This window comes from Astatotilapia calliptera, chromosome 7 (genome assembly GCF_964374335.1).
Source record: "Astatotilapia calliptera chromosome 7, fAstCal68.1, whole genome shotgun sequence".
NCBI lineage: Eukaryota > Metazoa > Chordata > Actinopteri > Cichliformes > Cichlidae > Astatotilapia > Astatotilapia calliptera.
The window spans coordinates 65,905,331-66,193,688 of record NC_137428.1 but is presented as its reverse complement, the minus strand read 5'-3'; the positions used below and the strand labels follow the sequence as shown (position 1 = coordinate 66,193,688).

At 40.8% G+C, this 288,358-nt stretch overlaps 11 protein-coding genes and 2 long non-coding RNA genes across 26 annotated transcripts in view; 8 read left to right on the top strand and 5 right to left on the bottom strand.

The window, feature by feature from the left end:
- The first annotated feature begins 45,721 nt into the window (after nucleotides 1–45,721).
- LOC145430221 (uncharacterized) lies at nucleotides 45,722–52,372 on the top strand. Its single transcript, XR_013910690.1, has 2 exons — nucleotides 45,722–45,836; nucleotides 51,896–52,372. It is a non-coding gene; the product is annotated as an uncharacterized LOC145430221 (long non-coding RNA).
- Nucleotides 52,373–64,039: 11,667 nt separating this feature from the next.
- Nucleotides 64,040–66,191, top strand: LOC113024912 (uncharacterized). Its single transcript, XR_003272746.2, has 4 exons — nucleotides 64,040–64,127; nucleotides 64,259–64,356; nucleotides 64,659–64,763; nucleotides 65,839–66,191. It is a non-coding gene; the product is annotated as an uncharacterized LOC113024912 (long non-coding RNA).
- A 3,945-nt stretch (nucleotides 66,192–70,136) lies between these two features.
- On the top strand, nucleotides 70,137–77,183 carry LOC113027105 (thromboxane-A synthase-like). Its single transcript, XM_026176592.2, has 15 exons — nucleotides 70,137–70,246; nucleotides 70,378–70,413; nucleotides 70,491–70,636; nucleotides 70,910–71,003; nucleotides 71,163–71,215; nucleotides 71,377–71,473; nucleotides 71,592–71,708; nucleotides 72,361–72,449; nucleotides 72,533–72,681; nucleotides 72,894–73,024; nucleotides 73,116–73,466; nucleotides 73,551–73,639; nucleotides 74,468–74,605; nucleotides 75,447–75,609; nucleotides 76,083–77,183. Exons 3-15 carry the CDS (start codon nucleotides 70,542–70,544, stop codon nucleotides 76,185–76,187), a joined length of 1,671 nt encoding a protein of 556 aa, XP_026032377.2. The 5' UTR covers nucleotides 70,137–70,246; nucleotides 70,378–70,413; nucleotides 70,491–70,541; the 3' UTR covers nucleotides 76,188–77,183.
- A 163-nt stretch (nucleotides 77,184–77,346) lies between these two features.
- LOC113027103 (thromboxane-A synthase-like) lies at nucleotides 77,347–113,157 on the top strand. 6 transcript variants are annotated; one of them, XR_003272984.2, is made up of 15 exons: nucleotides 85,694–86,837; nucleotides 89,553–89,697; nucleotides 90,190–90,283; nucleotides 102,476–102,528; nucleotides 102,998–103,094; nucleotides 103,215–103,331; nucleotides 103,472–103,560; nucleotides 103,663–103,811; nucleotides 104,150–104,280; nucleotides 104,393–104,749; nucleotides 104,854–104,942; nucleotides 106,531–106,668; nucleotides 107,485–107,647; nucleotides 107,842–108,295; nucleotides 110,357–113,157. XR_003272984.2 is itself a non-coding variant. In XM_080304912.1 (14 exons), exons 2-14 carry the CDS (start codon nucleotides 77,794–77,796, stop codon nucleotides 107,953–107,955), a joined length of 1,686 nt encoding a protein of 561 aa, XP_080161038.1. In that variant the 5' UTR covers nucleotides 77,347–77,494; nucleotides 77,744–77,793; the 3' UTR covers nucleotides 107,956–108,846. The 6 variants fall into 6 exon arrangements, 5 of the variants coding, with proteins under 5 accessions (XP_080161038.1, XP_026032379.2, XP_080161039.1 ...); XM_080304912.1 differs by lacking the exons at nucleotides 85,694–86,837; nucleotides 89,553–89,697; nucleotides 110,357–113,157 and adding exons at nucleotides 77,347–77,494; nucleotides 77,744–77,888 and having other exon boundaries at nucleotides 107,842–108,846; XM_026176594.2 differs by lacking the exons at nucleotides 89,553–89,697; nucleotides 90,190–90,283; nucleotides 102,476–102,528; ... (9 more) ...; nucleotides 107,842–108,295; nucleotides 110,357–113,157 and adding exons at nucleotides 77,350–77,494; nucleotides 77,744–77,888; nucleotides 78,118–78,211; ... (8 more) ...; nucleotides 84,160–84,297; nucleotides 85,354–85,516 and having other exon boundaries at nucleotides 85,618–86,299.
- parp12a (poly (ADP-ribose) polymerase family, member 12a) lies at nucleotides 108,851–114,596 on the bottom strand. Its single transcript, XM_026176590.2, has 11 exons — nucleotides 114,102–114,596; nucleotides 112,972–113,107; nucleotides 112,607–112,871; nucleotides 112,343–112,513; nucleotides 112,030–112,219; nucleotides 111,708–111,882; nucleotides 111,320–111,549; nucleotides 111,114–111,201; nucleotides 110,861–110,991; nucleotides 110,346–110,494; nucleotides 108,851–110,157 (listed from the first exon to the last, which is right to left on the bottom strand). The coding sequence occupies exons 1-11, from the start codon at nucleotides 114,413–114,415 to the stop codon at nucleotides 109,901–109,903; spliced, it is 2,106 nt and encodes a 701-aa protein (XP_026032375.2). The 5' UTR covers nucleotides 114,416–114,596; the 3' UTR covers nucleotides 108,851–109,900.
- A 228-nt stretch (nucleotides 114,597–114,824) lies between these two features.
- Nucleotides 114,825–121,157, top strand: cfap263 (cilia and flagella associated protein 263). 3 transcript variants are annotated; one of them, XM_080304914.1, is made up of 9 exons: nucleotides 114,825–115,737; nucleotides 118,683–118,818; nucleotides 119,199–119,360; nucleotides 119,452–119,601; nucleotides 119,922–120,032; nucleotides 120,232–120,330; nucleotides 120,417–120,524; nucleotides 120,596–120,751; nucleotides 120,843–121,157. In XM_080304914.1, exons 1-9 carry the CDS (start codon nucleotides 115,592–115,594, stop codon nucleotides 120,948–120,950), a joined length of 1,176 nt encoding a protein of 391 aa, XP_080161040.1. In that variant the 5' UTR covers nucleotides 114,825–115,591; the 3' UTR covers nucleotides 120,951–121,157. The 3 variants fall into 3 exon arrangements, with proteins under 3 accessions (XP_080161040.1, XP_080161042.1, XP_026032374.1); XM_080304916.1 differs by lacking the exon at nucleotides 114,825–115,737 and adding an exon at nucleotides 117,682–117,776; XM_026176589.2 differs by lacking the exon at nucleotides 114,825–115,737 and adding an exon at nucleotides 117,854–118,345.
- Nucleotides 121,158–122,155: 998 nt separating this feature from the next.
- srgap1a (SLIT-ROBO Rho GTPase activating protein 1a) lies at nucleotides 122,156–198,728 on the bottom strand. Of its 6 annotated transcripts, none has more exons than XM_026176587.2 (22): nucleotides 198,110–198,728; nucleotides 172,746–172,941; nucleotides 165,034–165,196; nucleotides 158,447–158,509; nucleotides 155,499–155,678; nucleotides 154,746–154,874; nucleotides 152,308–152,529; nucleotides 151,748–151,849; nucleotides 147,856–148,053; nucleotides 147,285–147,369; nucleotides 146,289–146,316; nucleotides 145,336–145,441; nucleotides 143,490–143,550; nucleotides 142,817–142,894; nucleotides 142,531–142,665; nucleotides 139,177–139,282; nucleotides 138,815–139,039; nucleotides 137,874–137,953; nucleotides 131,566–131,746; nucleotides 129,632–129,769; nucleotides 125,488–125,872; nucleotides 122,156–124,760 (listed from the first exon to the last, which is right to left on the bottom strand). In XM_026176587.2, the coding sequence occupies exons 1-22, from the start codon at nucleotides 198,171–198,173 to the stop codon at nucleotides 124,353–124,355; spliced, it is 3,333 nt and encodes a 1,110-aa protein (XP_026032372.1). In that variant the 5' UTR covers nucleotides 198,174–198,728; the 3' UTR covers nucleotides 122,156–124,352. The 6 variants fall into 6 exon arrangements, with proteins under 6 accessions (XP_026032372.1, XP_026032373.1, XP_026032370.1 ...); XM_026176588.2 differs by having other exon boundaries at nucleotides 125,488–125,869; XM_026176585.2 differs by lacking the exon at nucleotides 145,336–145,441 and adding an exon at nucleotides 144,625–144,658.
- Nucleotides 198,729–199,364: 636 nt separating this feature from the next.
- Nucleotides 199,365–203,005, bottom strand: rxylt1 (ribitol xylosyltransferase 1). Its single transcript, XM_026176581.2, has 6 exons — nucleotides 202,778–203,005; nucleotides 202,479–202,661; nucleotides 202,212–202,314; nucleotides 201,780–202,094; nucleotides 201,508–201,678; nucleotides 199,365–200,398 (listed from the first exon to the last, which is right to left on the bottom strand). Exons 1-6 carry the CDS (start codon nucleotides 202,923–202,925, stop codon nucleotides 199,996–199,998), a joined length of 1,323 nt encoding a protein of 440 aa, XP_026032366.1. The 5' UTR covers nucleotides 202,926–203,005; the 3' UTR covers nucleotides 199,365–199,995.
- Nucleotides 203,006–203,027: 22 nt separating this feature from the next.
- Nucleotides 203,028–205,997, top strand: LOC113027098 (cytochrome b-c1 complex subunit Rieske, mitochondrial-like). The gene is made up of 2 exons (XM_026176582.2): nucleotides 203,028–203,433; nucleotides 205,279–205,997. Exons 1-2 carry the CDS (start codon nucleotides 203,322–203,324, stop codon nucleotides 205,887–205,889), a joined length of 723 nt encoding a protein of 240 aa, XP_026032367.1. The 5' UTR covers nucleotides 203,028–203,321; the 3' UTR covers nucleotides 205,890–205,997.
- An 849-nt stretch (nucleotides 205,998–206,846) lies between these two features.
- zgc:112052 (protein C19orf12 homolog) lies at nucleotides 206,847–209,202 on the bottom strand. The gene is made up of 3 exons (XM_026176583.2): nucleotides 209,060–209,202; nucleotides 207,733–207,893; nucleotides 206,847–207,575 (listed from the first exon to the last, which is right to left on the bottom strand). The coding sequence occupies exons 2-3, from the start codon at nucleotides 207,890–207,892 to the stop codon at nucleotides 207,310–207,312; spliced, it is 426 nt and encodes a 141-aa protein (XP_026032368.1). The 5' UTR covers nucleotide 207,893; nucleotides 209,060–209,202; the 3' UTR covers nucleotides 206,847–207,309.
- Nucleotides 209,203–210,561: 1,359 nt separating this feature from the next.
- Nucleotides 210,562–221,578, top strand: uri1 (URI1 prefoldin like chaperone). Of its 2 annotated transcripts, none has more exons than XM_026176578.2 (11): nucleotides 210,562–210,954; nucleotides 211,588–211,622; nucleotides 217,068–217,146; nucleotides 217,319–217,454; nucleotides 218,547–218,638; nucleotides 218,736–218,799; nucleotides 218,960–219,155; nucleotides 219,255–219,495; nucleotides 219,581–219,732; nucleotides 220,287–220,527; nucleotides 220,857–221,578. In XM_026176578.2, the coding sequence occupies exons 1-11, from the start codon at nucleotides 210,883–210,885 to the stop codon at nucleotides 221,043–221,045; spliced, it is 1,497 nt and encodes a 498-aa protein (XP_026032363.1). In that variant the 5' UTR covers nucleotides 210,562–210,882; the 3' UTR covers nucleotides 221,046–221,578. The 2 variants fall into 2 exon arrangements, with proteins under 2 accessions (XP_026032363.1, XP_026032365.1); XM_026176580.2 differs by having other exon boundaries at nucleotides 210,892–211,080.
- A 2,904-nt stretch (nucleotides 221,579–224,482) lies between these two features.
- Nucleotides 224,483–247,015, top strand: LOC113024976 (uncharacterized). The gene is made up of 4 exons (XM_026172274.2): nucleotides 224,483–224,675; nucleotides 233,494–235,321; nucleotides 240,277–241,218; nucleotides 246,571–247,015. Exons 2-4 carry the CDS (start codon nucleotides 233,692–233,694, stop codon nucleotides 246,804–246,806), a joined length of 2,808 nt encoding a protein of 935 aa, XP_026028059.2. The 5' UTR covers nucleotides 224,483–224,675; nucleotides 233,494–233,691; the 3' UTR covers nucleotides 246,807–247,015.
- Nucleotides 247,016–274,988: 27,973 nt separating this feature from the next.
- tshz3a (teashirt zinc finger homeobox 3a) overlaps nucleotides 274,989–288,358 on the bottom strand; it is a 16,287-nt gene continuing 2,917 nt past the window's right edge. Inside the window, exon 2 of the mRNA XM_026176576.2 lies at nucleotides 274,989–279,186. Within this exon, the coding sequence (XP_026032361.1) occupies nucleotides 275,870–279,186 (3,317 nt within the window). The 3' untranslated portion in view covers nucleotides 274,989–275,869. The remainder of the gene's footprint in view (nucleotides 279,187–288,358) is intronic.

Sequence of the window (288,358 nt, the reverse complement as noted above, 5' to 3'; positions counted from 1 at the left end):
GTATTTAGTCAGCCACCGATTGTGCAAGTTCCCCCACTTAAAATGATGACAGAGGTCAGTAATTTGCACCAGAGGTACACTTCAACTGTGAGAGACAGAATGTGAAAAAAAAATCCATGAATCCACATGGTAGGATTTGTAAAGAATTTATTCGTAAATCAGGGTGGAAAATAAGTATTTACTTTGTAACATAACCTTTGTTGGCAATAACAGAGGTCAAACGTTTACTATAGGTCTTTACCAGGTTTGCACACACAGTAGCTGGTATTTTGGCCCATTCCTCCATGCAGATCTTCTCGAGAGCAGTGATGTTTTGGGGCTGTCGCCGAGCAACACGGACTTTCAACTCCCGCCACAGATTTTCTATGGGGTTGAGGTCTGGAGACTGGCTAGGCCACTCCAGGACTTTCAAATGCTTCTTACGGAGCCACTCCTTTGTTGCCCGGGCGGTGTGTTTTGGATCATTGTCATGTTGGAAGACCCAGCCTCGTTTCATCTTCAAAGTTCTCACTGATGGAAGGAGGTTTTGGCTCAAAATCTCACGATACATGGCCCCATTCATTCTGTCCTTAACACGGATCAGTCGTCCTGTCCCCTTGGCAGAAAAACAGCCCCATAGCATGATGTTTCCACCCCCATGCTTCACAGTAGGTATGGTGTTCTTGGGATGCAACTCAGTATTCTCCTTCCTCCAAACACGACGAGTTGAGTTTATACCAAAAAGTTCTACTTTGGTTTCATCTGACCACATGACATTCTCCCAATCCTCTGCTGTATCATCCATGTGCTCTCTGGCAAACTTCAGACGGGCCTGGACATGCACTGGCTTCAGCAGCGGAACACGTCTGGCACTGCGGGATTTGATTCCCTGCCGTTGTAGTGTGTTACTGATGGTGACCTTTGTTACTTTGGTCCCAGCTCTCTGCAGGTCATTCACCAGGTCCCCCCGTGTGGTTCTGGGATCTTTGCTCACCGTTCTCATGATCATTTTGACCCCACGGGATGAGATCTTGCGTGGAGCCCCAGATGGAGGGAGATTATCAGTGGTCTTGTATGTCTTCCATTTTCTGATGATTGCTCCCACAGTTGATTTTTTCACACCAAGCTGCTTGCCTATTGTAGATTCACTCTTCCCAGTCTGGTGCAGGTCTACAATACTTTTCCTGGTGTCCTTCGAACGCTCTTTGGTCTTGGCCATGGCGGAGTTTGGAGTCTGACTGTTTGAGGCTGTGGACAGGTGTATTTTATACAGATGATGAGTTCAAACAGGTGCCATTCATACAGGTAACGAGTGGGGGACAGAAAAGCTTCTTACAGAAGATGTTACAGGTCTGTGAGAGCCAGAGATTTTCCTTGTTTGAGGTGACCAAATACTTTTTTTCCACCCTAATTTACGAATAAATTCTTGACAAATCCTACCATGTGAATTCATGGATTTTTTTTTCACATTCTGTCTCTCACAGTTGAAGTGTACCTCTGGTGCAAATTACTGACCTCTGTCATCATTTTAAGTGGGGGAACTTGCACAATCGGTGGCTGACTAAATACTTTTTTGCCCCACTGTATGTTTACCCACTAGTGTGTTTACTGAGTAGTGGATGCTCCTGGTTTTGCAGACAGAGAAATCTCAAAAAGTCCAGACTGCAGAGTTAGAGGACACAGGCATTTACATTTACAGGGTTTTTACATGCAAATTCCCTGAGTTGGAAAGAATTTAAGTGTCGTTAGGGTGTGTTTGCGCCAGGCACACACGAGAAACTGCCTGTCTTTCACGCAACTTCAAATAGATAATGAAAATAGTATGCATAATGTTAGTCTTGAGTGAGAAAGAAATGAAATAATATACACAGTAGGAAGCCAATTTTAGCTCTCCTGTTACACAGCAACTGCCTAGTGTACATGTGCTTTATATACAGCAGGCAACCGCTCTTTCATTATCCTCTAGTGCTCGGTCCCATTTCAGGTGTATATTATATGCTGAAATTGATTTACATAGGCGCCCCCGTATGAATATATAAATAAATATTGCCAATTCTTATTTTGCTCATTTGAGCTGCATGCACATTAATGTAGTTTTAAGTCAAACATGCCTTATTCTTGTTCTTGCCTCTACTGCGTCAGTGGAAAATGCACTTAGTTGTTAATGACCTCTGACCTTTGGTTTAGCACTGAAATAGCTGATCTGTGCTGATTCAGACCCTATCTGCTGTACTGCACTGCTCAGTCCCACAGATCCTTTTATTACTTCACCCATTTTCGAATAGCGTCCGCTTCTTGGTTCAATGACACGTGCGACATCACTTGATTTTAAATAAGCATTTCCATGGGAAAATGTCTTTTACTCAGTTTGTTTGTGATGTTTCAGGATTTGTGCGAGGACAATATGTTTAAATAAAATGAGTTCCAGATTGACACACTGCCCATGTTTCAAATAAAAAATATCTGTCATGCATGTGTGAAATAATGCATGCAAGAGAACAGCGTTCACAAGTAATTACAGTCGGTTGCAGAACATTCAGTCATACACAGCGATGCTGTCAGTGTGGTTTTTATTGCAGGAGTCTGTGACCGTATCTTAGTTATTTCAGTTAAAAACTGAATTATTTTGAGGAATTACTTCTTATTGACAATCAGACAGTCAGTTATGACGATATACTTTCGTGAAAAAGCAACTATAAAGCAAAATGACGTCTATCCAAGCTGTGAAATGAAAGACAGCTGTTCGACACTAAAAGCTGTGTTTTCTTTTGTACGAAAGCTGTTTTGTGGTTTTTGTTGGTACGTACAAGTGTGATGTTTTTCCTGCCTGTGAGGAGTGGTGGTTTACCAGGCAGCTCAGCAAAGTAAACAGAATTTAGATCCAGCTGACAATAATGTTGGCATTGACTACCTATTTGACTTAGCTACGGTATTTCTTTAACAACAAACGGCATAAATTACAACCCAAAGCTGTAAATAATTAGCCCATATGCTTCACATATGGGCTAGTCCCCCCCCCCCCCCCCCAACAGCCATGCAATTTGACATGCCTTATAAAATCTAGAGCACTGAATTGCTTCTTTCCCTTTTTTTCCATTTACTTTGTGTGCTCAGCAGCAATAAAAATTCTCTGTCCTTTTTGTGTTGCAATGTTTGTGTGTACCCGTTTAGTGCATCTTGTTCTTGCTGCTGCACAGCATGTAGTGCTTTTGAATGTTGTGCCTGGTTTATCATTGACATGATGTTTCTGAGGGCAGGTTGGACACGGCCTCCTCGACCACAGTTGAGGCAAAAGGTGAGAACACTGCTAGGCTTCAAAAAAAATAATAAAAGGTAACTACTATGCACATGACAAATTAGTCTCATAGTCAGAGGTAGCCAGTACTAAACATGGCTACAGAATGTTGCATATATAGTCTTCATTTCAAGTAGCAGAAAGAGATTGCTGAGGGTGCGGATACACACAATGACTAACGCGATTCAAATCATTACATAATCATCACACAGCGATCCTTCAAAATGTTGACACATCTAATATAACCAGCTTACTTTTCCACATTTTTCTTTCCTTTCACCCAGATTTCATCTTTCAGGGCTATGTGTAATTTCACATGTAACAACTTCTTTTGAATTCTTCAATCTGTAATTGAGTTTTAAATGTATTCCGTGTTTATGTTAGTCAGACTCATCTTTCTACAAGTGATTAAATATGCTCAGCCCCGAGTTTCCAGTACCAGACTCGACTGGCTAAAGACTTAAATTTGGAAAGTGCATTGTTAGTGGTTTGATGGGTTGTCAGTTTGACCAGCGAGACACTAAAGGACCATAAAAAGCATTTCTTTTGATTTAATATAAATTAGTTTAGAGAAACCAAAGCTTCATGCATAAATTACTGCCCTGCAGAAGTTTCTCTGCTAAGTCCGCATTGCACAACATGAGTAATGTTGCGGTCATGAGTGGAACACATATTCAACTCCTCACAGTGGAAATCAACAGGCAATCTCTGTTTGAGTGTCAACAGAGCCAAAGGACATCCAAAATATAATGAGGTGCTAAAATAACTGTCTGACATTTTGCTGGGAGATGAGAAGATGTATCTCTCTCACATGGTTGTTAAAAGTTAGCTTACTGTACTGGCTTTTTTAAGGTAACCAGCTGCTATCAATGCTATCACCAAACTGTCCCAGAATATGCTTGGTCCATAGCATTAAAGACAAGCCAGCAAAAGGTGCAGGCAGGCCTGCTCGTGAGCTTTTGCTCCAGCACACAATATATATTTACTCTGCCCAGTGTGTTTTAACCTCTAGAAATGGAATTGAACCTGTATGGCAGCAGGGGTTTCAGATATCAGAAGAAAAAACTTTAAAGGAGAAAGTCCACTCGTCAGTGCAATCAGTAAGGACTTAACTGCTTAATCTGAATAGAAGTAAGGGAAGCTGACTAGGTGTCTATTAGAACTAGCATGTTCGGCTGCTCTTCCTTTGCAACAAACATTTTTTTTCTCTGGTGTTGCCTGAAGAGATTCACCAGGTTTCAGTTTCTCTATTGTGGGATGAACATTAACCACTTAAGGATGTAGCACTTTCTTTAGCTGGCTTAAAACTGTGACTAGCATGAGCATTTTTGATTTAGCTACTGCTAAAAGTGATGTTATTATTCCCCCTTTGGCACAGCAGTTATTTGGGCCTGTATGCAGGCACACAGCCACATGCGAATCCACCTTGAGACAGTGAAAGGAAAAGAGAAAATGTGTCCAGAACATGTAAATTCCTGTGTGTTTGCGATGGCGCAGCTGCTGTGGAAGTTATATAACCTGCTATCAACATAAATGCAGATTAACATGATGTAGAACGCTGCACCTATGAGCAAACATCGTGTGAAACCAGTGCGTTTGAAAGCAGCTGCGACCCCAAGATTTAAAATGACAGGATTCAGGCAAAGTCCAGAGACAAGTAGAAAATTACGCCCACTCTTCCAACTTCACTCCTCAGCAATACAAAGTAAAGGTTGTGTCCTTGAAATGCAGTCTGTTAGTGGTTTCTCAAGTGCTGTAGGCCCATGCACCACTATTTCTTTCCTGTCTATCAAAAAGCTCCCCTTGTTTTCTCAGAAAGAATGTCTCTCCTCTTCCATTTACTTGAAATGAAGGCTTTCGCAGTCTCCCATGCCAGAGCCATCAAATAGTGTTAATGATTGTTATCTTGAAATAGCTTAAATACTCAGACAACACTATTTAGCACACAAAATAAACACAGGCATACATACAGAGGTAGGGGCATTTTTCAGCAGCGTGGAGAAAACATTTCTCCCCCCTGGGGCCGGTTCAGCGAGCCAGAGTGTGGCAAGCAGACTGGGTTTCACACTCCACTGCTGTGCAGGGTTGAACCTCTGGTGAACTCTCTCGCAAAAGGCAGAGCAATGACTGAATGGGTGATTGACTGACCCCACCTCTTGCTGCTCCAGACGGTCCCAAGCCAGGTTTGGTTGGTGGCTGCAACATTAATGCCTGCACTGCACTACAGGTTAGAGTGACACCTGCTGGAGTCTGCAGAAAAATGATTATCTAACTTTGGCACAAAGAAATAATGTTGTTGCTGTTGACTCTTTAAGCCAAATCCCATTTCTGGCAAAATAATATGCAATAAGCAATGTCTGAAAATCTTTTAAGATTCTTTATCCATAACACTTTATCACAGTGACAATGCACAGAAAGAAAACTGTCGCGTCTCCTTATTAGAAGTAGAAACTTACATGTAACAAGGTACGTATCATTTTTTACTGAGAAGGAGGCATTTGTTGTTCTGAAAATAGAAGGAGGTAAGGTTTTACAGCTCAGAGCAGTGCATGCCACACATCTTCCCACACTGAGCTTTTCTAACAAGGAAGCTGATAGCATGATGAATGTTGTCTGAAATACCACGCCCCATGGCAGTGACTAGCACTGTGGAACCTCTCCTCGCCTCTCCTATCTTCTCCTATAAAATGCACTAATGGTACCTAATCGTTTAAGCTCTGCAGTATGCTGTGTAACTAATGCAGAGTCCATTCAGGGTCCCAAGGTTGCGAGTGGAACTGATGACATATTCTCAGATGATCTCACAACAAGTGAGCTTTAAATTGTTTTGCTAATCCAAACGGCTCCTCTTGCTCATGGACTGAGTGACTCACAGGTCAGGAAGACAAACACGATGGTGGTCTCTTTTTACAGGCACAAGCTAAAATAGTTGTCACTGGAAAGTTACTGAAAAGCGACAATCGCATAGGTTTTTTTTTTGGCACGATCAACTAGGAGTGTTGACATTGCACGATCAGCTGGAAACTACACAGCAAAGAATCTTAGAAGATGATTATGATAAAGTTACAGAACATGACTTCACAGTAGCAATGTGCAAGAGGTCTTTTCCTGTTTTTCCAGAGGACAGAGAGGATGCTAAACCTGCTGGGAGCAAGCAGCTGGAAGTCTCAGCGGTCCAACTGCTGAGTCCTCTGTGGTGATAAAATGCTCAATGTCCTGGCCAGATTGTTCAGGAATGTTGGAGAGGAGCTCGGTGATCCATATGTTCTTTTCCACATGGTGTGGCTATCAAGGCTCTTCAGATCACATCCAAACCAATGTGTTTCATTAGAGCTGGCTGTACTCGATGCCTGTAGGGAATTAAGCCTATAACTCACTGTCGAGTATGCATTGAAATCAGCACCGAGTTTGTGCTGAGATACTCCCCAGCCAATCTGAACAGACTGACATGCTGACGTTCGCACTTGCAGGATTTTGTTGTCTGCGACTATACAAGAGTGTTTTATTGGGATTTTGTTTATTTTGGTGTTTTTTTTGTGAGGGTGTGTATGTAATATGTAGACATGAGGGTTCAGACAATATGGTTGTGCATCTTTTTAGAACACCCAAGTCTGTTTATATTCAACTAAATGCAAGCTGCCAGTATTCTAACTACAGAGAACTACAGGTATAGCTAACTATTTATGTAAGCTATATTTATGCATATGAAGTATCATACAGGTATACTTAAATATACAAATAATCTAAAAACATTTGTACATAATTGGAGGCCTCACGCTTCAGTTTATGAAACTTCAGAGTATGTGCGCAGTATGATAAGATATTAATAATATGTATGAAAATAGAAAATACAGACATTTATTACTGATAGCTTCAATTCAGCATATTGCTTGACTGCAAATATTTATAAAAACATTTTTTACTTAAGGTACCCCCGACCTTTAGTAAAATCATATCAATGAGACTCACCTGACAATAAAGTTTTGACAAAATATTAACTAGAACTCAATTTGTTTGTTGCTTATGGCTGTTTGTAGCTGTAAGCAGTGAACAATTATAAGCACATTTCGGAAAATTCCCAAAAGACAGAGAGTTTTGCCCATTTACACATGTGGAAGAGCAGCGGTAATTAATTAATTACTTATAATTCCCGAATTCCCAAACACACTTAATACAGAATCACTACAACTCGGGACCAAACAGCAGACCGCAGTCTGTGATTTTCCTGATTTTACACAGTTGAGCTACAACACAGAGTTAAAGTGCACAATAAAGAGTTAACACACACAATAAAAAAACACTGACAATAGCTTTTATTGTGTGGGTTAATGGTCCCTATATCGCATCGGCAAAATAGAAACAGTGTAGCAACAAGTAGTTTATAATTATGAAATTATGAATTATGAAATAATTACTTTGTTTCAAAGATGTCCATTTTCCTCAGACTCCTCCCCTCGTATATGTAAAGCACTAGTTCACCCGAATCACTAAAAATTGCTATTACAGCTATGTGGCTGGAGGTGTCTTTAACATAAGTCACTAATGCAGACCGTAAGTTGTAAACTACTAAGCAGTAGTGAAAAAAACAGCAGCAGTTGCTGCTTTTTGGACTAATGTTGCATCAAACTATCAGGAGGGTGATAATCCAGACATATTAATAATATAAGAAACATTTGATAAGATATATAGTTGAAACAATATAATGACAATGACCTTGTAAAGCGTTTGCAGGAAGTCCTCAGACAAGTCAAAGTCAAATCTTCAGTAATTGTGTGTTAGAAAAGAAGGAGCTGCTCACCTGTAAAGTTTCTAAATAACTGGATTTCTTGTTTGCTCACACAGAGTGAAGCATCTACGAGGCAGGACGCCGCTGTCAAAAGTGCTGAGATGGTGCAGCAGCCCATTGCTTCCGCCCTTCACATACTCACACACACAAAAACACACATTCGGATCACCATAATACTGAAGTGTAGACAGTTTTGCTGTAACCTCTTCGACCTTCCCCTCTGGACACGCGTTTGTTTTGAGTTGTAATTAGCCGATCCTGGGAAGTAGTTATTGTTTAATTAGGGGCTCGTGTATCAGAGCATCTAATCATAGCACAAGAAAACAAAGGAGATTATTGTGTCATGCAATCAGCATCAGAGCAGCTGTACTTCTTTCTTTTGACATTTTCAGTTTCATCCACAGTCACAGAAATGAAAACAAATGCTGGCACCACTGACTGTTGACCTCACTGATGCTGCAGTGCGACCTTGGAGCTCTGTGGACTTTTACACAGTGGACAATATACCAGTCCCGCCTCATAAAATACTGGAAGTGGATGTACAGGGGAATGTTTTACAATATGTACTAATATAAGAGGATATACTGTAAGTGAGATAGAGTGTAAAGTCTGGGAAACTGATGGTTGTAATCTCAGAAATGAATAAAATGTACACTCTGGGTATTCTTGACGTGTCTGGTGTTAGTAACGGGCACAATCTAACATACATGTATGGATAAAGACAACTTACATTGCATGTGCTTAACTTTTTCTTAGTTAAGTATAACATTTATAGTAGGTCATTTCTGCTGTAAATTTTGGAAAAAGTGTTATATGATCAGTTGGTAATCTAAAGTTTTCCCTGTTTTTAGCAATAAAAACTGTAGCACTCTGTTATACATGCTGGGACTTACGGTGTAATTTCCCAGCATTTACTGTGTAGCTTTTCTGTATTCAGGGTGTTATTTTCAGCATCTAAATGCTCACTGCTAGCCTACAGTAGAAAAGGGACAAACAATTGAAATGAAAGAAAGCTTAGCCTAAAGAACAAAACAAACAAGAACAAAAACGAATTAAATACGATTTCAGAAACTGAGATATAAGGTAAAAAATGGTTTAATATGTTGTTTTATGTTCTTGTTGTTCAGTTTTCTTTCATCAGAAGCTACTTAGTGTATTTTGTCCATTTTGTCAGCTTTCATTAAATCATCTAAAGGTTACAAAATAAAAAAACACAATCCCTCTATTAATTATATGCTTAGCAGTTTAACGTTTATGTTGTTGCTGAATAAATAAAATAACGCCCAATTAATTGATAATATTAAGTAAAGTCTACTACAGACTTGTAGTACCTTGAATAATTAATTTTGATTTTCTTCATTCAATACTATTATCATATTATTCTTTTGTTTTTGTTTGTTTCCCCCTGTTTGGCCAGATCATAAGTCCACCAAGATCAGAAGTGTAGTCCTTCAGCGTTGTACCTCCTGAATGAAAGAGCATGCCAAAAGTTCCATCCCCCAAATTAGGTGCAATCACTGTTCAAAAAGGTGGGGTGGGGTTAGGACTATGACACAGCCTGCACCACTAATAGTTAGTTGCAATTAAAAGCTGAGAAACAGAGATTAGGATACTTTATAATACAGCCAGTACCACTAATAGGATTGTAGAATTAGATTATAAGAAAGGGAATTTCATTCCTTAATGCCTTAATGCCTTTCTTTTAACATTTTATGAAAACTCGTTACTTAAAAACACTACCTGGTATAACGTTGTTCTTTTTTTTGGTAAAACTATTAATTGTTGGTTCAGTTTTCTGACATGCACCATAAATTTGTAACAATTACATGATAAATTCTTGTGAAATTACACAATAGGTCACAAGTTGTATTACGAATGCTACAATGAAATATCAGAGCTACTATAACCATGCTGTAGTGGTTTAACCTCCAGGCTATGAATAAACAACAGGTCCTGGTAAAGTGAGCTTTACCTTACAGAGAACATCCTGTTAGCAGTCACTCTTTCTTTCCACATCCCTGTCTTAATTTTTTTTTACAACAACAGTCATCCATTAAAGGATGACACATTCGGAGCCTCCTAGCAACAGGAAGAGGGTCTGTTCCCTTCAGAGAGCTCCTGTTAATCTCTAGCCTCGTCTCTACCTTTATGACCGAGCTGACGTCAAAGGCCAAGCCTCGGTTATTGTTTCCTAAGGATTGAAGTGTCTTAGATGTGAGGATTCACACTAATGTTGTGCTTCCTGTAAGTGACCGAAATAGCTGTCCTCTCTCTCCGACAGCAGTGATTGTTGAAGTCACCCACAGTTCTGTGTGTGCTGGGAGGGCCGGCTTCGTGACAAGAAACCTGGCCTCCTGGGGGGCCTGGCTGTAAATATCGCTGTTGTTGTTGAGCTGGATGATGTGCTCTGTGGGGAGGGGATGCACAGTGCTATGTTGATGTGTGTGTGTGCCTGTCTGAGCTTGTGTGTGAGAACATCAGAGATGGTACAGGTAGGGAGATCCACGTGACTCACAGTGAATGGAACAGCTATAGATCAATGGTCATATACATCTTCGTTGCTATAGGGATGTCAATAGGTAGTTAAAACGAGTTTTTTCTCATGCTGCACCGAGCTGATGATGCATTAGCTTCTCTAGCATGTGCGTAACACATAAGGCTAACTTTTTCTCGCCTTTTCCCAGTTGTCTTTTCTTTGTCCTCTTTTCCCTCTCCACTGTGCTTCATTATCCATCTTCTTTTAGAGGAAAAACATTCCCCCTTTTCTCCTGCCTCAGTGGTTCATTTCTGTCTTATGTTGTTTGTGGAGGCTCAATGGAGCGTCACTTACTGGCCCCTCGACAGATTCCAGACTACACACAGCAGCTGTGGCTATAGAATAGACTTTAGAGCTGGCTCTGCGTTGCTCCAAATTACTTGCTCTGCTTTCAGTGTTTAAATAATGGTCTTAGCACAGAGTTAATAGTAGTAGTGGGAGGAAAAGTGATGAACACACTGCTGATGCAAAGTATTCCAGCTAGTTTGAGCTAAGGATGGCCTAGGTCCCCGGGTTAATAGGGACCAGAGAGTGATATGTAGTCTTAATGGAAATGAAGGCTGCTTGAGGGAGGACATTACTGCGATTCTTCCATGTGTGATGTTTTGAAGGAATGAATGTGGTCATTATTTCTTCCCTTTGCTTTCTCTTGTTGCATCTTTGGGGGATGGGAATTGGATACAGTCGGCTAGTGCTCTTTTGTTAATGGCATTAGCTTACATGCAAAAGGACAATAAGCAGCACATTAATCAATGAGTGCACATGTTCCTTGCTTTCTTTCTAAAATTCCCCGTTTTGTCCTGCAGTGTTTGTTACTTATTGTAATTGTACATATTTGAGAAAGAGACAAAATGCAGACATTTCAGCCACCACATGGGCTCTTTCTTTTTTCTTTTTTGACAAGCTTCCAGGCCAATGTTGCGATAAGAGATCGTTTCATTATGGGAATATTCATGGGCGGAGAACGCAGGCTCAGTTATTGATGCAGCTCATTGGTTTTTTGTGAGGCACAATGGCTTCTCTTGATTGATCGTGTTAGACGGACAGTGATGTGACACAGAGGACACCAGACATGCAGAACTATGAGCCATATTCAAAGATAAACCTCCATTGTGTGCACATGCTCGCACACGCAGACTAGTGCACGTAAGCATATTGTACGGACATGTCTCTATAATGAAGACAGCTCAGCGATGGTAATGAACAACATCTAGTCCTCTATGGTGAAGAGATTGGCCCTTGCTCAGACAAAACAATTAATATTCATGCTTGGCTGGAAATTGAATAGTAGCTGAGATTCTTGCCTGAGCCCCAATGGGGTTTGATGATAAAAGAGTGGGAGCAGCAGAGGCGCGTCTCAGTGAGCTGATTTTGGAATACAACTTTTTGCACAGTGGAGTGGGCCAAGATGGGCTGGTCTGATCTTGTGTCCTAAAATCAGGGATAAAGCCATCTGCAGTTTATGAAGAGTGAGATCAATGCTCTGTGCAGTTCATTTTTGGGAAGGATTGCAGCCCAGAGCTAACCAGATTTGGTTAGCGTGGATTCTTTTGGCTTGAGACTCTGCAGTGCCATAGCTTATTAATCAGAGAAGTGTTCTGCTCTGTGTGATAAGCCCGTGTATTGTGTCCATGTGTGTGCAGTGGTGCAACTGTGTGACCACCAGCCAAGATGTGGGAACTGGGGCTGAGCTAATACGGACAATGCTCCGCACACATGCACACTCACACACACTGGTTCACTTGTGACGAGAAGCTACATTTTAAAGTCAGCGCCATGCTGCAGCGAGCTGCACGGGGGCTCATCTTTATAAGCCAACACCTTCTAAAATCCTTTTTCCAATCTTTCCTTATACCTTGTCTCCTTCTACCTTGCACATGTCATCTGGACATATGCATTTATTCATCCTTGTGTCTCAGCAGGCCAGCGTGGGGCTCTCAGGGAGACCTAAAACTGGCATCCTCTTATCCGTATGGGTGCCTCTGCACATTCTCCCCCCTTTTCTATTGCATGTACTCGTGTGTGTTTGCATGTGCATCGTCTATGTTCAGCATCTGGGGAGGTTACTTGGCCATGCATGAATCAATGGTCATGAATCGATGCTGGTATTTATTACGAGGCACTTAACAATAAAAAAGCAATAAACTATGACATAGATAATCCAGTGGGGTATCGCAGGTCTGCTCCTTCTGTATGATTTACAGACGTGCCTGCAGTCTTCCAAAGGTCTTTGATAACAACATTTCCTGGAAGTGAAAAGAGGATTTATAGAACTGTTTTTCTCATTCGTCAGGCAACACCATTTCTCAGGATTTTAAATGATATTGCCTTGAAGTGATAACACTAACCCTCATCCTACTGACTGGGATCCATGCAGACCCCAGTATATTTTTTGCTATATCCCATAGGTGATTTTTTTAAAAATCATTCCTGTATTTATGATTAAGTAAGTTTGTTTATTTATGCTTTGATTGGTGCTTTTTCAATTCCAACCATGCAGTTTTAATATATGGAACTATTTATTCAGTTAATATCTTGAAAAATTAAGATAACATACAGTATCTAGAGGGGTAGGGGTACTATGTCAGTCATTTTAAAGAAGAAAGACTTCATTGCAGCATTCATTATCTGGATGGGGAACTTGCCAGGCTGGAAGTTATCAGAATGTTGGAGGAATCACCGGATCTACCAAAAACACCTGCGGCATATCCTGGTCACGCCACACGTGAAGAGAAGAGCTGATGCTGCTAACTTACGAGCCCTAATCTGAACACCAATGAACCTCTTAGGAATGAGGAAACCTCCACCTGCTGGTTTAGCTGTCCTTTGCTTGGCTGCTAACTCTACTTAAAAACGGTGTTAACTTTTGTCCCGAAACACATGCCAGCATGCTGTTAGCATGACATGTGGCAGATCTCTGTGCTATAACTGCCTATAGTGTTTGTTTAGCTTTAATTGTGGTTGCTTCAGTTACAGCTGTAGTGAGAGCTTGGTTCGTATTGCCAGCAAAAAGTCAAACTCGTTTCTCGTGGTTGCTGAATTCCCCCAGAGTTGCTTTTTGGCAGAGATTCTAGGCACAGCCAAAGGGTGACGGTGTCGAGTTCAGTGGACTCGGGATCTCGTCTCTGCATTTTGCAAATGATGTAGCTCCGTTGGCTTCATTGAGCTATGACCTCTAGCTTGCACTTGTTTGCAACTGAGCGTGAAGTGGCTGGGATGAGAATTAGCACCTCCAAGTCCGAGGCTGAAAAGGGTGGAGTCCCCACTCTGGGTCAGGGATGAGTTGCTGCCCCAACAGGGTTTTGCTCATGAGAGAGGAGGGAGCGGAGCTGGTCTGTCGTGGTGAAGAGAGAGCTGAGCATGAAAGCAAAGCTGTTGATCTTCCTAACCTCACCTATAGCCACAAGTTCTGGGTAGAGACTGAAAGAATAGACAGCAATGAAATTGAGTTTCTTCTGAAGGATGTCTGGGCTCAGCCCTGGAGAGAGAGTGCAGAGCTTGGTTGTTCAGGAGGGGCTCAGAATACGCACTCCTCTTCATTAAAACGAGCCAGCTGGGGTGGTGGCTTGTGTGACCATTTTGGGGCAGACCCATAACATGCTGGGGAGATTTCATCTATTGGCTGCCTGATGTGTATTGTGTTTATTTTAATTATTTCATATTCAGAAACTAATACAGGTAATGTTTACTAGACATTATTCCAGAATAAAAGGATCGTAATAATGTGGATTCTACTTTGGATAAAGGCTGCGAGTTGTATTAAAGAAATGTTAAGATTTCAGTTTTACAAAATATGCAAATTATATGTAACTTTACAACAATAATGACAATAATCTTTTTTTTATTAAATGATATTAATGACATGATGAGTAATGCTCTGAAAATAAGTTTTACTATTATTATTATTGTTTTTACCATTATTTTTGTTTATTACAGTAATTTAGTCTTGAGTTCCCCAGGGACTCCAGTCTGTCCTTGTACGTTAAATATGTCAGTAGGACGGGGGTTAATGAATGGAGTGACTCTCTGGAGACTGTATTGTGCTCTGCTGGTTGGATATGTGGGTGTTTTTAAATGGTCACATATCACTTTTCACAGTCACAGCAGATATGCTGTATGTTCACCGGTAATATTATAAAATGCGCTGATTGCATGATTGCAAGTGGGTTGATAATACTGTTTGTGAATTCGCCCACAGCTTGCCTACCTGCCGCTCATCATGCAGGATTATTCATGAAGAGAACGGCAGAGAATTACTGTGAACTGAGTGTAATTATACTGTACCTCAAATTGGCCTTATGTGGGCTACTGAGATATAAAGCTCACATGACAGCAACTGTACTCCATTTTGATTAAATCTTTTGTCTGCACAGTGTTTGCTAGGCTATCGAAGCACACTGTCATTCTTAACATGGTCGTATTTACAATTATACGTGAAAACTTACACTACAGGAGTTTAATGATAATAGTGTAAAGTACAGTTTTCACTTCTTACTGTTATTACTACTCACTAAGTACTGAATGAATCAGGTTTTATTAGACAAATGATGGCTTTGAGGTTAAACACGCCAACAGTGTGTGTTGGACTGTTTACACACGGTTAGTGTTGCCTGTTAGCATTGCAATTTTGTTGACATTTCCCCAGTGTGATGTCCTGTATGATTTCTGGCTGTAATCATGCACCCTGGGAATAAGTGTGATGATAATCGTGTGTACTTAGTACTTTGGTTAACTTGCATTAGTGATGGAAATGTGATCCAGGGGAATACAAATCAGCCATATTGCCATTTACATTTTCAGACCTTCAAAAGTTATATTTTTTTCATGGGTTCCCTCTAATGTTATATGAAAATGTAAAGTGTAATCCTGCAAGGTGAAACTGAAAAATGCATGCAATTTTTTCGTAATAATTTAAACTAGGGAGTACAGCAAATATATTGCAGTGCTATTATATATTATCTGTCTTTACAGGTGCCTTGCAGTTCACAACATACAATGGAGAGCTCACAGCTGATTTTAACTAAGAGAAAGAGGCAGAGTAGACTGCATCACAGGGCTAACACAGAGAGACAAACAACATCCACACCTACAGCCAATTTAGAAGTCAGCGATTAATCTAACAAGCATGTCTTTGGACTGTGGGAGGAAACTAGAGTACCTGGAGGAAACCCACACAAGCACCGGGAGAACATGGAATGAGCTTCAAACACTGAGCTTTCCTGCTTCCAGGCAACGGTGCTAACTACTCTAATACTTTGCTGCCCCTTCAGAGCCAAACAACCTGTCATGAGAGCTTTTCACACAACCTGCGCTTCTTTTTCAAGGGGACATTCCTTCATAAAAAACATCAGATAGATAAGCTGAAAATGATTTTCACGCATCAAAGGACAAAAATTAAGAGAGGATTTATTTTAATTTTGAAAAGGTAACTATGTTAGTTCTAGTGATGGAAATTCCGGCTCTTTATAGGGATCCGGATCTTTCGGCTCGGCTTACTAAAAAGAGCCGGCTCTTTCGGGTCCCAACCGGCTCTTCAGGTTGTTTTGTTGCTTTAGTTAATTTATTATTAACAACAATGTAAAATTATGCACAAAAGGAATTACTAATGTAAAAAAAACGTGGTTTTATTTATATATGTTTATATGTAAATATATACGGTAGCCCCTAGAGACAAAACACGCACAAACTCCAAAACACATTTCTAGCATTAGCTGAACTTCCAAAACATAAGCATATGTGTATTGTTTGTGTATTTATACACAAGCACACATATATATTCAAATAGTTTAAAAAAAATGTTCATTTACCTGTTACTACCACACACCAAATCCGGTCGTTGGTACTTCCCGGCTTGTGTAGCCACTAGGTAACAAAAGCTCAACACTGCCACCTAGCATCCTGGAGCACTTCTGTTGTGTTTTGGAGTTTTTAAGTGTTTTGGAGTTTTTACGTGTTTTGGAGTTTTGGAGTTTTTACGTGTTTTGGAGTTTTTGCGTGTTTTGGAGTTTTTACGTGTTTTGGAGTTTTTACGTGTTTTGGAGTTTTTGCGTGTTTTGGAGTTTTTACGTGTTTTGGAGTTTTTACGTGTTTTGGAGTTTTTACGTGTTTTGGAGTTTGTATGTGCTTTGTCTCTAGGTGCAACCGTAAATATACTTTTATTTATTTACTCCACATAAAATGTAATAAATAAATCATATAATACAAAAACCAGCTATTTACATTTCAACTTTTAACTATTTAAATTTTCAGCTTTTTCCTTTTAAACAAATTTAAAGTGAAACAACACAAAATGTCACGGTGCTGGGTCAGTTTGACCCAGTATTTTGAGTTCTTATGTTTTGGTTTGATTTTGTATTCTGATTCTTGTCCTTTGTTGATTATTATGATAAATCTATGTTTCAGTTATTCTTGATGAGGGATTAGTTCTTTGGTTGAGTCTCGTATTTAGTATAAGTTTAGTTCTGTGTCTAGTCTGTGTCTTCGTGAATTGTTTCCTGTTTTATTTTGAAAGGTTGTGTCTCATGTCAGTGTGTCTTGCTTCGCTCCCCCTGTCTCGTTAGCCCTAATCTCTCCCAGCTGTGTCTCCCTCCTGTTTTCCATTCTCTTATTACGCCCCAGTGTATTTAAGCCCCGTGTTTCTTGGTGTCAGTGTTGTGTTGTACCCTCTGATCGGGCCTGTTTATTTTGGTTCTGTGTCAGTATTCATTGTTAAGTTCAGTTCATGTTTTGTTTCTTCGCCAGCAATAAAGCTGAGGTTTTGAGTTGTATTCAGTCTCTGAGTCCTACGTTTGGATCCTCATGCCCGCCTGCCCACACACAGAGCCTTGACACGAAACACAGCAAACCACAACACAATTAAATATAAATAAAAATATGAAAACAAAAAGAAGTTGCATATTCTCTGTCATATGGGCCTGCATGAATAAACTTTATGAATCCTTTATCATCTGCAACTGAAAATAGTTGTGGATGATTACTATACCTTTCTAATGTGACGTTGTTGTCCCTGGCTCTCTTTCTCTCTCTTTCCCACCGGCTCTGTTATAATTACCGTCCCTCCCCCCTCTTCCCAGCGCAAGCACAAGGCTCGCGTGCGGAGTGAAGTGGAAAAAAGTGCGAGAGCGAGAGGGTGAGAGAAAGAAAGGGGAAAAAAACCCACCTAGCCGGCTCGCGTCGTTCACTCCAAAGACTCGGCTCTAAGAGCCTTTTTGTTTATGACCGACACATCACTAGTTAGTTAGAATAGAATAGAATAGAATAGAATAGAATTCAACTTTATTGTCATTGCACATGCACAGGCAACGAAATGCAGTTTGCATCCATCCAGAAGTGCTTTAGTGATATAGATATATTACAATATATATTAGCAATAATATAGATATGTAAGTATATTACAGAAATGGGTCTATTATGGTATGTTATAATGTACACGGTATTAAGTATGTTGTGAATATTCTATAACTATAGTTGTGTATAGGCTGTAGTGAGTACAAGCTGGGTACAGGATATGAACAGGATATAAATATGAAAAACTATACAGAAATCTGAGATATACAGTTATACAGAAATGGGAACTATGCAAGTTGTAAACAGTTGTAGGGTTAAAAATTATCGTATGTACAGAATGATTATTACAGAGCTATACAGTAGTGCAGTTAAGATAAGTGAGGGTGTGGATAGTTTCTACAGAGGCTATATAAAGTGCTAGTGGTTGTGAGTGGTGGTTCAGTCCATGTTATTATTGTGTTTGAGGGTACAGTTGTCCATTGTGGGTGTGTGTATGTTCAGTCCATGAGTTTAACGTGGGTCAGATGTCAGGAGGCAGAGTTCAGGAGTCTGACAGCTGTGGGGAAGAAGCTGTTCCGGTACCTGGTGGTCTTAGTCCGGAGGCTCCTGTGGCGCCTCCCAGAGGGCAGGAGGGTGAAGAGTCCATGTGATGGGTGACTGGGGTCTTTGATGATTTTCCCAGCCCTTTTCAGACACCGCTTCCTGTAGATGTCTTTTATGGCAGGAAGTGGTGCTCCGGCGATGCGCTGGGCAGTTTTCACGACCCTCTGCAACGCCTTCCGGTCCGAGGCAGAGCAGTTCCCGTACCAGACTGTTATACAGTTGGTCAGGATGCTCTCGATGGTGCAGCGATAGAAGTTCACCAGGATATCTGAGGACAGGTGGTTCTTCCTCAGAGTCCTCAAGAAGAAGAGGCGCTGGTGAGCCTTCTTGACCAGCTTGGAGCAGTTGGTCGTCCAGGTGAGATCCTCGGAGATGTGGACTCCCAGGAACTTGAAGCTGCTCACACGCTCCACAGCCGTCCCCTTAATGTGGATGGGTGGATGTGGGTCAGCATTCTTCCTGTAGTCCACGATGAGCTCCTTGGACTTCTCGGTGTTAAACAGCAGGTTGTTTCTGTCGCACCACTCAGCCAGACGATCCACCTCCTCCCTGTAGGCGGCCTCAGTGTATGAATACTTTTTGCTTTATTCCTTCTGTAAATATACAAATGTAATGTCTGTCTGACAAACAGGTTTCCTTCAGAGTCCATAAAGTAAGATAAATTTCATTTATCCAGAGATAAGTTAACAATTCAAAAGAAAAATAGAATACTCTCAGAAAAATTATGGTTCTTAAATGGTTCTTCAGATGTCTTTTTAAAGACCTTTTTAGAAAAGGTTCTTCAAAGAACCATTTCTTGATGGTTCTTTGGGGCACCATTAAAGGTTCTTCAAAGAACCATTGCTTGAAAGGTTCTTTGTGGCACTAAAAAGGTTCTTCTATGGCATCAGTCTAAAGAACCACTTTCGGTTCCAGTTGGTACCTTTATTTTTCTGAGTGTACAAATGACCAAACAAATGTCCTGACAAGGTAAAAACAAAACAAGACGAAACCAAATATTAAGAAATAATTTTTTTTTTTTAAAGAAAAAGTAAAATGTTTAAAATTCAGCAAAATAAAAGGATCATTTACTAAATGTAGGAAGAGTCTAGCAAATATGAACACCGCTGAAGTGTCTCAGTATAATGTAGGGATACCGTGATGGGGCCACTGACACTTTTCCCCAAACTGATCAGACTATTTTGGTTTAACAGAAGACATCAGGTACTCTCTACTCTAACAGATCTAATTTGTTTGAATTATTTGAAAGACAGTTCATACAAGTGAAGTGATTGATTATGTCAGCGGGCGCTTGTCTCTCTCCAGTACAGCCTTATTTCAGCGTTTCAGTATTTTTGTGTGTTGGCCCCTCAAACACACTTTTCTGTATCGACTATGCGATTTAGCTCTTGCAGGTGTTATTATGGTGAGATGGCAGCTGCTTTTTATAGAGTTAAGAAGCATCCTTATCTTTGTTGGTAGTTTGTCTTTTTTTATACACACACTGCCTTTTTTCAGATACCTTTTTAGGTTTTCAGTAGGTTTGCTTGCTTGTGTCCTTTTCTTTTTCTTTAAAGCTTTGTTTAATTGGTGAGGAAGATGAACATCATCATCTGGTTATAGAATATACATTTTGAATTCAAACAGATCATCACAGTTTTTATATTTTATTTTTCATAACAAGTAATAACGCAAAAAATATGAAAGATTATGATCAAATATTGAGGCACACAGTAGAAAATGTTTTTCCCGCCATCCCTATCTCAGACCAGGGACACTGTGATAAAAGAAAAGATGCTACTCCCGGAGGCTTCTTCCCCATCCCTTCCTTTGTCCCTTCACCCCCACCCTACTTTGTCATGCTATGGAGGTGATGCTTTTACCACAGAGTTTTGTTTCTAACTCCTGTCTCTCTCTTTTACTCTCTCTCCCTCTCTTGCTTTGTGCTCCTACCGATATCTCCACCCTCCCTGTGAATAGAGAAAGAGAGATGCTGGTTCCCAAAGGCAGGCTGCTCATCCCTCAATAACTCCAGCTGGTTCCCTGTGGTGCTGAGCCCTGTCCTCCACCAGTCAATTACTCCCCTCCATAAAGATGTGCAGATGGGCTGGGACCCCTATGTGCATGCACACTTCAGACAAAAACACAAACATGGACCTGTGCGTGTACCCATGGTAATACACACTGCAATGCGTGTGAGTCAGTGCACATTCACACAAAATGTGTGTCTTGATCAAGTAACAAAGCTCCCTTCACAAGTTGCTCAGTACTCTTCCTCCTATCACAGAGAGTAAGACAAACCTTTTCCAATTTTCCTCATTTGCACCGTTGTTTTTTCTTCTCTCTCTCTGTCTCACCCACTCAGTCACTCACTCGCTCTCTTTCTTACAGCATCCCCCCCCACTCACTGCGCATCCACAGGCGGTTAATGAGAACACAGCACAGATTGGCTTACCTGCCTGCTTTCCTGCCCTCTGTTCAGCAGAAAAGTCTAACAGTGACTCAGTGACTACACCAAAAGCACCAATAATGGCTGTAAAGTAAAGACAGCCCCTCTTAAATGGAGATGCAGATAGTTAAAACACAGGCAGTGTCACAGCTAATCATAGTTCCCCCTGTTTATAATGGGACAGTATATGCATGACATTTTAAGAGCAGTGCAGGTAAGTTTAGTGCTGCAGGCACGAGGGCATTAATGAGACGATCCGCTGCCCTTACTACATCCTCTGCTGCAGCCAGGCTAGAAAATGTGCTTTGCATTTGGCTTGAATCAACTTGAACTAGTTTTGATGAACTTATTCACTTACTATTACATTTTAAAAATTTTATGCTAAGAGAAAAATCATCTTTGCACTTGCATTTAGCTGGTTTGTCTCTCAGTAAGGTCAACATCAACTCAAATTATAATTGAGAAGATATTCAAACTTGCAGCTTCACGTGGAGGTTTAGGGTGTTTGTAGTTCGAGTGTCAATATCTAAATCCAATATAAAAAAGCAGCCAAGATTAAATCATGTTTGCAAAGGTAGAAACCTTGCATAATAGCTGTACTAAATTTAAGCAAAACACTGTTGCATGCATTTCAATTTAAATATTGTATTTCTAGCTGATTCCAACAAAAGTATATTGCTTTTTTTTTATTGCCATGCTGCATTTTAAAACAGTGAGCTGTGTATTTCAAATCCAATATCTCCTGGCAGTTATTCCTGCTTCTTTATCCTGCGGTCTTTCAGTTTTTTCCTCTCTCATTTCTCCATCTGCTTAATGTTATTTCATTGAACTGTTGCTGCTGCTTCTGATGACGATAATAACGGTGATCATAATCATTACAGTGATAAACTGTGTTTTATTTGGCACATGATGTGTGCAGCAGTGAAAAAACAAAAACATTCATCTTACTGTTTGCATATAGAACATATCACTGCGTATCACATGTAGCCGAGATTATTCACGTGTTGACCCTGTCATTGAAAATTGTGCAGTCCGGGTTTACACAGACACCCTGCGCACAAAAAATCTCTCCATGAGACAGTCTTGACTACAACACCACCATCTGCTCCTGTTTTGACTGAACCTGACTTAAACTGTGATTGTGTGCATTAAATTGTACATGCAGTAAGTGCTGCTGCCCCCCCCCCCCCCCCTCCTCTATTTACAACTGGTAGTTTCATGTCACCGACAAAATCTCATTTGTTTTTGTTTTTTTTAACTCAGCTGTTTGTGCGGCCTCACATTTGTTGATTTTTTTCAAATTTATGTCAAGCATGGAATGTGAGCCGTTGGAATGAGAAAACAAAACATCTCTCTCTCTCCCAAACACACACACAAATACACACAAACACACACAAACACACACACTCGAGCTTTTCTCTTCTCTGCAACACGCTCATGCAAACGCGCACGCTCTCCGCTACGGCAACAAGGGAAACAAACATCATTTCTCACCCAGTCTGCAGCGCTTACATTCACATTAGACGCCAACCAATGTGTCACTCAAAGCCACAGAATACAATCTATTGAACACAATAGCAGCTTAGTGTCAGACGCAGAGCAACAGTGAAACTGTGTACGCACTAATATATCTGGGGTTTTTCAGCTTAATGAGCACTCCTGCTGAGAGTATCCCACACCAAATACTGTTTACATCAACACAACGTTCTACTGTTATTTTTATTTATTTTTATACATTATTCAGACCATTTTGTTTAGAGTTTCTCGCAGGTTCTGGGGTTATTTGTTGTACTGCGTACCACCAGAGGTGCAGAACAACGAGGAGAAAAAACAAAAAATATTTTTCAAGTTTCTAAAGTTATTTTTGCCATGAAGTGACTTGAGGGAGAACATTGCTATTTAAATTCAATACCCAACAATGTTGTGAAGATTTAATTTTGTAGCAGCAGCTCCACTTGGTCTGATACACTGGCCCTTGTCTTGGTGCCATTTAGCAGGTGAATATCCCAGTTTGTCACTGTCACATCTATTTATAATAAAGACAAGCTGATTATGAACTGAGTCTATATTTAGCTCGTGGAAGAAGAAGAAGCAGAGGAGGACAAAGTGAGTGTGTGAGAGACGGAGAAAGATTGCATGACAGTGTGTGTGTTTGATATATGCAGGGGCCCTGTCTGTCAATTCTGACACATGCAGTTATAATTATCACACTGTCATTAAAATGACTCAGTGTGAGTGCCTGGCAGGCTTCTTTATTGCCAAGTTTAATCTATGACCGGTTCACATCGCATTATTAATATGGTAATGGATCTCCTTGAAGAGATTAAAAGATGGAGTGGTTGGTGGTGACAGTAAAAGCTATTTTAGATTTTAGAATCGGCAAGGGCTTGGGAGGTGGGCAGATGGGCGGCTGTTGCAGATGAGGGCTGTTGCTTAATTTAAAGTGGTTTGGTTTTGGAGTGCTGTTGCTTAATGTAGACTGGTTTGTTTCATAGCCGCTGTGCTCTTTTTCAGCACTTTGAAATACTCGCGTGTAATATGTGAGCGTGCCTTGTTGGAAAATATAATTGAATCTCACATTTTTACTGTTCATTGTGCAGAAATGGGTGTCTTCAGTCTAACAGCTTTATTTGTTGTCTGTAAATGCCATCAGTACGCTGTTTCTCCCAGCACACAGCGAGGAAACCCATCCAGTAATTGGCCTTTCATCGGTCAAGACATCCAGTGCCGCCGCCGCTGCTGCTGTGCTCCGCAACTAAAGCCCGTCTTTCTCTTTTTTTCCCTCCCTCTCTCTCTCTGTGGAATTCATAAGAAAACTGCAGAGCAGACACCAGACAGACGAGGCATATTACATGACTGAATAATGTCCTGCCACATCTCGTGATGCCTCTCAAACAGACGTCTGTGCAGAAGCCCTGCACGCATGTCCAAGGACTTTCACGTCAGCAAAAAACTGTGCCCATGTAAATGAATAATACATGGCGTGGGTTTGAGGAGTCTTATGGGGTGGCTGTGGAAATGTGGAGGTTTACGTTCCCCTGAGCTAATAAATCCGTCAAGAATCACAATGTTATGTGTTTAAGTGAGGAGATTCTTATGTAGTATGTGTGGCGCATTAGTTGTAGTAATGCTGGTTGGAATTTCTCTTTCATGCGACACACATCAGGTTCTCCTCTTTTTCAATCCCTTCTTGCTGTGCTATCAAAATTTCCCAAGCCGTCGCCTTTTCCTGGCAGCATATCCGTGTTTCAGCAGGTAGGCTTAGACGGGGGAAGGTCTGAAATAATTTGTAGCATCTGCCTTACATTTTCATCCAACTTTTCCATCCAAGTTTTTTCTCTGGCTGTCTCTTCTTTTGTCTTTAGCAAAGCATTTCAGTCATGTCGAAACCACTTAGGTCCTTAAGTTATCCCCACCACCCCACCCTTCGTACACACACACACACACACACACATGCATATCACCCCCTAAGGTGAGAGAAATCTTGCTTCTAACGTATTAGTGCACTTCATTAGATTTGTTCATTAAAAAAGGCTCACGAGTAATGACTTTTTAGCACCATGTGACCGCCAAATAGATTACAGTATTGATAATTGCATTAGTACTATGATGAATATGTAAAAAGTAGAAAAGGAGGGTGGGTGTGTTTAATATTGAAGAATTAATAAGCTTTTCTTTTCGTTTCAGCTTCAATCCCTTAAAGATTTGTTCAGTGTCATGAGTTTTACTGATACTATCATCAGCTTGGATGTGGAAAATATGGATGAAAAGCTGTAAAATATAACAAAGAGGGAGGGCTCTACACTCTTATGCGTGTATTTATTTTGGTACTAAAATGCCACAAAATTCAGCACCCTGGTTTTATTCAGAGATCAGTATTTACTGGGTCAGACGATGTTAGCATGACCTCATTGTAGCTTTACTGGATGCATTTGAACCTGCTTCCTTATGAAAGCCACAAACTTCCTCCGTCATCCTGTGCAACTTTGTCCTTCTGACAATTTAACTTTAAAGTCAATAGTGTGACGTTTGAGGACATTTGTGTTGCATTAAAAGAACAAACGCTGAAAGAAGGTTAGGAATTTGGCCACAACCTGAAATTGAATAGAAATGAATGGGATGAAAGCCAGAACTAGGGCAGATGTACTCCTAATATATATATTTATTCATGCATTTTTTGTTTCCATTTTAACTTAAGGTGCAATCTGTGTTCATTGGGCTGTCTCTGCCCTCTGTGCAAATAAAAGACAAACTAACGGCCCAAATAAACCTTTTTTTCCCACCGATACCACGGCTGCTAATGAGTTTTCATGCAATCACAACCTAAATAAATAATATCTGTTGATTTTATATACAGCCTCAAGTCAGCCTGTGCCTGCAACCATATGGGAGGTGTTTTTATTTCTGTGACATACCCCTGCTCGGGAACATGCAAATGTAAAATGTAAATAAGCAACTTTGGTCTGTCCAGAACAAACTGAAGAAAAGGGAATGAATGGAGGAGTTGTGCTGGCTGTGGTGTTGGCAAAAAACACCAGCAGGAGTCCTCTTGCTGTGCGATGGCAAGGAAAAGCTGTGGCTGTGACAGACTGAGAAGGTGTTGTTGCTGCTCCTCTACAATTTCTAAGTCTATCACTCAGAGAAAAATGTAACCCGTCCATCTGGTCTTTATGGAAGACTTTATTCTGTGGCTTTGGTTTGAACGCTCAGCAAGTACAGTTCAGCATACAGTTCATTCACATTACATCATCTGATTTGAAATAGTGAGATGTTTGAAATAAGGTGGATTTTATTGCATAGTGTCGCTTCACGTTGCCTCTTTCCCCCTACCAACCCCTCTGTTCCCTGAATACCCAGCAGTGCATTAGCCAGAGAGCTACTATTACAGAGTTCCACTGCCAGAGAGCAGCCACGGGAAGCTGCATGTTACAGTAAGCCCCCACAGGTTTAATGGCGCAGACTGTTCTCACCATCTTGCCAGTTCATAGCCAGCCCTCCCCAGGAGCACCAAGGTCGCATTAAAACGGAGGACACAGCAGTCTCAGCACGTGCATGTGTGTGTGTCTGTGCCTGTTACTCCGAAGGCACAGAGTCATTAGGAGGGAAACTCGAAAACGGGGTGAGGTTTTCTCTGTTTCTACCTGTCTTCAGTTTTCTCTCACGCTAAATGTGAGTGAGGTCTCGCCATCTTCAAACGTGAGTGGAAGTGTCTAATCCCCCTCCGTAAAAGAAATTCCAATAGGACAAACTTCAGATCATTCTGCTATGCGTGGAGTCAAGAGTACCGTATTGATCTGCTCTGTCTGTGATGAATTCACAATTAGAGGCATGGCAGGCCACCGGGGAGTCTGTCCTCTGTCTGATTGAGCCTGCCCTCTTTACCTTTATGACTACAGTATGTGAAGGAAACATTAAGTAGGACAAAGAAGGTGCATGCTTTCAAAAACTGGAATGCAGGAACTACTTCTTGTGTGTAAGCAACAAAGGAGGAAAAGGGGTAAAGAAGAGGAAGAAATGAAGATAGATGAGACGGAAGGTCGTCATTCTCAACGACATTCTAGACAAGGACAGGGTGAACAACAAAGAGCTTGGGAGGGATTCCTTTGGGTTGATGTAGTGCTGTGAAAGGATTTGGATAGTGGGTGCATACCTCTTGGGAATAAAAAGAAAAAGGGAAACTGCCAATTTAAGAATGAAACAAATGGGAATTACAACTATAAAAGAAAAAAGAAAAGCATCATCATGGCTGATGATACTATGTAGCTATTTGTGACACCCGCTTGGACGTGCCTACCACTTATGGATTGTGGGAGATGTAGGTTGGTGGGGTTCATCCTGTAGGAGTGCTAGTGTCAGAGCTCAGCAGTGCAGAAGAAAAGAGGTAGGGTGGGGGGCATCCTGCCAACTGGGTCTGCAGCTTAATTAACTCTAAAGCAGGCGAGCTGCGGGCTGCCCCGTTGCCTTGCATATCAACGACCTGAGCGCTTTCTAAGCACCTTAGCAGAAAAGCCCTTCTTTGTGAACCAGAGGGCTCTATTCAGCTGAGGCCAGCGGAGCCAGAGGAGCTCCTCTCTTGTCTCTGCTCTGCGTGATGGGCATGTACCAGTTTCTTCACATAAACAATTGAAATGGAGAGTGGAAAAATAAGGCTACTGTTTTACGTGCAAAAACACAGGCCAGGATCACCTGTTTGTGGCAAAAAAAACAAAAAGCTAACAGAAAGAATGATGCTAAGCACATGCATTCATAATGCTGCAGCTGTGCTGTCCTGTCTTATTTACAGCCAGTCATCAGTTTTTTATCTCTGAGAGGGTCAAATCAGTGCCTTCTTGAACAAAGATTTCTCTACTCAAGTGCAGCAATCCTCCTCGATTCACTACTAACATCTACTCAACTAGCCACTGACCTCTAGTGGCATAAGGTGGAATTAATCAGTGCTCGAAAATTAATTAAGTTTGTTCTAATTAGAATGGAAATGAAGGTGATGGTCAAGGGGACTTGCGTTTGCCATTTAAGGTTAATCATTAAGGCACCGAGGATAAATAGAGCACAGCATTTTCTATTACGCTCATTCATAAGTGCAGCACATATTTTTGGCCTTTTCTCTGGCTGTAATTTGTAAATATGAGCCAGTGTGTGAGGGATGCTACACACCACCCTGCAGTAAGAGATTTTGTGATAAACACAAACACTCACATAAACACAAACACACGCACGCACACATACACAATCATTCGAATACAGACACCTCTCATAGAACAGCAGTGGCAGAGGTCAGACCTGATATATTCTGCTGAGAGCTCACCATGATCTGTGATGAGAGCAAGTGGGATTATTAAATTTGGACCTGCTGCCTCCTCCAGGCTGGTTGGCTGGCTGACCTTGAGTTGCTGGCTGGTGGCGATGACGGACTGCGCTTGTGGTGCTAGGCCTGTCTGCAGACTTATTGACTACACTGCACGTCTGCAGGGAAATCTGGCAGGCTGGCTACAAGCCTGTTTAACTGACTGACTGGGAGACTGGTTGATAAGCTGCTGGTTTGCTGGTGTCAGGATGTCCAAATAACTGCCAAGCCTTTAAGCCTGCAAGCTGACTGACTGTACGTAAGTTCACTGACTAGCTTGCTTGCTTGCTGGATGCATCGATGCCTGCAACTCTATATTTTATTGGCTGTCATTTCAAAGGTAGTTCTACTGTCACTCAGCCAACACACCTATGTGGGCCCACAGATTGCTCCACCTGTCAAGGGTGCACGCGGACAAAGTAGTTATTTGTGTAGCTAGTTCCAATTTTAGTATATCTCACTGAGAGTTCTCTGGGGTCAGAAGCGCTTACTCCAAAGCATTTGGTATATATTTTATGGAAACTGATTGCTCTTCTTTTGAATAGATTACAAGAAAAAAATTACATCTTTGAATTTCATGCAAAAATAATTAAGTAAATGAATTAATGCAGTAATTAGATATTATTTAACTGATGGAGTATTTAATCATTGTGTGCAGAAAGGTTGGTTAGTCTGTTGTATAAACGTCACGCACAAAATGCTTCTATAAGTGGCATTTGTTAAGACCAGCATTTGAGATCAAACCTCTTCATCTTCAGTTAAGTGCTTTTTGAAGTTGTTTGAATCCCTGATGAAAAGGTAGGGTCGAATAAAACGTAATTAAAGCATCGCATGCAGTTACAGGGTCACATTCAAAGCACATTTTTGGTGGAAACTTGCTGTTTACACAGACACGCACACAAAAATACTCATGCAGAAAAAGGACTCGAGTCGAGTTTATATAAGCGCAGCTATGATGTGAAACCACAACACACAAATACATAATGTGAACAACCAAATTACCAGCTGTTACTGATGATAGCTCCAACTCAGGCTCTGTGTTTTACAGGAATACAAAAGCCTCCGCTTAATGTATCTCTCAGGAAAAATTGTGGCACAACTTGTCCCGTATTTCTGTCTGATCTTGTGTTTTTATTGGTTGTTTTTCTTTTAATTGCCTGTTTCACAATCCTGCAGTTGTTGCTTATGAATAGGAATTTCCATCAACTCCATCATTGATCTCACAAAACAGGTCACAGCGTGTAATTATATAAATGAGATTCTTCCATCAATCTTCAAAAAATAATTCTATAAACACTGCACTGATTTGTGTCACAGAATAAGGTGAGAGGAACATATGTGAAATGAGAAACTGCTGACTGCTGGTAGAACATGGATTCATTTAATAACCACTTTCAGTAAACTAAAGACTTTTATTCCAAATCAGGTTATGTGACAATCTCATCCAGACATCCAACCAAGGAATAATATTTGCCTAAGCTGTATGTACACATAGTCTCCTGTTTCCTCTGAGAATACAGACCACAGGTATCAGAGTGTATCATGAGCAGCGCCCCACCGTGACAGCCTCCCAGTGGGTACACCGGTATTAAAGCGGCACACTCTCCGATGCTTCGCCTGATCAGTCCTGGGGTTGATAAGAAGGAGTTCTTATGAAAGGCAGATTTCTTTCTTAAGAACACATCAAAGCAACCAGGCCTGCTCACTTCCCTACTTCTACCCTCTGCCGAGGCTGAAGAATAAAAACAAGAAAGAAAGCAAGTTTGGGAGGAATAGGCGAAGCAAATTGGGTTTGCCATGGCTGGAATTGATGCCAAGACCGGATGAAACGAGTCAGAATTCAGGGATATATGCCAAAAGATATTACTACAGCTTTCAGCGGACGTAATCCACTACTTCTGTGTATTTCCTTTTTTTTCTCTCAGCAAGAGAAGCTCGTGGCTTCATTGTTGAACGTCTCTAAGTGTATAGATGTACAAGCATAAAACAGTCACTGAGGTTTAGTCTTTCAAAATGTTTATGTCTCAGAAAGATTTATAATCGGCACTGAGGTGAAATTTACATTAATTTCAATATGATTAGTCTGTGCTTGCAGACTCAACACCGCCAAGAAAAGGAAATCACTGAATGAGATAATCACTTCAGCCCTTAATAAAACCAATGTTTCTTGAGTACAGCAAAAAAAGGTGGAATATGTAGAGGCACACAATTTTAATGACCTTACATCACATTTAATAAAGGCGCAGCCCTCCTAGAAACTAATAGCTTGGTATAACTCTGCTGTTAAAAAGCCAGTAAATCACATTTAGGACATAAACACATGTTGCTGTGTCCATAGGACCTGAAAGAATAACCTGCAACTCTAACATGAACAGGATGCTCCTCAAACTGTCAGTTTTTTGCAGAAGTAGAGCTTTTGATTTATAATTCGTGTGGGTGTGAGTGTGTGCAGCCCACCAGCAGTTAGAGGACAGTGTCTGCAGGGGGCCTGTGGATAAGCATGGTTGTCTAAATCAGTGCTGACAGCCTCACTGCTCTTCTGTAAGTGTGAATGCAAACCGTGCACAGACAACTCAAGATCGGATTAGCCTGTGAAGGCTTCTGCAGTGTATCTCCTCTCCTCTCTGGAGAGGCCACTGAATCTTCACGGCACAGCTATGAAAATTAAGCTTTTTATAACCAGCGCTCTCAATTAACTGTTAGCCCAATTTGCCTTGAAGATTAATATCCAATTATCACTTCAACGATAAAAGAATTCAAATTACCTCCACATTTCAGTTTTTTATTTTTTTTAATTACTCTCTACTCAGGTTTCAGTGTGAAATTGATTCAAAGACTCACAAAAAGACACTCCATTTTTATACTTAACACGTGTAATACCTTACCTGCGTGCACAAACATTAGTGGAAATTCAGTTTATAATTGCTGGGCTTTGTTTGTTCATCTCTTCTTGAGGTTGCCTGGTTTACAAGTGGACGAAGACTGGCACGGAAAAAAGCACACAGTATACGTCGTGGGATGAGAAATAAGGGCAAACCTGGTGACCCTCCTGTGCATTTATTTTGGTAGTCTTCTGTTGGATATATTGGTTATGAATTAATTTATCCAGTTCAGCATTTTTCTGAAGATTCTTTTCTACTTTTCTTTTACGGCCTCATAAAAAAAAAGTTCAAGGTGTTCAAAGTCTAGGTTTTACCCTTGATAGTCTCTGGACATGTTTTGAGCTGATCCTGCAGTTCTTTCTCATGTTGCGCTTGGTTGTTTTCTTCTTCTTCTGGCAGATCCTTCCACATTAATTGATGTTTCTGTCTCTAGCATTTCTGTTTTATGATTACCGTCTCAGCCGGTTCTAAAATAGGTCCAGACAGGTGGACTGTTATGTCTTAGAGGTCAGTGGAGCTGTTTCTCTAGAGATAGCTTTTGCGTTGACTTTAAGGCGACTTTCCTTCTGTGCTCCACTGATGATTGTCATTAACACAAACTTTTACAAAAGAGAAAAAAGAAGAAAAGAAAGAACAAAGAAGAAGAAAGCACAGAAAGAAAACAAACAAATACTTAAACTGAACAAATAAAAATTATAAATAAAAGTATTCATAGGTAATAAGAACAGCTAATTGTACATTCTGTTATTTTGGACTTTGCATATAAATGTCTCAGCCACCCTGGAGACAGACAAACATTCACACCTACAGGCAGTTTGGAATCAACAGTTAACATAACCCCACTAACTGCATGTCTTTGGACTGTGGACTGAGTCCTAATCAGAGATGGGCAGTAACGCGTTACGCGTTACTGTAATCCGATTACTTTTTTCAGGTAACGAGTAAAGTAAGAGATTACTATTGCAAAAACGGTAATTAGATTACCGTTACTTTCCCGTAGGAACGCTGCGTTACTGCGTTACTAAAACTGTGATTTTTTTTGCAAGAATGTCTCATGACAGTGACGTAAGCGAGTGCGACGTTCGTGGCAACAGCTGTGTGCAGATCAACAATGGATCACATATCGAGTGCGGAGAGAGTATGAGCGTGCAGAGTTTAAAGCGTGGAAGTACTGACCTTACTTTGAGTTTGATTCCATAAAAAGTGACAAAAACATTAGTGTCCGCTGTGCGTGGGAAGAAAACTTCTTTTTACAGCGAAAAAAACCCCTAAACTTCCAACAAGCACCGAGTAGCTACGACGTAATGGGAAACTCACAGAGAAACTCGCGGATTCTTCCACTGACCGCGGCACACCTGCACCAGGGCAAAAAATAGAGCAACAGGACCCCTAGTCTTTGATGTTATTTATTTTCTGCTGTGTTTTACTTGCATCTATTTGAAAGACTGAGTGTAAACACGCACAAAAAAAAATATTTTATGTGCTGGAATGTGCACAAAATAAGTTTAAATATTAAACAAATTTCTTCCAGTCAGAGAATGTTGCAGATAATTAAATTTTTGCTTGATGCATAAAGTTAAAACATTAAAATTAATAAAACAAGTTTTAAAAAGATGCTTTTCCATTTGATTACATTTTGTATGATGGATTATGTAGAAAAAATAGAATTGGGCTGAAAGATCTATCGCTTTATCACCTATTCAGGTTGTAAATCGTGTTTTTAAAAAGTAACTAAGTAATTAATTACTTTTGAAAATAAGTAATCAGTAAAGTAACGGGATTACTTTTTTGGGGAAGTAATCGGTAATTAGTTACTGATTACTTTTTTCAAGTAACTTGACCAACACTGGTCCTAATATTTATATATGTGTATATTTCTGCTCACATTCTGTAACTTCTGTCGGTCCTGTGCTCAAAAGGTCATAAACTGTGGCAGGTGACTAACATTTTTATGTGCACCAGTTTGTTAACTTTAGTTAAAATTTATGCTAAAACTGTGGACGGTCTTATTTACATCACAACAAAAATAAACTTGCTGTAATTTACTGTGCAGTACTTTAATGCTAATACTGAAGTTGAAAAAACAAAAATAACAACTTACATAATTATAGACAAATTAAAATGTTGGAAATAATACAGCGTATTTGGGAGATTCTTCTGTAATTCTAAAAAGACCACAAACACAGGCTTTAATTAGATCTTTTTAGTTTCCTCTTCTTTAAACTCACTGACCTAAATCATATGTGAAATGTGCTCAGAAAAAGAAAATGATTGTTTTTATCTTTTCAAGGAAAGTAGTGATTGTTTTTGAGTCCAAACCAGTATCTTCCCACTAAAGTCTTTCCCACACCCACGGCTGTTCCAAGTCTCTGCATGGGAGAAGCTCTTTGGAGGGAGATGTTTGGATGTGCATTTAAAAATCTGTCTTTAGTAATTTTGCCTGCATGATTTCTTTTAGTTTGTTTAATAACAGCCCAAAAAAGAGAACTAACATGTCTAATGTTGAAAGCCATTGCTTTAATAGACTGGCTATTAACAGAATTTCTGGCCTGTCAGTTTATCCATTACGTGCATGTGTGTATTAATTTTCCTGCCTTAAAGAGTGTCACTCCTAAGATAATTTAATATTCTTGGATTTCACTTAAGCCTACAACCTCAGTGAAGGTCAAAGTGCTATTTCAGAAACTTGTCACTGTGACTGTGAATGCTTAAATTTTCTTGGTTGAAAAATGTCAGACTGACAAAAATTGAATATCAGCACAAAATGTCTGCGCTCAGCAGTTTTAGTAAAAAAAAAAAAAAAGCCTTCATTTCAGGAACCTCATGGGCCAAATCAGCTTGAGTCTGCAAAATCCTCAGATTGTGCTGTGTGTATGTTTCAGGTACTTTCTCAACCAGATAAATGCTGTTTTCACTGATCCTGATATTGTAGTGATACAATTAGCTTTTGAACATTTTTAATAATAAAAAAAACACATTTTATTTTTCCCAGTGGTAGCAGGATTCACCAAAAAATGTACAGTTCAGTCTGCGTAGAACATAAATTTCTGCCCAACTTTATTCTAATTTATTCAGTATTTGTCAGCCTCGTTCTCATGAACACCAGCAGCACTGTTAGGCTCTATCCTCTGGAAAGTATCAATGCCTGAACCAATTTCTGGATAATCCTGAATCATTATCATGGAATCAGTTTGCAGCACAAACTGTACATAAAAGATGGGCGTAACCGTCATGAGGTCTCCCACTGTTTTGTGAACTTGCAGACCGAAGCCTTCGTATTAGCATTTTGGCCAATGATATTTGGCTATTGGAGCAATAAATGATATTTATACGGAGCCCCGCAGGGGACATGGGAGAGAAAAAAATTAAGACGGACTTTTGCGAGATCTCGCAAAAGTTTTGCGAAATCTCGCAAAACTAACTCGGGATCTCACAAAACTTTTGCGAGATCTTGCAAAAGTTTAAGCCGCATTCTTCGGCCTTCGACCTCCCGTTAGCTTCGAGCTAACGGGAGGTCGAGACCTACTACAGCCAGGAGGAACACCGCTTTCCCGGCGCATCGTGCCTCGACCTCCTCGTCGGCTTCGAGCTGGCGGCCTCCGAAGAATGCGGCTAAAACTTTTGCGAGATCTCGCAAAAGTCCGTCTTAATTTTTTTTTCTCCCATGTCCCCTGCCCTGCGGGGCTCCGTATATCTAGATGGTCTAGAACCAAATTATGAACTAACAAAGCAAGTCAGCAAGGTGCATCCACAGACTGTCATTGCACTGCATATATACACACACACTTGCTAAATAATAGTGAGCCACATATTAAATTACTTAGACTCATTCACAAGGGTTTAAACATATATTAGTCTCAGAAGGAATTTTTGTCCTGAAGCCTTCAAGCAAACGAGTATCAAAGCCTTATTTTCTAACACAGAACCAAAACGACACCTAAAGTGCGTGTGTGTGTTTAAATCCTTACTGTGAGAGGATGGTGTGTGTTTTCTCCACAAGTTCACGCTCTGTGATTTTTGAACAGTCTTTGGGGCTTTGGTGTCCTCACCCTCAGATCCTGCAGCTGAACCTAATTCAGGGGAGCGTTGTATGAAGGGAAGGGAGCAGGGAACAGAGCGTGAAGGAGCAAAGCAGGGCAGTCCAGGCTGGAGGAGAGCAAAATGGAAGAACGGGAGAGCTTCAGAATAAAACAGAACAGAGCAGAACGGAAAAGAATGGCCGGTAAAACAGTGCAGTCTATACACGCTGAGGCGGAAAGAAGAGGAGATGAGATGAAAATCAAATCAGGAATAGATCGAATAGAGCAGCGACTGCGATATCAGAGTCGAGCAGTATCTCATGATGCTGCAGTCACTGCTGAGACATGCAGCACACGAAGTTCAGAGGTCACAAGGGCACCCTGGCTTTCATCACCCTGTGTATAGGCTCTGGGCTGTACAGTATCTCTGAAATGTCAGAGGGCGCTGAGGCAGGCTGGAGAAAAGAAAAAAATCAATGCTCTTTGGAAACACTGTTGCCTCCTCTGCTTTGTTTTCAGCGCACACAAACACAGATACTCAAAAACCACGACACAGGCCTGTTTTGACATTTTACCTGAAATAAATTGGTGTGAACTTTAAGTTGGTACAGTGTGAGACACCGACTTTAATTTGTTATATCACCTTTCTGGACAAAGTAACTATAATTAACCAGCTAATTTATAACTGAACACAGTTAGAAAAAAAACATCCTGATGTTTTAATGTGTGTGAAATTACTTACTTATATTGCAAAAGTTTTTTTAAAACCAGAGTTTACTTAATTTGTCTTTGCAAATTCTAGGTATTTTCTTCCTCCTTTTAGAAAATAATCAATTAACATTTGTTGGAAATTCTTACAATTTCAAGGTGTTGCAAGCTGCTATGAAGTCAAAGCATCTCCGAGTCTCTCTTTAACAGACCCTGGCAACGTTGATCTCTAGGTGCACGGGGTCTTAGGTACTGAAAACGTTGTGGTGTCTGTCCACTTGTTCCAGCTGGACACAGCAGTTGTGCTCGAGTAGACTCGCTTGCTGGAAAATGACCACCAGGCAAGCAAAAGAGGGGCCGCGTATGCCATTGTAATCTTCAAACCAGAACTATCAATTTAAGAGAATTTAGCTTTTAGAGGCTAAAGGATTCCTTGTCTGTATTCACTTAAGCTTCTTGAAAAATGCCATGCACAAAACATTTGCCATTAAATAGTCCCAGAATTTTATAGTTTTGTTTTTTTTTCTGTCTGAAACAGTCAGCCCCACTAAGCAACTAATGAAGAGTCACCAGAATTACTAAAAAATATTAACTTCCCCACAGGCACTCTGAGCAGAGGAACAATGATTTAGCTAAGTAAGTGAATTCATTATATTGTTGTTGTTTTTTTTTTTTTAAAAAAGCACCATAATCATTCTTTAATTGCACAAATGTCAGATTCAGCTTGTGTTACACAGACATGCACTACAACTTTATCTGGTATTGTGCAGCTTGAAGCCCCTCCTGTGGGATCCTTCTGTGTTACAGAACCTCCAAATGTGATGAGTGTTACACACTTGGACTAGAGGAAAGATTTGCTGTGGTTGTAGCATGTGTGTGCATGCCCATCAATCCATTAGTTTGCAGTTAGGAATATGGCAGTGCGACATATTTCAAATATCTGTCATTTCTGTTCTGATTGGGTGACCTCAGTAGCTGAGGTTGAGGTGTAGATGCTGTACCACTTTCTTTTTTTTGTCTGTGCACAAAAGGATGGCAAAAAAAAAAAATTTCATTTCATATTTCATATTTTTTGCTTTATTGTCTTTTATGATGGAAATCAAGTAGACAGGCTAGCTAGTTAGAAGAATGCCCTGTTGCACCATTTTGCAAAACCTAGTATAACATTCAGTGAAAATTATTGTTGTGCCGATAGACATCCATTTAGTTTGTATTCCTCCAGAGTCTTCCCTTCCTGTTGCATTTCTCTCTCAGGTGCCCAGGGATGGAAAGATGGAGGGATTGGGGATTTAGCGATGATCAAACTCACTGGACTGGGCAGGAATAACACAACAATCTATTGTTGAGATGATTTGACCATCTGGGGTGCTGTGGCTGTGGGATGAAATAATGATCCAGAGACTTGCTGGTGGAGGGTGGGGTGGAAGTGTGGACAGGATAGCACTTTTTCTGTTTCCCAGACACCTGATTCCTTCAGGTAAAGTGGACACAATTAAGAAGAGTGTCCAGAGACGGATTAGAGAGATTAGAGTGACTTCCTTAGTCCTTCCTTCTTCTTTGCACTTCCCCATTTTATATCCTATTTTCTGAGCCCTCATCCTGCTCTTTCTTTGACACCTTTGTCCTCACTCAGACCTTTTATTTTCATTCCTTTTGTCTGCCATGTCATTACCCTAATGAAAGATAGTCCTAATCCTCCATATACATTTCTGTCATCACTCGCCCAGACATATTAACCCATCCGCTATTTATTTTATTAAGCAATATCTATATGCATGTTCACATTCAAAGGCATGCTCATTCATGTCCATTTACACCTTCAGCATTTGTTTCTCTGCACCGTTTATGCGTTTAGTATGTGCTGCTTGATGTTTTACTGCTTGAATTTGAAATCAAAATTCCATCCTTGCAAAAGTCTCTGGAGGTGGATGTGCATCGCTGCTGCATGACTTTTTGAAAAAGTGGAGCAATTACATATTCCCAATGGGACTGGGAAGCGTGACAATCTGATTTCCTTGTGTCATCTGGGACCAGAATGTAAATGCACAAGGATCAACAGACCAGAGATACATGTAGATTCAGCTGTTGTTGTTGTTGATGGTTTGCTGTTCTTTGCTCAGTTTGCCCAATTAATGGACTTAAAATGGGTTGTAATTATTTAAGATTTGTGATTTCTTAACCAATATTTTTTTATTTGAATTTTCCAATCCCTTGTTGTGTTTTAGTTGCTGCGCTATTGCTTTGGAATTAGATTTTTGAAGAATGACTTGATTTTTTAAATTTCAAATGTGTTTTCTGTAATCATTTTAAACATAAAAAAATAACTCTTTGATTACTCTCGAATCAGCTTGATTGCCTTTATTTGATTCATTTTGGTGATGTGAATTAAACAATAAACTACAAAGTGTTACCCACATTGTAAACGCACCAATTTGCTTTCATTTAATTCTCTAAATTCTTTGAAATTGCAACACAAGTGAGCCATAAAGGAGCGATTTCTTTTACTGCTCTGCTGTGTTTCCCTTCCCTCGTTTCTAACACAGTTTCACTCCTTCTGTCTCCGTCTCTCTCTGCATGGGCTGTGACACCATGACAAAGTGCTATTTGACAACGCTCCCTTTCAGCCTAGCGAGAGTCTATTGCTTTCTGTGCTTTCCCAGCACTTATAGCCTTCCTTCTTCACGTGTTCTCTTTCTCTGTCCCACGATACAGAGATAAGAGGCAGCGGCGCCACACACCTTCGTAACTGAGCACTTTGACAGCTGATTCAGTGTGCAGATAGAGTACACTTCAGCTAATATTTACGTAATGAAAGTTCTAAACATGCTCTCAGCAGTCATGTGCTGCTGCATGAATGGAAAAGTTGTTCTCCTGACCAGTTCACTGCACAAATGTGCAGCGCATATTGATTGCAATGCTGCGATAACATTGCTACATTATTGTAATGGACCGGCCTTTTAGCCTTGAATAAAATAATTCTTTTTGCCTCTATTGTTTCCCGACAGGGTTATTTAGCAGTAAAATAAAAAGAGGCCAACCAGGGTGCTCGGGTGAGCTGAGCTGAAGTCTATAATTACCCCAGAGATGGAAGGGGGTGAAGAGAGAGAGGTGGTCATTTAGATGGGATGTTAATTGTAATTACCGTTCCTGTGGAATGTTGCCATAGCAACCTTAGCCACCGTTGGACTTGGCCTGACCGTGGAGACTCTATGTGTGTGTTCATGTGTGTGTGTGTGTGTGAGACCAAGGGGAGAGACGTCCACAAACAGTAGGGCCACTCAGAGTCCACGTTCAATATCCAGCTCTTTAATGCACACATCCCTCTCTAACTCCGCCATATCCTCTCTCCAATCACTCTTGGTTCTGTGCCCTATTCTGTGCCTTATATCTCTTACTCTCTACTTTCACTCATGTAGCTCCTGCACCTTCTCCCCCCATTCATTTCCTTGTTTTTTTGTTCCTCCAGTTGCCACTCACTCATGCACCACTATTTTGCTTTCTGCTCCGCTGCTTCCTCCTCTCATGTCGGCCGTTAATCAAGTAGTTCAGATAGAGTGTACTTACTTTCTGTTTCGCCATATTAACCAAAGTCTCCTCCATTTTCTACAGTGTAAGTAGCTGTGTGTGTGTGTGTGTGTGTGTGTGTGTGTGTGTGTGTGTGTGTGTGTGTGTGTGTGTGTGTGTGTGTGTGTGTGTGTGTGTGTGTGTGTGCGGTTGGGCGGTTGGGCGTGTAGGGAGAAGGCCTTTGCTTTAACAGCTGTACCTGTGATTCATGTCTGACAAAAATAGCTCGTAGAGGAAATAAGGCATGCAGAGTGCTCTCCTCAAGACCAGGGCCTGGATGTGTAAACGGTGTGTACACACAAAAACCATGCATATGCTTCCCCCCCCCCCACACACACAAACTGCCATTTAGAAGAATGTGAGGTGAGAAGTGTGTGTATAATGCATAGATTAAACCTTTTTAGTGGGGGTCATTACATAGTGCCCAATAAATGAAGAGGATATGACTTGATATATACTGAGGACAGCATGAAAAATAATGAATCACTGACTGAAACAACTATTTTTTACAGAGCTTTGTTCTCTCATTATGTTATTTGTTCAAACAGACACATTGAATTGCACAATCTGCCTGTATTTAGTTTTGCTGCAGACAAAATAGCAGAATGACGATGGGTTTAACGCTCAGTCCAGTGCAAAAATTACACCACTAGTGCAGATACGCTCTCTCACACACAAACACAAATGCAAAGTGATCCAAGTTTTAACATGGGAGATTGACTTTAGTGTCAGTAATCTGGTGTGGCTATAAAAAACATCTTAAAACTGCCAGACAGACATATTTGACTTTGACAAATGTTATCTTCCTGCCCAGCACGCTGTTTACTGCTTCATGCCTGCTCAGTGTGTTTGCAGTGCAAGGTGGTGTGGCCAGTGGTTAGTCAGAGGTTTTCAGTTACAAACAAATTGTGACTTCTGGCACTTCGCTGAGTGCAAATATTTTTTGCACTGACACCACGGCAGCATGTTTGTATTATTTAGCAATCAGACAGAACAAGTCAAAGTCAACATTGGCTTTTAAACCAGAAATTGTATCGACTGTCTCATCTTTTTAACCGTATCATGCCCCAAAATAGAATCTGTAACAAAAGAAGAGAGACTAAATACGAAGCTGAAACTATACGATTTTTCGCTACTCATTAGTGTAGTTGAGCAAATGGATAAATTAATATAACTCCATCGTCTTCTGGATAATGTGAACTGGGAGATGAAAGCCTTCCCGACAGACTTGGAATGAAGCAACTCTTGCAATCTAAACTTGTGCCGATAAATGCAAGTCAGCTAAGAAACATTTACCAGGGTTGCAATTACAGGGATGATAGAAACCTAATACAGCTTTCTGGCATTTTTTTTATTCTTCATTTTAACTGAATGGTCTCTTAATCAGACATATCAAACTGGTGATTGATTAAATACATGGGACTATAAATTAAAACAGCTTGCAGCTTAATAATACATGCTGCTGGATGAAGGTCAACAAGCAAAACTGAAAATAAAATTATACATCATGACGTGCTGTGTTCCTGCTTTGATTTGGTCACTGCTTTTCAAAGTTCAGAGACTTTTTTTGAGCAGATCAGTGTCCCCAGAAGAATGAGAGCTCATCAGCGCCTCACTTTTGGAGGTTGATGAAAGAAATCTCTCACATAGCAGTTGTGGCAGCTAATCCAGAATAAATACCGTGAATATTCTTGGAATTAATTCTGCAAGTAGCATTTTAAAAGACTGAGGAAACAGACTTTTTAGAGGGATGAGATTATGAAGAGAGCAAGCAAAAAACCAAAACAAAGTCTGACCTGAAAATATTGAAGGAGTAGCTTGGAGGGGACAAAATGAAAGAGGATGCAAAGAGTAACTAAAGAGAAAATATACAATGCAAACGTCTGTGTAGAGATCTGAATAGAACATGATGTCAACGCACGTCTGAGCAGATCAGCGGAAACAAAAGGGATAAAAGAGACGATTCCTTTTTTGTAAAAATAAAAAATAGCTCAAAAGAAACCCAGATTAACAAAGCGCTCAAGGGTGACTCCAATGAGCTTTCCCAAGGTTCTTCCTGTGGCTGCAGGTGGACTATATTGAAAATTATATGAATGATTAATGATGGCTCCCTTTTCAGGATATATCGTTTCCCCTCAGTTTGTGTGTGAAGGCTGAATAGTCAGCCTTGCTGCCTCGCCAGGACCTAAACCTCCAGCAGGCATCATTGCCACAATACCCTCACAGTTAAGGCCACAGTGGGATTACACTGCATGGAAATATATTTGTGAGGAAACTTTGAATTGTGAGTCACCTCGTTTTAAATAACAAATAATTTAAACAATGTGATTTGCCCTAAATGTTGTGTACTTATGTTTATAGGATATATGCAACACCCTAACTCTAATATTATATATAACTGTATTTATATTAGCAAAGAGTAAATATATAATAAAATAGGATAGGCTAAAAAGGAGCCTTTATTTTGAAAATAACACTTTGGACCAATGTCACCATGAGACATTTTATTGTGAGACATCTTCACAGATGACTATTTCAGTGTTAGAGATGTAATGGAAAAGCAATAAAAGCGTGTGACATGTAACCCCTTTCTCTGCCGCTTTGATCTGATTAACTGTGTTGTGACATCAGTTGGGGGAAAGAGTTGGAAAGAATAAACCTGAGGGGTTTGTAAATCCAGCCAAATTCACTGGAGGGCTTGGAAACTGCCAAGACAGAAAAGCGCAAAGACTCAAAAGGACAAATTAAATATGTAATATTAAACTCCAGATGACCTGAACCGAAATCACAGAATAACCCCGATCATCCATGTGCAGCGAAAGCAAGATTGTGGTGAACAGACAACTGGAATGTCAGCTGACTTTTTGTACTGGGAAGTCCAAAAACTGAAAGAAAATGACTTTGATACCAAATGATACTGGTTCCCTAAAATAAACCAGCTAACTTGGATGAACTGAAATAAGCGCTGTCAGCAGCTGCCACATGCTGAACTAAAGTCTTGACTACACTGCATTTCACACGCTGTGTGAAGAGAAAGGCAAATCAGTGATGACAATAGATCCGGCTCAAGAGGGTGTTTTAATTGTCAGCATCATGTCATCACAGGAATACCATGATTGTTTACACGCGTATTGCTGCAGTAACGTTAACTTCGCTAACGTTTCGACTGTCCACTCGTCTCTTCCAGGCCATGAAGGTCTGCTGCCAGCATTGTGCCATATAGATTTTCATTTGGGGCACTTTGTGCTGCAGTGGAGGAGGACACTGCTCCTGTCACATCCGATCAGCTCGTCTGTTCTTCTTCATCTAAGCTCTGTTTCTGTCTGCCTCACCCTCTGACCTGGCATCCGTACTCCACAGAGCTCTAGTCAAACCTCTACATCTCAGCTTCACTGTGAATCAAATACTACTTGATGTTGAGGAATGGTAGTATTTCAGATCACGGCATTGAAAATCATCCAGTTGAAGACATGACTGAGGCAAAGCAAACTTCAAGAAAAAAAAAAACTCATGGTATCCTATCTTGCCCACCAGTGTAAAGATTTCATATTTCATTTAATCCAACATGTATTGATTTCTGGGGAGTGCGGAGTGTGAAAGGAGAGAAGAGGAGACGTAGTAAGAGAAGGCTGAGATAGTATCTTTCAGTTTGAAATAGGCAAAACCAAACTTGTAAAAACACACAAGTCGGTTATTTTTTTTCTTTCCAATCTTTGGTTTAACCTCATTATCACCTTATTATCTGTTTAAAAACCCCATTTATATATAGACACCAACCACTCAGCCCCACATCCCCAGGCTGAGTAAGCAACATAGCATGTTTCTGTCATTTTCTTGGCCTCTGGTCCCTGGGCCATCTGAGAAAGGATCAATACCCATCGTTGTCTGCTGCTCCCTAATCACAGCTCCACTGGTGTGAGATGAAGCAGAGAAACAGGCTGTGTAGTTTCCTCCTTTCCCTGGTCTTGCAGTTTCCTCTTTGTCTTTCCTCTCTCTGTCTCTTGCTGCAACCAGACTGACACCTAGTGTGTGTGTGTGCATAACAGAGCTGAAAGGAGGCATTCACTGCGGTGCCAGAAAATGTTCATGTGTTTCAGTGTCCTTTGAAAAGCAGCCAATGGCCTATACTGGCAATAACTCGTCTTTGATGTTGTGTTTCATATTTCATATTCATATTTTCCTTCTCGTGTCAAGTTTTGATGTTTGTGCTGAGATGCTGCACTTGATGTCTGGCTCTCCCTCTCTCCATTTTCATTACATTGTGCTAACCATGCTTGCGTGAGAGCAGCGTGTTAATGAATAAATGAATTAATTAGATCTTGTTTGATCCACCATCATCATCAGGCGTCTCTCCCCCTTGGTAATGACCTCAATAATGGTGCTGACTTTAATGGGATTTTAATTGATTTAGCTGCTTTAGTTTCCTGGTGTGTATGTGCCCTGCGCTATTCAGACAAAGGTGAGCAGCGGAACCGATCCCTAAATGCCTGAAACCTTTCCTTTCATATCCCGTTTTTCCTACACAATTGTCAATGGTAAAACATTAAATCAAAGTAAATTAATCTTTTGTGCATTAGCATTCAGGTAAAATTGCACGGCGAATTTGTTCTGGTTTGACTGAATATATAAATCTTGGGCTGAAATGCTTTTTCTCATGATTTTATTTGAAAGCACTCACAGATTCTGATGCCCCCAGGTCCTCTGGCAAGCTGCTCGATAAGGGCCAAACACACCAAATCTGCCTCTCCATAGGTCTTATTAGAGCCTAGTGTAACAGGAAGGGGAGCATCACCTGACACGCATTGAGGCAGTTATCCAGTAGGTAATTTGGAAGCCAGGAGAAGAAACTTAAGGTCTATTATAAAGCCAGGACATGCACATTTATTATTTATTGTTCACTTGCGATTTCCTTCAACTACATTACTGTAGAGGAGAAATATATTATTTGAGACACACAACAGGAACATGGTCCACAAACACAGCATACAGCATTAGGATGCATTCTTGAAATTTGACAGTAATTATTTTCTTAAGGTTGTTAAAGTGCACTGGGTTATGAGAGATCAAGCTCAGTTTGACTATTTTAGGGATGAGAAGAGAAAAAGCGAAAGCACAGAGAGGTGAAAGACAAAACACAAATTATAGGAGAGAGGTGACAAAGCTCGCACATATTAGTGACATATAAATGCATTGGATTGTGTGGAGAATAAATGCTAAGTGCATCATGGGAAGTTCTCCAGCAACCCAAACCCATAGCTGCATAACTAGGGAATGGTTCACGGTTACCTGATCCAGCTCTAACTATGAGCTCTATCAAAAAAAAGGGGAGGGTGTTTAAGCCTAATTTTAAATTTAGTGTGTCAATCTCCTAAATCTGGATCTATGGGGTGATGGCCTGATATCTGAAGACTCTGCCTCCTATTCTACTTTTGTAAACTCTAGGAACCACAAGTAAGCCTTCAGTCTGACAGCGAAGTGCTTTGTTGGAATAATAGGATACTAAAAGGTCTTTAAGGTGTGACGTTGGGGGGATCATTCCGGACTTTGTACGTGAGAGGAAGACTTTCAAATTCAGTTCTGGATTTAACAGGCGTTGAATGAAAAGAAAAAAGAAGCCAGTAGAGAAGAAATATGAACTCTTTTCTAGTCCCTGCTACTATAATAGAGACTTACAGTAGTAAAAAACACATGAATGCTCTGCTCTGATCTGGAACTACAATAGTGCACCGGTTAGCACTATTACCTCAGAGCAAGAGGGTCCCAAGTTTGAACCAACCTTGCAACCTTTCTGTGTAGAGTCTGCATGCTGTCCATGTTCCTAAGTTAGCTGGTAATTCTGCTGTGAGCTGTTGCTGTTTCTTTGTGCTCTGTAAAAATGGACTCTGAGGTAGCATGGTTCTAACTTTAGCAAAAATGAGCAGAAGGCCCAGATATTTGTTTAATGTTCTCACTGACAGGATGTATCCTGGTCAACAATGTTTCCAAGATTCCACACATTGTTATTGGAGGTCAAGGTAAATAAGTATCTTACACACCATGTTTGGATTTATTTATTTATTTATTTATTAGATTTTTAGGGCCAAATGTAATCTAAATTTTGTTAGAAGTAGCCAATTACATGTTATCCAGGGATTTCTGTTTTTACCCTCTTAAGCCCCAAGGGAGTTTCTGAGCTTCCTGCTCAAAAATGTAATGCCCAAATTTAATTGATTATTTCTCTGCAATTACAAACTCTGTCCTAATAAAGGTCATCTTATCTTATCTTATCTTACATTTGGTTCCAGGATTTCAGTAACCAACATATAAACATCATCTGTGCAAAGATTTATGTTTCTAAAGTGAAACAGTGAAAAATTACAGCCCTGTCAATACATGAATATCCAGAGGTTGTACAAAAATGTCCAATTTTGGCACGCAGCTGGACACCATGCCAGTTGAATTTTTTAGGTATTAAAGAGCAGAAATTAATAAATTTTATTAACAGGCCTAAAATGCTTTTTTTTAAAATATATTTTTGAAGAATTAACCACACATTTACATGGTAATGGCCCTTTTCTGCAGTGCACATGAAGCTAATTGGTCTCTGGCCCTTTAAACTCCGAGGGGCTGTAACTTTGGTTTCTTTTGGTCAGTTTGCATGATTGACACCTCTTTTTAATCAGTTTAGCCAATAGAATCAAAGTAATGATGCCATGTCACGTCACTTCAACCAATCAGATGTTGCAATTCCAAAACCCATGTGGGCCCAAATTTGCTGCTTGTGGCTTCTGTCCAGTCACGTGTCTGTAGGTGGGTCTAAAATGGAGGTTGTTGACAGAAAACGGCTCTGAAGGCATGGCTAGGTAGGCATGGTAACTACTGATAATCACGTGGCTACCGGCTACCAGTGAAAATAACAGCAGAGGGTAAGCCAATCTCTGTCTTACACATTTGCGCTGCTGTGTGTTTTTGTGGTTTTCTTTTGCGGCTCATTCAGTGAATTTTGGTCTGATCGTGGTGAAACTTCATGTGTGGATTCAGTGATAGCTCTGGAAGCTAACCAGCCTATCTTTAGCCGGTTACATGAAGTCTGGAGAATTTCCAGTTCGGTTTTGTTTGTTTAGTGGTCTTCTGCGCATTTACGTAACTGCTTGTTAAATCATGGCTTGTTTTCGATGTGTTTGGTGGTTGTAGAAATGGTTTATGTGACATTTTAGCTGAGATTCAGAGGTTTCTGTGGATACCACACATGTCTGGACTTATATTTCTCACCCCGTCTTATATCCAATTATCAGGTTGCAGCAGAAAAATATCATTGAAATTGTGGAGGAGGTAAAGCTCCTCCGCATCCAAAATGCCGAAAAAGATAAAAAGATTGCATACCTGGAAAGTAAGGTCGCTGACCTGGAACAATACTCCAGGATAAACGACGTCATCATCACTGGGCTCCATATTAAACCCCGGTCATACGCTCAGGCGGTGACCGCTGACAGCAACGAGGAACCTGGAGAGCTTGACATTAGCTCCACGGAACAACAGGTGGCTGCTTTCCTGCGGTCCAAAGGGATTGCCCTGGACTGTAACTCTGTCGAAGCATGCCACCCTCTTCCCAGGAGGAACGGCAACATACCGACTATTATATTAAGGTTTGTAAATCGAAAGCACAAGATTACGCTGCTGAAACAAGGAAGAAAATTAAAAGGATCTAATGTCTTTATCAATGAACATCTAACCAAACACAACGCTGAAATAGCCAAAAAAGCGCGACACCTTAAGAAGCTGGGAAAAATCCAAGGCACTTGGACGACGAACTGCAAAATATTCATTAAACTAAACGGATCACCAGAGGAAGCCAAAGTTCTGACCATTAAAAATATGGCGGATCTCGAAAAATATCAGTGAGCAACACGATCTGGACGGCAAACAAGGTAACAGACAACCACACACTCACTTATGACACACACTGGAAGGAAGAACTCAGATACATCTGGAAGAATCAGCTGCATCAGTCAGACAGTTGCAGAATATGATCAATTGGAACTGAAAACATTTAACTATATGGATCACAATACACACGACTTGGAATATGAAATAGATCCAGACAACAACTTTTTCTCATCTAACAATAACAATTGCTGCTACTATACAAATAAAGACTACAATCAGAGGATTAAAACTGAGAATAAATTATCAATTATCCACTTTAACTGTAGAAGTCTCTATGCTAATTTTAGTCATATCAAAGAATATCTTAACCAGTTTTCACATCCATTTAGTGTCATTGCCTTATCAGAAACTTGGATCAATATGGAAAAAGGAACAGACTTTGAACTGGAGGGTTATGAATTCACATTTATAACTAGGCGAAACAAAGGAGGAGGAGGAGTGGCCTTGTATGTGGACAAATCCTTGAAATTTAATGTGGTGGAAAAGATTGATAATGTACTAGAATGTATTACAGTTGAAATTTGTAAAGAAAAAAGTAAAAATGTAATCATTAGCTGTATATACAGAGCTCCAGGTAGTATTGAGACATTTAAAGACTGGATAGAAGAAACATTTATTGAAATAGCTCGCAAAAAAGTTTTCATTTGTGGAGACTTCAATATTGATTTGCTAAACCCAAATAAACATAAAACCACTGAGGAATTTATAAACACAATGCACTGTATGAACCTATTCCCTAAAATTACTAGACCTACCAGGATTACATCACATTGTGCAACTCTCATAGACAACATTTTTGCAAATGACATTGAAAATAAGACTGTAAGTGGACTCCTGATTAACGACATAAGTGACCATCTTCCAATTTTTACAATCTATGATAGGAATTACAAGATCAATAAAATGGACAGTAAAAAAGAGTACAGACGAGTAAGAACAGAAGAAAGAATGAATGCATTTAAAAAAGATTTATTGAAGGAAAACTGGGGTGAAGTATATCAGGAACAGGACGTTAATAGTGCTTATAATAAATTCCTTAGAATATTTACATTACTGTACAATACCAACTGTCCAATAAAGCAATATAGTAGGAAACAGAAATATATGGACTGTCCATGGATAACAAAAGGTCTGCAAAATGCATGTATAAAGAAAAATGCTCTATACAGAGAGTTCTTAAGAACGAGAACTAAAGATGCTGAAATCAGATACAAAAGATATAAAAATAGGTTAACTAATATACTTAGATTTAGTAAAAAGGAATACTATAAGAAGCAATTAGATATAAATAGAAATAATAATAAAAGATTATGGGAAATCCTGAACAGTGTTATAAAATGTGGGACTGGACAAAAGAACTATCCCAAGTATTTCATTTGTAATGACCATGAAGAATACAATATGGATGTTGTGGCAAATAGTCTCAATGAATTCTTTGTAACTGCTGGACCAAATTTAGCAAGAACAATCACTCATCCTGGGAAAGCACAGGAAAAACCCGATACACTGATTGACAGAAATCCATATTCTATGTTTCTCACAGCCGTTGATGAAAATGAAGTTCTTGAAATTGTCAAAAAATGTAAAAATCACAAATCTTTGGATTGTAATGATATTGATATGATAGTGGTTAAAAGAGTCATTGAGGCTATTATAAAACCATTTACATACATCTGTAATTTATCATTTCAAACTGGTCGATTTCCAGACAGAATGAAAATAGCAAAAGTTATACCTCTATACAAATCTGGAAACAAACACCATTTCACAAACTACAGGCCTGTCTCTTTACTACCTCAATTCTCAAAAGTTCTTGAAAAACTGTTTAAAAACAGACTGGAAAAATTTATAGATAAACATAAACTACTCACTGAGAGTCAGTACGGATTCAGATCAAGCAGATCAACATCATCGGCACTATTAGATTCAATAGAATACATCACAAATTCCATAGACAAAAAGCAATATGTGGCTGGGTTATTCATAGACTTGACAAAGGCATTTGACACTATAGATCATGATATATTAATAAGAAAACTGGAACGTTATGGTGTCAGAGGGGTAGTTTTAGATTGGGTCCGGAGTTATTTAAGTGACAGAAAGCAGTTTGTGAAAATAAATGGTGGTTGCTCCTTATGTATGCACATTGCTTGTGGTGTACCCCAAGGGTCAGTTTTGGGTCCAAAATTCTTCAACTTGTACATTAACGACATCTGTAAAGTGTCCAAAGTATTAAAAATGGTTCTCTTTGCTGACGATACAAACATTTTTTGCTCTGGTGATGATCTGCAGAATTTATTGGAGGATATGACTAATGAAATAAGTAAAGTGAAGTTCTGGCTTGATAAAAACAAATTATCATTAAATTTGAATAAATCTAAACTTATGTTATTTGGAAATAGTAGTTTAAATACAAATGCAAAGATTCAAATAAATGGTGTTGATATTGAAAGAGTCAGTGAAAATAAATTTCTGGGGGTAATAATAGATGAAAAACTTAACTGGAGAGCTCACGTAAGATATATTCATTCCAAAGTATCACGAAGCATTGCAGTACTAAACAAGGCAAAACAGGTATTCGACAGAACATCACTTCATATTCTCTACTGTTCACTGGTTTCACCATACTTAAGCTATTGTGCAGAGGTCTGGGGCAATAACTATAAAACCACATTACATTCACTTTTTACTCTTCAAAAGAAAGCAATTCGAATCATCCACAATGCAGGTTATAGGGAACATACAAACTCACTATTTTTGCAGTCTGAAATATTGAAAATTGACGATATAGTGAAATTCCAAACAGCACAAATTCTATTCAAAGCAAAAAATAAAGAACTGCCAGGTAATATTCAGAGTATGTTTTTTTTGAAAGAAGGAAGTTATAATTTAAGGGGTTTTTGTAACTTCAAAACAATGAAGGTACGTACTACAAGAAAAGGCTTTTGTGTTTCTGTTCAAGGAGTGAAACTATGGAACAAACTGAATATGGAATTAAAGCAATGTCCAAACATAAAACTGTTCAAAAAGAGTTATAAAAATATGATCTTCTCGATCTATAAAGAAAAGGAAAATATTTAAATTAAGTGAATGTCTCTATTTAAAAACAAACAAACAAAAAATTCATGATGTGATATTATAGAATATAGTATATCAGAAATCTGTTCACTATTTTTATTACAAATTATATCAGTAAGGAAGCTGACTAAATATTCACTGATAATTTATGGGACAGGGGTGGGATTAAATAAGTGTATACTTCTTCCCACTCCCTTTCAACATGTAAATTAATCAGAATGGTTTTTTTTTTATGTAATTTGTATAGTATATATATTTTTTTCTCTCATTTCTTTTCTAAATGTACTTGTATATTGTTCACATGTTGAAATAAATTACCAATCAATTAAACGTGATCTCCTCCCAGGGCGTGGGGCTTAAGTGGTTAAGAAATGCCTGCAGTGGCTCTCTTCCACAGCTTATCCTGTCTTCCTTCTCTCTCTCCAACCTGTAGCAGCAGATGGCCCCGCCCCTCCCTGAGCCAGGTTCTTCCTGTTTCTTCCTGTTAAAAGGGAGTTTTTCCTTCCCACCGTCACCAACGTGCTTGCTCATAGGGGGTCATATGATTGTTGGGTTTATCTCTGTATGTATGTATGTCTATCAGAATACAGTTCAAACCAGCACAGTTCGGTTCCTTTAATGCCGATACTGTATAGTAAATTCACAGAGTACCTATCATCTCCAATTTTGTACCATCCAGCGAGTGGAAATAGATCACAAGGAAACATCTCACTAACTTTCTCTTGGGCAAAACGACGTTGGAGCAAAGAGGAAATGTTATTTAATCCTGCATTTACATATTTCACGTTGTGCATTTATTTGATAAGTTTCTCTGCAAAGGAGTTTTCACAAAATATTAAATATGATCATTTTTGTGACCCAACACTCAGTTTTTGCTATCTTGCACCCATCTCATTCAGCTGTTGAGGCACAGCATTTTAACAGCTAATGTACAGTGTCAGTGATTTAAATAGAGTTCGCCACAGCAGAGACGATGAAGACCAAAAAAAGAACAAAGAATAGCATGTCTTTTGGACACTTGCAGCATTTCCTGTCTTAATAGCCTGTATTGCTGGAATTGCTATTAGCCTGAATAGACACTGACATTTACCTGAAGAATAAAACTCAGTCCCTCATTATAATCTCACTGTTTCCTTTGTAATTGCCTATGACAGTTACGTGGTTGTTGTCCATGTGTCGTTAGTCCAGACGCCCCTTGTGATAAGCTTCTGAGTGCAGATAGGTTGCAGTCCTGAGGCGCCTGTCATAAATAAAATGCATTACCACTGCGGCTGCACCGTTATAACCTCCTCTCGGCTGTGCTCTCCTGTCTCATCACCCTGCTGACCACAGAGGTGAAGTGGTTACACAGTGTGAATGTGCGCATTTGCACATTCTTGTTTGTGTCTATTTGACATTTTAAAGCTAAAAATAAAATTACTGGTCCACCACGATGATTTTCAACTCAACCCTTTTGTCATTTAATTTAATGTTCAGATGATGTTGCTTGCTCTTCTACCATTAAAAATTAGATTTAAAAATGCTTAGCTATATAAGCAGTTTAATTGGAAATACTTTCTGCAGAGCTGTTTTGTCCTTCCCTGAATGATTTATGATTCTGTAACACTTTTGAGAGCATTTCCAAACACATGAAATAACCTGACATTGAATTAGTTGTTGTAAATAATAATAATCTTCAATAGTTCATTTACATGAACACACGAGTCATCTGACGTTTGGTTTTTGGCTAAACTGTTTTCTGTAGCAAATTTTAACGTTGTATAATCTGTGATAGACTAATGGATTGGAATTATTTAGTTCGTCTTGTATCAGGCCAAATGCTAGAATATTGTCCTTGGAGATATGAGTGATTGTACCTTCTGTGTGCTTTTAAGGACATATTTAGCTTATGAAAGCTGTTCTGTCCTTGCCTTCATGCTAATGCCCCAAACAAGGCCTTGACTTTCTACGTTGTTCTCAGGCAGCCAGCCGACCAGAAGACGGGATCAAACATGGGAGGAGGAGATCTCAGCGACTGGAGTCAGATGCTCTTTCATCTCTTCTCTGCCATGCCAGCACACACTCTAATGCTTCATTTTCCCCACGCACAGGGGAGGGAGTCTCCACAAAGAGAGCTTTCTGAGCGAACTCTCTCCGTGTCTATCTCTCGTTTTCAATTCCGCTTTAACTGGTTCATCCCTGATAGAAATATGGATCAAGATAGACTTAGTTATGCGCTCCAATTTTGTATGCATCTCTCCCCCCTGATGTGGAAAAGAGTAAATATGTGCTTATTGCTGCTTTTCCTCTCAAGAGAACCCGGAGCTTTTGCCAACTGTGATTGCACCGAATGGTTTTGTCTGAATGGACTATTGCACAAATGAGGCTATAGTCATTTCTTTGTTTCTTTCGGAGCAATATTCAGAACATTTGTTACATCCAACCTCTGTGAATTGTTGCCACTTTCAAGGTCACCTGAATGAGATTTGGTTTCTTTATGTGTAAAGGTCAGTCTCTCTTTACATAGTGTCGACTAGTGTTTGCTTCCCACTGCTCTCCATTTCACAGCCTTTCAGAACTGAAAAAGAGAGAAAAACATATTTGCTCCATCCTCTGGTTCTGAAGTCTTTTGAATTTCAGCTGATCTCTATATACTATAAAAAGGTAGATGTTCTGTGTTTGGTCTGTCTTATTAGAAATCTGTTGCCTATGGGCGACACAAAAAATATTAATAAAGACTGAGATTAAAATGCTAAAGTAGCTTCACAGAGAGTTTGAACACCCAGGCTAAATAAAGCAAACCTCCAGAGGTGAAAGATGTCACAGAAATCTGAGAATATCCAATTTACTGCTACTTATTAGGATAAATACCAATCATTTACATGATATAGATTTACACTGGAGTAACAAGGCAAAGAAATTTCATGATATCAAATTGCCTTGAGCAAATTTAGTCAGAGTTTGCTATTTCGAATCTGCAGACATACAGGATTTAATTATGCTGAATTAGCAGCCTCGAAGAAGATGTGTAAAATTTGAATGTTCAATCAAAATGGAAAGTATCTTCAGCTGGAGAAATTTGGCCTGGGAGATGAATGAATATATTTTATACCAGAGAGAGAGGGAGAGAGACAGCGGGAGAAATAAAAATACAAATTTCAAACGCTTACAGTCTCATCTAATCTGTTCTATTGAAATTATGTGAAATTATCATATCCTGGCAGGCTAGAAAAAAAGAGCACTTTGGAGGTTCTCAGTGATATCAGTTATATAAATTTGAACTCTTTAACTTGAGTAAGCCTCCAGTGAGTCTGGCTGATTCCAGTTCACCTCTCAGCATTAGTCTTTGATCTCTGACCTTGGATTTCAAAATATCGGAGCATATGTGAAAATCATGTAATAGGAGACAAAAAGGAAAACGGTGGGCTGAGTTAGCTACTCGAGGTAACCGAGTAATTATTTAGTGTACTGTGATTTGTGGAGTGATTGTGCATTCTGACTTTGGGTTAGAGGTGGGCGGATCGACCCAAATATCTTTAGGATTGATACCAAAGCACTGATATCGCATCAGTACGAGTGCAGCAGGATTGATACTTTGTTTCTATCCTCTGAGTTTAGTAAATAGTTCAATGAAAAATGTGTTAAATAAAGTATTGTTTTGGAAATAAAAATCAGCATCTGAACCTTTTAATCTTTTATTATTCTAATAATTCTTTTTCTTCTTCTTTTTTACTGTTGGACGTCATATGTCAGAGGTAATATTTAAAATCGGTACAGGTATTATAATAAAAAGAACATTTCTCAAAGTGTTGTAGATATCAGATTTTTTTTTTTTTTACCAAACTAAGAATTGCTAAAACTCTTTCTTCTATAGTTTCATTTTATTTGTGTTAATTTTCCAACTTTAAAAATTCATCAGTTTTTATTATTATTTAATTTTTTTTTTCACATTTAGTTTTCGTTTCATTTTAGTTAACTATAATCACCTTGGTTGGTATTATTAGACATAAACCTTCAGTTGAAGTAGTTGTATTGTACGTATAGGTCATATTTATTATACGCTTGGTCAAAATTATATTAGTGATACTGGCTGATGTGAAAGGCCATTAGTAACCTACACTTGTAGAAAATATGTTGCCTCTATGGATGTTTATCAAAAAAGCTGTTTATCAACAGCTCCATTTCATATCAGCGAGTAGCCTTTCCTCTTTGTTCCCCGGTGTTCACAGATGCCTGTCACGTCACCATGAAAAGACAAGAGAAAGGGAGAGCATGACACAGATGCATCCCCCCTGACTGACAGACAAGCAGGCTGAGAGGTGTAGCTGATCCCTGAGAAGCACTGCGGGCTTAATATCCCCTCTATATCCTCTCCTTGCGCCGTCTGGTGCCACGAGGCTCAGGTCTGACGTCAGTGTTATTTCTGTCCATCTCTTGGTCAGGGAGGGTTCATCATTTCAAATGCATTATTCACACCGGCAGCATAAACCTAGACAGATCTTATCTCAATAGGGCAAAGCAACCATCACCCCTGGTACACTGGCTGCATAAACAGAAAAGGCTCTGGCTTCACTGTTTTTCACAAATACTCACAGAAGGACTTCTCAAGAAAAAGGAGGGACTTCTGGGAAACCCATGGTCTTTTTAGTTCTGATGTCTTAAATGGTCCTACAAACAATGTCAGGTTATTCAGCAGTGACTGATGTTTTGAATGTCAACGGGCATTGTGCTCCACACCTTGTTAGATAAGCTTTCCTTTCCCCAAAGAATCCACAAAAATCTGAGCTACACATCCTCATGCTCAATGAATACAGGATAAAACACATTATTTTCACTCATGCAATCAAATGCAATTACAGTTCAGCGTAATATTGGAAACATGACTCTTAATCTCCTTTTTGTCAATGTGTTTGTTGTTGTTTTTCCTCAGTGCATTGGTGATCGTTAAGTCATTTTATTCTCTGTACTTTCTTTCCTTGTTTATAGTTTACATCCTGTTTTTTTTATCTGCAGCCATCCTGTTATTGAAAAGTACACAAAAACAATGGCAGCATATTGCTGTGTTGAAGCCCTTCATTTCAGTTGTAAATCCACTATAAGAGCATCATAAAAAAATTTTTCATTTCTATTCAGTAGGAAGAAAATATGAAAATTTGTTTAAGACTTTTCTCACGTCATCACAAATGGGCGAACATTATAAAGATATTGAAAAATTAAGTCTACACCCACATGAACTTTCACAGTTACCAAATGATGATAAGCCTTTCCCAGAAAAGAACGATTTTATAGATACTATTTAAATTATGCACAATATGGTTTTACCATAGTTTAACATCAGTTCTGTAGCACAGCAACGAGCTTTAAAAACACTACTTTACTATTTATGCATCAGCCAGTCAAAAAACAATGTTAGCAGTAGTTTCTGCAGTGCTTTCTATCATTACCATCAGCACCATATTACATTTTAATTATTACATGTTTTATTTAATTCTGATTTCTGGCTTTTACAGAGCGATTACACTGTCTTAAACAGAATGGAACTTACTCTCTTTTTCAGCTTAGTTAGTCATTATTCATATCATTCCTCCCCTTTAGCTTAGTGTATATACATGACTGTGGGGTTGAGAAGAAAGGCTCATTACCGATGTACACAGCAGCCATCAGCTGCATCTCTTAACACCATAATTGAAATGTTAATTTTTATGATATTATTACAGGATTATGGCCTGTGTTCAGAATGAAATCCAAGGTCTTGTAGAACAACGAACAAACGTAGACTCCCCCACTAAAGTCCACTGGCAGACTCAGTCCTAGTTGAGTACGTAGTGTGAGTCTGTGTGACCAGACTGTGTGTGTGTGTGTATACCTCAGCTAGTGTCAGTTCAGTGTCAGTGTCTCCTGTTTTCCATTAGGCGTCTGTAAAAACTCAGCTCTGATATGCTAATAAAAATATTTGGAACAATTCACTATGCATGCCTTCATGAAGACACTGTCTAGGTTAATGTGGGTGTACGTGTGTAGCAGTGACTTTTCATGAATAGCTTTACATAAATGAGATTCACGTAACCTCGTTTAGCCATTTTCCCCATTTTTGTTTTATTTTATTTTCCCCAGAGCAACTTTGCTCCTCTGTGCTTTTGTTTCCCTTCCCATCTGTATGGCATATGGCCTGATAGGCAGATGTGATGCTTTTTGTACTTTAAACCTGATAGGTAACTTGGCGTTTTTGTCATTCAGATCACTATCTTGATTGCTTTCTGTTGCTTTGATGACCTGAGGGTGGCTAGCTAGTGAACATGGTGACCAGCTTTGTCTGTTTTTTTTGCCAAACAAAAATACAATCAATCCCTGCACCACAAGCTCCAAACACACCAGTGCTCTGGCTTTTACACACACACACACACACACACACACACACACACACACACACACACACACACACACACACACACACACCTTTAGTGATTGCTTAGACTAATTAACAGTTTAGCTGTTGGTATAATTGTCAGGAGAGCAGAGAGGCACGCTGGGTTTGCTGGATCCTCATTTTTTTCTATAATTGGGACTGGCTGGTGAGGTCAAAGCATTTTTCTTTTATATTTTATCATCAGATAAACCGAGCCTCCGACAGCATTAAGCCTTAAGCAAAACATGGATCAAAGCAAAATATTATCTTCATTATCTTCACCTTATGTATTTTAATGCTTCATAATTTATTTTTATTAAGTCTGAAGGCATCCTTTGCTTTGAAAGTTTCTTTTCCCCCCTTGTAGGTTTTCAAAAATTACATACTGCGTTTAATTCCAATATTCTCCTGAATTATAAACGTAGTGTAGATTTATTGGCTTTTATTGTTTAAAGTATGTTGTTTCTCTTCACTTGGATGAGTGGGCCGTGCCATAATGGAGACTACTACAATCACTGGACTTTCTGCATATAAACACTGCCATAGCAAAACAAAGTGAAGGTAAAAAAAAAATCCACCAATTAGCTTTTGATGTTGTTATCCTGTTAACACAAACAATTTCAGGTACTGTGCAAACTTTTATCAAAGCACACAGTGGATACTTATGTTTCCACATAATTCCAAAATCATATTTCATAGTCGTTGTTGTAGAGACCCACCTTTTAGCACATCCCAGCACACCCACTCACTTCACCAGATGCACCTTGTTTAGTTCTCTCACCTTTGATTGGGTGTGGTGCTTGTCCTTGATTGCACTCACCTGTCACACATTATATGTCACACAGTATATAAGGACTGCATTCACTTTTGGCTCACTCTTTCCGCACTTCCACACGGGGCGGCAGCTGAGGTGAGGTTCTGTTTGGGTTTTTATTTTATGTAATGTTAAGGTAATGAGTAACTTGAATCTCTGTTTTCTTTCAGCATTGGCAGTCCATGTGTGTCTTTGTTTCCTTCCTTTTTTGCCTTATTTATTTGAGAATAAAAGGAGTACCCTGAAAATAATTCTGCATTAGATGGCTGCTTTTCTTATTCTAACCGGATGAGCCCATGAAGCTGATTGCTTCAGCCCTGAACCTTCCTCCCTTCAAAACATGGTCCTCCGAGCCGGAGAGGTATTAGCATCATGGATACACAGCAGCCATCTAGAAGATCCAGTCGTGATAGTAGACCTCCTGCCTACCTGCAACATTATGAAGTTCAGTACCCTGGAGCTAGAAGAGCTACATGTGAGACAGAGAGCCAAACTGAATGCCAGCACAGTGATAAAGACACACATGGGCTGCAGGATCCTGTCGGAGAGTCAGAAAGACCACCAGAGACATCCCTTGTTCCTTTACCCACCACCCAAGATGAGGTCATGAGGGAACTCCTAACGACCATGAGGGAGATTAAGCAATTTATGGTTCAATCATCTCCTTCCCATTCTCGTAGCTCCAGATCTTCAATTCGCACAGTCTCATCTGATGGAATCAAAGCTTCTGTATGCAGTTTACGAGCCAGTCCTCAAACACATCAACAACATGAGCAGCTCCCAGTGATTGATACAGTAACCTGTCAATCACCTTTCCAGCCCCCGCAGATTAGCCGTCAGTCTGGCTTAGTTACAGCTGCCAGCCCTCCTTTACCTAATTCAACAATACTAGATGCTGCTATCCCTTCAACTGGTTTGCCTAGACCAGTCCTTGCTACAGAAGATGAGACTCCCTTTGATTTCCTGGCCTTATCACGGCAGGATCCCGACCAGATCTCATGTGTTCAACCTGCTGTTCCTTTAGCTGAAGACCCTGTTCAACCTCTCATTCGCATATCTGACCACAAGCATTGCCCTCCTCTAGAGCAGCAACCAGCTACATCCAATACCTCATATGAACAGAAACCTTTGATATCTGGTACTGCTAGCTCGGGTCACTCCTCTAGCACGAGAACACATGTATATAAGCTTGAAGGTCCTTCATTTCCAGACCTTAGTAGAGAAGACGAAATGCAATACAGGATGTTACGGATGGCCCTTACAAACCTTCTTGATCCTCATGAGACAGAGCACTTCAAATATCATGTCCTTCTTGATCACCTCAAAGTAGACCAAGCTAAACGATTAGCTCTTGCCTTTTCCTACGCTCCTGACCCATACACTCAAGCCATCAAAGCCCTTGATGAGCGTTATGGGCAACCAAGACAGCTGGCATTGAAAGAGCTAAAGAATATACTGGAACTGCCTCCTATCAGAGCAGGTGATGGTCAGAGCCTTGATAATTTTGCTCTTCGAGTACAGGCTTTAGTTGGGTTGCTTAGCACTATGGGAGAACAAGGACGTGCAGAACTAGACTGTGGCTCCCATGTCGATCGCTTGTTAGTGAAGTTGCCTGCAGAGCATTTCAGTCGCTTCAAACGGCATGTTTACAGGGAACAGGGAGAAATGACGTATACCTTGCCTTTGTTCTCATCCTGGTTGCAAATGGAATGCAGGTGTCAACCAAAGAAGGCCAGTCCTGTTCCATCCTTCAACCAGACACGACCTGCCCGTAAGTACGCTTCTCCACTTACAACAATATTACATGAAGCAAATACATCTGATGATTCTGTACATGCAACACAGCCGATCATGACAACTAAGGCTACATGTGCATATTGCTGCTCACCAGAACATCACATTAGTAAGTGTCCTGGGTTTATTCAGAAGACAAAGGATGAGAAAACAAACTGGATAAAAGTAAACAAACTGTGTTGGCGTTGTGCTAGGAATCATCAGGCCGCAAAGTGTGACCTGAAGAAAGCATGTGCCACCTGTATGGGACTACATCTCCAGATCCTATGCGATGTAAATAAGAGATCTAAAACTGACACTCATCCTGTAGTGAGGACGCTATACTTTGATAGACCTAGTGATTGTCCTAGTGTCCTTTTAAAGGTCGTGAAAGTGCTCCTGCGAAATGGCAAAAGAACCCTTGAAACATATGCAGTACTTGACGATGGCTCCCAGCGTACCATTCTTCTGACATCAGCTGCACAGCATCTCAACCTAACTGGGGAAGCAGAGAGATTATCACTTAGAACGGTCCGTCAAGAAGTTGAAACTATTCATGGTTCTTCCGTAAGTTTCAAAATCTCACCCATCGCACACCCAGAGAAAACCTACACAATTACTAATGCCTTCACTGCAAATCACCTAGCACTTTCAGACCACACCTACCCTATATCATCTCTCCAACGGAGATACAAGCATCTTCAAGGTATCCCATTACCCATCATTAATAAAGCAGCGCCACTCCTGCTCATAGGCTCAGATCATACTCACCTCATCACGCCTACTGCTCCATTGAGACAGGGACCATATGGGTCTCCTGCAGGAGTTAAAACCCAATTAGGATGGACACTTCAAGGTCCGATCACAGATTTTCAGCCCCGGAGCAGTACAGAGCATGTGCAGTGTTTGTTTACATCTCTCAGTTCATCTGCAGATGTACTGCGTTATCATGTTGAGAAGCTATGGCAACTAGACACTTTAGCTGAATACAGTGAGAAATCTGTGATCCGATCAAAGCAAGATCAACTGGCACTGGAACTCCTTGAACAGGCCACAAAAAGGGTTGAGATCAATGGCGTTAATCGCTACGCCACTCCTCTTCTTCGGATGGCAAACTTTCCTCCTTTGAATGTCCCTCCAAATGTAGTCATGTCTAGACTCCGCAACACTGAGGCTCGGTTAGCTAAAGATCCTGGCAAAGCCACGTCTTACAAGGATCAGGTTTTGAAATTGGAGCAAGCAGGCTATATAGTCAAACTTAGCCCAGAGGAGATGCACAATAGCAAAGAAACCTGGTATATCCCTCATCATATGACAAGTCACAACAATAAAGATCGCATAGTCTTTGACTGCTCTTTCACATTTCAAGGTCAGTGTCTCAATAAGTACCTATTGCCAGGACCAATCCTAGGCCCAACACTTGGTGTTTTGTTGCGTTTTAGGCAACATTCAGTGGCAATAAGTGGCGACATCAAAGGCATGTTTCACCAAGTCCGTCTTCTGCCTCCTGATAAACCACTCCTCCGATTCCTGTGGCGTGACATGAACAAAGCAGCTCCCCCTTCAGTATATGAGTGGCAGGTACTCCCCTTTGGTACGACCTGCAGCCCTTGTTGTGCAATCTATGCACTGCAGAAACATGTGAAGGAATATCAATCTGACAAAGATGTGCAGTCTTCAGTAATGCAGTGTTTCTATGTTGATAACTGCTTGCAGAGTTTTCCATCAGCAGAGTTAGCTCGAACATTCCTAGACAAATTAAGAAACCATCTATCAGAAGGAGGCTTCGACCTTCGCCAGTGGGCCAGCAATAATCCTGTTGTGATTAGCCATCTACCATCTGAGGTAAGAACGGCAAGTAATGAACTTTGCCTGACTGAAGACAAGCCATCTGGCCCACATGAACGCACATTAGGATTATTGTGGAATTGTGAGACTGATTTGTTTGCCTATAAATACAGAACTCTAGCCTCACACCCCACCACAATGCGTCGTATCTATGCAGTACTTGCTCGTCTGTATGACCCATTAGGCTACTTAGTCCCATTCACAACACGCGCCAAAACCTTGGTGCAAGAGCTATGGAGAAAAGAGAGAGATTGGGACGACCCTTCCCTTCCACACGACCTCTTAGAGGCATGGAAGTCCTGGGAAGAAGAACTTTGTTATCTCCCACAAATTGCCATCCCACGTTGCTATACTTCTAAGGAAATGGATGTTTCTACCACAGTTCAAGACATTCATATCTTCTGTGACGCTTCAGAGCGAGCATATGGTGCTGTCGCATATTTGAGATCAGATGATCTTGAAGGCCATGTAGAACTGAGTTTCTTGTTAGCTCGCTCACGTGTTGCTCCTAAACGGCATTTAACAATACCCAGACTGGAGCTATGCGCAGCCCTACTAGGCGCACGCCTCTGTGAGCTCATGCAAACAGAACTCACCTTACCAGTCAGGACTACCACCCTTTGGTCTGACTCGACAACTGTACTTCACTGGCTTCAGTCAGATTCCTGCCGTTTCAAGGTATTCGTAGGAGCCAGAGTCTCAGAAATTCAAAACCTCACAAACAGTCAAGACTGGAGATACATCAATTCAGCCACAAATCCTGCTGATGATGTTACGAGAGGTAAATCCCTGAAAGAGTTCCTTAGCCCAAACAGGTGGACTGAGGGTCCCTCGTTTCTGCATGAACCTCCAAATAACTGGCCCACAGTTACAGATCTCCATCCTGATGATGATCAGACTGAGTTAAAGAAATCCTACTTTTTTGGTATTGTCAGTATACCCTCCCATACATACACACCCAGCTTCAGAACGTATCAAGAGCTATTGGATTTCACGGCTCATTCACTCTCCAACCAAAAGGGTAACATTCCTTCTGCAGCTGATTATCAAACAGCAGAACAAGAAATCCTTCGTCAGGCACAACTGGACAGTTTCGGTGAAGATTTAGCCCGTTTACAGTCAGACAAACCCCTCTCATCTGACAGCCGTCTATTGTGTTTGTCACCAGTGTTGTGCAGGAATTCTGGATTTATCCATGTAGGAGGCCGACTACGGCAAAGCCCAGACTTGGAATTGAATGTCATTCACCCAATAGTACTTGATCCTGCTCATCCAGTGACCAAACTGATCATACAAAATTATGATGACAAACTGCATCATGCTGGTTCAGAAAGACTTTTTGCTGAACTACGTCGGAAATTCTGGATTCTCAGAGGAAGGGAAGCCGTACGCAGGCATCAGTATAGCTGTGTCGCATGTCAGAAATGGAGAGCACAGCCCATCATTCCAAAAATGTCAGACTTGCCTGCTGCTCGTCTTAGGTTATTCAAACCACCTTTCTACTCCACAGGAATAGACTGCTTTGGACCATACAAGGTCAAGACAGGCCGCAGATCGGAGAAAAGGTGGGGAATAATATTCAAATGTCTCACCACTCGGTGTATACATCTTGACCTCCTAAACAGTATGGATACAGACTCCTTCCTCATGGCCCTCCAACGATTCATTTCTCGACGAGGAACACCCCTGGAAATTATATGTGATCAAGGAACTAACTTCAAAGGAGGAGATAAGGAACTACGGGCAGCTTTTAACAACCTTGCTCCGACTCTACAGCCGGTCCTGATGACTAAAAGAATCCATTTCAAATTCAATCCCCCGCATGCACCCCATTTCGGTGGAGCCTGGGAGAGGGAGATACGTTCTGTGAAGAATGCTCTGAAGAGAACCATTGGTGCACAGATGGTCACTGAAGAGGTCTTAAGAACAGTCCTAATTGAGATTGAAGGCATTCTTAACTCAAAACCCCTAGGCTATGTATCCTCAGACATTGCGGACATTGACCCCGTAACCCCAAACCTTCTCCTTATGGGCCGACATGATTCATCACTCCCCCTGGTATCCTATTCTGATTCTGACCTCCTAGGCCGACGACGATGGCGACATGCACAAATATTGGCAGATCACTTCTGGCAACACTTCATAAGAGACTATCTACCATCCCTCCAAAGAAGACCCAAATGGCAGAAGGAAAACCCAGATCTCACATTGAACTCTGTCGTCATGATTATGGATTCACACCTTCCACGAGCCCTTTGGCCTGTAGGAAGAGTGACGCGCTTGCTGAAAAGCCCAGATGACCACATCAGAACTGTGGAGGTCTTAGTACAGGATAAAACCTATATCCGCCATGTCTCCTGTCTGATCCCCCTGCCCTCGCTTCCTGACGAAGACTGATCCTGATCATATCAACATATTTCTCACTAGAAATATGGGGGCGGCTGTTGTAGAGACCCACCTTTTAGCACATCCCAGCACACCCACTCACTTCACCAGCTGCACCTTGTTTAGTTCTCTCACCTTTGATTGGGTGTGGTGCTTGTCCTTGATTGCACTCACCTGTCACACATTATATGTCACACAGTATATAAGGACTGCATTCACTTTTGGCTCACTCTTTCCGCACTTCCACACGGGGCGGCAGCTGAGGTGAGGTTCTGTTTGGGTTTTTATTTTATGTAATGTTAAGGTAATGAGTAACTTGAATCTCTGTTTTCTTTCAGCATTGGCAGTCCATGTGTGTCTTTGTTTCCTTCCTTTTTTGCCTTATTTATTTGAGAATAAAAGGAGTACCCTGAAAATAATTCTGCATTAGATGGCTGCTTTTCTTATTCTAACCGGATGAGCCCATGAAGCTGATTGCTTCAGCCCTGAACCTTCCTCCCTTCAAAACAGTCGTGATGTCGTCCATATCGTCTGACAATGTAGAAAAAAAGCTGTAATTTAATGAAACATTAATAAGAATACATTATATAAGGCAAATCTAAAATATTTGGTATGACCACATTTATTCTTTCACACAGCTTGAACTCTCTTAGTCAAGCTAGCTTGGAATTTCTTTAAGCAGGCTTCAAGAAGTTCTCCAGGCTTCTTGATGTTTTCTGCCTTTTGTAGGGTAGGGGTTAGGGTTAGGGGGTTAGGGTTAGGGTTAGGGATGTTTTCTTCTTTGGATGTTTTCTGCCTTTTGTTCCATGCTCTGTCTCATATGGCTTCACTAATGTGAAGCTCAGCCTATGGGGAGCCAGTTCATGACTGGTATTGTTCCATTGTGTGTTTTTCTATCCAGGTATGCTTTAACTGCACTGGCAGGGTATTTGGGATCATTGTCATGCTGAAGAATGAAGCCATTGCCAGTCCAGCAATTTCCAGATGGTATTGCACAGTGGATTAAGATCTGAAATGCAGTCCACTGTGTTTTGCAGAATGCTATAGACTGTTGGTACCTCTGTCCTGCAGTCCAGGTCTTTTGTAATTTGCCTTTTATTCCTGTTTCCCTTCCTTAGGAATGACTTCTCGCTGGCCACCCTTTGACTGAGAATATTTCTAATGAACCTGAGCAAATAGATGGATCAGCTGAAGAGTCACATGCGTCTTGCGTCAGGTCTTATTAAGGACATGGCTTTTTGATACTGTGTATCAGCTGTAGATGGTGTTTTTAGGCATGCCGCTTCTTCTTTTTTCTAAACTTGTCCCATTTCCTCAAATTTTTAAGGAAATGCTGCAAACCATGATAAGCAAGCTATGCTGTTAGTTTTTAGCCCATAGCTCTGTATGAATCACATTACCAAAGACACCATTTTCTGCCTGTCCAACTGTTTCATTTTTGTGTTTGTTTGTTTGTTTGCATGGATTTAATTCCTTTTAGTTTTATTTATTTTAAGATTTGCTTTTGGTGTTTATTAGATAGGACAGTACAGGAAAGTAAGGAGAGAACAATGTGCAGGAGATTCCAGACTCAAACCCAGATCCCTGCAGAAGTCTTTTATGGACGGATTGCTCCTCAGCCAGGTGAGCTATACTGCATAGAGGTACAGTTTAAACTAATTCCTTGTTGTGTATGTCAGCATGCTGTCAGTGTCAAATGACTTAACAAAAAAACAAACAAGCAAATCTGGGGGAAAGGAGCCAATGTCCAAAGAAACACTCAAACGAGTGAGGGGCGTCTCAGTGCTTTTGTAAGTGTCTGTTAGACTTTCACTTGCTCAGTTGTGACCCATGTCTGGATGTTTCAGTTGGATGTGTAGGCATTTTTTCTCTACCTAGAATGACACAAAGAGCTAATATAAGGACTTGTAATAATAAATAACAAAATAATAATTATTTCTCAAACTCTTGAATGATGGCATATTTTCGAATACCGCACATTGTAGTGAAACTGAAAATAAATGTGGCCTGTGTGATTGTTTTGACCACCGTGTACAGCTTGTTTCCATTATCCACATGGAAAACTGATTCCCACTTCCACATCCAGCAGAGAAATGTTGGAATTCGTTTACTATCCAGCACTATTCAATATTCATACTTCCTGCCATTGGACAGTCTGGCTAGTCTGATGTGTGTTTTTAGAGAGTTGTGTTTTTTTTCCTTGATGCTTCTGCTTCTTAGTGCACAGAGATTAAACCAAATACAGCTGCAGGCCCTAAAATAAAGAGCTACAAATGCATTACATTGGATTGCAGTGATAGACAACTTGAACATTTAAAATACCATAGTTATTTAATCTCTTGGTATTGTAAAAATGCAGATTGCTGGATCTGTGAGTTTTCTATTTACATGTATATTCTTATGTTTGGTATCACAGTCCATTCAAGCTCTTATCTGACCCATTTTTCACAGTCACAGGGTTATTTTCTTCTGATTGTGATGTCTGTCTTGTTTCCAGCTTGCACACAATGCAGACTGCAAAACCCAAAGCTCTCAGACTGTTTTTCACATATATGCATTTATACAAATAACAGTTCTTGATGACCCAACAAAAACATGCGGCTATGGTAGCTAGACCAAAGATGCTGCGAGTATTCTGTGCTCTGCTTTACGACACACTCACTGTATCCAGCCTATTTTTGTGTGTTTCGTCTCTCAGCAGGCCTCATTCAAATTGGATGTAATGTAATGTAAATAAGCCAGGATGCAGCTACCGTGTAAGCGGTTAAGACCAGGAAGCCTGGCAGGCACTGACTGGAAGGGGAGCCTGGACAAAGGAACATAAAGGCCCAAACACAAAGACAAATCAGGCATAAAAGGGAGAGCCACAACAGCTGACTTTATTTACACAGTAATTGGATGTTTTTGTCTCCATCAAATGCGACCTGCTAAAGAACGCATTAGGAAAAAAATAAAACTAAAGATGTCTTTGGATTGTCCCGTCCCTTTCCCTTTTTATTTTAAATGACTTCATTAATTAACCTCAGTTTGCAGACAAGAGGTTCATCTAAACATACAGAGCCAATTTGATGCCTCCTGCCTCGCACTGCTGGAACGTCTCTGGAAAGTTTGGGGGTTCCCCTTTGAATACGGATTCAGGGAATCTCAGTTAATTTTTAAGGCAACGTTATATTCCTGCTTTGAGCTGTTAGACATTATTTGACATGTCGTCTGGTGGTTAGCGTTTATTTTGAAGTAATTGCTTCTGAAAGCAGGGTGGAAGGGATTTCATTAGTTCCCTTGCCCCTGTCTCACAGCAAACACTTTACCTGGACTCATTAAGCATCAGACATGACACTTCACAGAGACTACTCTGCCAGCATTCAGGCTGTTACTATGCCAAGGTCTGCCCTCTTGGAATAACCTGCCAAAGCTGCATGCGTCGTTTCCTTTGTGCCTGATATGTTTTCTTCCCCTTTTGGTGGCGCACGTTTGTCTTTCAACTGAGGATTTAGATAAGGCAACGGTAACGCAGGGTTAACTATTGAATTTAATGATTTCAATGGCTGAAAAATGCTAAGCCATCACAGTTATTTGATAAAGATCTGAAGGGTTCGAACATTGTAAAACCTGTTTTCCTTCTCTGTTTTACCCTCAGGGATCCTGCACCTTAAAATAGATGCACTTGTGGGCTTGATTCAAGCAGTCTGCAATCAGTCAATATTTATGAATATGAACGACCATGTGATTATGGTAAAAAACACAAATAGCTGTGGGGCTACTCGCTTTATCCTAAATTAAAAATATGAACTCTCATGATGTTCCATATCAGCATGGACATAAAGATTTTATTAAATTAACTCAAGTGCTTGGGTGAACATATATTTTCTCATATTTTGAGCGACTCTGACATATTTGGACTTCAGTGATTATTTGGCTGTCTTGTATGGGAGAAACTTTGACATGCATAGTCTGAATTGCAAATGAAATACATTTCTGTTCGAGTTTGACCCATTTTTTAAAATCTTGTGCGTTTTATCAAACACAAAAACCCGCAACAGAAGAACTGAATGATATAACAGCAGGCTATGATTCACTATATGATGGAAACCCTCCTGCAGGTTGCCCTTCAGGCTGCACCCTGATGGAGTATGTAAAGATTTTAAGTGTTTAAAAGGGTCTGTGGGTAGAAAATTGCACATTGTCAAGGAACTCAGAGAAAGGGGAAGTAGTAAACACTGCTACATGCATGATGAGTGTTTAACAAGTAAGTCAGACCTTAATGAGAATAACAAAAGACCATATACTTGCCTGTACGTAAGACTATATGTCTATATGCACCATCATCTCTGCGGTATTTCTTTTATGCTGCATTCAGCCACATACCAAACTTTGACGCTGTGTGGCTTTAGGCAGTCTGAGTGGTAGTAGACTAGCAGGAGAGGGGGGAGAAGAGGGAGTCTTCATCATGTCTCATTTCAGCCTCCCAGTGCCCTCTGGCGGTGCTCAGAGCAGGCGGTACCCAACCAACTCCTCATTTCTTCCTGAGCTAGTCTCTCCATTAATAGCTTAGTGCCGCTCCAACTCCATTGTTATTCCTGCCTGGCTGCATCCTGCAGTAAGGATGATGCATGTTTATCAGACCAGAAATATTGTGCAAATCTGCCTCGTGAGAATGAACGCTGAAAAGAACGCGTCCTCTGACTCCAGATGTCATCCTCTTGTGTGCTATAACTTTGCCTTGAACAATCTCTTTGACCTTTTCTCTGCAGCTCTCTAAAAGCTTCGGTCATTTAGGCCAAAGATAAATAGTGTGCTTTTACTTGTTACACTCTTAGGCCAGACCAGATTTTTCTAGATCTTGTGGAGTTGGAGCCTTTGAAAGAAACTGTGGTATGGATTCATTTGATAGTTTAAAAGCTGACTTGCAAAATCCAGCACACAGATCTATCAGTCCTCTGCACATCCTGTAGTTTGTGACATGATGCTTTATGCTGAAATTGATTATTACTGCATGTCATGCACGCGTACACTCACACGCAAAAACACTTTGAACTTGTAGAGTCAGCTTTGTTTAAAACCTCAAAGGAATTGGATAAGTAATTGTCATTGAATCTGCATAATAAGGACACTATGTCATCTGAATTCAGATGGCCAGCTCGCCCTAATGATCTGTTACTTTTTCTGTTACTCATGAGCCAATCAACACATTAGTATCACATTTCTATTTTCACTGTCTGTCATTAAAAACACATTTTCCTCTCACCTCAATGTGAATGGAGCTGTTTCTCTTAAATAAATCAAATAATTGGAATTGCATTGTTTTATCAAGTTTTTTTTTTTTACAAAATTCGGCCCAATACAATGTGTAACTAAATTCTGATGTCTTGCCTGTTTTATGTTTTATATTCATAAATTAGAATTTATTATTATATGCCTCTCAAAAGCTGTTTATTTTTTCCTGCAGACAGGAATAGATGAGTCTTGTGTTTGAAATCTAGAGAAACAATAAAAAACTCTTGTTGAATGGATATTGAAAGATTTCAGTCACAACTTGAAGCTGTTAAGGAGGTTTATTTTGAGGAAAACTGTAATTTTGATTGATGGTTTTATTAAAGGGATTTTTTTCTGCTTAAGCTCTGATGTGAAGAAGACTGTATTGTCAGCTGTGACAGATGATGTGGATAGCGTTGTATAAGAGCGCTCTCTACAGGCAGTGTGAGAAATTGCAACATACAGCCTTTCTATTTCCTGATGCCGAGGCTTTGCTGAGTGTCACCAAATTGCGGAAATAACGAAATAGCTAAACGTGAAGTAAAGCATGGGTAACAGAAGTACTTATACAATATTTAAATGCAATATCATGTTATGACACCAGTTATCTTATATCTATTCAAATTAGCATAAAAAATTTAAAAAAGAAAAACAGAAAGATGCGTTGACTGTTCAGAGACAAGACATCCAATTGGTTCCAGTTCTTTCTACAATGCAACAAAATTGTAAATAGTGATGGCTCAATTTGACTTTTAGCATGTTGACATGTAAGTTTAGTTAAAAAAAAAAAAAACATCCAGGAACAATAAACACAACATCTCCCTTATAGTTATAAAAAAAATGCTATTATGGAGTGTTGTGAATGACTACATGGCTAAATGCAGTCTCCCATCATGCCTCTGTGTCACTGTGTTTCATATTTAGTTTAAGGACATCGTGTTTGCTGTGCTTGTTTTGGTTCTTTAGCTTTCATTGTTTGTTCCTGTTAATGCGGCAGCGTTGTTTTAACTTACAGCTATAGTTGTGCTGAAAACAATGTTACACCATGCCTGAAATTATGTGCAAGGTTACTGACCTGTGCTTTCCATTGGAAGCAGATTGGATTTGAAAGAATGCTTTAAAAAAAAAATACAAAAAAAAAGTTACAAAAAAAGTATTCAGTGACTTCTTGATGCATTCTCAATCATCCAGGAAAGTAAATCTCCAAAAATTGTGTTCATAATTAGGATTAAGGAACTGACCTCCCAGCCCATTGTTCCCTCAGTGGGCTGGTTTCAGTCATTATGCAAATGTACTGTTTATAAGATTTGGGGAAACCTGCAGTCAGCTGAGACTGAAGAAGTCACCTGGATGAGTGACGAAACGTTTCTCCCACAACACGCTACGTCCAGATGAACAGAAGCAACTTTTGGAGATTCAGTGACTTGTTACCGTGGGATTCTTCAGTTACTACAACATTACAAATGTTTTGACATGATATAAATTTATTCTGCAGTCTCTCTATAGGAGCAGTAGAACTTTGTGAAAAACAATATATCTTGTGATCACAAAAAAATCCAGTGTTGTAGAGACATCAATTTCTATTGGCTAGCGTAGCATAACATGAGTTACATCAGGGTTAAAAGCTGCATTACAAATTCAGACAAATGCAGTGAAAACAAAAACTGAACCCTGGACTTCTACAAATAGATCCAATAGTACCTTTGCCTCACTGCCACATTTCTACACAAGTGGGAGTGGTTTCTGTCTCATTTATGGATGTGGTGAGGCAATGCATGTAGTTAGTATTTTACCCGTGGTTTAACATTTGTGCACACAAAACAGTGGTGGATACATTAGGAACTCCTCTTAAGGTGAGTTCTCAAGGCTAAAACAAAGCTTCAAAAATTAACAAGTCTTGGGAGAAACCGTACGGCTAATCTGTTAGAGACAAAGCAGCCTGACAATATGTATGATCACTGTCATATGTTTGTTTCCCTTGCAGAAGGAGTTACTACACAGCTTTGGTGTTTAAAATACCGTAAGTGAAAGCCATGACAAAGATATTCGACAATAATTTTAGTATAATTAATTATTTTGTGTTGTTTTAATCTCCAGGAGCCTTTTTTGTCCTGTTCATGGTAGAAAAGTGAGAGAAGATTTTCCAACATGCAGGCTGCAGGTGACTTTCTAAACGTATTCAACACTGAGGCCAGCAAGATATCTGTGACACTCTTCCTCATTTTTCTTGGTCTCCTCTACTGGTGAGTAAATAAATGTTAGGTGGCTTATTTGTGATGTTCATTGTTCAGTAGAAATGAGGTCACTTATATTTTCGTGTCATAAGGCAAACAGTTTATGGCAAACAGTGCCATAAAGCACATACATTGACATTTTATAGAGCAGACAGTGCAAACGAATGCAACAATAACTCTAGACAGAATCCAGGTAAAGGTGAGCTCTGTTCTTTACTGCATTTGACACAAATTCTTTTCATTCAACCTACAAACAACACATTTCAACACTTTTGCCTGTAGGTATTCAGTCCGTCCCTTCTCAGTCCTCTCACGATGTGGCATCAAACATCCAAAGCCAGTGCCTTTCTTTGGCAACTTATTCATGTTTCAGCAGGTAAGATACAGTGTAACAAAGGAAGACCAGAGTTACCTTCAATGTCTGCTTGATTTTGCATCAAACAGGGATGGTGTCCTTGTTCCTACTTTGTGTCATTGTTAAAAGATTGTCAGCTGACTGTTACATCGACTGTATTTTTTTAATTCTTCTTTTCAGGGTTTTTTCAAACCTCTGAATGATCTTATCAAAACATATGGTAAAGTATGTGGGTAAGTAAAAGCACATCCTACAACAACAACTACTGAAATTGTGAATATTTTTCTTCTATAAACGATCTACAGTTTTTTGAGTTTATCGATTAATCTACAGAGTGAAACGAGATGACACTTTACACTTGGTTGGTCACTAAAGTATACGCTGCATATTTCAGGTATTATTTGGGCCGCAGACCAGTGGTAGTGGTAGCAGACCCTGATATGCTCAGACAAGTGCTGGTGAAGGACTTCAGCAGCTTCCCTAATAGAAGGGTGAGAACATTATATAGAGCATGTAGATGCATGATGCGAGTTTATTTCTGATTCTCACACAAATAACTGAGCAGTTATTACACATTTTGTGCCTGTGCTCTCTTATTTCTCTGGGCAGAGATTTGTGTTTGCCAAAAAGCCTATATCCGATTGCTTGCTCCAGTTAAAGAATGAACGCTGGAAACGAGTGCGGAGCGTCCTGACCCCATCTTTCAGTGCTGCCAAGATGAAAGAAGTGAGAAAATAAAGATTCCTCATATATCCAAGACAGATAAGATAAGATATGAACTAGAAGATCAACAAGATTCCTTTAATTAAGCTGAGGACTTTTATTAGAATGATTTGAATCTTGTGTGTATCCAAAACTCAGTGCCATTTTTTTCTCTCCTGTTTAAGTCAGTTTACAAATTTAATAATTTATGTGTTTGTTATTTATTTTTACATCGCCCCCATCTTTAGCTTACACAATGTTTGAAATGAGGAAGTAAAAACCTCAAAGTTTCTGGTAAAAGAGCTAAACATCCAGTTCTTGCTGGTGTTTCTTTGTAACTTTTATTAATACATAATTTGTATCATTTAAGTGTAAATTTAAATACATTTAATATTAACTTTGTACCTTCTTTATGTCTTCATTTCAACTGGTCAGCAAGTTAAATATTTTTCTTTGTGACCAGAAGGAACTCATAAACCTTTAAACACCCAGCGTTCACTTTTGCAGTTGGTTACTGCATGTCTGCATCTTTTGCAATATGTGTAGTTTAAGTGTCTGTGCTGTTGTGTTTATGGAGCTACCTTTCCCCCATTTTCTATGTTTATGGACCTATGATGATTCACTGGAGTATATAGAGCTGGTTTACATCTGTCCTTATCTCTCCACTTGAGTGTAGATGGTTCCGCTCATCAAAACAGCCACTGATGCCCTGATGAAGAATCTGAATGTCCACGCTGAGTCAGGAGAGGCCTTTGACATCCATAGGTAAAGCAAAAATTAAAATAATATTTTTTTGTGTTTTTTTTCTGTCATTGTTCATATTTTTCTGATAGCATGCCATCTTTCAGATACTTTGGCTACTTTACCATGGATGTTATTGCCAGTGTGGCATTTGCAACTCAGGTGGACTCGCAGAACAACCCAGATGACCCGTTTGTCCAACACGCTCAGATTGCCTTCACCAATAATTTCTTCAGGCCTATTTTGTTACTTTTCTGTGAGTCATTATTATAAAATTAATGAAACTGAGATATGTAAATGGGACAATAATAAAACAAGATGAGGGCAAAGAAAATAAAAAGTAATGTGGGGAATTCCTTAAAGTTATAGTTAAGCATGATAAATAATTCTATGTATTGAGTATGAAGCATTTTTGTTGATATACCTGTGTATGCAGTTCTCTGCTGATTTGTGTGTTTCTGTCTTTAGTTGCTTTTCCCTCCATCATGGCTCCTCTGTCGAGGTTCATACCCAGCAAAAGACAAGACAAGATGAATAATTTCTTCATTAACAGCATTCACAAAATCATCAAACAGAGAGAGGAGCAGCCTCCTGAGCAGGTGAATCTCAGATTTTCAACATTCCCAAATCTGTGCATTGCTTTGAAAGAGTCCTTTTCCTTTCATTTTTATTTATTTCTTTTACACGTAGAGGCGTAGAGACTTCCTTCAGCTGATATTAGATGCTCGAGCCACTGAAGAGTGTGTGTCATTGGAGCACTTTGACACATCAAACGATGCTCATGAGACTGATGTCAGGAACCAGCAGACCCAGTCTTCAGGCACAGTTCAAGAAAACGGGAGCCAGCAGGAGCAGTCTGTCAGGCGTCCACAGAAAAAGATGATGACTGAGGATGAGATTGTTGGTCAGGCAGTAATCTTCCTCCTGGCAGGCTATGAAACCAGTAGCAACACTCTGGCGTTCACCTGCTACCTCTTGGCCCTCCACCCTGAATGTCAACTCAGAGTACAGAAAGAGGTGGATGATTTCTACACTAGACATGTGAGTGTTTTACAGTTGGTTCTGATCTATTTTGATTCATGCAGTTGTGGACAGTCATTGATTGTCATGCTGTTTGCTTTGTAGGACTCACCTGATTACACAAATGTGCAGGAGCTGAAGTATTTGGACATGGTTATATGTGAAGCATTACGCCTCTACCCTCCTGGATTCAGGTAAAGAAGGATGTCAATTGGATATGAAGGTTGGCCACAGTGGGGCCTGGAGTAGTATGCTGTGACTTTGGAAGATTTTCAGTTTTGGCTTTTTTTTGAAACATTCATCAACTGTTTGTCTCAGCTAGATAGTGTAGTAGTAAAACTACACACTTTTGGAGCAGGAGTTGCAAGTTCAATTTCCACCCATTATTCATTAAGGGTCCTGGCTAGACTCCCCATGCTAAAACAAAAAACCCCAAAGCCCTCGAATGGCGCAGCTACGTTTGCAGCCTGTCCGAAGCTCCAATGCAAGCATTTCACTACATGTTGTACTCTTTATGATTGTGTGTGTGACAAATAAAAGTTGTTTGTTTGTAGCTTTTCATGGGGTATAGCCATAATCCTATCATCGGTAAAAACTCTATTGTCATTATTATTATTATTATTATTATTATTATTATTATCATCATCATTATTATAATTACTGACGCGGTTGCAAGATCCAACATTAGTGCATTTCAATAATACAGATGTTTTCTGACTTTGGGACGTTAAGGCTCAGGTTCTGTTCATATTTGGTTGCAGATGCATTAAAATATGTTCAGTAACTATCAGTACACTTAAACTCATCTTCCTTAAATGGACACAAGTACAGAGAAACAGAGAGGAGGACATGACCGCAACTATAAATGACAGCTAAAGTCAATAGAGTGGTGGGGAAACACTTCATGCTGACAGTTACAGCTCTTATGAATATGCTGAGTCCAATTATAACTGTGTGGAATAAAGAAAACAGTATTTGGATTCTGTAAAACAATCTTTTTTGTCATATTTTGTCCCACTAAGGTTTGCACGAGAAATAGAACATGACTGTGTGGTGAATGGTCAGCAACTTCCTAAAGGAGCAATACTGGATATCCCTGCAGGCTTCCTCCATTATGACCCAGAACACTGGCCCGAGCCTGAGAAGTTCATTCCTGAGAGGTGCTTCAGTTCTGTCTGAAACGAGTAAAAAGACTGACTTGTGTTTACTGAAATAATGACTGGGTGCCGAAAATTCACATTTAAAAATAGCACCAATTGAAGTTAACTTTGAAGTGAGTCACAGCCATTCAAATGTTGACTTATTAACACGAATAACAGCTGTATATTAACAACATACACATGGAATATTTTTCTGTACAGTGGTACAAATACAATTGTTAAGGTGTGGTAAACACTTTTGTGTAGTGACATTATAACACGTGCAACCCACAAATACAACCTCAATTCAAATGTTGGGACACAGTGTAAAATGTAAATTAAAACAATGCGTTTACAAATCTTATAAACATATATTTCATTCACAATAGGACAAGACTGAAAACATTTAAACTGAGACATTTTATTATTTCATGAAACAACATTTGCTCTTGTTGTTTTTGTTGGCAGCTTTGAAGTTGTGACACTGCGATATTTACCAGTTAGTAGTATACCCTCTTCTTAACAACAGTCTGAGGAGACCAGCTGCTGGACCTTTGGGAGAAGAATGTTGTCTCATTCTTGTCTGATACTGTATAAGACCCTCGATGCTCAACAGTCTTAGGACTTCTTTTTTGCACTTTGCACTTTCATGATGTGCTAAATGTTTTCAGTTGGTAAAAGGTGCAGACTGCAGACAGGCCAGTTCAGCATCTGGATTTGTTGTTTGTAAATCAATGCATTCTGTTTTCTTTACACACTGTAAAAGATTTTTGGAACTGGGACTGAAGCATGCATGGGATTTCCTTTATTTTCCAATGCTTTTCATTCTTCTTTAAAAAAAAAACTTGCTGTTGTTTTCCAGGTTTACACCAGAGGCCAAGGTCGCTCGACATCCATTCGTATACCTACCATTTGGAGCTGGCCCTCGTAACTGTGTGGGAATGAGACTCGCCCAGCTTGAAATCAAAATGGCTTTAATGCATCTGTTCCACAACTTCAGCATAAAAGCCTGTTCTGATACTAAGGTAGGATGCAATAAGAGAAAACCCATACATTTTCATTAAAGTAATTCCTACACTGGATAACTGTAAGACTGTTGAATTTATAACTACAAGCATGTAATTCTACAACCACTGTTTACTGTGAATTACACTGAAAAAACTGAAAACATCAATATATTTGTATATTATGCCGTAAGGTAACCACCGGTAAGAAAACCTATCTTTAAATTTAGGTTTTAGTGGAAGCATGACCAAAAACTACTCTCACATGTCCTTTAATTGTTTTTTGCTTTAATGTCATATACAATTTTGGACTGTCAGTATTATCAGCTGCAAATAATGACTATGCTGGAGTTTATTGGACATTTGAAACTGCCATAAGCTGCAAATAGCCATGTAATCCTATGACTACTGGTTAGATACACATTTGTCAGATGCTTCCATTTTTAAGATATTTTTACACAAATATATGGAAGATGTTCTCTTTTTATCTTCAGGTCCCTCTTGAGTTGAAGTCATCCAGCACTCTTGGACCCAAAAATGGTGTTTTTGTGAAAATCACAAGAAGAGAACAAGGAGCTCATCTGTCATCAGCTGATTAAATCATTTACACCATACTGAAACATAACAATCTCTTACTGTATGTCCATCAGTTCAGTGGCACTTGTTTCATTTATAGTCAGGACTTGGTAGATGTTTGAAAAAATGCAACACTGAAATATTTAGACTTAAATATAATAAGGGATTGACTGATAATTAATGCAAATGTTTCTCAGGCACATATAAATTGTAATTTTGTGATTACAACTGTTTGAGAATGAGAGAAATGAAACATGACAATATATCTGATATTATTCTTTATTAAAGCACGTACAAATAAAGTGGATGAAATCACTACTTTTTGCAAATCATAAAATACTAAATCTTTTTTGACAGCAAAGTTGATTTAATCTGGCACATTCTAAATTCTTTCAGGTGGATTGGTACACAGTGTCTACACACATTGGGCGCGAGCACTCTCTACAGACAATGAAAGGAATTGCAACATGCAGCATTTATATCATTCCCAATGCTGAGATTTTCAGTGCTGGTTGTAAACAGAATTGTGCAAATAATGAAAAGAACACATTTAGAAAAATTTGCAGTTTTTATATTCATGTGAAATTTTCTGTATTGAAATAAAAATCTGTCTATCAGTAAAAATAGGTGTAAAAACATCTATCTTGTACCATTTAGACAACCTTCATGACTCTTTAGAGACAAAACATCTGATCCAAATTTTCTCTACAGCATGACAAAATCAATACTGGTGATGTCTCAACCTGGTATTGCATGAAGAGGAAGAATCAACTGAGAAAATTTAACTTTGATGAAAAACTGTGGCAGGTTTTCCAAGGTGTTTTGAGGCTCTACTTGTGTAAAAAGGCTGTCAAACAGCCAGGAATGGCAAAGACAAGTTAAGCCTCCCGCTTTATAGCTGCAAAAAAGAAAATAATTTTATGAATATTTTGGCATCTTCAGTTTAGTCTTTTTGTGTCACTTTATGTCACTTTTGATAGACGTTTTTTCTTGTCATCAAATAAAGCTCCTGTGTTGCATATTGTTCTCGCATCTTCTTTCTTCAAGAAGTAATTTTCTTTGGCTAGCGTAACATTACATGAGTTACATCAGGGTTAAAAACTGCAATACAGGTTCAGACAGTTGACTAAAGAAAAGCAAAGCTGAACTATGGACCCCTAAAAGTTTGTGCAATAGCAGCTCTTTAACTCATTACCTTTACCCTGCTCTGTCTCATTTATGGAGGTGGTGAGGCAATCCAAATCTGTAGTTACTATTTTATCTGTGGTTTAACATTTGTGTGCACAAAACAGAAGTGGATACAATAGGAACAGACATCTCTCCTCTTCGGGTGAGTTCTCAAGGCTACAAAAAAAGCTTCAGTAAGTAGAAAGTCTTGGAAGAAACTACACAACTGATCGGGGACAAAGCGGCTTGACAACATGGAATAGATGTATGGTCTTTGGCAGGTGTTTATTTCCCCAAAAGCCTGAATTTCTGCACAATACCTTTAAATGCTTTGTTCTAGTGAAAGTCATGACTAAAGTATTGAATAAAAATATTAGTATAACTAATTCTTTTTTGCTGTTTTTCTCTCCAGGGGCCTTTTTCTCCTATTAATGATTGAAAACTGAGAGAAGATTTTCCAACATGCAGGGTGCAGGTGACTTTCTAAATGTATTCAACACTGAGACCAGCAAAATATCTGTGACACTCTTCCTCATTTTTCTTGGTCTCCTCTACTGGTGAGTATGTCAATGATACACTTTTTTCAAGGGAAATAAGGACACGTAGATAATCTGCTAGTGCCATAAAACACATACATTGACATTTTATAGAGCAGGCAGTGCAAACGAATGCAACAATAACTCTAGACAGAATCCAGGTAAAGGTGAGCTCTGTTCTTTACTGCATTTGACACAAATTCTTTTCATTCAACCTACAAACAACACATTTCAACACTTTTGCCTGTAGGTATTCAGTCCATCCCTTCTTAGTCCTCTCACGATGTGGCATCAAACATCCGAAGCCAGTGCCTTTCTTTGGGAACTTATTCATGTTTCAGCAGGTAAGATACAGTGTAACAAAGGAAGACCAGAGTTACCTTCAATGTCTGCTTGATTTTGCATCAAACTGGGATGGTGTCCTTGTTCTCATATTTGTGTCATTATTGTCAGCTGACTGTTACATCGACTGTGTTTTTCAAATATTCTTTTCAGGGTTTTTTCAAACCTCTGAATGATCTTGTCAAAACATATGGTAAAGTATGTGGGTAAGTAAAAATACATCCTACAACAGCAACTACTGAAATAAGATTGTGAATATTTTGCTTCTATAAATAATCTACAGTTTGAGATGATACTTTACCCATCATGTTTTGTCTGGACTCATACTTCAGGTATTATTTGGGCCGGACACCAGTGATAGTGGTAGCAGACCCTGATATGCTCAGACAATTGCTGGTGAAGGACTTCAGCAACTTCCCTAACAGGAATGTAAGGAAATTATACAAAGCAAAGATGCAACATGTGTGTTTATTCCTGATTGTCACACAAGAGTTACTGAGGGGTTATTACAGATTGTTTTGCCTGTGCTCTCTTATCTCTCTGCAGAAATTTGTGTTTGCCAAAAAGCCTGTATCTGATTGCCTTCTCCAGTTAAGGAATGAACAGTGGAAACGAGTACGGAGTGTCCTGACCCCATCTTTCAGTGCTGCCAAGATGAAAGAAGTGAGAAAATAAAGTTCTCATTAAGTGAGATAAGATAAGATGAAATAAGATACATGACATCACATCTCATCTTCTGGTGCTTATCCGGGTTTGGGTCGCCAGTGCAACATTCTGAGACGGGAAGGCCAAATTTCTCACCCCAGTCACCTCTTCCAGCTCATCTGGGGGGACGTAGACCGGTAGCTCGAGAGCTTCACTTTTATCCTAAGCTCTCTCTTCTCTCTTGCAAGCTACTCATGAACAACATCCCAAGATACTTAAATCCCTCCACCTGGGACAGTAACTTGTCCATGACCCAGAGTGGCCACTCCACTCTTTTCCAGCTGTGAACCATGGTCTTGGATTGGAGGTGCTAATTCTCATTCATGCTGCTTTGTACTCAGTCACGAACCGCTCCAGTGCAAACTGGAAGTCATCACCTAATGAAGCCAAAACGCTAAGATGAAATCCTGAGGCCACCAAAGTGGAAACCCCCCCACCACCTGGATACAACTAGATATTCTGTCCAGGAAACACCCAACACATCCAGGTTTTTGCTGCAGCCACTGCCTGAGCCGTGTTCCGCTTGGTCTATTGGCACCCAAGAGCTGTTCCTGGAGTCCTACAGGCTAGCCAAGCCTGACAGGCTTCCTTCTTCAGCTTGATACCTCCTTTTACCTCCGGTGTCCACCATTCGGTTTGTTTACCACCAAGGTACAAAACACCTTACAGTTGCAGCTCAGTGCAGCAGCCTCAGCTGTGGAGGTGCTGAACATGGTCTATTCAGACACCCTCACTACACGTTTGGGTGCACCAGGTTTGTCCAGCATCCTCCCTCCCCACCTGATCCAACTCACCACCAGGTGGTGATCAGTTGGCACTCGAGTGTCCAGAACATACAGCCACAGATCTGATGATACAATAATAAAATTGATTGAAATTTATGTTTGAACATGGTGGGAGGGGTGGACAGACGTGTGGCTATTTGCACAGGAACGCACACGGCTGGAGATCGCTATTCCCCCGCACTCATGGAGAAAAACATGCCTAGTGCTCCTCCGACTCGTGATACGGCAGGACTGTCGTAAAAGCATGTGACGTCATCACCGCAGCAAACAGTAAGAACAAAGTGGAACTTATCGGCAGAAATTAACATTGCACTTATAGCGATGCGATTGAAATATAAGGAGACTTTCGGACAGTAACTGAAGGTAAAATGCAGCTAAACAGTCCTGTTTTAAACCAGGCACTTCCACCTCCGCTCTGCTGCGTCTCAGCCAGCAGCGCTCTGGCAGCAACAGCACTAGAGCCAGAGCAGGGGAGAGTGGAGCTGGAACAAACCAAATGTTATGTCTCAACCAAGTACTGTATGCTTTTTATATTTTTAGCAGTGTGTCACACAAATAGCAAATATTGTCAAAAAAAGGAAGAAATCTTTGGGGGTGCTTTGATTGGGCTAAAATCGCCCCTGGCATAACAGAATAACCACCCCAGCCTGCTGCCTCTCAGCGAGAGCAACTCCAGGCTGTAGTGATGGGAATTCTGGCTCTTTTTAGAGAGCCGGCTCTTTCGGTTCGACTCACTAAAAAGAGCCGGCTCTTTCAGCTCCCAACCGGCTCTTCAGGTTGTTTTGTTGCTTTAATTAATTTATTATTAACAATAATATAAAATTATGCACAAAAGGAATTACTAATGTAAAAAAAAGTGGTTTTATTTATATATGTTTATATATAAAAATATACAGTGACCCCTAGACACAAAACACATACAAACTCCAAAACACATTTCTAGCGTTAACTGAACTTCAAAACAGAGCTACCTAGATCACTTAAATTACACAATTGAAAGCATATGTGTATTGTTTGTGTATTTATACACAAGCATTCATATATGTTCATTTACCTGTTACTACCACACACCAAATCCGGTCGTTGGTACTTGCTGGCTTGTGTAGCCACGAGGTAACAAAAGCTCAACACTGGGCCTAGCATCCTGGAGCACTTCTGTTGTGTTTTGTACGTGTTTTGGAGTTTTTACGTGCTTCAGGGTTTGTACGTGTTTTGAAGTTTGTACGTGCTTCAGGGTTTGTACGTGTTTTGAAGTTTGTACGTGCTTCAGGGTTTGTACGTGTTTTGAAGTTTGTACGTGCTTTGTTTGTAGGGGCCACCGTAAATATACTTTTATTTATTCACTCCACATAAAATGTAATAAATAAATCATATAATACAAAAACCAACTAGTCACAGTTCAACTTTTAACTATTTACATTTTCAGCTTTTTCCTTTTAAACAAATTTAAAATGAAACAACACAAAACACTGCAAACCACAACACAATTAAATATAAATTAAAATATGAAAACAAAAAGAAGATGCATATTCTCTGTCATATGGGCCTGCATGAATAAACTTTCTGAATCCTTTATCATCCACAACTGAAAAAAGTTGTGGATGATTACTATACCTTTCTAATGTGACGTTGTTGTCCCTGGCTCTCTTTCTCTCTCTCTCCCTCCCGCTCTGTTCCTGTGCTACTGCGAGTGTAACTACCGCCCCTCCCCCCTCTGCCCAGCGCAAAGCACAAGGCTCGCATGTGGAGTGAAGCGGGAAAAAAGTGCGAGAGAGGGTGGGAGAAAGAAAAAGAAAAAACCACGGCTCGCAATAAGGAGCTGGCTCGCGTCGTTCACGTCAAAGATCCGGCTCTAAGAGCCATTTCGTTCGCGACCAACACATCACTACCAGGCTGGAGCCCAGCCCCTCTCCGGGAGGCTGGTTCTAGGGTCCAAGTCATGCTTTGAGGTGAGCCCAACTATATATAGCCGGTATCATTCAATCTCAAGCACTAGCTCAGGCTCCTTCCACAACAGAGGGGTGACATTCCATGTCCCAATACCCTGCGCCCAGCCGTGCCCCATAGGCTAAGGCATGGAACCCCACGCACCCTCTACAGGCATGACTCCAGGGTGGTGTCCCAGTAACCCTATGAAGCGCAGGGTAAACTGTTCCCTTGTTTTTGCACTGACAATAGTTGTCTGAATCGCCCTTCGTCTGGTTCCTCACCCAGGACCAATTTGACATGGGAGACCCTACCAGATTGCAAAAGCCTCCCGACAACATAGGATCCCAACTGACAACTTAGATTCCTGGAACTATGTTGTATGTGTAATTTAAGTAGCTGTGGTAGTGGTGTTTATGGAATTACATGGACCTGTCCCCCATTTTTTATGTTTATGGACCCATTATGATTCACTGAAGTGTTTATAGGACTATTTTGCATCTGTCATTATCTCTCCATTTGAGTGTAGATGGTTCCGCTCATCAACACAGCCATTGATACCCTGATGAAGAATTTGCATGTCTACGCTGAGTCAGGAGAGGCCTTTGATATCCACAGGTAAATACATAAACAATGATGAAAGCCTGAAAGCAGTTTGTCTACTTTACTTCTACTGTATTTTTTCTTTCACTGTTCATATTTCTAAAATTTGATGCTATTTTGCAGATACTTTGGCTACTTTACCATGGATGTTATTGCCAGTGTGGCATTTGCAACTCAGGTGGACTCGCAGAATAACCCAGATGACCCACTTGTCCAACACGCTCAGATGGCCTTCACCAATGATTTCTTCAAGTCTGTCTTGTTACTTTTCTGTGAGTCATTATTATAACACAATTGAATTTCAGATATTTATGTAGGACATTAAAAGAGAAAGTTGATCACAAAGAATTGTAAGAAAGAATTTCAGAAAGGTTAAATAGATGTAGAATATGCCAAAGAAGTATTTAAGCATTTTTGTTGATATACCTGTGTATGCAGTTCTCTGCAGATTTGTGTGTTTCTGTCTTTAGTTGCTTTTCCCTCCATCATGGCTCCTCTGTCGAGGTTCATACCCAACAAAAGACGAGACAAGATGAGTCATTTCTTCATTAACAGCATTCACAAAATCATCAAACAGAGAGAGGAGCAGCCTCCTGAGCAGGTGAATCTCAGACTTTCCTAAATCTGTGTGTGGCTTTGAAACTGTCATTTTCCTATCTTTCTTATTTATTTCTTTTACACGTAGAGACGTAGAGACTTCCTTCAGCTGATGTTAGATGCTCGAACCACCGAAGAGTGTGTGTCATTGGAGCGCTTTGACACTTCAAATGACACCAATGAGATCAGTGACAACAACCAGCAGACCCAGTCTTCAGGCACAGTTCAGGAAAATGACCTTCCTCATTCACAGGAGCCGTCTGTCAGGCGTCCACAGAAAAAGATGATGACTGAGGATGAGATTGTTGGTCAGGCTTTCATCTTCCTCCTGGCAGGCTATGAAACCAGTAGCAGCACTCTGGCGTTCACCTGCTACCTCTTGGCCCTCCACCCTGAATGTCAACTCAGAGTACAGAAAGAGGTGGATGATTTCTACACTAGACATGTGAGTGTTTTACAGTTGGTTCTGATCTATTTTGATTCATGCAGTTGTGGACAGTCATTGATTGTCATGCTGTTTGCTTTGTAGGACTCACCTGATTACACAAATGTGCAGGAGCTGAAGTATTTGGACATGGTTATATGTGAAGCATTACGCCTCTACCCTCCTGGATTCAGGTAAAGAAGGATGTCAATTGGGGCTACAGTGGGGTAGCTTTGGTACCCTGTGATATAGGAAGATTTTCAGCATTGTCCCTTAATTAGCTTTTCATGGGGTATAGCCATAATGCTATCATCCGGAAAACCTTTCTTCTTCTTCTTCTTCTTCTTCTTCTTCTTCTTCTTCTTCTTCTTCTTCTTCTTCTTCTTCTTCTTCTTCTTCTTCTTCTTCTTCTTATTATTATTATTATTATTATTATTATTATTATTATTATCATCATCATCATCATTACTGTTGAAAGATCAAAGATTGGTTCAGCAATGCAGATGTTTTCTGATCTTTTGACATTTGGGTTAAGCTCTGTTCACATTTGGATCCAGATGCATAAAAAATGCTTTTGTAGCTATCATTACGCTTAAACTCTTCTTCTTTGAATGGAGCTATGTACAGAAATAGAGAGCAGGGGAGGCAAGAGAGGCAATGGCAACTATAACTGACAGCAAAAAGCAATAGAGCTTAAAAGTCCAAATAAATTAAGGAAATAACAGTTCTGATAATGATGTTAAATTTATTTTCACTGTTTTCCCCCTTTAGTTTCTCTGGGGGTGGCAGTGGTCAGGGAATTACATAACGTAATAAAGTAAATAAATAAAGTAAATAAAGTTACAGCTCTTCTGTCGATACTGTGTGTGACCATTCTGTAACTGTGTAATTTTGAAATTTTCCCACTAAGGTTTGCACGAGAAATAGATCATGACTGTGTGGTGAATGGTCAGCAACTTCCTAAAGGAGCAAAACTGGAGATCCCTGCAGGCTTCCTCCATTATGACCCAGAACACTGGCCCGAGCCTGAGAAGTTCATTCCTGAGAGGTGCTTCAGTTCTGTCTGAAACGAGTAAAGAGACTGACTTATGACTGCAGTCAAATGTTGACTTATTAACATGATTTCAGCTGTATATTAACAACATATTAAATATTTTTCTGTACAGTGGTACAAATACATTTTTTGGGTGTGGTAAACACTTTTGTGTAGTGAAATTATCACATCTGCAACCCACAAATACAATCTCAATTCAGAAAGTTGGGACACAGTGTAAAATATAAATAAAAACAATGCATTTATTTACAAATCTTATAAACCCATAATTTATTCAAAATAGAACATTTAAACTGAGATATAGCTTGATTTTGAATTTGTTGGGAGTTGGCACATTGCAGTGTCAGTAGTTAGTAGTATCAGTTAGTAGTATCTCCTCTTTTTAACAACAGTCTGGAAACTGAAGAGACCAGTTGCTGGACTTGGAGTTGCTGGACTTGGATTGAGAGTTTTGCTTTCATGCTCTGCTCTTTCTTTACCACAACGAACCAATGCAGCCTCCACATCTCTTCAGCAGTGGCCCCAATCTGTCTGTCAATTTCCCACTCCATTTTTCCCTCACTTCTGAGGGTCTTCATAAGACCCTCAGATACTTAAACCCCTGCACTTGGGGTAGCAACTCGTCCCTGAAAAGAGTAGGCACTCCACCCTTTTCAGCTAAGAACCATGGCCTCCACCTTGGAGTTGTGATTCTCGTTCTTGCCGCTTCATACTCGGCTGGAAACCGCTCCAGTGAGTGCTGGAGACAACCACCAGATGAAGCCAAGAGACCCACATCACCTGCAAATAGCAACGAGGAGATTCAAAGGTCACCAAAATGGGAACTTTCTGTCACATGGCTATGCCTAGAAATTCTTTCCATAAAAACTATGAACAGAACTGTATCATGTAATATTTTTCATGTAGTTAAATATCTCAGTTCAAGATAACAGTAGTTTTATGCCATTGTATAAAGTAGCAAGAGAAATTTGTCTCATTAAGAATGTGGTCTTTTAGTTTCCAATGCTTTTCATTCAACTTTAAAAACAACAACTTGCTGTTGATCCCCAGGTTTACACCAGAGGCCAAGGCCAGTCGACATCCATTCGTATACCTACCATTTGGGGCTGGCCCCCGTAACTGTGTGGGAATGAAGCTCGCCCAGCTTGAAATCAAACTGGCTTTAATGCATCTGTTCCACAACTTCAACATCACTACCTGCTCTAAGACTGAGGTACGTTTGACTTAGAGCTGCTCAGCAAATCTCATGAATGTTCATTAACAGCCAGTCCTGAAAAAAGATGTTTGTTTTATCGAGGGCACTCTTTTTTTCAGGTTCCTCTTGAGTTGAAGTCGTTAAGCACTCTTGGTCCTAAAAATGGTGTTTGTGTGAAAATTTCCAGAAGGAGCAAGTGAGATTGTCTGCTGACTTCTCTATCGAATGACTGGATCATTTTCACCAGACTGCAAAATAAGTTCAACTGTCTTAGTTCAAGTTAATCCAGTACTTGGGAGATGCTTGAAAAATCACAACATTGAAATATTTTAGATTTGAATGTACTAAATATAATAAGGGATTTACTGCAGATTCGTTCAAATGTTTTAGAAAATATTAACTATAATTTTGTGACTGGAACAGTTTGACAATTTACATATCAAATGGAAGGAATGCCACATGAGAAAATATTTCACAAGAAGATTTTCTGTATTGATGCACATATATAAATAGACACTTTATTGCAGTTTTTATGCGCTTGTTGTTTAAAACATTGAATGAATCATTTTTTACAGGAAAGTTGATCCGATTAATCACTCACTGTCTCTTTCAAACAGTGTGAGGAATTGTGACCGGCAGCCTTATGATTTCAGTCCTGATTTTGAGGTTTTCAGTGCTGTCTGTCAGCAAAATAGCACAAATAATCAAATGGCTCCATTCCATGATATTTGGCAAAAAGATGGAGCATATGTAAAGGAGGCACATGCTAATTTTGCCACATTAAATCCCGACTGTTATTCACCTGCTTCATCTACTTTTTGTGCAAACGTTGCAAATCAATGGTTTATCCTTAAATTTTAATGGTCAGTGTACTTGATCTGACACCAGTTGAGTTACAAACCACCAGAACACACAAGAAATGAAAATCCTCTGTGTCCCAGTCTAAAGGAGAATTACGCTATATTTGCTGTTACCTGAAATTAAACCCACATTCTGTATATGGTGATTTATCTGTACCAAATACCCAGAAACGACAGGAAAAGACTCTGTCCAGTACCATCCAGAAAAAAAATCATTGAATATTTTAAATATATTCTGTAAAAGTAACAATGTTATGTTTGGTATTATCATCTTGTGCTTCCGTACGAAATAATTGGGCATGTTTAATATAACAATGTCACAAATGTCTCTCTGGGAAACGCAAGAAGAGCCTTTCCACTCCGGTGCAGATGGGGGCAGTAGACGACGCAGCTTCCTGTGGAGTGACGAGCTGTTGTCAAAAAGAGGAAGACGTGACTATTATATTTACAAAACCTGGGCGAAGGACGAAGAAGGTGAGGTGAGTGTGTGTTTCCCATATGCTGAATGTTGCGGTGTTAATATTATAAAGACACAAGTAATAGAAACATGTTAGTGATATTAGTTAGATGGAAACCTTTATTTCATCAGCAAGCTAACCTAGCATCACATGAGTAAATGAGTTGTACGCCACAGGTAAGGACCGTTAGTAAATGAGAGAAAAAGGGTAGGTTAGGTTTCACTTGTTCAGTGGTTAGTGGTCCCTACAGATCCAGCTAAACTAGTGATGGGCACATGAAGCTTCATGAAGCACTGAAGCTTTTCATCCAATTGGTTCACCCCAGCGCAAAGCGTCTTGAAGCTTCATTTGCTCCAGTAGGACATGTACTGGACGTAAAAATATTAGTTGGCATGAATTTGAAGAGTGTGGCCTTTTGCACACAGCCTGTAAATGTCAACAACAAAAGGAGTGTGTAAAACATGTATCAATCAATCAATCAAACTTTATTTATAAGGCACTTTTCATACAAAGATGTAGCACAAAGTGCTTTACGTGGTTAAAAGCAGCCTACCCCGCCCTCCAACTCACTCCCCACACTTTCATTAACATAAACGATCATGGATACCCCCCCCCCCCCCCCCCACGCACGCGCGCACACACACACACACACACACACACACACACACACACACTTACTTAAAGAGTAAAATTGGGCTGGGCACACATGAGCCAGGTGAGGAAACACTATCACAGGGAGCCGTCTGCACCGGGAGCCGGTCACAGACCGCAGCCTCCAGGCTGGGCACACAGCAGGAGGGAGGCAAAGAAGCCCCCCAGCCAGGCTGAGAAGAGCCCCAGCAGCCACGGTCGATCACAGCCCCGGTGCAGAGAGCGCCCTCCGAGGAAACACTGGAGATATGACCTAATAAGAGTATATACAGAATAAAAAAATAAATAAGAATGGGATACAATATAAATATAAATAGAGTAAGAAGGTAAAAAATGAATAAGAATAAAATCAATAAATATTAGGTAAAACCTCAATTAATAATATAAATAGAATAACAGGATAGAATAAATAAGCATAAAATAGATAAACGTTAAGTAAAAGCTAAATTAAAAAGGTGGGTCTTGAGCCTGTTCTTAAAAACATGTACGTTCTCTGCGGCCCTGAGCTCCTCCGGCAGGTTGTTCCACAGACGAGGACCATACCACTGAAAAGCTGCCTCTCCGTGAGTATGTGTCCTGACTTTAGGGACAATCAAAAGGCCAGTACCAGAGGACCTCAGGGTCCGCGAGGGTTCATATGGTAAAAGCAAATCTGAGAGATAAGAAGGCCCAAGACCATTAAGACATTTAAAAACCAATAAAATAACTTTAAAAGTATATTGTAGTGATGGCAGTATACTGTGTATATTTATACTGGCAGTATGGAAAATGATCATTTGGAAATGCTTAAAATGGAAATGATCATTTACTGTGAGGTGAGGTTGGGGTGTGGACAGTGGTTGTGCTTTTGTAACGTTGAGGTATGGACAGCTACAGACTGAGGCCTCAGTCCTGCCTGTTCACATTTTATTCAGTAAAAACTACATTTTCACTGCTTTTATGACGTTTTTAGTGGGGAGAACATAGCTAGGATTTAATGGTTTAACAAATCTTTTAAATCCTTTGTCCTCCACAATGCTAAATGGCTGGGAGTCCTCAATCACCATGCTAACCAGGTCTTCATCTATTGGAGATTGTTCTCCTGAGGAAAGACAATAAAGACAAAGCACAAATATAAATATCACACACGTAACTTATTACAGCTGTATAATATTGTTATATCATTTAGTAACATTACTGCATGCTATATTATCATGGCATTTGATGGCTCACCTGGTCTTGCTCCACAATCGGTGTTCCCCTTATTCTCATGCAAAGCTCTGTAGTGCCTAAGCATGGATGAGGTGTTGTTGTTATATCCCAGCTCCCTGGCACATAGCAAACACTTCACCTTGTACAAAAGTCAAGACAGCTTAACATAAATTGTATTGCACCATCAGTATTATGAAAATATATCTTCTGTAGAAATTTACATACCTTGTTGGGAGGAATAAAATCAAAATGTTCCCACACAGGGGAGGACATCCTCCTCTTCTTAGCTGGCTCCATTCTCTCCTGACTTTCTCTCCTCACTCTCATAAACCTCCAAACGGTCTCCAAACTCTCACTAACCGCAACTCTCCATCAAACACCTACATTTTTGAATGAAGTCTGAGGGGTTTATATCGCTGTCATATCTCGCGGCAAAGTTCGAACCACTTCATGAACCAGTCACGTGGTACAGCCGGGCAGCGAGGCTTCGGAAGTCATCATTTTCAGCTCCTCCCATAAATGAAGCAAGCCTCGATACGCGCATCGCGGAAACGCCCCCTCAATTACTCGACACAAGCTTTGAAGCCTTGATACAGAACGTCACATCACTAATCTAAAGTATTTATATAAAATGACTTTTACCTTGCTATATAACACTTCTGGTTTCTCTGCTGTGGTGATTTCCGACGTTTCTGTCTGTTTTTATGTCTTATAACTTTACTTCAGTTGGTAAATACACTGTAGGCAAAAAGATTTATGAAGGGGGTATATAATTCTTTTGTTTTAAAGACCTGTTTTGCAAGTATTTTTATGGCTTCCTGTGTTTGTACGTGCATTATATTCAATCTAGTTCTTTTTGTTAACTTAAACCCTTTTTCTTGTTTTTCTGCGCAGGAACTTTCATCTCAGTCTGAGGATAGAAAACAAGATTTTCCAACATGCAGGCTGCAGGTGACTTTTTAAACATGTTCAACATTGAGGTCAGCAGAATATCTGTGACACTCAGCCTCTTCCTCATTTTCCTCGGTCTCCTTTACTGGTGAGTGAACAAATGTTCAGTATTTGTTTATTTATGATGGACAGTCGGACAGTTTTTGGATAATGACACATTTTATGTCAGTTTTCTCTGTACTCCACCACACTTAGCTGGAAATAAAACCTTAGTATGTTTATTTGTGACATATTGTTCTGCTGTGAAAATACAGCAATATATACTATATGTTACATATTATGTATATCCACAGTCACCCATTTTCATAGACTCAAAGGTAATTGGACAATTGACTGATAGGCAGGGGAGGCCTGTTCCCACATTATTTCATGGCAAACTAAGCACTTAAAAGGAGTTAATTATTGAACTTACATTTTGGTCGCTGTTCACATGAACTCTCAATATGAGATGTCAGTGAAGGAAAAAGAAAGTATCATTAGGATAAAAAAATAAAAATAAAACTATCTAAGAGTTAATGAGCTTGATGTTTAATCCTTTCATTCACAACACATCATCACATTTCTGCACTTTTGCCTGTAGGTATTCAGTCCGTCCCTTCTCAGTCCTCTCACGATATGGCATCAAACATCCAAAGCCAGTGCCTTTCTTTGGCAACTTATTCATGTTTCAGCAGGTAAGATACAGTGTAACAAAGGAAGACCAGAGTTACCTTCAACATCTGCTTCATTTTGTGTCAAACTGGGATGGTTTAAAGCAGCGGTCCCCAACCCCTGGGCCTCGGACCGGTACCGGTCCGTGAGTCGTTTGGTACCGGGCCGCGAGAGTTGAGGCTCAGGTGTGAAATGTGTGGTTTTCAGGGTTTTTATTGGTTTTCAGCGTTATTTTGTTATCGTTTTTATCGTTAACTCGGTTTCCCTGGGTCTTTTCATGTGTGTTATGAATAAATCTTCTTTTTTTCGGTACCGGTACTGGTTTTTAGGGGTGCAACGATACTCGTATCGATATTGAACCGTTCGATACAGTGCTTTTGGTTCGGTACGCATATGTATCGAACAATACAAAATTTGTAATTTATTTTATCAACTTTCCTTCTGACGATGATGTCTGTGTTGAGCGCTCAGTGAATCTGCGTTCGACTACTCCGCCTAGGCTGCACTGTCGAGCGCAGATCCACTGAGTGTTCAACACAGACAGCATCGTCAGAAGGAAGAGCGCAGGGCAAGCTAGCGAGACAGAAGTTAAGCTCTCCTTGCAACATGGCAAATTGAACCTCCCCCACCCTCATTCAGATTTGGCGTTTGGAATTATTTTGGTTTTCATGTGACGTATGACCCTGAAGGTAAGCGCGTCATGGACTAAAGTAAAACAGTATGTTGGATGTGCCACGCAATGCTCAATTACATGGGTGGGAACTAGTGTGTTAGCGCAGTTAGCTCGTTAACGTGTTGGCTGTCTAGCCCCACGCAGGGGTAGCTCGTTAACGGAGATTTGCCTTGTTGTGGCGTTAACGTCATTTCAACGAGATTAACGCTGACAGCACTGGTGGGAACACAACGAATATGACTGCACATTTACGCCGACATCATCCTAGTGCAAAGACAAGTGGAAGCAGACAAAAACAACAAGCATGCTACAAACTTTACCCGAGTCATTTAGACAGCCGTTAGCACAGGATTCTCCTTATGGGGACCTGATATGTTTAATATTGTGGCGAGCTCAGACAACGAGGAGACGGAGGTATCGTTTGGTCTTGCTTCCCGTGAGCTAGCCAGGGAGCACAGCCGTTTATTGACATCTGCAGAAGAACACTGCCGCTATGGAACGCCAGGACTGCCATAATGAATTAATTAAATACACCATTAAATAATTAATTAAATGTGGCAATAATTAATTAAAATTGGAATTAATTAATTAAATAAATAGTTATGACACATGTAATTAATTAATTATTGACACATTTAATTAATTATTTATGTATTTCACATTTTAATTAATTATTGACACATTTAATTAATCATTGACACATTTAATTAATTATTTAATGATATATTTATTTATTTCATTTTGGCAGTCCTGGCGCCTGGCTCTCATCTTGAAATAATTTTATCTGTCAGCCTCACCCATCAAACTCAGGGGGCGGGGTTAACGCTGCCCATGCAGCTTCTCTAACATTTGATTGGTTGCCGTGCAAAGTAAGTCAAAACAGGTCGATCCTAGATAATCGATTGCTTGTGTAGACTTGGGGCAGCCAGGTATCCCAGAATGCAGATCAAATCACAGGCAGCAATGGTGGTGGTGTAGTTTTAAAATACCCCGTTTTTCTGTCACCAGCTACACTTTTAACAGTGTTTTAGCCGCGAATGTCGCAACGTATGTCTGGTCAGGTTGTCAACATAGAACATTTTTGCAAAAGTGCTCAGATGTTTTCAGAGATTTCACTAGCTCTGCTAACAGTTAGCATGCAGAGTGCACCGAGGGGGTACGTTAACCGGTTTGTTTACATATTCCACTCTCCATGTCCACATGTTGCATTCGCAGATTCTCATTTTCACCGAACGATCGTCTCTTTCCGCCTGGTCTTGTGTCTCTGTGCTTCTGTAACATAAAGAATGAGCTGACATTTTTCTCACGAAACCAGCGATCAGCTTAACAGACCCTCAGTTTACCTGCATGCATCCTCCTCCTCATCTGTCAGCTGTTTAACACCTGCTGCTAATTCAAGAAACACGCCTACGTTACCTGGTGATAGTCACCGTTTAACTGGGCAGCTGGTGCTCGATATAAAGCAATGTCAGCGCATTTTTCTGCACAAGATAAGTAAATATAGTGTTTTCCCCGAGCGCAGAGCTGCTGGAGCTTGTTTCCTTACAGAGCACTTTATAGGCGAGCCAGCTTTATCAGCGGCTGATGTCCAATCACCGGCACACAGCTTTGAAACCTCACCTTAGTTTTAGCTCTCAGTGGTTAAACGCTGGACTTCATTCACTCAGGTTCTGTCTGTCGGGTCACGTTTACTTCGCTGTTTTATTTACAACTGAGCAAATCGGTTTGGCTGAGGTTAAAGTTACGTTTCATAACTGCATAGTTTCACAGACGTTTAATGGTTCACTGGCACATGTGTTAGACTGAACTATCATCTAAATATCATCTGTTTTTTAATAGTTATTCAACTGTATTCTAAGCACCAGCTGTCTGTTAGAATGTGATTTTTTTTTCTCTCTCTGTTGGCAGACGTATAAAAATGCGCAGGAAAATCTGACGTGCATGGCAAACTTCACCGACAATATTTAGGGAGGAATAAACACACATCAAACATAAATGAACCATTTGCCTGTCTCCATAATTGAGAGCATTTTCTCTTCTTATGTCAACACTCTCTCTCTCTCTCTCTCTCTCTTTTTTTTTTTTGCTTTTTCGGTCATGTTATGTTTACCTGTCAAAGGCTTGTTACAAACTATGAAACACATTGTGCAGACTTCTGGATGTTAGAAGAAAACTAATACCGCTCATGAATGAGACTAAAGGCAGGAAGGTGTCCTTTAAAACTAAACATGTTAATAGGACCTCCCTATTTATATCATAGTTTATGATATAGCACGTGTATTTCAGTAATAGCCTGCTGAGGCCACTATACGTGCTGGCCTCATATCAAATGTGAAGGCAGACTGAGTCTATGTTTGACGTTTTTTATATCTAATCTTCCTTTTCAAACATTTAAACAGGTCACGCTGATTACTGAACAAAAACCCAAAGATCAGATGTTAAACAGATTTATTTGCTCTCTCTCCTCCTTAAACATGTTTTTAATGTTAGTTATAATTCAGAATTGGCGACTGAAACACGTAGGACACATAAGAACATCAGGAAATAAAACACCGATAAATATAACCTCAGTAAAAGAAGTCAGCGGGGGTTATTACAGCTGTGTACCGGGGCCTGCGCTTTGTCGGTGGGATTGCTTGCGAGGCGAGCGGGTCTATCCCACGCTTTGCCGTGAGACTGGGCAGACATCTCCGAAATCATCGAAACACTTTTGCAAAGAGGCTGTATCTTGACAAACCGACCAGACACATGAAGATTAAACCACTATATTCTCGGCTAAAAAAATATTAAAACGGTATTTGGTGACACACAAACAGGGTTTTTCAAAGCTCAGTTCTGTTAGCTTCCACATGCCGGTTGTTGTGTGCTAGAAACAATGGCCACCAGGCCAAAGCAATGGTTTTGACTCGATCAGCGTTAACCCCGCCCCCTGAGTTTGATGGGTGAGGCTGACAGATAAAATTATTTCATGATGAGAGCCAGGCGCCAGGACTGCCAAAATGAAATAAATAAATATATCATTAAATAATTAATTAAATGTGTCAATAATTAATTAAAATGTGAAATACATAAATAATTAATTAAAATGTGAAATACATAAATAATTAATTAAATGTGTCAATAATTAATTAATTACATGTGTCATAACTATTTATTTAATTAATTAATTCCAATTTTAATTAATTATTGCCACATTTAATTAATTATTTAATGGTGTATTTAATTAATTCATTATGGCAGTCCTGGCGTTCCATATGCCGCTAGCTAACTGCTCAGCGCGGCAACCGCACAGCAACAACAACACACAGAGCGCCCTCTGACCCCGGAAGGACACACCGTCGCAGCGAGAGGGCGTCACCCGTCACTATGGCAACATAAACAAAACATAACTGTACAAACAGAACCCCGAACAGCCCTGACCCGCTACATAGCCTCCCACCTAAGGGGTCAGTCGTCCCCGACGACCCCATTGCCCCACACAAAGTCCTGCAAATGTCCAGGTGCCTTCTTTTGGCGCACCGGCCGGTCAACAGGAACAACAGGAGGATACATGGAAGGTTGCTGTTGAGATTTGTCAGGCTACGTTGCCTGAATGTAAAAACCAACTTTATGACACCATTGACACCGTACATCGGGTCGGCTCCAAACGCCCAAACAACACCAGTCCCAGACCTATTATCATCCAGTTCATCTCCCGCAGAACCAGAGATAGCCTGTGGAAAGCAGCTAAGACATCTCCATTCTTAAAGGAAAACCGGGGCTTGAAGTTTGCTGAGGACCTTTCCAGAGAAGAGAGGGAGCGCCGGAGCAAGTTGTGGCCCATTATCGAGAAGGCTCGCAGAGAAAATAAAAAGGCCTATTACGTCGGATGCCGGGGTTTTGTTAATGGGACAGAAGTTTTCCCGTCTTCAGAATGAGAGGTGAATATGGGGGAAGCTAAGGAATGGAAAAGACCCTACAATGTTGCACAGTTGCTTGGACTTGGTTGGCTGTTTTTCATTGATCCTTCTGGCGTTTTGGATCATTAAGTCTATGCCTCATTTATAGTGTGAGGACACTTTAAGTTTCAGCACCTGAGTTGTATCCTAAAAAATATTTCGTGTATTTCTGCCGAGTTATTTTCATCCTTGCAATGCTCGGTCCCTTAGTGAGGTTTATTTTTTGTTAAGCACACAATATTGGTTCTTTAAATTTCTAGCTGTTTATTTTTTGTTTTCTTAATTGTCATTTTCTATTGTTTCCCTAAATGCCAGGGGGTTGAGACAGATCTGTAAACGTAAAGCCTTATTTTTGTTTGCTAAGAAATATAAAAGTCATTTTTGTTTTTTCCAAGAAAGCCATTCTGTATCTGCTGATGTGAACTTCTGGAAGTCTCAGTGGGGTAACGATGTTTGGTATTCGCATGGCACAGAGAGGTCAGCTGGGGTCACAACTCTCAAAGGTAGCTTCGAAGGTATTGTTCTACATTCAGATTGTGACTCTTTGGGTCATTATATTTGTCTGATAGTAGAATACAATCACTCCATTTTCATAATTGTCAATTTATATGGTTATAATACCAAACCTGAAAATGATAATTTAATTGACTCTTTAGATACAAGGATTAGTTTTTGGCTCTCTAAATATCCCAGTTCAAACTTAATAATTGGAGGAGATTTTAATGTTTCACTAAATGACACTATAGACAGATGGCCACCAGCACAACATTTTAGGAATAATTTGAGATTGGAAACATTTATGGATAAATTTAATGTAACTGATATTTGGAGAGACAAATTTCCTGATGATATATCTTTTACCTGGAGTAACCGTTCTGGTTCAAGGAAATCACGTATTGATTTCTGGTTAATATCAAGTAGTCTATCAAAGGACAGTGTTACGGTCAATATCCTTACAACTCCACTTACGGATCATAGAGCAATATATATTAATCTGCAACTCTTTCCTACTATTGCAATTAATAGATCCTCCTATTGGAAATTAAATAGCTCGCTTCTCAGCCATACAATTGTAAAATCTGAAATTACACGACTGTTAAAGCACTTTATACACAAGGCTAATATTGTGAATTCCTATAGCACAAACTGGGAAATTTTTAAATTTGAGACAAGTAAAATGTTGAGACAGTATGGGGCAAAAATAGCTAAGTCAAGGGCAGCAGAAGAAGAAAATCTAATTGTTCAAATTTCCGCAATATATCAACTCCCACCAGACGAGGTCTCGGAGGAGGATAGATTACATCTTAGGTCCTTTCAATCTAAACTGGATGAGATTTACCACCAGAAAGCTGAAGGAGCTTTCGTTCGTTCAAGAAAAAGATGGCTAGAGGAGGGAGAGCAGAATTCTGCTTATTTTTTCCGCTTAGAAAAACAGAGATCTAAAACCAATACTATTCATAAATTGAATATAAATGGTACGGTCAGTGATGATGCAAAAATTATCTCTCAATTTTGTTGTAATTTCTACTCAAAGTTGTATGAATCCAATTATAACGCAAAGGTCGCTACCCAATTTATTGACTCTGTAAACAATGTTGAAATGATTAAAAGTGCTGATAGGCTTTTTTGTGACAGTCCAATTACTGAAAAAGAGATATTGACATCTATTGAATTTCTTAAAAACAACAAATCTCCGGGTACAGATGGGCTGGTGGCTGAATTCTATAAATCATTTTCTTGTCAGCTGGCACCCTTTTTGTTGCAGGTTTATAATGAAAGTATTGAAAGGGGCACTTAGCCCTTATCTTTTTTTACTTTGCACCCAAATTCTTGCCTCTCATATTTCGAATAGCCCTGTGAAGGGTATAAACATAGCAGACAGAGATTGTCATCAGTCAATTGGCAGATGATACCACAATTTTTCTTAAAAATGCCAGCCAAGTGCCAATTGCTTTACGTGTAATAGAGGATTTCTCAAAAGGGTCTGGATTGGTCCTAAACTTAAATAAATGTCAGTTATTACCTGTCAAAGAGTGTAATGTTCAGAGTATTTGTAATATAACAGTTAAAAATGAAGCAACATATTTAGGTCTGATTATCTGCAAAGATCCAAAAGACAGAATTTTACTAAATTTTCCCCCAATTATTAAAAAATCTCAAACCAAATTAAATCAATGGTTGCAGAGAGATTTAAGTTTAAGAGGAAGGGTATTGCTCTCAAAAGCAGAAGGTCTGTCTCGACTGACTTATGCAGCAATTTCTCTGCATGTGGACGGCAAAACTTGTAAGGATATTGACCGAATGCTCTTCAACTTCCTTTGGAAAAACCGGACACATTACATCAGAAAAAGTGTATTGATGAATGACTATGAACACGGTGGTCTCAATGTTTTGGATTTTACTACTCTAAACAATACATTTAAGATTAATTGGGCTAAACATTTTCTTAAAAATCCGGTATCCATTTGGAATTTTATTCCTCACTACATTTTCTCTAAGTTTGGTGGTCTAAGTTTTATCTTAGGTTGTGATTATAATATAGATAAGCTTCCAGAAAAGCTCTCGATGTTTCACAAACAAGTTCTATTAGCTTGGTCCCTTATATATAAACACAACTTTACACCCCATACGTATTCAATTTGGAATAATAGGAACATAGTGTATAAAAATAAATCATTATTTTTTTCTAGGTGGGTTGAGAAACTGATTGTTTTAGTGAATCAGCTGTTTAATCCTAATGGGCAGCTCATGTCCTACTCAGAATTCTTAAACACCTATAAATTTCCAGCCACACCCAAAGAATATGCCATATTATTTGATGCAATACCTACGGGTATTATAATGCTTTTTAAAGGTATTCAACCTTCCATATCATCTGTTTCTCTCCCCAACCCTTTAGATTCACACATAGGAAGAATCTGTCTAACAAACCACAGTAAAAGTAATAAGAATATCCGTGCTTTGTTCCAGACAGAATCTCTAACTATTCCACATGTGGTCTCTTATTGGAATTTCTTTGTCAGTGACATTAACTGGAAAAGAGTATGGTCAATTCCTAACAAGTATCTGGTAACGAATAAAGTGAAGGAAGTCTCATTTAAAATATTGCATAAATTTTATCCTGCTAATCATTACATGACGAAGTTCAAAAGGGACATAAATGTGAGCTGTGGATTTTGTGGAAGCCATCCTGAGACTGCAACACCTCTTCTGGATCTGTTCATACGCTAGAACATTTTGGAAAGACTTCAGTAGATTCATTGCTGGACATCTCTATAATGACTTTACTGTGAAATGGGAAAATGTTGTATTTTGTTTCTTTCGAAGGCAAAAAAAAGGAGATGTTTACTTTATAATAAACTTGTTAGTTATCTTAGCTAAATTTTATTTTCACAAATGCAAATACAGTAACAAAAAACCTAATTTTAAACATTACTATAATGATGTTTTATGTTACATAAAATTGATTAGTGGATCACTTAACAAAAAGGCTATGAAAACTATTACTATTTGTAGTACCGTATTTCCCGGACTACAAAGCGCACCTGAATATTAGCCGCACAAGCTAAAATCAGGGGAAAATCCTGGTTTGTACATACATTAGCCGCACCTGACTAAAAGCCGCAGGTGTTTCAATGTTGACTTATCATATGTAAGAGAATATGCACAAAGGGAATTGTCAGGAAAGAGATGGCTGTTTGGAGACACACCCCTTTTATTAATATTTTGAAAAACAAGTTATGGGTACATATTTGCACATGTAGTACATAACAGTAACCTACAGCACACCAGAAAAATAGATTCGGACTACCTTTTAGGCTCAGGTGCAGTGACACGGCTGTAACAAGAAGAAAAGTCAGTCATTCACCATCTTTCTCTTCTTCCTGCGCTCTAAAACCACCAAAGTCCTCTTCTCCAATGTCGGATACAAACAGGCTCAGGATGGCTTCGTCATCCACTCTCCGCTTCTCTCCTTCGTTATCACTTTCAAAACCAAAGAAATCCTCGTTGTCAGTGTCAGAGTCGAACACCCTCAGAAGGGCCGTGGCGGTGTCCTCCTCTCCATCATGCAGCAGTCCAGCCCTTCAAAATCCGTTGGTGATCGTGGATGTTTTCGCACTTTTCCACGCTGTCAGAATCCACCGGTGGAGTTGGGCATAACTTGCTTTTCGCAAGTTTATCGCTGCTCGTCATCCATGCCTCCCGCTGAATGCGTAGCGCTACTTTGAAGTTTGTTTTTCGCGCTACTTCGTACGGCACTACGTTGCCTGGCGGACGGACATGTGACTAACATACCACTCTTGAACCCCGATCCTTCCGCCAGGCAACGTAGTGCCGTACAACAGCGGAACAAACAAAACAAATCGTCTTACGATATCACAAAAATCATGGAAAATCCATAGAAAAGCCGCACCTGACTAAAAGCCGCAGGGTTCAAAGCTTATGCAAAAAGTAGCGGCTTATAGCCCGACAATTACGGTAATTACAAATTATTTGAATGTTTGTAATTCTTTGTATTACACCCCCTGGCATATGTTAATTTTGTTCTGATTGTATACATGTTCTGTATACTGTTTCTTAATAAAGTTTAATATTTTGAAAAAAAAAAAAAAAGAACACTGCCGCTAGCTAACTGCTCAGCGCGGCAACCGCACAGCAACAACAACAACACACAGAGCGCCCTCTGACCCCGGAAGGACACACCGTCGCAGCGAGAGGGCGTCACCCGTCACTATGGCAACATAAACAAAACATAACTGTACAAACAGAACCCCGAACAGCCCTGACCCGCTACAATATGCTGCTGAGAATATAGTCCAGAAGAAGCGTATAGTATAGCTTTTATTTTGGAAAGAGCCATTTCTCTGTAATAAACTCTCTTTTCCAAAGATTTTTTTTTTATTTTTATTTTTTTATTAGTAATATAAACATACAAACAAAATGCACCATATATTACAGATTCAGAGAATAAACATTTCTTACATATTAGCAACTTTCATATATAGTGAAAATAAAATATAAAGATGGGGTCACATAAATTAACAGATTATTAACTCACTAAATCAAAATCTTCTACAAAGGAAACAAAAAAAGCAGCCTTTTTCTTTTTAACTAAAGTCAAAGATTTAACCAACAGGTTTAGTCTTTTCCAAAGATGAGTGATTCCTCAATCAGATACAGGTGTTACCGCGCCAGATCCGCGGCCCCGAACCGTAGTAAGGAAACCTCTGGCAGTTACTTGAAGGTTCCGTAACTGACTCGTAGCCGGCAACAGCTTACTATACAGGTCAACTTCGCTAGCAAAAAGATCGAAGGAGGAGTAGGAAATTGCTTCACCGAACTTTATTTCTTCTCTAAGGCACGAACACCGCGTACAGTGGGCTGAAACAGTTTACTCACAGCGAGCATCGCCGACACAACTCTGGCTGTCGAGGGAGTTATTATATTCCTTTTATTTATTTTCTTTTCGTCTCTTCTGTAGCTAACCGTTACTTTTTTCCCTTCTCCGCTCTCTCTCTTCACACACACACTAGGCAGTCCCGCTACACACATCCCGAATACATTTCCCATCAGGCTTCATCCTTAAAGGGCCATGCCTGTAACACAGGGCTCGCAAAATCGCTAGCCCGCTAGCTAACTGCTCAGCGCGGCAACCGCACAGCAACAACAACAACAAGAACAGCACACAGGGCGCCCTCTGACCCCGGAAGGACACACCGTCGCAGCGAGAGGGCGTCACCCGTCACTATGGCAACATAAACAAAACATAACTGTACAAACAGAACCCCGAACAGTCCTGACCCGCTACAATATGCTGCTGAGAATATAGCCCAGAAGAAGCGTATAGTATAGCTTTTATTTTGGAAAGAGCCATTTCTCTGTAATAAACTCTCTTTTCCAAAGATGAGTGATTGTCACTACCTGATCGGTACCCCGCATGCGCAAATCTTCCTCTCTTTGCCAATATTGCGACATTCAATATATTTGAATGATGCGGTTAGCGCCCAGTTAGCTCCTAGCATTTCTCAACAGCTTTTGGTTAACTTATTGATATTATTGGCTAAATTTCATATACATAAATCTAAATTTTCTAACGCAAAACCATCCTTTCGGTGCTTTTTAAATGAAACCAAACAATATGTTAAAACCATACAACATTCTCAAAATCAAAAAGCTGTCAAAACCGTAAACCTATGTTCCCTGTTCAATATTATGTGATTCTATAACAGAAAAAAAAAAAAAAAAAAAAAAAAAAAAAAATTTCTCAACAGCTCTGCCTTCTTTTCGACTGCCCGGGACATTTAAACAATGGATAATCCGTATACAAAGATATTCATGCTTTTCTCCTCAGCAGAGAGCGTCCCCCGATTGAGCAACAGCGCCGTAATATAAGAAGAATGGCGCCTAATTACAGAGTTAATAATGCAGACTTTGTAATATCTCACGTGTAGATTCATCAGCCAGATGAAGTGTTTACTGACAATTGACAGTGATAGCGTACATCATCATCACTATTCCAACAATCCTCTCCTCACAGACAAGCATAAACACACTCGACTATCGCTAAATCAAATTTAACACACGTTTGTAATGACGCTAATTCAGTTTATAATAGGGTTTATTCGCTCCGTCAGCAGGTGGCGGTATCCTCGTACACTGGGGAGTAAACTGCCATTAAACGAACAGAAGAAGAAGAAAACATGTGCACATGCGCGGTACGGATCGGGTAGACCCGATTTGTACGGTCAGACTTTACACATGCGCAGTAAGGATCGGAGAGTCCTGATCCGTAACTTTCTTTTTATTTTTCGTTTTTGTCTTCATTGTACTGAAATGCTTCATTATTGCAAACATTTTAAGATATACTTGTTATTCTTAACATCTTAACAGATACTCTGACCCATAACTATCGTAAAACGCTACGACCGGAAGTAGAAACCTTTCGCGCATCCGTCGGGTAGTGACAGTAGTGACAGTGATTCCTCAATCAGATATTTATTTTTTTAATTACTTTTGTTTCAGCAACATTAAATTTAAAAACTGTACTTTTGAGCTAAAATATATATTTATAATTTTAATAAATGACAAATTAAAAAGGCATGAACATTTTTTTTGTATTGAAAAAATATCGAATCGTGACACCAAAGTATCGAACCGAACCGTGAATTTTGTGTATCGTTGCACCCCTACTGGTTTTATTTAGTTGTATTTATCTGCGACACCTTAAAGGCCGGTCCGTGAAAATATTGTCGGGCATAAACCGGTCCGTGGCACAAAAAAGGTTGGGGACTGCTGGTTTAAAGGTTGCAATCTACATCTATTGTCATTTTTAAAAATATTCTGATGCAGTGAAGTAAAAATACAGCTGAATAATATGCAACATTTGTTCAATTAAACTGGGATTAAGCTCCTGTTTAAACTTTTTATTTTCAGTTTTTATAGGGTTGTCAGTTGACCATTTTGTTTTATAAATTGATCACTTATAAGGTCATGGCTGTGATAAGCCGATGTGCTGTTAACCTTTTCTGTGATTTCAGTTATACAAACAGTAAATAATGTGGATATTTTAAGTCTGATGTTTTTGTTTTCCACTTTCTTTTCAGGGTTTTTTCAAACCTATGAGTTATGTAATAAAAACACATGGTAGAGTTTGTGGGTAAGTAAAAAAAAAAAATCAGCATCTACTGAAATTACTATTGTGGAAAAATAGCAAACTGAACATTTGCAAAGAGATCAGTACACCTGGATTATTATTTTATAACAGCATTGACACAGAAACTAATAATAGCTGGTGCTACTGCATTTGCTTTCTATGTAATTCTAGGAGTTTTCCTCCCACAGAAACAGAGACACCTGCTGATAAAGGATGCACAAAAATGGACTCATTACCTTGGATTTAGATTAATAGCTGTTTATCTTTTATTTCTGTGCACACACCATTTGCACAGGAAAGTTTATATTACATCGCAATAGTACACCAAGGTTGAAAAAGTAGATACAATGATTATCTGAACATTTTCATTTTTCTGCATTCTGAAATGACACGAATACTTTACTTAGCATCAAAGGTTTTTGTTTGTTTTGGCTGGTATCTCACTCATATTCTATACATCGGCATATTTCAGGTATTATTTGGGGCGCAGACCAGTCGTGATAATAGCAGATCCTGATATGCTCAGACAGTTGATGGTCAAGGACTTCAGTAGCTTCCCTAATAGAATGGTGAGGACATTAGACGGAGCGTTTAGATGCACGATGTGTGATCAGCAATTATTTCCACACGAACTTACTTCATGGGCTGTAATGGATTTTTGCGTTTGTGCTCTTGTCTCATTTTTGCAGGCTTTTCGCTTTGCCACCAAGCCCATGACTGACTGTCTACTCATGCTGAGGAATGAACAATGGAAGCGAGTACGGAGCATCTTGACCCCATCCTTCAGCTCTGCCAAACTGAAAGAAGTGAGACATTAACATTTCTATTACTTGTTAGAAAATGCATTGCAAAGTATTTGAATTTTCTATTTTGTGATGTAATGACTCACTAAAGGGTTTTGGCAGGACTGGTTTGAGTCTCTCATGATTAATCTTTTTGAGTATAGATGGTTCCTTTCATCAACATAGCCATCGATGCCCTGATGAAGAATTTAAACGGCCACGCTGAGTCAGCACAGGCCTTTGACATCCACAAGTAAGTACAAAAACAATAAAAAAACAAATACTGAAAGAATCATTTTTATTTTAAATTTTCAATCTTCTCTTTAATTAATTTTTGGTATATGTTTTCCTGCAGGTGCTTTGGCTACTTTACCATGGATGTTATTGCCAGTGTGGCATTTGCAACTCAGGTGGACTCGCAGAACAACCCAGACGACCCGTTTGTCCACCACGCTCAGATGTTCTTCAATTTTTCCTTCTTCAGGCCCATTTTGTTATTTTTCAGTTAGTCATCAATATTACTTCATTATTACTTGAATTTAAGATATTTATTTAGGACATTAAAAGAGGAAGATAAATATATTTAGGAATGTGAAAAATTGTACATCGTTTTAGACCAATCCTAAAAAGAAGTTTTTGGAATTGTAATTAATTTTAATCATTTCTAAGTAATTAGAAGATTTATAGAGGAAGACAAGATATATTAATTAATGCATTGTTTAGAAATGTTGTTTAGATTTCAACATTACCACAGTGTTATCGGGAATTCTTAATGCAAAGTTTTTTTATGGCATTTCATAATTCATAATTACATCTGCGAATTTGTGTCTTAATGTCTTCAGTGGCTTTTCCTTTCCTTGCCGCTCCCATGGCAAAACTTCTCCCCAATGAAAGACGAGATAAGATGAATAATTTCTTCATTAACAGCATTCAGAAGATCATCAAACAGCGAGAGGAGCAGCCTCCTGAGGAGGTGAATCTCAGACAGTTAACACAGTCACTCTGTGTCTAAAACGAGCCGTCTCCCTTCATCATTTGTTTGAAATAAATATTTACCGTTTTCTTTTGTTTCTTTTTACATGTAGAGGCGTAGAGACTTCCTTCAGCTGATGTTAGATGCTCGAACCACCAAAGAGATTGTGTCGTTGGACCACTTTGACACATCAAATGACCCCGAGGAGATCGAACACAGGAACCAGGAGACCCAGCCTTCGGGCTCGGTTCAGGAAAATGACCCTCCTCATTCACAGGAGCCGTCTGTCAGGCGTCCACAGAAAAAGATGATGACTGAGGATGAGATTGTTGGTCAGGCTTTCGTCTTCCTCCTGGCAGGCTATGAAACCAGTAGCAACACTCTGGCGTTCACCTGCTACCTCTTGGCCCTCCACCCTGATTGTCAACTCAGAGTACAGAAAGAGGTGGATGACTTCTACACTAGACATGTGAGTGTTTTACGTTGTGGTGCTTTGCTTTGTTTTGGTTTTCTTTGCATGTTGCATGTTATTATGGACAGTTATCGATTATATTCATGCTACTGTTGTTGAAGGAATCACCTGATTACACAAATGTCCAGGAGCTGAAGTATTTGGACATGGTTGTATGTGAAGCATTACGCCTCTACCCTCCTGGATTCAGGTAAAGAAGGATGTTAAGTGGAAACAGGGTGGTATTTTTTTATAGCACTTTGGAGGATAGGCCATATTTAATCATACATGTATACCATACAACGAGGAGATAAAATGTACATGTCACTGCTTCTCTTGGACTGCTTTGCAAGAGTAGGTTGGGCCCATTGGGGAAGGGAGAATGGTGCCATGGCCCACCAAACGCTGACCGCCAGATTTAAGGTGGTGATGCAGATGTTAAAAAAAGAAACGATGCAGATATTATTTGGAATCTTGCAGCTTCAGCTGTTACAGGGATTAAATGTTTGTTAACTGTTGTTACATGTAGCCTAAAAGTAATGTAACAAGTTGCAATCCACTTAAAACTTTAGCTGTCTTTCTTTTACACTGTTGCACATGTACACACTGAAATGTGAAGTAATTTTGGCAATCTAAATAAATGAACCACTGCTGATCTACTGGGATCTTTGTGCACCATTCCTGGGGTTTAATGATACTATAAAGAAACGATATCCAGTTAGCAGCAGTTCTCTGGGTAAAAATGTTGATGCCAGAAGTCTGAGGAGAATATCCAGGCTGCTTTGAGCTGATAGAAGGAAAGAGTAATTCAAATAACCGCTCACTACAGTTGAGGTATGCATCTCTGACTGCACAGAACATTGAATCTCGAAGCAGGCAGTTTCACAGGAGGAGATATTTGAGTTGCCTCTCCTGTAACCTAAGAACAGGGAAGTGAGGCTGAAGGTCACATGGGCTCACCAAAATGACAGAAGATTAGAAAAATATTGCCTGCTCTCACCAGTTGGACATTTGGATGGTGTTGTATTTCTTGCACAGCATTAAAGCATGCAGTCATCCTGCCTTGTATCAACAGTTCAGGCTGTTGGTGATGTAATGGTGTGGGGGATATTTTCCAGGCACACTTTGGGCCCCTTATTACTAGCTGAGCATTATTTAAACGTCACTATCTGTCTGAATATTGTTGCTTATCATCTCCATTACTTTATGTAAAAGAAAGTTTTCAGGCTCTTTGCTGTCCTGTGATAAAGGAAATCGACCCCATGATTCAGTAGCTCGTAGAACCAGATGTATAAGGAATAACTTGAAGTAATGGTTTTCAGTATAACTTTATCAGTCTCACAGCAGTGTGGAGAAATTTGCCCACTCGTCTCTCAATGTTGCTTCAGTCTTTCTCATTGCTTGGGTAAGATTAACGACTGTCTTGAATTATTCCAGTTGTGAATAATCTCGCTCACTATAGAACAACAGACCTGAAGTTGATTTCTGACCATGCCTGTATTGATGAACAGGAACAATTGCTTCTCTAAACTGATACTTTTCCTTCTTGGCACTGAGTTAACACGAACCGTTTTATATCTTTTATAGAGGTCAAATTATTGATCAATCAATAAAATGCATTTGATTAACTGCACCTAGCTGCTAATTACCCTCTTAACTCATGAAGTATGTAGTTTTTCACTGGACTGCAGAGTCCTGTGAAAGATTTTTTTGACTTTAAAAATAAAAGCTATTATAACGATTTTCTTTTTAGTATAGTTTAATTGTATTACGTTAATTCCGTATTTTGTCCCATTAAGGTTTGCACGAGAAGTTGACCATGACTGTGTAGTGAATGGCCAGTTCCTTCCTAAAGGGATAACAGTGGAGATCCCTGCAGGCTTCCTCCATTATGACCCGGAACATTGGCCAGAGCCTGAGGAGTTCATCCCAGAGAGGTGCTTCAGTCTACTTCTAATAAATGACAAACGGAGCATATTCAAGTTTAAAAATATCAACACTTGTAACTAACTTTGAAGTCAATCAAATGTTGATGTAATAACATTAATACAAGACAAATATTAACCTAAGGTGTTGTTCATCCATCTGTCTGGTGAAAGTACACCATGTGCAGCGCTCAAATGACATGGCTGTGTGCCACGTCTCTGATCAAAGTACAGTGTACCAATTATACATTTTAATGCAGTAAAATAATCACTATCTGCCATTGCAATGGTCTGCTGCCTCCCAGCAGACCACAGCACACTGTGCTCACCACAACTGAGAATCTCCATAATTTTTCTGTGGACATTCCCTTTTTGTATACAACCTCTGTGTTGGCCTCTGGATATATTAGAAAGATCCTTTTTAGTCACCATGGGCAACCGTTCATTATCCGTGTGGTGAACCACAAGATTTAATTTCATGTCCCAGTTTATTTTCTGATGATTAAGTAGCATTAAAGAAAACACACAATGTCTCTTCATGCTATACGATAACACACAGATATACCTTTCTATAAGACTGATGCCTCTAAAAGGCCAGCTGCTGTTTTAAACAGTTTCAAAAAAACCTTAAGCCTGTTGCCAGAAACTTACTTGTTCAGTTTGACTCTGTCCTTTGAGTTTTGAGCTTCACGTTGAAAAAGTTGCCTGGTCTTGCTTTTTCCCCAAATTAAAATCCTCTCTAAAATGAAACATAACTGACAGGATGATTTTGCATTGGCACTGCCTTTAATTCTCCCCCAAAGCACCTAACCTGTGGATTATCCCCAGGTTTACACCAGAGGCCAAGGCCAGTCGACACCCATTCGTATACCTGCCGTTTGGGGCCGGCCCTCGTAACTGTGTGGGAATGAGGCTCGCCCAGCTTGAAATCAAAATGGCTTTAGTGCGCCTGTTCCAAAGCTTCAGCATTGTGGCCTGCTCTGAGACCAAGGTATTCATTTATTATTTTCTACTAAAATGTGCAGGCAATGTAAATACTTGGACAGTCAGTAATAATGATCATAGAGGAGATGATTGGACATTAGAAAGTGCCGTAACTTTCAAACAATTCACTCATAATTTGTTAGCTGCCTTCATATTTGCTGTTTACATAAATATGTAAAGATGCACTTCTTCTGTCTTCAGGTTCCTCTTGAGTTGAAGTCGTCAAGCACTCTTGGACCTAAAAATGGCATTTATGTGAAAATCACAAGAAGGGACCAAAGAGATGGTCCATTCATTTCTCCATCAGATGATTAGACACCAACCTGAGGCTCAGGGTCTTCGTGTATCATGCCTTTCCTTTGATTTACAGCAAAATATTTCCATAGTTACTGACATTCTGCATACCTCAATGATTCAGCCCACACAGTGATCTGAAAAGTCGATGATAATGATAATATTGCCGCTGTAATGATAAACACAGTGGCACAAAAGTGCTGTTGATCCAAGTGCTCTTTACCAGCCTCTCTCTTTTGGATACAGTTTAGGTCTTTTTGAACTCCCTGCTGATGGGTGCACCATGCGGGTTATTCATTTGTGAGTGTGCTACAACACAACTCTGAATGGCACTTCTCACAGTCACACGTTGCCACTTTAAGTGAGTCGAATTTACAAAATAATGACATATTTTTGGCAAAAAAGTCGTGTTTTTTGTTACTGATACACTGAAATCTTTGATGGAGCATGAAGTGGTCGTAACTCTGTGCCTCCAAAGCTGCTATTTGAGGGTGAAGTAAGTGGTTTTATAATAGGAAAGAAAATCTTTGTTGTTTTGTTCCTGATGACCCTTGTCCCTGTTACATGTCTCAGGATATGAAACACTCACTGCACTTTTACTCTGTGGGAAAAAACATTAGAATCCTTTCATTACCTGTGTTGATGAACTCATTCATTATTATTGCACCTTATTGGAACATCAGTTTCCTATACTCACATCCAATCTGTCAATTTAGATTTTTGGCCATTACTTGAGAAACTGCAGTGCTGAAATGTTATTAGGCCTCAATATAAATGATCTAAAAGTGTTTTATTGATGATTCATTCAAATCTTTCTAGGAAACAAAACAATCTGTTTAATTGATTTACATATGAAATGGGTGAAATGCAGCTTGTTGTTGATGCAAATATATAAACAAAGTGGTAACATTACTCCTTTTTTCAGTTTTGCAATGTGTTTATTTTGCAACAAAACAAACAATCCAATTTTGTTCTGTATCTTGACACCAGATCATCTGTTGTCCTTGCTAAGGCTTGCACTGATGTACTTTGCTAAGCGTTTCTGCCTAAGGATATACTTCAAGCATGAAAGCAGAGATTTTGTGAGGGAAAAGGAAATGCGTACAGTTTCAAGTGCAAAATAAGGATTTTCTGATACATTTCAAGAAAAACCATTACAGTGATTTCAAGTTCAACTCGAAGTCCCTTCTCAAGATAATATTATAATACTGAAAATACTGCATACTATAATCAAATAGTTTGGTAGTTCTATAGTAACCTTTCTCACTCTCAACTTCTGACACATTATGATTAAAAGATTTGGAGAAATCACCACAATTTCACAAGGCCGATGATTACGACTTATTGGACTGCAATAAGAAAGTATCATGCAGGCAGCCTGGGCTTTTTTTTTTTTATAATTGCTGTAAAATTACTAAATTGTCATCTTTTAGGAACAATTTGAATTTTCTTAAGCCCAAAATAGTTGAGGAGTTGCGGTAATGTGAAGCGCACATGTTAAATATAGCAGAGCTGATTTTTCTCTCTGTGGTCAGACGACAGTACTTTGTGAGTGCTTTGTGCTTCTGAGGCACACCAAGTATTTATAAACCTGGTCTTCTCTTCTTTCAGAAACTGGCTGAATTTTGTCTCTTTTGGTTACAGAATTGAAAAAAACTTACATGACACTGTATTTAAAACAGACATGAGAAGTCACTGAGCATGTCACAGGAATAAGAAGCTACATTTAAAATTAAAGGCTGTTTATACATATGAGCTCTGAATAATCAAAATGTAAAATGATAGCCTGTGGAGTGTTCATTAATTGCATTTTTTTTTAATTTTGTCATTATCTTTGTTAACTATTAAATTATTTTAATCATTTTTCTACATTTGCAAAATTCTAAACTTTCAAATACACCACGAAACTAAAGAACATCCATCCACAGAGTTTCACTAGTCTGAAAAAGGAAAGGCAAACTGCGACTTATGAGTAGTTGATAATGTATTCTGGGTAAATCTGCTGCTTTTCAAAGACAACGTAAATGCTGGGTTTGTTCTCAGAGTCAACGCAACTATCGTAGAACGTTCTTCCGTTTGATTTTAGCGGCGGGCGAACGTACGTGCTTCTCCCCTTGGTGTAGTCCCCTACCAGGACCAGGGCAACAAACATAATCTTGTTTGGAGTTGCTCTGACACTGGCGTATCTGTCAGAGTAAGATGCATCTTTGGCAAAGTAGCTCCCTAAAATAAAAAAAAGTGTTATTGTTAATATAGTTCAAAGAAAAAAATGCTAGTGATTTAGTACTCAAGAGTTTTCTGGTGTTCGTTTTGAGGAAGATGCATTCCTTTTATGGCTTTCCAGTATCAAATTTTAGCTACAATGTGTCCATTATACTACAAAAAGTGATGCAAAGATTGCTTTGCTGTACCTTTGCCATAGGCTGTGCCATGGACCCCACACATCCTCCAGTCAAAGTTTTGCTCACAGATGGCCTCTATCAGAGACTCGTCAGTCCCGTGGAACAAATACATCATTGAGGGGTCTCCTCCGTTCCTCCCCTTCATCTGCTCTTTCTGCCTGAACACAGTGTATGCCATTTAAGTGGAAACATCCTTCTTGCAGAGATTTGTGTGTAAAACCTTTCTGTCTGCATCCAGCTGCTGAATTTAGCATAAAGACTTGATATGAGGGGGAAAGAAAACTAATAACCCCATCAGATAGCTAGTGAAGATTCAGCTATTTCCTGTGCCAGGCCAGAACTTAGTCCAACACCTGCAAAACAGTTTCCTTTTTTTTCCTACTTTTTAACAGTAACAAGTTCTGTTGTGTTGCTGCTAAGGTAAACTACACTGTGTAGAGTAGATTCACTATTTTATCACCTGGTTCCTCCAAAAGTTCAAATCATTTCTTTAAAAAAGCCAAAAATCTCTGTCAGTAATTTACCACTGGAAGACTCTCCACAGAGACGGGTTCTGGATCCTTTGGATGCTGTTAATTTTTTTCACCGGCATTGTGCTTCTAAATAAAGACTCAATCAGATTGTAATCTGGTGCAGATTGGGAGAGATGTATTAGCTGAAAGACAAGAATAAAGTGCAAATATACAAGTTAACAATAAAAGTAGAAATATGGGTTTAGTGTTTAGTAACACTGAGCACAGGGTTGGGTGTTTGTTTTTTTAAATAGAAGAAAGATACCTTGTATCCAAACTCAGGTATGGCATTTTTGTCCCAGTGCGAAGGTACGCTTTCAGCTGTGGAGGAGCTGGAGCTCTTTGATGACGTACTGCAGAGAAGACATGCAGTATTCATTTTGTTGGTAAACTCACTTAAGACAGCAACCAACCAAGACTAGAAATATTTGAATAGCCTGAATCAATGTGCACAAGTGGAAGTCAAAATACCTCTTCAGCTTGTCCTCCACGTCATGAGCAGACACAAAGCGAGGCCTCCTCCTGACATCTCGCTTGGTTTTGAATTTTATATTCTGCTGATACATCGCCTGGTCTCCTGTCGCATCTTTGAAATGGAGAATATATTTCTGTTTGCCAGCACTGAACGGAATCTCTGTATCTCTGTCTTCAAGGTATACATTCTCCAGGGTTTCAGAAGTCACTGATGATTCCTCATCACCCTAAAGAGAACACAAGCAATCCACCAAAGTTTAGATTCCAAACATGCCAGTGATTAAATTACTTGGCATATCTAACTGTAATACATCTGTTCCCTTAGAAAAGTTCTGTCAAGGGTGGCAAGATCTTCATACTCATTGAAAGAATCACAATAAGTCACCTTTCCATATTCCAACCATTTCCCACCATCGTCCTTCCAGTACCAGACCCACTGTGTAGTGAGAATGAAGTGAGGGGGCTTTGAGACAGAGGAGGCAGTGGACAGGCGACGAACTGGAGCGTTTCCATATCTCATGGTCCTGAAGTCCACCGACTTCTCAACAGGGGATGAAGAGCTAAGAGGGATGTAAATTCCATCAAAATTAATGGAAATCTATAGACCTGAGCTCATGTGAATAGCAGTAATATGCATTTAATCTTTTAATCTTTTACTGCAGATGCACCACAAACAGTACATCTGTGTGTTCTGTTTCTTCATGTACCTTTGAAGAGACAGAAATCTGAAAAGCCCTAAGCCGGACGAAGGTTGATCCATGCAGCTCGTCTCTTTTGCTGGGTCACAGTATGCCTTTTCAATTTCCTCCATAGTGGGCAAGTCCTTCCAGGTTACACCATCAGTGTCTAAAACCTGCCATCTGTAGGGCAGGTGCCAATGGACACGTGCACACTTGTCTATGAAAAACACACACCAGCATTCATTTATTAGGCAGTGCACGTATGGACATAGAGCTATACGTGTTGAGATGTTACTGTATTGTAGATATGAAAGGCAGCTTCCACCATCATGATCATTACCTTTGAACCCGCAATGTCTGCGAATGAAATAAAGGCAGATTTCATTCATGTCAGCATTGCTCGGTGGCTTAGATGGACAAACAGAACTGGTTGGGGATCCAGGATTGCTGTGGGAAGACTGCTGGGAAGACTGCTGAGGCTGCTTAGTTGAGGTTCTTACCTCTGTTAGCACTACAGAAGAGACACATTTATGTTGTGTAGATTACTGGTCTTGCTGATTGACAAAAATCTGTGCAAGACATGTTTTTATAAAATCTGCTTTACCAGTGACACCAGTACCCTGCCTCTCCTGTTGACCCATGATGATACATTTATTTCTGTAGATCTTGTGAAGGTTTTCAATATTCTCACGACTGAATCCTCGGAAGAGCTTCATCGCATGTCCATCGAGGCCATGCTGTCTTTTGCACGAAGAGCCAAATTTGCAGTCACCCTGGAAAAAATGCTGGCAGACATGGAGCTTTGTGCACGAGGTGGTGAATTTACATGAGCCGTGCTGACCGTTGCCCTTGTTGTAATGTGAGCATATCTAAAAAGGAATCATAAAGGAGGATGAAGTTCACATATTTTCAACAGAAGAACAAGACAATCTCCACAATTGCCTCCAAGTGCAAACCGCTAAAACATACCTCAGGAAGCAGATAAGGATCATTCTGCAGTAACAGCTGGAACAGCTGTTTCTCTGTGAAATCATGAAGATTGTACTTCTTCAAAAGCTCTGCATTGTATGGAAATGCCACACTGTGTGGATTCTTACACTTCCCTCTGTAAATGACAACATGCCATCCAATTAAAATATTCTGTTTTACTTATAATATTTTTCAATATTATTGCTTTTGAGTTTAGTGTCTGAGCCAACGTATCTATAAATTTACATAGTCAAAAACCTCATTTAAAGATGTATGCGGTGGTGCTAGTTCAAGTCATTATGCAAATGGCCTGTTTATAAGGTAGGGGACATCTGCATTCAGCTGAGACTAAAGAAGTCACTTGGATGAGTTTAACGTTTCTGCCACTAAAAACGTCGTATCCAGATGAAGGCATGACCTTCAGCGTGAGCAGTAGGCTCTCCATCATTTATTTACATTATGGGTGTTTTGCATTTGGGAAAAAAAATGATCAAAGTCCTGTAATTGAACTGTTAAATTGCTGCCATCTTCTGGTCAAAATGTTGCACTACAATCGTGCAAACATTAGGAAAAAATGGAGTGACCCAAATTCGTAAAATTCATAATGAATGCGGGGGAGCGCAGTCTCCATCAGGCCAAGCTAAAGTCACATTTAACCATTTTGATTACGATGATGTCCACAATGTCTCATGAAATTCAGCTCGGATTTTATGTAAAGTCAAAACAACAGTTCTTATAAGGTCATGGTGCTTATTCCATCATCATTCACTATTTACACTGAGTATTAAAAGAACTTTTCCCTGTGGGGTTTTTATTTACACCTGTGTTCAGACTGAAGATTAATTGCTGTGGGAATGAGATCACTATGAAGCACCAATAAGATGACGATACGTTGCAACCATAGGCGATGACTAATAGCAGGAAAACAAACCTGAATCTGCGATTATTTGCTGGGCTTTAAAGTTTAAACCCACGCAAAGCCCTTTTGCGCTCTGCGTAGCTTGTTGAAAAACCTCATCGTGAATGATTGAGCACCTTTTTGCTCATTTATGGCGGTGATAACTATCACAGAGTCTTTGTTATTATATGAACGCTTTCTACAAAAATAAATAAATAAATACGTCGCTTACCCGAACGTGCACTCTCCGCAAACAAAATACTTGCACAGGTGTAAGCCATCGCACTGCGGACACTCTCCAGCTTTTTTCTGACAGAGCCGCAGATTGGTTTTAGCCACTACCAGACTATCCGGGCTGATTATTTTACTTCCCGTCTTTCTTCTTTCTTTAATGGCTATTTTACCATCGTCAAAGAGCACAGCGCGTAGGACCGAATCCGCAACCGTGAATTTCTGTGCGAGCTGATCTTCTAATTTCCCGAATTCCAAACACCCCTGGTTGTCGCACAAGGTCTTGATGATGAATTTAGACAGAGTCGATGTCATTCTGCAATGACATTTGTTCCTTTAGCTAAGAATTCCAAAGCAGCCCAGTTATGGCTCTGACCGAAATCTCCGGCTACGTTCGGTTACTGGGAAATGAAACTGAAACTTAAACATAGGACGGTTTGTGTAATGGTCGCCCTGCCCAGAAGGAAAGTTATCGCTACAAGGTTTTTTAAAAATACAAAAATAAATATATTGTCACGAGGGCGAGATTGCGTGGCATATAAAATCTGAAAATAAAGTGAATTTTATCTTAAATTAGTAGTAGTGGACTTTCATGTGGTTGCATTAAATCTAAATCAATCGTAAAAAAGAAATGTAACAAGTGTCACCTGGCAGGAACTTTGACAAGGTAGTGGGTGTGTGAGGTGAGGTGAGCGCCTTTTGTGGGAAGCTCCAGACACAATTAACTCACTCTGGCAGATAGGACAGCAAAAGTCGCAACAAGGAGACCGATGGTAGATATGGTTATTGGTGTGAGTAGGACGGAGCTCAAGAGCAGAATACGACACAAAATGAAGGAAAGGTGGCAAAAGCAATGGGAGGAGGAGAGGAAAGGGCGATGGCTGTACAACATCCAAAGGAAAGCGGGGGAAATGAGAAGTACAGGACGAAACAGGAGAGAGGAGACGATTATATCTCGACTGAGATTTGGACACACTGGCTTAAATAGCACATTATTTTTAATAGGTAAACACTGTACAGGGGAGTGTGACTGCAGTAGGGAACAGGAAACAATAGAACATGTTTTATTGCATTGTCAGAAGTATGATATGGAAAGGAGACAACTGATCAAAAAGCTGGACGAGTGAAGTTGGACTTGTTTGATTTATTTCGCGTGAGCTTTATAAGTGAAAGTTATCAGGCTGTATTTTGGTTTTTTAGGCAGACTCATTTGTTCGGGAGAATTTGAATATTTTATTATATTATATTATATTTTTATTTATTTATTGTCATTTCGGTCCACACTCCACACTAGTTGGTGGCGGTAATGCACCATTTTGCTGTTTGCCAACCGCCAATAAACCTATACAGAAGAAGAAGATTGGTCGTGTGACCACAAGTTTTAATCAATCAAGTTGTAGATCGACTGCACCTCTGCTGTCCTTTTTTATTCTTTTGGTTGATTTGTAATTTGGTTTTGGCTAGCCCGTCCAGCTGCAAAGGCTGTTATGAATGACTGAGAGTGAGTCTTGTAAAGGCGGACTAACCTCTCTTCTTGTTTTTTCGTTTAATTTGATTGTGCCACTTCCCTTTACAAACCCAGGTTGCAGGTCATGCATAGCGGTGAGACCCGAATTGTTTGCAGTGCATGGCCACAGGTAAATTGCAGTGTCTCTAAAACTGGGTGTAACGGTTTGCAGTGTTATTTGTTAGCACCAGTGACTGCAGGGGTGTCAGACTCCAGGCCTCGAGGGGCGGTGTCCTGCAGGTTTTAGGTATCACCCCGGGCCAGGGTTAGGTTGATTAGTTCATTACCAGGCCTCTGGAGAACTTCAAGACATGTTGAGGAGGTCATTTAGCCATGTAAATCAGCTGTGTCTGATCAAGGACACACCTAAAATCTGCAGGACACTGGCCGTCGAGGCCTGGAGTTCGACACCCCTGCTGTAGAGTCATTGATTCGCACCTTTGGTTTGATGGTCTTATGTGCAGCTGGGATATTAGTAGAACGGGGGTGTCCAACTCCAGTCCTCGAGAGCTATCGTCCTTCAGCTTTTAGACTCATCCTTGTTCCGACACACCTCAATCAAATGAATGGCTTGTCATCAGGCCTTTGCCAGATTTGATGGTAGAGGTAATTCAACCATTTGATTCAACTGTGTTGGAGTGAGGATGCATGTAAAAGCTGCAGGACGGTAGCTCTCGAGGACTGGAGTTGGACACCCCAGTAGTAAAATGTTTTGTAAGTCCTGTCTGGGAATGAATGGGGAAATGTATGTTTAACTCATGGAATAAAATTATACATTTCTTTGACATTTTATTCAACACATTAGTGCTCTGTTACACAAACAAAAAATATATATCCTCAAGAAGGCGAGAGCATTTTTTAAACTCTATGTAGCGAGTAAAAGCCACCGAGTAACCGCTAACGACCTCTATACTACTTGTGCAAACTTTCAGGCCCAAAGCTCTTACTGGAACGAGCCCAGAATAAACGGGACAAGAGGGTCAATATCAGTCAGATATGTTAAAATTTATTTTAAAAGAACACAAAGGGTTTGCAAAAGGCCTAAAACATCAAAATGGGAAAGGTCACTAACGACCACAAGATAGTCTTATTGGTGCAACCTGCCAGCAATGCAACTATCACCTGCGGGCTTGCTCTCCCTCGGGGGTCCCAGATTCTCGTTGCTTTAAAAGAAACAAATCCACCCCAAATAAATACGAGCCCAACAGAACACTTATCGCATGCTGTTGAGTATTGCAGCATCGACAGCGATCAACTCGAAGGAAAATGACGACGGAGGCAAAAATGTCCTTAATATTTTGGGAACTTTATTCCTCATCAACACGCGGCAAAACTTTTCTCATGGGTGCCATTTTCGTTGTGGTATACTTTTTTTTTTTTTTCTTAGGGGCGTGATGACGCAGCATCCGTGCTCTTACAATGAAACAGTGCCTCCTTGTGGTGGCAACTAAAATACTGTCTCTGTTAAACCACAGTAACCATAATGCAGTTAAACACTGTACAACATGAGTACACACAATGAATATCTTAACACATGCACTAAGTGTTTTAGTTCAGGCAATAATCGGTGGCACTAAAATCACTCTTAATAAAACGTATTCACTGCAAATCCACACGGAGCACCTCTAAAAGACCTAATTCCCCTAAGGTAAGAGCCTAGCTCAGGGATTGCACATTGCCCGACTAATATTGCACCAGCCCAGTAGAAATAAAAACAAACCCGGCATAAAAAACAGTTTTAAAAGGTGACCCTACTAAAACCAAAAACGCAACAAAAAGGAGAAGGAGGAAAAAACAGTGACAAATTCACATGTGCAGCCTGTCCTCCAGCAGACAACTGTGTTTGCAGCACACCTGGCTTGTCTTCTAAAATCTCTACTCGAACCTCTGCTGTAGAGGTTTAAAACAACCGTTTGTGTAGAAGACAATTAAAACTTCTCAGGCTCTTCACCTACTCATACAACCATTGTTCACAGCCCTCGTCAGTGCAAATGACAGAAGAAGAGCACCTGCTGTCCGTGTTGCCAACTCCTCAGTAAGGAAAATCGCTATTGGCTGTCCTAAAAGTCGCTAAATGACGTCATCGCCTAATTTGCATAATTGGTCATGCTAATCTAATTGTAACCTATGTTGTTGGAGAGAGAAATAACATCGTGGAAGAGACATAAAGTGAGTAAAAAAACGTCCTAAATGCATTTAGAGTTTCTTTAGAACTACAAATTAAATTTCTTTTAGCAATTATTGTTTTTTTTTAATGTCACAATTCCAACCCTGCTCCTTTACCCGGGCTTGGACCGGCAAAAGTGACCCGAAATAGGCGCTCTGGTGGAGTTACTTCGTGTATGTGTGTTTATAAGTAGTTTTAAACCTTGTGATCCACAAAACAGCATAAGAGTAAAAGAAGAACTGACTGCGTTATAGCACCCGCTGCTTGTTGAGAGTAAAAGCGATACGCGCTTTCACGTCTTTTTTTAGCGACTTTTTTTTTTTTAGAAAAAAAGTCTGCTCTCTTGGGTCCCCTGGGTCCTAAAGCCTTCACCATTACATCCATTTCTCTCATTGCAAAACTTGTTGAGTAAAACGTTTCCAGAAGTGCGTGAATGCAACACTAGGCCATAGAAACCAGAGGTTCAGTGTACCTTAGCAACCATGGAGGACGAGCTTTCCTTGATCGAGGAAAATGACGAGGTCACGCAAGAACAGAAGGAACTCATTTACAAACGGATCGAAGAACTAAAGTAATGACAGTTCATATTTATTAAACTAAAAATAACTGCGTCCTATCGGCTGTAACCCTACAACTGACTTTATTTAACTTATTCCGTATAACCCACCAAAGTTACTTGCTAATGCTCTGCTAATGGTCTGTAATTTCAGTTAAATGTTACTAAAATACAACTTTTCGTCTATTAACCATTAGCTAGAAAGGTTTAGGGTGAGCTGTTCCACCCTCTACATAATGTTTTTTCTAATTAATTTTTCTTAAAGTAAGCGGTTACTTCTCCGAGCATTTTTAAGTGATTTTTAAAAAAAATTATTTATTTTGCCTGCTTTTCTTATTCATTCTTCCCCGAGGCATTCCAATGCAGCCCTCCTGGCAGAGAATGACATGTTTGAAAGCTTCATTTGCCGCCTGGATCCACAAGACCTGCTATCCCAGGCTGGGGGAGAAGGTGCCGGGGCAACACGAAGCTTGAAGCTGGGGGCTGGGGTAAGTACCATAAAGGTTTATTAAATAACCTTGAATGCAAATCCTTACTTGCTATTATAGGTCTCTTCCTAAAAGTAAAGACTGCAGATTAATGCTTCACACTCAACATATATCTACACACAGCACACTTTATTTGTCAGAACTTGTGAATTAGATAGACAGTGAAGGACAAAGTCCTTTTTATGGCTGTCCCAGCTGCAGTGTAATGTTTTTATAGTTTTAGGTAATGTCAATTTATTTACTGTTTGAGACAGGCCAAAATAAAGCAGATCTTATTGCATCAACTCTTTCCAGCCAATAAATGTTTGACTGAAAACATTTGCATTCTCTTTCTTGAACAAAACATGATAGGATACTATTTTGAGTTTTTGTGCCTTAAGGGCGTTGGATGGAGGCGAAAGTCCAGGTCCAACATATCGGACCGTTTTCAGCCGCTCACTTTAGAACAAAAACTGTGCGTAGCACAGAGAGAAGTAAGAGAAACACAACAGGACCGGGAGAAACTCAAACTGAAATCTGAAAAAAACAAGGACAACTACAAGGTTACACCACACACATGCAAAAAATAAAACACAATATATAGAAACACTGACCTCAGGTACATTTATTCATGAAACATACTTGTCATTTCAGGCCTCTATGAAGGAAGCAGAATTACGTCTGGCTGATGTCAGGAAGGCCAAGAACGATTTTGAGCGTAGACTGGTCAAACCTACAAAGGACAACACGCTAGAAATGAAAGAGCCAGAGAAGGTGCTCCAGTACATTGAAGACAAGTTAAAGGTAACAAAACTTGTCTTTTTAACAAAACAGTGACATCAACATGTGCACAGCAGTTTTTGAATAGATTGTTCCAGGTTAGAGGTATGCACATTTCCAAAGGCCAGAGACTTTTTACCCTTTTAAAGTCATATTATTAATTTTACCCAAGTATTTTATATAAAGTCAATAAAATTACTAAGATTATTAAGATGGGTTAGCTTCTAAAGATTGAAGCAAGCAGCGTAAAGAACTTTTTTTCACCCTTGTTAGTTATCCGCTTTCTTCAGTCCTGTTTATAACCTCCCTTTCACCTCATTTGTTCTGTTCAAACGTATGTACAGGTCACCCAGCTGGAGACCTTAAATGTAAAGAATCAGGCACTAAAGCTCCACGAGAAGAAGCTCCTGCAACAGCTGCAGCAGAAAAAAGAGATGGGGAAAGCTGAGTATGAGGTAGAGAATGAAAGCAAATGTGTTGCTGTCAAGAGATTGTGTAGGTTGTAGGTTAGACTGTTACACGAGAGGACAGAAAATCAATGTACAGTCTGCTTTCTGCTGCCAAAGTTTGTCAGTGTCTTACATGTTTGTAACCATTTATATACTTGCTCATTTTGCTAGTGTGTAAATGCAAAGTTCTGTGTATTGCATCTAGGAATTTTTTCAGGAGTATGACGAGCCAAGACCCGACAAAAACCTGGATGAACTTCAGATCAACAGTTTGAAGGTTCAGCGTGTTCTCAGCTCACACAAGGTAACTCGCTGGAAATTTGTCAGATGGTGTTCTTGGCGTTATTTCCAGTATAACTTTCAGCTTATCTGTCATATCTGTGTGAGCAGGAAAAGCTGCAGAGTGTGACATTGATGTCGGCAGAGCTGAGCAATGACATCGCCAAAGTGAGGCAGATGCTGGCAAAAATAGAGGAGGAGTTAGAGCATGCTGAGAAGGTTTGTCGAAATTAGTAAAGCTTCAAGAATCTAAAACCCCCAATTTTAATACCTGATCTTTCTCTCCTCAGGAGCATTCAGCGGCTGAAGCCCTTAACCACAAACTCAGACGGCAGCTCAGAGATTATCAGGCTCCTGATATCACTGAGTACATGCATGTCAAAGACAAATACAAGAAGCTTAAGCAGAGCATTCACACTTGGGAGAGAAAGGTTGGGATTGCTGAGGTAAAATGTTATTTTTATTTAGTCTCTCCTCAATAACAATAAAACTGTTGTGCTATAGTATTAAAAACAACACAATCTCTGTTTTAACTAGATGGCCTTCAAGACCCACACTAAAGTGAGGAACAAACAGGTTGGAACTAGCTCCGGGGAACACCAAATCCCAATAAAACTCCCACACATAGCAGCACATAACATGTAGAAAAAAGAAGTTTCCCAAATGACTGATTTGATAACAACAAGAAAACTTTCCATCAATCGTTCTGCGTCTGCTTTGTTTATTATTGTTTGCAATCTTTTAATGCTTTTTGTTAAATGTAAAAACAATGGCTTTCATCCTCATCATATCTGTGTCCCTGAGAGTTACTTATTCAAAATTATGATTGACATTAAAAATTTCCTTTCTTTATTTATGCAAATGTGACTCATTCATTTAAGATTGACAGCCGTTATTGACACAAAAGGGAAACTCGTTCTGTAATGCAGTGTGGTGCCGAGGACCATCTGCAGCTGTGTTAAAAGGCACAGTGACAGGAGAATGAACTGATCATGTCACGGCAGGAAGAAACAGGAACTTCTGGAATAAACAAAGGCAACTCCACACATCAGGGCCCTGCTCTGACCGGTGTTCACAACAAGGACTCGGGACTTTGCTGTGAGGAAATGTGCTAACTACTTAGTTTGTGTGGCCTTTCTGCCTTTTGTTGTGCTCTCACAAGTTTCTGTACTCTCATCTTATTCGGACCATCTATTGCTCAGAAGGTAGTGCAGGTCGTTTACTAGCTGCAAGATTAGAGGTTTGATCCCTGGCTCTTGTACTCTGCACATTGAAGTAACCTTTTGCAAGATGCTGTTGTCCCAATGCATCTAACAGAGTGTGAATGTTAGACAGTGTGCGTAGGTTTAGAAAAAAGCACTTTTATGAATGTATGCGAGATTGGGTGAATGAGGCTTATAGTAAAAATGCATTTTGAGTGTGCAATTAAAGTAGAAAAGTGCTTTGTAAGCATCGATCTATTTACCAATCATCTACTCTTTTTGACTGTTGCAAATCTGAATGACTACAATCTTGAAACTGTACTTTTCTGCTATCCAAACAGAACAAAGAATAGACACACTGGCTGAGAAAGAGGCTCTGTGGGAAACATGACACTAAGCTGGTCCTTGTCCCCATACAGTGAAGGCAATGAGTCTGTTTTCTAATTTAATGAAAGCTTTCACAATTTTTTATTATTCTTGACAAAACCAGTGTATGTTATTCTTTGCAAAACTGGTAATTTTACTGTTCTGGCTCAAACGTCTTTTAGGGGCACTAAAACTTCATCTACACAAGTGTAGTCAATCTATTTAATAAATTGCAGTCAAAGTTCCTCAATAAAACAAACAAAAACAAAAACACACACAAGGTCAACAAACTATTTCCTTTATTAGAAAGAAATCCTTGAATGAACTCTAAACGTTATGATATTACATGCCATATATACAGTTATATACATAAAAGTGCAATGTCACATTGAGTAAGCTGTTTATTTATGATCAATTCTGCCATATAACTGTTTGGAAAATGGCACAATTTCTTATACACTTCATCATCCTGCACTGCATTTTCTCAAAAACACGGCATCTAATATGCGACCGGGCAGAGTGTCTGAAGTTCCTCTAAAACATTTCCAAAGGCACTTTCACAGAATACAGATGTACATAACACCACAGAGTAGCTTAAAGCCTACAGACGGCATAACTTGAGTCCTACTGTTGCTGATGTTACATAGTGACAAAAACACATTTTTTATATACACAACTGGCTTCACACTATAGGTGGGACACCTGTATCTCTGGATATTTATTCCACATCATATCTTCTAAGTGATTTCTACCCAGAAACACAACAAATATAACAAAAAGAAGATTACAAAAATAATGAAAGTTAGTAATTCAGAAATTAATTAACCTTTAATTATTTATACATATAATATTTGTCAAGTCAAAGATAGTGTAAACCTGCTGTTAGAGAGCATTGCTTATGCACTGCAACCTAACTACCAAACTCTTTTCTATATGTAACTATGCTAGCCAAACACTCCAATGACATGCACCCGGCTCTGTTATTTCTACAGCACAGAGGTTAAAAAAACAAAAACAAATGGAGACATACAGGGGTGCAGCCACAAAACTGGAAGTCTGGCACATACAATTTTATGAGGCTATTGCATTTTGAAATCATTATATAGGAGCTGACTGACCCACGTAGCCCATTTCTTTCCATGCACTTCTAAGTATCATCCACACAAATCGGTAAATGCGCGAAAAGAGCTTCAATGTCAGTCTGAGAGCAGTATGCAAACATTATTGACATTCTTTCCCAAATATAAAACAGACTAGAGGACTCAAAGCAAGCTGCTGTTTTCAAACACCTTCGCAAAGAGAAGCACAGGAAGCAGGGGGAACGTATTAGGAGGCTTTTACAACTAACAGTCATCAGGTCCATGGCTACTGGCAGCACAACCACAGGGCGCCACCTTGAGTCTAAACATGAAGGATCAGTATCCGTGCTTTGACTTATAAACTCATGTCTTTGGGTAAATAAAGCCAAACAAGGCATAAAAGGAAGCTATGGCATGTAGTCCACGCAGTGTAACAACATATTTTTCATCATCATTTTCTCCCTAAAGGTTACACAGATGCAAAAGCAAACACATATCAGGCGCATTTCTTCCCACAACCTAAGGTAACGTTGCAGGAATTTATGAACGCATCAAAATGTTCAGACGTAAAAGTCATAAAGCAATAGTGGTTTTATCCAATCATCATCTGTCATTCCAGGCAATATGCTTAAATAAATCTGAGTGAAGCCAGCACAGAGGTGATCTTTGTACTTAACAAAACACAACAGACGGCATGCTTTGCTGAAGAAAGCTGCAGTTTACATGCGAGTGGAAAAAAGCATACTGGTGTCAGTACTACTCATTTATTAACAGAGTACCGTTAATAAATAATCTGTAAAGGGCTCTTTTGGCTCCTTAAAACTCTTTCTGCCCAGCAAGTCACAGCACCTTTTCTATTAATGAACATCTGATGTATGATCTATGTACTGGTTCGCAACACCTCCGAAGGCCATTCTAGATAAAAGGGAAAGAAAAATCTAATCTGTGGTCACGACAGCTCTCACCACAGGTTCAAGAACTGCATGCACCACATGTTGTTCAGAGTTACAGTTCATTATCATCTGTAAACTAAACTAATGTGTACATTTTCTAAAACTTTCCGGAAGCCTTTGTGATTTGTTGTTTTTAAAATCTTTTTTTAAAGATATCTGTTATTTAATATTAATATTACCTAAACATATTAACACAAATCTGAGACAACAGACAAATCTGTCTTCACTACAACTCCTACATCAATAACTCAGATCTAATCCTTTTTAAATTCTTGTTTTCAGATTCAAACCATCAAAAAGAAATGTCTCCAATCCAGGGCCAAGTATTTTACACACTCTTAGATATTACTTGTACTCTCTCTGAGAACTGTAAACACTGGTTTCACAGTCTCTTGGGAACTAGATTGAGAGTTTTTGATTTACATTCTCCGATTCCTGCCCTGGAGGTTACATGGTGCAGGACTTATCCAGAGGGTCCTGAGAAGAATTAGCAGGAGGCTGAGGGGCCTGATTTGATTTTGGTAAGACCATGGGCTTGGGCCTCAAAGCGGGGGGTTTGAGCTGCACCCCCATGCGTGGTGCTACCACGGGCTTGAACGTGCTCACAGAATCATTGGAGGAGCTGGTGCTGCGGCGGGTGGGCGGCTCAGTGTTGGCAGTTGACCGCAGCATGACGGCGTGGATGGGGCTGAGGGACTCGCTGGAGCTGGCCGGCGTCGGACCTCCGCCGCTGCTGCCGGAGGTCTGCCGCTGCTCCAGGGTGTCCAACACCACGTCGGGGGCGTGCTTGGCTGAGCTCTGCCGCTCCAGCTCTCGCAGCTCATTCAGAGCAGTGTTCATAGTTTCCTCTATGTCCTGCAGGAGAGGAGAAAATGTGCGTGAGAGAGGATGATAATGACATAGGCAAGACACGAGCAGGAGGGTTAAGATGAAAAAAAGAGAGAAAAAACAAGAAGGCAAGATTGGATGGAGAAATTAAGAGTGAAAAAGACCAGAAACATGCAAAAACATGGAGAACACAGACACAATATAAAAGAAGACCACAAGGAGAGATTTTTTAAGAAAACACCAAGCATGCAGTATACATGCAAAGTTAGTAGACAATATTACTTAATACTGGCTCTTCTCCCTCACCATGTTAATGGCTCTGGATTGCAAATGAGATGCAGAGATGACATGTTCATCTTAGCATGCTCCCAGTAGGCAGACCGACAGCCCAGCACAGTTTAAGGTGCTCTCTGTAACCCTCTGCTTTCTAAACGACAGCCTATAAAAGACTATGGCTCCACTATTATATAATCTTATATGACAGAAGCCATATTAGAATGATGACAAAATTCAAGACTTTGGAATATTTGGCATTTTCCAAAAAATTCAGAATTTATAGGAATATTGTGTGTAGGAGTATACTGTGATCCCTGCCGTCTGCCTGTGAAGCTAGTCTTTTGCGTTTCTTTAGCACAGGGACTAGGTTGCAGCCAGAGGAAGCAGAAGACTGGGACTGACTATGTTTTTACAGGGCAGGGCAGGGCTTTGATGGTGGAGGGAGCTGCGGTCGGGTCGCCGCTCGTCCCGCGCTGACCTGTGCGATGGTCTCCGGATCCAGGGGCTTGCCGCCGTGGTGGTGGTGGTGGTGGTGATGGGCATCGGTAAAGCCTGTGTACTGGCCCGAGGACGTGGAACGTCGAATCGGTGGGCTCTCCATCTTCTTCAGGGACTCGTGACGACTGATATTCGTCAGACTGCTGTGGCCAGCGCGGCGCCGTCGCTCAGGGCTGTCTATGGCAACGTGATTGCGACTTCGCAGCATGTCCCGTGGGCTGAAGTGGCCTAGAACTGGTGAACCCATCTCTGGAGTCCCGCCATGTCCACTATGACTCTGCTGGGAGGTATGCACCATGCAGTGGACATCACTGGGACGGGCAGGTGGCCGTCGAGACGGTGGATCTGATCTTTTCCTGTGTCTGCTGCAATATAAGTGCAGGAAAGAGGAAACAATAGGCAAGCATTAAAAAAAAGCAGTTTTCCTCACCACTACTTCATCACATTAGCTGTGATTTATTAGTAGTTTAAAGCTTCTAAAAACAGAATTAGATGGGGCATATTAGCTTTTTGAGGGAATCCTTGATGTCAAGCATCGGTTAAGGTTATTCTGGAGAGCAGGTAGAATGGATCTGTTGTTCATCAGAGGATCAAAACAGACTCCTCCAGGGGACGGAGCTGAGTATGAATGCACTTCTATCACACATAAATCCCTTTACATTAACAGACTGCTCCACGCCAACATCAGTTTCACTGAAGCATTTGTGTTACTCCATAAAAGACCAGTAAAGGAGCGCATCCTCCTTTGTATTGCTCCAACAGGTTCAGCTCTGTTGTGGTTGTCATACTTACGCAGAGTCGAGGGCTGTAACGATTAATCAAAGCAGCTCATCACTTACAGTCAAGCAGCGCAGTGTCTAATTTTATTATCACTTGCTTTTTGAGTTGGTGTTACATTTATGGAAATAGTGACAACTTAAAAGATTCAATTAGTAATACAGCATCTGGATTCTAATGCAGGTCAGGTCAGTTATTAGAGTTAATCATCTTCAGTAATAACTCTTCCTCGGTTGTTTCTCCGAAACAAACGGCTTCAAGTAGAGAGTTTACATCAGCCCTATGAACGAGCTCTCAGACATTATCATTAACATTTCCAGGCAGTTTTATTACTGTGATAAAGAAAAAGCAGTAATGAGGATGGACGAGAAGGTGGTGAATATTTTGGTGAATATAATGTGAGCTCTACCTGCAATGCCAGAGTATCAGGTAAATCCAAACAGACCTTTGATTATGTAACACTCTGAAACCCACACACATCTGAATGTAAATTTATAAATTCATGCGCATAATAAAAACATATGACTGCACCAATGGCTGCTGTTGAAAGCTCACACACTAAATAATAGAGATCCAGTGGTGGAGTGGTGCAGACACGGTGTCTGGTGAGGAAACAACATTTTTTTTTTTTCCCTTGACTGCACTGACATTTCTTGAATAGCAAAACAACTGCAGCACCTGCTTATAAACTGCAGGTGGAGCAGTCAGCATGTATGTCCTTAATCTTCCTCTGGGACAGCATGTACTACAACAGGCACCGCAACTTACTCTGCAAGCTGTCACCGCATTGACAGCTCACCCTTTGCTTATTATGGCTTCGACTAATAATGTAACAGAAATCACAAGACGCTGTACGTGCCCCTCTTCATTAACACAGAAAAACAGGCCGAGTGAAGGAATTGTTCTGGTCACATCAACATGCTTCTTCTCCACTAAAAGAGGCTCTAACACAGCTGTCTTGTTTACTAATGCTTACTGTGATTACCATAGAAGTCTGTCTGGTGAGCGTGTTATTGACTGAGACCACCAAGAGGGGAAAATATCCAAAGAAAAAAATATCCAGTGGTATAAATGATTCAAAACTTGCTGTTTGAATGGAAAAGTAGATAGTGAGCAGGGGGAGGGTGGAGGGTAGAAGAAAGAGGAGAGAGGTGGGGATCACCTGGGAGCCAATGACAGGAAGAGTGTGACAGATTCTAGTTTAAGGACTTTGAGGACGCTTATTAAGGCTGATGTTAAAAGGATGATTCATTCAGATATGTTCAGCTGCATACCAATACCTGCAGTGGTGTAAATATTGCCTCTAGCATGAATCATCAACATTTCAACAGTGAAGTAGAGGGAGTGAGTATGGCTCTGAATAAAATAGCATGTGTTTGGCCAAAACCCAGTAAGAGATATTTCAAGGTCGCTTATCCTCCACCAATGAAAAGAGAAGCAGGAGACAAAATACTGGCACTAACCAGCAGAGAGACTGCCAAAAAGACTGAGGTGTGATTGGATTTGTGTGTCTACACAGTGTGTGTGTGTGTGTGTGTGTGCGCCAATCCTCCATGTGCATGACTGAAATAGTTGTTTAATACTCATACTTTCTGACGGGAACTGTCTGGTAACTTGGGACAAAACAATGTGGCTGATGCTTGCAATTAGACAAAGAGCTGAGTTTAGGAAACACAATGTCAGAGGAAGGCAGCACACTCAGGAGTTACTGTTACTGCTGCCGTAAAACTAATGGTCTCCAACTGCCCTGTTTTACGTAAAATGGAAACATTATGAATAATTTGCAGTGATTTAACAGGGTAAAAGTCAAATTTGCAGTAAACTAATTACAGTGAAACAAGGGTGTCAAACATAAGGCCTGGGCCCAGAATTGGCCCAGCAAAGACTCCAATCTGGCCCGCTGGATTACTTTGGAAAATGTGAAGGAGAACAAGAATTTTGGACTTTTTAATTTAATTTTCATAAGTTTTACAGCTTTTCCTACTGATAAAAACCTGCCCCATGGCTATTAATGCCACAACAAAGACTTTAAGCCCATAGAGTCTAGGGCTGCCACAAACGATTATTTTGATAGTCGACTAGTCACCGATTATTTTTGCCATTAGTCATCAGATCATCATCCATTGGACATAAAACGTACAGCTTATTGCACCAGCAGCATCTGCTCTTATATAACTATCATTAGCTTACAGCTTTAAGCGTTTAAAGTATGTGCTAACTAAAAATAAAGACAAGATAGTTTATTAAAAATTTTAATGAAATTTGCAGATTGTTTCGGTGAAGTTTAATAAACTCCTTGCTATCTAAAATATAACAGGACACCGGAGTATATTCTCCAGCATCTCACACTTCTGATAATCAGCTGTCTGCTTGACGTTTATTCAGCTGTGTAAAAACTATAACTTTAATCTCAGCCAAACCGATTTACTTAGGAACAAATAAAATACTACAAAAAGCCAAACAATAACATTGTTAAGTTATCCAAGTGACTTATATATCACGTTTAACCTGAGTAGCGAAAGACAGCGGTGGGTTTCAAAACGATTTGCTGGGAGTCCGGTGTTCTCACGGCGCTAGTGACCTAGCCCCCGGCTAGCTATCGAGCTAGTGGGTAACAGACGTCTCCGAAAACGTCGGAGTGCTTTTGAAAATATGCGGTGTCCTGATAAACTGAGCAGATATTTGAGGTTTACACAGCTACATTCTCGCCTGAAAATATGTTAAACGTTTATTTTGTGACCCAGAAAGAATAATAAGAGCAATATTAAAACTAACTAGCTGCCGCCATTGTTGACAACTGAGCTGGGCCGCGCTATGAATTCTGGGACACAGCTTCTTCTTCTTCTTCGGGGTTTAACGGCAGCTGGTTCCTTGTACATGCAGTGCTGCCATCTTCTGTTTCAGTTCGTTATTACACTCTTAAATCCTGCTACTTATTCCTGCATCTTTTGTGATCTTACAAAGCTTCAAACGACGCGTCGACTATTAAATCAGTCGTCGACGATTCTGATAGTCGACGTAATCGTGACTAGTCGACTAATCGTGGCAGCCCTAAAAGAGTTGTGCTGACAGATTCCTTTCTCTTGAAATAACTGTTAATTTTGCGTCCCACATAAGACCAAAGTGGGCTGGATTTGGATGTAAAACAAATTTTGACATCACTCTTTAAAAACGTGGGAAGAGCGTCTATGATCCAAATTAAAAATTTTAAAGGTTTTTTTTTTTGATATTCAGAACTGCAAAATCTCTGTGGTCCCTAATTAAGGTATTTGACAGAAATTGTGTAAAAAAACCAAACAAACAAAAAAGCATCAACAGCTAGCACTGTTTTACAGCAGTATACCCACCTGGTGATGAAGGCTTCAGAGATCCTGGTGTCATTGGGTGAACCGATGTCTTTTCCTGAGCATTTATCCTCCCCAGCATGGCCACTGCTGGCCTCGCTGTCAGCCTTCTGACTCAGAGTGTCTGAGAAGTTGTCATCTCTGGGACACAGAGACAGTGTGACATTGAGACATGAAAAGAGCAAGAAGTGATAGACAAACCCACAGTAGAAAAAAAAAAAGGGACAAATCAGCAAATCAGTCAATCTTTTATATTTGTTCAGTTCTTCAGTATCAGTATTTTCCATCCGTTTCCTGAGAGTCAGCATGTGTCACCCCCACCCCCACCCCACAAGGTCTACGGAGTCAGATGAGTCATAGTCCCGAACCTCTCAGCATTCTGGTGATGCGCTGTGTCGGCGACACGCACAAACACTCACACACAAACCAGCTGCATGAGTTTCAGTGAGCTGTGTCACTGGATACTCGGTACAGTTGGTGCCTGTCAGGTGGCAGTAATCAGACCTACTGAGCTGCACTGTTGCCTCTGATGGCATCATCAAACACAGTCACTTATTTAGCAAATCCACATGAACGCACAGGGTCACAGCACAGACGAGCACTTCTCCAAAGCAGAGGCAGCTACCAACAAAAATTACAAACGAATTTTCACAGTCAAACGTTGACAGGTGACATCTTGTGCCAAAGTACTTTAGGAAACATCTCCCTGTATATGTTATTTTTTTACAGGACGAGTGAAGATTGCAATCTTGTGCGCTCTTACTTTCCTCTGCCTGCTCACTTTAAGTAGAGACCAGGACGTTACTTCCTTGGGAACAACGTGTACAGCTGTAAATTTCTGTGCTCTTTCATTAACTAAGATGACACCCCATCAGCAGTGCTCCCTCCTAGTGAATTATTGATAGGGGTCCTTTGACGGGACAACAGCAGCAGGGGAAGGAGGAAAACAGAAAGAGCGTGAAGGCATTCCAAATGACTGTTTTGCCAGCCAGCTACTAAGTGATTGGAGTGATTCTGTTCCAGTCCTAACGAGACAGTGACTTCAGTCCATTAGGCACCAACAGTCGCTATGGCAGAGTGCATGCTTGTTAGTGCTGAGAGCACGAGACGGTGACAGAAGGCTTGGTTAAGGACCCTGGAGATGCAGAAAGCTCCACAGCTGAGCAGGGATGACAGTGGAGGACAAGACAAATGAGCCTGAAGGTCCCCTGTGCGCGACCCTATAGTAACCTGACGGCCTAGCAGCCTTTTTGTGGAGCAAAGTCAACAAGGACAAGTGTGTTGTTTAACCCACAGGGATATTTTGCTAAGGACTTTAGCTCTCAGACTCTAAGTGGATCCGGCACTAGTTAAGCAGCCTTTGGTATAATAATTAAGCGAGGAGAGGTCAGAAACTACTCGTTCATCTTCCAACTAAAGAATTCCATTTTAATTGTATAATTAAAAATATATAAAAATTACATTTTTATATACATTCAATCTATAAATGAATGTATTACTTTCAGTGGTTCTTTATAAACACCTTCTGTTAGAGCATTTTTCAAGGTTTGAGGACTCTGTCAGCTGTGGAACGAGTAAATGTTTTCCCTCATCTTAGGTTTAGTTCAAAAGATGCTGGCATCATATTTACTGAACAGATAGGAAACAGTATAAATCTTCCTGTCCAGCCTCAGCTCAGATAAGCTCTAGCCCAACCCCCACACCCCTGAACTGGATAAGCAGTTAAGAAAATGGATGTATGAATGTTCCCATCCATCTCTTGGGAAGAAAGTACATAACATATATTATGAACATCTGATTATTCCTTTACAACTGCCTACAGTTTGAGGTTAGCTAGAGGTAAACTGACTAGTCAGTATTCACTGTGCATGATGCACATCTTTTGTTTGTGCTCAATACAGAAGATATTTATTGCTCTATATTTGTAGGACACTCACATGTCTTGGACTACAATGTACTGGTGTGGCACCAGGCCATCAATCCCATTGTGCCTCCCCTCCCACCAGTCTTCAGATGCCCGTTGATACAGCAGCAGGGAGGCGCCCTTCTTGAAAGACAACTCTCGAGAAGAGCGCCCGACGTAGTCAAACTTGGCAATGGCTTCAATAGGCTCACCCTCTGTCAAGAGAAAGGATTAGTCAGGTTAAGTACATGTCAGATATGGCAAAGTCATCAAGTACAGATGGTTGTTATTTCATGTGCAGACATTTCTAACAACTGATTAAAGTGCTGTAGACTTGGGAAATAAAAATCTAATTTTGGAAACAAATGCACTTACAAATACAGGCTGGCTACAATTCAAGGGAGTCTAACACCGACATGTTTGTACACGTGAATATGCAGTTGATGCAAGTGCACATGGAGTGCAAGTAAGCTAAGCCAGCTGATTCCCCCGCCCTCAGTTCCAGTCAATAGTAACCCAGCTTTACAACAGCAGGCCAGAGCCACTATGGGCCCTGAGGAGCTTTAGCAGGACATGTATAGAAGCTTTTGAGAGGAGATCTATGCGACTCAGGGGCATGTGAGTCACGGCATGGATCATCAGACTGGGGTGATTACTGCTCAATAATTGTACAAATAGAGCTCTGGATCACTGACAACAGAATGTGAAACATACCGTGAAAAGTTACTGCGTAAAACACCAGCCAGTGGTCGACTGAACAATTATTATTACAGTTTATTTTAATTTACTTGTACACATTTAACTACTTGTGTTCCCCGAATACAATCTGAAGAGAACAACATCTAGAGTTGACTTTACTTTTCAAAAAAGGCACAGTCTCCAAGCCAATATGTATGCACTACAGCAACACGAGGCTAAAAATAGCTTCTTTATTCCTCCCTCGCTCCTACCTCTGCTTTCCTGCCAGCTCACTTTCTCGCTTCAAGTCAGACAGGGGGTCCCTGGACAGACGTAACACAGGCTCTTTATATACGCTGGTAGGAAGGCAACAGAGTAAATGTCTGAAACCTGTCTCAGCTGTGACAACTCATCGTGATATACTGCATCTTTCTCAGGAGTGGGAGATTAATTTCAAGATGAGAATCCCGTGTGCTAAAGAAAATATAGGCTTGATTGTGGAAAGACTTGTGGGCTCTGCATTTCTTCCAGTGTCCTATTTTATCTCATGTATTCTCGTTCAGTTTCATCCCACCTTTAACTTGCTCCTGTCTTTGCTTCACTGGGTTGTCAGTTTTTGCCGTGGCTCCAATGAAATGTGACAAGCAGGAATTTACAGTTTGAATTAATCGGACTGCACTACAGTGGACGAGGCTGTTAATAAAGCAGACGGCACAGTCGTCGGTGCAGGGGAATTCTCTTCCTTCCTCTACTTTCTTCATCCCTTTCAGTCACGTCAATAAGCTGATCCTGCGATCTGTCAATGTGTACCCAAGGCACACGCGTGTGAGCGCTGCAGGGACGTGACTGAAGCTGGAAGCAGCAGGCAGGATTCCCTTTGTCATGTCGTGCAATTATAACTGAAAATCTTTCAGAACCAACTGAACTCGGTTGCACACGTACATGTACGCACCCTCCCACACTGAGACTGGAGCTAAAGAAATGCTGAACCATGAGAGTTGGAGGCATGTGGTCCAAGAGATAGAAACTGTCAGATGTCTTGCACACGCCAGTGGAGCGCGGTTGGTGTGGATGTTGCTTACACCAGTGTTCCCACAGAGAAATGGGGCAGCAGAAGCCTGGTTTGATATGTTTTTAGGATCAATGGCACTAAAGGAGGCTTCTTTTCCCCCACTGCACATCATCATGATGTTAATAATCGCACGCTCTTGCTGTTACAAAACAAACAGCAGACACTGCGGCAAACATGGGAAAAAAAAGAAAAGAAACATGGCTCCTAATAGGAAAACTGACTACGCTCTGCAAAGTATAACAATACATTCCCCTTTAACATCTACAATACAGCGAGCAGGTTCACGTGACATCGAGGGCATCCTGGTATATTCCTGTAACTGCCATAATCAATGAGTCATTTAGTTCATTTCTGACCTTGTGGGAAATTTACCAGCAGACACAACATTAATGTTGCCACTCTAAAACCAGTTAAGCTCCTCGCGTGACAACCATCATCTCAAATGTCACGCGTGTCGGACAGTGTCAAATGTCACAACGCCCAGTTTGTGCCTCCCATATGTTAACATTATTGCTGCTTCAAATAACTGTGTCCTATAGGGGAAAAACTTTAATTTAAGATTGATTTCAAAGCTGTCTTTGCTTAGCAGGTTAATAAAAAGCACAAACTGTTGCAGAGATCAAAGGAAATGTGATTATTTTTACACATACAGCACAAAAGGCTTCAACTCTTGTTTCTTTATATTTTGCTTCCAGAGAGCAACACATTATTGTCACTTTTTAAAGTGGTCTTGAGTGTTTCTCCAGGGATGAACCAGTGTTGTGTCTACACATAACAGATAACTTGGCAAAGAACCAATTTTACTAGTTACTAGTAAAACACAATTCGCTCCCTGGCCCAGAATACTATTTTTGCATCAACAAGGCGAGTTCCAAGAAGCCGTTAGCTGAAACTTGGCATTATCTCAGCATGGTGGAAACTGGTGGATTAAAACCAGAAGTGGCAGGCCTACAAATAAACCAGCTACAGTAGATGAACAGTATCTGAAAGTCACATCCTAAAGAAACTGAACTGGACTTTCAGTTAATCCTCCTACTGTTCTCTGAAAATTCATCAGAAAAGATGTTAGTGGAAGGATGGCTGTAAAGAAGCCGATCTTAAGGAGGGAAAACTGAGAGAAAAGGGTGAGGTAGGCCAAATTAGACAAGAACTAGCCTTGATGTTTGGTTCCAATGATTGTATTAGGGCTGTGCGATATGACCAAAATTAAGGCATCTATCGTCCGATAACGATATAAATCACAAAAATGTAACATTTTCTGTAAATTCTGTGAATCTCGGGCAGCTCGACTTGCGTGAAGTGTTTCCAGCTGGAGTCGAGTGTTTTAACCGATGTATGAAACGATACATTTTTAGACATAAGTTGTAACATCCGCCGTTTTCTTTGTGAGTATTTATTACACGGCGTGCTGCGGGGAAAAGCCTGTTCTAACGTTTGAGTCTAAAGTTTATTTTCTAACACTTGACGGCTCTTTTTTAATTCTCATCCGTAAATAATCTGCTCTTTCACGTGATTCAGTTTATTTTGAAAAGTCTCAACAGGATCTTGAGCTTTATTGTGAAAGGTTTATGTGGAAAATAAACAAGCAGACACGCGATGGTTTTACAGTCGTTGTTGCTAACGACAACGCATAAAAACAAGCCCTTGTCTGTCTGTAGTGTGGTTATATTAAATATAAGCGAAAGAGAGAACTTTAAGAAATGAATATAGCCACTACAGTGACCATCAAAACCATGAAAAATATTGCCGTAAAGAGTTTATTTTGCGACACCACGAAACAAACGATAGCGTAAAATGAAACGATAGATGTTTTTATATCGTCATCCGATATATATCGTTATATCGAACAGCCCTAGCGAGTATGTCCAGAGGAGGTCAGGAATGAGGTACAACAGTGAGCCAGCCATCACAAAAATGGCTCTGTCATGGTTTGAGGCTGGAATCATGGTATTATGAACGCAGAAAAGAACCATTCGATTTTGCTCCACTGTGTAATACTGTGTGGAAAGCTTTCAATTGGCAGAAACTTCATTTCTCAGCGTGGCAATGATACCAAACACACTGCCAATGTAGTAAAAGCATACCTGGATAGAAAAACACAGTGAAACATCGGGCATTGAAGGCCTCAGCTGAGGCCAGGTCTCAACTATAATGAAGCAATGTGGGATCAGAGGCAGTATTCCTGAAGACTACTAAATAAAAAAGAAAGCTTGCCTAAAATAGTTTAGGCTCTGTTGAAGAATAAAAGTCCTCATACCAAACACTGAGCTTCAAGCTCGTTATAACTCATTTTATACAATATTTCCATTCATGTTTGTAGACGTTTCGATAAACTGTTGCATTTATTTGTCATTTTTCCAGGAAAACGTGAATGAAATGAAGAGTGTCTCATGACTTTTGCACAGTACTGCCTGCTTTTTAATCATGAACAAAATGTATCGGGAGCATAAAAACTCACAATGCTGCTAAAATAAAAGTGACTACCCAGTGTCTTATTAAAAGGAATAAGAATGTGTGCATCAAATTTAACAGGATAAGTAAAAATCTGGACCTTTTGTTGACATGAAAGAAATGGGATGACTAATATAGGATTCAACCTCTGTGCAAAACCTCAAAGCAAAAGAGATACTTCAGTGAGGGCCAAAGTGGTGAACAGGTGGACAACCGCACCCTCTTTTGGACCAAACCAAGAAGCTGCTATCGTATATTTCAAAATAAAGGTAAGCATAGGAGTCGGTGAACCTAACTGTTCTTACATCTTGGGGAGCTTTTCATGAAATACCCATCTGGGGAATCCTGGTGAAGACTGACATTATGTCTTTCAGAAGACTGTTTGCCTCTGAAAAATACACAAAATACATAAACTGTGGCTATATTTTCTGAATGGTCACAACTACAATATGACAAAAGATCTTGATCGTCAGTTATCCACACACTTCATTTTTTTCACAAATGTTATCAGGACAGCATATTGCATTAAGACTCTGTGTGTAATCAGCTTGAAACGCATCTGCTCCAACGAGTCAAGGATATTTCTCCACCGGTGTTTGCACACGAGGTGACATTCACTTCCTTTAAAGGCCAACACAAGTTAACACGTTTGAAGCCTTGATAAGAAAGGAGAGAAAAATGATAACTATGTAAGTCTGGAGAAAACAAGCGAGAGTAACTAAACAGGAAACAAGCCCTGTTTTTGTGTCTGAAATCCAACTGAGGTCACAGGGATTTAAAAATAACTGATGACAATAACTTGACCACAGTTCAAGACTCTACAGGGAGGAACTCAGTCAGTGAGGACATCCTCCCAGTCTGCTTAGAGAAGCTTTTGGAACAAAACCATGGCAGCAAGGGCTTTCTGGAAAACACAATCTTCTCGTAATTACTCAAAGTTGATAGCTGCCATCTGTGTTTTACAGTAGGAATAAGTTTCCTCGTCTAATCAGATATTTCCTTTGGTTATACTTAACAGTAAGATGAGGGTCTTTATTTGGAAACCGTGATTAAAAGCTAATGTCAGGAGAAGAGATCAACTGTGGTTTTCAAAGTCTCTCTGTGGAGGCTGATGTCAACATGTAGCTTGGTGATAACGTGGAAGGATTTGGGTGACTGCTTTCAACAGAAAAGGTTTAGGAAAGTGTGTTACTAAGGTAAGACAATAAAATTAGGTTCAACAGTAGTTCAAGTATTTCTTGCACCGTTCTGTCTACATCTGGTCAGTTTTCTGTCAAAGTTATCTCTCACTTTTTAATGAGCTGAAAGTTTTATTGTCCTTTTCTGCTTTTTACTGTAAGTTAAACAGCAAAGTCATACCACGTCTAATCTTTTGGTCTCAACTAACTCACTAAATATTTGATTTGGACATGATGAACTGGTATCCATTTCATGGAAACAAAGGACCACATGTCTGATCACACAACAGCGTCTGGCTGAAGTACTTAATATCCTCCAGTGTCAACAACAGCCCGGTGTTTTTTCTTCGTTTCTTCATTTCTATATATATTTCTCTGGGACATATGGAAATGTAGTTAAATGTAGACTTTATTATTTTTGAACCACAGATAAAATGTGACACTTTTGAAACATGCTTCATAAATCTGCCATAAATTACTTGTGCGCTGATTTTTCACAAAGGGAGTTAAAAATGTAATCCAAGGTTGGGACCTTTAAGAAACAAGTTTCCATTCCCAGGAGGCCCAAAAGGTGCAGACCACCAAGGAATTTGTAAAATGAGGGGGTGCCGTCCAAAGCCCCAAGGAAAGCAGAACCATTAGAATATGAATGGCTGTCTGTCATTCTGAGCCCGGTTCCCTGGCTCTTCAAGGTTAATGCATTTATCGGGCTGAAAGGCAGGATTAGCCACCCGGAGCTGCAGAGACACAAGTTTAACCCCCCACGCACCAAAGACTGGGGGGGGGTTAAATTTAACCGTGCATATGCTAAATGAACAATGGTTACAATAATTAGTTTTAGTTCTATATTTAGTGATTGCAACTCCTAAAAACACAATTTGATTGGACTCTAGAAGGACACAAAGGTATGTAAGAGCAAGTTTAAACATTTGTATGACTATTTACTGCTGTGCAGTCACTCACCATCCTCGCTGGTGTGCGTCTCTGTTCCTCCCTCATTGTCTACCTCCTCCAGGGCTCCATGCTCGCTATAGGGGCTCTCACTGTTGGGGACAACATCCAAATTACCAGGGTCACAGCCACAACAGGGTTCAAGGACTAAGGTACATTTCAACAACACACACAAAAAATTTTAATGATAAAAAGCCATTCAAGACAAGATGAAAAGCAGGAAGGTTTTTTACAATTAATAAGACATGGAGGATGTTCAACCAGCAGCCATTATCAAGAGTTTCCCATTGTGTGGTTAGGAAGTCTTTCTAAATGATCATCTGGAAATGAAGAGTGAGAGCTGACAGGAACGCCACACATGACCGCAGATTACCCCGGCCAGGAAATGAACGTCTGCGTCCAAGCTAACATGTCAGTAGCAACCTCCTCTTTAGGGAGAGGAGGAGGCAACGAATGGAAAAGAAAATCCCAGGGGTTATGTCTCACTCGGGGAGACACAGGCACGCTGAGACAGGTGATTTACTCTGGCCATAGATAAATCGCTGTCAGGCTGCGGTGATGTGGGGGCAGCACAGACGAGGAGAAACAGAGGTAGATAAAGTCGGGAAGAAACAAGCGATAACCTTATATACAGATGTGAGGCTGGTTTTTGTCTTGCTTGACTGCAGTTTGCTCTGCATTTCAACTAATCAGCCCCTTCCTGCCAGGTGGCCTCTTTTTTCTTCTGTCATGATCGTAGAAATTAAAACGATCGTTTCAGCCTGTCTCATCTAAATACAGTCCTGAAACATGAGCTACCTCGTCATGTTCTTCAGCTGCACGTGTTGAACTGGTATGTGTCATAGCTCACATCCACTCCCCAGTGTGAACATCTCTGGATGTTTGGGTCCAGTAAATGCGGCACTTCACCCGATTTAGGTATAGCACTGTCGGCATACGTTCTTATTTCTTACCAGTAGTCCCCGCCCGCCATGCACTTCTCATAGATGGGCCCATCCAGTTCTTTGACATCAGGAAAGATGGTCTCGTGGTGGATGATGATCGTCTTGATGATCTCGTTGACGTGGGCCTGGCACGAGACCTGGTCCTGGCTGTCTGGTGTGGGCATGAGTGTTGGGCCAAAACATATGGCCAGGTTGTATGGGTCCATCATGTTCTCATCACTGTACTGGGACAGACTGAAGGGAGGGACGGAGGGTGAAGAAACAAAATATAAAGGAGTAAAAGGTTGGAATATTTTAGTATAAAGTATTTCAGACAAATCATTGAGCAAGGGCAATCATGATGTTTAGGATGTTATTTTTGTTAAACTCACTGGTCGAGGAAGGCAAAGAGGTAGCGCATCACAATGAGGACCGATCTGGGAATGGTCAGGAGGATCTTACGGATGTACAGCGCTCTCTCATACAGGTTTTCTATTCCTTTTTAAAAAAAAAAAAAATAGGGGGGCGGGGGGGGGGGGGGGGGTGGTCAAAAAGAGTATGTTGTTAGCAATAAAAAATTTATAAACCAAAAAAATAAAAGCATATATAACAAGTTTTTCTCTGGTTCAGTCCATGGAGTAGACGTCTGGGGCTTACACTTGTGTAATCTATCGACGTTATCCACATACTCTCAAGTCTAAAGACATAAATTCGGCCAAATACTTAGTAGAAACATTAAATATTTAAACGGGCACAGACGTTTAATTGTATAAAGTCCTCGTGGACACAGGCGATATGTTGACTCTGGTAATTACCCTCACCACAACTTTGGTTTATCACCCGATTCTCTCATAAAGGAAGAAGAAGTGAAAATAGGCGCTCTGTCACGCGCACATTTTGTTTACCTTTTCAGAAATATCACGAAAAAAAGAGCAGCTTTATTATCATTTTCACAGAGAAAAAATATTGTGCTTTAGTAAGATGCAGCCGGAGAATGTCGACCTTTCTGTCCTTCGTTACTATTATGTTTGTCTCAGTGTGGCACCTGAAGCCGGCTGTTTTAAGCAGCTAAGCTGGGGCTGTGCTGGCTGGGCTGCTAAAAATAGCCATGTCACCCTCCAGCCACTGTGTGCCATCTGGGATTTGGGCTTCTGGGATACTTGTGATGTATTTCATTTTTCATGAATACCTAACTTGGATTCTGTGAGGCTCTCAAGCACTTCAGAAGCTGCTATTTAAAGATCTATTCGAACGCAGACTTCTACATCACGTGTGTGCAGCACATCCTCGCGAAGCATTCTTACTGCAAATTCCAAAATGAAAGATATCACAAGCCGCAGTGCACGGCTGCGGTGAAAATGAAACAGTCAACTGAGAGCGGTTAAACGATCTCGTAGCTGGTCTGAGCTGCTCCATATGGGAATAAGGTTTATATATGGAGCCTGCTGGGCGCTCAGCCCACACTGCAATCACTGGCATGCAGAGCTGGGAAATGTAAACAGGGAATCCCCATCACTCATCCAGCACAAATGTGTAAACGACGGTAGACCCAAGAAACTCAAGAGGACACACTTCACACACTTGCGAGTACACAAAGAACACACACAAATACACGGGGCACACAATCACTCCCGCAGAGTCGCACGAGGCATCGGGACGCACACTATGTCCATGTGACTTTGTGCATATTCAATTGTTCTTTAACAGAGCTGATGTGATGTAATGCAGTGTCATTCAAAGAGCTGACTGAACTGTGGAACGATTCAGACAAATTCACAATGTGACCATTCTTGTGAGGACTCCACTGCAGATTCAGCCCAGGGCTGCGAACATTCAACACTCCACCAAAACTCTATGGTCAGCTTTGTGCCGCTCACAACAGATCGGCTCCTGCTCAGAGCTCAACACAGCAGAGCAGGACCCACAAAACGCAAGTCCGAGTTCAGACTTCAGAATGACAAAGAGTTCAAGCAAGACTACAAGGAATATCCCAAAATGTTCAAACTTTCATTATCGGATACAGTGGGGCAAAAAAGTATTTAGTCAGCCACCGATTGTGCAAGTTAAATAAGTATTTGGTCAATAACAAAAATACAACTCAATACTTTGTAACATAACCTTTGTTGGCAATAACAGAGGTCAAACGTTTACTATAGGTCTTTACCAGGTTTGCACACACAGTAGCTGGTATTTTGGCCCATTCCTCCATGCAGATCTTCTCGAGAGCAGTGATGTTTTGGGGCTGTCGCCGAGCAACACGGACTTTCAACTCCCACCACAGATTTTCTATGGGGTTGAGGTCTGGAGACTGGCTAGGCCACTCCAGGACTTTCAAATGCTTCTTACGGAGCCACTCCTTTGTTGCCCGGGCGGTGTGTTTTGGATCATTGTCATGTTGGAAGACCCAGCCTCGTTTCATCTTCAAAGTTCTCACTGATGGAAGGAGGTTTTGGCTCAAAATCTCACGATACATGGCCCCATTCATTCTGTCCTTAACACGGATCAGTCGTCCTGTCCCCTTGGCAGAAAAACAGCCCCATAGCATGATGTTTCCACCCCCATGCTTCACAGTAGGTATGGTGTTCTTGGGATGCAACTCAGTATTCTTCTTCCTCCAAACACGACGAGTTGAGTTTATACCAAAAAGTTCTACTTTGGTTTCATCTGACCACATGACATTCTCCCAATCCTCTGCTGTATCATCCATGTGCTCTCTGGCAAACTTCAGACGGGCCTGGACATGCACTGGCTTCAGCAGCGAACACGTCTGGCACTGCGGGATTTGATTCCCTGCCGTTGTAGTGTGTTACTGATGGTGACCTTTGTTACTTTGGTCCCAGCTCTCTGCAGGTCATTCACCAGGTCCCCCCGTGTGGTTCTGGGATCTTTGCTCACCGTTCTCATGATCATTTTGACCCCACGGGATGAGATCTTGCGTGGAGCCCCAGATCGAGGGAGATTATCAGTGGTCTTGTATGTCTTCCATTTTCTGATGATTGCTCCCACAGTTGATTTTTTCACACCAAGCTGCTTGCCTATTGTAGATTCACTCTTCCCAGTCTGGTGCAGGTCTACAATACTTTTCCTGGTGTCCTTCGAAAGCTCTTTGGTCTTGGCCATGGCGGAGTTTGGAGTCTGACTGTTTGAGGCTGTGGACAGGTGTCTTTTATACAGATGATGAGTTCAAACAGGTGCCATTCATACAGGTAACGAGTGGGGGACAGAAAAGCTTCTTACAGAAGACGTTACAGGTCTGTGAGAGCCAGAGATTTTCCATGTTTGAGGTGACCAAATACTTATTTTCCACCCTGATTTACGAATAAATTCTTTACAAATCCTACCATGTGAATTCATGGATTTTTTTTTCACATTCTGTCTCTCACAGTTGAAGTGTACCTCTGGTGCAAATTACTGACCTCTGTCATCATTTTAGGTGGGGGAACTTGCACAATCGGTGGCTGACTAAATACTTTTTTGCCCCACTGTATGTATAACCCCCCCCCCCCCCCCCCCCCCACAAGGCTACAGTGTATAATATAAGATGATATGAGAGCTAATTATTTTAGGTCTTTAAGACAATAAAATCACCAGGATCTAAATCCATCTAAATTAGAAAAATATGCTCTTCACTGTAACGCAAAGTATTTAAAATAAGTATGTAAATAAATAAAACTTGTTACAGAAAACAAACAATCAATCACTCATAAAAAGCGACTGACTGATAATACACAAAAATATGTTCTTACTGATGCAGGACAGCAGCTCATTGAACCTCTCTTTGGGGAAAAGAGGGTTCTCCAGACCTCGGAAGTACAGTTTGAGAACGCCAGCCACCGAATTGATGTCATGATTATTCTCATCGTCTGCCAGAGGGTCATTTCCTAAAACAAAGAGAAGCGAGCAGGTCAAGTTGGATTTATTTTATTGCATCATTTTAGACATATACCTAATTAAAAATAAAATTGGAAACAAATATAGTAGAGATCAAGCTGTTGACAAGCATCTTTTATAGTGAAAACAGAACCCCGGTACCTCTCTCAAATGAGTTCTTGATGTCGTTGACTTCCAGCTGGGATCCAGGTACACGAAATATTCCTTGGTGCTGGAGGCCTGTACAGGGAAAAAACAAAACAAAGAAAGAGCAGAAGACCAACTCATGAGCTTTAATCCACCTGTGGTCATACAGATGAGAAAACAAATTGCCCAAAATGACACATCCTAAGGAAGATCAAAATTACTCATTATTCATATCATTACTAGTAATCAAAAAACATGCCCTTTACTAAGCAAGATTAAGTTACTGTAACTAGCCTGCAATATTTTTTTAGATTTATCTCTGAGTGTCATCAGTTGGTTGCCAGACAAGATGCAGAGGATGTTCTCTACAGTCACACCTTTCAATGCTTAGAATTATAAATCTGCTTTAGTCAGTGATATTTAAACTCAACAGTCATACAAGTGAGAGGTTTCTCACTGTATGGGAGAATGTATGTATGGGAATTTCAGTAGAAGAGACCACATAAAGATAAACAGGGCGGAATTTGCACATTTCCATGGAATAAACTGAAACTCCAACATCTGCATCTGTGAAAGTGTTACTTTGTCCCACACTAGATAAAGTTGGTTGGGTTATAAGAAGACCTCAAAGAAGGTATAAATACAGCAACTACTGTAACACTGTAAGGGCTGACAGTATGCTACTCACCATACAAATTTATGTAGCGAATACAACTCTCAACCACACGAGGAATAGCTTGTCCAGAGTCCTTTGAAGAAAAGTCAGATGAGTAATTCGTCATTTTGTTACATGTTTAAGAGCCTAACCGATACTACATTTCTTTCAGTGATTTGTTACAAAAAAAAAATAAAAAATCACTGGTGTATAATGTCCTTGTTTTTCTTCATTAACACATAAAATCAAAATTGTGCAAAAAATATGTAATAATCAGGATTATATCACATTTTGAGGAGGTAATTTTTCCAAAATCTGATCAATTAAAACACGTGTCTCACTTTTGTGTTTTCTTAATGCATATCTGGTGCATGCAGACTGCTGACTGGTTCAATGTATTGATTGCGGCCCAATAGGAGCCGTTAAAAGAATATAATCATGCACACCCAGTGAAAGTGAAGCTGGTAAGTTTAAATACAAAGTGTGATCTTATTAAGACAGACTGACTTGACCTCACAGCTATTCCTTTGCTCAGTTTCATGGATGTCGTGGATTATCACTAAGTATACAAAAATCACTAACCAACTGGAATAGCAACACCGGAGGCCTATTGAAATGTGCTTAAACATGCCTTATGTCTTTTTTTATGCAAACAATCCAGAGCTGTGCTTAAATTAACAAGAGCTTATCCAAAAGGGCACAGACTCCATATGAAGTTCGGGCCTAAAATGGCCAGATAAGAGCACTTGGATGTGCACTCAACTCTCCTTCTGCCTGTGTGCTGGCTCCTCTTGTAAATCACTGCTGGACGGGGACTCGGTACATGCTTTTATTGATACAGTGGATCTGTTTACAGCCCTCAGGGGTATACAATGAGCCCAAACGCAGCAGCCATACTAAAATCGACTAGCTATGGCTGGAGTGCAGCAGTGAGGGTTGAGGCAGAAGCCGGGGTGCTGCTAGATTATGTAATGCGATCTCTTTGGATATGAGAGACTGATTTTGATCTATAAGGAATAGAAATTTGCACAGACAACTGAAACTACAGCTGTAACCTTCAACTCAGTCTGTCTAAGTGGCAGGTAAATAACTTGTTAGTACAGAATAGATACAGGAAATGAGAAAAGGTTCGCAGCACGAGCCCCCCAACATGCCTCAGAGTTTCTACCTGATGTCGAGTGTGTGAGTTCCGTCGTCCACGGCTAAAGAGAAATGTTGCAAGAGTCGGAGATGATCAGAGATGGAAAAAGGGGAAAAAAGCAAGATCCAGATTAGCACCTCAGCAGCTTCCCACCAAAGCTTTTACTAAGAGAGCGTCACATTCCACTCTGTGCTGGCATCAAACCCATAACAAAACAGCAGGAACTGGACAGGATCAGGCAGGACTCGACACGGCCACCGGCGAGAGGCAGTGAAGAGACCGGAGGAGGGGGGCAGCACACCTTATCAGTTTGGCATCCGCTCCCCGACTGCCATCTATCCTGCTGTTTTCACTGGCCTCTGCTCTTACTCTGGAAGCGGAGGAGAGAATATCTCCCGCCAGAGCAGCTCAGTGATGCCAGGTCAGCAGTGAGTCAGGGGAGCTGATGGAGACAAACATTTATCCTTCCAACTGCTGTTCCCTTCCTCCTGCTGCCCTCCAAATCTATCAATGCCACCACCCCACACATCTGAGAAACAGACCGCCAGAGCTCGCTGACTCATGAGGAAGGTTTCCAGAATCCATCTTAGCACAAATGTTCATGTTTTGTTGTTGATAAATGATGATCAAAGCTAAGACGCTTACGGGGGAACCCACCAAAATGACCAGAAAGCCAGAGGGAAATAGAAAACGGATAGGAGAAGGTGAACAGTCAAGCGGGAGACTGGCAATCAGTACCTTAATAAATGACTCCAAATTGCCATTAAATAACCTAACATTAAAAACAGAGCGGGGTCTAGCCCGCCGGGTGCCAGTGAGGGTTCTGTACGGCCCATTGGGATGTCTAGAACACAAAGAATGAATCAGAAAAGGCAAACAATGCATTTTGTGGTTTCCCTCTTTGCACATTTATGTCCTTTCAAAACCTGAACTGAAGAGGAGGATGACTAATCTTCAAAACCTTTCAACTCCAGGTGATGGCTGGATGGATGAATAAGGGTATTTTTTCAAACACAGCTGAAACCCATGAAATAACATTTTCTTTATAGCCTTTTTTTAATCCTCCACCAGATACAACAGGCCAGAGAAATGCCAGACCCACTGGGAGCTTTGTATGTGTCAGCATCCACCTCGTGACAGAGCCTGCAGGTGACAGTCCCTTTTAGTTAGTGTGTATGTTATAATTCTGTTCTTGACATCTGGAGGACTTAAGAGTAAATTTTCCTCCTCGAAGAGGCAAGTTCAAATTAAACTTCTATTCCTTGTTGAGTTACTAGCCACCAAATAGGGTTCCTTTCATCAAATTAAGCATATTATCTGCTGATAACAGCCAGCCAACGTCAGTCGATAGCGACTCTCTTTAAATTGCTTTAACCGGCCTATGTCTACTACTGCAGAACCCTTTGCAACCTGTCTCTATCTCAGCCTTTCATTTTGTTGTGTGTCCGACTTCATCAACGCCATCAGCTGTCACTGATTTCTGCTGGTCTCCCTGTATATGGTGTCCACCCATGTGCATCAAAGGAAGAGAGGTCCTAGAACTTACTGACAGAAATATCATAATATATAAAACTAGTATAACTAGCTAAGTTATGTAACTACAGAAGTAGTGAAAAGAAAAACTGTCCTGAAGTTTCAGTCGCTGTTGAAAGGGAAGTGAATATGCACAGGTGCTGATGTGTCTACTTTACCTTGTGGTCATGTATTCAGCTCGGTGGCCTGAGATATGAGAAAAGAGACAAGGTGTGACAAGAAGTTAGTTGGGTGGACATGCCAAGACTCATCACTGCAGTCCCTGCAGGGAATTGTGCATATGGCTAACAAAGCATTTGCCATCTGCTCACAACCACTGGCCTTTTGAGCAATCCAAAAGAAACCCATACACACTGTTTTTCCACATAATATTATAACCTGTGCCGAGACGGTTACATCAAAATGTAGTTCAAACATCTAAGAGGACACAGATGCACTTTTAAAAGTTATGGGCGCATGCACACGCACACAATACACAGAGCTAAGTTTAAAACAAGCAAAAGAAGATGAAGCAAAAATAACTACCAAATGGTTTCGCATAACAGGAAGACGCTCAAATTTTTTGGGTGACTCAAACTGTACTTCATGCAGACACCAAAATGACTAAGTAGCATGTGGGAGAAACAGGAGGGTTTTTTCTTCCTCTTAACTTAAGGCTTCATTAATCATTCAGCGTCGAATTTGAAGGAGACCACCGGGACTGCCTGTTAGAACAATGAACTGACAAATACAAGCTGAGCCCTTTAGGAGATCCTACCAGTGTAGAACAAGGGGGGCCTGTTCTTATACATGGCAGGCCATTAGGTTTCAAGCAAATCAATCACTAAGATGGATAATACAAGTTCATTATTGCCCCTCGGCTCTGACTTGCCTGGTTTTAAACCAGATTACAATCTAAGAGCTCTGACTGGTGACAAAAGCAAACAAACAACAGGAAGTTTGCCACAGAATAGACTGAATTTGCTCAAGATGGACTGCCAAATATAATAGAATTCAGTAAAGTACACAATTATTTGTTACACTAGATGTTTGGGTATTGATTGGGGTTAATAAGTCATTTTGGCTGGTAGAACATTTCCCATTTTAAGGTATGAATTAAGCACAAGTACAATACAGTGAAGAGTCTAAGGGTAAATACAGGGTCGTGAATGTACCTTCACCAAGTGCCCTCTTCAGCAAGTCGTGCTTGGCCTGCAGTTTGGAGATGAGATTGCTGCCTTCCAAAAACTCACGGAATTTCTGTGGAGAATTTAGAGTAATTACCCAGCAGCCCTGAGCACCGGCAGGAGCACCCACTCTTAAGACGGCAGTCTGTGATGAAGCAGCCAAGGGCAAAAGGACGTGCTAAGCGCCCCTTTTAGAAGCCCTTATCAGAGCATGTCCATCCCTGGATTGAAACAAGATTGCAGCTGGCAGCTGGAGATATTCTGGGGCAGTTACTCCTCTGCCAGCTGATCAAAGATTTCATAGGAATGATGTGCATAAGTTAAACATCACCTACAACCCAAATATCAAGTATATTCATATATAGATAAAAGCTTTGACTACATGTTCTAAGATTTATTATATAGATTCTGTGGTTTATGATCACACAGGAATGAATCTGTTGTAAAGCTGCATTACAGACAGCATGGATTTGATATTTATTTCTGTTTTCTACATTAAAAATAAATTTTAAAGTCATTACTTTCGCTAACTTGCAGCAGACATCATCTCTGCACTCACCATGAAGTAGAACTGCTCCGTCTCTTGCTGGTTGGCTCTCCTCTTGGCGATGCTGGGCTTGCTGAGGTACGTCTCCGACACTGTGGACTTGACTGATTCGGTGGACCGGCTGTGGTGGAAGCACTCAGACACATCGTAGTCTTCAATGGTCACCATGTCCTGGATGGTGGTCAGGGTTGCCTCTGATGTCTTTTTGATCTGTGAAAAGAAGAGAAGGTGAGAAAAAGCTGATGTCATCTCTTCTATATCACTATGTTACCATCTCACTATACACAGAAACTCACTTCACTCCCTGAAAACCACTCTCTATCCCAAGACACACTTTAAAATTCAGGTGGTTTCTGACGAGGTGAATGTTCCCTAAAATAAAAGAATTTCCCGACGGTTCAAAGTGACTTATTTATCATTGTGTTCACACTCACGGGGTGCAGAGGTGAACAGTGTCAGATGGAAATGCCAGATTGAGCTGTAGGCTTTTAAGATCCATTTTCATAACCACGTCTTCCTGTCAACAGTTCTTCTCTCAGAGCTTATAAACACCAGGACTTGGCCAAGCATGCCCCACCACTTAGTGTGAAAGATGTTCGACCACTGCTGCAAGAGCTGCAGGGCATAACTGTGTCCATAATATTATGACATAAGATGGCACAACATGTGACATTCAAATGAGAGAGTAGATAAAAGTTAAAGACGCGCACACACACATCCAGGGGGAAAAACTGATGTGTGTGTGCACACTTTGGCACGTTTAAGCCTTCAGAGTCATCCCAAATGTAAATATGTATATAAGGGATCAAGGCACTTGCAGAGTATGGACCAATGGCAATACAAACAGAGCAAATATAAACAGAGAAAGTAAAGGAGGCAGACAGGGAGGCATAAGAGACTAAACTGAAGTGTGTTAAGTGTGAACATGAATCACTGATGTGGAAAAGCCACAAAAAACCCCAAACAACAACAACGACAACACAAAAACCCACCAACAAGCACTTCCCTGGAAAAATTAAGCAAAACTGCAGCATTTCATGGAGACACTCACCATGTCAGTTCACTTACTGAGATTTTAAAAAGGTGGGGAACGCACAGGTCAATGGGACCCTGAATGTAATGCAGCTGGAATTCCTCTTGATTATCCTTAATGATCAGAATGACCTCACCTCAAAAGGTAGTGACCCCATTTGTCAGTTATTTAGTGAGCGCAAGCTCAGAGGTAATGAAAGAACAAGGCGAATTCCTCGTGTTACAATTATACACACTGAGACAACTGTGGATTGTTTCTTTTAAACTGCCTGACCCGTGACTCATTTCACCTTCAAAGAAGAAGAAAAAAAAAAGAGTCGCCCTGAAAACCAAAGAAGACTTTTCAGCTTTCATGTGTTGCTGTGATGAATTACACTGCTGACACACATGCTCGTGCACACATGCTCGTGCACACATGCTCGTGCACACATGCTCGTGCACACAGAATGGATGTAGTTATCCCACCTTTCATGAAGGAAAGGAAACACGCAGACACGGAACATGAAATGCTAGATTCAGTAAAGTGAAACTTTCAAATGACTAAAAAGGCAAATTTACACAATGACAGGTAACTTCTAACATGTAGCTGTTGGTTAGACTGAGTGCGTTTGAGTTCCTCTCCCTGTGTTCCTGGCAGCCTCATTCAGAGTGGCACCATGGAGGCGAGAGGCCCAGCTGTCATCATGAAGACAAGAGCCATGCATGTGTGATAGAAATGCTCCTAGTGAAAAAGTTGTTGAGTTTATCCATTATACAGCAGACGGATAGTTACCAGTGTTCGGTGCAGGGCTCAGTTACAGCAGAGCTCTTAGAGAGACTCGGTGGATATGCGTGTTAATCCGTAAATTATAAACCATAAATCCGGTGTCTCTATACTTTGATATAGACGTTCCAAAAGTAAGCAAGTAGCCATCATTATCTAAACTGAACTTCAGCACTGTTAAAAGCAAAAAATAATTCCAGTCGCAAAAAAGTGGAATAAAGGTTTATTCTGCAGGGAAGCACACCACTCCTAGTTAATCCTACATCCGTCATCAGAAGTCAGACTGCAGTCCACAGCTTTCAACAGACCCGGCAGTACAGTAAGTGGGTAATTCGCTGATCTTCCGCTATGAGCACACACACAGGCTTTGATGTGCTTCCTTGATATTTATCTGGAGGAAAAACAAACACTCCCTGCAAAGATGATGCTATTAGATTGCCAGGGTTTAGTGTGAAACATCTTGAGAATAACCATTAAGTGTGCTTGTGTATTTGCAGGAGAAGACGGCAGAAATCAGAGGAGGAAAATTAGTCTGTGTGAGCACTGGGTCATGCAGAGGCAAATGAGATCTAAATGGGCAGATTATTAAGTCTGCAAAAAGACAAATCACACTGACTGACTGATGAGGAGAAATGAAATTATGTCCTTAGAGAAATGAGTTTTTTGATGAAAGAAATCCAGCAGGATTATGCTAAGCCCTACGCCTAAATAAAAGTGAAATCCAGCGTCCTTCTCCCTGTGTTGCACTCTATCCAGCGCCAATGCAGAGTAAATTATTCAGCAATGTTTTCTTTCACCAACTTCACGGGAGCCAAAGAGGTTTGAGGAAGCAGCTGCACTTCTCTATGAAGCACTGCCCTGTAGTTTTTCCTGTCCAGATAAAGACAGACGCTCCTTCTCCCTCGTACGTTTGACAGTCCAGCTTTTAGGTCGCCACAGTGCTTAGAAAGTTCATTTTCCAAGGATGTATCTGGCACATCATGCCCAGGAAGAGGGGCCATCTGGTGATCCTAACATGAGGCAGCGGCGCCCTCCAATTTTGACCCACCAGGACATCCGCTTCAGCGAGGCAGGAGGACAAGGGCATGAAGCAACCGGGGCTTTTCAACCACACACACAGTCACAAGTATATGCACAGTTGATTAAACACTATACGTACTGCAGACAAACTGTGGTGACGCCAACAGGACTCTGACTCGTCTGGTTATAGTCCATGAAACACCACAATCTGAGTCTCAGTAAATAGGCTGTGACTGAGGATCATTTTCACCACTGACTGACTGATATTTTCTTCTAATGACGTGGGGTGTATGTGTATATACACATACACACATTCTGTCATAAAGCTTGATAAATTCAATTAATAAAGTTAATGAATGTATTTTGCATATTCAAAAAAGCCGCACATACTGTTATTCTGCACTCATAGTTCATTCCTGTAGACGTATAGTTTAGACGTCTGTTTAACTAAAGATTTGACCATCTGATCAAAGGGAATCTAAAATGATGATGAGTGCAGATGAAGTTGTGAGGCCTGCTCCTGTGTCTTTGTAAGAGGATAAAAGAAGAAAGTGCAGCGATGTGGAGGGAGAGAAGCAGAAAGGAGAAGCAGGTCAGACGTGATACAAAGTAACAGCCCGATGGAGGTGACTGCACTCTGAACCAACAAAAAGCCTTTCTTCTCCATTTTCAAGAAAACAAAATGTAAATTTACTCAGGCATGCTGCAGATGCATTAAAACAAAAGAGCCTGAGAAGCAAAGAAGCACCCACAATGTCAATGCAGCACAGGTGGGAGCAAAACGACAGGCTTCACAGAGAGGCTTTCAGAGGCTACCTTCGGGGCATGAGCAAGAAGAAAAAACACAGTTTGTAAGCTTGAGTCTCATCTATAACTATTTTCCATCTCACCTTGGATGACTTCTGGCTGAAGTTAACTTTGTTGAGCATCTTTAATTCACTGTCAGCACCGTGCATCCAACAAATAAACACATAACAAAGCTGCCAAATCTCAGGCAGACAACAAAACTGAGACATGTTTGACGCAACTAAACCCCCTGCAACACAAACACCTGGATTGCGATTTCCATTTTTCTTGCCCCCATTTTACCTCTTCATTTTCAATCTTCAGAGTAGCGATACGAGACTGCAGCTGCTGGAACCTCAGTATAAGCTCCCCATTCACTGGTGGCTGCACTGAGATCTGACATACCTGGAAATATAGACAAATCACAGCATCACTGAGCATGTACCTGAAATTTCAAGCTATCAGAGGAACAAGGTCACGTAAGCTCTAAATTTAAACAGGATGTAGGCATCCAAATTCTTTTTCCAATTGCAAGGCAAACCACAGTGACGTCTCCCAAATGAATGCAGACACCGATGCAAAAACAGCTAGTAAACAGACACGCTATCAGCAGAGTGCCAGCCAAACAGTAAAATCCCTAACACATGTTGAGCTTCATGACTTCAGGGGACGTAATAACACATGATTTGTTAATTTCAGTACCCCATAAAACCTGATCCAGCAGCCCATACGCAATAAAAAGCTGCACTCAAGCCACTGAATATCTGACTAATGCTGAGATATTTTTATTTTTCAAAATTAAGCTCAAAGGTATTCAGTATATTTGCACCACTTATTAGATAAAATCCAGCTGCACCACATACTTCGTCTCCCATGTGAGGCTGGAACTCAAATTTTGCTGGAGGACAGAAGGCCGTAGGGTACATCTCCATGAACCTCTGTCGGTCACTTCGTGGATCTAAACTGTCCACTGCATTTTCGATGATGTCAAGACCCTCGTGGCGTGACGTCTCCAAGTTATATTCGGCAGACAGGTAAGTCCGCAGGGCACGATTCAGACTGGCATGATAACCCAAATCACAGCACTGGATGGAAAAAAAAAAGAAAAAAGGCAGATTAGTAAATTGATTTTATCAATTATGGTTGATTATTATGGAGCTTAGACTTTCAGCTTTAATTTAAGAGGGTTAAACAAAATCATTCAGTTATTATTATTCATCAACTTTACACTCAACCTTTGGCAAAAAAGTAACTGAATAATTCACCCACAGACTATTGTTACTTAGCCGCGTTGGTTATTTCTTCACATGTTAAGCAGATAAAGAAACCTGCAGTTGATTCCAAGTGTGACAAATGCATTTCAAAGTGGTTTCTGTAAATCCAGACCGTGATGCAAAGGAGCACTCGGTGACAGTGAAAAAGCCACCCTCAGCGATAGTAGCAATAGCAAACCAATGACAAGAAGAGAAAGGAGTTCATTTGCACAGACCTGGTGTGTAATACCAGACAAAGAGTGACTTTGTGTTACTAATTATTTTGCTGTGCTTATTTTTATTTAGATGATGTAAATTATAAACCGTGGATGCAATAAAAATGTTTATAAAAATATAAATGAGCAAAGCTGGCTACATTTTATGGTTAAAAAAAAAAAGAGACTAAATGACATCACTTTCTGAGCCAAAAGTATTGCCTCTGTGTTGCACGACTCGAGCCGTACCTCCGGGATCTGATTTGCCAAGGTCACTGCTAACAACAGCACCCACCTAGAGCTCCACACAGAGAAACACAAAATGGCCTGAACAACTGTCAAACACGATGCTACAACCAGCCTGCTTGTACACTTTGTTTTTCACTATAAAAAGTCTCTTCATCAATAAACAAATGCTTGTGAGCCTGCACACAAAGCTCACGCAGAGAGCATCTCTCACACAATCACACACACAATCACACACACACACACGCCCTGGTGAGATGTGAAGGCTTCTGAGCAAAGCAGGGAGAGGGGTAATTTCAGCGCACAGCATGCCGCTGAATAGAGGTTGCATTTCTCTCTCCCTCTCTTCTCTCCTTCAGTCCTGTCTGGAATATAAAAACCCAAACACTTGCCAAAATCCCAGCCGTCTCCGGTTTCCTTAGAAACGCGACAGAAAGTGGTGCAGTAAGTTTATCTCTCTCTTTCAAAAAAAAAAAAAAGAAAAAGAAATGACTCAGGTAATGAAACTGTGAATAAGTCATATATCTGTATTGCATAAAGCAAAACAAAGAAAAACAACATGATCAGATTAGGTAACAATTGTCTTTAATATAAAAAAGAAGCCAGTTCAGGGCCACGCCCCCTTTTTATTCAACCAATCTGAAACATGTGAAAAATAGCTGTTACATAATGTATAACTAAATATTAAACATAGGATTTCAATAATGACAGAGTATGGTAGGAGGAAAGAATAGCTTTCATCACCAAAGTTAATAAAGCTGCTTTAATTTGGTCCTGCACTATAATTTCCATCCCACAGTCTAGTGTCCAGAACTCTTATATTAAGCACAGCTGCTAAAGTCATCAGTCTTTCTTCTGAAGGTCAGAGAAAAAGCCCTGAGCAGTAATTGGTCTTTTGCATAAGAAGCTCAAACAAATATGAGAAAATCTTAACCGGGGGTGGGGGTGGGGGTTCAATGTCTATAAAAAGGGGTGAAGTAGTGATTAAGGTTGGGTAATCTTCTCCATAATCTAACTGTCCTATAGCAGCCTGGTATCATCATATAACTTATCCGCACCGGTACTGTGGTGGCGCACAATTATTATCAACTTAACAACAACACTACTGATTTGCTGGGTATTTTTGACATTGTTTATCAGGACGAATAAAAGTACTGATGCATACATTGATTGTTTGGACAATAAATCAATATGTTAAATACCACAGTTTAATCTGTATCAGTCAAAGAAAATTTCAAGAGGCCAAAAACGAATGCAGAGACATCTGCAGTGCAGGCACTCTTCCATTGTTGTGCAACAATGCTTTTGATTAATTGTGTATAGGCATTTAATTGCCAAATTTTCCATATAAAATTATTCCGGGAAAATACATTATTATTATTATTACTACTACATGTACCAACCAGTATCCATCTCCCAAAATCTGCATTGGAAAGTAAAAAAACAAAAGACCACCACTTAAAACGTGTGTGTTCTGATTATTAATATTCTCCTCAGTCTCACTTGAGGCAAAAAAAGTGTGTGCAGAAGAAGAAGAAGAAGCTGGCTCACAACACGACTGCCAAAATCCCGTGGTTTCATACTTACATCAATTAAGTCCGACAAGTCGTGGATGTAGTATTTGTAAACGGATGAGTTTGTCGCTTCCAGCGTCAGCAGGTACTCGTTCCGCGCTTTGATCGACTTCAGCTTGTTCTCGGAGTACTTGGCTTGACGCTGATGAGAGAATTAGAAGCAAAAATGAGAAACAGACAACAACAGAGCGAGCGAGACGGGGTGAATTTAATGAGTGAAGATTTGCCTTTTGACAAGTGATTATGCTTTCATGTCTCTGCACGCACAGCGAGTCACAGTGCTGGGACTAGATTACTGTCAAAACAAAACATTTTAGGCAACGTTAGAGATAAGTTACAGTCTGGCATGAAAAGGACCAAGTACGGAAAAAAAACAAAAAAATGAACTAAAACCAGGCTGTGGCCTTGGTTTCAACTTGGACACCTCAGTGTGGGACAGAAGTTTTTAACTTACACTTCCTCTTCAGCAGAGAAGCATGAGGCTGTTAGTCAACACGCGCTGACCACTGCACTAGGCTCTGATTCACACACTCCAGATCACCCATATTTTAAGACTTCCCAAAAGCATTCCTGGAAAACTTGTGTTATAAAAAAATCAGTTGCCTGGACTTTAATCATTTGCCACAGAGATTTAACAGACAACAGGCCTGTTCTAAGAAAACAAAGCCTGGGTGAGTCTTTTTCTTTTTCAATACTGAACAGTTATTTTTTTCTCTTTTATGGTGCAACTACTGGCTTTTGCTGCCTTTAACACCTGGCATCTTACCTTCTCTTTCATCTTCTCAATTTTCTTCACAGAGCTGCGCCTCTGGTATTTTTCCTCCATTCGAATGCTGAAGACAGGATCAGCCCTGCCAATCTGCTTTTCTTCTTGCTTCTCAGCCTCCTTCAGCTTGCTCTCAGCGCTGATGCTCTCCGAGTGGTACATGTGATACGTCTTCATCACCTGGACAGGAAGGAAAAGGCATTGTTTTATTTCAAGACCAGAAAAAACAAAAAAGGCAGCAGCCTCTGGGTGTTGGGTTAGTTCCTGTGGGGTCAAAGATCAGAATAATCCATCGTCTTAATCGTGACCTAACCCGCAAATAAGGCTTCCATCTTCTGACTCACTCATTTATCACCTATCGATTCAACTCCTGTCAAAGCACTCATCGCTCACAGTTCTTCTTGTGCTGAACCACAAATCAAAGAGTCTTTTTTGTTTAGTTAAGTACACAAACCACACAGGCCAAAAAACTAAAAAGATGCACTCAGGAAGTTATCAAGAGGACTATTTTTAGACTTTCAATTCAGCTTTTTAATGAGATGGTATTTGGCTCTGGCTTCATGTCTTCATGTAGCATAAACTTCAAAAATGTGTCTTTTTCTTAAAGCTATAATCGCATTTAAGCTGAAGTCATTCACCGTTTTGCCTTCACACTGTAACAATGTAACACAGCAGAAGTTTATTACGCTGATAGTGGCCTGCTGATTAGAGCTACTTCCTAAAGCTTGAATCATCCTCCTCCTGCGTTCCTCACAGTACTCCATGGATCCATTAGGCAGTGACTCAGCTGCAAGTAGCAGGTTAACTACAAAATACAAATAATGAACTTTCCAAACTTTACAAGAGAGCTGAGAGCTGATAGTCTTATTAACATAGATGATAAACAGACAGTGGACTCATAGGAAAATAATGATGACTCAGTGGCATGGTAAGAGGAAAACTGAAACAAATTCATGATGTCATTGTGAAGTCTGAAAGCAGAATAGGCCACTCAACCCCACACATCCATGAAAATGAAGACATTAGGGAAGCATTTGGAGGAAGAGAAACAAAACAGGTGAAAATGACGAGGAGAGGAAATGAGATCTGAGCTGATGGTTCGTGGCGGTCGGCCAAAACTACTGAACTAAGTAGAAGGACCAAAATTATATTCAAACGTCCAAGGCAGCAATATAGAGCACAGAGCGGTTTAACCTGGAATGAACTGACTCCGGCAAATTACAGCTCCACAACCTGTGTATGAAATACATTTGTCTGCACAAAACCTCAGCTTCAGTACAAATAGAGACTCACCCATTCAAAATCTAAACATCTTTCCCCCAATGTGAGTTATTTCTGTACGAGTGGAACAACAGAGCAAAGCCTGGTTTGTCTGGAGCCCTTCGTCTTTGGTGGGGTTGGCTTAACTGGAACCAGTTTAGAGATGGGTGACTGACCTTGGTCCGCGTACTCCTCACTTAATGGTCTGGAGTCTGCCACTGCTGTGTTTACTTTACCGCTTTTTTTAGAGGGACACATTTAGACACGGACGAGACCTGTTATTTCAGTGGCGGTGGCCGACACTGGGACTGCGGCTGTCTGATGCAACAGCTACCCTGTGTGCGCGCGCGTGTGCGTGTGTGCTCACGTGTGTCCTCCCACTGGGGTTAAAGCAGGCCAAATCTACAGCGTGGACTGTGGTGAGAGTGACACACATTAAGCTCGAGAGTAACACGTTGTTGTGTTTGGAGGAGCGAGGGCTGGTCTGCCCCCTTTACACACAGGGGAAGTGTAACCAACTTCAGTCCTTCATGGTGAGTAACTGGAGACTCTATAAGCAAACTGAACTGATCTTCAGTGAATGTTCTGGGAAGGCAGAACAACTGATTTGACTTGTTGCTACATCACCGTACATGCAAGGTGACGATGCGTCAGGAAAGCAACTAAAAACACAAAATCACACACATGAACAGTATTACTGAATTATATTTCATAAGCTTTAAACCTTAGGTTTGTTGTTATTTATGAAACGCTACTCACGCTATACATAGGCTACAGTAATACACAATATTTAATAAATATCAAACATTAACTTTTCATTCATTTTACTTTTTAAAGGGTTTGCTGGAGTTTGCATATCCATGGCTTCTGTGAGGCATTGAATACAAGGACTAGCAGAGCTGATAGTCAAGTTAAGGCAGTAACTAGCAGGGTCAAAGGTACACAGAGGCTGCTAACAATACAAATGAAAAGCGTTAGGAACTACACTGCACATGTGCAGCCTGTGTGATGCACCAGTTTGACAGCTTGGTAAAATTTCACTGACCTACTGGGGTGAAATTTTAACCTGTGAGTTGACAGGTTCAGAGCCATGGTTTGGTTTCTTGCAACCTGCAAGCTAGTAGTCTTGGGCACATATAGCATAATTACAATGGTTCTCATTTTGAATGTAGAACTTTGTTGCGTGTAATGCAACTTGGACTTTTCCCAGGTTTTCTGTCTGTCTCTGATGTCAGCTACTGAAAGAAATAAAGAATGATAGGGAGCAAGTTGCTATTTGGCTCAGACCTCCCAGTGTGACTTTGCATGAGTCGTTTTCAAGAGCAAAAAAAAAAAAAAAAAACTGGTGATGAAAGCTATTAGAAACAGAATATGAACTGTAATGAGTCAAGCAAACACAGAGATGAAAGTTTGTAGCTTTGAATGGCTGATTTATGAGAGTAAAGGGGACAGTTTTATGCTTTTGTGGTGCAAAGAAATGTGACTTTTCCTGTACTTTGTTTGCAATACATTTGCTTGAATGTTTAATTTAGAATCCATCAGATATCTTCCAGTTTCAGGGTTAAAAACATCAAGTTGTTACAGACAGTAAGAAATTATTGAGCTCAATGCTATAAACTAGTCTCAACCACAGCCAAGATGAATGTATTCAAGTGCATTAGTGAAAAATAGCAGTCGTTACTACTTACTGTGTATAGCTCATTGAGGACTTTCATTAAGTCTTCCTGGAGCTGAAAGGCTATTTCTTTGCTCTGTAAAAGAAATACAAAAAGGAAAAACAATAAGAGCAATACAAAGAAATCACCATTATCACACAAGAAATTCATGTTCTATCCAGGTAGTTCCCCTTTAAAGACAACACAGTATAAGCACTGTGGGAACAACCATTACTAAACTGCAGCTTCACAAATCTTTTCAGCAAATGCACACTGTTCGTTCTATATCAGGTTTAATATAAGTGCCACTGAGGTGAAACCATTCTCTACTCTTAATGGTGCACATACAAAACAGATGAGTGCATTTATAATACTGTGTCAAATACAGGCTTTTGTGTGTGAAAGTGGTGCCGGTGTCATGCTAGCTTTTCCACTTAAATCATCGAACACCGCTAGAGTTTCAGCGTCCACATGCTCAACACATTATCTGGCCTCTACGCCTGAATGTAAAAGATTTCTTCCAAATATGTTAACTCAATCAGCCGCGCCACAAGGCTGACTCAGTAATGCTATCACACACACGCCCACAGAAATGCATCTCATGGTTGTGGGATACAGTTTAACAGTGATGGTGTGATGGATTTAGAGAGGCCTTTACTATTAATTTAACAGTGAAGCTTCCATATTTCTTTCACACTGACTCATATAGCGTATCAGATGTTTATGAGATTATGAGTCATGACAATGAATTTTTGATCTCTCCACTATAGTGTTGCCACCTGGATGATATTACAACCTTGGCCTGTGCACCAGGCCTATATCAAACCCAATTATCCTCAGACAAAACTCATTGTGGGAGCCACTCACAGCGATATGATGGACAAGCTTTCTGAGTGGGTATCAAGCCAGCTCCTGTAGTAAGAGAGTGGGGATTTATTTTCTAAAGATATAGAGGGCATTGTAGTCTTTTTAAGAGCCATAATGCTGAAATAAACACTACATTTAATATTAAAGGGGGCTATTGGGAGTTTTTGAAAAAGGCAGCACAATGATTTTAGGAGTGAGGGTAAATTTGGGGCGAGTTCACGAGCAACAAGATGCACATTCCTGATGCTGGCTTCAGACTGTTGCAATGGCAACAGTTGTTGCCAAGGAAATTAGTTATGTAGCTAAACCTGTTTGAATGTGCACAATGTCTTTGGGAAGAAAACATGAATTTATATCCAAAAAAAACCAAAAAAAAAACACCAAAAGCATTGCAGATTGTGAGTCGTCTTAAAGCCGTTTTTATATTTTACTGAATAAGAAATTGCAAATAGTCAGTCTGCCAGTTTTAGCCGCACGATACAGTTCATAAAGAGATAAGCTGAAGCAAGCACTGAAGCAAAGTTAACTGGATGCATTTATTTTCACAGTGCAATATATTGTGCCGTAGTTGTTTATTACTTGTGACACAAGATGCTGTTAAATGCATCACTGACCCAAGTGAGTTCTCAGACATGATCACGCTTGCACGAAACACCACAAGTTTTTGGCTATAACTGAACCGTGCATATGCAACCGACCTGAACCGCAGCAAGACTGCGAGTACTTCTACGCAGATTTTCACAGTCTGTCACTCATGTTCTTCATGTTGCTTACAGGTAGAGCTGTACAGTGTCCAAGTATTTTAACAGACAGCAAAGAGGATTACGCTCTCAGTCACTGGCTGCTAGGCTGGTGTCTGAAATTATAGAGTCACGCTAGGTGACCTGACTGATCTGCAACACCTACCTAACCACCACCTGGTCTGTCATTTCCCCAACTTGGAGCTTTTTAGCTAATCGGGACATAATCAGATAATTAGATTCCAGGAGAAACAAACTCAGCAAGAGGAAACCTCAGGCATGTTTGACAGGTGAGTGTAGATAAGGAAGTTACTAAGCAGTCTTACGTTTTTTGGTGAACTATACGATCACCTGGTCCTTGGGTTTATCAATACTCAGTAAACTGCCTCTTAAATGTAAATTCACACGATTGTAAAGACACAGACCTTCCCCTGTGGGAAAATCCATTAGCAAGCATCAGTTCCATGGACAGGACCTTTGACTATCTGTCAGATCTAACACACATCAGTTCTTTCCCATTGAGGAGGCTGGGAAGTGATCCAGAGCTCAATGAAAAGCCTTCTCAGAGATCACAAGATGTGCGAGAAAGAATGTGTGTACACGTGTGTGTGTGTGTGTGTTGGATGTGAGAGGAATAAAGAGGGAAATGATCGTAAATTACATTTACAATCACGACTGCCTTTTACCAGAAAAAGCTACACGTAGCATGAGGTTTCGAATTTTGGAAACAGTTGTTTAGCGAAGCTGTGTTGTGTAACACATGTCGCTGATTTAATTTGCACAACGTTTTTTTCCTTCCTGCTTAAAGGAATCTCAGCTGGGGGGTTTCCAATTCAGTCCAATTCATTAAAAGGATCCTGCAAATGGGTTTTCCCTTTCAACTTCATACCATCTGTATTCCAACCACATTAGAAAGATGAAACAAACCCAGTGAGAAGAAACCATGGCAGCACTTAGGGAGTGGTGGGTTTCATATTGCCACTGCCATTAATCACAGTATAGAGATGGCAGCTGTATACGCTGCAGGGCCCGTGTGTACATTAGTGTCTTCCGACTGTAACTTGGAATTTGACCAAATGACACAAATATTGAACCCTTCATAAAATGTCAGCCTAATTATTGGTTAGTCCAGCTGTTTCACTTGTTATTTAAAAAAAAAACAAAAAAAATACTCTGTATATAATAATCTGTTAAAAATGGTTTAAAACTAAAAGTTGCATTGTTATTTATTATGCAAATAAGAAACTAAATTCATGTTTTTTGAGCCGGTGTTCTGGGAATCCATCTTACCTCACAAACCATCCTAGCGGTTGTTTCTGCGCATGTGCTTTGCATGCGCACAACACAAAATTAAGTGTCAAACCATCATATCTTTGTGAGTATAAGCTAGAAGCATACTCTGATGGGTAAAGTTAAGTGGCAAACCGTCCTACATACTTACATTTCTGCTGGAATTCTTGTGTGACGGCAGGAATGTGCATAAACTACGTACGGTGGACGATTTGCCAAAGTAGGATGATTTGTCAGAACACCGGCACAGCGGACGTCTCTGAGAAGTTGCAAATTCAATGATGCAAAACATTCAACCACCAACACTAATTTTTCTGCTCAGGAATGAAATTATTGAACATAAATAGCTTTAATTTGGCATCTTTTACTATTTTTTTCTGCTTTTTGTAAAAGTGTAACTTTGAAAATTCAATGACAACATCAATAATTTTAGCATTAAAAATATTATTTTGATTAGAGCATTTGCACACACTGGTAGATTAACTATTACAGAAACATAAAAATTTGGTAATTATCGCTACTGTTAGGTTTACTCCACAGCTGCCCTGAATTAACATTGAGTGGTGGACTAATACATTTGCAAAGCACCATATTGGAGGTGCTGGTAGTGGATTTTGGGATATTACACTTTTTGTTATTACACCAAATCAGTTAAATAGATTCAGCTTGAATTATTTCAATATTTACACCTTTTTGTAAACTTATGTGTTGCTTTAAGTTCAAAAGTGCCTCGAGCTCTAGGAAATCCACCATGTAGCTGCTGCCACAGAATATCACTTTCATGAATAAAACAGGGCAGAGCAAAACAAAGAGCCAGTTGTATGAATAATGAAAACTTGATGCATGTGAGAAGATCTTTCCAAGCATAAAGACAGAAAAAGCTCGCTACTCGAGTCTTGCGTTTAAACACACAAAAGAGGAAAAAATGTGGTGCTTCTAAAGAAAGCCGTGGTTTCTTTTTAAGTGACCACAGTGCAGAACTAAAGAAATAAATGCACACGCCGAACAGCAACCGGAGGATGTTGACGAAGACAATATGGCCACTATGGGGTCCCTCCTCCGCTGCTGCACCTCGCAGCATGAAACCTGAACATACAAGGAAATATAAACACGGGTCTTTGATGTGGTGGAAGGATGACAAGAGTACAGCTGTCTCCTCAAAGCTGTGAGGGAGTCCACGTAACATGGGGGACTTCTCTGTTGTTTGTGCCTCGTTATTGAAGCTCTGCTGAGATCAAAGGCTCGGGGAAGCTTTAATTAGAGTGCGAGCTGTGTCTCGGGTCTCCAATGAGCTGGGACCTCCCATCAGACTGCTTCTTGTCTGCGCAATGTCACCTGGATACACAAAGTAAATGCCAACTTTAAAAGGACAGTCTATAAAGTGGCTCGATACAGCAGATTCCACAGCAGTAATGGGGATGCAGGTGGAGTAATGACAGGACTGCACTACTCCACAGTTTGTGAGGAGTTTCTGAGCTGCATTAAAAATATGTATCATTATTGAAAGTAGTCTATCATTATGATTGTGAAAGTAAGTTAAGCCAGGACAGAGGTCGGTGACTCGCGGCTCTTTTGCTCCTCGGCTGTGGCTAAAATAAGAAAATGTTAAATGTTACAGGCACAACCTTCCCTGTGTGACGTGATCTGTGCGTATCAGGCGCTCGCCCACATGTGTTTAAGAGAGGGTTGAGAGATGTTACGAGTAGGTTTAGACTCTGTATACACAGAAGGTTTTTTGAAAGTGAAAATGATTGCCTTCGTGAAGCTGAACTTTATAAATTGTGCGTAAATGATTAGTATTTATTCAGGTTTGGATGTTTGCATCTGTAAAATAGTTTCACATGGTGGTTTTTTGTTTTGTGTGTGGATTGAAGCACGTGCGTGTGAGTCCTCAAAAGTTCATTGTACACATTTGCAAAGCTTAGCTTACAGTTGTGGATCATATTGTGTGCATTTGCAACCCTTTTGAGACAAATGTTATAGTTTTCATGATTATTCTTGTTTTAAATTATAGCGGCTCTTTTCCCCCAGTATTCGCAACAAGACGAAACTTTGAGAAAATACTGTCTGTTTCACATCTGGCCTCGTTAGTAGAACCAGAACCCTTTAAAGGGAAATGAGTGTTGCAGCTTCCTGTGAGTCTGCTGGGGGTTCAAGGCAAACCAAGAAATTATACTGCTTTGAAGACCAAATTTAAAAAACAAAAATGTTTCCTTCTTTTTAAACAGATAAGATCTTGGAGGTTTGCAAGAAAGTGGAGCATAAAAAGAGAAAGGATAAAAAGGTTGTGCAAGCTAAAATGACACAAAGGCGCTCCTCTGAAGAAAAGACACTTTGTAATTTAGGTTTGCGGTGAGTTCATGTGACTCCTGCAACATAGGAGCTCATAATCTGTTAGGGAGTCGTCAGCTTTGTGGTAGAAAATGCAGCAGATTGGTTTTGGTCATAAAACCATGAGAGACCGAAGACGTTCTGAATCTTAAAGACTGGTGACCGAGCTCCCAGCGCACTACTCTTAATTCACAAAACGAAACCACGGGAGCGCCACAGACCATCATACCATCAAACGCAATGCTGAATATATATCCTGCATATCATGCGACTAAATATACACTGTTTTTGAATGAATGGATGCATTAAAAGTGAAAGATTGTTTATATAACATGAGGGCCTGGAGACACTGCTGCCCAATGTGACCGCTACGAAGAATCTGGATCATGTTAGTGGTGACTTTGAGTGTTTTGCTGATCAAAGAAAAAGGCACATGTGACCCATTTCTAGCAGAGGTCAAACATCAGTATAATGAACAAAAAAAAACCTTCAAAAGCAGTCAAAATGAGACTATGAGAATTTAAATAGACAAGGAAACAGTGATGCAGAGAAAAATACTAATTTATTAACTTATAAAAGGTCATTTGTGTTATATATCAAGTACATGAGTGTTTTGTTATACAGTTGTACGATAAACAAGGCTGAAAAGTGCCATGAATTCCTGCAAATTTGCAAAAAGAAATTGTGCTGATTTTCTTTGTTTTAAAAAAAACAACAAGTTTTTCCCTTTAAACCATAAAGGAAATGAATGAAAACTAAATGAAAAATACCTGCTGCAATTCTTATAGCACAAATAAAAAGACTCAAAAGTCATTTTTAGGCTACGTCCACACTAATGCGTTTCCGTTTGAAAACTCATCGTTTTCTCTTCGTTTTGGCCTCCGTCCACACGGAGACGCCGTTTTCCTCAAGGAAAAACGCAGCGTTTTGAAAACGCTCTCGAAAACGCATACATTTCAAAACGGAGCTGCCCCGTCGCAGTGTGGACACTCGAAAACGCAGACTTTCTAAAACGATGACGCATTTTAGTCATGTGATGCAGTCATGTGACCAATCAAACAAAGACAGCGGAGGGCGTTATACAGCAGTTGTTTTGTTTGCTCTCAATTTTGACAGCCCTAAAAAAAAGATTAATATCAGTTTGTACATGCTCCAGGTAGCTTTTCTTCAAATTCTTTAATTCTCACTCGCTTTCACGCATGCGCAGGACTGGAAGCGTTTTGTGCTGTTTCAATGTGGACGCACAACTTTGTGAAAACGACTGAAAACGCTAGTGTGTGTGTGTGTGTGTGTGTGTGTGTGTGTGTGTGTGTGTGTGTGTGTGTGTGTGTGTGTGTGTGTGTGTGTGCACCGCCTCAACTCTAAAAACTACTTTGCCCTTTCTGCCCTCACCTTCTTGAGTAGCCGTGTAGAGTCCTCGCTGATCTGCATGAACCTCATGATGACATTGTTGAGGTAGATGTCACTCAGTGTTGCGTGGTCCTTACTCTCCCTCCTAACCTGGTTCAGCAGCAGGTACCAACAGTTGACTGGTGACAGCAGATTCTGGTCTTTCCTGAGTAAACCAATGGAAATAAGAGTTCAGATAAATTAGGGAATGAAAATGAAAAATTATAAAGTAATGGTTATAACGGAGGTATTCCTTGGTTAACTTTTGTGCCAGACTGAACATATCATGGAGTAAAATTCACTTTATTCATTTTACAGAGTTAAAGAGGATTTACTATTTATATCGTTTTAGAATAATTAGTGCAACCTAAGGTCTTTTGGTTTTTTTTGTTGTATTTAATGCAACAAATTCCCATTAAAGCACTTATCTTTTTTTGCCAGACAAAAGAATGACTGAAATGTGGCTCATTCACACTACACTGTTAACCACCCATTACTTCCAAGCCAAGCTGTTGTGCTGCTGTGAAAATTCAGGAGCTAAATGAGACATTCTTTGTTTAGAAAGATCGATTTGCCCCCAAAACAATTTCATACTTCAATACTATTATCAAAATAACCTTGCAGGCCTGTACAAAATATCTGTATGCATTCATCTGAACATTTTCCTATTGGCAACTGTTGGCTGGTTTAGACAGCATTTCCTCTTTTTTTCTAAATGCAGGAGATCGTGACAAGCAGGATGTTTACAAAAACCTCAAGAGCACCCATAAAAAACCTCAAGAGCACCAGTGCTCGTCACTAAAGCAGAAGACAGATTCATCATAGGCGTCCCAGGGTGTTAAATGTCCCATGCACCACAGGCTCTGGGCCAAAAAGATTCTCCAAATATTACAAGGACTACACAGCTAACTTGGAAATATCAGTGACATTTCTAGGGCAGAGCTACAATGCTCTGAGCAAAAATGATTTTCTAAAACCAGGGAAGAGTGTCCCTAAGACTATAAATACACTGTGTAGACTGGTGTTAAAGAAGCCATGTATATGTTGTAGGTGAACTTGAAGAGTAGAGTAAAACTGCAAAAAGAACAAGAAAGACAAGGAAAAGAAGAGAAGCTGCACAATAGTGGATAATAATAGAAAAGAATTCAAATAAAAATACAGAAGTCAGAGAGGCGTTTCCTGCGCTGTGTGCCGCCTGCAGCCAGGCTAACTGTAGGACATTGTCCAGACCAGAGTGAGCTGGGGCCCTGTGTAAGCAGTGGCCCGCAAGCGGACTTCCTCTGGGTTAATCTATAACATTCCTGCTGCCTGCAAAAAAGTGACACAGAATATAAGTGTGCATGCTTGTGCACATGTGTGTGTGTGCTTGGGAGAGAACTGAAAGCTGGGTCTTGGGTCAAGTCTTTCAGGAACCATATGGAGACTCGCCTCTGCACCTCTCCAAGTTTGCAAAGACGGACAACATTTGTCAACGCAACAGGTGAAACTTTACACTTGGCAAAGCTGCCCAGCCCTGACCTAGCCTTCAACATTGGCACCACATCTGCTTGGTGAGCAAAAATGAAGAAAATGAACAACTGATACAAACATTCCAAACAGCTGAAATGTTTCCTGAGGTTAAGCAAAAACAGGAAGACAACTACGCAGACATGAAAAACATCCAAGGGGATTCGTTTTTCAAAGAAACCAGACGAACATGATAACATGTCCAGTATGGTTGGGAATCAGAAAATAACTACATTTTAAGACAATAGTATTGCAATACATTGCCTGTGATAATGGTGGCATCACAAAGCAGCGGCATATCATTTTAATACATTAGTTCCCTGATTTGCTTTCCTCAGCTGTCCCTGACGTCAGCCCTGTGAATGTGCCCTTCATTGCAAGTTAGTTCACTGTACCTTCCCTCACAGCACCATGTGAAGTCATGGTAAAATGAGCCATTTAGCACAAATACATGTTTTAACCACATTTGTGTGTATAAATAACTTTTACACACGGAGAAAAATATAGATTCTCACACTCACTCAAGCAGTAACTGTGCTTGACGGCATCACTCACCATCTGTCAAAGAGCAATTACTATAGAAATCCTTTCTGCATTATGTATCAGATCCATTCTACAGCACTCAATCTAGACTTGTGGGAACAGTACTAGTTTGTGTTTATTAATTCACTCATGTTCTCAGGTCCAGATGAATCATGTTCTGTAGGTCACTGACAAGAAGCTGGACATAAAGCCACTAAACAATTTAATACTGGTAAATTGACTCCTCAGACTGGAAAAAAACCCACTGTACTGTCTGAAGTAGGACAGCATTACTAAGTTTAACCTAATTTAACACCAGAAGTAACCTGTAACCTATGTGCACATGGCTAATAACATCCAGGGCATCCAACAAAAACGGCATCCACCTTTCACATGAAATTTGATTAAATCTGAAACATTTAAAGAATAATGTAGCATAAGTAACAGTGTAGCACATGTTATCAAATTAAATCAATTTGTTTAAAAAAAGAAAAAGAAAAGAAAGAAAGTTTGATTTAGTAGGGTCAGCCCCTTCACAAAGTATAAAGAGGACAGGCAAAAAACAAGTGGGAAACCCACACAGGCTGTGACAACATAACCCCCTGGGAGTTGCTAACCCCACATATAATGGCAGGAAAGTCTCACTGTCATCATTTCCCCCTCAGCCAGGGCAGGAACTGGGTCAGACAGAACAGTGACAGATAGACAAGACTCCCCACAAGAGCCAAACACAGGTATGAAAAGAGGAACTCGTGTGTAGAAGAGGGGTGGGGGGGGACAGAGGAACAATGTCACCATACTTGCACTCTCATACAGCAGGATGACACTAAAAATGAAGGATACCAATTCAGTGTGTACAGTATTTAAACAGAAGGTCTTATCAATAGAAATGGCAAAATAGCAAAGTTGTCTAGTGCCACACTGATTTAAAAAAAAAAAAAACAACAACAACAAAACCCCCAAAACGTTTCACTTTAAAGTGCACAAATCTCCAGCACCAACGAAGCTGACTCGCGGTGCAGTCTTTCTGCTTATTTGAGTACACATTTACATTTTAAAAGGAAGCAACAGAATGCCAAAGGCTCATAATGACCACAGGAAATGCACCATTTTCTTCATCACTGGTCCTGTGAAAGAATCCCAACAAAGTTGAACTTAATCAAATGAGAATGCGTCAGCAGTTTTCCCTAGACAGCAGGTAGTTATGTGTGGCATTACACAGACTAAGCAGCCACGATGTTTTCCACACCTCCCGCTAATCCTCTGAGACAAAGTGAGGAAGTCCTCTAACCAGCGGCTTAATTTCAGATAAAAGCAGCATATTTAAGACAATCCCAGTTGTGGCTGATGCTACATAAATATTTCAGTTATTCTTTTGCTCTCCGATTCCACGTCCCCTCCCTGAACAAACCTTGCATAATACAGTATCTGGTTGTTTGCATGTGTGTGTTTAAGAAAGACTGGGGGAGAGAGAGAAGAGAGTGTTTGCCCATATTTGTTCATTTGTGTGTGTTCTGCAAACAGCCGCTGAAACACAAATAGATGGCTCTCCCACAGAGTGCTGCAGTGGACAGCACTGTAATTTTGTTTTCTTTCAAGAAGATCCCCCCCACAAAAAACCCAAAACTAAACTGGTGGCTCTGAAGTGTCCTAATGCCCGTTCATTTTCAAAGCTGATGTGCTGCACTCAGAAGCTGCTGCTGTCTGCTTTACTGCAGCATTGCCAAACATCCGGGACACTTAAAGCTCTGAAAGTTTTCGTATCTATTACACTTTTGCTTAGACCAACATGTTTAACAGCATGTGTTCTCCAAAGTGTCCTAATTTGACTTTATAGCTGCTAATTGTTACGTTTAATTGGGACAATTTTTTCCAATGCTGCGCACTGCGTTTACTTCTATAATGAAGGCTGAAGAACAAAACCTAAAAACAGAACTACACAATGATCTCTTCATAGTTAACCGTAAAACAAAAGTTCTCTTGGACAACAAGAGTCTCAGAACAGGCAGTGGCTTAGAAAAATACTAAACTACATAATGATCAAAAGTAATGATGCCTGTAAGACGCTATATTCACATATTTGTTATTATTGTTATCTCTTTTGTTATGCTGAAGTATGTTGAGAAGCAGAAACGAGCACCATTACTTTAAAATTTACACTTTTGTTGCGTTAGGCCATTTTCAAATGTGGCTACAGTCTTTACTCTACTTTAGAGTTCAGCAGACCTCTACTGCAGTCTCCCTAGACTCCACAGGTATAGCTCAGCTCAGTACAGGGCACCCCCGAAGCAAGAAGCATTCCTCTCCAGCAGCGAGCAACCGCAATACTCCCACAGGTCGCACAAAGTCTGTACTTTCAGATGTGCACAAACTTCATTTCACCCCCGAGAAAGACTGAACTCCTACTGTGTCAAAACTTTTTCGTAGCTTGGAATAGCTCGAGAACTTTATGGTAACACGTAAATGGTTCAAGAACAACATAGCTGCCTTCCAACAGCAGAAAACTAGGTTTAGTCTTGTCAAACAAAATCACACATGGCAATGTTTGCAGACTGGTGGAAGGAAATTGTGGCATCGTGTCTTTATAGCTTCACAGAAACATGGTTTATACGAAGGGGGTATGGGATCACAGAAGCATAGCATCAACCACCACCTGTGTTTTGCCCCATTTCCTAGAGGCAACTAAAACAAATACCCATGGGATGAGGCTCGAAGCTGCCTACAAGGGAACTTTCTAAAGAAACTGAATATGTCAAAAATGCTGCATATTAATGCATTTTTAACTAAAAAGAATGACATCTTGAACGCTCATCTCAAAATCTGCTACGCAAACCAGACTCAACAACACTGCTTCATTGCCAACACTTTGTGAATACAGCTGGTCTTGACCAGTTCTTAGATTTAGCTGCTGATTAAAGGACGATACTTCAACCAGGAGCAATACAGTCAAAATAAGCAGAAGTTTAAATTTAGCAATATGGCTCCCTGCCCGACCATGTCCATACACAGAAAGCTGGATCTGAAGTATGTAGATGAACTGATCTGCCATTGTGGATGATTCCATAGCCTTCCTTAAGCCTCAGTCAGAGATCATCTGGCTTTCCCAATTACTAGGGAAATCTGCATTTCCCAACTGGTTGGTGAGTGGCTGCTGGCTGTTGCAAGGTGACAATGGTCATAACGAAGGTGTTGTGATTGTTTTGATCACTAGCAGGCTGCCACAGTCACCTGTAATTTGCATGAAATATGTCGATTTGTCCGTCAGCATTTGACATTTATGTTGTGTGCTGTCGTGCAACTGAAAAGTAAAGCATATACTGTTGTAAATGTTGTGCCTTGAAAGTGAACTTTCATCATTTCTGGTTTGTGCTGCATTTTTCAGAGTTTCACTAGGACTTGGCAAGTAGTTTGCAAGTGTCTTCACTTCACAGTCACATGGAGGTTTTTGGTGCAGCACCATATACCTCTCTGCGACCAATTTCACGCTAGCAAACACTCACCAACTATCAGAAGGGTCACTGATCAGCTTCTAATACTGTTTAACTAAGACCTTAACTCGCTGCTTTACCAATTTTTCCCCCAAGTTAATTTCAAAACTAGTGACGTACCTAATATTTGGAAACAATCTCTGTCCACTCCTGACTCAAAGAGCTGGATCGTGTATCAGTGACAAAGGTCAGATTTATGGGGCCATCAGGTCACTTCAGTTGTTCTCTGCTTACTGTGCTAGCTGGCAGCAGCAGTGTATCAATTGCTAACAGGAGAGCTAACAGCATAGAGGAAGCAAACTGCAAAGGGTCAACAGTTTGAAAGCATTTCGCACTCAACACAACAGCTTTTCTTTTTATGCCTTCGATATTTTTTAACTAATTGCATTGTGGTCAAATCTACACTCACAGTAAGAGCAGGAAATAGAAAAGTAGCAAAACTTTAAAACCAGCATGCAGGAACCAACTAACTCTCACACTCAACTTAAATAATTTAGGTAAATGATGTAAATACTTATTTCAGTAAACTAATATTCTCTGACGCATGTATTTGCTACAAAGTTGAATAAATAGTATTTAAGCCGAGCTTGGTGTTGTCTGATATGGGACCAATGAACTCCTAGACCCTTAAAACAAATATTACGTTATTATCTAGTATTTGCAAATATTATTTCGACGCCTTAGCTTTTGCTAATAGAACCAGTGCATCGCTAATAAAAATGGACATCATGCTACAGACAGAATAAAAACAGTTTTTCACACCACAGACAAATTTGTCCAATGAAAACAGCCTGGAGAATACTGAAGCCTTATTGTACGTGCTTATGTGAACACAAAAATATGGGCCACATGATTTAACACCCGCAGGAGAATTCTTAATGTTATTCAAACGTCTTATATTTACTTAAGAAATATGCTCCTAGGCAGATGCCAAATGTTTACCCTGTGAATGAAGTGACCAGACTGTACATCATACAATGAAAACCACAGAGCGCCATACCAGAGTCTTCTCACTGGTTACACACATGGGCACGCACAGCTGCTAGAGCCATTGGAACTTCAGACAGAGAGCAGGGGCTATTTGCAGACAGCGAGGACAAACATACATTTTATTTTTGCTCCACCACAAGTTCAAACGATATGCTAATGTCTGCTTTTTCCATGAGCCACCTCCTACTAATAAGGCCAAAAAGCACACTATACTTAACTGTGTCAAAATCGATCAAAAAGCCTCCGAGACAAACCGATGCACAATAAATACAGCGGAAGAAGAGGGAGGAGGACAGGGCGAGAAAGAAGACAAACAGAATGAAAGCAAACAGTTTTTCTTCTCACTACACTTTGGTATTTTTGTTTAAGGGTAGATACCAAACAAAAATACTCCTTGAGAACTAAATATATCCAAATATCCAAAATATAAAGTACAGAAACTGTCAAAGATCTTAACTCTAATCCGTTTTATAACAGCTTTGCCAATTTTAGAATATATTTAGCAACTGTATCAAAATAATACCCCATCCACTAGATAACGTCTAATATGTCCTTATGATGACATTCACAGCACTTTGTCCTCATTACTTAGGCTTGTGTCTATTGTGGCACACACAGAAATGCAAAATGAAAAGTCAAGATGGATTATTCAAGAAGCTCCTCTGCTACAATGATGTAATATTCTCAATATATTAATATAAAACACTACATGGTTCTACACATTCAAACAGTACAAATTGTCATGAAACACACTGGAAAATGTACCTTTTCAAATTCCTCCTCTGACACTATCCTGTTTTTCTTTAGTTAGACCTCATCTTGCTTTAACAAGGCAGATTTCTCTGTTAAAACAACCTCACCACTAAACTGGGCCTGTATAATTATGATTCACCAATAACGCACAGTGATAAGAACAAATTTGGCCGTACACACATTGTAGGAACCTGATGATTTTGGACCTTTTTTGTATGACCATTTCTAGGACGTAAACAGAGAATGAGGTCAGGTAACACCAATAGAAAAACTGCCTGGTTGGTGAACTAGCCAATGCCTGATCTGATTAATTTAGAGATTTGTTACATCCATATTTGTGAAGCAAAATCTAGAAAAGCTTAGAATTACAGAGCAACAGTTAAAGGTTATTATTGGACCCGTGTTACATAAGAAACACATTGACGACATACAAACATCGAGACAGTTTCCTCTCACTTGTATTGCTGGTGATCTTTAGTGCTGCGAGTCTTTGCCATGAAGCGTTCGGCCAGCTTCTCGAGGTTTCTGGAGTACTCCATCTCAATCTCCGCCTTCTTCCTGAAGAAATCCTGGAGGTCCTGCAGCAGCTGGACCCGCATTTCTGTCTGCTGGTCCAGACATTTCTGCTGCTCCACTAACTGGGCCCTGATCTCTGAAAAGACACAAATTTAAAAAAATATATATATATATAAATATAAATATATTAGGAGCTACAAACTGAATGAGAAGAAGCCACAGAAACACATATGTGAGGCTGGTACTCATATACTGATGTTTTAGCTTTCTGAGATCTTGTAATAGAGCTAAACTAGCTAAATGATTACATGCAACAGTTATTTCTGCAGTAATCGCATGTATTTACCGGTTAAATTGGCTCTTATTTTGAAAACTACACACTCTTAAATGTTAAAATACGTGAAAAATATCAGTTATGAAGGTGCACAATTTGGCTTAAAACTGGGCATGCAAGCATAAAATGTCTAAAATGTATCGATAGGTAAATGGGACAAATGATCAGCAATGCGAGCAATTACATGATAGTATGTGTGCATAGGAGTGCAACTGATAGGCCCACCATAGCTTATTATCCCTTAGTTATGGGTTTTATGAATGTTTGTAAAGATATGAAGTTGTCGACTGGTCTCAGGTGTTTCATTAAGGCTGAAAATAACTCGAGGATGAATGGAAGATGATTCACGTCATACCGAGGCTACAGCGCAGACCCGTGCATGCACGCGCACACACACAAACACAGATACATGCATTCTCATTGGTGCTCATCAGTGAAAATCCACTTAAGAAGGCAGAGGGACAACACCAGGCATCACATAAACAAGCTGTACATGCAGGCAAATGACCCTCTAAGGTCTTTTCTGAGAAATCACGGTTGTCAGCGTGGCCCTCATTTAAATTTACGTTCTCAACAGGGCAACTGGGAGTGCACACACACACACTTGCATGAAGACAGTCGCACACAAATTGTTTCCTCTGTGTGTTCCGTCTCACCACAGCCGTGTATAATGGATTTTACCTAATGGGCGCAGCCTGGTCGGACATCTTCAGCAAAGGAAGCAGATTAATGAGGTGATTTAAAGCCAACACCACTGGAGAGAAGTGTGGAGTGATCCCTAATTCTAAAGGTAGAAAACACTAAGATGTAATGCCTCACAAGTCATTTGTAGTCTGAGCCATTATACAAAAACCAAACCAGCCTGATTGGGTTAAAGATTTAATCATCCTGGGTCATTCAGAAAAAGACGACTACATTTATGGAACTGAATTCAAGGTTTTTATGCCTTTTTTTTTTTTTATATCAGGTCAAATGACCATACCATTTGACATTTTAAAAAAAGTGTTTTATCTGTTTTTCTGCTTTTTCTAATAAAAGAATTTGAAAAATTCAATTTCAATAGCAAAACTTCATACATTTCCTTTTCCTTTCAAGCACTATCCCTGGATTTTTCTCATTATTTTCTGATTACTCAGTAGAGAAATCCTTTTCGTGAGCTGTAAGGTGCAGTTACTGACATTATCACTGAGTAGAAACTGTGAACAGAGATCTAAACCCAGATAGCTTTTACCTAAACACATCATAGCAAACCATTGCTTTCCTTTGAGGAGTATTCTTGTGCTTGTGTGAAATGACATCTACATCATCTCAGCTACAGTGAGAATTTTCCTATATTTATTTACATATTTTTTCTACTTACTTTTGAGTTGCTATTTGCTAGTGTTAGCTAACCATGTATTCACTACTTTTAGCTAACTGGTTAGGCTTCTGTGTTTGTTAAAACTACTGGTCAGTACCCTAGATGGCTGTAGTGAAGAGAAAGCATAAGCACAGCCTGTTAGGAATCAAAGTGAAACTTGTGGATTATGTAATTCTGCCCAGTATTAAATGTACGTCAGACCTGAATCCCACTTTGGCCTCATCTTCATGAAAGTCACAGTGAATCAGTTTCATTTTCATTAGTCATAGTTTAACGTGTATCAGTTCCTGTTGAAAAGGCTTTGTCATACTGCACTGCTGGATCACTATTGAACTACCTGATTTGTTTCGATCGTACTGTCTATGTTTATATATCAGTGTCTGAAATTGTGATTCATTGATGGCTGTTCAGCTTTATAAGGGAGGGAATTTAATCATCTCCTATGCCATGGTCAGTGACCAACTAATAAGCTCATCAGAAAAAGTTTCCTCATGGATCTTTTTAAAAAATAAATAGGACACATCCTTTGAACCACAGAGCAACACAACCCAGACGTCAAGGAGCCACAATGCTGAAATTAATGCTTGGTCAGTGTTTGTTTGAATCAGCCAACCTCCTACTTAGTTAATGCAGTCGTTAATACAGAAGTAAAGCATACAAAACGTTGCGATAAGTATTTGATGATACAATCATACGGGAACAAATACTTTGGCAAGGAAGATAAAAGATCCCTAAGAGCCAGAGTCTTAACAGAAATCCATCAATAGTTCAATTAATGGCCAATCAGCTGCTGACTCATTTAGACAGCTTCCAGCCAAAGATGGGTGAGAGCTGTCTGTCTGCCTGTGTGCATATGGACACATGCCCATGATGCAGTAATCAATTAGAAAAAGCTCCACTTCATTCATCAACACAAGATGTGCTCACCCCATCCTGATAAATTAAACATTTACATTGAGTCTAGAACTGATTGTTTTTGCATTCTCACATAGCATCGACTTCCTTCTGGCACTCATAAGCAAATAAACCACTTTGAAACAGCTGGAACACAGAGATGCTAAATTTAAATCAATGTTTATCACAGTTGTTAAAGTCTTGTGAACCAGAAACAACATTATCATGGACAGTCTGCAATCGAGAACATCAGGCCATTAAACGAGCTAGCAGGACACCGGTGAGCACTAAGAAAAGGTTTGCTTTTAAATTTGACTTGAGTAAAGTACACCGGGCTTTCTGATGAATGAGTAAACCTTGCAATTTTTCCCATCTCCAAAGGGTGTGCGGATTAAAACAAAGCTACCGTGGCATTGACACAAAGGACTGTACTGGATCATTTAACACAATTACACTCGTGACTGCACACAGAAACTCATTAAATCATTCATTTCGAAGTCAAGTATTGGCCACTAACGCTGTAGCGCCAAAATGGAAATGACTGTTATAAGGCAACCACCTGTCAGACAAGATAATAGGTCGGGCGCTGCCTAAAACTAGGACGTGCTTTGCAAATTGACTTTTTAGTTCTAGAAATTAAACAGTGAAAACGAAGTCACGGAGGCCTATCGTCACAATAAATACAAAAAAAACGTTTCCCCCCCCCTCAGTTTTGGCCACATGTAGCTGCTGTTTTCCCAACCTACAGAAATATCCTCCAAAACTGCCTTCCAAATGCTGGACACTTTGATATAGGGGTGTCGAACTCCAGGCCTCAAGGGTCGGTGTCCTGCAGGTTTTAGAGCTCACCCTGGGTCAACACACCTGAATCAAATGATTAGTTCATTACCAGCCCCCTGGAGAACTTCAAGACATGTTGAGGAGGTAATTTAGCCATTTAAATCAGCTGTGTTGGATCAAGGATGCATCTAAAACCTGCAGGACACCGGCCCTCGAGGCCTGGAGTTCGACACCTCTGCTTTAATAACTACAAAACCAACTGTTGATTTTTCAATTTCAGTTTAGACCAGCCGTCCATCCAGTTCCTAGCAGCTTATCCAATTCAGACTCATATGGGCTCATGGCCTTTTCCAGTTGTCATTAGGCAAAAAGCAAGTTACACCTTGAACTTGTCTCTAGTCCATCCAGGGCTAACACAGTGAGACAGACAGCCATGCATGCTCACAGCGACACCTATAGCCAATTTAGAATCACCAGTAAACACAACATGCAAGTCTGTGGACTGAGAGGGTAGGTTAGAAACTGCCCACACAAACATGGGAAGAAAAGGCAAACTCCACATAGAAGGGCCTCAATCAGCTGGTGGGTTCAAACCAGGAATCTACACTGTATGCACAAGTGTGGTAACAGGATGGCATTGTTGCAACAACAGTTTATAAATTTGTCTTTTTCCCCTACTAGATGTGTCACGATCAATAGCAAAGTCAAATCATTTAAGAACCACCGCAACTCAGCTGCAAAGTGGCACACAACATAAAGTTATAGAGCAGGGTCACCGAGTGCTGAGGCGCCTTGTGCACACAAGTCACTGACTTAGTAAATGCATGAGAAATATACAGTGATGGCTGCAAGAATAGCCAGCTGTAACCAGTTGTTTATGTGCCCGGATCACATCGGAGTATATGAACTTGTCCATTTATACAGATACTAAACTGCAGTGTCACACAGGACAATGAAACTGTGTCTCAAAACCAAAATAGCTATCAGTGTTTAAACTTCAGGAAACCAAACAGAACAAAGCAGAGTAAAGTATTTACAGAATACTTTACAGTAACAGAATGAGTGACAGGAAAGCTTGCTCACCACTTGCAATTTTTCATGTTCATGCACCATTTAGAGGGCACAAACTCGAGTTATGATTTTCCATTTATATAAAAAGGGAGAAAGTTATCTAACCCCATGTGTAAATATTAGAAAGGAAAAACGAATTTACTTTGGTGTTTGAGGTCAGTCTTCCTGTGATCATACTGATGCTTTATCTGAAACCCATACTAAGGGCAGCATCTGCTGTCTGACTCACTTCTTAAAAAGCTAACACGACCAACAGAGGCCGTCACTTGGGACCTTGAAGGCTTTAAAAATCAAGCCACTCCAAAGTTTTTCTCAAGCTGGAACCATCTTATTGCGGCGGCGAGTGCTGATCTATTATTACATGCTGCATTCCTTTCTGCCACTCTGAGCTCATCTGTATGGTAAACATGTGTGGAGGTCTGTGTGTGTCTGCGCGGTGTTACATCAAAGCCTGTGATGCACTGCACCCTAACACACGCACAACTGTGATAGACAGACTGAAATGAGAGCACCCGTGTTATATCTTAAATTCTGCTAAAGAAAACAGAAATGCGCAGTGTAACACCGTCGTCCTATTCCTCCTGCAAAGCTACGTAGCCTGCAGAATGATAGCATAGCCTGTAAACATGTCGGCAACAAATCCAGCTCACCGATGGACACCCAGTCAGTGTTACCCAGAATGCACATGGTTCTGATATGGACAATGAGAGAATGCGATTTGCTCTTTGTGGTGATCAGTAGGACCAAGGCCGCATTGTTTCTGAGCTGGATGCTATCCAATTGCTCCTTTGGAGAGCACATCACATACTTCACATAACCCCATTCATGGCGACAAATATGTCCAAAGTTGCAGTTCAGAATGGCTGATCTGATTTGCCAGATAGGCTTGTTCTATTGTCAAAGAAAGTGCCTTGTAAGCAGGATGGCTACTGACCCACAGTGTTGACCCTCTGAGAGAGAAACTGGGCTCCGGTAAAAAACAACTCGGCTACTGTCAGAGGGCTCGAGAGATAACTTTTCCTCTCCCTCAACAACATGCTCTCCCATGATGCTGCCAATTAACTCTGTTATGAATCAATCTGCCTGAAATACATCTGTTACTTATAATAAGTGCAACATTGTACTCTTCCGTGGGAACTATAAAAGACTTTAGACTCTCAGAGAGTTTCTACAGTTGCTCCAAGTTGATTACAGTTTCCACAAGCAGCTATCTGGGACATGCTGTACCACATCAGTCCCACTGCTGCATTTCCACATGCAGACTGGCTCATCAGCAGCACCTGAAATAGCGGCTAAGGCCTGGGGAGGGACTATAAAGGAGCGTGCCCAACCTTACCATCTGCTTCAGATCTAGGGTTATGGGAGAGGGGGAGTTGTCCATGCCTCTTCTAGAGGCTGGATACAAGACAGGATAAATAGCATCAAACGTAATTACAAAATTGCTGATCAGCTTTTAATAGAGAACAGGTTTTTAATTATAACTGGAATGGGATCACGTTCTAGAAAAACTCGCCTATGTCACTTATTCTCTCACATTTGGATAATCCTACAAAGGCGTGCTGCTATATTTAACTGTAGCAGTGCTATCATTCATGTTGCTGCTGTCTTGATAAACGCACACCAAGACACAAAAGCAGTTCTATCCAAGCAATTAGATCCATAAAAGATCTAAACCACATCTTGCTTGTCCAGATACTCATTTACATTACTGCCTATGAAGAAGGCCCTGCTGTTATATATTAATGTGCCAGAAAAACAGAAAATCCTTGATGTGAAAAAGCAACTCGAACCATGTGATAGGGGCATGTTGAAATTAGATATTAAAAAGGGAGATGAAAGGTTGGGATCGTGGACATGTGCGGGTAGTTTTTTTAGCGCAGGCGTGCAACAAGAATGCAAAGCAAAAAATAAAATAAATAATTACTATAGTTGTAGCTACCTAACTGTTACCTTCTCTCACTCACAGCACTCATGCACAGTGAATCTTCACCAACACTGCTGTTGGAAAATCAAACCCACGCTCAGGGTGTGGGTGACCCACCGGTCACTTGATCCACGTTAGAGTCTTTAGAAGTTTTCCAAATGGGAGAGATTTCCACATTTTACATTATTGCTCATCAGGACAGCGTTAGATGCAGTGCACCTAAAAAAAAACCTGTCAGTCACTATATCTGCTGAGGTCATGTAGTAACTTGAGAATTGACTCCATTAGCCTGGGGAAACCACTAAAATTCATAGTTTGCTTGGTATGCCTGACCAGCCCTTCTGTCCTACATCTGGACAAACAGCTGGATTATGTTACTGTGTTATCTCAGATTACATCACTACCCAGACTGCATTACTAATATGTAAGCCTTCTCTACTTGTATCATATATCCTGTGTGTCTGATAAAATAAAATAAAAATAATCAAAGGGCAGCCAAGCAGTTTTTTTTTGAATGAAATAAAGCTGTGAGGGACACAGCTTTAACTTGAGGAGTAGTCAGGTTGGTCTTAAGTCAGAGGGACTTGCCAAAGAGGCTGAATGGATTCCCTCCGCTTACTTAAAGCACAGCCAAATTACACATAACACACTGGCAGCTCTGCTAAAGGGTTTTATCTCAAAATATTGTAGAGCTGGCAACAAGGTCCACATTACAACATCTGACTGACATGTTAACAGCTTCCAAAACCGCAGAGAGGCTTCCAGTGCAAGTACTGTAGGCTACTGTGATCCAGAGAACGGCTGCTAAATTAGAATGAAAGAGAGCCTATAATTCTCCGATTCTTTCAAACACTCAGATCAAAACTAGATCCTTTGACATATTCTGTGATTGAGCAGGAACTGTCTTCAACTCACCAGAGGTACATTTTAAAGAAGCTTCTTCCTTTTTCACAGTGGCAGCAGTGACCAACAAACCAGCTACTTTTCTTGATAACTCCTACCCACACACTCACCCACACGCACATAGAAACAGGAAATGCAGTAGTAACTGTGCTGTGAATTCTTGTGTTTCCTCTTGGGTCTAGGATTATTGTGAGCAGCAGACTCAAAGAGTTCAGGTTCCTTCCAGCACTCTAGTTTTTTTTACAGTCTGGCTCAGAAACTGCTCAGTCATGGTGGATAACTCTCTGCACTGTTCAACCAAAACACACTCTAGCGGTTAAAAACCAATCTTAAGCTAGACGATTCTAACTGCACGAAACAAAGGCTTCAATCTACGTCAAGTCCATTCAACAAGGTAATATTTAAAATGTATAATTTCAATAACAGAAATCTAATAATCTATGCTAATTAGATTCAGCTTAGCTAAGTGGCTCATAAGTCAAAAGGCACCGTTGCTAAGGCAACACCCTGACACACCAAAGGCTTACAGCAGGCAGGCATGAGATCAATCACTTTACGGTGGCCTTCGAGGACCATCATTATGATCCAAATAAAATAAGAGTGCAAGGAGCCGAACGCTGGATGAAGTGAGCCCGTTTTAGAGCCTGAGCTGTTTGTTCAGCTGCTGTTTAACATCTAGACACACTGTTTGATCTGGATACCAGTCTGGTGTGTTGGTGCGTCAGACGAAAGTGTGGTGTTTTGTGCTCGAGAATGCGTTGTTTAACAATGGACTGCAATGGCAAGCCAGAGTGACAACGAAAGCTTCAAATAATCGTGGAAAAATATGACATCACCAGTATAGAATAAGCTAACTCTGTGAGGAATAAAGTAGGCTAAACTGTGAGCTCTAGCATGACCCAAGCCTGATATGACTGCCACCTTAAACAGGCCTACTGTTAAGTCTAGAGGTAACATGTGAAGAAAAACTCGTATCAAGTCATAGTACCATAATAATAAAAGCTCTTTTTTCCTTCTTTATAGTTCAAATGTCTACCCTCTCTTACCCAAATGCCCATTTCATAACATCTGGCAGAGCCCGTTATATGTCCTAACATCTGACTTGTCACTTCTGGATGTGAAACTTGCCTTAGTGTCGACTTTTAAATCTCTTTGTAAACGATGTTTTATCATAAAACTTTATGCTTAACTAAATATAGTTATTCCAATTTATTAAACATATTTTATGGTATCTGAAGTTGTGCTTCTTATTAATCTTCAAGATGGATTTTTACTAATGACTCTTGTTATGTCTGTCTACTATAGCTATGTTAAATAAAATTGCACGGTGCCACTAACTACCCAACTCTCTGGAGCCAGTGGCACAATTAAAAAGAAAATGATTATAGTTTAACTTAGTCTGAAAAATGTGTGCAAATTTATTCGGCTGACATAAGACATAGACCTCTATACTGCAGAAGCTATTTGAAAGGCATTTTCTTTTATACCACCGAAGTCCTTTGTCCAACTGCTGTGGATCAGAGCACACTGCACTCTGCAAAGAGGCAAACGACAAACTTTTCAGAGGCACCTTTCAACTCTGTGGGGGGGATAACTATCTGATATTCAAAACTTCTCTGTGCTCTATGCCAAACCCAAGTTCCCACTGACACATGCTTTGACATGACCTGTTAAACTAAAGCAAGAAAGTAGACAAGTAAGAAAAAAGGGATGGTGTGGCTTAACGTCAGAAAAATAAGAATCTGTAAGGAAAACAATCTCTTTCAGAACGATGGCATGACCAAACTGCTCACTGCTGCCCTAAAGGAACCGGTGTGGGCTCTTTTGTGTCAAAAAATGAACTATGTAAATATTCTGTACATACTGAAAAAAAGCTAATTTTAATTCAAAAAGAATACTGCGCTGAACACCAAATTTCGATATGTCTAAAGTTTGAACTTTTTACCTTTTGCCAAGATAAAAAAAAAATAGTCCAACTCCTCACCTTGCATCTGGCATGTCTTAGTGCCTTTGTCTGGACATATTAGTGGAGGTAGAGCTAAAGGGGCTAAAGCTCATATGTCAAACAGTCATTTTTAACAAAGCAGCCCTTAGGGGGGAAAGAAAAAAAAAAACTTGGCTGGGCATGCCTACAAGTCTTACAGTTGGGATGTTTGTTTGGGGTAACAATAGTATGAAAATTGTGCGGTTGGACAGCTGAAGAGGGTGCAGCATGAGAAACATCTGGAACGGATGCGCACAAGCTTTCATCTGCTGGAGTATTTACTCTAAATCACAGTAAACAAATGGAAACTGTAGCACGCTGGTAAAGACTTTAATGACACAATGTCTGTAAGATGAACCTAAAGAATGGCAGGGCAGTTATGTGGCCTACAGTGTTGAAGGAGGGATTGTTTTTAGGAGATTTCCCTCTCTTGGGCCTCAAGGAGGTGGGAAAGGGAGAGAAAAGGAGAGCAGGGATTTGTACCTGTGTGGGCTTTGGACAATTACACTGCAGGTATAGAGACAAAGCTACAGAGAGATTTTCAGTGGGAGAGATGACTCACTGAAGACATTGAATATAATAAATGAATTACTAATTTGTAAAAGTACATTTGCTCACGTTGTATGTATCATCAACTAAAACATTCATCCTTTGATCAGTAAAATGTTACATAGGTGGCATTTTAGTTTCTAACATTATCGCCAACGTTACTGTCGACCTTTAAGTGGACCTTCCTCGATTGCATGAATGTTTGTCTTAACACTATCGACCTGTTCGCCTGCCTCTGTTGTCCATCTGCTTTTTCATAGTTTGTTTTGTTTCAGATGATATACATAGCTGGCTTCCAAAGCCATCTGTCCTCCTGTGTTTCTTTCTGTCCAGCTGTCTATTCACCCACTGTGTTTGTACATTCTGTTTCCCTTTCAGAAATCTTTCAAAAAAAAAAAAATCCTGAAATTTAACTAAAAACCAAGAGAAGGAAAGAGCCATTTCTTCATCGTTTGTACAGTACACACTGAAAAGCAAAGAAAAATGATCTTCCCCTGCTCGGTTTCCCATCTGCCATTCCTCCTTCCCTCCCCTTGCTCTACCACAAAAAACAGCACCTTGCAGGATGTGCGGTTTCTGGGCCTTTGATAGGGTTAAGCCGGCAGTGGAACTGGAGGGGCCGAGGAGGAACAACCCTCCTATTCAAGACTAGGCCTGTAATTTCATCGGGAAGGACATGTGCTGCAAGCCTACTGGTGAGATGGAGGGAATAAAAGAAACTGAGAAGGGAAGACAACGTAGTATAAGGCCAGTAAAATAAAAATACTGCAAAGGGGGCAGAGGGCTTAGCAAGCTCTTAAACATTAAAGGGGAAAAAAGGCATGCTATTGTTATAGTGCAAATCTAACAACCTATAAGAACACACTCGAATAATCCACTGCCACCATACCGGTAACAGACACCACAGGGACACCCCGGAAATCTCAAATTCTTGTCATGATGTTTTTGAGCTGATTTAATAGTTTTCTTTATAATGTATTATGCGAATCCAGAGGCGAGTACAAATAAGACTGCTCCACAACACACACACAAAAAAGACAAATAACAAAAGTAATATAAATTTTACATGTTGCTGTACTTAAATACAAACCAGCACCTCTCCTCTTCCTGCAGTTTAGCTTCTGTGAACCTGACGCCCTACCACTAGCTAGTCTGTACTGTAAAACAAATTGCACATATCTGTTGCCATATTTTTAATTTACCTGAAAATGAGTAAGCTTTTTGTCTTCCTAATGCTCATCTTGTCTGCTTTGAAATAAATTGGTGTTTAATATCCCCATGCTTACTTTATTCATTTCATTTAAAAACAAACAAACCCTGAAAACACAGATACGTTTGGAGGTATAATGGGCTTTATTTCCTATTCAGATCTTCATAGGTTAAAGTTTGGAAAAGAAAAATAGTTTCAAGGTCAAAGACAATGGATAACATGCTTTATCTGCAAATGAGCAGCTGGCTTAGAAAAAGCACAAGTAAAAGTTTGTACATGCACACACACAAACACATACAGACACACACCATGAAGAAACACACATGTCCATTCAGGCTTTTCTAAAAATACTATTACAAACCCCTCTGTGTCTACACACAGGCAGTATTGATTACTAGGGTAATGCCTTTAAATTAGACTCTAAGTAGCACAGAGCTTCCTTGTGTGCTAACCTTGTGAGTGTCAATAGGGATCTATGAATGTTTTTGTAGCGATGTGCTCTGTGTCTATGTGCCATTTGTCTGCATCTTTCATCTTTTCAGTCGTTCCGTGTGATCAAACAAGAGGCTGTTTGGTTGAAAAGCATGTGCAGGGCATGACTGAGGCTTTATAGTAGGATATTGTTAGTATACTGTATATGAATACATTCAATTCAATTTTATTTATATAGCGCCAAATCACAACAAAAGTCACCTCAAGGCGCTTCATGGATACAGAGAAAAACCCAACAATCATATGACCCCCTATGAGCAAGCACTTTGGCGACAGTGGGAAGGAAAAACTCCCTTTTAACAGGAAGAAACCTCCGGTAGAACCAGGCTCAGGGAGGGGCGGGGCCATCTGCTGCAACCGGTTGGGGTGAGAGAAGGAAGACAGGATAAGAATACATATATCTCCTTAATGTTCAGTATATGCAATCGTTTGGTTCAGCTGATAACTTCTATATAAGCTGACGTTGTGCAAAAATGCAGTAAAGTATAATTAACTGAATTTGGGGAATCTTGCCAACTACAAGCTCTGGGACGGCAAAGACAGGAAACAGAGACATTGACTCAAAGATTTATCCCTTCACTTTAATCTATATTTATGATCGAAAATATGATCAAAAAAGTTGGATTTTCTCTCCCCTTACGAAAAAATATTAATCTTTTCCAACTTGGCATTAATTTATCTGACAGGTGAAACAATGCTTTCATTGCCCTGCAAAGTTGATTCTGCTCATGTGGACGAGAGAGACATCAATACAATCCTTTCACTGAGACATCTCCAACCAAGCGTTAACATACTTGCTTCCTTTAAATGTGGAGTCTAATGTCATGTATTGAGTATAAAGTAATTTAAAAGTTGTCTTTCAACTGCACTAAAATAAGGGCAGTACATTTCCCAGAGTGTCAGAGTAATAATGTTGTTATTGAGTCACTGTGAAACTAAGAACATTAAAAAAAGTCTCATTTATTTCATAGAAATACAAATGTTGGCCAAATGAAGCAGAGCTCAGCTAATTTATGTACTAATCTGGAAACTATTTCTACACCGCTTCCCAGGAAGGACAGTTGAATTACAAGTTGTGCCATGATTTCTGTGCACACTGTGGGGCATGGGGAGCAGGGCAGATAGAACATCTGACCTATCGGCATGATGACATCCCATGCATCTGTGCTTCGATTTCCCGAAAGCCAAATCAGTCAGATAAAGTACATTTCATTCTTTAAATACAAGAAACTCGTTTGGGAAGCTCTGCCTTGGTTTGGTGCCATGTTTTGATTACACACTATGCTATACAAGCTAACAAAAGAGTCCCGCAAGTCTACAAGGTTTATCAGTTTATGTAACAATTCAGCAAGTTAGAAAAAAAGAACCCAAGAGGTAGGGCAGTATTTAAAAAATTCTCATTTGTTGCAAGCACCAGAGAAACTTGGATCATGTTACAATTTGCTTCTAAACAGGAACTAAACCTTTTGTGCGCAGTCAAACCATATTAATGTGCTTACTACACAGAAAAGTTCCAATTTTCACACCATCTCAACAAGTATGTTGATACGTGACAATACCAGACCTCACCACTGCCAACCTGTACAGACATGAACCTGGTTTACTGACACCTCAACTCAATCTGAATGTTAGCATCAGGAGCAACTGCTTGACACTGAGCAGTGCAGGTTGGGGGTTAAAGTAATGAGGTGCCTGGATGGGTACACTACAGCTTGTACTTAAGGGTAGATTTCAGGGGCAGGTGGAGGATAGTGTAATAACATTCATGTCACATGTCCGGGCATCTCTACTTAGACTGCTGGCCCTACGATCCAGAACTGGATAAGGGCAGAAGATGGATGGATGGAACCCTCATTTTGGCCTTACTGTGAAAATGTTGCAGCGATAAGATGCAACAAGATTGACAGGATGGTTTGTTCCCCAGGCCCCACACCCACAAAAAGCCAAGAATCTGGCTTGTAGTTGACAGGAAATTTTTATTTGAGGAAATACAGTAGCTACAATAACCACATAAGTGTCTTCTTAACTTTAAACCCATTATAATTAACCCAGCTGATCATGACAGTGAATGAAAACCAAGAAACCAGTTGAAACGCATACTGAAACCAGTTCCCACCAACAGAACACTTTTGGGGGAGGTCTTCCCCGCAGCCACAGTAAAATGCCACAGAATTTTTGCCAAGAGCCAAACTTTAATCTAATCATAATCTAAAAATCAAAGCGATATAATTATGCTGATATGATGCACTTTTTCATTTTCAGCCATATACGCGCACATGTATTTTTAAAGGCTGTTTAAGGGCTGTGAATGAATCATCAGAGCTCCATCTGAAGCCTACAATCATAATCATTTTATCATGAATGATTCAAACATTCCTAGAACTGAGAAAAACAGTAGAACCACATCAAGCTTCAAGCTTGAGCTAACCAAACTGACAGATAAAAAGAAAACACTGAGAATACTTTATACTAGAGGATCTGATTTTTTTTAACACTCGCAGGCTGATGCAACAAAAATGTGTAAGGCTAAACTGCACTGTGAGGGCATGATAATGAGCCTGCTTTGATTCAGATGGCTTCCTGCAGTGGAGCTGAGTTAGGATATTTAAAAGTAGGCACAGATAAATATTTCCAACATATTCCCCATCCTAAATTGTGAAGATCATCACCTGACAAGGAAAAGATTAGAAAGAAAAAGTTGGAATGAGCAAATGTGTTACACCAGCTCATTCCTTCGTGGTATTCAGAAGGTGAATTCAGCGCTGCCACAGCTTTCCTCTCAGGTGTAACATTACAAGAATATTCTTTGATTTTAATTGAAATGTGTTTGTGTGATGTTCAGGACAGCAATTGCGATCATTTTGGTAAATGAATATAATCACTAATAATCAAGCCGATTTTGAGTGAACACCTACAAAACAAGTCACAAACCATCCAGGGGATTACACCACCCCCAGCACCAATGAGTTCTCAGACCACATGCATGAATAAAACTGCCCATGGGCATCTACTGTAGCAGTAATGATGGTTTTGAGTACTTTAGCAAGTGTCTTTTTTATTTATTTAAATCTAAGAGGAAACTGTTAACACTGCACAAGACACAGTCGTGCAGTGTAGTTGTTCATATATTGCCTTCCAACCAGGTGGAGACACAAACCTAGCCTCCGGTGGTAACATGCTAGTGCTGGTGCCTACTCTGATAAATGGGAGGGTTGCATCAGGAAGGGCATCCGATGAAGAAATGTATGTCAAATCTAATATGCGGCTCCATCTGCTGTGGCAGATTTGGAAGTAAGGGAGCACTTTCTTCTATTTGACATCAAAATGAATGTTGAGTTCAAAGACAGCCAACGTCCAATCCATGAGGACAAACTTAAGGACTCTGTGTAGTAGTCAGCAAAATGAAAGCAGAGTTCAAAGATAGGTGTGGTCAGAGAACTCGGTGGTGTCATAGTTGGTGTAAATCCATCATAAGATGGTCTCTACTTAGGTCTTTTCTCTGATCCTAGCTTAAAAAAAACAAAAAAACAACTGTACTTGCTGTAGCTCAAATCACACCCTTATCTTGGCCCTCACTCAGGTTTCAGACAGAGCGATCTCACTGTAGCCTGAGGCCCAATCACTCCCCTTGTCACAGTCCCAGTCACGAGCAGCAGGGATTGATTTCTCACAAGGCATCTGGTGGTGAAAGCAAATCTGTGAAGAACGAAAAGTCCACAATGGTCCCAACCCACACTTCGCAGGGCACCAGAGGCTAAGACAGGCTAACACTATCAGCTCCAACGTGAACGCACACAGAGCGAAAACAAAAGAGCGAGGAGGCTTCACAAAGACCTCATTTCCAGATAATTATAGTGGAAGCCAAAATGGAGGAAGTGACAGAGAGTTACGTTCTGTTATCTCCTCAGACCTACCCTCAGGGAGGCTTTAACTGCCAATCCTCTCTCCGTTTTTTAAAGTACCCACGCTTGACTGAGAGCAGGCTCTCAGTCTTGTTCTCAGGGGCTGAGATGACACATCTTGAACAGAATAAATGTCCATCAGAATATCTCGTTAAACCCTTTGCCATGGTACCTATGTGGAAAACAAACTTGTCAAGACCGGACAGATGAAATCAAATGCCAGTTTTGCATGCAGAAGGCAACCCCAACAGGATCCACCCAGGGCTTTTGGATTAGCACAAGAAAGATCGGAGAATGTGGTCTACCTTAGGGCAGCTGTTAAGAGTGTGACAGCAAAGGACAAAAGGGGGCGAAAGAATAAAAGAACAGACAGATCAGTTTTCACTGCCCTTTGTCTTTTTACTGTAAGGCAAGCAAAACTAGCCATTTCTTTCTCTGTCCCCCCGAAGGCTCAGGACATGAAGGCCACCCTATTTTTCTGCAAGTGACCATAGCACCATCGTGCATGTGCCACACAACCAGCCAGGTTACTATGTATCACGTCCCTCTGACACATCATTAACCAGGACAAATCACAGGACCCCAGGGTAGACGAGAGCTTCCTCCACACTGCCTGATTAAAAAGTAAGATATATGAGGCATGTCCACAGTGCTTGTGCGCCTGCTGGAAAGCTGACTGCGCAAGTGTATATACACACACACACACACACACACACACACACACACACACGTTTACATTTTAATTTTTTTTCTGAACAATCTTATTCCCCAGCTATACTGGTGGCAGATTCTGTCATCCTAAGAGCAGATCACCATCTATAATTAAGGAGATTAAGAAAAAAAGTTTTGTGGACTATTTTCTTCATGATGGTTGGTATCATGCTCCACTTTGGATTGAGAGAAATAGGGCACATCAGGAGAGACCAGACCGATCTAAAAACAAACAAACCCCAAAACAAAACAGAAAGCATAAAAAACAAAAACCAGAACTTTCTTCGCAGCTCACTCCATTCCTATTAAACTGTAATAAAATGGGATGTCAGACTCCGCAGAGACTTCTTGCAATATGCTGCACTTCACCCTAACCTACAAAAAAAAATCCACCAGAAAATAAAGCAGTTCTGCATCTTTTTTATTATGTTTTTTTTCTCATACAGACATTAATACAATTAGAAATGAGATCTGAATATCTTCATTGGACTCGAGTATAGTTTAACTCAAGGCTTAGTAGCTCATACCAGAAATTTCTACTGGCTTACAAACCTTTTAAGGCAGCGGTCCCCAACCCCCAGGCCTCGGACCGGTACCGGTCCGCGAGTCGTTTGGTACCGGGCCACGAGAGTTGAGGCTCGGGTGTGAAATGTATGGTTTTCAGGGTTTTTATCGGTTTTAGCGTTATTTTGTTATCGTTTTTATCGTTAACTCGGTTTTCCTGGGTCTTTTCACGTGTGTTATGAATAAATCTTCCTTTTTTCGGTACCGGTACTAGTTTTATTTTGTTGTATTTATCCGCGACACCTTAAAGGCCGGGCATATTGTCGGGCATAAACCGGTCCGTGGCGCAAAAAAGGTTAGGGATCGCTGTTCTAAGGTACTTTGGAATTTTACCTGCATTTCAACCACAGTAAATGAGGACACTGTTAAGGTTTCTGCCACAAAAAAGAAGAAAACAAAACTGTCTGTACTAATTTACATTAACCCTGAATTTAGTGAATCTAGGGGTAAAATTTGTAAGACTATATGCAGTAGACTGGTCAAGAGGAAAAGTTCACAGCTTCATTCAGACAACAAATCTTGAAATCTGTCAACTGCAAAAAAATGTATTAAAGTGCCAGTTAATCTAAATGCCTTTTGCCATTTAATTTTAGAAGCAGTGGGCAATTGAGTTCCTTGTTTAGTTACTGATTTTAAATCTTAAACGTTATTTTTCTTGGAAAAATATGATGAAATTTTTTTTACAGATTACTAATTTCAGCTGTAAGAACTGGTTTGTCTCTTGCCAGTAACTGAGCAGTTAAGTTGCACAAAAAGACAACTTTGACTTAAAAGTCGTCCATTAATCTTCTGACTGTCTGCAAGCCATGATATTTACACAAAAGACACAACCAACCAAGTGAACAGAAGTGCGAGAGCTTAGATTTTGGAATTCAGGTCAAAGATCAAAGGTCAGCAGTTTGCTGACTAAAGGGCAAAGCTGTCCTGGCGAGAAGGCTTCCAACCGAGGGTCAGTGAGGACAAACAGCAAAACGGACAGACCGACGGAAACAGAATACCATGAAGAAGCATGCTCCAAACATATCAATTATGAACTTTTAGGATAAATCGGTGAGGGAGTAGTAAACGTGCTACAATTAACTTTCATCTAACTTTAAACCACAAGCAAGCACAAATATTGGCCATTTCATCTATTCGATAATAACCACAATAAACAGCTGGACAGTGTTGCATAGAAGCAAGGAGAGTTTTCAGGAAAAGTTACATTTTCCATGATGATTGTAATGATAAAACAGAACTATAAATACACAGCGTTATCTTTTCCCTTAGGTTTATTTAACCGTTCAGTACTAGTTATCTCGGGAGAAACTCTCTTTCAGGCTTAGAAACAGAGTGAGAAGGGATATAACAACAGCTCAAAGAGGACTAAGTGGGACTCTCTCCACATGTGACTGCTGGAAGTAGGACTCCAAGAGGAGGGGAGGAACATGGCTGACAGACCTTTATCCCTAAATGGCGCTTTTTTTTTTCCTCTCCAAGCACCCCACATATCTGTGGCTGGAACCACAGTTTTTGCTCCAGTTTCCATCCCAAGGGAGGGTGGAGCAGAGTTCAGACTAGAGCTCATAAGCCCAGCCTGAGGCTCCTCGAACACTAGCCCCGGCTGCTGTACACTCAGTTCGTGCCTCCTCCTCCTGCAAACCCACAATGATCGTTTATTGCAAGGCTGATAAGCTGAGACCGTGGAAAACTCTCCAGTTCCTCCCTACATTAATACAGACTTTGTGGTGTCCGCAACAGCAGTACTCAATTATATTTTTAGATGAAAGACATGGGTGACTTCTTGTCTTTAACCTATGGTCAATCAGACCTACACACACAAAAAAGATTAGTCATTTTGTTGACATCTTTCTGACTAGATTTTATAACCCCACCCCCGAAATCTCCTCAGGGCAGCAGCCCAACATGGTAGTTGTGCCTCAAGGGGTGGTCTCTGGCTATAGATCAGGAGGGCGGCAGGCTAAAAGCTCTCTTTCCTCAGGTCATGAGGTCAAAATAGAACAAAGAAAAAAAGGGGGGTGGGGTGGGGGGGGGGGGGGCAAGGAGGAGCCACAGGATCACTACATTAAGCTTGTTCACCAGCGTTAAGGCTAGATGGGAAAGACAGTTTATGGCAGATTGTGAAGTAAGAAATTGTCTTGGAAACAAAGTTTCATACTTGATGCAAAATACATTTCATGCACCAGCATTTATCAGACCCAAAGAAACTCTTTATTTGAGATTATTAAGAGGTGCTTTCTTCACCTTTGCAATTTCATGTTGTCAAGTATCACAAAGCCTGTTAATTTGTAAAAATTTTAAGAAGTAGGGAAATGTTATACAATTTGAATGCATTTTTTTCTTCCAGATTACACATGGACTGCCTGACCAAGACAGTGTTATGCAAGAACACATTCCAGATGGTGTGCAAAACCAGCAAAGAAGTTGAATTGTTGAGTTCAAGGATATTACACGTCTTTAAGTATGCACACGTTCAAATACAAATATTTCACTTGAGCATATAGCGGAAATTATAAAAGAAAATACATTTCTTCAATACACCAAATCACTAGCGTAATCATCTTTGTCAGGTGCTGGGAATATGGGTAACTATTTGATGAACACCAACAAGGCTCGACTTGCCAGCAAAATATTATTTGTCAGTCTTGTCATACATTTGATTGTTTTGAATTCCATTATTTCAAGAATGCTGGGAAGGCTGCCAACTAAAGGCAATCAGAGGTGAAAAGTAAACAGGCACAAACGAAGGCTCAAGATCAGTAGAAGTGAGCACAGTTGTTAATAATAGACTGTATATTTTTATCACTTTGGTTTAGGCTTTAATTAAGCCAAAATATTACGTAAACATTCTGTTTGTGCAAAAGACCAGAAAAAAGTAGAATATTTTCAGTTTCTCTTTCTTAAAAGGAGAAACTTTTCCCCCACACAGCTCTTGAGACCAGTCAGTGACCATCTGGTAACCACCAGTCACAAGGAAAAGTGTGTATTCTGCAACTGGTTGGCAAGTGATTGCTGGCAGCCTCTAGTGTGAAACTGATTGCCAAGAGGCATGCGTTACTGCACTGAAAACCTCCTTGCAACCGTTTTGGTTAGTAGCAGATTGGCACAGTTGCCAAATTAGTTTGCTTGGAAGATGCAGAGTCATCTGCAAATTATTCACCAAGCAGTAGTCAAACATAGAAAAGTGTGATTCAAACTGTAAATGGAAAATGTTTGCCTTCAAGATAGAAGTTGCACATTTTGAACCGTTTTGACTGCAGCAGCAAGGCATAACTTACACTTCTACATTTCTGGTTTGTGTGTCACTTTAAGCTTTACTACAGCTTAGAGAGTAAATAAATGACAAATATTTGCAGACAAGTCGATGTTATCGATGTAAACAGTTGACCACTGTAATTTGCTAGCAACCAAAACAATCACAAAGAGGTTTTTTTTTTTAGTACAGTACCCTCTTTGTGGCTGATGAATAAACTACCTCAGCAAAGAAGCTTCAGCTTCCCTGGTCATGGTCAGCCAAACCACTGACACAGGCGGAAAAAAAGCAACCAAAGTGGCAGATGTCACATTGTTTAAGGGAACCCAGAACAAGGACTAACGAGAGACTTCACTTATAGAATGTTTGCACTCATCTTAAAAAGCTTTCACCACCGCTAACCACATAAACGGCTTAGAGCCGCAGATGAATCGGATGAACACACAGACGCAGTTTAAAACAAGTCACCCAAGTCAGAGCCTGTGACCTCCGCCTTCACTTATTCCTGCCCTGGCCTCATACTGTCCTCTCCCTTCCCCCAATCTTCTTACCCCTAATCCAGGCCTACTGGGTGGCAGACAGCAGCATGGCCTGGTAGTCAAACTGTGTCTATCTGCCTTCCTGTCTGTCCATCTGTTGGGCCTCAGCCATGGTTCAAAGAAATTAAGGTTGTCCAGAGAGTAACCAAAATCTCTGCAAATCCCCAACAAAACCTCCTTTTTACTTTAAACTTTCGCTTTTAATTCCGGTTTTACTTTCTTCAAGCACGGTCTTGTTCCATTTATACCCTGCACCTCATATTAGCTAATCCAGTGCAGCAACACACTGGATCTCATCCAGCTCATTACTAGGCACTTACATGGATTCTTCTTTTTGCGCCAACATCACCAGAGAGAAGGAAAATAGTAGTTGAAAGAAGAAAAAAAGAGGAACAAAAGCCAACCATTTAGTCCAAAACTTTACTTTCAATTTATTCGGTCACACTGCAGTAGGGTACATTTCTGGGAAGAAACTGAATTAACTGGATCTGAAGACAATACACCAGGCAACATGTTTGTTTGGTTTGGGGAATATAGTGACATGAATGGGGGCAGGTTTGGCTCTTTTTTTTCCTTGTTGATGGTCAGCGTGGGGGGCTGCAGTAAGGTCCCGGTAGCCTTTGTGGTGACAATAACGAGCAGCAGGGAATGTGAAGCTTTGCTTGTGCTCAGCAGAGTTTATTAAAACTACAAAAAGGGTGAATGGCCACAGATGGTGCTGTCAATAACAATTCACCCAGCCATGCAAACACACACCCATGCACAAAGACAACACCCAGTGCCATACCACTGCATGTGAGCCCATTACAAACACCCACAGTTATAGAAGTTTGGAGGGGGGGGTTAAAAATTGATGATAAGTGTGTGAACGGATGTGTGATACTGTGGAGAAGTGATCCAGGAGGGGTTAGAATTACGTTAGTCTTGCAGCCTTTAAACTCCATCAACACTCTGCCAAGATGGAGCATCACACATCCACCAATGTACACCGCGGTATTGGTTACAACTTAACTGTTGTGGGAAGTGCAATACTGTTAGTAAAATGGCTCTTTGTGTGAACTGATTGGCTGTTGGCAAAAAGCAATGTAGAAGAAAGCTGAGCTGAAATTAGAGGCTTGTTGGTGTAACTACAGGTTGGTGTTAATGGGAAAAAAAAAAAATCTGACCGTTGCAAAAAGGGTCATGTTATACTGACAGCTGGCTTCAGAGCCATCCACACCTTCAAACTCACATCTGATAATATTTACTGAAGGAGGAGGCAAAGGTGACACTGGGAAATAGGAGTCTGCTCAGACAGCTGCTCTATCTGGATTAACCCAAAGTATGAAACAACCAACAAACAGTCCGTCAATCTATCAGCGACTAGATCAAATGTAACAAACTTCTAATGTTACAAATTCAATATTTATGATACTGACATTAATAACTGGAATACCAGAAACATGAAATTATGTACCCAAGGATGTAAAATTGGCTAATGGCTATTTTCGGGTTCTTTGTGAAATCCCTCTTCAAACTGATTTTGTCTAAACAGATTACTTTCTGAAGTATTGTGAAAACTTCCCAGTGTTCTCCATGCTAAAGCTTGGTAGCAGGCAGAGTTAAAGCAAAAATCCGTCCACATGATAACCTGACGTCACATGAACATCACATGCAATGCATGATGATCCACAAGCACGCCCCCATGCATTTGAAGAGACGTAATTTGTGCTGATAGTGAAGTAAATTAACTAATCACACTTTTAACCACAAGACAACTCTTAGCTATTTGAAAAGTAATTACCACCATACAACCTCCCAGCAGTTTCCTTCCTTTAATCCCCCTGCGTACAAACATGGAGGGACCATTCTCTTTGTATGCAAAGGGGCAGAGCTCTGATTTCAAAGAGCAGTGAAGTCAGGTCAAGGGTCAGCCTTTATAATGATCCAGGAGAGGACCCCTGTCAGAGGTTTTAACGGGTTCTGCCATCTGAGTCACAACCCCCAGGACACAAACAGCAAGCTAGAGCCTGACATCAAACCGACATTTCACCCACAACATTGCAGACAGTGTTGCCCCGTTCCACCAGTCCACAGAAACAGAGGCACACAGAGAATTGCAATGTACCCAAAGCTTTCACTTGCTGGTTTACAATTACTTTAATTGACTGCAACTGATGCACGTTATAAGGCACAAACAAACTCCACTGTCTTAACCCAATCTCCTTAATGTTTTTGTTTTCCCAGATCAAGCCGAGTCTTGATGTAGATGCCAATTCTTAGCAGTTATAAAGAATTAAATCCCCATGCAACAAAGCATTGTCAATAAAATGATAACTGCCTTCAATTGCCAAAATGACTTGCTTTACATTTCTCGTAGGAGGTTAAAAAAGGCTATTGGACGGGACTTATGAAACGAATGTTAGCTGAATGACAAACCAGGCCAGGGAACAGTAGTGTAAGACTTTGTAGGAAAGCGTTCAGACAGTCACCGTGGAAAGCTACTTTAAATACATCACATTTACTGACTTGAATAGCAATCCCACTAAGCACAAGCATGCTGAGCACAAATATGAAAATGATGAGTCGCAGGGAAAAAAAAGGAAGCAGCATGAATTGTTGGTGTAACGATGCAAGTCTCCTGTCAAAATCAAGGCAGAGGGTTTGAGGCTACAGATCAGTGTGCTTATGTAAGATGCAGCAAAACTGGCTTCCAGATCTCTGTCAAAATATTGTGAAAATTCTGTACTTTTTAAAAGCTGTGAGACGGATAGAATATTGGCCAAAACATCAGAGTGTTGGCTCCAGTTGTTGATGTTTTTTAGGATGCTTGTTGTTCTACTTCTAAAGTAATCAATGTCTGTTCACCAGATTCTGCCTCTGGCTGTCACCGGTCATTGCAGATTAAACCCCACTCATTACCACCCTTAACATATAAAAGGCTTTACAATCGCTGAATCAGGAGCTGCTCTTCTGAATGCAGAAACCGTGCTACTACACTACAAAGCATTTTCTTCCTGTACTACTTACTCATATCCCAATGAGCCCAGCAGCTACCCCCCCACCCCAAAAAAAACAAAACAAGTCTTCCTTTGCAGGCGAACACCGACCTAATAAAGATTCCTCTTTTTCTGTTTAACAGACGACACAGTATTGATAAGAAATACAGTGTTTACCTGTGGTTAATTATAGTTAAAGATAAATTCAATCAGTCGTTTTTGGAACATACATTTGAAAGATAACAAATAATGCATCCCTCAGATGGAATACCCACGGGTTATTTACAATGCAAAAAGAACCAGAACAGTACTTTATGCAAATAGCTGTGCACCGCCTGTGATGTTAACTCCCCCGAAGAAAAATATCCTACCTAGAGGATATTTACAATGCACGACAAGCTTCAGAGCATTAGCCTCAGAATTAGATTCAACAAAACAATACACTTAAACTTTGATTTACTGAGGCTCTTCTGGTGCTGTCAAGCAGCAGCTATTCTCAGCATCAGGTGCTTTTTATTAACACACCAACTTCCTCGAGACAACTGGGAGGCCAAGTCATGTCTTGTTTGACATCGTTTATGACTGTGCATCATCTTCTATTACTGGCTGAAAGCCCTTAGTCATCCTTACAGGGGGGTGCAGGGGGATGGGGTTCTGAACAACCCTTGGCAAATGATAGCTTGCTTTCATGCAATCTTGTAATTCCTCAACCAACACTTCTCTATACCCTTCTTAAAGCCCCACCAACCACCACTAACCTCTCCTCTTTTCTCAGCAGTTAAGGCTGGCTATGGGAGGTGAATAGGTGGCATTTCTGCAAATTAATAGCACTGAGGAACAGAGCTGGTAGGCTGGGGACCAAATCCCCATGGTTACCCTGGAGCAGCAACTGCCTTTTCTGTCTGGGAATAAGCCAACGGGGGACTTGAAGGAGACAAGATAAGTTAGGGGCGACATCAGTGAAGCACACCTTTAAATCACATACCTTAATCTAGTCACTGAGCAGTTTTAAGTTTTAAAGTGTGTGTGGCATTAAGTGGGAAACAAATTGGCATAGAATACTAACCATCCACTACTTCTTAAGTGCCCCTGAGCAGTTCACTCAAAGTTAATTTGTGTGTATCTGTGATGCCTGAACTTGTCCTTTCTCACCTCTCCAGTTGCATAACCTTGCTGTGATATTATGGGAACAATGGCTTAACGACAAAAGTCCCACACCAGCTAGAGTTCAAGAAAAAATCTCAACAGTAACAGGTAGTTATAACACACAAGCGTGACTAAAAATGCAACAGGCCAAGTGGGAATAATTACAAGCATCTCGGTTGTTAAGGACAATGTGTGGACATACAGCCTTAAAATAACAGATTTTATTTTATTTATTTTTAAAGGCTACAGGCCTGAAGCCATGTGAAAGATAGTGATCGCTTCTTTGAACCAGTGTCAGTCTATTGAGCGTTCTCAGTGGTTTTCACATGCAAAACTATGCAAGACTAAAAACCCTTCCTGAAATGTGACTAATGATTTATTTTGCTGACTACATCCCTAACTTTGTCCTGCTGGCACAAATATTATTGAGCTGTGGCAGCCCTCCAAGTCATTTTACAGATATCCAAGTTATATGAAGGCTGGACCTCTTGGAAAGACATGTCCTCGTTTGACTTGACCAAAAGGGGGTCATTTACACCAACTTTCTTTCTTAATCCACCTCACCACAAGTCATAGCCAGTGACCACCATCACTAGCTATGACTCATGCAGGTAGTGATGAACCAGCCTGGTCCCAATTAGTCCTTTCTCGGTTCTCCCAGCAGCTCTTACAAGCGCATTTCCCAGAGAAACATTTAACCCTCCCCTTACCTTTGACTTGACTCTCGTAGTCCGTGATAATTTCTTTATCCTTTTTGAACCTCGGTGTGGACATTTTCCGTCTTCCTATGTCCGAAACTTGTTGTAAACTTCTTGTATAAAGAAAAAAAAACTGTCAACAAGCGGGATCCTACAGCTACCGACGCATCCCAAACAACACGAGAAAAATGAAAGCCAGGGGAAGAAGCACCGAGATTTTTTTAAGTCTGCAGCAGGACTTGGAAAAAGGAGGAAATGTTTATCGCTTCATTGTTCTTCTTCCCTCAGGATACGCGGCGGATACACGGCTGGGCCAATGCGCAATCCTGCTCCAACCAATGAATCCTCTCAACTATCCGAGCAGTCGGCACAGCGCGACAGCGCTGCTGAAACCACAGAAGAAGAAGAAAAAACAATCGCGCAAGTTTAGGGTCCTTCCGGCAGAAGTAGTGTCAACAGCATGTCCGAAGGGCTTGGAAGTCGGCTTGAATGATTAAGAGTCTGCGCCGCTTTGGTGGTGGTTTCCAGTTTGAGACCCACACATCCACACGTCCCCCCCCCTATGCTCGCTCTCCCTCAACGCTTTCTCGCCCCCCACCCCCGACCCTACAACTCAACTCCCAGCAGACGAAAAGGCAGACAGGGCAGGCAAGCCGACTGCAGCACGCAGCAGCTGGAGGTAGGAAGGACAGGGAGGGAGGGATCTCCACAGTAGTGGACATCCGCGCCCTGACGGACACTCCTGCTGCCAAACCTGAAGGCTTTTTGTCCTTATTAGGGACAAACTACTTATACGTAACTTGAAATAGACGTCACATTATATTAGTTTTTCATTCAATATTTTCTTTCTAAATCAAAATAAAACGACATTTTTAGGTTTTTTTTTTATTATTTACAGACATTGAGTGCTCTACAGGGTAGACTAAACGTGTGGCCGCACACCTGTGCACAGCTCTAGCTGAAATACAGCGAGAAACCCCATAATTCCTGGTAATGACCACGCATCAATATATTCTTAGCTAATATCGATCTGTGTCCTATACATCTCAAATACACTAGTTTGGTAGACATCCAGAAGTTTCTCCTTAGTTTTACGGCATGTTTCGTGTTTATTAGCTTATGTGAAAAGTAAGTTTCCCCACATATAAATTTTTTTTATCAACTTAAAAAAGCGTCTGCATTACATTTCACTGGAGATCATCGCATCCACTGACATTTAACTGGTCCACAGCGCCATCTGCAGGCACAATGAAAGCACAACCTCACATTTCTGTTCAGGACAATGCTCCATTTTATTTTACTGCACTGTCTTTAAAAAAAAAAGAAAAAGAAATCCCCACACACATGCAGCACAGAACTGAAATAAATAGCTGATTTTTTTTTTTTTTTTACCACAAAGCAAAACATTTCATCCCAACCACATCCATTTGCAAGCAGCTCACAAAGAGAAAAGATTTCAAAAGGATATCAGGGTGTTAAAAATGGTGCAAACACATTGCAATCTCTTCTACACATATTATTTAGTGTTTCCTAAAAATCACAATAAGAATTACTTAAAAACACATAAAACATACTTAAAGTAAATTAAGGGTTGTTTTTTTAAAATGCAAAGGCAGTTCATAATCCTCTATCTCTAAATTCCTGTACATTCCACAGTTGTAAACATTTAGATGATGAATATACTTAAATATCACGAGGCCCCTTTCTGACTAGTAATGGCAGCTTTACAACTTTACTACACACATAAATTATTTTTTTAATAACCTGCGCCAGAATATTGAAAAGAACATCACCACTTTCACTATGTCAGTAGTACATCACATTTCTCCACAAACCATAAAATAAATAAAATCAGTTTTAACTGTCAACCACCCCGTTGATATTTAGAAGCACCACAGTCAGCCGTTTTTGAAGAAGGTCTCTTCGATGACCTCGGTGAACCTTTCCTTCATCTGCTGACGAAAGCTGGAATACCACTCCAGCAGCCTCCTCCTCCTGTCCACCCTCTGCTCCTGTGTCATCCCTCTCTCCCTCTGCAAGATGGCTGGGAGCTCCTTCCAGTCGCTGATGAAGATGAAGGGCGCCCCTGCAGCTTTTAGGAGTCGTAGCGGGGAGCTGGGCCCTGCTGCACAGCTCCCAGGTGTCATCACATCTTCCACCACGGGCACGGAGCCATAAGAGCAGGCCTCGTAGATGCGGTAAGACTCTGTGTTGATCCCAACTGGGCAGAGAGTGAGCTCGCTTTGGGCCAGAGCTGTCTGATAGCGTCTCAGACTGTCTGCTGTCTCCTGAGGGAGCCACCTGTGGCAGGTAAGAAGGGGAGATATTTCAGTCAACAGTTTAAGCTACCCCTATAAACACAGAAATATACTATAATATTGTTCCATGTAATTTACATTTAGAACTCAAAGCTGTCTCACCTCAGCTCCATTTATTATTAAACAAGTCAGAAAAGTAAACTTAAATGAAGTGTTTCTTGGTACAAAATTGCCATAACCTAAATATAAGTGGAAAACTGAGCACGTGTCATAATTATCTATGCCTATATAATTAGGGCTTGATTATCTTAAAGGCTTAATTTTATTATTTACTTTCTTTATTTAAAAATGTATCTGAAAGCCTTAGCTGTTCACAGTAAAACCAGGGAACAAGTGTTTGTGTTGATGTGGCAGCGTTCAATGATTTAGCACATCAGTTTTTCTTGATATTAAAAGATTTAAACCAGCAATGGGATTTTCTTAGACGAATGGCTTAGATGAATTATCTGTAGGGGTACACACTGAATAAATCAATCATAACATAAATATTGCTAACATTAAAAATTAACAATTAAATTCTTTATCAGCCCTTAAATTAGCATTTATCTTGCCAGTTGTTTGATCTTTGCTACTGCGTAGATTACTGATGAACCGCACTGCACTGAAATGGACTTAAATGGCAGTGAAGACTTATTGCAGTTATTCTCCTTGACATTCCTTAGCATAATCCTCTTTCTTATTCATTTTTCTTTTTCTTTAAGGAGATTTTGGTCAGATTCAGTTGATTTGCCCTATATTTTGCCCACATGTGGATTAAAAGCTTAGGCCTCTGTGATGTCTAATTTTAACCAAAGTCGTTTGGTTCCCTAAAACTTAAATAAGTTTTGGATTTCACTATGCAAGACTAATAATTTGAAACCGCTTGACCATGAAGCTTACTGTAGACATTAATAGTTTCACAAAGATACACTAGGACGGCCTTAGTGGCAAGATGTTCTTTATACTATTCTAAATATCTCAACTTTTTGTCCTCTTGTTATAGCTGTGTTATAGCTCAGTCAGCCAAAATAAAAATAATCCAGCCAATAAAAAAACTAAAAGATTTTATTCTTTCAGATAAGGCAATGAAACAGGTAATAAATAGTGACTTACTTTTCCCTCCCAGTGGTGATGCAATCCTTTTCCAGGCCAGACTGTGTCAGAATATGCATGAGTGTTTCTCTGGAAGAATTTTTGTAAACAGTTCCTAAGAAATTGCAGAGGTATGGCCGGTTGGAGGTAATTAACTGGGCATTAGGCCTGATCATTGGAAACTGTCTGTATCTGTACAGAGACAAAATCGTGGCATTATATTAGACAGCGTTACTAATTCAAAGAGGAAACATGACACATACACACAAATTAGACAATAAGCGAGGACATACGTAGCAACACCAAGAGGCCACTGAAAGACATCCTTGTCATTGACCCAGGGGCTATCATACACTACAAACAGGAGGTCCACAAAGCCACCATTTCTCTTCAGATGTGGGCTGATCCAGTTGTTGTTGCAGTGCTCATTGCCCAGCAGAACCACAGCAACGTGAGACACTGTATTGGACTGAACCAGAGTTTGGACGTGCTCCAGCCACCGTGTGGAGTAAGTGACTTTTTGCTTTTCGCGGCCATTGAGAACCAAAACCAGACTATTCATGTCCAGAGGCACATGACCCTGCACCACTGCAGGACCTGTGTAGAAACTAGAGACAGAGTGATTTACTAGGATGGGGTCACATTTTTTTCAGTAAATATGTAATTAAGGCTCAAGTGCAAACTATATGTTTGTGCTTTTAAACTTTCTATCTCTGATCTGTTACCTGAAATCAATCTTCCCTGACTGCAGCTCCCCCTCTCTCCATTGTGCTACCTTGTCAGTGGGGTTGAGGGGGCCCTCTAAAACATGTTCCCAAAGGTAAAGCCCTGTAAAGAAAATAGATAGACGAATGACAGTTATTCTGTAGGCCTCCAGGTATGAGATAAAATATATGTAAAACCATAATATCTTGCCACAGAGCAAATTCTTTCCATTTTTAGATGACATCAAAACCTCCTTTCAGGCTGTGACACATTAGATCATGACCTACCTATTGCAGCTTTCCCCCATATCTGGACCTTGTATCTTTTGGGTTTGTTCTTGTCAATTTTACCCAGGTACTGTTTGAAGGCCTCTCTCTTTTTGTTCAAAGCAGAGTTGTACTCCACCTGTTCATCCTCCCACGGATTCCACTCATCAGCAACGTATGGAGCACCGCCATCCCTTACACCACCTACAAACCCAACACACCGTTATCTATTCAATTTTCTTTCCACGCGAAATTAAATAAATATAATTTTTAATTATCGGCTCCTGTTTTTAGGCGGCCCTCCTGCTCCGTGAAATTACCCGATTGTGCTCCCGTCTCTTTCTTCACCACCCTGTGAACGCGGGATAGTACTTTGGTGCTGAAGAAAACATTATACGCAGCATAGAGTGAAAACGCTACATATGCAAAAATAAGGAGAAGGAACAGCTTTCTTTTTGGTATTTTCATTGTTCTCCCCTTTTTTTGTCAGGTTACCATGGTGTATGTAGCTCCGTTTCTGTTGCAAGGACCCTTGTTTACATCACAAGGACCCTTGGATTTAGCTGACGGAGAAAAATGCCTGTACTAAAACATTTGTGTTTAGTTTGTAGGCTTTAGGGTCAAATTATCGTAACGTGTTAAAACCGACATTAAGTTGAAGAAGTCAGACAATATTTAATAACGATTTTTTTTTGTAGAGGAGAAAAAGAAAGACAGTTAGGTTAATGCGGAACTTTAAAAAGAGTTCGGAGACAGTTTCCGGTACAGAAGATTAGAGTGATACACACAAGTTACGTACCGGAGATTGTACACGCAAGGTCGTGTCCCCAACTGTGGGGTTGAGAAATCTTATCTTGGGCGAAAATGATGTCCATAACTGCTCGTCCCGGGGCTTTTCCCCCGTTTCTCCAGACAACAAAGCATGCACTAAAAACTTTGATGTCTCCGGGAGCCAAAGAAGTGGCCGTTGTTGCTGGTAAGGCCCAGTGACGAGCGTTATTAATGTTAGCCGGGGTTGCTAATGAGCCGCATGAGGATAAAAGGATAAAAAAAAACGCAGTACCGGCGTCTTAATTATTCTATAACATCTTAATGCTGTAAAATGTGAAACCTATTTTCGGAGGCTTCTTGAAAACTAATCGTAAACAACTTGCGATGGCTAGCAGGACGTTGGAAGGGTAATGGGCAATCTTTGACCTGACTGACAAATAGGACCCGAATAACAGCGTAGTGGAATAAGGAAAGATGACAATAGAAGGATCTAAAGAAATATAATATATATTTAAAGAATTCCATTTGCATGGAGGTGGTTACATAAAAGACATTTTTTAAGCCTCATATTTGCACAGTTTCCAATTTGATAAATATGAACAATGGTGCCTCGGTTTTGTAGCAAAATGTGTTTATTTTCGTTGTTTTATCAAAATATGAAGATGTCAGCCTAGATTTCTATTATTTATTCTAGAAAGACCGAACAACCTGATGTTGTATAATTATCAGATTATCATATAATTCTAAATAAATGTTTCAAGCAGCTGTAGATAAGATAAGATAAGATAAGATAAGATAGAACTTTATTAATCCCTCGGGTGGGTCCTCTGGGAAATTCGACTTCCAAAAAAAGCACAGCAACGACCGAAGTTACAGTTACAGAACTGTTATATATATATATATATATACACACACACATATAAATACAGAGACAAATATAAATAAAATATACAAAGGGGATAAATAGAATAAATAGGAATAAAAAATAAAAATACAAGTGAATTGCACATTTCAAGTATTGAGTCTATTGCACTGTTGACTATTTACAAAAAGTATTGCACAAGGTATTGTACAGTGAGGTGCAGAGGCACTGCAGCTTAGTTGTTCCCCCCTCCTTTGTCCTCCTGTTTCCCCTCCCTCTCCCCTCCAGAGAGGAGTTAAACAGTCTGAGAGTCACATTAATTGATTTTTTTTTCCTGTTTGGCCTTTCACCATGTCAGATTTTCACTAGAATGTTATCATAGCTTCAAGAATTTACAATTGTTTAGAATATTATGTGCATTATGAACATGAGGCTTACATTTTTAGTGTCACCACTTTTTTTTTTATACCTGTGTATCAGTTGACCTAATTTGAAATTCCTTTTTCATTTCACTTCCATTTTATATGTATTGCATGCATTCATATTGAAAGGAGCAGACCCTACAATATTAAAGGGAAAACCCCAACAATGAGACATGAGACAACAATCAGTATGTAAAGCATTTAGGCAAAAAAAAAAAACAACAACTCAATGTAACATTAAGAAAATGGAAGAACCAGGCTCAGTGAGCAACAACTACCCACTACAAAAAAGGAGAACACAAGGAGACGGCATAAAACACAGACTGTAAGACTGAAGTGATGAAGAAGTGCTCAGTGCAACATTGCCAGTCCACCAGCATGCTGAGTCTTTGAAGGCAAAACTAAGGGATGGTTTCACTTTTAGGGATCTTTAAGAACAACCATATAAAGAATTACAGTAGGTAGGTTAGTCTCAAAGTACCAAATGGCTGCAAAATTAGGACGTGTGGAATTTACAGCATGAGCTCAAAAAGTAGAAATTTAAAGATTTATTTTTGCCAAACCAAAGTCATTCAGTTTTTAGGGTCATTTGAATGCACCAGAAGTTATTGTCATTACAGTCAAATATGAATTAAGCCTCAAATTAAACAACACTTTTCTGAGTTGAGTTTTTGACAGAAAATGATTATTTTGTGAGATGTTGTATAGTTTACTATCTGTTTATTTATCTCCTGCCTGTGTCTTTGAAACGTATTTGTCGCTTCAGCTCCTGGAGGAGTCCGCCTTGCACACACAGACATCAAGATTCCAGACTTTTCAGACTACCGTCGGCCTGAGGTTATGGACCCCAACAAGTCCTCCCAAGAGAGCAGTGAGGCAAGAAGGGCATTCTCTTACTTGTTCACTGGCGCTACCACTGTGGTGGGAGTTTATGCAGCCAAGACAGTCGTCACCCAGTTCATCTCCTCCATGAGCGCATCTGCTGATGTCCTGGCCTTATCCAAGATAGAGGTCAAGCTGAGCGATATCCCAGAAGGCAAAAACATGACCTTCAAGTGGAGAGGAAAACCCTTGTTTGTCCGTCACCGTACAGAGAAGGAAATCGCCACAGAGCAGGCAGTGAATCTTTCAGAGCTGCGTGATCCCGAGCATGACAAGGATAGAGTGACCAACCCCAAGTGGGTCATCGTTCTTGGTGTGTGCACCCATCTGGGTTGTGTGCCCATTGCTAATGCCGGAGAGTACGGAGGCTACTACTGTCCCTGCCATGGCTCTCACTATGATGCTTCAGGAAGAATCCGGAAGGGACCCGCTCCCCTTAACCTAGAGGTTCCCTACTATGAATTCCCAGATGATGAAACGGTGGTGGTGGGATAAATACAGGAGCTTTGCCTCGGTTCCTCTCTTTAATATGTATTTTCTGATGGCTCCCTGAGAGAATTGGGGTTGTGTATTTACTAATAAAGAATATTATATCCAACTCTATTATTGAAATCATGAAAAATTATTTTCAATTTTAACTGGGTTATTTTTTCAGTTCATTATGTTGATATCATAAATCAATTACACATTAATACTGAATCTTAAAAAGAACTTAATCTACTTACACAAACAATTTTTCACCACTTTATTATTGGGCCAGTGACACAACAGTAGAAAAGCAAAGACAAATAGACCAGAAGAAAGTTTTTATCAGAAATGACTAAAGCAGGAATGAAACCATGTAAAATACAGAACCAAAACACCCACAACAGGTGCATAAAACTATATTTAAAAATACATATGCTTAAAAAATAACTTGATTCATTAGTGTGAATTTTAACCTGTACATACATTTAATTATCTGACAGCCAAATCTCTTATTAACGATGTCTGGAGAGACTTTCTTAAAGGCGATTCTTCATTCACGCTGATAAAGGGTTAATGGAGAAGATATGTCTATAAAACAGAGCAGAATCACAATAAAATGGACGTTAAATGGACATCTTTTTTGAACCACTACTCCACATGCTATATGCACATATTCACACATTCTATAGTCTATGTGTCTTATGCCTTTGGGCACTTTCACGTGAATAATAAGCACGCACACACTCTCACAAATGCTCTGGATGCACTAAGAGAAGCTTAGGGTTCAGTATCTTGCCCAAAGATCCCTCAACATACAGACTGGATGAGTCAGGATAAAATCACAGACCTTCAGATGACTAGAATCCTATGCCAACCCCAGCACGCTAGCTTAAGTGTGTTAGTACTAAGTTTAATAAAAGACAGATCTACAATGTTAATGCCCAGATGGATTCAATGCCAAGGAATAAAGACTGCTATGCCAAATGCCAAGTCCACACTGGTTTTATTTTTTATTCAAAGTGTACAATATGCTGTATACAGTTGCTGGCAAATCTGCTAAAATGTAAAAAGGCTGGTAATTGATGTAATTATATCAAATCTTTATATTACACAGCAGAATTTTGGCTTAGTTCACAATCCTTTTTATGTAAATAAGATAGTAGACTGGACAACATCACAACTCCATCAAACCTAAAATTCACTATGACTTAAAGCCAGACTTGATGATCGGTGCAGTTAAAGACAGAATAAATGGTACAATAAATAAGTAATAATTGCACTTATCAAAATAAATTACCCAGCCATACAGCTGTTTTCATCAACATATGTAACATTTATATCATACAGAATTTAATTAGGAGTCTTTTAAGTGTCAAAAAGTAGTTCACACTCATCAGAGAACATCCTCCTCTGCATTTAGGCTTCTGTGTCACAATATTGAAAGTGACTAATCAACATAGTGCACTTCTGCCTGGAGCTCCTTGGTGATGTATCCAAGAAGAGCAGCCGTAAGCTGCTGCTTCAGAGTTGCATTGCCCATGACTAGAGCAATCAGCTGAGCCAAATCAGTCCACTCAATGTCTCCCAGGATTTCCATGAGATCCTCATAAAGCTTATGCTTTTCCTGAGGGCTGAGCTCCATTATGATCTGTGGAAGTGGTTTGAATTGACCACTGGTCAGCCAGCAGCCCAGAAGGCCTCCAGCAGCCCCTCCTACAGAAGATCAAAATTTCAAACTTTTGAGATAAACCAATAATGCTGATCACTCCAAAATAAACAGCTTAATTCCAATACATCAGCATTTATGATGAATCTATATGATTAGAAATGGTTCCTAAAGATAGAGGAACTGTTGCATTGTTCCACTCACCTACAGCTATGCCAAGAGGACCTCCAACCAATCCTCCAGCAAAGGCCAGCGCCCCAGCTGCTGCTGCTCCTTTCCCAGAACCTTTTACTGTGGTCTTAACTTGCTGATTGGTGGACAACTCACAACACAGCTTCATAACATCATCGATTCGTGGAGACATCCTGTGGATTAGATTTGCGATTCATAAAACAATTGCACAATTTAGACATTTTTGTTCAACATTTCAGCAACACAGGCCCATAAAAGTTGAAAGGATTTGAAATTGTGTTTTTATTTAGAATTGTTCCCTCATAATTTATTAAATACTTTCAGTTTCACAAGATTGGGTACAGCAGCAGCATTGCCAACATTTCAGCAGGTTATAATTGAAAAATAACTTCAAAATTAAATAAATGAACAAAATACCAACACAGCTTAGCTCATCTTAAATTCCACACATTACTTGCTAAACTTTAACAATAAAACATTTAACATTTAACAAGAAACTTCAGACGTAATTAAATCAGTTCTCAATGAAAAAATAACATTAAGCTTAAAAATAAAACAGAACAAAGTTAAAGGTAAATATGAGACAATGAGTAGAAGTGATATAAATAGGTTAAAAAAAATCAATGACCGGTATCTCGAAAAGCTAGGTCACAAAGGTCTTTGTTTTTAAAATGCTTTGCCTTTGTGTACACTCCAGATAGGTATGCTGACGTAAACGGTCATACTTTTACCGAGCATGCGCCCTCAGATTGACTCGTGAACCCATCATTTTTATTTCACTGTTAATAAGAGTCTGACACTTTTACTAAAATCAAAAAAAATTTACTGTCAGTTATTGTACGCGCTGATTTGTATAATTATATACAGAGTGATTTTAATTACAGTTAAATTCAGACTCTCGTCACAATAAATGGTTAAATAAACCATAATTACACATTGAAGTTTAGGAATAATAAAGTCATTAACAACTCAAACGGACTATTTGGGCTGTTGATAATTAATACATTTTGGTGAGTGTTCTTGTGTTATGAGACTTCTGGCTTAATGCAAGTTAAACTGATAGTATTATCTATCCACACAGCCGCAATTTAATCACCGTGAGCCCTTATCTCACTTCAACTGATGCTGAATTTGGCGACCTTTACTAAAAACAGTTTTTGAAAAAAACAAACAATTAACATTATGAATATTCTTCCCGCATGCTTTCGTATTGTTAAGGCGATCAAGCAATCAAAAGCTTCATAACAGACTGCGCAGCTCTGTCATTTCTGCAAAACTCTGTCAATTCAAATTAAAGCCATAGCTGCTTCACCATCCACAGTAAACGCTTGGCACATACCTTGCTGTCTATTCAAATCCTTATCGACATTTACTGGTCCTGTTTTTACTATGTCATTCTCATTATTTGCTGAGCTCGGCCGGGCTCCGCATGCGCCTCATGATATATGAAGCTTGCTGTATGACTCTTGCCGCAATGCCTGATGGGAATGCCCTGGGAAGTTGCATTCAAGTCCAAAAACTACAAACGTGTAAACCACATTTAGCCGAATTAAAATGGAGTGTTGAGCCTAAATTCCAATACAAGTTTCAGCAATGTATAATATTTTTAGACTAGCCTAAATTAGTATTGTTATATTTTTCTTACAAATTGTACATTTTAACAGCGTGTGAGTTTATAAATATAGCATATATGGCATCAAGCCATTATAACGTATTCTTAACTTAAATACGTTAAAATATCATTGGACAGTTGAAAATAGTCTTTGATTTTCAGGCCAAATAATCTGTGTTCACTGTGCTTTAAAGGGTAAACTCTGAATTATTAGCCGTTCTTTTTTTTTATAGCTTGTGTACACATTGTTTATAACTGGTGTTTCTCATATTTCCAACAGCAATTAAAAGCAACAAAAACAGACTATTTAATTCCTGCCACACAGGAAGGTTGGGAGCTTGGGGATAAATCATATTGTTGTTATCATATTAAATCAAACTCATTCAACTGCCGTGTTTGATTCGGTCGTTACTTCTAATACTTTTATAGGCTTTTATGTGATGTGTGTTTAAATATTATATGTAAATTTTCGTGCAGCATCGGGAAGGTGAACATGGGGAGGTTTGCACCTGCTGCCAGTTAAATAGTGCCTGAATGTGCAAATCTGTTGTGCTTGTCACTGTTTTTATATGCAGGTGGAACAACATCACCTCGCTTTAGATTGTTTACATCTGTGCAGACGTTCATATTTACCCAGAGTACACTGGGAGGAAGAACTGCATCAAGCTCGCTTCATTTGAAACCAAAACGGAAAATGCAATGTTTGACATTTAAAATAAAAGCATTAAATGAGAAAGGAAAGAGATGCATTAAATGCTAAAACTTTTGAAGTACTCGTGGAGTCATGGTAAAAATAAAGTACACACTTTTCAAATGTAATCATTTGTAGTCACAGGATGTGTGCGCCTCGCAATTATTAAGACTACCGAACTCAAGGTGTTGCAGTGGCCCAGTCGACCTCCATATCTTAGCCTTCCATACGCAAGCTGAATTGCTTGTGTGAATCCAACACGGACTGATTTTTTAGCCTTACGAAAAACTTGCTGATGTGAAACTAGAGGATGGGCTTGAGAGTAGAAAGAAGCCACCACAAGGTGTGCACTTTGTTGTGACTGTAATTTTACCAGATTTATTCCTATTCACTTAGGTCCACCAAAAGTATAATTGTTTTTAGTTTTTTTTTCTTTAATTTTACGTTTTGTATTTGTTGCTGTTGTTGTTGTTGTTAATGCTAAACCAAGTATACGACCGAAGTCTTTTATTTTGAAAGCTCAGACCGGGACCACCCTGGAATAGCGGTTGAGTTCTTGGAGTTGGACGGAGGTGCATGGCGCAGCGAGAGTGACAAGGAGTATTGGCTAATCTTCGGATATTCAGACTGTGGATATTTTTGGAAATCATGCAGAAATTCTGAAATGAGAGTGTGAGATGATATCACTTCCGAAAGTGTGGATAACTATCACTGACCCATTGATGAATACGAGCAGAACGGGTCTCAGGAATAGCTGCTGCTGCATTCATAAACACTTCTTTAGAACTCACAACAGCCCTTGAGCTTTGTTTTGGGGTCACGAAACACCAGAAATTTATTTTGTGCAAGTGGGTTGGCAATGGCTGAAAAGGGTCAAGTGGATATAGAACACCTCGGCGGAGTTATCAGGCTCCGAGAGGAGCACGAAAAGGTAATATCACCAGTTGTCGCGAAACATTTTGCTGGCTAGTATGCAACGTTAGCCAAGCCACCGTCAGCCACTGGGCACATGGTGCACCGGGGAAGGTCTTGGAGCCACTTGCTGGGACTTGCTGAAGTACCTTTTACTGCAGATACACACATCTGTGCCATTATTGTTTCACAGGTTACACAAAGAGCGTTTGTTGTTTTGACTTTCAGTTTTCGAGAAGCTTCCTCCTTCTGCGCTCACATGTTCAAGTTTAAATGTTGTAGGAGGGCGTGCTCAGCTAGGTTCGTTTCTTGGCATTAAAAAAAAAAGAATTTTATACCACTGTGTTTTTATTTCATTTTTTTTGCTTCATTTTTAAATTATTAATTTTGTGTTTGTCTCGTCCTACTTCCTCGGAGTTGCTGACCTACTTCCCTGTGTGTGATGATTGTCAAACTATTATTACATATAAATTCGTGCCTCTGGGCAGTTGTGTCTGCAGCCGGGGTAAAGTAAAAGCCTCGGTGAAATGAATGTTTTATCACAGATGATTTAAATGTTTTTAAATGTTTTTTAAATTTTCCACCTGGAGACTGTGTAAGTTGCGTAGATTTATCAGCTTGATTCTTACTAAAATTATTTGTCCTGAAACAGGTGGTGAAAGACTGTGAAAGTCGGATTCAACACTGGTAAGCATGAAAGCACCAATGAACTTGAGCACAAAGTTGGTTGTTTTTAAAATATGCTTGCATTAACTGAGTACACTGTGCAGGTTCTTCATGTTCTAATATTCCTTCAGTGTAGTTTTGAAGTTTACTATATCAGGTTTAGACCTCTCCATTTTTTTTTTGCCCTATTTTGCACAAACATGCTGTTATAACCAAAAATAGATTCTTTTAGGGTCATCAATACTTTCTAAATTGACAGAAAACGTCAGTTGCTTATCAAGTTTGTGCACACCCACACAGTGATATTCTTTTATTTCCTAATGAAGTGTTTGACCTTTGCTCAGGTTCCAGCAGGCCCCATTTCACAGCACAGATTTTTGACTTTTTATTGTAGGTGTTACTGTTAGTGTTGTCAACAGCCCTGGAGTATTTAACAATAAACAGTGCCTGTGATGCAAAACAGCAGGTTAGTGACATGGAAACACCTTAACAGAATTGGGTTAATAAAAAGAATGATTGAAGTATTATCAGAGAAGTAACATGTCAGGGAGGGTGGCTCCATCTCATTTCTCTTACTTAATACTCATCAATCCTTGCTTGCTATGACCTGTGGGTCTACAAGGACAGACTTCACTCTGATGTGAAATCAACAAGTTTAGATTTATTTGTTTAGCACAAATTGTGTTGCAACAGTAGGGCTGCACGATTTTGCATAAAATGAGAATCACGATTTTTTTGGCTTAGAATTGAGATCACGATTTTCTTTTCCAGTATAAATATTTCCAGTATAAATATTTATTGCACTTATTAACTGCACATCAACTTCGTAACAGTTGAGACTGAACATAAAAACAATAAATAAACATAAAAACAACAAATGTCTCACGTTTTGTTGTTGCCGCAAAATGTTGTACTGCTTGAAATTCCGTCTCCACCGTTGCTCGACACTGCGTGTATAGAGCAGGTAGTGCAACAATAGAAAAATAACACAGCACTGTGTAGCGTTTGTCTAGGGCAGGGGTGTCAAACTCAAATACACAGTGGGCCAAAATTCAAAACTGGAACAAAGTCGCGGGCTAACGTTAATATTTATTGAAATATATTTATTCCTCCAGATATAAGAATGAATCTTTTCTTATGGACTCAAACACGTTTTGCTGAAAAACTGAATATGGAACAAGCAAAGCTTAATACTAAACAATATATATATTAGCTGTATAATACCAGTAGGCCAGCTCTGATAGTAATTTGGTATGGCTTCGCGGGCCAAATGTAAGTAGGCTGCGGGCCAAATTTGGCCCGCGGGCCAGAGTTTGACACCTATGGTCTAGGGTGTTGATCATTTTCCTAAATCCCTCGTTTTGCACAGTGTTGATGGGAGCCAGGTGATAAGTAATAGCCGCTAATTTCTTTGTGCCTGCGGGAGGTCGACGGGTATAGGGAAGCGCTGTGTAAGGTTCCCGTTATTGGTGTTTGGGTGGTTGACCGGGACGGATTTTCTCCTGTCACTTTCTCGTCATCCCTGACGTGCTAATTTTAGCATCACACGGCACAGCTTCTGTATCACGTGGTATAAGGCTCCGCCCTTGTCATTTGTTGAGCAGGAAGAGTGAGCGCTTGTTTTCATGCAGAGTACGTCCCGGATCAAAATGCGGTACAATCGTCGTCGTCGTCTTTTTTTTTTTTTTTTTTTTTTTTTTATCGTTGTCATTTGGAAATGAGATCACACATAAGTATGAATCGAGATCGCGATTTTCTAACGATTAATCGTGCAGACCTGTGCAACGGCACAGCTGATTAAAAGAAAACTGGCTTATTTTATTGAATGTGCACATGCAAGTAGTTTACAAAAGGGAAACATGCAGAGATGCTGTATATGGACAAAAATACTGGGCCACTTACACATTACACTACAGGAGCTGCTCAGCCATAGAAACCTGTGCCATGAAGCTCCGAACGCACAGCTTTTGTGCTGATCTTAATGCCAGAGGAGGTCTGTAGCTGCTGAGTCGGCAGAGTGATGACGACTTTTGTCTACTATGCGCTTCATTACTCAGTGTCCTCTCTCTGAAACTTTACATGGTCTGCCACTTTGGATCCCGAATGCTTTTACTCTAGTAGGAAAGACATTTATTGACAGTACCACGCTTGAATTCAGTGAAGTCTTTGGAAAGACCAGTTCTTTCACAAATGTTTGTAAATGCATGTTTAGGTGATGGATTGTAAGTACTTGAATTCAAAAATTTAAAGGTGTGTCCCAGTATTTAAGTGTATATAGTACATTTCACATTGCAATTTGTCGTATTTGAGGAAGTTACTACTTTGTTTCAGTGGCAGTAGTCTGTTTTTGTGCCTTGTTATACTACAGGCATTTTAAGCAGACATAGATTAGCAGAGCTGCTAACAAAAAAAAGATGCTGAAAGTATTGCTGCATTTAAGAGAATTGACATGTGGTGTATGCACAGAGAGACATTAAGAGATAGTAGAGCTCTTAACAGACAGATAAAAACACCTGTGTGAGTGGAGCATGACTGTGTAGGGGCTTCACTGCAGGGTAGATTTGCTACAGTAAGTGCATTTCCATTGATTCTAAGTAGGGGGTGTTAGCATCAGTGTTTTAAGTATTATTGATTAAAATAAGAAAAGTGCATGTAGGTTTTGTGTTATTACATTTATTTTGCATTATGTGTAAAATGAAAGAGAGTACTTATCAGTAAAAGGGCAATAAAACATTTTCTTTATAACAGATGTGTAAACATTGTCCTGTAAGTCTCGACAGACTCACACAGGTGATTTCATTTCCACTGACTAGAGCTTTTAAGACTATATGGGCGTGCATAGAGTGTGATAAATATCTTCCTCATGCTCCTATTAGCATTCACGGACCTGACGTGAGATAAATCCCCTTTTTGTTATTATTGATACATTAATCCAGTCCAGTTACACACTATTCAGTGTAGTTTCTCTCACGTTTCTTTTACACAAGGGTCTGATTTGGCAGAATATTTGCCTATTCCCAAATTAAAAACAAAAAAAGTAAGTAAATTCAAAAGAAGAAGCATAAAAATATCGTAAAATATGCTGAGGCCACTGTATTGCACTGTGAATCTAAAGCTCCCCTCTCAATGTCTTTATTTATTTTTAAATTCACCACTGCTGAAAATACTCTTTCTATCCTTCCAACACAGTGAGTGAAGTGTGTGTGTGAGTGATCTAAAATAATAGACAGTGTACGAGAGAGGTGAAGAATAGAGTACAGACATGGTGGAGTGGATAGAGATGAGTGCCAGGGGTGATTTGACAAATGGATAGAAGAACGAGGGAAAGGGAAGGCTTACAAGATGGTAGTGAGACCTGCTATGATGTATGGTTTAGAGGTGTTGCTACTGATAAAAAGACAGGGGGTAGAGCTGGAGGTGACAGAGTTGAAGATGCTCAGATTTCTGTTGGGAGTGACCAATAGGGATAGAGATTAGGATGTTGGCAGGACAGCTTAGGAGACAAAGCTAGAGGTGTAAGGTTGAGATGGTTGGCTTTTTTAATCATAGCTACAATCTGTACACTACCATGGTGGTTTTTAAGTCAAGCGGTCAGTTGTTTTTATTTAATTGCTTAAGATTTGCAACCATTTTTATACACACTCCCCCATTTTCAGAGGCTTAAAACTATTTGCACAAACAAACATACTTGTAAATATAAGGATCTTTTTAAATACTTGAATTAAAAAATCCTTTCCAGTCAATGTCTGTCGAAGGACATCATAAAGTGCTGCTCGGTTTTCATGCAGCCACCTTCATTTGCTGCTGCTTGTTTGTTTTTTGGGGGTCTCTCCGCCCTCAGTTTTGTGTTCAGTTTGTGAAAAGCAGGATCTGCTGGGATGAGATCAGGTGACCGACTTGGTCACTGAAGAATATCCCATCTCTTTACTTTGATAAACTCTTGGGTTGCTTTTGCAGTTTGCTTTGGATCATTATCTGTTTGCAGTGTGAAGCACCTTTGGATCAGCATTTGGTTGAGTCTGAACAGAGAGTATAGCTCTGTACACTTCACAGTATGTACTTCTGTCAGTAGTGACATCATCAGTAAACACTCCTGGCCCAGTTTCACTGGCAGCCATATGTGCCCGTGCTATAACATTGTCTTCACCACATTTGAGAGACGATGTCGTGTTCTTCAGCTCATGGGCTGTTTCTCTCCTCCTCCATACCTTTTGCTTTCTATCATTGTGGTAAAAGTCATCGGTTCAGTTTTTTTTTTTTTCCAAGAACTTGCAGGGGCTTTCACATGTTTTCTCTAACGTGTAATCTGACCTTTCTGCAGGCCAGATTACATAGGTTCATTTTGTTTGTTTCCCAAGAAGTAGATTCTGTTTTAAATCATTCATTCAAGTGACTTCTTTAGTCTCAGCTGACTGCAGGTTTCCCCACCCTTATAAACAGTACCTTTGAACAATAGGCTTTGAGGCCAGCTTCTTGATCATTGTTTGTTTGTTTTTTAACCATAACAATGGCCTTCATTCATCAACATCTCCTCCAGTAAACAGCTCCAAATTAAAAGCTTATAATCAACTAAAGATCTTTTATCTGTATTACTTGTCATGACATAAGGGAACAGGCTTCACCTGACAGTCAGTCTGCTTCTCAGTTAATCCAACTGCTTGGAAACCAACAACTTATGGATGTAACTGCATACAAAGTTCATAAATGTAAAATTCCTAAATCCTACTGAAAATGCATTACAAAAGCTACAAAAAAGTACTGTTGCCTCCATTGCTGTAGCTGTTTACTAATTGGATTTTAAAGTGCTCATTAAAAAGTTTGGTTTCAAATGTTTGATTGCAAGAGGAGAGTGTAAAGGAGAAAATACTCTTCCAACAGATGACTGGAGGGATTTATTACCCAGTATGAGGGGGCTGTTGGCAGCACTGTGCTTTCAAATGGGAATATAACACTTGCTGTAAAAGGCATTGGAAGCTGAGCCTGATTCAGTAGTTTATGTTGAGGATGCTGTCATAAAGCTTTGGTAGCTGTGGTCCATTTACAAAGTGGTCAAGTGATTTTTGCTGAGGGGATTTTTTGTTTCTGCTGTCTTTGTTGTATAAATATGATAAGAAATTTTAATTAGCTGGTCCTTTTTCTTCTTTCTTTCTTCCTTCCTTTCTTCCTTCCTTCCTTCCTTCCTTCCTTGGTCAGTTTCTCTTCCTATAATTCCTAAGGTTTTACAATGCCCAGCAAAAAATAAGTAATAAGAATAAGTAAATGAAAAAAACAGTGACATCTTGAGACTACTTTAGCTGCTATGCCACATTTGCCCTCCCCAAGTGGAAAACAGGCGCTCCCCCTTTACTCCATTGTTTGCTTCCCATTGTTTAAATTTTGACTTATCCCAAATATGACAAACACACCAAATTAGACAGGATGGCTTCAGAGAGCTGTGGTTTCATTGGAGAAACCTTTTGTTTGCAGGAAGAAGGTGTCGGGTGACTATGAAGCCCTGAATGACCGCCTCAAAACTCTGCCAGATCAACTGTCATATGACATCATGGTGAGTGATGACCTTGTTTAAAATACAGAGGAAAGGAGAGAATTCTAAAATACACAAAAGTTCACTCCTATATACGTTTTACTCCTTTATTTGCGTTTGCTCTACCTGTTTGATTTGACCTGTTTCCCTTTTCTTTTCTTTTTTCTTGCGCTCTGTTTTTCCACACGTGCAGGTACCATTTGGCCCTTTGGCCTTTATGCCCGGAAAGCTGGTACACACCAACGAGGTCACAGTGTTGCTGGGTGATAACTGGTTCACCAAGTGCTCTGCCAAGCAAGCTCAAAAAATTGTTGATCACAGGATGAAATGTGAGTATTTTCCTTAAACTATGTTTTTTCACTTCTCACTGAATACTTACCGCGTGACATTAACATAATCTGTTAGTGCTGCTTTTCATCCAGCAGAGGGCGCAAGTGCATCATATCAACATAGCTCGTCTGAACAGATCCTTGAAGGAAAAACTTTAAACCGTGTAACGATTCACCACAGCAGTCATACGTATGCAAAGATGCTACAGCTGTTGGACGTTTGTCATAGCGACACATTCGACGCGCCTTTATTTCAATGTGCAGTGTTTGCAGGGCTCATGGACTGCGCAGCTTTTGCGTTCATTCAGGTCACCGCTGTCGCTGCTTAGGCTGTGAACCGTGGGATAACAGCTCCTACCTGTTCCTCTTTTCTGTGGTCAAATCGGGCCCTGTTACTGCAGCGGCTTTGTTCGATCTCACATCAGTTGTGTGCAGCTTTGCTTCCCTGTGTGTGTTAACCCCGCTGCTCATTTCTAGCTCTGAAAATCTCATATCAAGTCAAATGGGCCCAAGTAACGATCTCTGATGTGAACATTATTAGAATGTTTAGTGAAGCAGAAATGTGCTGCCACAGCCCCATCCGCAGCGCCACCCCCAACCCCCCCCGCTCTCGTCCTCCCCCATCTCCTGACCCTGCCCACCCTGCTATTACAGAGCTAAGTGCTGTAATACAAACATAGCTAGCTGAAATGTGTCAGACAGCGGCTGAGTTGTCAGGCCTTCTGTGTTTGACCTTTCCTCACTTCCAGTTGATGCACTGACTGGAGGGGCTCCCGATTGCCATGGAAACAAGGGCCCTCTGCTGCTATTAGTGAAAGGGCTTAATTGTTGTGAAGATTTAATGATCCGGAGTAGTATTCAGGGCAGAAGATATTATCAACTGTTTGTGTCATCATTTTTCATTTTTTTTCTCTTCTCAACTTGTTTAGGATTTTAACTCTTTACAAGCTGGTTGTCTTTTTCCTTTTTTTCTTTTTGAAGCGTTTCATTGAAATCTGCCTGCTGTCTCTGTGTCTTTTTTCGGCACATGTGGCTCTGTCAGTTTGCCCTCCTAAGTGCACAGTTTAATGAAAATGCATCTGCTGTCTACAGATGTGAAGAATGAACTAGATGGCCTGTCCAAGACGATAAAAAACTTTGAAGCCAGAGTTGGGTTTGCGAAGAATTTGGAAACCATCTCTGCTGTATGTTGCATTACCAACAAGTTGTCTCACACATAAGTTATTGTGCAAGTCATAAATGGGGGCAAAAACATTAACTGTAGTGTTCTTGTTCTTTTAGAGTAAAGGCGACTATGTTGACATCAGAGAGGAGGTTGGAAACAATGACTCTGTTGTCACCAAAGGTATCTTTGTCAGCCTTTCTTCTGACCTCATTTCACTTGTGCATCATGGCTGCAGAGAAAGCAGTGTAGCTTTTCACCTATTGCTTAATTCTACACCAGAATTAAATTCATATGTAGGCGTGAATAGTTTAAAGGTTTCTTTTTCTGTACGCTTTAACAGGAAAGCAAAGAATGGCTCACAAGCCAAACTCTAAGCCCAAGCAGGATGTGTTTTTTGATTTTAAAGAAGAGGATGAGGAGAATGAGGAAGAAAGCAGAGATAGTGGAAGCAGGAAATGCATTATGACTGAGGAGGAGCTATGGGCTAGATTGGATGAACTCGAGAAGCTGGAGGAGCTACAAGATGAGCAGGACAAGTATGTGAAGATACTTTTCTGTTTTTGTATGAGGATCAATAATCCTGCTCTTTCTTTGTTCTTTTTCAAAGTTAGATGTTTTGGTTTTTTCCCCTTCAGATTATCTGATAATGGAGACATGAATGGTGAGGACACATCATCCTCTTCCTCAGAAGAGGAGAAAGATGCAGATGCTGCGACTCCAGTAAATGGGCTGAGTTTGAAGCCAGGTTGGAGCGCGCTGCCTTCCAGCACAGCACCACTCAGACAGGACAGGAAAGAGGAAGAAGACTTTGAGGAGGAAGAGGAAGCCAACTGTTTGCCTACTATCTACTTTTCTCACACAGTCGAACCCAAGAAGGTTAGAGCAATGAATAAGTTAGAACATCTGTGAGTCTTCTGTGAGTTTTCTCTTCATCTTTCCATGTGTCTGCCTTTTGCATCAGGTGAGAATAAATACAGGCAAAAACACCACACTGAAGTTTAGCGAAAGGAAAGAGCAGAAGGAACACTCGAAGAGGAAAAAGAAAAATGGCCACAGCAATGGACATGCTCATCACGAACTTCACAAAATCACAACACCGGCAGACCTTTACAGGTAAAAATATTGCAGTTAGACTTAATGAACAAATGAATTTTGCATGTCTAAAACTGAAATGTGGCCATAAACAGATTCTGGTTTGAAGTATGGAAAAAAAATTGGCCACATTGTATTTTCAGTCCCATTACCACACGTGTATAAAATCAAGCAATACAAACCAGTGAAGAAATGGGTCACTCTAAAGCACTCACTGTTGAGTGCTGTAATAGGTTTGGGGAAATTTCTTCCCTCTCTTCCTGATCAGCTGCTAGTGGCATTACTGCAAAGTAGAAGCACTGAGGAGCTACACCAACTCAGTCACTGTTATCTCAATAACTGAATGCTGGCATTGAGAGCATATTCATAGTTGGCAACGCTGACTCAGTAACGATGGAGTTATAAACCTGCTTTTGCATTAACATCAGCAAAAATAACGTGTCCCAGGAACTTTTGAGCAACTTCTGTGGATGTAACATTTTGGTGGCCCAGTACTTTTTTTCATATACTTCATGTTTAGCTGCTTTGACTGGTGAAACTGGACTCTTACTTTTTTTTTTTTTTTTTTTAATCAGGTTGTTTGTAGATGTGAAAAATGGGGAACCCATACCTAGGAAGTCCATACTGAAGTCACGCAGTCGAGAGAACAGCGTGTGCAGCGACACAAGTGAGAGCAGCGCTGCAGACTTTGAAGAGCGCAGAATTATGGGACGCAGCTTCAGTCACGACGAAGCAACGCACAGCGACACCAGCGATGGCATCACAGAAGAGGACAGTCCCACAGCAGTGTTGCTGCAACCTCCCAGCAGATTTGAGGTGAAAGAGAGCTGAATGCTTCAAAGTATTCACCTCAGAGTAAATGTAACATTTAGAAAAGTTTCAGCATTGAGTTTGTTGTTTTTACACTCTTCGATTAAATGTATGGTCTGCATGATTCAAAGTTACTGCACTTGTGTTATTTCTTTTTAAGTAGTGTCCCGGCTTTAAGTTGGTTTAGTATTTGTTACCTGAACATGTTTCTTTGTATAGTTCTTAATCTCATTTTGGTGTGAAAGATTCTGCAATATATCCGAGCACAAATATATGAAAGTGTGACGCAACATCAGTTTCCTTACTGTTGTTTCTTTTTTATTTCTCTTTCTCAGGCTTTTTCAGGTACAGTTATAGAAAAGGATCCAATGCCCTCAGCTGTCCCTCATCTGACCATCTCTCCACCAGCTCTGCCAACAATACTGGAGAAGAAACAGGAGGAGGTGGCGCCTGATGTTGCCCCACCCCAGCAAGCCCCGAAGAGGGTGTCAAAGTTCAAAGCTGCCCGATTGCAGCAGAAGTGACTGTTAAGAGGCAAATATTCAGCTTTTACATGAACATCTTTTGTGAAGCCTTTGTTTCTCTCTGGTAACTGAACAAAAAACAAACCACATGCTCATTTCTTTGCACGCCTTTCATCCACTGATTTCTGTTTCTGTCTGTGAAGTAGAACACTTAACAAATCAGCCTTTGCGTAACACTGCTTTTTTACGGTTTATTGCAGCCTCTTTTGCTTATCTGCTTTAAAAGACATTCTTCTTTTAGTCTTGTTTAAGACATTTGCAGTCTGTCATACGTTTACCTGTCTACTCTTCTGTTGATCTGTGATATCGCCAGGTTAACTCCGACTGTAGGCTTTGCCACATAAGATGAGTTGCCTTTTTTGTTTGTTTTCCCCTAGTATTGATTATTAAACAGAATCAGGTCTCGTTAGCTCTCATTTTACCCTGTCTTGACCTGTCCTACTGAATGTATGTATTCCTTTGTGACAAGCTTTATGTAAAACAGAAAAAATATTGATGGAAAGTAAAAGAAAAATAAATGATTTTGACTACAAGTCTTGATTTCTCTTTGTTCCATAAGAGAAAATAATTCTTACTCTCCTACACAAGGAGATGGATCTATATTTCATTTATGGTCTGCTGACAGGGCTTTATTGTGTTTCTCAATATCTTATACCAAAACGTTTTTCTCCAGTTGTTGTTGCACACAGCACAGTAATAATGGGTAATAATATTTTAGTTTTTTTAATTTTTTGCCTGATGCCTAGTGTAAATTGTTTCAGTCTTTAAATAGCTGTTACTAGACGCTGAGATAAGGCTTTTATGAATTATTGTTACTCCTAGTGAATTTCCTGTTATGCAGTGGAATTAGAGGAGCTAAGTAAAGCACCATCCGCCATCGAACTTTCTAAGGCAGCAATAATGCTTCATCAAATCTGGAAGTTAATTGAAAGCAAAATGGCTCCTCCTGTTAGTAAAAACTCAAGTCCTAAAGGAAGAGAAAGAATTCCCAAGACAAACAAATCGAGGATGTTTTGGGTGCAACACCAACATTTCACTGCTAAAGACCAGAAGCAAGTATTATTTACAGATCAAAGTCAGAAGTTCATGGTTGCATTAAATGTGCTTAGAAGGATAAACTGTAAAACCACTGCATGAATGTTGAGAAATATGCAGTTCAGAGAACAGTGAGTGAAACAGACGATTCAAAGAATAAAATATGAGACGTATTTTGCAAGTTGTTTCCTAAAACAAAATATTCATGCGTTGTATTTTATATTTTTTTATGTATTTTTTTTTTTACATAAATGGCCTATTTGAAAAATAACTGCTTAATAAATACATTATAAACTGTGCTCTTTTAAGTAACAATCACATAACCTTCAAAACTAAGTAACAGTTTCCTGTGACTCTACTTACAGTTTCAAAACAATCATAGGAAAAATCCAGAAGGGCCTTTTTTTTTTTTTAGCTGGATGAAGTAGTGAGGGGAGGTGTTCTTGGTTTTAGTGGCCTAAAAGGTCAAAATGCTGAACTCAACTGAGCACCTATTGATTACTAGCACAGCAGCAGATGCACATGTACTTCATCTACACTGAAATGCAGCTTTAATTAAAGCTATGATTTTTGAATTAAAAACTCTATCGCTCCCCTTTTAGTTAAATGGTGGGAGTGTATGTCTCTGATAAGAAGCTTTGAAACAGGTCCAGAGGTGACACCCCTCACCCTCCTCCCTTCCAGGATTATTCCTCCAATATGAAAATCTAGGTAGCATGAGACAGATTAGGCAATGCTTAACATGCTAGAGTTGTGTTGGTGAGACACAGATCAATGGTCTTATGTAGGTTAAGCTGCGTAGGTATATGCTGGAACTACATTTCAAAGAAAACTTGCATACAATCTATGTAATGAGCTGGAACACACTTGAGATCTACATTTCAGGGATTATGAGGGATTTTAAGAGTTGTATGATTAGGGATTCAGCAGGTATTGTTGTCCAGACAGGTGCTTGGGTCTGAGAGGGGGAGCTTTTAGTTCCAAATGACAGAAGAATGGATTAAACAGCAGCCAGTGTATCTGCTTCACTGCTATTTGAACATATGTTATGAAATATCCAACGGTCTTGTACTTGGATCATTTACACTCACTGCCTATAAGAGCAACTGGTTTCTGTTCCTCGCTTTTTCCACTAATGAGGCTCAGGTGGAAATCACAGGAGAGAAACAAATGTCCAGGAACAGCTTTGTGATATGATCTTTGCGCTGCTCTTTCGATCCATAATCTCTTAAATCCTCTGAAATGTCATTTTTTGTTTGCTTTAGTTTGCTTTGTGTGTGTTATTAAAGCCTATATATTCATAAATAAAATCAATGGGACGACTACAGCAGCATATTATAGAACTGTTAGAGCTGAATTCATTTGTCAATAATTTATAAACCGATTGAGAGAAAATGAGAAACCTGTAACATGTTACCAACTAGTTATCAGTGTGAGCTTGTCTTATATTGATAAATTCAGTACCTTTAAGTTTTGGCCAGAAAATGTAAAAAATTAAAGATAAAAAAAAATCACTTCCCCCACTGAAAAACAAACAGTGGTTACGGCCTTAATGATGATAAAAATCAATGCTTCATAGAAAACACCTACATCTACAACTAAATGAAGAACCCAAGGACCATGTCTATCTATCTATCTATCCACTTTGTCTCCACTTTTTTTTCTTTTATGACCTTTTTTTATCTATCTAAAGATAGATAGATAGATAGATAGATAGATAGATAGATAGATAGATAGATATTCTCTTATCTATATATTTGCATTAGAAGCAAGATGGCAAGATTTTCTTTTCCTTTTTGGAGAATACTGAATGTCAGGCGGAGAGCAGAAGTGTGAGAGATGCTTCAAGCCTCCAATTAAGCTTTCTTAATAGAGTCATTTACCACCTATAATCACTCAGGTATAATCCCGTCTTCTCTTAAACGTCGAAAACCCATATCGGATGCGAAAAAAATAAGCAGCAGCTGCAGCACAAAGTGTTCTATACAACATCTTCCCGATATAAATGTGTATAATTTTTTAAAGATGAGAGCTCCATACAAATCCTTCGTGCTTTCACAGAAGTTTTCAAAAGTAAAAGCACCACTCTTGCAGGTAATCCCCGGGACTAATGTGACATGCATGATATAACATAATACTTCTACAAGCATGCATATCGAGAGGGGGGGGGGGTTTATTGATTTCTAAAGTCTGCGTTCTGGAGACGCTGGTGCACATTTTACGCACGGTACCAGTCTGTTACACTTACATACCAGCGGCCAGATGAGGGAGACATACGGCTTCGGGACATGTCGAAGTATCCCGAGTAATTTTTTATAAGATTTCATTACCTCTTTCTTCAACTGGAAATACTACAGAGCAAAGCGCGTTGCTGGCTTCGTCTGGCTAAACCGTGTAAACGCTTTTTTTTTTTAGACCGAGGAGGAAAAGGTAGTTAAAGGAGGAAATCAGTGCGCTACTGTGTGCTGGGCGTTTATGATAAAGCGTGTGAAGCGTACAGTCCGTCAGTCAGCAGTCAGTCATCCAGTTCAACATCACTCTCCACTGAACTCCAGCTGTCACATCGTGTCCTCCGCGCCTCTTCGATCTGGCCAGGTAAGAGAAATCACTGCGACTCTTAAAGATTTACCCAAGTTATTTGTGAAAAGTTTCTGACGAGTCGGATTCTGATGGACACGCGTTTCCCAGGGATGCCACTGTTGGTTTTCTTTCTTGTTAAAAAGGAAGTAATGGCGAGGGCTGAAAGGTGACTAAGGAATTTTCTACAGCTCATCGTAAAAATTAGTCGAGAGTCATCCAATAGAACGCAAAAAATACCAAATCTGTGTATTTCTCTGGTGTTTATTGAGCATATAATTAGTATACAGTTAGACCACGAGCATCATATTCTATCATATTTCACTGCAACCTTCAATTATATCATATTATTGCATACAGGTTTTTTCTTTCACATAATGTAAAATTATGATTTATAAACATAAAAATGAGGGTTTTTATACTATAAGTTGTGTAGTTATGAATAAGAATGACGCAAGGTGGCTGTGCATTACAATCCCCAGTTTGCTTGTTAAAGACAAGCAGGAGCCCGAAAGAATTCACAGTTTTTAAGTTGTAGTTTTGACACCTCAAGCAGCATTAAAAGCCCACGTTTTAGGTTTTGTAACCTTTTTTCTTAACTATCACCTGTACAGAGTGGCACAGCTACTCTCAAAGCCACCCTCACCCTCTGCCCCCCTTCTCCTTCCTCCTGTTTCCAAATGCTCTCCTTTGAAGCGATGATGCCCCATCTGTCATATGTGAGCAAAGAGAGACCATGCTCTGCTCTTCTCAATTACTGAATTCTCCTCATGCCAGCTCCGGTGGGACAGGAGGAGGAGCAGGTGGGTGGCAGTCAGTACGATCAATCAACATGAAATATTCAGCTTTGAATATACACATCATTTACTAATACTGCTGCTGCTCTCCTTGTTAGAAACACCCTGAAAAATAGTTGGGGTGCTTGTCTAAAGCGTTTTATAACCGAGAGTGTGCGTGAGCTGTGACACAGTTCCTGATGAAAAATTGGGCCAGTGCATATTCAGGTGGCACCACAAAAAAAGGGTAAACTATACGCTGCACTGACACCAGAGGGGTATCAAAAATTATTATCATTATGACTGAGAAGAAATTAGAGAGAGGGAGGGTGAGTGGATGAAACTGTATTAAATTTAGCGCCACAGCCGTTTTCTCATTATGCTGCGGTAAATTCATGCAGCTTACATGACAAAGCTCTGCTTGGCAACTTTCTCCCCTGATAGAAGCACTTGTTTGAACATGAGGCACATGATTTGAATATCTGTAATCCACGCTGAAATCAACAGGCCAGATGAACTTTTTGGCACCTTCTTACCACCACACTGAGTAGGATTTTCTCCCCCCCCCCAAAAATGCCTAAGCTAGTTAGACTTTGGCTTAAAATCACTTTGAGTATGGAGACAAAGCAATGCAAAAGTAATTTATGTAGTCTTTCCCGATGCATTATGTGGAAATCGTAGAACTTTGACCTTTCCAGTCATTCAAACTCTTCAGGAAACTTTGAATCTGCTAAGTGTCTGCACTGTGATAATATCTCTGTGATGTTGCCTCATGAAATTTGCCCGAGTACTATGGCCTTAAGTATTTGAGCTATGAGGCAATACAGTGAAAAGCATAGCCCCCTCATATGAGAACACAACAGTGAATAATTAATAACCTTGCTCCCAATTCCAGGAAAACAATAGCATATTGTAGGAACGTTGCACTAATTTAACAAGAGGAGAAAAAACAAAAAAACTTTGACAAAATGTGGAATGCTCTGCCATTGTTGTAAAGCATGTCTGTGTGAGTTTCGCTCTAGTTATTCCATCCACTGTTGCTTTTCACACTTTCTATACTGCTGTTCCATACTTGCACATAATGTAGGGGTTGCATGCTGTTTGCATGCTGTATAATGTTGTAGTGTAATGTTGTTTGCCTTTGAGATTAATCAGAACCCATTAAATACCCCTCTCTCACCTGCTGGCAGTATGTGAGGTGGAAGTGCACATGCAGGAAGCTATTTTCCACAGGCCTCCTCTCTTGGCTGTCAGCTCCCATTAAGGGGGAAGGTGTCATATCTGTAACACAGCTGAGTGCAGATGGCAGAGTGGAGGGGATGGCTCACCGATTTAAACAATGATTAATGAACAGAGATGGAAAACAAATTACATTGGACTATTGGAGGCAGGGAATTGTTTTTATGAAAATGTTAATTGTGTCTGCCAGGCTGATACCACGAGTGGGGGAAGGGTGGAGTGAGGGCAAGGTAGTGAGGCAACCAGGGGGCTAGTGATAGGACGTCTACTACTCCCCTGGCTCAGATTATCGGCGTGTCTCAGCATGCAGTGTTTAATACCGTACCTTGGCTTTAAGACCTCTAATGTGCCATAACTTTCAAGGTTTGGCTTTTTATGATGAACCCCATGAAGAATTGTCGCCCACCACTGCACCAATTAGCGTTATCTCTAATAATAAGTGGTTGTAAGTGACGAGAGAAGGCGCCCTGTTCTAGTTGTAATTATTGCAGGCGGGTGCAGCTGCACTACTTAGGGAGATGATGATAATTATTTTTCTTTTTTTTTCATTGCGGGTTGATTATTTAAGAGCATCATACACTCATCAGAGTAATCAGGAGAGAGTGATTAGTGAAAATCCACGAGGCTAACAGCTGCCACATTAAACACTTGCCTCTGTTGCCAACACACAGAGGCAGAGTCCTTCGACAGGACAGAGACGAACGAAAGCACTTCACCTTCAACTCCAGGAACCGCATGTGTTTGTTAGAAAGTCAAGGCTCGAGTTACACACAGAATTAGAGTAAACAGAGCTCTCTGCGAAAAGACACGTTGTTGTGCACCAAGGTCGATCTTCGGTGCTTCAGTTAACAACTACAGGAGTTTGTTGCAGGGGAGTAAAAGTTTGATAAGGCATTTTGGGAAGTGTGGGAAAATCGAGATGATCCTTTGCGTTGCTTGCGCTCTTCTTCCCTAATGTCTCCTGTTGTGTTTAGGTGGGTACCTTTTGAACGTTCCTCTGGATGATGACTCTTTGATAAGGCCTAATTATCAAAAAGAAAAAAAAATACAGTCCCAATTAGAGATGTGTGACCATGTCCGGTGGTCATGCTGCGTTGCTTGCCACTGTGTAAGGCCTGCTAAACTAAGGGCTAATTCTCTTAGCCCAGATGTTGCCTGAGCACAGTCCTGGGATCCCACTGGGTTGATGAGCTCAATCAGTGAAATGATGAAAAGATGATTTTGTCCCTGTAATTACAGTGTGTAAACTACTTAGCTAGGATTGCAAAGGAAGTCATTTTCTAATTACGCTGGTACCCCGTTGTCTAATGGTGGATGTTTTGTTGTTTTAGAGAGCATGTGAGAGAGAGTGAGAGAAAGGGAAGAAGAGCAGGAGGAGGGATATACAGTATGTGTGAGATAGATAGATTGATGGGGAGAGGAAGAAGGAGAGAGAGAGAGAGGAACTTCATGAGGGGTCTGTGCTCTGCTGCTGCGGCTGAAAAAAGACCATCACAAGGGCAAGATGGCTGCCAAATGAGAGTTCATTGAATTATCAGCCCAGCTAATGTGCCTTGGATTATGCTCTTTGTTTGTCAGGTTTTTTTTGCTGTGGATGCCATAGCTTAATGAGATACTGTAAGTGGCATTACCAGACTCCTGCTGTGATTTTGTGATGACTCGTTTAATGACTTTTGTTTTAGTGCCTTCAAGTGCTTTTTTTTCGCAACTGAAAATAGACACATCTAGTTTTTTTTTCGTGTCTTCCTTTCACTTTTGCAAATATTGGCCAATGTGAAAGACAAATGCAGTGCAAAAACAAATTGATCCTTTCACAGTTAGGAGGGCTGCTAACTTAAACGTTATAGCGAGCAAGAGTTTGCATCCGCCCGGGGAAGTTGTCGAGAAAGCAAAACATGTCAGTCTGTTGCAGACTGAAGAAGCTGTGTTCTTTGAGATCTGTGCGAGTTATGTTGGAGCTGACTGCTGTCATGCAGGGCCCAACCATCTGATGCAGCCTACACCATGTGGATAGGCTTCTCTTCTGTGAGGCATCCCCTCCTCACCCCACACTGTTAACACACCCCATCGTACGCCAAAGCTTTGTTTGTGTCCAGAAAGAACAGGTGGTCTGTGCAAACAAGAGCAACTGTTTACACATTAGTGATCTTAAATACATTCTATATGCATGTGCCTCCGTGTGTGTGTGTGTTATGGAAAGATAGAGACAGCATGTGAAAATGGGTGTGTTTGCAAATGCCTGACAAAGAAGAGTGAAGTTTATATTTCCTCACTCCGAAGTGTGTGAGAGCTAATGAAAACAACGAAGGAATTTCACGAATCCAGAATTTATTTACAACACACACACACACACACACACACACACACACACACACACACACACACACACACACACACACACACACACACACACACACACACACACACACACACACACACACACACACATGGTTATGATACTGCTCGTATTCACCAGAGTACCTATGCACACTTTCACTCTTCACGTCTTATCCTTGCACGCGGATTGGAACCATTTGTCATCTGAAAAGACTTAGACGCCACCAACTCATACAGGTACTCACACAGCTGGTTGCCTCTAAGCAAACCTGCTGTTTTCAGTCTGAGTTCCAGGTGCTATACCCTGTGGCTTTTAGTATGTTGCCAGAGGAACTTATTTTTCCCTTTGCAGCGCATTCAAGGCCTCTAATCTGCATTGCTGACTGAGACAAACAAAATTAATCGAAAGCCACCTGAAATAGCCGATTCTCACATAACTGTTCATCACTGCTGTATCACTTGCATGCCAGGTTTATTTTTAAGGGGCACAAGACAGGTTTTTTGGGGGGGGGTTTGATAGTGGTAGAAGGAGTGGCATAGATTTACGTACAACACCCGCAACAAATGTGTATGTATTCTTTTATGAGTTCTTTAGCTATTACTCACAAGGAGCTAGTTTGTCAGTGCTGTGTGTGCTCTTTCTGTGCTCTGTACTCCTGCAGTAATGAATGGTGCTGGTTAGACTATTCTGTCTCCGTCAGGCTTTTGGGGGGCCTACAGAGAAGCTCCTATAGGGTTTCATTAATCTGGCTGTCAGAAAGTATATGTGTGCTATCTTTTGTATGGGTCATGGTGGGCAGCTGTGTTACCACTGCCCTCTTCCTTGAGCATGCTGTTCATCCCCTGACATTGCAGTCCACAGGAGTCTTGGCTGGCTGATTTGGTGGGTGGGCACGTGGATGAAGTGAGATACAGGGGACATAAAGCATAGCATGGGGCTTTCACTGTCTTTACATAAGCTCATGTGTGATAAACAGTTGCCTTCTGCAGCCTGGGAAGTCAGGAATTCCAGGAATTTTGAAGTAGGCTGAACCATTTTACAAAGAATCTGGGACATCAACAGACATATTAAATGTCAGACTGCATGCTTATTTGCTCATATGAGGCATGAGTATCTGCATCCAACTCTATAATTACATATGTGTTTCATTTTTAACTGCATGTGTTCACTATTGAGTTGAGTTTTTATTACTGTATCATGCGTACAACTGTTTCCAGCCTGCCTGGGTAAACAGAACACATCTAAGCCACTACATGTAGATTTTTACACATTATTACAAGGGACGGTAAATAGTTACATACTGAAATTAAACAAGGATTTCCAGTTTTTGGTCATCTGAAAACAACGTACACGAAAAGGCTGTTATCAGTCATGTTAACATCAGATGATCTTTAGCTTTCTTTGCTTATTAGAGGGCTCACTGTAGCTGTTGGGAGAAGGCTTTTGCAGCCATTTGTGGTGCATTTATTGTATTTTTCAGTCAACAACCAACATAAATTATTAATGGATTTTTATTAATTTTAACCGCTGCTAAAAAGAAAAATGTAATACGCACTTCTGATCTATAAATTTCATTTACGTGTTTCATTCCACTTTCATCACTCTAGGCCTCGACGCATCTATCCATCCATCCTACATGGCAATGCACTACAAGGTAAAAATATCGTGTTTCCACTCTCTTGTAGGTCAAATCTTTTATAGAATCCCCTTCGCCTGACAGCAGTGAAAGTAAATATAACAGTGTTTGATATTGTCACATCTAAAATCATCCCAAATGCACAGCCTCCTTGGCTGGTTGTAATGTATGTGTCACATTTTTGTTTCCCTTTTATTGCCTGTGCTAAATCACACCTGCTCCTTGTTCGTATATGTGCGTCCACACCTAAGAGGCGCTACTGTGACACAATGCTTCAAAACAATCAAGCGCTCTCTCAATCTGCACTAAAAGAGCCTAATCCACTCTGACAGTGAAAACACCTGATGGCCCCGCTCCTATCTCCACAGATTCCCACCAAAGCCAGTCCGCACACACAAGCAATGACAGCTTTCTGCCTCGTTGCCATGCGCAGTTAATCAGAGAAATATCACTTTAGTAAATATGAAGTAGATCTAGTGTATGCTAATATCATTCGCTCACTTTCTTCCTGTCAGATGTGATTAGGTCAGGCCTGTAGCCTTACATTGATCTGAGCTCAGTGCAGACACACTGCTCACACCAGCCATGGCTGCAGGCAGCTCTTTATCCGGGTGGTTTTATGTGCAACATTTTCATGCCTGATCAAACTTGCTGTGGAGTAGGGGTAGAGCTATCTCCTTGACTAGTAGCTGACTAGCTATTCCACAATTAGGATATTATTTTAATTATTTAAACATATATATATATTTTAGGGGGCACCAGATAATGGTTTGAGTTGAGTGGAGTAATGTATAACATTGTTATTGCTGTTTTACACTGCAGAAGAATACAAAAGCATTATAACAAAGCTTTAAAAGATACAAGAACACACAGGAGGCGAGCTGCCTGTTTGTGACAACAGCAAAAGTTATGTTAATTTTAAATTTGTTGCAAGACATGAGAATTCAAGGTCAGTCTAGCATAATAATGAACAGCCATGCTAAGCGGCTGCTTACACGTTTTAGATGATAAGCTAAGTTTGAGATGGATGAATGATGGGCAAAATATTTGCCAGCAGAGTTTGCCTGTCACTCTCTTGGGTGTCATCCTTTACCTTCACAAAATGAGCCCACACGTTGGATTTCCTGCCTGCCTGACATGTGCACTGTAACAAATGCAGACACCAGCTCTTGTAAATGACACTGTCTATCTGTGACTAGCTGTCTGACGCAATGTCACCACTTCCTGTGGTTGTTGGAGTTTTCTGTGACTGACCAAACAAAACTTTGCTGACTAAGACTATTTTTTAATCAGCTAACATTTGGTTGACGTTGTTATGGGTTATACTCATAATCAGATTTGATTTGGAAGGCCGTTATTTACATGAAAGTTAGCGTTTTCATTTTGGCGCCCAGGTAAGCGTGATTTACTGTGCCGGAGTATGACAGCAAGATTGTGTCCTGCCAGATTGTTCTTATTGCTCTCTTGTTTAGCTCAATCTCTCAATGTAACCCAGAGCTAGTACACATGTGCAGTGTTTAGCAAAGAAGGCATGCACTTGTGCACTAAACCATCGTCAAAGTGATTTCAGAAGATGTTGCAGAGACAGAGCTATTTAGAGTTAAGTTCAATCAATCATTATTGATTGGTTGCAGACTTTATATTGGCTACACCGTACAATAAGAGCAACTGCACAGTAATGACATTAATTAAGGCAAATGCGAGCTCGGTCTAACTGACGGCCATTCTTGAAAATGCGTGGGAAGTGGGGCTAACCTCCCATTTGCTTTCTTTTGTGGAAAGGCTGTTCAGGAATATCGGGTCAGGAGCTGTAAAGTGGATCTATGATATAAAGATATAATTTACAGACCTTTTCTTGTCAGATATGATTAAGTCAGCACCATAATGGTCACATTGATTTCTAATCTACATCTTAGAGCGGACACGCCAGTCACACGAACCGTTGCTCCCTGCCTGCCAACTCTTTATCTGTGTGGTTTTGTGTACATCATTTTCGTGACTGACTGAGGTTGCAGTCCAGGATGATGTAAGCCTGTGTTAATTCAGTGTGGACAGTGCAGGCTTTGTTCTGTGCCCTTTGGTGCTGCACTAGAGCTGTGCAGGGCTCGCCTGTGTGACCTCTACCATTGTAGCACGATGTGAATTTGAAGCTTTGTTTTGCTGCTACAGTCGAATAAAAAAGGGAGCTGGGAAGGGCAGGCTTTTTATTCAGATATGCTTCCTTTAACTTTAGTTTAAATTTTTGCATCCATCATTAAGTTGTTTATTTTCCTCAGTACTCCTGTGACATAATTATCCTAGTAACGGTTTTATTCAAATATGCAGCAGACCTGCTGAAAAAGCTTAACTATTTACTTTAATCTTCTCTTTAAAGCATTTCAAAGATTTGTGAAATGCGAAGGAAGGGCAAGTAGAAGCAGATAGGCTTTGATGTTTCTGCTGCCTTAGTATTGTGTGTCACTAACAAAATGAGATCTAGACAAAGATTTTCAACTTACCCTTTAGTAAAGATGAGATATTTGTTGAGGAAGCCTTTGTGGTTATACATAATCAGCATTTTCGCAGTCTCCAACAATAATGTAAAACCACAGGTATACTTAAGACAGGATGAGGAGAGTCAGAACCTACTTTGCACTATTTCCTGACCTATTTGTGGTGCATAACTGGCATTATACAGCAGTTGCAAAAGTACAGATTTACACCTCGTTGACAACACATGGCCATATTTATTTAGCTTTGTTTTTTCCTTACTTAGTTGCTCTTCTTATTGCTTCTAATTTTTTAAATAATACATTTCCTGCAGCAGACTTTGAAATAACTTAATGCACCTTTTGTTTTTCTCTTTAGGTCAGACAAACAGGAAACAGACACGTCATCTAAACAGCATGAATCCACATCCTGTTTCAGCTAAATAAGTGCAAACACTTCATTTTACTAACCTTCAGACTGTCCCAGTTAGACACCCCTGACCACCATACTGTAACATCACCCAGTCCCCGAAAGGACAGCTTCATTACCCCATCTACCCACCCAATTAGGAGCCAGATGGCACTTCTGGCCAACCAAATCATGGATGCACGAATTCTCAGCAGCATGAATGGGAGAGTAGAGCTTTCCCAGTTCCTGAGAGTCACCAATCAAAGCATTGTCTCTCAGGTTAATTCTTCCCAAGATGATAACCGCAAAAACAGGAAGTATCCCTGCCCGTTATGTGGAAAGCGTTTCCGCTTCAACAGCATCCTTTCCCTTCACATGCGCACTCATACAGGTGAGAAGCCTTTCAAGTGCCCGTACTGCGACCACAGGGCTGCACAGAAGGGGAACCTGAAGATACACCTCCGCACACACAAGCAAGGCATTCTGGGCAAAGGCCGTGGGAGGATTAGGGAGGAGAACAGGTTGCTTCACGAGCTCGAGGAAAGGGCGATACTAAGAGACAGGCAGATGAGAGCTAGTCACGTTAGCCAACCGCAAGCAGCTAATATAAACCACCATCAAAAGCCTCTACCGCAGACTTTTCCGACACAGCCTCAGCTGTTAAGCAACTCTAGCGCAGCAGACAGCCAGCCATGTGGATCCACCTCTCCCAAGTTGACTACAATTCACGACGAGGCCATCCAGCCCCAAACCACTGGCTTCCGCTGCTCTTTCTGTAAGGGAAAGTTCAGGAAGCAGCAAGAGCTTGAGCGCCACATCAGAATCCTCCACAAGCCCTACAAATGTACTCTGTGTGAGTTTGCTGCCTCACACGAGGAGGAGCTCATCAGCCATGTTGAAATGACACATATCACAGCCGATTCGGGCTCAGGGCAAAAGCCCGCGATTGGGGCTGGTGATCAGGGAAAGCCTGTCGGTGAATTCCCCTGCGAGGTGTGCGGCCAGACCTTCAGCCAGGCCTGGTTCCTAAAGGGCCACATGAGGAAACACAAGGATTCTTTTGAGCACTGCTGCCAAATCTGTGGCCGTCGCTTCAAGGAACCCTGGTTTTTGAAGAACCACATGAAGGTGCACCTTAATAAGCTCGCTGCTAAGACCAATCTCCCTCCCGAGCGTGATTCCTCTGCTGAAATGAGTAACCTGACGCCATCGGAGCATCAGAGCAACCTCTACTCCCAGTACATCTCCCGCATTCACAACAGGTTCCTTACAGCTGAGAGAGTGGACCACCCAGATTACAACCAGATGATAGCTGCAGCTGGTGTTGACATGAAGGTCCGAGAGATGTTAGGGCGGATGATTTCCTCGGGGCCTGGTGCGGTGACAGATGCAGAGAGCTCTTCTTCGATGAGTCTAAATCATCTCCACCCTCCGCTGAGTTCCTCTAGCATGGAATATCTGCAGAAAATAATTGCTGCCAGAGATGCTCTCACCAACAGCAGCAGCTATGCGGGTTGGCAGATCATAACACCAGGGTTACCTATTGAACAGCAAATGTTCAGCCCTAAAGACCACCAGCAGCAGCAGCAGCAGCAGCAGTGCTCCTCCTATCTGCCAGAGAGATGTCTCCCTGTAGATGATGGGAAACTGTGCTTTGGTGACCCAGACACCAAAACCATAAGCAGACCTGGGAGCCCCGGCAGCGTGAGTCATCATGGGCCAGCAGAGATGATCACCGAGACGGGGAACTCTGGCAGCGCTGTGGACCATCGACCACAATCTTCTTCTCCAGCTACAGGTAATTCAGTGCAGGAAGACAAGTCTTCAGAGTAAAAGATTAGGACTACGTCTCAGCCTCTAGATAACGTTTTAATCATTCATTAGGAATTAGTCCCTGATGTTTCCATCTGTGAACTAATCTCAAAATATTTGACATAAAAGCATCTTATTATTGTTATATTTTTTCCCCTTTTTGTCAGAAATGATCAAGTGCATGTAAAACATGTGTCATCATATTTGTGACTACTTAGAGTAGGTGGATTTGAAGCAAGCACAGGGTCAGCAACACAGCTACAGATATTATCATCCACAAGGACTTTGTCTTCCTTTTAAAGATAATGGCATCATGGTGAATTGTAGGGATAATTAGTACCCTCTATTTTATATCCGTCACATCCCCACCCCTTGCCTACAGGGGCACAAGATGTTAATGCATGCCATCTGGTGTTTTTAATGATTTGATATATACCACCCAGTGATTTTTATGATTTGATCTACCACCTGGTATTTTTATTGATAGTCTTCTGTTCCACCTGGTGATTTAGATGATTCGGCTCTATGGGTAAATGCCTTCTTTATCATGGCATCCTGCTAACATGTTATCATGAGTCTAAATTACTGCTGTAACGGCGTTATTAAGAGACGAGAAGAAAAGATAAATCCAAACTTTGTTCGCTTTCCTCACAGCTTATGCTTACGGTTATTTTCTTCCAGTGTTAGAGAACTACTTATGTGCATCTAAGTCTGCTGCGCTCCTGTGGGATTTGGGCCAGTATCCTCTTAAATGATGGCCGTAGAGCAGAGATAAATGGATCAGGTCTAATCTCATTAGATGTTTTGTTTCCATATTGTACACACATACTGGCATCTGCATATTTACATGTAAATGCTCACAGTTTACAGCCAAATCCCTCTCTGGTTGCTCTTTAAGAAACATATTCAAGCTCTGTTGTTTCTACTTTCCCTCTTCTCCCCTATCTCCGAGACCATACGGTGTCACTTCCAGAAACATTTACGATAGTTGGCTAGCTGAGGATTTGAGCGTGCACAGTTCTGGGATGGCACATTCAGTATCAGACTCTAATTTCAGTCAATATTAAGCATGGAAACTAATTCATTGTAAAGGTCAGGCGTCATTGCTTTAGTCAATGATGGATCCGGCAGGCTCTCTCTCCCCCTCTCCTCCTCTCCTCTCTGTTCTTAGTCCTGTGTAATGGTAGACTCACTCTGGGGGCTTAGCACCGCATTGTTTAGCTCTGACAATATATCCCAGAGACCTCTGCAGCTGCTCCCTGTGCTCACAATGACAGATTAATTAACACAATCACACGCTGCTGGCCCTGGCTCAACGCACAGGTCTGCTGCGGGACAGATAGGTAAATCCTACACATATGGAGAACACGCACCACTTGATGAGGGTTTAATAACAGGGATAAGTTTTTTCGGAGGTGGGGGGTTGTAACTGATCAAGTCTGTCTGTCTCGATGCTTGGACACGGAGGCAGAGAGAGTGAGAGAGCGAGTGTTTTCTAATTCAGGAGAGCGGAGATGCTGAGGAAGAATTACCACTGCCAGATGTTCGGCTTGAGGAACATTGATTAGTCCAGAATTACAGGCTACATTATTCATAGTCAGCCTATGGTGGTCATGAAGTTATTGATGTACCCAACATGGATGGCAAATATAGTACAGTCATGGCTGTCAGAGTGGGAGACAGGTTCTTACAGCGCCCGATTTAGATTTTTAACTACAAACACCCAGCGTCGTAAATGAGAAATCTGACTTTGATTTGAATAGGAGGCGTGTTATGAATTCCTTCTTTCAATATCTAATCAGCACAGATTTCAAAATGCGCTTTAACTTTAATTATAAGTTGAGATTAAGAATAACGACTCTTCTTAAAGCTCACAAAGGGTCCATGCTGCAGGCCTCTGACCTACATTGGACCAGCTAGATCCCACATCTGAATGAAGAAAACACAAACTGCTAAAATGCGCTGACAGTTATTAATTAGTCCCATTCAATACTCTTAACCTCAAGGTCGGCGAGCAGGCACCATGTAACGATGTTGTCCCCACATGTGTTCCCTGCTTTTATGCTACTTTTACTGTAACTGTTACAGCCAAGAGAGCCTGAAGTGATAAGCGTCTATAAAACTGTGAATGGTAATATGAGCAGCGGTTTACCCAGAAACACAGATAAAGCAGGCTGCTGTGCAGAATATCACTTTTCCTTTGGCTGTTCCACTTCCATCCGTCTATTCTTTGTGATTGTTGAAAGCAAAAAAGCATCTTTTTACTAAATAGGTCCTTATCTAACTCTGTCATAGCTTTACAAATTCAGCTCTTATTCACAGATCAGAGTCAGTCTGACTGGTTTGTCTAAACTGATTACCTGTTGGCTTTGCCGTTTCCCTCTCACTTCTGTCTTTTAATCCTCTTTTTAATTATTATTGCAGATATGAGGCTCAAATTAAGCTCAAAATGCTTGTTTTCCTAGCATGCAGATAAAAAGATTTACCCAGGGAGTTCTGAACACCTGCCTTGAAATATTGTTCCACCGTCTCCTGAATGCCATTTGGCTTAATTGACTTGGAAACGTCCCAAATGCGTCATTGACTATGTGGTCTAATTAATATTAATAATATATGCTATTATAAACATCAAAGAACATCTGGTGCCCCTGTTTTTCTCACCAGTCTTGTGTGTGACTCTCACTCTCACTGTTTCATCTTAAACCAAACCAGCCACTATGTATCTCTGTTTTGCATTTCAGTTGCTTGATTACATATATACAGAAAGAGGCAAAGCCCCGCTGCATACAGAGTTTGATACCTACAATATAACTGCCAAATGCATGTGTAAGCATATAGTGTGTGAGTACGTGATTGCATTGACGGTGATATATGGACGTAAATTTTAAAGCCCATTTCCATATGAAATGAATCACTCGTCCGAGCCCAGCTGCATGCTTTTTCCATAGACACGGCTCACTTGAGGCATTTATTTATTTATTTACCTTTTTCATCCGCCTTGCACATTCAGTAAGGGCGGATAACTCATACGCATCACTTCATTAGATGCTCTGTGTTAGGTGAGAGAGGCTGGGGTTTGTAATGATGCAGTAATTGGAGTTTTGGTTGATAAATCTAAGCTCTAAAATTACTCCCCTCACATAATGTGCGCCTCTGCACTGTAAGTAAATCTTAAACTGATTAAGTTAGCATGAACCAGGCAATCACAAAGATGGCACCCATCCAAAGGAAGAGAAAAAAAGGCAGAGTCTTCAGTCTTTGTGTTGTTTTTAACCGCTTTCATGAAGGCTGGCAAATGGGTTTAGGAAGGTCCGCACTGAAAGATGAGGTCAGATATATGTGTTTTCTGCATTTGGAGCTGACCGGTAATGTCATCGTAATTTAAGCCACAGAATAATTGAGATATATAGTGTGTCTGAAAGAGTTCCATTAAGCTGTTTGGATCTTTTTTTTCTCTCTCTTTTTTTTTGGTCTGTTACTGGAGACAAGGGTGTGGCACTGTTGAAGTCTCTTTCCCGCTCTTGCACACCCCACACACATGTAATCTTACGTAGACTTTAAATCAAACATGCTCTATACGAGCACACTCACATATAAACACTCAGAGTGCAGTGCAAACAAAAGGAGAAGACTTTAGTTCAAGGACACGAATTTCCCATTTCAGCTGTGACTTTTCAATTTCATTTGCTGGAGCTCTATTTAATTAATACGTGGGTGTTATTTTACGGTTTTGTAAATTGTAATAGTAAAAAACAGCCCTCTCTTTACTACGATTCAGCTCATAATGCAGGTTTTCTATTAAAGTTGGAAACAAAGTAAAGTAACTACTACAGATCATTAGATTTAGATTTACCTCAGAGAATTACCTCAGGGTCAGATCTCGAGGTGTATGAAATTGATATTTCTCTGGCGGGGAATGAATCACTGTTGTAACTCAGATATTAGTCCATTAAAGAAGAACAATAAGGCATCAATATGCATAGAATTAAATTAATGGTGGTGGGTTTATCTCCCTATCCCAGACACATCCCTAAAAGACACAGTATAATGTATGACCTGACCTTCAAATGCCAGGAGAGTGTTGGGCAATAAACTGCCAATATTTGTGGCTTAATGGCATCGGATGACTTTTACTGTAATTGGAATGGCAGCGAAACAGCTGGGCTGTTTAAAGACAGTGCAAGGCAGAGGTCTCAGACAATCACTAACTCAAAATGGTCACAGGGAGTGTGTTTAACCCTGAAGGGTGTTTCTGTGATAGCTATAAGGATTAAACTGAAGGTAAACAGAGGGAAGAAGACATTTAAATTACCTTTAATTAAAAGTTATGGTGTGCGAGATCAAATCTTGCATCCAGATGGATATTATTCACTGGCTAAAAGGAGAAAAATCACCCTTTGTCATTCTCCACAATAATACACTTTGTACTGTTTGAATTATGTTTCCAACGCACCATTTTTCAAGTGTGAAGCAAAAATAAACTCAGCTACAGTACATGGTGTGGTTAATCAGAACTGCTCACATGTTGGACTTCGTTATTTCTGACTGGGAAACCCACTTACTGGTTTTGATGGAATGAGGTTCTTGTCTGCAACATCTGCCTTGTTCTAGTTGCTTTACAATCTCACTGTTTATTATTTCTGGAAGAATCTTGTTTGGTGTTAACGTCTTTGGGTGTATTTATTGCACATGGTGGTGGCGTCCATACTGTAAAATGATGGATCACTGGAGCTGAAAGCTGATTACAAGCTTGATTTACTGCAGGGCAGCACTTAAATCATTCAACTCAGCCTGGTGTGGGATTGCAACATTTTTCATGTTTAGACAACTGTTGTTGGTACATGCTCAGAACCAAATGCTCAGTATGTCTCATATGCACATGCTTTCCTAATTTGATTAAGTTTGTCTTATGTTTTTGCTGTTGTCATCTGTTGCTGTTAGGTGAGAAAGTCTACAGGTGTCCACCTTCAAATGACTACACCTCTGCACAGACAGCCTCCCTCGGCTTCCATCTGGATCAGTACCACTTCACCAACTGGCAGAACAACGGGGATCTTTCTTCTCCTCTACAGCCTAGCAGCAGCAGCAGCTCCAGCCCTAACCCCAGCTCCAAGCTCCGACCCAGATCCAGGGAGGACTGGAGCCCGGCTGCGGGGCCGTATCTCAGTCTGGAGAGCCACAGCGAAAATTCCTTGCTCATTAACAAGCAGTCCGATCTCGCTGACCGAGATGCGGGTCTAGACGGCTCTTTGTCTGCTCAAAATCGGAAGTCCCAGTATGAGCCTTTGGATTTGTCTGTCAGGCCAGACACCGTCACATCTCATTCAGCTGTGTCTCCTGCTGTGCTGGTACAGATGTCCAGCGTTTTTAGTAATGGACTGTCCTCCTCCATTACCCGCCAGCGACAAAGTTACTCGAACGCACCAGCTGAACTCAGTGTGAAACCCACATTTCAGTCTGACCTCTTGGTGCACGGAGCCAAGGAGGAGATGAACGCACAGAACGCAGGCTCTACAGTTCATGATGGTGAAGGTGAATTTGAGAAATCTGACCAAGGGAGGGAGGACAAAAATGACAATGCTGCCAAGTGGAAAATACTGAAAAATAATGTCCTTGAGTCAAAAGAGCCGGGAGAGGCCAGCGCTGATTTTGAGGGTGCTGGTGAAAAGAAGCAAGACAAGCTAGGACAATGGGTCAGAGCTGTGGCTGAATCTCCCATTTCCTCTCTGGAGAGCATAACTCCAGGACAGTCGGATCCACTTCAGCACCAGGGCGGCCTGCTCTCCTTCCTCAGATCCCAGGGGAGCCTCAACAGCACACCTGCTAGCGCCCACAAAGTCGGTCTGAACGGTGGGGGGAACATGGAGAAAGACATTGCATCAGGTGAGCACGAGCTGATATATCACATACACTAAATGCAGCTGTCACTGTTATCAAGATGTATCCAGAGCTGTCTCCAGATTCGAAGGCAAATATTGCCACCTAGTGGTCAGACAGCAGCTATGCTTTGAACCACATTATTTCTGTGCATGTGATAAACTGCTGCGAGTGGGAACAGAGCATGATTATTATTTTTTGACTAAGCTCTATATATAACTGGCCAACTAGAGTGCAAGCTCAAACTTTTATACATTGTCTGGTGTGAGGATCCTGCTACAGAACACCAAAAAAAGTTTTGGCGGTATCTCAGCCCTCGTCACCTGACAGCAGAAGTGTGAAGATCGAGTGTGAGTGTGTGAATGAATCACACCAATTATGAACAGCACACTTCCCTTATACTTATAGCACTTGAGTTTTTTCTTGCAGATCTTATATCTGATCTCAAACAAGGGCTAAAGAAGACACAGGTGTGTGGCACTGATTACCCCTACACTTTAAAGGGTGATATAATCTCCTAGTGTGATAGGTTACAAATCGCCAAGCCAATGGAGCCCACTGATGGAGAGGCTTAAGCTCTTGTGCTGGTGTGATATGCTTGCTGAGTGCAGATTTAATAATGCTGTCTCTCAGGAGAGGGAATCCAACAGCTGGGGTCTTTGATATGCATGTATTATGAGTGCAACATGATACACCTTCCCTCTGATCCCCCTCTTATTCAGAAACTCAATATGTTCATGTGAAAGACAGGAAAGTGCCTGTCAACTCCATTAGGGATTAACATCTGTTCCCTTTCTTTATGATTCTAACAGCAAGATGTAGTTTTCTATTTGATTGTACAGATGGTTATTATAATATGCCGAGAAGCACCCCTCCCCTTCACCTCCTGTCATAGCCGTCACACTGTTCATGTTTCTTTCTTGCTTTTATTATGTATAATGCCATTTGGATTAAAAAACATTGATTTTAAAAAAACCTTTCCTCCGAAAAGCAGAAAAAATGACATCAAACAGTTCATCCCTCACATGCAGCAGGCCATACCGTAACTGTGGCCTGCACTTTTCAGCAATCGGATCAATGCAAGGAGCTATTTCAAGCATCGCTTGCCTTTTGTTCACTGCAGATTGATCCTCTGCGTTTTCTCTCTCAGGAAGTTGACTTCAAAGGCACAATAAACACCTGTCAGTCAAACTGGACAGTGAGATGCGGGGCTGACATTGAGAGTCCATCGAGTGTCCTCTAAAACTGAGCTAAGCAGGTGGCCTAGCAGTCTGTCCTGTCTGCAGCGCAGACCAGGTGGCTTTGTCATGGGGCTGTCTTCTGTTGACCCCATCCTCTCCATACTGTATGGCACGTCGAGTGGCATGGTGACATATTGCTGGGCAGTTTGGACATGGAGTGATGTGTTTGTGATGACAGTTCAGGTCGGCTCCAATGTGCCAGCAGTGGTAATTGGCCAGATGGTGACCTCTGGTTGAACCTGTCTGCATGCTCATTAGTCTCACTGAGCCCTCCCTTGTGTTTTAAACACTCTCTTACCGCTGCACTGCTTGGGCTCAACCACTAGATGGCAACATTTACCACTCTAACAGCTGAGGCTGCGGTAAATAGCTCACTCCCAAGTAGTTTGACATGCATCCATATTTCAGAGGCACAATTAGGACAACTATTTCTGAGAATGCTGTCATGTTGCAAAATGGATGCCTTGGGGCAACTTTAAAAGAGTTAACCAGTTAACCATGTCAACTGTTCCTTCGGTGATGTCAGATCAGGCCTCAGACTCATGAGAACAAGTGAACATGAGAAGATCGATAAAGAAAGGATTAAGAATGAAAGAACATGGAGGACAGAGAGAAAGAAAAGGCCCTGATTTGAAAGGTTGAAAGGGGTGAGTCATTATCTCATTGTCTGACCTCTGTATACCCTCCTCGGAGAGGGTGACAGAGAGCAGGAGAAAAGGAGAGAGAAAAGGAGCGAGAAAGATCACCATAGATGGAGATAGATGGAGCGACAGTGAGGTGAAAGAGGAGCGGTAGTGCGGCTGTCTCTATGAGCAGATGTCGTTTGAGGGCAGCGAGAGGGCAGCGCGGCCTGCCTTTGTGCCGTGCTTCTCCCCATAGAGATAATGAAGGGTGGAGCACTGGGAAGGATGTGCAGTCATCACTCACTGTCTGTGTGCCATCAGAGCTCAGGCCTGTGTCATCCGTCACCATTCAGCTCTTCTGGCCCCCGTCGGCCCCGCCACTGTCATCATGGTCATTATCTCAGCCTGTGACACACAACACACTCTCGCTGCACACACACACACACACACACGCACACACACCACACACAAACACATCATTGCATGCATGCAGGTGTGAACATACATGTGTACAACCTCAAGCAAATATGCAAAGGCAAGGCAGGATATGCTTTTCTAGTACTAGTCCCTGCCCAATAGCAACAAAAACAAAAAAATATATAAAACTATACTTCCCATAATAGACAATATAACCACATATAAACCTACTGTTTTGATATATAGAATGATGATAAGAAGAATTACAACTGAAAGACTCAAATAAGTAAAAATCTACTAAAGAATATATAAAAACTTTGCTTAGTTTACTGTTAAAAATTGATCCAAGGTTGACACATTTTAGTCTGTACACAGAGGTTTTAGCCCTATTAAATAAAATAACTAGTTAAAGGAATGAAAAGAGGGGAAACAAGTTAGATGAAAGGATTATATTTAACCTTTTGAGTGGTAGGCTAGCTCTGGATGCAATATCTTGATTTTTGAATTAGTAAAAGGCTCATTCAACATGCAGAAATTTGGGAATACACGCCAGAGTCGGGTGATGAACTTTAAAACAAATTCCCAAGTTTTCCCCTTTTCTTTGAAATATAACATGTGAGGTGCAACACATCCATTTGAAGAAATTCTAAACTTGCCTTCTGGTTCATCTCTAACCGAACATACTTGTGACAGGTTATTTATGTGCGCACAGATCTTTTTTTCTTTTTGTGCTGTGATTTCAAGTTCACTCACTTTCAGTTTATCTTTTGAATAAAGTCATTTTGAATATGTGGTTAAACTGTTGGTTTGTTTATAATCTGACTTATTCATGAAAGATTGTGCGTATTGTCCTGTTCCTTTGGCCGCAACTGTGAAAATAAATTGCAAGGAACTGAGATTATCCTTTAAGTTCAGTGTCAACGTTCTGCAGATTCAAAGTCAGTAATCACTCTGTTTTTGTACTACTGGCAGAGTTCCACTCTTTCTTTCAACACCACACAATCCCACCCTTCTCATTTCCTGTTGAGTCTCTTCATGCATTGTTATATATGTATAGGGGTACGTGTGTGTGTGTGTGTGAGTGTATTTCTTTGAGTGAATGGCTGGTCTGAAGCTGTGGCTTGAGTAGCCTGTGAATGGAGGATCATATGGCGGCGAGATGGATGGCTAAGAGCCCACTGCTGTCTCCTCTAATTGTAAAATATTAGTTACATTAGACTCTGGCCTGTGATTAATGGAACTTATTTGGAGGTTGCCCTCTGTTGGACCTCCCCTCTCCTCTGGTGGGAGGACTAAAAGAGCAGCAGACTGAGGAAGACGAGGAGGGACAGAAAGCAAGGCAACAGAGGCAGAGAAGGGGGAGACACGCTGGGCACCGAGCGACTAATGTAGGCCCAAGACCTTTTGGCTTATTATTAACCGACTTTATGAAAGTGTAATAGGCTACAGAATTGTTCACAGCGCCTGAGTGCATTTACAAGGATTTGATAAGATTGAGGAAAATCTGTCAAGTTTATCAAGTTACAAGGGAACGTGTGAAATTTGAGGAAGTGGAAGTCAGAAAAATGACATTAAAGTTTTAACAAGGAGTGTTTATTTTTATGCATCCAACCTCCTCTCCTGTCTTTCCACGTCAGGCTGAAGCCAGGGAAGCTTAAGTGAGGCAGGCAGAGTTTAAGGTGCGCCACAAACTGCACTCTACCTGGGTCTGACAAAGCTTATCTTTACTGCTGTTCATTCCAGCTCTCTGTCTCTCATACACACACAAACACAGACACACACAGACCCTTCTGTGCTATCCTGATGATATTCAGATGTGTCAGGCCTAGTTTGTAAATGTGTGTGTGTGTGTGTGTGTGTCCTTTACGGCCATCAGGTTATTATACAGCAACAGATGGAGCATTACCTTTTATTGCTCACACCTTCTGTGAGTTTTCCCACTTTTCCCTCCAAAAAACACCTTTTTTATGTAGATGTGAAAGCGAGCGTTGAGCTGTGTACAGCTGTCTCAGCTCTGATGAGGAGCATGATAGAGTGGAAGAGGCGAGGGCGGGGTGAAAAGGCTGAGACAGCCCTCACTTTTTGGGAAGTGATGTCAAATGACATCAGCACATAATGGTTTACTGTAACCATGAATCACAGAAAAACACATTGAAGTGTTAGACAGAGGGGAAAAGAGAAAGTCATTATATGAGGTAACATCTCAAAAATAGCACAGCGGTGAACAAGGACACATGGCTGTCTAGGTAGAGAGGTAAATGAGTCACTTTTGCTTTGATCTTAGCAAGCCTGAAGGCTTTGGTATCATACTGATTTTTTATTGAGGTTGGATAAACATCTGGAAGCTACTAGTGTTAAGCTTTGTTGTTTGTATCTTAAGGGTACATTGTGTGCTGGGTCATGTATGTTCACATTGTTTATGGAGAAACTATGCAGCGGGCACGAAGGAGGTGGACAGACAGGACGTTTTGGCATGCCTTGCCTCCCAGCTGCAGACATCTGTCATTCCTCAGCTCAACACTTGTGTGCGTGTTTATTTATTTGTGTGTGTGTGTGTGCGTGCATGTGTGAGTTGTGAGCAGGAAGTGTGTAATAATGAGCATGAACTTGCATGCCTTTTTAGAAAAACCCGTCAGCCCATTAGGTGTCACAGGATGAAGGCTAAGTGCCAAAGTGATCAGAAAATCAACAATCTGCAAGCCTACAGCAGCTTCAGTGCACAATAACAAATATTAACATTTCTCTCACATCTCACCTGGCCACATCTGTTGTAGAGCACTGGAAAAATGACCTGCCAAGACTAATGTTTGCTATCCAGAACTAAAAACATACCACATGCATTCTTCACAGAAATCAGTATTATTCTGTTTTAGCAGAGGCTTATTCTGCGTCACACAGTGAGGGTTTTTATTTTTTGTCAGGGAACTTGTTTTTCTTTGATTTTATTGGCTGACTGTGTTGTGTTCAGCATGCACAAACCCGATGCATTATAATCTCAAAAACTGCCCGGTGGGATTGTGATTATTTACTTGTTGCAAACATTAACCGCCACCCCATTCCCGTGTATTCGTTTCCAGCTCGGAAGCCTTTCCAGTGCCGTTACTGCCCCTACAGCGCCTCCCAGAAGGGCAACCTGAAGACTCACGTCCTTTGTGTGCACCGTAAGCCGTTTGACAACAGTCTCTACCCTGACCGCCGCCTTCGACGTTCGCACACACCCCAGATGCCCTCCAGACTGCCTCTGAGCATCACGGGAGACAACCGTGCGCCAGAGACAGACCAGATCGGCGTGACATCCCTCTGCGGGACTTGATGTTATCGTATTAACAGCACATACAGACAGTTATGGTTATTGTTTTAGCTTCACCTCAAAAGGATTAGGATGATGGAGATTGTTAAAAAGAAGTTAACAGCCAACCTTGATGTACATTCCAGTGTTTACTTGAAGAGCCACAGTATGTATTTATCTGTAGCAAAAGAAGCTGCCTATAATAATAAAGTCCATTGTGATGTGAATGTGTAGCTGGGGTACTTAGTGTCGTTCATTTTGTCTAAAGTGTCCAAACGATTTACTTGTGTTTACATGCATCTATCAGTCCAGCACTTGTCTGATAGGGAGAGTGTACCGTGCCTGCCCAAAGCACTTGTTCTTTCATCCAGTAAATACCCTGTGTTACATTTTTGTAAATATCGCTCGATTTCCCTTCCAGTCCAGAAGTCTTGTCTATCTGTCAGGATATGGTGCCAGATGTTCAGGCTTTAATCGCGGCAGATGTAATGAAGTAGAATGTTGCACATCGGAGCTTCCATTTGTTCTGGATTCCACTCCAGGGAGAAAGCCTCTCTCACATATAATTATTGCCCATTAACTCCTATGCTTCATGCCCTCGTGCTGGAACAATGCTCAATTAAGGGGAACCAAAGAAATGGAAAAACTGCAGAGATTCATCGATAGTACATTCAAATGATTTTCCCCCCCTACTTTTTTCAATCCAGTCAAACCAATCATGTGTGTATATACCAGATCTATCCACTAGTGGAACACAGGCACAATCAACTGAGCTATTGTGTGCTGCTATGGCCATGTATGGTGATTTTAGCGTGATCTGAGCTGCCTCAGCCTCCCGTGCCAGAAGCCCGCCTGTATACCCAGAGATCACCTTGGGCAGCTGTGTGCCTGTTCAGCCGGGGCCTCGTAGCCACAGCGATGTGACTTTGACTGACAGTCGGCCTGACAACTCCATTCATGCGCCACCTGCTAGCTGTCAATCAGGGCGGCCATCCTGGGGCTATTGATGGAGCTGTCAGCCTGTGTGAGATGTGTCTGTCAAAGCCCACCCACTCTGCCACTCTGTCTCCCTGCCTGGGCAGTCTGACATTCGTTTACTGTCCTCCTTCCACCCTTCTTTTCCTTCCATCTCCTTCTCTTTCTTCCACTCTCTGTCTGTCTGTCTCCTGCCTGTTTCCCATCAGAGACATGGCAGCCCCTTAATCCCCGATCCAATCACAGATTCTTTGGGTACACATTTGTCATCCTCAAACCCTCTGGTTTTTGTAATGGAGTGCTTCACAAACACTTCTGCAGGTGACTTGGGCGCCATATACATGTGTTGTTTGGTTTTTTTCACAGCTGCCTCTCGCACGTGTGTGTACCCAGTTAACTCTGAATGTCACCAGTTCTTTTTTCTCCAAGTTTGTCTCTGCACCATCCTCCTCCACCTCCTCTGTTCATTCACCCTTCATGTCTCTACCTGACAGGTGACAAGGTCTGGGCCTCCAGCTGACTGGCTAATCGGAGGCCTGTCATACCTGTCAATATTTTTTCAGGGCTGTGCCAAGCTAGACCAGACCATCTTTTGAGTTGACCAAGGACACAGAGTTTTGTGACAAGAGGAGGAAAACTCTAGAAAATTCACTAGCTTGTACCCCTCCAACAGCCCTCTGGATATGGTTCATCCCTAAAGCCTCATCCTGTCAAAGCTCCTAATTAGGCACAGTTTCCCTTAAAGCAGGGACTTTAATTAATGCTGAAGAAGTTTGTTAATTACTCTTAATGGTGATGAATGTTTTAGTTAATGTCACACTACCGTTGTCACTAGCACGCTCAGGATTTTTGTGCTTAGGAAGGCCTGCGTGTTTTTTTTTAGTGCTTATTTACATTTGGACTCAATTTTAGACCCTGCTGTCACTTGATCTGAGAAGGCTGTGTGCATATGATTGGCTTGACAGACAAGTAGAATGCAGAGATGCCAAATTCTTGTATTTTTATTTGCCTAAGCTTTGGCTCACCTTGACCTTTTGCTGAGAATGACATCCTGTTTACGTGCAGTAAATCAATCCTGATTCTCTGACGCCTATAAATAACCGTTCTCTGGAGAAAAGGAAGAGATGTCATCCCACTGACTGTCGACGCGGGGTTTATCTTTACAACCTGAAGTCGGAATCAAGCCATTTTTACGCCAAGTGTTTTGGTCTGAAAGTGCAACATTTAAACACGTTAAACAGGGTTAAACACATCTAACAGATGTTTTGTTTTTTCTTCTTCTTCTCTTTTCCCACAATGAAAACGATCACCAACATTTCCCGTTCTTCTCGTCTTCCTTTAATTTCTGCTCGTGTCCTCATTATTATCCATCCTTTTATTACTACTAGTTACTGTTGCCGATCTGCAGATCATATTTGAGGTCTCTTTCTCAGCCTCATTGAGAGAGGCGGGCCATGTACAGCTAATCAGCTTGAATAAGTAAAGGAAACAGTTTGACAGGCCAGGTAATGAGAAGTAATGAATCACTAATCACAATCTCTTACAACCCTTGGAGCACAGATGAAAAATTAAAGGTAATTAGCTTGCACAGTTGTGAAAACAATATTTAAGACTGTTGGCATCACATGGCACAGACTTAACAGATTTTCTCTGCAGATAACATACATCAACACCACGCTGAAGTCCTAATATCAAGCTGTTATTGGAAAAGCTTTCTAGATGCAATTTTAGTGACTGATCTGATTGGGGTATACACGTCTCGCTCCTTTTTTTTCCTTCTCGGGCAATCTTGCCAAAACGCGAGCATGAAAAATGTTTCACTTAGCTTTTACCCCTCAGATTTTTCCTACCAAGGGAAAGAGGGAACATGCCAACAACACGCTTCTAAAATTTAGCTCTAATAAAACACTGAGAAGTCTGTTCATTCTCTGGTTCCCTCACACACACACACATAGAGATGCACATATATAGAATATAAGGTAAATCAGAGATCTGCGGTTGGAGCTGCAAACCTTCTGCAGCTCTCCATGGTTCCTGTGCTTGACAGCAGAGTGAAGGATGCTTTGACAGAGCCCGTGTTTGACAAGTCTGCGTGAGACTCAAAGTACAGGCTCCAGACATGGACTGTCAGTCAAAGCCGGCACATCTCCCAGCTGAGACATGCCAGTTTAGTCACAGTTACAAAGGAACTAATATGCGTTAAGTGGAGCAAGGCACACATATGGGCCTGGTAGAGCCCTGTGTCCCGAGGCTGGGATTGAATGGATGCCAAAGAACATAAGCCCAAGATATAAAAAGAATTACAAGGGGACAAATAAAACATGGGGATTATGTCAGTGTGAGAAATGGAGGCGTTGTAATTCTGCATGTGTGCCGGCTTGCCTCTCCTGTTTCAGCATCCAGGGCCTGTGGGCTGTAGCCCGGCAGTCCTGCACCTGTGCTTTGAGGATCCAGGAGCTTTAGAGACAGAATGGAGAGGAGGCTGTTATACTGTATCAGGGAGGGAGAAAAAAAAGATGGGGAGGAAGGAGGGGGAAGAAAAAGTGGGACAGGACAGACTGATTGGGGGTGCTGGAGACAGCAAGAATGCTGTATCTGGCAAATCAGATGCCAGCACCCGTGTTTTGGATTTTTGGCTTACATGCAGGAGAGTAAAGCTTTCTCAGTACATGTTTACAGTTAAATACTAGTGACGTGAAGTGACTCGATCTGAGTCCATAGGTGCTCCCCGGCTCGGCAGTTTGTGCGGCGTTCTCACCGAAAGCTGATTTGAGTTTCAAGCCTCCTCTCTCTCTTTCACTTTTTTCTTCACTTTCTGCTGAAAAGACCTGTCTCGCATAACAAACAATTGCACCAAACTCCATTAAAATCACTTCATGTGGATGTGATAGTGCCTCAAGTTAAAGGCTATAATTGAAACGCATTTGACAAACCACGCACCGCAAAGCGACAATAGACAAGCTGTGATTCTCACTTGTTATTCAGTGGAAATGATTATCATCATTTTATTCGGTGCCCTACACAACTTCCTTGAATAGTACATCTTTAAAACAGTGATTCTCGGATTTGCTCATGCTAACGATCTTCAGATGGATAGACACCCGCATAACGATTTTCTTTTTCTCTACATGAGTCGGTATATAATGGCCAACGGAACCTATACACGGTTTCCTGATGAACTAAAAACTGAAATGAGCTTATTTATTTATTTATTTATTTATTCGATTTGATGACACCCAAGCAAGGCTCCCTGAATGCCACTTTGACAACTTACTGTTCTCCAATCTGCACCGAAGCGCAGTGTAACCAGTCAAACCCTAAGAAGTGGAAAGTCTCCCTGGGAAGATGCTCTCGTCCATTGATTTGAAGTGACAGCCACATCCTTGACAAACACACCTGTCATTGTCCAAGTCACATCACATTTTCAGATTCAAAGACAGAAGACAGGAGAGGTGTGCAGATTTGTGTGTGTGTGTCTGCATGTGTGTATTTATGCAGAAGTGAGCATGAGAACCCATAAGAAAGTTTCTTCATCTCTCTTTTTTTCTTTTTTGTGGGTAGATATGTCCACTCGGCTCCAGCTGTTGTATAGGAACACGGCCAGATTCTTTCATTGGCTTCTTCAGCCGATGTTTATGAAACAAGACATCTGGGATATTTATTTTGAAACAGGCGTCAGAATGGATTTAATGTGCCAGAATCTGCTGACCATCACTCTGCGTGTATAGTCTTATCTCAGTGTGCCTCTGCAGTGGTGTGGCAAGTTTTAAATGGGGAGGGGGGCTGGTTATGGGGGACTGAGGGAGGGGGGGGAGGGTGATGAGCTGCTGCAATAATAAGCAGATTTTAATGATTTACTATAAATCAGCAGACGAGGCCTCTGCTTGGGGAGACTGAGGGGGATGACAGCTCCTGACTCACACACCTCGCAAATGCCTTGCTGATGATGTGTGTGCGCTTCAGATCATCAATCACTGAGCACACACACACCTACGCAAACACACACACAAGTCAGACTTTTACGAAACACATGCTTTCAACACACGTATGCAGGTGCACGGGCATGCACGCACACACACACACGTATGGTCACACACATGTTTCTTGTCTCTAATGTCTCCTGTGCTGTGGCAGGGGACAAATCAATCATGGGTACAGAAGTTCAAGGGGGTAAGAGATTGTCTGGTCCGTTTTTCCCTATGCTATTGATCCCATTTTACTGGCATCATCGCCAAGCTGTCTCACAAACCCCGGGATGGCGATGGATTGAAAGTGGATGATTGAGAGAGGAGGTAGGGTGACATTCACTGTAATCTCAGCCCTCCACCTACACCAAGCCACCCCCACCGCCTACACCAACCTCCACCTAACATGCAGAGAAATCCAATGACATTGAAAGTTAGGACTGAAGCAGGAGTTTTTGGAGCAGATAGAATGAGGCCCATCAACTTAAATCTGCGCTATCTCGCAGTAAAGGAAACACTCTTGGCAGAGATTAGGAGCGTTTTTTTTTATTGTTTGTTTTGTTTTGTTTTGTTTTTCCCGTCTCTTTGCATTTCTCCTCCAGCCATCATACTGTATGTCTGACTGTCTGAAGGTGTGCTGCCATCTCCTCTTTTTTCAAATTGATGAAAAAGACACTGGAGAGAGAACACCTCCTGACAGCACATCCCAAAGTGTGTGGGAGACGTAAAAAAGAGTGACACAGAACATTTCTCTGAAATTTCAAATGAGGCTCATGTGGAAAATATTGATGCATGCTCAATTTCCTCATAAGTACACTCAGTGTTTCCTTATCTCTTGTGTATAAACAAATGAGGGGGGATTTTTTGCAGGAAATGATGGATAGCCGTCTGGTGGTTGAGAATCGAAAGGAATACTGTTAAAGAGGAGATCACGGGATAAGCATATTGCACACAGATTTTCCAAGAGATTATTGTTTCTGCCAGAACTGGGAATGTTTTATGACAGTTTTGTTTTTCTAGCAAAGTGTTGATTCCCATTGGTCAGATGAGAAAGAAAGATTGCTATCTACAAACTGCCAGTAACACCCTTTCAAAAAATTCCAGATGTATTTGTAATTTGAAACACTGAACCCCTTTTCTCTAGCCTTCCTATAATAATTAAAATCTTTTAATCCTCAATACTGCATTATGCCTGCGCGAAGATATACGCTAGTTCATATCATTCAGCACCAAGTTTTACAATGTAAAGCCATAATGGCAATGTAGCTCAAATCATTTACCTTCAGTATTACAATGCAAACTTCAAGTGATGATGAACTTTAAATCATTTACCGCATTATTAGTATCAGTATATCACCGCTGGGCTGTTTATCACATTATATCTACATTATGATGATGCACAAGTTAATTACAGATGGATAGATGCTTCATTCATCTTTCCTGTTGCTGACATCTTGATTAAAAATGTTTAAAGGATTATCTATGGGGCTTCTATTTGTGTCCTTGTATTTGTCTTTTCAACTTTCATCCACTTGCCTGAATTATTCCCCCTCGTCTATAAATAAGTTGACAGTGTTCATGTGATGGATTAGTCTGTTGACATTGTACCAACTGCAGGTAAACAATTACTATTCATGCTTCATCGCTGCAGAATCTATACCAGGATACTGCCACTTAGCAAGGGGACAAAAGGTTAGATTGTAGGCCATTGTTCTGCATTTGGTCACATGTCATTCATTTTATAATCCACAGCAATAAGAGAAAAATTATGTTTTGGGGGCAAGGAGCACAGATGTGAGCTGGGACTGTCAAAAACACTGAAAGCGTTTCTTGTGAACAGTTTTCTAGTTACCGGCAGCAGGGCTGTTTTCACATTAGAGCGGTATGGCCAGCGTCTGTGGCCTATGACTGTCCCTTTTTGTTGTGAAACACACGTTTATTACCACATGCAGCTCCTTCTCATACGTCATTCATTGTTTATTTAGAACCCAGTTTTGCTTCAACCCTCAGACCCTGTGGGCGGGATCAGTCTGTGGACATTATGCTGATACAGTATGAGCAGTGAGTCACTGGGAGAAGAAAGAGGGGGTTAACGTGCATGCATGTGTGTGTATGCACTGGGCCTACATCTGTCAGAGTGTGATTACTGTGTTAGGAGTTTATGAAACAGCCTCTGTATCAACATTATTCATGTCCCTTAGGCCACAGAGTGAAAGGCCTTTTTCATACTAGACTGGAAAAGAGGATTAGACAGAATACTATGAGATGTGTGGCAGAGGAAAACATGTTGTACAATACCAGCATTCAAACGCTATTCAGTCAAACAAATCATCTTTTCTCCAAAATATGATTTGTCTGCTCAATTAGATTCAACTATAGTTAGCTATTGTTCTCTTTTGTTAGAACTGCAAAACATCAAAGGAAAATATTGTTATTCACAGTCGAGCAGAAGCTAGTGACAACGTCTTACTGGCACGAGTCAAAGATCAGGGCTATATACAGTCATATATTAATGCTTTCTATTGTGGGTGATTGAATGGACAAACAAGCATTAAAAAAAAAGCATTCCTATCAGTTACCATAATACTGTACTCGTGACAGCTTAAATGTTGGAACATGCCGTTGTATCAACAGTGTAACAAAAAACAAGAGCACGTAAATTAAAAACAAGCCAGCAATTTAGCAAAATAATCTAAACCACTTATGTTTAATGGCTGCATTCAACAAACAGATTATCTGATTAGTTTACCTTTCAGAAGTTTCCAAGAAGTTCTACGAGATTGGTGATTGTTTGAATGTTGTCAAACCTTCTCATTGCTCATGTTTCTGATTAGGGGGAGTATTTGAAAAAAGAAGAAGAAAAGAAGCAACAATTGCACAACAACTTCTTTATTTTATTAAGTGGAAGTAACCTGGAATATACTCCCTAGGCTCCCCAGTTCCCCATGAAATTTAGAGCAGTGACTTAACACTGCTCATTGTCATTGGTGCAGGGAAACATGTTGTGATATGTGGTATCCTGTGATTTAAAAGTCAACTAATACTTCAGAGATAACAGTAACGCACTAATACCAGATTTACAACTAGAAGAAGACGGCAAAGAATGAAATAAACAACGAAAACAAGCAAACTAATGTAAAAACTCAATAAATGTTATTAGTTCAATATTAAGAAAATTGAAAATAATTATCGGAAACAGTAAATTAACCTGTCAAAAAGTGGCAAAAAATGTTAACAAAAAACAAACTGAGTTGAGTTTTCCATTCTGGGAACAGCTTAACCTCAAGTGACCACTTCAGGGTGAATGGACATATTACAAGATGTGTTTGTCTGCTGCTGTTGATCTCAGCAGATCTCAGTACTTATAGAAAGGATCGCCTTCTTTGATACAAAAGTAGCAAAGCACCTTTCTTTAAAAGTATCACTTGAACTGAATATTTATATGCCAATATGCTGAGAAAAGGTAAACCTTTGCCAGAAGATAATTTGTCAGATTGAAAATTAGACTGCAAACAGTATTAGGCGGTCTCATTAACTTTGACCAGAGCACATCCAAAATCAGAACCCAAAGCGAGTGGAAACAAAGTGATAATGATACCAGGTCACATGAACGTGAAGCACTGATGCGATTAAGGCAAGTGTTTATGTGGAGACACATTAACAGTGACAGCAGCAGGCTGCTGTTTGGACACAGCTGTGATGGAGGGACAAAGCTATGGCCCGTGGTTCATTGGCTGAGACATTACTTGGCCATTTCTGTCTGAGGCAGCGTGATGCCTTGTCACCTGACACTGGGCTGCTTTGACAAGCTGTAGCACCTCAGCTGACGTGTTCTGAAGACCTCGTGTGCACACACCATCAGTTTCTCTTACTCATGTTTCTTGAAGACTTGTCTCTGCCAGTGTGTGTGCGTGTGTAACAGTGTCACGTTCTTTACGTTATTGAGAACTAAGAGAGAATATTAGAGAGTCTGAGGAGCAGAATGCCATATTTCTTACATGAAAACTGCAAATTTCCATTGAAGAGAACTCTTTAACTCATGAAACTGCATGGGCTAGCCAAAATAACAAAGTCAGAGTTTTTTAATACTATGAAAACATATATGCTGTCTGAAATCTTGATTCAAATGTAATACTGGAGCAGAAAAAGGTCACAGTTGAGAAGCTGGACTGCTGTGGGGAGAAAAGTGACTCTCCTTCTCCGTTTCCTGCATCCTGCACAGCAAAGTCCACGTCCTGATGGAAATCACTCAAACACTGAATGTAAAAGATGTGAGGGATCCTGGAGAATCCTGTGTGTTTGTTGTTCACAGGAGGTAGACAAAGCTCTAACAGGATGTCCAATCATTTTCCAGCAGATCTTAGTAATGCAATTCAAATGTGTCCAGTTTTGCCAGACCTCATTTCTATATATTTTGCATACAAGGAGCAAGACTTTCTGGGAGTGTTTTTTTTAAGTGGTCTTGATGGACACTTCTCCAGGCCTTCTGAGGGTCTTCCAGAGTTTTGAAAGATGTAACTCAGAATCATAGTTTGCACTTAAGTTTATTGTCCTAAAGATGAACTAGTTTTTTTCCGTTGTTTAATTGCTGCAGCTTTCAGTAACCTCATTTATTCTTGCGCTTACTTCTAAATTAATTACTGTATACTTTATAAAATCACCAAGAAAGAAAAAATGTCTGTATTATATTTATTATTCACTCGGTTTGACCGCGTTTAGTAGGTAAAGGTGAATGGCTTGGACATGAATTGAGCTGCGGTTTGGGGAAGGACTTGAGGGGGACTGGCGGCGAGTCCCGAGTCTGGCAGATCCCCATGTACTAAATAGAAGTTAAAGAATTGAAAAAGGGAGGGAGGGAGGGTGGGGCATGTAAACGAGAATGAAGAGCTTGTAGAACTAGAATAGAATAGAATAGAATTCAACTTTATTGTCATTGCACATGCACAGGTACAGGGCAACGAAATGCAGTTTGCATCCATCCAGAAGTGCTTTAGTGATATAGATATATTACAATATATATTAGCAATAATATAGATATGTGAGTATATTACAGAAATAGGTCTATTATGGTATGTTATAATGTACACGGTATGAAGTATGTTGTGAATATTCTATAACTATAAGTATGTACAGGCTGTAGTGAGTACAAGCTATGTACAGGATATGAACAGGATATAAATATGAAAAACTATACAGAATATGAAATAAATAACTTTACAGAATCTGGGATATACAGCTATACAGAAATGGGAACTATGCAAGTTGTAAACAGTTGTAGGATTAAAGATTATTGAATGTACAGAATGATTATTTACACAGAGCTATACAGTAGTGCAGTTAAGATAAGTGAGGGTGTAGATAGTTTCTACAGAGGCTATATAAAGTGCTAGTGGTTGTGAGTGGTGGTTCAGTCCATGTTATTATTGTGTTTGAGGGTACAGTTGTCCATTGTGGGTGTGTGTATGTTCAGTCCATGAGTTTAACGTGAGTCAGATGTCAGGAGGCAGAGTTCAGGAGTCTGACAGCTGTGGGGAAGAAGCTGTTCCGGTACCTGGTGGTCTTAGTCCGGAGGCTCCTGTGGCGCCTCCCAGAGGGCAGGAGGGTGAAGAGTCCATGTGATGGGTGACTGGGGTCTTTGATGATTTTCCCAGCCCTTTTCAGACACCGCTTCCTGTAGATGTCTTTTATGGCAGGAAGTGGTGCTCCGGCGATGCGCTGGGCAGTTTTCACGACCCTCTGCAACGCCTTCCGGTCCGAGGCAGAGCAGTTCCTGTACCAGACTGTTATACAGTTGGTCAGGATGCTCTCGATGGTGCAGCGATAGAAGTTCACCAGGATGTCTGAGGACAGGTGGTTCTTCCTCAGAGTCCTCAAGAAGAAGAGGCGCTGGTGAGCCTTCTTGACCAGCTTGGAGCAGTTGGTCGTCCAGGTGAGATCCTCGGAGATGTGGACTCCCAGGAACTTGAAGCTGCTCACACGCTCCACAGCCGTCCCCTTAATGTGGATGGGTGGATGTGGGTCAGCATTCTTCCTGTAGTCCACGATGAGCTCCTTGGTCTTCTCGGTGAACATATATAGATGAGAACCGGAAGAAGTGTGTCTGGAAGCGCGGTCCCGCTCCTGAAATTCCGAGACTTAATCTCCAATAAGACTTAAACAATGTGTATTAAGGCACAGGAACTCAAAAGCAGATTATAGCTGCTGTTATCAGTCAAATGCAGATATTTCCCTGGACGGGAGAGACGCATTAACTGAATGTAATGTTTCAAATCTGTTGCCAATTAGATTGACTTTTCTCTCAAAATCTGTTTTGATTCCATTCATCAGCCTTCAGCAGTACCCTAGGTAGCTGCATTATCTGAACACCACTAGATTTAACCATTCCAAGAGTCCATTTATGTGTCACATTCTTTATTTCTATTGTTGTTCATTGCAAAGATGAACATGTTTATATATTTAAAATAAACAGTGGCAGAGCTAGCCTTTATATTATTGACATATAAGAAAGCGCAATCAGTTTTTCCATCTAGCTCTCATCATTAAAGAAACTTTTTCCCACAATCTAGAATTATTTATTTAAAGCGTTTGAACTGATTTCATGAAACACGCTACAAGTCTTTGGATCCCTGAAACAAGTCAGCATTTTATAGTTCAAAAGCTCTTTGCTCTTTATTGCACAGCAGGTGAACAACTTGTTTGCTTGTACGCTGACTGCCAGAATAACATGAAAGGTCAGAAACAGGATTTGGGAGACAGCTGCTCATGCTGTAAATATTGATTGAACTGTAGTGGACCACAGGGAAAACATGTAAATTGTTAAAGTGAACTGTAAACGCTTTTAAGTGGTGAACTTGCTTTAAAAATTGACCTGTAACTGCCTGCGATATGAGTAAAGTTTGGTGCTTCCAGGTATTGTGCATCTGCTTCCTGTCTTTATGGAAGAGGAATATTTATCTATTGTTACATTTTAAGAGCATATGAATTCTTTGCATGTGTTTATATGCTATGGTAGAATATAGCAATGTGTGTGTGAGTGTTTCAGTAAATGCATTGTCCAGAAAGTCTGGAGGGATCAGTTTCACGTTCCCTCCTCTTCCTCCTCTTCCACCCTCAGGAATGGATGACATTTCTTATGAGAACAAACCTTTAATTGTCTGCCCCGACGACGTGTAAGAGAAGTGATGCGTTACATTATATCATCGCACTGCCCGACGCCCCCCGAATGACCCCAGAATCAGTGATTTGGCTAAATAGACCCATTGTTATCCCTGTGTTAATCTTAAACTTTCATCCATTGAATGAAATGTGTGATGTTAAGGAAGTGTGAGTATATTTTCCTGACATCACAGAACCTGATTGAGATTGACACTGGGCCCAGCACCCATCTTTTCCTACAGGCCACAGCCGATGGAAAACATTCACTATCCTGGTCGAGCCTTAAACTATTAGTGCTCTTTTTCCTTTGTTCTTCTATCTTTGTGGCTGCACCAGAGGGGAGAGCAGAAGAGGGACTGCAACTGAGTGACAACACTGACTGAATTACCCTTCACCCCATGAGGGTGCAAGTTTGGGTCAGTTACTATTGACAAGCCTCTGCTGAGCCCTGGAGTAGCTGGAGGGAAGAAGTGAGGCATTGTTGTCTTCTTTGTGCTGCTATTATTGGTCCAAATGTTGCTGCAGTTAGACAAAACACACAACACTACAACTCTGCCAAAGAAAGTAAAGTGAGCATACTCACATTCTCTCGACAGGGAGGGTGGATGGGGGGGCACGACTTTCCAGTGACTGACAACTAAATCAGCTGTGGAATTACAACGCTATTTCTCCTTTTGTACATGTTGCCTTACACAAGCCAGGCTCGTATCGGATAACTAATTAGGCAAAGAAAGTAAAGTGCGAAATTCTGCATTGCTGAAAGGTTTGAGAAGGGGAAAACGGCAATGCATTCTCAGACAAGCGACTGTTTGGTGGACCTTATTGATTCCGAGGCAGAGGCAGAGATCAATGAAAAGAAACAGACTGAGACAAAGAGTGGCATTTAAGGGTGGAAAAAGCTGACATTTTCTCCATCACTGTCACAGCAGCAGCCATAAAGCAGCAGCAAATATTAAAACATTTCTCATCTGCGCGGGAGTATTGGCAGCAGAAATTGTTTTCTCCGCGGTGTGATACTCAGGCTGAACTCCCAGTAGAATCCCCGGGGACTGCAGATTGGTGCCTGTGACATATCGGCACCAGCATTTACACACACCTGCCACTCATTCTCAAACAGCCCAGGAGCAGGGCTGTAGAGGGCAGATAGCAGCCGAGGAGGCTGTCGGTTGGACTGCTGTCAAGGTGGGTAGGTGTGGTGGAATTCATCACTGATAACACGCTTATGTTTGCGGGCCTCATAGAGTGCTTCTATTAGTCAGCAGTGCCCTCAGCGCTTTATGCTGGTTATGCATATGTAATGAGCATGTGTGTCTACTGTATGTGTGAATGATGTTTCTTATCTGTAACCGTGTGTGCTTGTGTTTATTCAGCGCCATTAGTGCAGAGCGCAGGCATGTGGATAAACTATAATGTATGTTTATGTGTGTGCGCTAACCCGATTGTATATAATTATGAGTGTGTCCTGTCCTTCGAGTGCACTCCCAGAGTCTTGAACTCTGAGTGACACGGGTACTGCGGGGTCATATGCCTATTTGTGGGATAAATGATATTATGCTACACTAAGAGAATTACATAGAGGATGTCCCTTGGAGTCACCAGTCTCAGCAATCAGTCATAGTTACTTTGTGCGCCTCTTAAGCCCCTCTATCTGTACTCATCCGCTGGTCTGGAACGGGTGTTAAATGGATCCTAGACCACATCCCATCATTATGAGCTTATGATTTCAGCCTTATGACGAAGAGAGAGAGGGAGAGAGAGGGAGAGAGCAAAACGGAAACAACACAGAAGAAAATTAAGAGAAAGATATAAATGACCAAATGCAGAGGATTCATTTTTGCACGCTTTCCGTGTGCACAATTGCACATATTTCCCTCATCCTAACTCATAATCCCTTCATCTCATCTCCCTGTTTTTATCTCTCCTCCCATTTGTCTGCTCTCCTGCGCTGTCGTTCTAAAACCTGCACTCCCTCCCTCCCGTCCTAGCTGGCAACTCTTATTTCACCTCCCTCCCTCCCAGCTCCTTGCCTCACTCCTTCGCTCTCCCTTGGTGGTATTTGATAGCAGTAAAGCAGGAAGCAGGAGAGCAAACAGCAGGTGAACCCACTTTAATACTCAGCTGTGCCATCTGCTGTGGTCACATGACTGAGCTGCAAAACCCGCTCTAACACCATGATGCCCCATCATACCTGACACATCGATCAATCATGACCAAAGTGCAACAGAGAGAGAAGATGGCGGGAGTGAGAGAGAAAGCAGGAGAGTGAGAGGAAATCAAAACAAAAGCATGTCTTATGAAACTCGACCAGTTATGAGTAAAGATATTAGCTTGTTTTGATGGTTTAATCTGGGCTTTTTATTATAATTGAAACGGGTTCTTGAATAAATTCAATCATTTTTGTCCATATATATAATTTAATATACAAAACACAATTTATGTCGTTATCTGCAATTTAAAACGCAAGTTGTTTCTGAAGATAATGAAGCAACATTAACGGAGTAACATTCCATAGTTGATTTACCGGTGCAATTTCGCTTTTTAAAAATAATGCATAATATACATTAAAGTACGAGCTGGCAGCAAACACACAAATAGATGCCAGTGACAGAAATGAAGCCAGAAGGATTCCTATTTCACCAAACAAAAGAACTAATTAAAGGAAAACCAACAAACGTCTTCTGCTTCAATCCAAAGGTCTCGATCGGGTGTGAAGAACACATTCAATTACAGCACACAGTGGCCACAGGAAATGATTTCAGTCAAAGCTGTCCCTACCACAATTAAGCTGTGTTAATTATGTATTTCATTAAGTAAGTGGATTAGAAGCAGTGCTGATGAAATCATAACAGGGTTTGCTGGAGGCCAGGCTGCAGAGAACAGACAGGAAACGACTGATATCTCTCGTTCTTACTTCCACTCTTTTGCTATACCCTGAAATAACCCTATAAATACTTAACACTTTTACCGGCCTATCTAGGTTGTCTTCATTCCTACACAGTCACCTGGTCTCTGTATCTGCATACCATTTTTGTGTAGCATCATATAGTGTAATTGTGCCATAGATACTGTTGACATCCACATGCTGTTTGCAAGTCCTCTGGAAACGATGAAGTCTCTCAGTCTCATCTAAGCCAGTTCATTACCATTCAGGTGCAAAAAGGAGATAAAGCAAAATGCAGATCGCTCTCTCTGTCTCCCCCTCTTTCACACCCATACTCTCTCACTCACTCACATGCACTCTTTCATTCTATCTCTCTCTCTGCCGTTCTCTGTGTTCTCTGATGTTTTATTTGATATCCCACAATAAAGCCTCTCTTTGAACTGCCATCAATTGTGTATGGATTTTTCCTCTGAGGAGAAACAGAGAGCTGTCTGAAAGGGCTCCAGTCCCGCAGGCTGCCTTCATATTGATGCAGAGGAGTATTGCCATCCTCATTGCTGGATCAATCACTCACGTCACTGTTGTTTTATAGCTGGGGCCACTTCACAGAAAGAAGCCTGACAACATCACCGCAGAGGTTTGCAAAACGATACAGCTCTGATAGTTGAGGAGGGTGGAAGGGGCGGCGGAGAGATGCAGGAGGATTTCGGAGGCAATAGGGGATGAATTTAGATTTTGTAACTGTCACACACATGCACTCGCACATATCTCTCTTTCGTACAGTGGTGGGAGGCTCTAGTTTATTGTTTGGTGTAGCTAAGTCAAAGAGAAAGCAGTGAGGCTATGGGATGTTGTCAAAGCGTCCGGGTCACCTTGTGGATGCAAAATCTCTGTGCTGTCTAACTCTTTATGCGCGCTGTGTTCTCGTTCGGGTCTTAATGTTTTTTGGATGGTGCTGAGCTTCTCGGTTCACTCTCTTGTAGCACTGAGACGTTAATCAGCTGGTAGTTCTTGATATCTTGAAAAGGTTTTAGGTATTTATTATTTTAAAAAATAGTGACTGTCTATCCAAATTCCATTTGAGTTGCGGTCGGTAATCAACCCTTTCACGTTTTATACAGTTGCACCAGGTTGCTCCACCACAGTGATTGGCTCTCTGTCACTGTAGCTGTTCTCTGTTACCAAATGTTTTTAACTTTTTCTGTAGTATCAGTAGTACACTTAAGAAATGTGGCTAAGCTAAGCCCGATTTTATCTCGCTCTGAACTTGAGATTGCTATACATGCATTTATTTCGTCACGCTTGGATTATTGTAATTCTAAGCAAAGGTTCTCTGGATCGTCTGCAGGTTGTGCAAAACGCTGCAGCTAGGCTTTTGACAAAATCCTCCAAGTACTCACATGTGACACCGTTATTATCTCAGTTACACTGGCTTCCTGTTAAATTTAGAGTTGATTTTAAGATCCTGGTCTTGACCTACAGAGCTGTGCACGGACTGGCACCTGCCTACATCTTTGATCTGCTACAGCCCTATGTCCCTAGCAGGTCTTTGAGGTCTCTGATCAGGGCTTACTTGCTATAAAAAACACTAAGAGGAGGACTAAGGGTGATAGAGCTTTTGCTACTGTGGCCCCCAGACTGTGGAACTCTCTCCCCCAAGCATTAAGAACTGTGGACTCAGTAGCTGTTTTTAAAAACAACTCAAAACTTATCTTTTTAAAACTGCTTTTGGTTAATTTTATGCCTGTTTTATTTTCTCTTTTTAAATCTTTTTATGACTTGTAATCTTATGTGCAGCACTTTGTGATTCTGTCTTGAAAGGTGCTATATAAATAAAAATTTATTTATTTATTTATTTATTACACGTGTTGTTTTTTTTAAAGGGCACATTATTCTGCTTTTTGAGTCCAATCCCAGTTTCTAGCATTTACATCAATGTAAATTAATATTCTAAATGTAAAAAGGCTCAAAGGCCCACGACAAGCAGCTGCAAACAATAAGTGCTGTACCTTTTAAAGCTTTAAAGTTTATGATTTCCCAATGACCCTGACCTCTTCCAGTAAGCTCTAATGTTGATGGCTGTTTAAGGCTATGATTTACCACTATTATGTGACAAGGGTGTAGTTGACCTGACATAATTTTGGTTGTTTACAGGAATCTTTGAGCAGTCTCTTAAAAAGCATCAAAGATATGTTTTATATATTTCACTAGAGCCAATTGAACAACTCTGTGTGTTTACAGAAAGATTTCTGTTGAATATAAGATCTTTGGAAAACTTTAGGGAGCTTTTATTTTGCTCCTTTGATCTTGTACGAGTCCACGTTCCCAAATCTCTACAGCTGAGCCCGTGAATACAGTGTTGAGGATTGTATTCACCAAGACTATAATTTTCTTTCATATGAAATGCAATTGTATTGCAGTGATTGCAATATTTTTGCAGCTGTAATTTGCTAACCTTTCAGACAGATCTGGATCATCTGGTCACATTTTTCATATTTATATATATTTTATAGTTAACAAGCCTACTGATTGCTGGGATGTCAACTAATTTTTTCAAGCTGCTGTCTCAGCAGGGAAAGAGCAGTTAATGGCATTCTCAGTGCACTGTGACTAAAGTCCAGTTTTTGATGTCCTTGGTCCAGTCTCAGCTTGAAACAACCTGTTTACAGCCAGTGAAGGCTGGTCTTTGAGGTCCAGCAGCCAACATTAGAGTCCCTCTACAGCCATAAGTCAGTGCTCTCGCTCTGAACTCTACATGACCTTCCTCTCTACTCTGGTAGACTAGTTGGCTCTGTGGGCTCTGGTATCTCCTTGTTGACCTTAAAGAGACAGGATCTCTTTCTTTATGAATAAATCCTAATTTAAGAGGTCTCCTTTTCCAGAACCTACGAGGTATCAGAGAGGAAAGCATACGAGCAGAAGTTGCAAGGCCTGCCAAAAAGAAGTGGAAGTCTCCATGTCATGTGAATGGCCCTTTAATTCCCTCTCCTGACAGAAGGCAATGGCTGCCTGGAGGAGGGTCAGGACACCAGTTGGCATGAATAGACACATTTTTGTCTCATCTCCAACTTTCTCTGCTCTGTGCCTCCACTGACTGTAACATCTCATTTTTTCCCCCAAGCTGGAAGTCTCAACAGCCATTCTTTTGTCATTGGAAGGCGGGCAGGCAAATCTCTGTCTCTTCACTCACAGATGAATAGAAAACATTGTGCCAAAAGCTTCAAAATCACCAAGCTGTTTTCGATTGCATATAAAACACAGAATTCTCGAACATGTTTGAAAATGACAGGCTGATTGGCTGTGGTCATTTCAGGCTGTGTGGGCCTCATTTTTTCCTGTGTTTCATCAGTGGGTGCATTCATCCATTCAGGATAGATTGAAGCAGTAGCCTTTAATAAAGTCACTAGGCTTGAAAATATATGAATAAAATGACATCCACTGCCTTGGATGGATCAAATTGACTTATCCTGGTAATAGCCCAAGGATAATGTGTGCGTGTATGCGAGCGAGATAGTGTGTGTCTGTGCGGAGAGAGACAGGAAAAAGAGAAAAGGGCAGAAACAGAGATGTATATAGTGGTAAGACAAAGGCAGGAAAGAATATCAGAGAAATAAAACAAACTTGACCTAAGGGGACAGAATTCAATGAAAACCTGCAGCTGGACACATGGCTTTGAATCTTATTTGTATTGGTGAAAGTGACCCATCTCAGGCGCAAGCATTATTAGGGATGCTAGGAAGGAGAAAAACAAAGCCATTAAAGGAGAGAGCACAAGAGAAAGAGTGACAAACTTGATCCTAACAAAGTTAAAGGGTTATTCAACACAAAACATCAAAATTATGAGTCCAATTTCTCCAATTCTGCAGCAATTTGATCGCGCTGAGCCACCGAGGATTCCCAAATCCAATGATAGAGCAGAGGAGGCGTTGAACAAAAGGAAAAGAGTTGAAGAAAAAGGAACAGTGATGACAACAAAAGTTTCACGTTTCAGTCAATTATAAGAAAAACACCCTCTCTCTCACACGCAGTTGAGAATCTTGACCCATTATACTGCTTTCCCATCATTTCCCCTACTTTTTCATCCTTGTTTGGCAGATGCGTGTCAGACCGTGGCTTTGATGGAGTGGTTGTGTACCACAATAATGACAGTCAGAAGCGATGGCTGTACAAGGAGACACATGTCTGTTCTCCGTTCTTCAAACATCCAGCTTAAACTCCTGCTATGTGTGAATAAAGAGGACAGGAAGTGGCAGTTTGGCAGCTCCAACCAGGAGTGTCACTCTCAATTGCGTCCCCTGCCAGCTCCAGACACATCGTGCGGCCGAAGAGGTCATGGGTCTGACTCCTCTTTCTTTTTCTCTCTCCCGCTTTTTCCCTCTCTTTCCTTTTCTCCCCTCTTTCTTCGGTTTTCCAGGACATTCCGTTTCAATGCCACCTACGTGTCGCGTCACAGTCAAGAAGAAGACAGAATGATGTACGGAAGACACAAGCAAGAGCGACGGCGGCACATTTTTTGAACGCTCCGATAAAACATGAAGCTTGTCTTGTCAGATTACCCTGATACCCCGTGTCAAAATCTCTGCCACGTCTTCGTGAAGCAGAGAAGCAGATGTCCCGAGTTTGCCTTCCTACTCTGGACAGAGCCGTCAAGATTTGCTCATGAAGGACAAGGAAGACAGCGACAAAGGAAGAAATTAGTTACCCGAGGTTTAGTTTATTTCTGTTTTGATGACAATGACTGCTGAATGACTTCTTTTTGTTCCAGAATATTGCTTTCTAGAAAAACACACAGCCTAATATTTGGTTTTTTTTTTAAAGATCCATATGCACATAGCAGTCTGTCAAGCTGCCTTTTCCTTTAAGCATCACTTCCTCACTTGTCTTAATCTAAAATATGGACAGTGACATTTAGTTAAAAACAAATCCCATTAAACATGACATTTTTACATGCTGAAAATACAACACCAAACGGCACTACTGCCATATGCAGTTTTAACAACAGTATTGTAGTGTTGAGTATTATTTTAAATATTAAACTTTGTTAAACTGTACAACAAAAAAAATTAACAGCAGTCATTTTGACATGAAATAAATGAAATCATACTTAAGAGGAGGTGTCACATTAATTAGGGTTCAGTAATATTTAGGTGCAGAGCCTTAATTAATATCGTGAGTGACATTTGTGTTTACCTACAATTTCATGTCAAAATGGCTGCTACAAATGACATTTATGAGTGTGTTACAATCCAGGCTCCTGGATTTAAAAGTTAACCCACTGTGATTTGTACAGTGCTGTGCAAAAGTCCTGAGTCGCCCTTATTCTTTTAACATTTTGCTTCAAAGGAGACAAACTTCCTGGTATTTTTTTAAAGTTGTCTTGAGCAGGAGTTTTCGGGGATTTCTGAATGCTTCCAGTCCTTGTACCTGACTATTTACAGAATAGTTTTTCTTTTTTTCATTAACCTAGTTTGGAAGGCATAAAATTTTAGGTTGATTACCAAAATGCAATCACATTTTGGTAATCAACTAAAAAAAAATTATGCCTTCTGTAGAAGCCAAGATGTCAAGTTTTCAGTAGATTAACTGAAAACTTGACATCTTGGCTTCTACAGAAGATGAACAATAGCTTAAAGTCATGCCTTTAAGAATTAAGAAAACATCTGGCAAAAACCTGGAATCTAATAGATGCATCTGACCATTCAGTTGCTCCATTAATAGTTCTAATGAAGCCTCATCAGAAACAGTCTCAGTGGACGTGCAGCCATCAAAAAGCCAATCTTTAGGAAGGGAAAGGCCGAGATCGGTGACATCTTATGAAAAGGAGGAGAGACGAATCCAAGTTTTAAATGTTTGGTTCAAATCACTGTAAAACACGGTGAAGGCTCTGTCATGGTTTGGGCTGAATTTCAGCTAGCACTGTTGGGGATCTTGTCAAAACTGATGGAATCATGAACGCAAAAAAGTACCATCAGATTTGCATGCAGTACCATCTGGAAAGCGTTTGACTGGCAACAGCTTCAGCAATGGTGTCAAACACATAGCTTAAAGCAGTAAAAACATACCCATACTCCGTTTTGCCTTATTTAGTCTAGTTCCATCTATGTTTGAATATGTCTAAATAAAAGCTGCACCTATTTCAAATTTTCCCCATGAGACATAAGGAAATGAAGGGATCCAGACATTGTAGAATAATGTAGCTGAATAAAATATTATTCTGCTGTTGGTAAACTGCTAAAGTCTCCCAGCACAATTGCTTATTACTGCTTTTATTAATTAAAACAAAACAAAAAACAACAACAAAAAATTATAGACTTTAGTAGAATGTTAAAGAGCAGCTTAGTCACAATGTTACCAGTAGTTACAAATCATATAGTCAGTCAATACAAGACAAACATTTATAATGTCACTTGCACCAATCACTTCTGACCCAAATGTGTTTTTATGGAGCAGGTACATTTACTGGGGTCTGTTGAGAAAAGGAGTCTTCTGTGAAGTGCCATGTTCTTTGTTCTTTAGGTAAGATAAAACAATTGGAACACATCCTTATCACCCTTGAAAACCTCAAGTGACGTGTACCCCAGTGCATGTCACTGTGCGGCTGCTGCGCTTAAAGCCATAATATCCACCTGAGATGATCGCATTACAGACCCCCCCTTTCGTACATCATACAGATGTAAGAGTGTAAAATCTGCCTAACATCTAGCTTGGGATTAAGATTAAGATTACTTGACACATGCGAATACCTAAATGTTATTATCCAACCAGTGTTGGGAAGGTTACTCTTAAAATGTATTCCACTACAGATTACAGAATACATGCCCCAAAATGCATTTTGTATTGTATTCTGTTACGTTACTCAATGAGAGTAATGTATTCTGAATACTTTGGATTACTTAATATACTGTCAGGCTTTTTACAACTACATGAATGTATTATTGTGTGATTTATTACTATTACTTAAGGTTACTCGCCATACCAATGCCAACTACATTTTTAAATCTTAATATAAAATGACTAACAGTAGGGGGACATTAGGTAAGGCTGCACTTTTTGCAGCGATCTCGTATAGAAAACTATTCCGCGCATTTATAAAACAGGTCCACGGCTCCGAGCCGTATAAAGGGACCTCTGGCTAATATGTCGGGTTCATGTCGGGGTTGTAGCCGAAAACTAGCTTTACTTTGTTGTCTGGGTCAACTTTGCTAGCGAGAGACAGAGAGAGGCGTTGAAAGGCTGCTCCAACGGAGCTTATTGTTTCGGAGGAAAACACGAACACGGTGTACAGTCGAGTCTTAATAGCTTACTTACAACCGGGCTTGTCTGGCACTCTTTTTGGCTGCAGTGGTTATTATTATATTTACATGCTTCCAGCTCCCGTTTCTCGTCGGTAGCACCTCATACTTTGGACTTTTTCTCCCTCCCTCGCGCTCACAGACACATATGAGCAGGAGGCAGGGTATGGCAGTCCATTCTCCCTGCAGCACAGACTACACTGCCCATGATGCTACATTCTTTAGGGCGATGCCTGTAACACTCTGCCTATTGCCTTCATATTAAATCATTTTTTGAATAATAATTTAAAAAAAAAATTTCTTCACGTAATTATGCGGACCGCAAGTAGAGGTGACATGGGCCGCGAGATTGAGACACAGGCATTAGAGCCTGTGTGAAAAGGAAAAGACCTCTGTGTAATCCATTTATTTCAACAATGTAACTGTATTCTGAATACCACCTTTTTAAACGGTAGCTGTAACAGAATACAGTTACTCATATTTTGTATTTTAAATATGTAAAGCTGGTACATGTATTCCGTTACTCCCCAACACTGTATCCAACATTATAATGTGCAAAAGTCTTGAGTCGCTCTTCATTTCTTTATAATTTGTTCGAAACATTGTGAAAAATCTGCAACATCTTCTTGAATGTTGGCTACCTTTTGACCCCAAACTCCAGATAATTTTGCATGGTGGATCAAGATCTGATGATACTTTTCTGCATTCATAATTGTATCAGTGTTGTTAAGATCCCCAACACAGCCACAAACCATGACAGAGACTGGCTGTACCTAATACTTTTGTACCTGTCTCGTGACCTCCAACACTGGATTGGAAACAAAACTTCAAAGTTGGATTCATCACTCCACAAGACCTGTTAGCTACAGATTTTCAGTCCAGCAATATTCACCTTTTCCTCACTTCCTTAAGACTGGCTTTTTGACAGCCACACGTGCACCGAGACTGTTTCTGATTAGGCTTTATTAAAACAGTAGATAGATCAGCTGAAAGGCCAGATGCATCTCTTAGGTCCCATGTCAGGTCTTTGCTGGATTTTTTTCCTCTTTCTTCAGGATATGACTTTCAGATACTGTTTATCTCGTGTAGATAATTTTTCAGGCTTGCCAGTTTTTTTTTTTTGGTCCCCTACATGTCCAATTTCCTCAACTTTTATAGGGAAACACTGCACAGCATGCTGAGAAATGCTAAGTTTAAAGTTATTGGCTATTTGGGAATGATCTTCTTGGTGAAAATATATTGTTTTATGCCTATCAAACGGTATTATCTTTGTAATAGATTCAACTAAAGAAGAGGGAACAAATGATGTGCTTTTGTAACAGCTACTAGTGACTTAGTACCTAAAGATACAATTGAAACTGGTTTGTTGATAAGTTGTCTGTTTTGTGCAGACACAACACTGGTTTATCCCTTGAGTTAGGGATGAGTTATCGTTATCCCTTTTTATGCTTGAATAATTCATAGGTCAGCATTAAGTGGTTCAGAAAAAATGAAAATAGTTAGGTACAATAACTGGACTTACAATGTCCAAAAGAAAAAGAAAAAAACTTGGGAATAGTCTTGGGAACTACTGATCAAGACCACTTTCAAAAATTCAAAAGAAACCTTGCACCAAGGAAGCAAAAGATAAAGAAATGAACAGTGACTTGAGACTTTTGCACAGCACTGTACATGTGACAGAAGATAAAGTATATCATGATAGGTTAACTTTAAATCCTGAAGCCTGGAATGTAATGCACTCATAAATGTCATTTATATCTGATAAGAAATGATTCTAGATAATGATATGCCTTTGCCAAACAGAAGGGAAGTCAAATGGATTTTGATTCCACTCCAAATCATCCAGTAGCTTTCCACTAATGTAACTTGATCAGAGCACTCTCAAACCCGAGCTCTGTGAAATGACAGTTGAGATTAATTTTGTCAGCCTTGTAATCGCGCCTTATTGATGTGTTTCCTGTGAAATGGCACATCGGAAAGAGCATCTTCAGCCACGGGGCAACTGTGTTTCATAGAGTAGTCATGGATGGACATTTGACGTTGACCTCTTGATCGCACACCTTCATATCATCAGGCTGGCACGCACACACACTCGCAGGTAATGCTCTATTATGCTGATTTATTGAAGGTTAATTTAATCACTCTTGTAATACCTGACCAGAGGGTGTTCTTACCCGTGAAAAACCCAAGTAGCAGGAAAAAAAGGAGCAAAACATGACAACAAATCAAAAAGTGATTTCATGAAGGTGGCACTAGAGACAGGCCAATCCATCAGAAGGGTGGCAGAGTGTGGACGTGTTGCCACGCGTGGTGCCAGGCGAGGTGCCAGGCGGTCCAAGGCACATCCTCCATGCCAGAGCCCCGAGGCTGAGTGTCCTCGTCACAAGGACAGAGAGGTCGTTAGGACCAACTGCACTAAATCATATACCTCCTCCCACCCACTGTCGTGGCCAACGAAGCAGGTTGATGCAGAAATACTGGGAGAGGCAAAGCAGCTACTGGTGGAATCCGCTGGTTTGTTACAACTAGTGCACATCATACCCTCTTATTCCAATTGATACAGTGATATATGATGTTGTTATGACACTTCCCCTGCTTTTGAGAGCACCCCAATGTCAACAAGGCTTTACACCCAGTGAATGATTCCTCCTAAATGCATTTTAGAGTTTTGCACAAATACATTTTCAGAGCTAAGTAAACAATGCGGGCCATTATCTAGATGTATTGTTTATGCATTTTGAGCTCCGTGGCTTGGATGAGCAAGTGAGCGAGAGAGCAGCAAAGAGAGGGAAGGAGAGACAAAGAAGGAGCGAGAGAGAGAGAGAGAGAGAGAGAGAGAGAGAGACTTTCTCCAAAACACATCAGTTCTGTGAGCAGCACTGGCAGATTTTCCATTCAGTCAGCATTTTTCTTTACATGCTGAACAGATAGCTAAAGGTACCACTTAATGTGATGGGAGACAGGATCTAATGGATTGATACACAGGTTTTGACATGCTATTTGAGCATGGAGCTCGCTATAATTGGTCATGTCATTGTGCATTAAACTAACAATATATAGAGTACTGCCCTGAGACGAGTGTCTTTAGCAAATCTGTCAGATATCACACCAAAATACCTCTGACAGCTATCTCAGGCAATGCCAGAGCACTGCAACACAGCGGCATGAAAACTTGCACCCGCTAAAGAAGGCACATTTGGGAATCCAGACACCTTAAACTCACCTCTTTGTCTCTTTGAATGTTGTCTGCTTTCCAATCTCTGTACCGCTTCTGTTCATAATCGTGGCATTTTGTGGATAACTCAAACCTGTTATACACTGCGACTTTCTTAATATGAAAACAGTTCCTTTTTGCACAAATGTTGGCGGGCCATGACCTCTATATCGCTTGTCATAGACGCGTGCGACTCCTCCCATACATTAGCGACACGGATTAGGGGTCCAAGGTGAAGCCAACTCAACCCATGACTCCTGTGCTGCTGTCAGAAGACATTGTATCATCTTTGGTATGGAGGCTATTTGAATTGGCAACACTTCGTACATTGTCTTCCGTCTCATCACGCAAGGAGATGATGGGGTGGGGAGCTGATTGTAGCCAGCAACATCACACATGATGTCAGGCCAAGACAAACCTAGACAAAAACTATTTTTTTGTCCTTTTAATAATTTTATCTCCATGACCTGTTGATATTTTAACATTTTCTCTGATTAAAGTGAAGAAGGCCGGCTTTTTTTCCCTACAGAAATTGCAATTTACGAATTTCCAGAAACACATACTTGCACATAACATTGTGGCCTGGATCAGCTTAACTGTTCATGCACACTGAGACAGGAGTGATCTATATCACTGTGCTCTAAAGACATCCACCACTATTTTGGCAGCCATTTTGTTTTCCTAAATACATAGTTTCTCCTTCTCAGCTGTCTGTCTGCTGGCACTGTCAGCCACTCTTGTGTGATTGGTCTGATGGTCTTGATGCTCATCACTCTGTCAGGCTAGGCTCGCCTTTCATTAGTCTGGGCCCCTCCATCCGCCACACTCACACAAATCACATTGACATCCAAACTCCTCAGATCCACAGAGCAATTTAACTGATATTCATTAGAGGGATGACAAGAGCTGATGGGAGATCTGTGGAGTGGAGGAGTGGGGGGACTCATTGTCCTCCTATCCTATCCCTGTCCTGTCCGCCTCCTTCCTTCCCCCTTCACTGCTGACTTTGTTTTAGGAGCATCGAGGCGCATCGGCGTCTGTAACTACCCAACCCTCAAGGAAAGTCAAGACAAAAGAACAATGGATAACACATCTAATCTCCTCTTTATTATTGCAGAAAAATACAACTGAGAGGAGGTTTGTGTTCTTCATTCTAAATAATTGGCTTTAGTAAAGCTGCTCCTTCTACATTGCTCTCCAGCAGCCACTATAATGCTCATTCAAGCAGAAGTCCAATCATTTAGCCTTCTCCCTCCAGCCCCTCATTAACCCCCAAAGTGTCAACCATCTCATTAATGTCCCCAACCATCCTCACCCCAAGTCCATCACTAAGCCCAAAGCGTTATCAACACATACAGTGGTGAAAAAAATTGATCACGTCTGAGAGGTAATTTTATATCTGCGAGGACTCGGTAAGCTCTGGAAACTCACAAGATATTCAATAAGGGTGCTCAGCCTTTTTCATTTGCATTATCAATGGCTACCGGCCCGAATCCCATCTTTCAATTATCATCCTTTGTTAAGGGCTTTATTCTGCTTGTCAGATGTGAGTCATCGCTGGGTTCTCCCACAACGTTTCACCAATGTATCCTAAACGTCGGAGGGCTGGGAGCAAGTCTGAGGCGGTAATGAGTTTGTGTGAGAAGACGGGGTCAGGACACAGTGTGTGTGTGTTAATTAATCTGTTCCCGGGTGGGAGGAACTGAAGCGAGATGATGAGATTTAAGAGAGTAAATGGGTGTGCTGCACTCGAGCTGTCCTCTGGTGAGTGAACGAGCAGGGTTAGAGGCTGGGCAAATGGCCGTCGTCATAGTAACCATATAACTTCCCCAGCCCTGAGTCACTTAGTCAGTCAGTCATGACAAGCAAAGGTGGGAACATCAAACACAAAGAACATGATGTCCCCAGGCGTCATCGAGTAAGGCTAAGGTAGCTGGTCAAAAATTGAAAGAGTAAATATGACCGTTCGAGTGTGTGCGCGTGCGTGTGTGCGTGCGCCTCCATCACGCCTGCTGAAAAATATTAAAAAAACAAAAAAACAACACTCTCATTATATGGCACTGAGCCTGAATTGTGACTACTCTGATAGCATCAACACCTGCCAGTAATATTGTTAGATCCAAAAGCCTGCTTTGAGGGAATAGCACCTGTCTGTGCATTCTGCACCACTGTCAACTTGTCTCAGTGTGCGTATATAGGATCTGCTTTATTTTTTTCAAGGGACAGTCTTGGAGTCCAGGTGTGTGCCAGATCTGCTGTCTATGCCCAGGGCTCCTGATGGCATCCAAGCCCCCGTGGTAATCAGCCCACTCTGCCTGCTGTTGCAGCTCGCCTGCCTCCTCCTCCTCCTCCAGTGGCTCGTTTCAGAAACATCTGGTGGTTTACATGCAGCACACACCACCTGCCAGACGCCTTGCAGGCAGTGGCACCGCTTGCACCTCTACAGTCCGCTCCACAACAACGCAACAACATAGAAATCACCGCGAACGCTTGACAAATTGTAGTTGTGGAGACAACTGCACTGGAAAATGTTGAGTTTTAAAGTTCTGTTTAGTGTATCTGCAGATGTAGCCTGGTGAGCAGCTGATTTGTAAAGGCTTACTCAAAGTGGGACAAAAGAGGGGAGGGCTGAGGTTCTCTTTTTTCGGCAACATTCGGCCAATACTGTGATGTTTGTCTTCATTAAATCCACCCTGATCAACAAATATAAAAGAACACAATGTATTTTTGCAGCAATTAATTTGATTTAATCATAGAAGCACAAGGCATTAACATATCTGTATTGTTTTTTTTTATTTTTATCAAATAACATTTATAAAACTATTGTGCAAAACAGTGTCCTTTTTAATCTTCTTCAAAGGCTCTGCACCAGTGGATAGTCATAGTCCTCTTAAATTAGGAAATATAACAAGTATGCATAATTTAAACAGCAAATCATAAGCTTACACACTATATGTACATTTTTACACAGACCTGGATTTTAGTGCCCCTTAATCAGTGATAAAGAACAAGGCAGCTTTTACAATCAGCAAAAAACAAGACCGCACAGAGAAAACTATAAAACAAGCAATGAACTTCTGCTGTTTGGCAGATTCTTTAAAGGAGCTTTCCCAGGCATTTGGCTGTTTTAATGTGTTGATGACCAGTTTGGAAGGGCATTTTAAAATCTAGACAGGATAGGACTGTACAAATGTAACAGTAAAACATGCAGTCTACCAGCAAATCGAAAGCAAACTCACAAAAATACAAAATAAATACAATAAAATTAGTACATTTCAAGTCAATAGTTGACTCTCGAGTCAAAAGATTCACCGAAATAATCATGAAACAATCCGTCTCACAAACGTGAACACAGACTGAGGGAGCTGAATAGCTTTGACCTACAGTATATTTTAAAGTGAAATAAATGTCTTTTGAAATACAGAGAAATCAGAAATGTGTATAGGCTGAATAGATGTAAACACCTTGTGCTGAAATTTTTAACAGTAGTTCATGGCAACTTTGTGCATTACCACACTTTTCGAATATTTTGTTTTTCATTTTATCTTTTTTAACAGTCTGTCATTCTACATATGTTTTACAGTATTTCTACTGCTCAGAGGGATTTAACATTTCTCCGTCTCACACACGTATAGCAGATGGTCCTCTGGAGACTTCCCATGGCTCTTGCTGAGGTGAAGCTTGATGGCATGCTTAGTGGCAAACTTACGGACACAGAGCTGGCAGCGATAAACTCCCCCATTACTACTGCAGTCATCTTGCGACTGTGGAGGAAGAAAGGACTCCAGGGGCACTACTTTCTCAGTGAGAGTCTGAGAGTCCCTGACAGTCTGTTTGGGAGACAGTTTGGCCAGGTCCCTGATTCTGAACCCCAAGTGGGCTTCCAGGTGGCATACGTAAGCTGCTGGGGTTCGAATCTGCGAGGCACAGTCACTGCAGAAGAATATAGGTTGACCGGAATCTAGGTTCTTCAGGAACTTCGTTCTGCCCGTTCTCCGTAGCTGGTACTTCACGTTGGCCAGCCAGTGGCTGATGGTGGTCATGGAGAGACCCGTGAAACGAGATATGTGCATTCTTTCTTGTGGGCTGAGGTCATTAATGATATATTTCCCCTCTGACGTCTGCCTCAAGCTCGAGGCAAACTGGGCCTGCAGAAGAAGGAGGTGCTGTGGGTTCCAGTTGGAGTGACGACCCTTTCGTTTGTGGCCATGCAGGGACACGTCATCATCGTCGTGGGTAGAGCCCACAACTTCAGTTTTATCCGTCACACGTGGGCGTGACGCCGACTTTGTGACATGGTGGGACTGTGTAAGGTTTCTCAGCATGTCTGAGATATCCGACAATGCATTTTCGTGTAGAGGGCTGCTGGATGTGTATGGAGAGACCACTGTTAGCTTTGCAGGAGTAACAAGAGAGATGGGAGAGACTGAGGAGGCCGTGGATGAGGGCGTTAGAGGAGCTGAGTTTACAGAGTCCCCTCGATCGCTTTTCCCTTTTGTAAGGTCCATGGGTTGGTCATCATTTGGCTGGCAAAAGCTATTGTTATTAGCTACACTTTGCTTTTTGGTCTGTGATGGAGGAGCAGCCACAGCGGCCTTCTCAGCCATGCTCTGGCTGAGCCTAGAGAGGAGACTCAAGGGATCTTGGTTTGGCAAAGAGGGCTTGGCTGCTTTCCCCAAGTGAATGTTCATTACTGACTGAAGAGCACTTAGAGGGTTGACAAAGGGCTGCTCTGGAGGAGTGTGACCAGTGATAATGGCAGTGCTGCATCTCAGTGCAGAGGCAAGCGGGGATTTCACTGCTGCTTCTCTCTTGGGTTCGGTTGCTGGAGATGTTCTGTCACCATGGCTTCCCCTGTCGCTATTGGTTGGGGTAACTTCCCTCCATTCCCGAGGCGAGTCTGCCTCCCCTCCCTTGTGGGATTCTCCAGCCTCACTGCTGCAGGGGGAGAATTGGTTCTCCCTCTTTGGAGATAACTGCTTAACTCTTTGTTCTACTTTTGCTACTTTCTCAGTCACTTTTTTCACTAAGTCTTCCATTGCCTGAAAGTTGTTGCTGGGAAAAAGTGATGACTGACTAAGTGGTGGGGAAATGAGGGGCTGGTTCTTGGCAAGGCAGGACGGCACTCCATCGCCTCCATTGAACAAGAACTTCATTTGTGAATTCTTTTCCATGTTTCCTTGCTTAAGGGCACTGGGGAACTGGTAGGCAGCATGGATGCTAGGATAGCCTCCCCAGCTTGGATTGCCACTCTGTGCCTTATTGATGGCTGATGTCACAGTGTTTTCCAGTGATTTCAGAATATCCAATCCCCCTTTAGGGCTTTCCTTCAGGTCCTCTTCGGTAAGGTAGTTATATTTCGAAATGTCGTATTTTTCCTCCCTCTCAGTATCTTCCTCCTTACTAACAGTAACTGCAACTTGCTTTTCATTTCCTATTGCCTCCTGCTTAGTGCATTCCTCCTCAACCTCCTCTTTCTTGATCTCTTTGAGGGGAGGGGAGGTGGCCGGGGGAGTTGTGGTAAGTTGAGTTTGAAGAGGCGGAGGAGAGAAGGTAGAGGGTGCAAGAGGTACAGACTGGACCCTCTGTTCTGTAGGTGTGGTAACTCTCCCGGGATTGGGGGAGGTAGCCTCGGGAAGTATTTTGATTCTCTTTCCCACAGAGCTGGTCACCCTCAGGAAGTGTCCTGTCACCATCATGTGGGTCCTCAGCTCTTGGAGTGTATTATGGGAACTCCCACACTCCATGCACTTGAGGATCTGAAATTTGTTGGATTCAAATTGCCAAGCATAGCTAGCACCATTCTGGTGTCCATAGCGGTTATTTTGGGGAGTGTATGGGCTGGAGGAAGGTTTCTGTGAGGATTCACTAAGTTCTCCTTGTAGGTGTTTAGCTTTAGGGGTTCCTTCTCTAGAGCGCGGTGTAGCACTGAGGTCTAACCCCACAAGTCCCCGCTTCTTTGAAGACATGATTTTGGCTGCCACAGGGGCCATGGGCTCCTTCAAAGGCACTTTCTGGTAGTGTTTGGTCTTGATCATGTGGACACTGAGGTCCTGGAGGGATTCAAAGGAATGGCCACAATACATGCATTTCAAAACTTTCTGGGCATCCTCTTTTCCCTCCATCTCCAACAGGGACCGCTTACGTGGTTTAGACCAGCGCTTTGCGCCACTGCCTGCCTTGTCCTGGTTGTCATCACGGTAGTGGCCTGTATCATTCATGTGAACTGTCAGCTCCACCAGAGTGTCATAAGCAGCGCTACAGCCCTTACAACGGAATTTACTGGCCCCAGTAAAGATTGAGCCAAACAGCTTTGGGTTTTGCCTGTGGAGTTGGACTGTACTAAAGAGACTGGGCTCTGACTGAGCGGGGTGACGGCTCTGTGGAGGATGCTGCTGTAGTGTCTTTGCCACTGCAGTTTGGTGCCAGTCATAGCTACCACTGCTACAGCTACTACTGCTACTGGTGCTGTTACTGCGAGCTGGCTTCTCTGCAGAAGTCGAAGACTGCGCCGGTAGAGGTGTGGAATTAAAATTTAGTGGTGACCACAAGGGGCTGGTGAGAAAGCTGGAGTAGATAGCCTTCATTTGTTCTAACGTGTCCATGCCTATGGGAGGCGTCTTGCTGTCAGCATTTATAGATGCTGTGACAACGCTCCCCTCAACTTTTCTGGAGGGGCTCTCAAAGTCTGAAAGACGGTCACTAGTCTCACTCACATGTGACTCACTGTCCATCTCTTGTCCTGAGAGCTCTGTGGTCTCAGCTGATTCCTGGTCACATGGCTGCTCCTTGGCAGTCTCTACACTTTGCTCCACAAACTCATCTTTCATGGGAAGGTCGTCCTGAGGGGTTGAGGGCAGGTCGTCCGCTTCTGCTTCCTCATCCTCCACATGGTGCTCTGTCAGCTCGTCGGGAGAATAAGCTGCAAGGAGAACCAAGACAAAGAGAGAAGGAAAGAGATGAGTTAAATTGCAGGGAGTGAACACGCTATGTTAGAATAACTGGAGAAAAAGTTTCCCTGCTATGTGTGCCCGAGGACTCCCAGGGATAAATGAGCCATCTGTGTGGGAGCCTTTAAAGCTGAGCTGAGAAATTACAGTCATCCCATTTCACCTCATCAACCGTTGAGGTGTTATTTTCCTCTAGGCGAGCCTGTATTTATATACTACCCCAGCCACACGGAACTTATGCCTCCCCTCTTTTCACTCCTTCTATTGGAGGAAAACAAAAAAGAAATATCTTGGCAAAAACATAATGCACCATTTTATTTATCTCAGGGCGCAACAGCTTGAAATGAAAACTAAATCTGAAATTAATGAAGCCCAATCTCACTGTGGCATTCTCCTCTGGGGTAATAAATGAGTTGGATCAACCTCCATCTGTCAGTTAATATGTCTGACGCCTCTTCATCTGCCTCTTCTCTGATTACACACACATACATACTGACACACACGCACACAGGCAAAGAGCATGTCTTCAAGAATTTCAAGAAAGGGATGTCAAAATTTTGTTGATGAAATGCAGATATGTTGAATAGACACCACACAGTTTCATCTGCACTGAAGTAAGTTCACTAGTTTTTTTTGATACGACAGATAATCAGTACTCCTTGTTCAAACTATACACCTAAAGACCCAAAGAGTGTTAAATATCACATATAAGACATTTTTAAACAGACAAAGAATTCTATAATTAAAATCAAAGGAAGCGGGGATAAAGAGAACGAGGCGAGACTGAGGACGGCTGACACGACGGCGATGCATAAGTGACCTGTCACTTTGCATGGTGGCGTCTACAGCTCACACAGAGACCGATGAGTCTATGTGCGTTGGTGTGTGTGCACTGCATCCCCCATCCCTCCACACACACAACCACTATGTCTGTCGTGATGATGAGCCTACCCACCTAGCACCGACTGGCCCAGCACACGCCCCCTTTTCCGCAGTGTCACCGAGCCCCTGCTCCCTCGCTTCCTGACCACCTCACTCACAAAACCACTCAACTTAAGGAAAAACAAATACTCTCAGAAAATAGTGGATGGCCTGTGGACAGGTCTGAGGCCATTTGGACAATGTTGTAAACCAAGACAAATACTACGGCAACAACCTTTAGGTATAGGCTAAACGGTTTGAGCACTCACGCACAGTCGGGTCTATGTGTGTGGACACAAACAGATACACACACACACACACACACACACACACACACACACACACACGCTGTGACTAAATCCTTCATTCCCCCCCACCTCCCCATGCACTCACATCCAGTCTAAACAAAAATGTCATAGCTGAAATAACTCTCATTTCCAGTGCTAACAGCCAATCTCTAGGCAGCCATGCGGCTGGCGCTGGTCTGATTTGGGCCCTGGGGGCACAGTCAGCAGGCAGCCCAACTGAGAGGCCAGCCTAATGGAGACCTGGCAGGTGCGGCCCACTCTTCGTCCTCCCGGAGATTTGGTTTGTCACTGGGTATCCATTACCTGCCATTCTCCGCTGATAGGCCCCGACAGCCCTGATCAAAAGATGTCGTTGGGCCCCAGTCCGCTTGGCAGTCAGTGGCATGTCGTTTGTAAAAAGGGCCAAGCAGGGTGTAAATAAAATGACATGATCACTTCCCCGGCCCCTCATGTTCTGGACACAATTATGATAATGTGGACGTTGAAGGGGAGGGAGGGGTCTGGGAGGCTGGCGAAGTGGGTGAGGAGGTAAATTGCTCACCCTCAGGAAAACATGCAAGAGAGATATCTCTGTACAACCAGTGCTGAAGTGACTTCCACATCCTTCTTTTCTTTTGCTTTTGGAAGGTCATGTCTGATTCTAATTTAAACGACTAAAACCAGCCAGAATGAGGTAGTTACCACACTTGTGTATCGACTAGCTACATCTCTTGACTGAATCGTCATGTCGCCTTTCTCAGCCTTCAACACAAAAGCATTCCGAGCATTTCTTCGCATTGTCTGGATATTTCAACAAACTGTTGCTTGAATAAATTCTACATCTACATCACGCCATTGCATTTGTAAGCCTTGCCAGGTCCCTGTCTATTTCTTAACCTGGTAGTAAATGTTTTACATTTTGTACTAACAGAGCTCCAGTCCTATGGTTTATTGTTCATTTGTCATTAAGCCTAGAAAGCACTGAAAGGGGGAGTGAAGTCCAAAAGGACCGGCTATAAAAACCTATAGAGTCAAACCATGCTCCCAGGCAATTTAAAATGCAAAACAAAAACCATTATGTCTGAGCACTATCTGTTAATTTAATCCCCAATGACTGATAATCCATCACACAGGGCGACAACCACATCCAATTATTCTCCCTGCCTTGACTGACAACAGAGGTGATTTATCAAGCTAATAAAAGGTGATGGGAGTATAGAGGCTCCCTTAGAATAAATTATGAATATTATGAATACAACAATACTCCTGGATGCAGTCTTAACTAATATCTGAGCATATGGTGTAAGACCAATGTATGAATTTTCCTAGTGTGTGCGTTGGTGTGAGAAGCAGAGAAAAAAAAAAAGGAGATTGTGTGTGTTCATGTAATGATAAACTGAGCTGAAGCCATGTGGGGGAAAGACAAGAATCATTAGGTTCTATGAATGATTCCTTTAGGGAGGGGGAATGGGGTGGAGGGGTTAAGAGGGGTAGGAGGTGCACATTCACACACTCAACATCTCAGTCACAGCTCACACAGAAATAGCAATAACGACTTCACACAAACACACAAACTGCAGAAAATCGAACTCTCGCAAGCCGAAACACACGTTTCACCTAATGTAAAAATACACGACCTCAAATACGCTCTCGCATAATTGCAAACACAACTACTCAGTCGGTTATGACACCCCCCACCCCCCCCTCAACAAACACAAACACACACTTGTACACGCATGTAGATGCAAGCGATGAGGAAAGACAGTGACATCTTGGCATGCAGGAGGCATTCCTGTGGAGTATCATTTTCATAAACATAAGGGCCGCAGACGAGGAGGGAGAGATCATCTGATAGAAATACTGCAGTGCTGCTCTGACGATCAGGAACAACAGAGAGGGCAGGGACAGGGGGGTGATTAAGCAGGAAGGTGCTGTGGCTGCCTCTAAAGCTGAGGCTTTAAGTGTCGCTTTCTGTCTGTCTCTTTCCTTCTGTCCTTTGGGTTTTTTCTCCTCAAGTGCAGTTGAAAACATTGTTTTTGATGCTACGCTTTAAACAGTTTTTGTATGCATAAGGAAAACATGTTCCTGAAAACCAAAAACTATGTAATTTTACATTTGCAAAAAGGAGAAACACTCAGTAGCCTGCATAATTACGTATTTATTAGCAAATGTAAATTTGCGGAACGCACAAATAGGTTTCCATCGAACTACAAATTCTTCTAGACCCCTTTCTTAAGTTACCCCCTTGATGACCAAAGGGAGTGTCTGTGGTCTGGTTTTCACAGCTGGGGAAACAGTCTGGGAGCCGGATCACACCCAACACAAGCAGGGTAAACAGGATGTGTCATTAAAATCTCTACCTGTGTCTGACCCTTATACTCAAATGACTGCCTCGTCAAGAACACAACCTTGCTAGAGGCATCGTAGGAAAGTCCTTTACGCGGTCATCATGAGCACAATATTTTATTTGTCGGGTTTTTCCGCACTAAAACAGGACACCGCCTGTATAACAGATGGCTGTAAATTGCAGAACAAAAGCACCGCATCTTCATTTCTTTTCCTAAAATTATTGTGCAAAACTACTGCTATTAGTAACAATCTGTAAAATGTTTTTAGCTACGCCACAAACTAATGTATTGCAGAGTGTAAATCCAGCGTGTACATTATATAGAATTACTTAGACAGAAAAGAGAAGTAAGACATATAATCTTTACATTCTTGGGACAATAAAATGGAAATTAATACTGCCGAAGGAGCATTGTCTGTGTGGGTTTTATGGTTAGATCACCTTCAGTGCACAAAGACACAACCGGGATCCAGGGAGGGAGCAGGAAGCACGAGTGGTCTCTAATAGTTTACTGTAAAAGAAAAGTTCTGCAGTGGTAATCAAAAGGCTACAACAAAAGGCTAAAAGTAGCTTCCAGCACAAGAAAGTGAAGCTCTGCAAGGAGAGGGTTAATCTGTATGAAAACATGGCGTGTGTGTCTCGACATGTGTACAATATTTTAGCTGGAACTTGACATCCTTAAACCAACACGAGCCCTCAGCGGGGGGCTCTTACCAACAGGAAAAACCTCCAGCACATTAAAGAACAGGAAGTAACCTTCAAAAAACCCCTACAAACCACTGCTTCTTACTCAAGTTTTGCAGCGATCTAAACCTCTCTAATAGATTAGAATAATTTAGCCTAAAACAGCCCCATTCTGTCAAAATAGCAGCAGATCAGGAACATACCTAAAATGCCTTTCTTTTGTACACATTTGTCAAAGTAACACACTCAATCAAACTTAGTTCTCTTACTCTTTTCCCTTTGATCCTCACAAGCTGGCTGAAAGTCCCATGAGAAAAAAATGAAACAGGTGATGTGTGATTATTTTAAAAATTAACAAGCTCTGACATAAGTCGCTTTTTCAGATATGACCGCAGAAGACTGTCTTGTGCTGCTCTCTTTTTGTAGGTTTTTAATACATTGCTTTGCTGCCTCATTGTGCTTATACAAGCTATCGTGTTACAGACAATCGTGGATGTCTTTGTCATTTTTTATTTGTGTGTGTTCTCTACCCCCTGATGGCATTGTGAATACATTGTGTCCGCCGATTGTAGTGGAGGATGTGTGATATGGGAGATGGGAAAAACAGAGAGATCATTCTGGCCCCAGGCAAAGCTTAGGGCTGAACCTTGTCAATGCACATGGTAAGAGGAGGGAGAGAGAAAGTGAATAGAGTCAACCCTCAGCTGCTTGTTGTGTTATAACTGGACTTCAAAGCTGCCAGCTGCAAATACAGACCTACAAGACCCGAAACTTCATCTAGTTTATCTAGAATAAGACAAACCACAAGCACACAAAGTCCTCCTGTTTCTTACTATAACCTCCATCTAATATTGAACACTATAAGTTAACCGAAGCCATAAAGTCCTATTTCAGAGCAATAGGTGATAAAATTTTACAGAAGAAAAAAAAAATACACACAAACTACTTCCACAGGCACGGAAATAAAAGGCAGTAATAAGGACTGAGGCTCCAGAGGAAGGTGATGTTCCAGTCTGATGTGCACATCAAGCCTGTCTCGTCTGATGATACGTAGTCAGTCAAACTTCCTTCAACTATTCCACATCTTCCCTCATTCTTTCCATCATTTTTTATATACGCCTTACTTGAGCAGCTCTCAAGCAAAGTTTCGTGAAGCAGAACTGCTGCTCAGTCCTACATTCCTTGAACTGTTTAGGCCTCATATAACAATGTTGTTAAAAAGTCACTGGGCTGTGTGAATGGGGCAAAACAGAAAGACAGCAGCCTGAAAGCCGGACTAAAGCTAAACTAAGGATATGAAGCCAGCTTCAAATACTGGGACTATTTTAGTTTAGACTTTCTGACATTCTAGTTTGCGCAATCTGAAATACTTTCTAGTGGGGGCATGCATATGTGCACCTGAACCTGTAGCAAACATAAACACAATTATCTGTAAATGTAATTCCATGCACCAGGACTCGTGCCTATAAGTCATTCATGTCGTTGCATTGCAAGACAGCATGCAGTAAAACCGCATTAGTACAGTAGATCAAAGCCGTAACAGTTTGCAATGGCTAGCTTAGTTAATCATTTTGATGTTCATATTTATTTTCAGCTCCTAGTGTTTTCATAACTGGATTAAACTGGACTGGTCCAATCTGCCCTCATTTTCTGTGCTAAGTGAAGTAAGTTGTCACTCTCAAAGTGATATCGTGGCGGTGCCACAGCAAGGGAGACAAGTATGTAGGGTTTTTTTTCTCATTACAAGTAGCTTGAGTAAAATATTTACACGACTGGACAGAAAAAAAACTGACTGACTGAGATCCAGTTATTTTAGTCAAAATGAAGACCCAAAGAGTGCGAGCCTAAACCAAAGGACAGCCTCTGGGGTTGCCTTTTTTTTGTTTTTGATGTTAAAAGTCGAAACTTTGGGTCAGAGCACAAGGTGAAGGGTAAAAAATCAGGACTGGGGAGTGGGATGACCGAACCCCTCTCAAAACACACAGCTGCTGCCGTGATCGCCTAGCAACGAGGAGGTGATGGACGCAGCCCGAAGATGGATGGCCACCATAAATCACAGGAGTGTGTAGGAGGAGGAGGTAGGACACAGAGAGAAGGCAACATGAAGAGGACAAAAACAAAAATGTGTTTTCCAGTTTTCTGCCGCAGCAGCACCAGCAGAGCTGGCTCCACTTTTCACGATTGTTGGGGAATGATGTGGGTCTGGGGACTCTTCTGGGCAAAACTAAATGGAAATTTCTGGGTAATCATTACACTGGGTTATAAAGGATCCAATGGATTGCTGTATAAGGCATAATTGCAATAAACTCTATAGCGGCTTCTACCTGCCCTTTTACGTCTGGAGAGTTTTTTGCGATTCAACTAACTTTTTTAAAGATGATAAAAATGACAGACTATACCTTTCATAAAGCAACCCTTCAGGCAAGGCAATCTGGGTAGTGTAGTTGCGGGATAAACATCCCTGGGCTATCTGATTATGGCTTACTGCAGCGGCACTGGTGTCTAGTAACACTCAGAGAGAGCGCTCAGCCATCCATCACGCAGTGAGTGTCTGTCTAAGGCTTTCCACCCTGCTTCTTCTCGTCCTGGCTCTCCAGTTACAGCCATACACGGCCGGCCTAAATAATATTCTTCATGATAAATGGCACTATAAGCCTGGTATCCATCATTAATCTGATTTTTAAAGAAGCATCCATCTTGGAGAGAGCCTGTTAGGGCCACGGGAGAGCAGAGCAGCTCGGGTTCATTTAAAGGCCAGGCTGCTGCATGAGTGATACCTGTCAGCCCTGTTCATCAGGGAGCAGCACACACACTCACGCAGCATTAAACACTGGCGCCATATGGCCACATCTGCGCACAGACACACACACCTCTACAATGCCTCCAAGCGTCCTCGTTGTGCATATATTATGAGTAAACAACGCTAACACACTTGTCGGACTTGTATACTCACAAAGCATATTTCTCCCCTTCATTCGACATCCAGAGATGTGTCATGGAAGAACATTCTGTCACTCATCAAAACACAACTCGGTGTAACTCAATCCTCTCTGTCATCTCGAAAAAATCTCCCCTCCCAAACGCTTCTCCTTAAGGGTTTCAGGAAATCTCACTCGCCCCTGGAAAAACTCTCCCAAACTCATACACAAACAACTGTTTTTTGTGTGAAACTCTGCTGACTTTACACCTCATACTACGTCTCTTTGTTTCTCTCAGTGCAATCTCTGTCTTGTTTTCCCCTCTTTCACTCTCTCTTTCTCTCTGCCCCCTATCCACCTCCCTTCTCTGTGTGTCTGGTAAAGCCCGTTTGATAAATGACACACGTCAGCGTGTCAGAAGCGAAGGGTGGGTCAGTGATAAATGACTCTGTTGAAAAGGAAATCGGCTCTCTGGCATGGCTTGGCTATTCTCCTCCTGGATTGGGTTTCAGGACCCCTGAAGACCGGAGCAGCTCAGTTTCCCTGAAAACAGCACACATCCCACCAGGCTCTAACACTCTCTAACGCTCTCTACCTCTGGGAGGGGTGGGAGGGTGGTGGGTTTGGAAGGATCCAGCCTGTCCCAATTGTCGCCACAGTGCAGCTGCATCTATCACAACAGCAGTGGGACTATTTTTACAAAGCCTCCGACTCGGTGCCCAGACAGCAGTCTCAGCTGAAAACCTCGGCTGAAAGCACACTGAAAGCTGAAAGGGAAGAGTGTATGGCTAACGGTTTTCTATTTGTGACACTACTACAGCACTTACACTCTTCTTTTGCTCTCAGAGCCCAACCCAATGGGTTGACGTCTGCCAAGTGCGTGTTAAAAAGGAGAGAAGGCCCATTTCAGCGCCCTCGCTCTTCTTCTCGTCATCCCGCCCCCCCCTACCCCTCCACCACCCACCCCCATCACCACCACCAGCTCCTCCTCCCCTTCCTCCCCCTTCTGCCCTCGTTCTCTTCTCTTACACTATCTCTTTCAGTCACTTGCTGGCAGGGTGGCACTGTTATCATTACACAGGCAGGATTTATGGAGTCAAGGCCTATGGCAAAAACAAAAAGGCGTCTGTCAATACCTGTGGGAAACATTCTGTCAGCCTTCCTCCTCCTCCTTTCCCTGGTGCTCACAGCCTCATTAGGTATGCACTTATCAGACACATAGATCACAGACGTGACTCAACCTCACCGGAATCCAGCCACAGGACTTTCATTAGCAACGGGCCCAGCAAGGCCAAAACACTTGCCTTGCTCACACCTGCAGACAACAGCAGCTGAGGAGACGTATTGTTGTTGTTGAACCTCGCTAGCGCTGTCACTGCGTTTGTCGGTTGGACAATTAAGTCCAAACTTGCGGTCCCCTGCTGCTTCCAAAAGGGCGTGCTTTTCACACATAAACAACAGGAAGGCAGACAGATATAAAAGCGTACTTAATTTCACTTGGTGCTTTTACAACCCATTCAGAACATATGGGTGTGCGTCTGCAATGTGTGCTGTAAACGCTTGTATCTTTACTGGTGTCAACACTCTGTGTTTGTTGTTTCTTAGCTGGCACACATGCAACTGATTTGCTAAGAAAGAGGTGGGAAGAGAAGAAAAAGTGGAGACTTCTTAGGCCTGAAGGGTTCAGAGAATTACAACCTGACCGCAGCAGGTGGTTTGTAATTATCATTCCCGTCCATAGTATCAGTAAGTCAAACCACGTACACATTCAAACCCAACAAATTCAAAGGTAGATGCCCACTTATTTAAGTGTATACTCACTCACCCGCTCGTAGACAAACATAAGTGATGGCTGCCAGTTTGGCAGCTGTACTCCTGACCCTGCAGAAAGAAGAAACTGTTGCTGTGGAGTCCTGTCCAAATCAGACCGACTTCCCCACCCTTCTCCATCTACATCACACCCTCTCTCAGACTAACTCTTACACAA

Bases quoted from the DNA above. Each gene is read 5' to 3' on its own strand.
- LOC113027105 (XM_026176592.2), top strand. From the start codon at position 70,542: ATGCAGGCTGCAGGTGACTTTCTAAACGTATTCAACACTGAGGCCAGC. The intron at 71,004-71,162 runs GTAAGATACAGT...TCTTCTTTTCAG, and splicing joins ACTTATTCATGTTTCAGCAG to GGTTTTTTCAAACCTCTGAA. The intron at 71,709-72,360 runs GTGAGAAAATAA...ACTTGAGTGTAG, and splicing joins GTGCTGCCAAGATGAAAGAA to ATGGTTCCGCTCATCAAAAC.
- LOC113027103 (XM_080304911.1), top strand. From the start codon at position 89,597: ATGCAGGCTGCAGGTGACTTTTTAAACATGTTCAACATTGAGGTCAGC. The intron at 106,669-107,484 runs GTGCTTCAGTCT...GATTATCCCCAG, and splicing joins GAGGAGTTCATCCCAGAGAG to GTTTACACCAGAGGCCAAGG. The intron at 107,648-107,841 runs GTATTCATTTAT...TTCTGTCTTCAG, and splicing joins TGGCCTGCTCTGAGACCAAG to GTTCCTCTTGAGTTGAAGTC.
- parp12a (XM_026176590.2), bottom strand. From the start codon at position 114,415: ATGACATCGACTCTGTCTAAATTCATCATCAAGACCTTGTGCGACAAC. The intron at 112,872-112,971 runs GTATGTTTTAGC...ATTCCTTTTTAG, and splicing joins ATCCTTATCTGCTTCCTGAG to ATATGCTCACATTACAACAA. The intron at 111,883-112,029 runs GTACATGAAGAA...CATCCCTCTTAG, and splicing joins AGATTTCTGTCTCTTCAAAG to CTCTTCATCCCCTGTTGAGA.
- cfap263 (XM_080304914.1), top strand. From the start codon at position 115,592: ATGACTGAGAGTGAGTCTTGTAAAGGCGGACTAACCTCTCTTCTTGTT. The intron at 115,738-118,682 runs GTAAATTGCAGT...TTCTTCCCCGAG, and splicing joins TTTGCAGTGCATGGCCACAG to GCATTCCAATGCAGCCCTCC. The intron at 119,602-119,921 runs GTAACAAAACTT...ACGTATGTACAG, and splicing joins ACATTGAAGACAAGTTAAAG to GTCACCCAGCTGGAGACCTT.
- srgap1a (XM_026176587.2), bottom strand. From the start codon at position 198,173: ATGTCCACACCGAGGTTCAAAAAGGATAAAGAAATTATCACGGACTAC. The intron at 172,942-198,109 runs GTAAGGGGAGGG...GTGTCTTTTCAG, and splicing joins CTACGAGAGTCAAGTCAAAG to AGATCAGGGCCCAGTTAGTG. The intron at 125,873-129,631 runs GTGGGTATACTG...CTTATATTGCAG, and splicing joins TCTGAAGCCTTCATCACCAG to CAGACACAGGAAAAGATCAG.
- rxylt1 (XM_026176581.2), bottom strand. From the start codon at position 202,925: ATGAAAATACCAAAAAGAAAGCTGTTCCTTCTCCTTATTTTTGCATAT. The intron at 202,662-202,777 runs GTAATTTCACGG...TTGGGTTTGTAG, and splicing joins AGAGACGGGAGCACAATCGG to GTGGTGTAAGGGATGGCGGT. The intron at 202,095-202,211 runs GTAACAGATCAG...CTCTGTCTCTAG, and splicing joins TCAGGGAAGATTGATTTCAG to TTTCTACACAGGTCCTGCAG.
- LOC113027098 (XM_026176582.2), top strand. From the start codon at position 203,322: ATGATGTCCATAACTGCTCGTCCCGGGGCTTTTCCCCCGTTTCTCCAG. The intron at 203,434-205,278 runs GTAAGGCCCAGT...TTGTCGCTTCAG, and splicing joins AGAAGTGGCCGTTGTTGCTG to CTCCTGGAGGAGTCCGCCTT.
- zgc:112052 (XM_026176583.2), bottom strand. From the start codon at position 207,892: ATGTCTCCACGAATCGATGATGTTATGAAGCTGTGTTGTGAGTTGTCC. The intron at 207,576-207,732 runs GTGAGTGGAACA...GATCTTCTGTAG, and splicing joins TCCTCTTGGCATAGCTGTAG to GAGGGGCTGCTGGAGGCCTT.
- uri1 (XM_026176578.2), top strand. From the start codon at position 210,883: ATGGCTGAAAAGGGTCAAGTGGATATAGAACACCTCGGCGGAGTTATC. The intron at 218,639-218,735 runs GTATGTTGCATT...TTGTTCTTTTAG, and splicing joins ATTTGGAAACCATCTCTGCT to AGTAAAGGCGACTATGTTGA. The intron at 220,528-220,856 runs GTGAAAGAGAGC...TCTCTTTCTCAG, and splicing joins AACCTCCCAGCAGATTTGAG to GCTTTTTCAGGTACAGTTAT.
- LOC113024976 (XM_026172274.2), top strand. From the start codon at position 233,692: ATGGCACTTCTGGCCAACCAAATCATGGATGCACGAATTCTCAGCAGC. The intron at 235,322-240,276 runs GTAATTCAGTGC...TGTTGCTGTTAG, and splicing joins ATCTTCTTCTCCAGCTACAG to GTGAGAAAGTCTACAGGTGT. The intron at 241,219-246,570 runs GTGAGCACGAGC...ATTCGTTTCCAG, and splicing joins GGAGAAAGACATTGCATCAG to CTCGGAAGCCTTTCCAGTGC.